Here is a 288,358-nt window from a genome sequence, read left to right on the forward strand (position 1 = left end):
AGAGGCTGGAGTGCAGAACGTGACAGATAAAACTACGACTTTACGGGACATCAAAATGAGTGAGGATCAAGTCTTGGGGTAGACCTAGCCGTGGTTTTGCAAGGAACATTTTTTCAACATGCCATCAGATAATGTCCAAATCCTATCGTCATTGATCAAAATTAGCGCCTGACAACAAAGATCGAGTGTAAGAGGTACGATTACAAGTTATAATGACTTTCGTGAATTAATATACAAATGTACAATCATTCTAAAAAACAAATGTCGCAGTTTTATGATTTGTTTGTAGTTAGATTGGGTGTAGATCATTTTTTGCAATTGTGCAAAAATATTTAATCACCCTTAATCTTTTGTGTTCATTATAGTAACAGGTTTCAGGAGTAAAATTAGTATGTGACATACCAAGATATCATGGACTTCTGATCTGAAAGTTGCCGTGAAGTTTGATTGCAGTTCACATATCCATGCTCTGGGATAAGCATGGAGGATGTGAAGCTCACATAAAACAATCAACCAGCGAAGCCTCATGTAGCCATGCGAGGATAGTTTCTGGGGTTGTTCAGCCTAACAGGTGCTTGCTCCAATGAAAATTCATCCGATTGTTATGTTACATTTACTATAGTTACTTGTTAGAATGGAACCCTAGAAGGCGTGGGGGTTAGAGGTGGTTTGGGTTTTGGGGGGCCCCAAAAAATATTGGGTCAGTGTCCTATGTGGTGACTATATAATTACAGTTTTAATTACTAGCTATTTTCTGCTTGAGCCTGTGGCGTTTGCCTATTCATTGGGCTTGTTTTGATGCCTGGCCTTGCCTATTGTAAAGAGAAGTCCAAATCTTCTCGTAGGGTGTTTTTATGATGTTATAAAATGAATTAAATAAATTGACTTCTTATGAGAGAATCTTTAGACTTGAGTCTGTAGTTAATTCTCAATTAGGTTCTAAAGGAAACACATTTGGGAAAAATTACACTTCAGAACATAATAAGTTAATAGACAGGAGTTCAACATTATATTTAAGTCCCATAGGCTGTTTTAAAAGAAATTTGATTTTTTTTTATTTAATTAAAATATGAGAATCCGAACTTTCGACCTTTGACTCTGAAACCATTATTAAAATTGTTATTTCATCTAAAAGATTATGCTAATAGGAAGTGGCTAACGTTATATTTCATTTTAATATAGCTCTCTCATTTAGAAATTTTAAACAGAATTATATTGAAATTATGTTTGAAATCAACTTTGTCAACAATTCTAACCCATCTTTGTCCATACAGGTGGATCTAAGATTTTGATTTAAACAACGTAAAAACTATATATATATATATATATATATATATGTTTGACTTAAAATCAGCTTTGTCAGTTTTTTATGGCACATTGGGAGATCCTATCACAATTAAATGTTACAAAAGTCATACCTATTGCAATGTTGAGAACGACTTTAATTTAGGCAAAACCCCTCATTTAGGAGGATAATTTTCTCAAGATATGTATTAGGATTCTGAATAATAACACCAAATATTGAGCCATCAACCTCTTTGTTTTCTTAAATTTTTCGCTTATGGCTGCACACAATTCTACTGAGGAAGCACTTGCTCTTCTCAAATGAAAACCAGTCTTCAAAATCACAACCATTCTTCCCTTTCTTCAGGACACTTTATCCTTTTAGTGCCACCAATATTTCTAGAACCCAGAATGCCCATGCTATGGGTTACATTCAAACTAGATAAAAAAACAAACAGCCCCTATATAAGTATTCAAAACCAAATCATTACATAACGTAACATCATTCAATTTTAAATCAACTTATCATTTTACGATTGTCAATTGTTCACACTAGAAACGAATCAAACCAGACATCCTACCATCATTGCTGGAAGCTTATCCTTGCGTTCAGATAGGTACCTGGAATAATAGAAGGTTTGATTAAGAAAGGTAAATATTAAAGGCCAAACGACATCCTCCCACCCAAACTTTGGGTTAAAGAAGTTTACTACCTAAAAAGTTTCAAGAGGACAAATACCTACTTTCCACCCAAATGTGTTAGTAAAACCCGTTAATTGGCATAATATAACTAGTATATTTCTTATTTTCTCCTCTTCTTCTCTTTTCTTCTTCTTCGCCACCAATCGGTCAGAATTGCCAGAGTTCAACCCCGACACCACCAATAGCAGGGGAAGCAATCGCTTCATGTTCTTCACCAGGAAGTCATCCCACAATAAACTATTTGAGTGTACCTTATTACCTGGGAGCTCTTATTACCTTATGTACGTTGTAAAAAGTAATATACTACATTATGTGTTGTTGAAATTTTGGACTGCAAATTTGGAAAGAAAACAGGAATTATTCATTCTTTTGTCATATTCTCTGTTTCTTAATAATGTATAATAAAATGCCAGTTTCCAGGTTTCTTATTTTATCCCCTTTTGTGTGAATAATTTGATTAATATCTCCATCAGATGTATAAATGTGTGTGGTCATTAACATTCTAAACATATGGATCAAGATAAAAGATTCCTTAAAAGAACATATACACCACCAATTTAAGCATGTTCTTTATGCTGAAAAACAACTAATAATTTCATGTTCTCATCTTTATTCATTCACCATACTTGTTGCTCAGTCTTTCTTCCTTATTCCTCCACGTTTATCCTTACTAAATCCTTTTGAGTATTTTTATACGATCAAAAATATTCTGCTCCATTGTAATAGTCCACGTATCTCTGCCAAGATCAAGAGGAAACTCCCATTTTAAGTTTTTACAATGAATACATTTAAGAGTATATCTCCTATTTTGATGCTCCCATTGTTCACAGATTCTCCAAAATCCGACTCCATAAGGCAGCCAATCAAAGCTTGCATTTCTACAATTTGATTCGCTACTGACCAAAGGAAAACGAAAAAGCTTGTGACGAAATAGAGATGGTTGTGCACATTATCTCTAATGTAACATTATTACATCAAGCAGTGTGTTGCAGGGGATGCTAACGTCGAGTCGAGCATGAGTTGATGTGCATTTTGTGCGAGAGATGGTTGCTGCTAAAAGATTAACATTCTGATGAGCAACCAATAAAGATAGTGTACCACAGGAAGAATGGGGATAAGAAGTAGAGGAATATAGCCAAATATTTGTTAGGGTGGAAGTTAGGATTTGTTTTAAGTTGGTTTGAAGGAATATTAGTTGGGACAGGTGGCAGCTTATGATGGACGTAGGTGGAATTCAGTTAGAGTAAAGGGTAACAGGAGAGAATAAAAGGAGGAGGAGAGAAATAGAAGAGATAGAGAATTATCAAGTAAACTGAGGAGTGGAGGCTGCTGACCCTCGAAGTCAGTATTTGGGAGGTGGCTGACCCTCGAAGTCAGTCTTTTGATTTCCTTTTTGATTGTATTCTGCATTATTGTTTCTGAGTTGTTTGCTACTAAATACTGAGGATAGGACGTGGGAATCTAAGTTTTGTCTGAGTGTAATGCTCCATTGGGATAATACACAGGATCCTTTTATTGTTTGGTGAATTTAACTTGTGGTGCAGATTATGTTGGTAGTTTAGTTGATTTCAGGTCTGGGTCCTATCAAGTGGTACAGAGCAGAGTGGTCTGGGTAATGGTTGTGACGAGGATGGATTCTAGACTCGATATTGTTGAGAAAAAGTGACAAAGCTGGGAGTGGAAATGGGTACCATCAGAGAATGTTGGTGGAGCTACAATCTTGGGTTAGACAAAAGAATGAAGAGAGGGTGAGAGAGCAGAGGGACATTCTGGAGGAAATAATCAGTCTCACCATGACGAAAATGGAGCCAGTGGGCCAGGAAGTAGTCACCATAACCATAATGAAATAGGGGGGCAAATTGGAAATGCCCATCTTTGCAGGTGAAGACCTACGGTTGGACTTCAGGGTTGAAAGGTACTTCAACATCAATGGAATATCAGAGGAAGGAAGGTTGGCGGCAGCAGCTGTCGCATGGAAGGAGAAGCCATCAATGGTTCCAGTGGACAGAATCCAGGAAGCCGGCGAGCCTTGGGCTATGTTCAAGTTGCTCTACTGCAAAGATCAGTGGATCCACAGAACTCAACCCATATGAATCATTAATGGCAATGAAACAGACAAGCTCAGTGGTGGAGTTCCGTATTAGTTTGAGGCAGTCGCAGCACTATGGTAGGGGAGAAAGAGGAGATCCTACAAGCTGCATTGTTAATGGGTTAAAAAAAAAGATTAGGGCTGAGGTGAGATTGGCCCAACCCAACTCCTTAACTCAAATAAATGAGCTAGCCAACGGATTGAAGATAAGAACCAGGCTTTAGAAGAAGCCCAAGGAGAAGCAAAACAATGGGCCACGTTCAGTTGGGCGGTTTTCAATATGGATCTAGGAGTGTACCCAGATTATTCAGCCCCAACCCGACCCGAAATGATAATAACCCCAAATTCCCTAACGCGAAGAATCCCTAAAACCTAACTCTAATTTTTTTTCCCCTTCAATCGACGAACACCCGAATCGTCCAGCCGGTCATCGACGACGTTCCACTTGTGAATTACCATGAAGAACTTTCGGCCATTTAAAAGACCAGGCTTTCCACGATGTGACTTTCCTTTTCGTAGGATGACAGACGCCGAGATTCAGAGGAAACGAGGAAGGAAATCTGTTTCAGATGCGATGGGAAAAACTCGCTAGGGCATAAATGTGGTGATAAGCCGTTTCAAATCCTCTTGATGATGATGAAGAGATGACCCGACCCAAGTGGGGGTGGAGAAAACTTCAAAGCTGAATCAGAAAACACTCACAGGAAAACGTAGAGCTCTCCCTTAGCTCGGTGGTGGGAATTCAGGGACCAAAGACTATGAAGTCAAGGGGAGAATCCAAGGTAAGAATGGATTGTGTTGATTGATAGTGGGGCTTCCCACAATTTCATTAGCTCGAAAGTGGTTGAACAATTGGGGATACCAGTGGAAAGGACTCAGTCTTGGGGTCAGGTGGGTGATGGATAATGTGAGATGTGAAGGGGAATGTAAGGATGTGTGTCTGGAGTTACTGACGGTGACAATCAGCAAAACTTTTTTTCCATGAGATGAGTAGCGCAGACGTAGTCTTGGGTATCGCATGGCTTGAGACATTGGGTGAGACTGTACAGACATGGAGAAAACAACTATGAATATCACAATGGGACCCGGGCAGCTGTTTGTATGGTGATCCCTCTCTTAGCAGACCATGGTATCACTCAAGGCGATGATTAAGGCATTACGAAGTGGAGGACAGGGCTGTTGATCGAGTTCGGGCAGCGCAGACTCAGTGTGAAATATGGGGGCTATTGATGACAGACTGCTGAAGGTAATGGGATAGTATAGTCAAGTCTTTGAGCCACTCTCCGGGTTACGCCGACTAGGTCAAAAGACCATGCCATCAGCTAGTTCCCGACACACAGCCACCAAACCTTAGACCCTACCGATACCCTTATTATCAGAAAAATGAGATCGAGCGTATCGTCAAAGAAATGTTGGCATCAGGAATTATAAAACCGAGCATAGCCCGTTTTCCAGCCCTGTTTTGTTAGTGAAAAAGAAAGACGGAGGCTGGGATTTTGTGTAGATTATCGGGCCGTTAACAAGGTGACAGTTCCGGAGATAAATTTCCAATCCTTATCGACGAACTATTTGATGAGGTAGATGGGCAACTGTATTTTCAAAATAGACTAAAGTCAGGTTATCATAAATCAGAGTGAAAACCGAAGACACACCAAAGACCGCCTTTCGGACACACGAGGGGCACTATGAGTTTCTCGTCCTGCCTTTCGGCCTTACCAAGCACCAGCAACCTTTCAAGCAGTTATGAACGATGTATTCAGGCCATATTTGAGAAAATTTATTGGTATTTTTCGATGATATACTGATTTACAGTAAGTAGATGGATGAGCACGCAGTGCATTTAGGTTTTTTTGCAGGTGTTATTGGAGAATCAGCTGGTGGTTAATCAAAAGAAGTGTCAATTCGGGCAACTTCAGCTAGAATATTTGGGGCATGTCGTGTCAGCCAAGGGTGTGGCAGTTGATCCCACCAAAATTGAAAGCATCAACTAAATGGCCAGAACCAAAGGACATCAGGGCACTTAGGGGATTTCTGGGGTTGACAGGCTACTAACTCGTTTCGTTCGCGATTATGGCAAGATCGCTCTTCCACTCACTGCCTTTAAAAAATATCTTGCATGGAATCCAGCAACTCAACAGGCCTTCGAAGAGTTAAAGCGAATCATGACCAGCGTCCCTGTCCTCAGGATGCCCAACTTCACTCAAGAATTTGTCATCGAGATGATGCTTCGGGAAACGGACTGGGGCAGTATTGACGCAAGAGGGGCGACCGATGCATTTCTCAGTAAGCTTGTCTATCAATTCCAAACTTAAGTCAGCCTATGACGGGAATTAATGGCAGTTGATTGGCAGTGCAAAAATGGCGGCATTATCTCTTGGGCCGAACATTTGTTATCAGGACAGTAAACGGAGTTACATTTCCTAATGACCGAAACTGCTAAGTGAAAGTCAGCAAAAGTGGGTATTCAAACTCTTAGGACTGCATTCATCATCAATATAAACCGGGACCACAAAACAAAGCAGCAGACGCCCTTTCTAGGATGTCAGAAACAGTTGAGTATCATGCTGTTTCGATGGGGTTGTTTTCGGGCCTTGACAGTTTTGAGGATGCCGTACAACAAGATGTCAAGTTACGGCAGATTATCCAACAGCTCCTGATTGACCCAAACAGCCATCCTCATTTCAGGGTGGGACGCCATTTGATGTATCACAACAGATTGGTTTTACCAAAATCAGGGCCTCACATTGATCAGATACTGCAGGAATCCATACTTCACCATTGGAGGTCATTCTGGTTTTTTAAGACACAAGGAATTTCCAATGTGGTGTTTTGGGACGGAATGAAGAACGACATCAAGGCCTTTGTAGCGGCTTGCAGCATATGCCAACAGAATAAGTACGATGCTCTGAGTCAGCAAGGTTACTCCACTTACCTATTCCTCACCAGGTCTGGGATGATATTTCAATTGATTTCATTATGGGGTTGCCCAAAGCACATGGGGTTGATACTATTCTAGTTGTTGTCGACCGGCTCACCAAGTATAGCCACTTTCTCACTCTTAAACACCCATATATAGCCAAGACAGTAGCAGACGCTGTGTACAGAGGTGATCAGGTTGCATGGATTTCCAAGAACCATTGTATCCGATTGAGATAGGGTTTTCATGAGTAATTTTTGGGCTGAGTTGTTTAAGCAGTCTGGAACCAACTGAACAGAGTTCAGCTTACCATCCGCAAACGGATGGTCAAAACGAAGTAGTCAACCATGCTTAGAGACTTACCTCCGGTGTTTTGTCAATAGCCATCCCCAGCAGTGGCCCAAATGGGTGCCAGGGGAGAATTTGGTCAATACCACATATCATAGTTCGCAGGAATGTGCCCCTTTAAAGCTCTATATGGTCGTGAACCCCACCCGATTACGATATGCTGATCATACTTCTCCAGGTGATGGGGTGACCAACAACTTCAGCACCGAAACATCATCGAAGAATAAGGACAAATCTTCTCAAGGCTCAAGGGCGCATGAAGATGTATGTTGATCGACATCGCCGAGAGGTCACATTTGAGATAGGAGAATCAGTCTACTTGAAGTTACAACCATATCAGTTATGATCCTTAGCCCGTCGCTATAATGAGAAGTTGAGCCGCGGTTTTATGGTCCTTTTGTCATCACCGACAGGATTGGAGCTATGGCAACAATTAGCATACCTTCTTCAGCCCGCATCAAGTATTCCATGTTTCCAATTGAAGAAAGCAACCTTCCAAGTTCCCAACAGCCAGCCTCTCCCAGCAGCTTTTAATGAGGATTTAACTTTACAACTTGAGCCAGAAGCTGTCCTCAAGAAAAGGAAACTTCTGAATGACCAGTGGAAGTGCTGATTCAATGGAAAGGATTACCTTCCTATGAAAAAACATGGGAAGATTTTGACATTATTCACCATCAGTTTCCTACATTCACCTTGAGGACAAGGTAGTTCTCCTTGGGAGGGTAATGATGAGCAACCAATAAAGATAGTGTACCACAGGAAGATGGGGATAAGAAGTAGGGAATATAGCCAAATATTTGTTAGGGGGGAAGTTAGGATTTGTTTTAAGTTGGTTTGAGGAATATTAGTTGGGACAGGTGGCAGCTTATGAGGACGTAGGTGGAATTCAGTTAGAGTAAAGGGCAACAGGAGAGAATAAAAGGAGGAGGAGAGAAATAGAAGAGATAGAGAATTATCAAGTAAACTGAGGAGTGGAGGCTGCTGACCCTCGAAGTCAGTATTTGGGAGGTGGCTGACCCTCGAAGTCAGTCTTTTGATTTCCTTTTTGATTGTATTCTGCATTATTGTTTCAGTTGTTTCTGAGTTGTTTGCTTACTAATACTGAGGATAGGACTGTGGGAATCTAAGTTTTGTCTGAGTGTAATGCTCTATGGGATTAATACACGGATCTTTTACTGTTGGTGAATTTAACTTGTGAGTGCAGATTATTTGTTGGTAGTTTAGTTGATTTGCAGGTCTGGTCCTATCACATTCCATATGTGTCTTCTGAGTTCAAACTGCTGATCTTCTTACTAAGCCTCTCTCTGGTCCAAGGTTTCAACGATTAAGAGATCAACTCACCATCTTCTATTTCAAGCATTGCTGACCTTTTATCTCTTGACTCTCTCAGTCCAATTCCTACTCTCAACCCAAGTCTTGCCTGAGGGACGACATTACCAGTCAGTCAAAACTTGCCTTGAGGGATGATGGGAAGTCAATTGAGTAAAGATGCTTCTGTGTTAGTTATTGGTGATTGGGAAAGTCAGTTGAGCTGGGATGTTTTTCTGTGAGGTTATAATGATTACAGAAATTAAAACTGATTGTTGAATGAGGATGTGGAAATGTCAGAAGATTAAAGGAAAAGTTATAGTGCAGACTTTTGAAGTGTTTGAGAAATGAAGTTGTGGTTACTGAATATAGAATTAGAAAGTGATGATGCTAGTAGTCTGATGACAAATGGCAGCTCTAGAGTTAATGACTTAGTCTACTAGGTTTGGTGATAATTGGGTGTGATAAGAAATGGTTACTTATGATAGTGGAAATTTTGTTCATTCTGGTTGTTTTACTGTAGTAACTGGAAAATTGCAGAACACTTGATTGAGGGACGATGTTGAGGGAATATGCAAGCTTACAAAATATTGCTGAGTTTTTAAAGCTTGGTTCTTCAACGGTGTTAAAAAGGCCATGTTAGTTTCTAATTCTTCCAGTCACAGAAGTATCCTCTGACTGAAGCTTCTCATATGTTCAATGATCCGTTTTCCTGCTTCAGTTTTAATGAATAAACCCAAATGACTGCATACTCGTTTAGAAAATAGTACTTGAATAAGAGATACACTATATGAAAGATAAAGAGGGTAGTAAAATAAAAACACACCATAAGATCACCAAATCTACGTGGTTCGGCAAAATCATGCCTACATCCACGGGATATAAGTCAAATGACTGAATTGGAGAACACAAGTACAAATCCAATACATTCATGTTAAACACAAACCCAAACCCAAAACATACCTAAGACCCTCATACACACCTCTACTTTCTTTACACTCCACTTGTGCACACAAATCCAAATAGCGAAGTCCAAAGAAGCTAGTGATGGTGAGAACATTAATTTGCTTTGGATGAAAAAACTGTCTCAATTCCTTTGCCTACATGTGCTGCACTGCAATTTTCAGGCTTCACATTCCTCTTATCATCTCAACAAGTTCTGATGCCATGGCGACACGATGAGGCCCAGGTTTGTGAAGCATGATCTAGTGATTTCATCTTGACATTCTTAGGGTTCACCTGAATATTAACAACGACAAAAGACGTGCTTTCTTGGAATAAAAGGGCAATGATGGTAGGAAAACATAAGGGATTGAGAAGAATATCACGTGCTTGCATTAGATGAACATGGACTGGTATTATACTTTAGTAGGTTATATAGAGGGCCATTACTTGGTTTTTTCTCATCATTTGAACCACAAGAGTTGAGAAAATCTATGAAATGACAAAGTAGTGAAGTTTTGGAATAGAGGAACCACTTTCCATGTGCAAGTATTTGCTATCAATATGCCATACTCTATCTACAATAGAGCAAGCAATTGTGTCACTTGCTTCTTGCTGGGAAAATAAACTGAATTTCATGTATTGACTATTAAATTCAACCAGAATGAGTTGACACGAAACATACAAATCCTTAGAACCTCCAATCCGAGAATCTTGTTGACACTTGCCTCTAAATGGTCCTACCTTGAATTGTAGAAGCATAAAAGATATAGCCAAAATTGTCTAATTTGCATGGAATCCAAACTCATACAAACTAAGCAATAATATTATCTAATCTGTTATTCCAAGACTCTCAAAAATTGAAAAATGAAACAAGAACATTAAGATCCATAAGACCCTCTCAGAAATTACTTACTTTTGGTTACCTTTGAACCACAAGAGTTGAGAAAATCTATGAGATGACAAAAGTAGTGAAGTTTTGGAGCAGGGAACCACTTTCAATTTGCAAGTATTCTGCTATCAAAATGCCATACTCTACTTCTGAAACTAGAGCAATTGTACTTGCTTCTTGCTAGAGAAAAAATTGTTAAAAATATTAAACTGAATTCAGTATTGAGTGTTAAAATCAACCAGAAATGAGATTGACAGAAACATACAAGCACCTTAGGAACCTCCAATCTGAGAATCTTGTTGACACTGCCTCTAAATATTCATGCCCCGAATTGTAGAATCATAAAAATATAAGCCGAAATTGTTTAAACAGCATCTAATCTCAAAACTCACAAAGACTAAGCAATAATATTATCTAATCTGTTATTCAAGACCCTCTCAGAATTGAAAAATGAAACAAGAACATGAAGAATTACTTATATAGAATTCCAAAAAATAGAATTTGCCAAGATAAAGTTTTTTTTTCTTTTTCTCAGTTACTTTCACACACAATAGTGTCAATTGCAGAATGTTACAGAGATTAAAATCATTTTACTGAAAAAAATAAAATCAATCATAAATATTTGTGATAGTGAATTCATATTGTCTTAGATAAAATAAATAAAATACTGTATTATGTACAAACCTAGAAAATACTAGAGGTGAAATTAAGAAAATTGCGAACCTTGATAATTAGATGATTCTCCAGAATCAATGATTCATCGGTTTCTTTCCCGTTTAAATATTTTTGATTCTTCCCACTTTCTGCACAAAAATCCTAAAAGATGAAACTTTGTCTATAGTATTTGGTCTTATTATTTAACAAGACTTTACAACTCAAACACTCATCTCTCACCAATTTTCTTAACGAATTAGTTTCTCTGGATGAAGAAACTGTCTCAATTCCAGGATCCATTGCTGCCCTGCCAATGCAATATATCAGGCTTCACATCCTCATATCATGACAATAAGTTCATACGGAGCCATGGTGGCTGAATGAAGGCCCCCAAGTTTTTGGACTTGAACAAACTTAGAATTACCAGAAATCATTAAGAACATTTTCCATCGTTAAAAAGATGATATCTGCTGGCATCTCGTACAACAATTTCTTTATTTACAATACCACTGAGAAATTTCAAAACGGTGACAATCTCCACAAACAAGTAGATTTTTCCTACTCGTATGACTGTCCCGGAACACATTTTCAACCCATAAGCCACAGCCACCTTCTCACTATGCCAAACAGCTAACTTCTTGTTCTCTTGCTGCTCCACTTTACGTAATACAGAGCTGGTATCTGGAACATACCCCTTCTTCTCATTCACCATCTAACTCCTTTAACAGCTCAAAAATCTATCCTTCAAAGGATGATAAAGCTTCCCAGCATGAAACACTTGGCTTTCCTTTCCCGTGTCAATGCAACATATATCCCGACTCCTTTTTCGCTATAAGCACCATCAACTTTCTCACTTTCAATGCATGCTCCCACATAGAACACTGGCATAAACATCTGCTAATAATATAAAGGTTGCAGGATCTTCGGATTTTAAGCTCAATAGCTGAATAGCTACCCTTCTTCTATTTGGGTATTCTCACTGTCAGTATGTTCATCGGACTTGAATGGTATGCTTTAATGACATTCATCCTCGGCAAGATGTCCAGATCGACTAAGAAGATCCACAAAGCATGTAAGTGTTTCAATGAGGGACTAATCCCATAATCATCAGTCATAGATTTAAAAGTTTACGGCCTCTGCTAACCAATCCTAATGACTACAAGCATAAATCAATCCAACAAAGTTCACTTCACTTGGCTTTACTCCAGCTGAAACCATCGCATCATATATGGCCAATGCTTCCTCAGCTCGTTATTCTGAGCTTCCCCAACTATAACAGAAGTCCAAGAAACAAAATCCCTTCTTCTCATTCTCCCGAAAATGTTTTTGGCTGCAACAATATCACTACATTTTGCACATATGCACTAGTGCATTACTTATAAACAAGTTAGACTCATAGCCAAGAGCTATAACAATGCCATGAATCTGCTTTCCAAGCTCCAATAAGGCTAGATTCACAAGAACCAACGATGCTTGAAAGAACTAAAGGTGTTCTACTATCAACCCCTTCTCTTCTCATTTTAATAAACAAATAAAATGCATCAGTTCCATTGCCGCCTGTACAAATCAGATATCAAAGCAGTCCCAAAAAAAACCCCAAAAAAAAAAAAAAAAAAAAGATTTCTATCTGGGACTCTCTAAACATCTAAAGAGCCACATTTTTTCTTCGGCTTCTAGCATACGCAGATAACATGGCATTCCAAGAAACTGAATCCTTGAACTTGATAGAATCCAAAACAGTGTGAGCATCGTCTGGTGATCCACATTTTGCATACGTATCAACCAAAAATGATTTAACAAAATCATTATCACAAAATGGGGATATCACAAACGAGCATGAACCATTTGCCTTGCCTAGTGGCGCCCAAGCAAGCGTAGGCCTTAACGAGGCTAGCGAATACGAAGTGGTTAGGCTGCAGCTTATCAAGGGTAAACATAGCGGGGAAGATGGCGAGAGTTTTGTGGGGGAGATTGGCTTTATAGTAGGCAATGAGAATTGAACCCCATGAGAAAGGGTCTCTCTGCGGCATTTCATCGAGCAAGTGATGGGCATCTTGAAAATGGCCACATTTGCCGCATTTGACGATGATGTTTGGGAATGGGCCACATTGAGTTAAGCCAAGTTTGAGAATTTGGGCGTGGAGTGATTTGGCGGTAAATGGGGTCTGTTTTCTGGCACAGGTTTGGAGTTGGTGAAGATAGTGAAAAGTTTGCATTCGTCGGCTCATGCTTTTGGCTAGTGAAACTGTGAAAGTAATATAAGTATCCCTGTTGTCTTATCATTAATAATAAATTATAAAAAAAGGTCAAAAATAATCTTTTATAAAATTAATAATTGATATAAAAAATATTAAAAATATAATATCAACACTCTTTTTTAGCACAACCACTCTTTGATGGTAAGGGGGTTGTTCTAAAACTCTTTGTGTCTGTTATTTAAGAATTTCATATTTATGAAACCATGAAAACATTATCTAAGTATCACTTATTACAATTATAAATATAAAAATTTATCAAAGAAAAATCCCGAGTGAACAACATAAAAAAATTTAAAACATTTAACTTTTTATCTTTTTTAATATTTTATTCATTTATAATCAAATATGAATAAGATAACAAGGATACTATGGACTTTTTCTTAGAAAAAATACACAACTATAGTACTTGTCTACTCGAGGCAAATGCCAAATGGATGGCTATATTGACAGCAGTGTTTCAATAAATTGAGTTGATTTTCTAAAGCTAAATTGTATTGTTAAACATAATTTTATTTTTAGCTTAATATTTTTCGTCCATTTGGTGTTTCTATCCATCGTTGAGGACTATGTGATAAGGTTAATTCTATATATCTTTGATCCGGATTATTTTGAGAAGGGTACGTGATAAGATAAATTGTAAATATCTTTGATTGGATTATTCTATAAATACCTTCTCAAATACGATTATTTTCTTCAATTTTCCATGTTTCTTTTTCCTTTGTCTTTACTAAGATATCCGTAACCAAAACCAGTAATAGTTATAATATAATAATAAATAGTTTTCTGAAAAAATATTATCTTACCATTTTTTTAAAATTATTTTATAAAATGGTTACTATTACCAATAGATGACTATTTTCAGATGAAAAAACACAAAAAGAAGACATTAATATTTTGATTTGTAATGACGGTACAGTCTGCTGCTTTATCAGAGAGCTCAAATTCCATTAGTGGGAGCTCTATTACATTATGTTGAAATCACTATTGTATTATATATATGTTGTTGGAATCTTGGACTACATATTTGTAAAGACAAGTTGAATTAATTAGTACTCTGTTATAAACTCTGTTTCTTAATATTGTGTTATAAAATTCAAGTTTCCAGGTTTCTTATATTCCATTCCCTTTTATATAGTCTATTATGTTTTTGAACTCATCCAAAGCAGTAATACTACACCAACAACCCTCTCTCACAAACTTTCTCTCACAACCTTGATGTGATAACTCGTAATTGGTCAGCTTACAATTAATTAGCAAGACTCATGTGGGATCTATTGTGAACTTATCAATTACAGGCTACCACATCAAAGTTGTGAGAGAAAGTTGATGAGAGAGAATTGTCAGAGTAGTATTATTCCATCCAAAAAGGTCATATTCCTGAGCCATTCTGTCAAGTAATACTTTGTGTTGGTGATCTACATCGCTCCACAAAGTTGTATGAAAAGGCTTTGGGGTTGAAGCTGAAGTTAACTTACAATTATGCTGTGAGAGAATTTATACAGGGAAAAACATATGCTCATATTGATATTGGAACTTCCGATGTATACGAAAGGGAATGGAGGAGGATTTATTTCAGGAAGCATAAAATGTGAAATCGTCTCTTTGACAATTTCTGAGGCTTATCGAAACACCACTAGGATACATCAGGTCTTGTTACAATCAAGTACTGATGTATAATGTTGAGGAATAAATAAAATCAGCTCCAAAATAACTCAATCCAAACAGCTCTAATTTGCTCATCAAGATCATTTCAATTCTAGAAAGTTTATGTCATGCTTCAGAGTTTCAAAACAAATCATAGCTTAGAAGTAAACAGAGTTAGTTATTTGAGTATCTTCTGTTAGGTTATTTAGCTTGTTAGTTTCAGTTGAGCTAAAGTGTAATTTTCTGTCTAAAATGGTTAAGCTCTTTTTGAATAAATATTAGAATCACAAATACTGAGTAGTCATTTTGAGTTGCTATTTACAGACATCTGACTTGTTATCTATGCACATGGCAACAAAAATCAACTCAAAGCCATGGCATTGAATAAGTCAATTCCAACAAGCCTTATTAATTGTTCTCACCAAAAACCAATCAAACCAGGCATCCAACTGTTCTTAAATTGACATATGTTGGAAGCTTAAACTTCTAGTCAATAGTTAGAGAAGTGTAAACTAGGTATAATAGAAGGATTGAATTTGAAAATTGAATATTCTGGTGGAATAAGTTCTAGTTAATTTAAGCACAACCGCTCACGTAATGGAAATTTATTCTCTCAAGATATGTGAGCCCAGATTTTCGCAATCAAGTTACACAAGTCAAGGACTTTCATGCTTGATGTAACTCATAAGCAGAGGCAGAGCCAAGGAATAGACGTATAGATGGAAACACTTTGTAACTTGTGAGGAGGGGCAGAGCCAAGGGAAGGACATATAGATGGTTAAAATCTTTGGTTAACTTGAGCAACTTCGGAAGATTGTATCTTCTTCATAATTCAGTTTCTGAATCTAACTTGAAAATCTTTCTTATATATCCTCTAGCAGTAATCAATTTGTGGAAACTGTACTGCTTGAATCAAGTTTTTTTGAAGCAATCAATGGTTTGTCAAGCATTTGCATATCTTACAACGAGTTGTAAGGTCCAATTCCAAATAGCAAAGCATTTCAAAATGCCCCCGTTGAAGCATTGCAGGGGAACAAAAGATGGTGTGGTGGCATTACTGGATTGCAATCTTGCTTATTAGCTTTTAAGTTACACAAACATGCATTAGGAAAAACCTGGGCTACTGTATTCCCTCTTTTAGGTGGACTTGTACTTTCAATTCTCGTAATTGGAATGTACTTCATTAATCAAAGACAGAAAAGCGTCACACAAAAGCAATAGAGTAGTGTCAACACTCACGGATTACTTTCAATAATAAATTTTGAGGGAACACTAGTATATGAAGAAATCATAAGAGCTACAAATAATTTTGATACCAGATATTGTATTGGTAGTGGTGGATATGGAAGTGTTTACAGAGTAGAACTACCATCAGCGGACATTTTAACTATTATAAAATTTCACTCATCATATCTTGAAGAGATGGGAGGTCAAAAAGAATTCTTAAAGGAAATAAGTGCCTTGATAGAAATACGACATGAAATGTTGTGAAATTCTATGGTTTCTGTCAACATGTTCAAAACTTATTTTTAATTTACGAATGCGTTGAAAGGGGCAGCTTGGCCAAAATATTGAGCACTGAAACAAAAGCAAAAGGATTGGGTTGGAGGAAGAGAATGAATGTTATACATGGTGTAGCTCATGCCTTGTCTTACATGCACCATGATTGCTCCACATGAATTGTTCACCGAGACATATCGAGAAAGAATGTGTTGTGGGATTTGGAATATGAAACTCATGTTTCTGACTTTGGAACTACCAAATTTCTCAAGCAAAACTCATCCAATTGGTCTAAACTTGCGAGGACATATGGATATGTCGCATCGAATATGTAATTCTTTCATTTTTCATCTTCTGTTTTTAGCTAATTTGCACAATACAAATGCTACATAATCACATATATCTTTCATATGCAGCGCTTGCTGACATCATGAATGTTACTGAAAAAATGTGATGTCTATAGCTTTGGACTGTTAACACGGGAAATAATGAAAGGGAATCATCCAAGAGATTTTCTTTCCTCATTTCCATCATTGTCTTCCAATGTGAATTTAAGTCACACTGATTTGTTGGATCCAAAACTTGCAACTCCCTCACATGACATGCAGGATAAACTCATATCCATGATGGAGGTTGCTTTTTCTTGCTTAGATTCTGATACGTTTACAAGTCCTAAAACACTTGTAAACATGAGTGGACAAGGAATTACAAGTTCTAAAACTCTTGCTAATTCGGTTGGATTGAAGAATTTCACTCCAAGTCTTAAAACACTTGGATTGTGGAATGTGGAATTCAATAGAGGAAATTCGGCCCAAGCAAGTTCCAAGGAGAGAGAGAGAGTCCAAACATTTCGGCCTAAACCATTCCCAACCCAAGCTTAACAAGGGAAGCTCAAGTCCACCAAGAAAGAAGCCCAAATATTGAAGTTGTCCAATCCGGCCCAAGTCTCATTCTAGAGGGGAAGATCCACATGAACCCTTATTGGATCCATTTGCATGATTCTCAAGGCCCAAACTTTTACACCCTTATTAGTAGACTTAATTAACTCATTGATCAAGTTTTGATCTAATAAAGTAAGCTTATTGTAACTAATGGGGTGGTTAAAGACATAGATCATAAAATTAGGGAATCATCTTTTGCATTAAACAGGCATGATCTTGCCTTTTGAATGAATGACTTGTAATATTAGTTAAGTTTATTTCATTTGAATGTATTTGTCAATCACTTGTTTACCCTTGTATTTGCTTACATAAAGGCAACTATTTCATTGTGCCAATTAGCTTATAATATATATTGAAATTTGGTTTATCCATTTGAGAGAACTTGTGTGTTCTTGAGTGTGCATTCTTTATCCAAGTCTTGGCAAGGGGATTTGGTGGTGAATCAATTCAAATTGGTGGAGCAATCCTTTATGCTTGAAGTGTTTCTACTTGTCTTGTCCGAAAATTGCAAGTAAGTGACTTGAACTCAATATTTTGTGTTGACTAAATTTAGCTTGGATTTGTGTTGTGTTGTGTTGTGTTGTATTGGTTGGAAGTGGATCAAATTCCAACCCAGAATCTAGACCAACTATGCAAGGTGTTTGTCAACAATTAGCTTATGGTAGGCCATCAAATTGTCTCTTTCACGATGTCTAGGTCTAGCAAAATTGCTGTTGGGACTTATTCTTCTTCATTTTGGATCATTATATGCTCTTTGTATTTATATGTTTACTTCAATACCAGTGTGCTGTATTTATTATTATTCAATGAATTTCCTCCTTGTTTAGAGGTTTGCCAAACAAATTAGCTTGATATGTCAAAACCAATTAAATGTAATTCTACTGTATGTGAATTTTTTGAGAATAAAAAAATCATCTCCAGTATAGCTCAAGTCTAAGTTCCAATCAACTAAAGAAGTGGGGAAGCAAAAGAAGTGGGGAGGAGTATTGCATGCCTTGTCTTACATTCACCATGATTGTGTGATCTCCACTAATTGTCCACAAAGACATATAAAGCAAGAATGTTTTATTCGATTAGGAATACAGAGCTCATGTTTCACGCTTCGGAATTATGAAGTTCCTCAAGCAAATACTTTATTTATTCTCCTTTTATTTAAATAAAAGTAAAATAAATACATACATCCTCATTTTTATTTGTAAAAATATCTATGAAGGGAAAGTCCAATATGTGGCTTGCGGCTTCTCATTGCCACGCAAGGCCTTAACTTTAGTAATGGATCTAGACCATGAAGTGGCCGCTACATTGGATTGAGATGGTGGTTTAATGGCTTTTGTATATGGTGATGACATAGGAGGTTTGTTTTATTTGTCATTTTTTTCCTATAATATAATTATCACAAAAGTCCAGGTTCAACCTTGATGAAATCAGCTTGATTCAGAAAATAAGACTTGAATAAGAGAGATGATATATGCAAAANAGTCTTGGCAAAGGGATTTAGTGGTGAATCAATTCAAATTGGTGGAGCAATCCTTTATGCTTGAAGTATTTCTACTTGTCTTGTCCGAAAATTGCAAGTAAGTAACTTGAACTCCAATATTTTGTGTTGACTGAATTTAGCTTGGATTTTTGTTGTGTTGTGTTGTATTGGTTGGAAGTGGATCAAATTCCAACCCAGAATCTAGACCAACTATGCAAGGTGTTTTTCAACAATTAGCTTATGGTAGGCCATCAAATTGTCTCTTTCACGACGTCTAGGTCTAGCAAAATTGCTATTGGGACTTATTCTTCTTTATTTTGGATCATTATATGCTCTTTGTATTTATATGTTTACTTCAATACCAGTGTGCTGTATTTATTATTATTCAATACATTTAACTGATACGTCAAAATCAATTAAATGTAATGCTACTGTATGCGTATTTTTTTAGAATAAAAAAATCATCTCCAGTATAGCTCAAGTCTAAGTTCCAATCAGCTCAAGATAACTTGGATTTATTCCAGCGAAGGAGAAGCAAAAGAAGTGGGGAGGAATATTGCATGCCTTGTCTTACATTCACCATGATTGTGTGATCTCCACTAGTTGTCCACAAAGACATATCAAGCAAGAATGTTTTATTCGATTAGGAATACAAAGTTCATGTTTCACGCTTCGGAATTATGAAGTTCCTCAAGCAAATACTTTTTTTATTCTCCTTTTATTTAAATAAAAAGTAAAATAAATACATACATCCTCATTTTTATTTGTAAAAATATCTATGAAGGGAAAGTCCAATATGTGGCGCTTCTCATTGCCACGCCAGGCCTCAACTTTAGTAATGGATCTAGACCATGAAGTGGCCGCTACATTGGATTGAGATGGTGGTTTAATGGCTTTTGTATATGGTGATGACATAGGAGGTTTGTTTTATTTGTCATTTTTTTCCTATAATATAATTATCACAAAAGTCCAGGTTCAACCTTGATGAAATCAGCTTGATTCAGAAAATAAGACTTGAATAAGAGAGATGATATATGCAAAACAAAGAGGGTAATAGGACAATCACACATACAAGAACATCAAATTTATGTGATTCAACAAAATCATGCTTATATCCATAGGATATGAGTCAAATGACTGAATTAGAAAATAATAGGATAAATCTAATAAACTCACGTTAAACACAAACCCGAACCCAAAACCCTCATACACCAATCTCATGCTTTCTTTAACACTACCACTTTATGCACACAGATCCCGAAAAGTGAAGTCCTCATAACTGACAATACTCTCTCTTTACCCATACGATATTGTAACATCACTCACCAGCCTATACATAATCCAAAAAACTAGCGATGGTGAAAACATTAATTTGCTTTGGAGGAAGAAACTGTCTCAATTCCTTTGCCTACATTGCTATCCTGCCACTACAAATTCTTCAGGCTTCACATTCCACTTATCATCTCAACAAATTCATGGTGTCATGGTGACACGTTGAGGCCCAAGTTTGTGAAGCAATGATCCAGTGGTTTGTGACTTTAACCCTTTTCAGATTTTCTCCAATCTCTAGCCATGCTGGTTTTAGTTAACTTAATTTTCCAACCCTGCAACTAGATCACCTGCAAAACAAAGAAAAATAAAGCATTGTAAAAATATGTAAAAATATATAAGCAGGACACCACTAATCTCCAAAATTCATGAGACAAGATTTTAACTCTGACCCTGGAGAAAAGACATGAACTTGTCATCGTTTCAAAGATTTCAAAATATAAAATAATTTCTTATCCGATTTGGAAATGTCGTACCACCAGAAACTGATTGATCACAAGCTTTCATTCCATTCCTTAAACGCGGATCAGTTGCAGAAATGACATAAGCTGGACATTTTGTTCAAGTCTTTCATCCAAGGTGACATATCACTCCCTTGAAGTTGTGTTGATTTCATCTTGACATTCTTAGGATTCACCTTGAATATTAACAAATACGAATTAAGAAGACATGCTTTTCTGGAATAAAAAGGGTAATGATGGTGGGAAAATGTAAGAATAAAACTATGTAAGACGATCAAGAAAGAATAGCCGAAGTGCTTGCACTAGACGAACATAGACTGATTGTTTTACTTTAGCAGGATATATAAAGGTCCATTACTTGGTTTTTTGCAAATTCAAGACTAAGGTACAAAATGTGCAATTAAATGTGCTAAATAGAAATGATTTGTGATCTTGTTAAAAGTTTGTGATCTTGTTAAAAGTTTAGACGTACAAAAACAATGTCGAATATGCTTACACAAAGTTGGGGACCAATGTTTCCTGCAATGTTAATGTAAGTGTAGGGATCCAGCATAGATTTATTTACACAGAGAAAGTAAACAATGATTCCTTCAATAAGCTATAAAAAATCCAAATGCATTTCACAACATCTCTTTGCCCAAAACAAAAACAATAAGACAACAATAAAGAAACCATGCAGAGGCAAAAAAATGCACTTTGATTAACTTTGCAACAACTAGAAGCTCCAAAATTTGTATTGTAATTTCAGCAAGGAATCCAAAGCTCCAAAACCAGAAGCTTGGAGTTAGGTTCTAAAAGTGCAAGTAGACATGCCAGTTATTAAAGTTTAGATTTGGAAAAGTTAGACATGCCAGTAGTTAGGTTTTAACAGCTGCTTACGTGATGTTGGAGACAGCAGCACCTGAAGAAAATGAATCCGAAGAAAAAATTTCTTGCCTATGTAGTAGTAGAAGCCAGATCAGGAAAACATAATAGAAAGGATCTGTAGCAGACGTTTTTATCAAAAATTGCAGATATTGTTTACTTTTGGTTACCTTTGAACCATGAGTTGAGAAAATCTATGAGATGACAAAGTAGTGAAGTCTTAACACAAAGGAACCACTTTCAATTTGGAAGTATTCTGCAATCAAAATGCCATGTTGTACTTCTGAAACTAGAGCAACTATTCACTTGCTTCTGGCTGGAGAAAAAACTGATAAAAATACTAAACTGAATTTCAAATATTGAGTGTTAAATTCAACCAAAAATGAGATTGACGAGAAAGATACAAGTACCTGAAGAACCTCTAACATGAGCACCTTGTTGACACTTGCCTCTAAATGTTCTTGCCCTGAATTGTAAAGTATAAAAATATAAGCCAAAATTGTCTAATCTGCAACTAATCTCAAAACTCACACAAACTAAGCAATAATATTATCTAATCAGTTATTCAAAGACCCTTTCAGAAATTAAAAATGAAAATAGAACATGAAGAATTTACTTGTATTAAGAACTCCAGAAATTAGAATTTTGTCCAAATCCAAAGTTTTTTCTTTTCTTCAGTTACCTATCACACACAATAGTGCCCAATAGCAAAATGGTACAGAGATTACAATCAATTTACTGAAAACATATAAAACCAATCATAAATATTTGTGATAGTGAGTTTATATTGTATTAGATAAAATCAATAAAAAATTATTGTATTAGATAAAAACCTAGACAATAGTAGAGGTGAAATTAAGAAAATGACGAACCTTGAATGATGAGATGATTTTCCAGAATCAGATGATTCATTGGTTTCTTTCTCCTTTAAATTTCTTTTAAGTCTCTCCCACTTTACACACAAAAATCCCAAAAGATGAAACTTTCTTCTGTAGTCTTTGGCTCTTATTATTTAACAAGAATTTACAACAACACTCACTTTTCACCAATTTTCTTAACGAATTAGTTTTCTCTGGTTGAAGAAACTGTCTTGATTCCACTGTATACACTGCTACCCTGCCACTGCAATTTATCAGGCTTCACATTCCTCATATGATGACAATAAGTTCATGTACGGAGCCCTGGTGACTGAATGGAGCCCACAAGTTTGTGAAGCAATAATCTAGTGGTTCATGGCCTTGACACTCTTCAGATATTCTTCAAATGTCTATCCAGTTTGGTGTTATTGGTGAAATCACCTGCAAAAGAGAAAATATTTATGAAAAGACAGCCCCAAAAATATGCAAAATAATTGATAAAGTAAAAACATTTCAGTGCAAGTGTATCAGCTACTGCCACTTACAAATTACAAATTTCTTAAGTGAAGACAAGAAGTGAGTGGGTAAATCATGTATATTTAACTTATCCAGTTTCTTCAAGAGACTTCTTGCCATCTATCCTCTTAAATGGACATGGATTATATTTGACACCAAGCTTTTAATTAACAAGGGACAAATTAAAATCAATATTGGCATTGCAACTAGGCAAACCAACAGCAAAAAATGCAACTTGAGAAGACTTCTACTAAAAAATTACTTGGGGGACAGGCATTGATAAGACATTTGATAAGACCTTGACATGAACATCCTCTAATCTCCAGAAGTTAAAGAGACGTAATACTGGAGATTTTGGCACTTCTTGGTATCCTGCAGAAATGAAGTAACCATGTTATCGTTACAGAGATCTCAAAATGTACAAGATTTCTCATCCAAGTTGGAAATGTCTTACAACCATAGGAGCTGATCACAAGCTCATGCTCTTTTTTTGGTAACATATATATATATACTTCAAGTCTTTAATCCAAGTTGACACATTACTCTATTGAAGCTGAGTTGATTTCATCACTCCATTCCTAGGATTCACTTTGAACATTAACAAATACAAATTAAGTAGACATGCTCTTCCAAAACAAAAAGACAATCGAATTGAAAAAAGGTTAGAATAAGTCTACTCAAGAGGAGAAAGAATATCTCATGTTCTTACAATTAATGAACATCAAATATTTCGGCCATCTCTTCTATAGGATATGTAAAGGTCCAGTACTTGGTTTTGCTATCATCATTTCTTCCTATAAAAAATTAACAGGACAACCAACATTAACGTAACTCATGAAGGTGATGGTAGCAAACTTGCTGAGAGAAGCAAGAAATGAAGGAAAAATATTAACCAAATATAAGCAAGGTCTTTTCTCAAGCATTTGTAATTTTAAAATAAAAGAAAAGCATTACTAGTACCTTTTCTAGATGGACTGGGTCATGCTGTGCCCCATGCCTCTTTCTAAAAACAACGGCTTCATCTTAATAAAGAGAGTTCCTTTAGTATAGAGGAATTACCAACAAAGCTGTAAACTAATATAGAAAAAAAAAATGTAATTCAGAAAAGCTACCTTAAGAATTACACCAACTTTGGGCTTATAAAGGTCGCTTTATCCTTAAATCTCTACATTGTGATCCTAAAAGCAAGGTTTAGTGGTCTTGCTTTTTATTATTTGCGGAAGAGAAAATAGGGTGATTCCATTGATAAGATAAGCCACAAAAATTTCAAAACAAAAATAAAATCTGCCTTTTCAAAACGAAAAGAATCAAACAATAATGAATAAAATATACATATGTATAAGCATTTAAGTTCACTTTATTTAGTTAAAAGATGCCACGATTAGAACCGCCAATCCTTGTTTGAGCACAAAATTTGATAGACTCTATATGTAAAGCAAGGATAAGATATTCAAGGTATCAAATTCAAGAAGTTAATCTAATCAACACAAGTTGCATAAATTACCTGTACAAAGTACCACTGTAATTGTCTCCTTGACGATTATCTGGGCAAATTAAAATATGAGAAACTTATTAATACTTGAAATTAAGGCAGAGGATAAAAACAATATTATGTTAATATACAAAATTCTGCTAACAGTGGAGGTGTCAGTAAATCACAAACCTTGATATCTGACTGCGTGCTTTGTATTCAATTATGCCAGCTCAATTCTCTTTCTTCCTCCTTTGAATTGAAGATGAATGTTCTATCTATTTCAACATTAGGGATGTGAGCTATCATTGAGCAATACTTCCCTTTACCTCTTCTCCACTGTTTTTTTAGTGATGGACATGCCCAGATCTGTAATTTCAGAACTGAAGGTGGCGGGCTTGGCAAGGATTTGAGCTTTGGGCAATCCTTGATATTCAAGGTTTGAAGAGAAGTGAGGCTTCCTAGGCATGCAATTGATTTGAGATTTGGGCAACTCCAAATTCCGAATTTTTCAATGGAGGTGTGGCTTCCCAGATCTGGAATTGATTTGATCTTTGGGCAACTCTCTATCCAGAAGCTTTTAAGTGATACGAGGCTTCCTAGGTCTGGAATTGACTTGAGATTTGGGGAATCCTCAATTTTCAAGTCTGTAAGAGAAGTCAGTGTGCCCAAATCTGAAATAGATTTGAACGGTGCGAAATTAGAGATCACTAAAGATTCAAGAGAAGTGGGCATTCGCTGGTCCTCCGATAGAATAAGCTCTGGATCTTCAAATCCCTTAATTGCAAGATGTTTAAGAGAGGTGAGATTGTGCAATCCCCATCTAATCAGTCTCTTACTAATTTCGACCTCTTCCCCAATGTCGAATCGTTCAAGACCGGTAAGATTCTGTAGGCCGAACAATGTATTGGATTCAAGATTTTGAAGACCCACTAAACGTACATCTTGAAGACAGGGGTTATTGTTAAATGCCCCTTCTAGTGACTTTAGCTTTGGACAATTCACAATATGGAGGGTCTCAAGTGATTCATGTACGCACCACCTTGTTGATAATAATGTTGTGAGATTTCGACACGTATGAATATAAAGACCTTTGAGTATCTTAGGCAACAATGCTCGTGATGATAGGCACGTGAGAGACTCGCAATTGGAAATTAACAAGTACTCGAGAAGAGTAGAACTGATACCCTCCAAATGTTGTAATTTCTTACAATTCCATATACGAAGGCTTTTTAGAGATGAAGGCAGTGTGTTTCTGGCAATGAATAATAGAGAATCACAACAATCAATTGTCAGAGTTTCTATGTTGTTTTGCTTCAATCTTTTTGGCAAAGATTTCAGAGCCTCGCATTTTCTAATCTCAAGATCACTCAAATTGGGAAGCAAAATGGTGTTTAGAAATGAGATCCTACAATTTCTGATACACAATCTTTTAAGAGAGGTGAGGCTATGACTCCATTTTAGTGGCTTCTCAACACAACTGAAACCTTGACTCAACCAATTTTCAGATCCTACAATGTTTGGAAGAGATTCAGACTTAGGTGACATGAACTCCGTAGATCTACCAGTACACACCACTTCCTTGCACTCATCAATTCTTAAATAGGCGAGCTTTGGAAAACTTGAATATGAAACCGTCCACTTTGCACACTTTTCAATATGAAGTTCTTCCAATGAGGGAAGATGATCAAGCATTTCTATGATAAGTTCAGGACATTCAGTAATGGAAAGCTTACGAAGTTTTGGGAAATTTTCAACGTTCTCATTTTCCCCTTTGGTGTCCCAATACTCACATGTTTGCAAATTCTTGAAACAAAGAATCTCTAATGAATTGTAAGGAATTTGCATATTTATTTTTTCTAGTTTTGGCATCCCTTTGATGACTAACTCTTTAAGTGAGCTCAATAGGTTTTCTGAAGGCAAGCTTGTGCATTTTTCACAATTTTCTAATTTAAGGACCACCAATTTAGAGAGCGATGATGAAGTGCTTAACCAAGATGGAAATTCTAAACCACCATAAAATCTAATTGTTAGCTTTTCTAGATTGCTATGCGGTTTCAACATTTCAAGCACATCATTTTCTACACTCTCTACTCGTGAGCCATCAAATTCGGATCCCCACTCTAATGACAACACTTTTAAGTATTTTTTATTGCTTAATGTGGACCCACCTATTTGCCTTACATTATTCACATTCTCTAATTTGGAAATGTGAAGCTCTCCTTGAAGAAAACTTAAGCTCTTCAAATCTTCCAAATTTGAGCCCGATTCCTTCCCCACAATAAAGTTAGACAACATTTGGAGATTTTTCAATTCTCTCATTCTTGACGGCATCTCTTCCAATGAATTTTGACCACTTATATCAAGATGATATAGATTGGTTAAATATCTCATGTTGGAAGGTAACTTTACGAGACAAGAACAATCTTTTAATAATAAAGTTTGCAAGTTAAATAATTGGCTTGTTGACTCAGGCAAACTTTTGATCATAGTGTAAGAAAAGTTGAGATACCTTAGATGTATCAATTTTCCAATTGAATCAGGTAAATGAGTGATGTGGTATCTTTTTAAAGATAATACTCTCAACTTTTCTAACTTTGGCAACAAATAAAAAATAACCGTAGCACTTATATAATGGTCACTATTACTTCCATACTTAGGCGTCATGAACACCGGTAAGAATGTTCTTAGACTCTCAAGCTTTTCCAAGCCTTCAAATTTCTTTCCTATACTATATACATCAGGAAGATAAGAAAAATGACGAGTTCTTTTTACATGTTTTGGTAGTTGGATAATGGCTTTTTCAGATCTGAAACTGAATTCTTCAGAAACTGATTCAGCTAAATCGTGGATAAGATCATGTTGTACATATTTAGAACCATCATTACTTGATTTTTGAAAAAATGATCTTAAACACAAATCATTAAAGTACTGACCTGCCACATCCAGTTGTGTATCAGATGATTGAACAATACCTTCTGCCACCCATAGAAGCACAACTTCCTCTTTCTCAAATTCATAGTCTTCTGGAAAAACCGCACAATACGTGAAACATCTTTTTAAATGCGAAGGGAGATAGAGATAACTTAACTTTAATACGGGAAGGATATCTCTTTCTTTCCATATTTCGCTGTCTAATATTCTTTCCCAGGTATTAATCTGCTTACAGTGTAAAAGACCACCGAGGGTCTTTGCTGCCAGAGGTAGACCACCACACCTTTCAAGAACTCTCTCACGAATTGAATCGGTAATTAGATCATCAGCAGCAGCTGTACCAATCGCGAGTGCATGCTCCTTAAACAAGGACCAACAGGCTTCTTCGCATAAACGCTCTAAAGCATAAGTATCAGACTCAGGGCATCTTATTGTTCGAGCAACATATCTATGGCGTGTTGTGACGATCATCGTGCTTCCAGGTGCACCAGTTTCGAAGGGAGACATAAGCTCTTCCCATTTACTGTAGTCTACCTCCCAAACATCGTCTAATACTATCAAGAATTTTTTCCCATTTACTGCCTTCTGCAGTTCAAGTTGCACATTATTTTTATCATCTGGAATGGAGGATGAGGAGTCATTTAATGACTTTGACTTGAGAAGTGCCTTTGAAATTGTCAGAACATCAAAGTTGTTTGAAACACAGACCCATCCTTTTTTCTCAAACTTGAAATCTTCCTGCTTCTGCATGTGATTGTATATTTTCCGAGCAATCGTTGTTTTGCCGATCCCTCCCATGCCGACGATGGCTATCACTCGAAAGTTGGCACCACTTGGTTGAGCGCTTTTCACCATGTCAAGTAGTTTTTCTTCATCTTTACCTCTCCCATAAACAACTTTTTCAGGTGGGACGCTTGAAGTTTCCTTTGGTCTAGGCAGTACTGCAGCATTACTTGATGTCCCTCCAGAAAGCTCTTGCAATCCACGGTCATCTGATCTTTCCTGCCGGAGTCGGTCTAAGCGGCTAGTGATGTCTTTGATCTTGGACCCCATTTGTACATTGAACAAGGGACTAGGGAAAGAAGCAGGGAGGAATCTCATGCACTTGCTAGAGCTAGCCTGGTGTTCTGCCTTCTGTCTGCGTCGCAAGGCTTCGTAGGCAAACTCATCCAGTATGTCTTCCGCATCATAAGCCCAGTCTTGAAGATTGTCAAGCCACTCTTTGAGGCTTTCATCCGTCAGTCGCTTGTCTTCCGCATTGCGAAGAAGATTTTGAACCTTCCTCAACTTGTTTTCCAGATTTTTTAGCTCTGAAGCTACCCCTCCAACAAGGTTCCGAGCAAAGTCCTGCACCTCATTGGACCCCAAAATCTTAAACAACCCGTTAAAGAGTTCAGAGACCACAGGCTGAGCAACAAAATCCATGGTTTCGGTTGTTGGAACAAGAAGAGAAGGATGAGAGAAAGCAAGAAAAATTGGTTAATTTTCTCTTAAGAGTGCTCAAAACTGAACGCAAAATACAAAAATATTAAGATGTCAAAATACTTTAATATTTTAGTTTACAAATATTAAAATTTTATTATATTATATGATGTGATCAGTGGCCTCAATCAAATTATTTAAATTATAACTATTAATTAAGGAACAGTGGCCTCTTCCTCCTAAGATTTTATTTTTTTTATTTTTTATTTCATTTTTCTAAATTTTTTACAATAAAACAATAGAGCAATTTTAAGCTTTTTGAAAAACGAGAAAAAGAAATGGAGAGTGGATAATAAAGTGATAGACAATAGATTTAAAGTTAATAAATCAAGAAATTAAAGGCTTTGTCGAAATTTCTTAGAAGACGATACTTCCATAACAGTCCCTATAGATAATTCTTAATTAATTAATTAATTAAAGTAATATAATATCAAAAATAATTACTACTTTAATTAATGGATCAAATACTTACAAAATTAATTAAGAAAGGGATGAGACGCAATGATTTTGCCGTGGAAAGGAGAGGAAATTTCTCGAAATAATTCATTCAATTGAAGTAAATTTGGTTTTATGTGTTCAATAAAAGAGCTGCATGAACTCCACAATACATACATGCCAGCTATTAATGGTACTTCAAAGCCAACTATTACCTGTTGTTGAAATTGTAAATAACATGATTGATTTTGGAATAAAATGATCTTATATTTGTTAACAAAATTTAGTAGCAAATAAGCTTTAACAAAAAAAAAAAAGAAAAGAAAATTTGGAAACTAATTTGCAAGTCTTAGTCAAGTTAATCATAATAATTCAAGTTCAACAACTAATTTAGCATAATTAGAACCTTAATTAATTTAAAAAAAAAAAAAAAGCAATATATATAATATCAAGAATTGTTGCTAATTTTGCTGAAATCACTGATGTTCTAATGGAAGACAACTGTGTGGACCAAGCAGTTCAATAATTCTAAGCTTTTTGACAATTAAACGAGAAAAAGAAGTGGATAATAGATTAAAAGTAAAAGTGTGTCCATGAACAAAATGCTGCTTTTATAGTGCACTTCTCATTTGTTACTGCTTTAAGAAGAAAACTTGTTTATAAAACGTAGTGTACTACTTAAAACTAACAGTACTAATTGAGACCCTAATAGAAGAGCTTTCTTTTCTTTGCAATAACAGAATTTAACAAACTTCTGTTACTTAGCCTTGACTGATATTTGAAACTTAAAGCCTATATCTCATCCTCCATTAATTGTTCTAATATCTCATCAACATCGCCCCTCAACCTAAAACTAACCCAATAAGATTTAGCTTGCCACAACAATTAGTATTAGATACGAACATTTTAAAAGAAATAGACAAGATAGAATATAATTTTTTACTATTTAATAAGAGAAATTAGACAATGATTACTTAGATGATTAAAAAAAAAAAAAATTGCTCTTCAGAAGCTGATATTCTTCAAGCTAATTAGTAGTTCTTCAAAACCTGATATATAAGACTTAAATATTGAAGTTTACTAACATATAGTGTATACATATATTAAAATTTTGATGAGTTGCTAAAATTAAAATTAAAATTTTATTATATTATATAATGATTGTCACATGCCTCTGGTTACCCTATAATATTTTATCAATTCTGGTTAATTAGGTGGTTCTTCAGATGCAAGGAGCAAATGTTGGTGGTCAAAATATTACTTCAATACTTAGTTAATTAATCAGGTGTCACATGCCTTAAGTTTCTCAGATCTATGCATAATTTCGTTTTAAAATTAAGATTTCTTTAGTATGGTTGAACATTGTGCATACATTAATTTTATATTCATTAAGTAACAATGAATTTAGTCAACACACATTTCAATTTCCTTCAAACGCGGATCTAACATTAGTGGTTCAAGAGAAAGCACATGCCTCTCCAAATTTTTTCTTTATTAAGTGGATGTCACATGCCTATTATTAACTTATATTAATTTGATAAGAAATATGATAATTAATTATGTCATTGTAACTGGTGCATCATTTTATTTGTGAGGAGATATTTGAGAAAAATAGTGTTAAACAATTGTTAATTAAGTCTTACAATGTGTTGTAGAATATTGCTCACTTTCTGAAGAACACATTTGAAGCTGAAGGGCTTTGTTCTTTTATTCTCAATCCATGAAACTTTTTTTTAGTGTATTACAAGTATATAACATTATCCGTATAGCTAGATTTGCTATATTTTTAACTATGAATACAGGGCTGTAGAGAGCAAAAGTTTAGTGGTCACTGTTAGAGTTATTGCAAGAAGAAAACGAAGGATGAGTATTAAAGCAAAGCAAGCAAGAAAACGGTTTATTTGGATATTGTGTCAATATTTACTATATTAAATGATCATACGTTTTAATGTTCTGGTTTCACGTTAGATGATGTGAATAGTGGCCTCAATCCAATTATTTAAATTATAACTATTAATTAAGATACCAATCTCGATTCAATCATCACTTCAATACTTTTTTTTTTTTTTGTTCCTCTTAGAAGATTGATTAATTATTTAACGCATGTCACAAGCCTTACTTTTCTTTGATCTCTGCATAATTAAGCAACGCATTAAGGTTGAACATTGTGCATACATTAATTTTATATTCATTAATTAATCATGAATTTAGTCCACTAAACATTTTAATTTCCTTCAAACGCGGATCTAACATTATTGCTTCAAGAGAAGGCATATACATGCCTCTTCCTCCAAAGATTTTTTTTTGTTTTGGTACTAAAAGTCTTGGTCAATAACTAATTAGAAATTAGTAATCTTGTTTAGTTAAGTGTTAGGGTCAAAAATCGTCCTTGGCCCAAACGGAAAAACAGGCCTGACAGCGAGAAAGAAGCCAAGCCCAATCCCGATGCGACCCAATCCGGATTAGGCCCATCTGATACAAGATACAACCGGCCCAAACCATTCGAGCATAAGCCTCCTAATCCCAGTTCACTTCCTGGATCCGTGAGCAAATCCAGAGCCCACGACCCCCACAGATCACTTTCCTATTCCTGATTAATCTCCTATTCGAGGTCACCTCCCCGTTCAGATCAATTTCCTACTCAAAGTTACTTTCCTGATCGGGATCACCTTCCTATCCGGATGCTGGTAAGACAGCTCACCACCGCCCTAATTCCTCTAGGGTTTGCATCAGAGTCATACTAGGACTCCTATTCCGACTAGGATTGGGAGACCAGACAGTCACTATATAACCAGAGGCCAGCCCTCTCACAAGGGACATTAGATTACATTACACCTTCACACCCGAAGCTCTGACTCGAGAGCTTCACACCACTGCCGTAGTCACAATCCCCGACTAGACTTCCGGTAACTTCTCTACTCCCTAGCCCTCACTATACTAGCCTCTTTCAGCCTTGCTGACTTAAGCGTCGGAATGCCTACGACAAACACCACTCCGGTATTTTCTGTTCGCTTCATGCTTGTTTCTCTATGCATGCAGGTGCAGCGGATTGCTAGTGGTCTCAACCTCACGAGATCATACCCCATTTTCGTACATGTAGATTTTTACATCTACAGTTTGGCGCCCACCGTGGGGCCTCTAGCAATCATTTGGCTCGACGAACCTTGCTACGTAGAGGAACATTCCATGGCTGACAATTTGGACAACACTGACCCCGGCCTCGAGGCCAGACTGGAGGCTCTGACAGCTCTCATGCAACAAAATTCAGACAAGGTGGCCGCACTGGAAGCCGAGAACAATACAATCCGGACTGAAAACGCATCCATCAGGACAGAAAACCAATCTCTAAAAGAGAAGGTGAGTCAGTTCTATGATCTAGAATTTATACTCGGCCAAGTACGTCCCAGTCGGTTCCGCGCCCCTGTTCCATCCATGCAACCTCTCCATACACCAGAGCACAAACCCTCGGTCTCTGGTAAAAGGCCGCGCCCATTAAGTTCATCGGTGGTCGACGATTCGGTCCTGACACCTGGAGATAAAGATATGCCAATAGAACACCATTCAGCCGATCCATCCCAGCTTCGAGATCAAGATGATCCAAAGACAAAAAACCCACACCCACAAGACCAACCCATTCTTACCATCCCACCTCACCTCCAGTCAACCATCCCAACACAAACACCATTCGGCTCGGCTCACCCTCACGGGTTGAACGGCCAAACCAAACAAACCATAGCGCTCGAGCCCATCCATTCTAACGGACCCAGTGACTATCAGACGACTCCTTTGACCATTCATGTAGGGCGAAACACTAGAACCGTTACCATGGGAGTCATCCAACCGAAAGGAATTAACGAAGATCCATGCTGCTAGGGAGTGCACAAAGGAATGACCCATCAGACTACCCCACGAGGGATGACCCAACAGAATGTACTGAGGACGAATGCAATGACAGACCCAGTCAGACGGGATGACCTAATAGTATCACCCTCTCCTATGAAACAGGTACTAGCCAAGAGGCTGGCCGACATGGAGGTAGTGATGAGACGCATCCTAGGAATGCCGGTCCCAACGAAGAAGAGTAGGCCCCATTGCTACGCGGATTCACCCTTTGTGGATGAGATCGCCCTAGCTGACATGCCCTAGAAGTTTACCATCCCCAACATGAAACTGTATGACAGCACAACCGACCCGGATGATCACATAGCCTCGTACAAGCAGCGGATGTTCATTGTCTCAATACCCCGACCGTTGAAGGAAGCATGCATGTGCAAAAGTTTCTGCTCGAGCTTATCCAGCCCGACACTCCAATGGTACACGAATCTCCCGAACGGATCAATTGACTTATTCGCTCAACTCACCGACACCTTTGTGGAACAGTTCACCAGTAGTAAGAAACTAGAGAAGTTATCGGCTGACCTATACAGAATATACCAAAGAAGGGGAGAGCCACTAAGAGAGTATGTCAGCAGGTTCAACAAAGAGAAGATCTCCATCCCATCATGTAACCCCGAGACGGCTGTGGATGCCTTCAGGAAATGTCTCCTCCCGGACGGAGAACTATACAAAGAACTTACAAAGCTGGGTTGCACAACAATGGAAGACGCTTTGGCCCAGGCAGTGATCCAAATAAGATGGGAGGAAGATGAGATAAACCGAGCAACTCACTCCATATACGATCCGAGGCAGAATGATAGGAAGCCAAAGCACAGACCGGTGGAGCACTGCTACCAACCCCCATCATGTAATACGAGCAAAGTCAGAAAACCGTATGATCGCCAGCCAACAAGAACTGACAACAGATAGTTCGAATCGAACAGATACAAAATACCAGAGTACAACCTCAACATCGAACCAACCTAGGTCGTCGCAATTATGAAAGGAATGGGATCCACCGTTAAGTAGCCAAGCAAGCTCAATCTCGAGGCAAGGAGAGACACGACCAAGTGGTGCGAGTTTCATAATGACCATGGACACAACACTGCAGACTGCATCGCCTTGCAGCTAGAGGTCACTGCACTTCTAAAGAGGGGACATCTCTGAGATCTGCTAACAGATAAGGGGAAGAACACCATTAGCCAAAGAAGCTCAAAAGAACCATCACCACCTCCATGGGAACCCACACTGAAAAGGCTCTGTTCACTCATCTTCAGAGGATCAGAGATTAGTGGGGTAAGTTACTCATCAGCCAAGCGATATGCTAGAGCTAACCACCACCATGAAGTCCAGTCCATCCATCTGGTCTCATGGTCACACACTCATCAGGTAATTCAATTTGAAAATAACGAGTTGGTCATCTTGGCCGCTCCTTATCACAATTCTCTAATCGTCTTCCTGCAGATTGCCAACATCTTAGTGAAAAGAGTATTCGTAGATGGAGGATCTTCAGCAAACATCCTATTCCTCGAGGCAGTGAAGGCTATGGGACTGGAAGAAGCAAACATTAACAGGCGGTCGACACTGCTGGTTGGGTTCAGCTTTGAGCAAAAGTACACCATTGGGGAGATCATCCTTCCTATCTATGCTGGCGGAGTAAACAAACAGACCATTTTTCCAGTGATCGACTGCCCCTCTCCCTACAATGTCATCTTAGGCTGACCTTGGATCCACGACATGCGGGCAGTCCCATCTACCTTCCACCAGACGATCAGGTTTCCAACCAAGTGGGGGGTACGAGAGATCAAGGGCAACTCAAAAGCTTCTAGAGATTGCTACAAGAATGCCTTCAAGGGCAAGGGTAACTCTTTATAGCAATTACAGTCTCATCCAACCCTTCCGACCGAGCCGGATCAACCATCCATGAAAGAGTTGGATGAAGTACAGATACATCCAGAGGACCCCGAGAGAAAGACACAAATAGGGTCTGCCTCAAGCCCGAGACAAGAGAGAAGCTAATAACCAAGACTGTTTCACCTGGTCCCATGCCGACATAACCAGAATCAGTCCAGACGTAATGGTCCACCAGCTCAAGGTAGATTCGGATCACCCACCAGTGAAGCAGTGAAGGAGGAAATTCGCACTAGAGCGGAACTGGATCATCAATGAAGAGATTGAAAAGCTCTTGAGCAATGACATGATCAGAGAGGTCCACTACCCCAAGTGGCTGGCAAACGTTGTGGTCGTAAAGAAAAAGAACGGGAACTGGAGAGTCTACATCGACTTCACTGACTTAAACAAAGCCTGCCCCAAGGATTCTTTCCCGCTCCTACATATCGACATGATGGTAGATGCGACCGCAGGCCATGAGCTCCTTAGTTTCATGGACGCCTTCTCAGGGTACAACCAGATCTTGATGCACCCGGATGACCAAGAGAAGATAACCTTCATCACAGAGAGGGGAACCTACTACTACAAGGTAATGCCGTTCGGTCTCAAGAACGCTGGGGCCACCTACCAGTGGCTAGTCAACAAGATGTTCTTAAAGCACTTAGGAGACACTATGGAGGTTTACATCAACGACATGCTCGTCAAGTCCCTGATGGCCGAACAACACCTTGACCACCTTAGCCAGGCATTTGCCGTCCTCAAGAAGTACAACATGAAGCTAAATCCAGCCAAGTGCTCATTCGACGTCTCATCAGGTAAATTCTTGGGCTATATGGTTACTCAGTGAGGGATAGAAGCCAACCCCGACCAGATCAGAGCGATCATCAGCATACCATCTCTGACCTACATCAAAGACATCCAACGACTGGTAGGACGAGTGGCCGCCTTGAGCCGCTTCATCTCTAGATTAGCCGACAAATGCCACCTCTTCTTTTATGCTCTCAAGATGTCCAAGAAGTTCGAATGGACCCCTTCCAGCGAAGAAGCCCTGCAACAGCTGAAAAGGTACCTGACCTCTCTTCTGCTTCTTTCCAAACCTATGGACGGGGAGAAGCTCTACTCCTACCTAGCGATCTCAGAGATAGCCATCTCACCAGTACTAATTCGAGAAGAAGAAACGAAGTAGTTACCGGTCTACTATGTAAGCAAGTCACTCCTTGACGCAGAAACTCGATACAGTTAGCTAGAGAAACTGGCCCTTGCCCTCATCCATGCATCCAGGAAGCTCAGGCCGTACTTTCAGTGCCACTTCATAGTTGTAATCACCTCCTTCCCACTCAAGAAGATACTACACAAACCAGAGCTATCAGGCCGACTCATGCAATGGACAGTAGAGCTCAGTGAGTTCGACATATCTTACCAACCTTGCACCACCGTCAAGTCCCAGGCACTAGCAGACTTCATTACTGACTTTACACCGAGCACCACCACCCAAGCAGAAAGGGAATTGTTATGCATGAATGGCAGGCCACCCTCTAAGTGGACTCTCCTAGTGGATGGCTTAAGTAACGTGAATAGAAGTAGACTCGGAATAGTATTGATTGCACCAGAAGGAGACATCATCCAGCGAGTAATCCAGTGTGGGTTCAAGTACATGAATAACGAGGTCGAATATGGGGCCCTCATCGTTGGACTTTCCTTAGCCAGAGAAATTAGAGCGAAGAGACTAGAGGTGAAGTCTGATTCCCAGCTCGTGGTCAATCAACTACAAGGCACGTATCAAGCACGCGACTCTAAGATGACATCCTAGTTGAGCATGGTCAAAGAGCCGCAGGCCCAATTCGAGGAGTTTTCCATCGTCCAAGTCCCTAGAGCGGAGAACTCTCACGCTGATGCCCTTGCCAACCTTGGCTCAGCACTCAAATGTTATTCCTAGTCATCCATCCCTCTCTTATTGATGCAGTGGCCAGCCAAATGGAAGGAGCAACCACCAAACAAGTCGCTCGAGGAAGCCATGGGTGTTGAACTAGCCGACTGCTAGATGACTCCGATAATGAGGTACTTGGAACACAATGAACTCCCAGCTGATAAGAACGAAGCACGCCGACTGAAAGCAAGAGCCGCCAGATTCACCATACATCAGGGCCAACTCCTTAGAAAGTCATTCTCGGGCCCCTATCTTAAGTACACGAGCCTAGAGGAGGCTCAACATGTTCTCGCCAAACTCCATAAAGGCGAATACGGAAACCATGCTGGGGGATGCAGCCTTGCACACCGGGTGATCACTACTAGATTTTACTGGCTGACCATACGCACGGACTCGGCCACTTATGTGAAGAAGTATAACAACTGTCAGAGGTTTGCTCATGTCTCACACCTTCCACCAGAGCAACTCCATTCCATCCTCACACCCTGGCCTTTTATGAAGTGGGGAATGGACATAGTGGGAAAATTACCAATTACATCTGGGCAGCGAGTCTTCATGTTAGCTATGACAGACTACTTTACTAAGTGGATCGAAGCCGAAGCCGAAGCCTTCGCATAAGTCAGAGACCGAGAAGTTAAAGTTTTCATCTGGAAGAATGTCATCTGCAGGTTCGGAATACCAAAGGAGATCGTCACTGATAATGGATCCTAGTTCATCAGCTCAGGCTTCAGGGATTTTTGTGACATGTGGGGAATAAAACTAAGCTTCTCAACCCCCCGCAACCCCTAGTCTAACGGCCAGGTTGAGTCGTTGAACAAGACCACCATGCAGACACTAAAGAAGCAGTTATAGAAAGCTAAGGGTATATGGGCAGATGAGCTACAAGGAGTCTTTTGGTCATACCGAACCATGGCTTGCTCGTCAACGGGTGAGACCTCCTTCTCCCTCACATACGATTCTAAAACAGACATCTCTGTCGAAGTATCAGTCTCGTCTATCAGGCTCCAATGGGCGGACGAGAAATCAAACAACTAGAACCTTTACCAGAACTTGGACATCGTGGATGAGCTATGCAAACGGGCGAGCATCCGCAACGCAATCTATCAGCAACAGGTCGCCCGACACTATAATCGCAACGTGAGGATCCAGACTTTCAAGGTAGGCGATTGGGTCCTCCGCAAGGTCTTTCAAAACACCAAGAAGATCAACTCTGGAAAACTCAACCCCACCTGGGAAGGCCCCTACAAGATAACCAAAGAAGCAGGGAAGGGCGCTTACAAACTCTAGACCCCCGAGGGCAAAGACATCAGTAACAGTTGGAATGTCGTTCACCTCAAACGCTACTACTTCTAGGTGAACTCGTCTTTTTTCTGTTTCCCTTTTTATTTTAAAAGGATGAGTGGGCCTATCCACCTCCTTATAGATAGTCGGCCTCATGGCCAAATATTAATGAATAATTATTTAGAAATTTTTCGTCTTCAAATCGACTCTGGTCGATCAATTGTTCGCAACACCTTAAGATCGGCCCTGCCCAATGCACAAAATTGTACCTTCGAATCGACCTTGCTCAATTCACGATAACACCTTCAGATTAGCCTTGCTCGATCCACGAGCTTGCACCTTCGAATCGACCCTAGTCGATTCACGATAACACCTTCAGATCAGCCCTGCCTGATCCACTAATAACACCTTCGAATCGACCCCGCTTGGTTCACTGAATCACCTTCAATCGGTCCTACCCGATCTATGAATTTACACCATCGAATTGGCTCAGCCCGATCTATGACTCACACCTTCGAGTCGGCCCTACCCGACCCTAGAACTCACACTTTTGGATTGACTTCATTCAATCTAGGAGACTACATACTCGATCGGCCAGACTGAGTGAATGGTTCTTACACCTTCAATAAACAAAGCACCAGCCTAGCCCAACATATGGCTTACATGCCTTAGCCATTGGGCCACACAAAAGTAACAAACACAACATAGTGCATCTACAAGTAAAGAAACAATGAACTCACTCACTCATCCATGGAGAAAACATCAAAAGTTAAAACAACCAAGTGTAATACATACAGCCTCAAACGACTCAGTTCAGAGTACAAAATCCCTCAAGCGGCTCAGATCAGAGTACAAAATGGCACACAACATGCTAAGGAAAAGGGCATCGCAGGCCCAAAAACACATAAACAAAGGAAAACTAAGCTAAGTATCCCCAGTATGAGTCGCCTCTTCCATCTCCGACTCAGTGGTCATATCTGCACCGCCAGCACCCGTCCCAACAGCCTGGTGGCTCGCATCCTTGGCACCCGATGGCCCCAACTGACTAGCAAGGTCAGGCATCTGCTCCTCGTCCTGTCCCCCCGGATGACCATCACCCTCTTCCAGCAACTCTCGCATGAGCTGGATGTCTTCGTCCGGATCCCAGTGAGAGGCCCTCTCTTCCTTGAACTCAAGCATGAGTTCACCCCGAGCCTTGATGATACCATCATCAGCAATGAAAATACACTGCTCTCTGAGAGACTAGGTCTCTACAGTTTTTTTGGCCAACTCACGCCTCAACCTCTCTAGCTCACGCTCGCTATCCCTCAGAAGCTGCTGACTTTCCTGTTCGGCCTTCTGGGCTGCTACCTCTCTCTAGCGCAAGCTGGTGTTCACCTTGGATACGTCTTGTATCCGCTACTCCTACGCCACCATAGACTTCCTCAGATGAAGATTGCTAGTGAACACCTGCACAACAAAACATTGCCATCAGAATAAAATTCAGGAACAAAAATAACGAAAACTATTGTTATACTTGAAAGGCGTGGGCTACCCCCCAATTAGCCGTAGCATTTGAACCCATCTGGTTCAGACACGCCTCGTCCGCTGGGAACAAAAAAGAGTTAGCCAGCTTGCTCATGACAGTCGCATCGGAGTAAGTCGACGCAGTAGCTGGAATCTTGAATGTAATCATCCTGGTCTCCTCATCCACGACCGCAGTGTGGGATGACCTAGCTCCGACTGTAGGCTGCTGACTCAGCGGTGTCGCTAACACATCCTCCACTCTTCTGTCCTCCCTAGACAAGGATTCCCTCCTCATCTTCTCCCGGTGCCGGGCAATAAACTCGCTCGCACTGGGGACGGCCAACTTCTTCATCAGAGTCTTTGCAAGCGCAAACTCTCCAATGGTAAGTGGGTTCAGCCCAGACTCACCAAAAATGATATGATTGCAGTACTGGCTCAGAAGCACATCCCAAGTCTGCTTCAGCGAGGGGAAGGGAATACCTCGTTGGATTGCCTCTACTCCGGCCCAGAGAATGCTGGTTCTCAGGTTGGACTCTCCTAGCACTACTCGCCAATCCCTCTACGTCGATGGAATGGCTAAAACCTTCTGGGTCGCAACGTCCAAACCGTCTCCGCTCTGCCAGCCCGATTGTATTCAAGCTTTGCAAGCAAAAAACACAATCAAGATTTAGTAATCAAAGTACAAAAAAAAATAATAAAGTTCTCACCAGTAGCTCGCTAGCCACTCGGGATCTCGCCCTGTCCCCTCTCTCCAAAGACAGCATGACCTTTCATGAAGAAGTATTGGTCTATCCAGTTTTTGTCGCTGGACCGTAGGTCGATCACCAGGTGAGACCGATCATGCCTTAAGTTCATCAGATATCGACCTTTCTCTTTGTCATTCTCCTTTAAGAAGTACGAGTACAACAGCTTGTGCAGCCCAAACCTCATCTAGTTCCAAACACAAAAGTCCTCCAAAGCCATCAGCAATCTCCAACCATTCGGCATAAGCTGAGACGGGGCAATCATGTGTTGGTGTATATTAGTGTATGCCCTAGAAACCATTCGTGTTGTCGGTTTCAGAGCATTTTGTCTTGTATCTATATATATCATAAATAATAGAAGAAAGAGTTCTTCAATTCATATATGTAAATTGCTTCCTTTATTCAGTCACGCATTTAAAATAAAGTATGTATATGAATTATCCAGATGATTCATTTAATAGGTAAATGAATTATCGAAAAGGGTTCCCTACGGAAGCAATATAAATTTGGGCAACTATATTGTACAGTAGGCATACCGGATGCTTCCGAAAGATATCATGAGTTGATATAAGTACAGATGACGATGATAGTCATGTCACTAGGGCATTGGTATGGATTAACGGTTGGTGAACTGTTTTTCGAATGTGACCCAATAACGACAAATCACTTGGAAAAGCATGTAGTCAATGATTTATCGTTTGGTTATATCAGTGCACGATGTAGTCCTTTGACCTGAGACATTGTAGTCGGATCCGATATAGATGCGTATGGTTCATAGGGTGTATAAGTACGAGACTAATCATGTTTCGTAAAATAAAGCCTATTTGGTCATGCGTTGTTCATATGCGGAAACAAACGATGGTCAAGAGAGGATCCATTGACTCGGAAATATAGGATCAAGAGTACCGCTGACTCCATCCAGATTCGAGTTCCTAGACGAACATCGATAAATGTCAGAAAATTGAATCTCTGGCCAGAGTCTATTATTAGTCATACAAAAGCAAGTTTGTGATGACGAATTCCGAACATATTGATCGACGATTCGGTAGAAGATCGAGTTTAGGATTTTGATGTTCCATGAATCCATACTCGATTAAGATATCTCAATGGAAGGACTTTACCTGCATGGTACGTATGATCTAAAATGGGTTCGATGAAGTATTTCTTCATCGTGGTTTAGGGACTATGACACATTGCTAGATGTTTACCATAGTCGTTGGGCCTCCGGATGGGTTTTCGGATTCATCCAGAACCGGCTCACGGCTAATCCACGATGGACCTACATGGTCACACCAATAGCCTTGAGAAGTTAGAGAATGATGAGAGAGAGAAATGATTATCCGAAGAGGGCTAGCACCTTCAAAGGGTAATAACGGGATTTCTATAGTAATAGTTACATAGAAAACAATTTGTGACATTTTAAGGGTTAAAATGGTCAAGCAATAATTAATTATATTTAATTATTATATCTTAAAGTGTTAAGATTAATGAGATGAACAAAAATAACCTTTTAATAGTGAAAGGGTAAAAAGGGTAAATTTATGGGTTATTAATGTAAACTAGTTTAGTTTACATGGGCCCTTGAATAATATTGATTATTCAAAGGGTAGCATATTAAATACGTGGGGTCCCTTTATAAAATAAGATTTTATTGGGCTTGGAAGTGAAAAATAAATAATTGCAAAATAGCCCAAGTATATATAAGTGCAAAAGGTTGCATTTTTGTTCATTATTCACTTGTTCACTCAAACACAAACTAAAAGCTCTCTCTCCCTAGCCACGGCCACTCTCTAATCCTCTCAAGGTGGTGTTAAAGTGTGGAGGTTTCATCCTTTTGAAGCCAATCTTCATCAATCCAAAGCAAAAGAGTAGGTATAATCTCATATCCAAGCTTTGCATGTAAACCGTTTTTTTTAATCCATGCTTTCATGCTTTCATTCTCCATCTCCACCACTCTTCATGCATGCTGGTTCTTTCATCATGAAGTGGTTCAACACCTCCCAGACGAGGCGAGGGATAGGTAGCCTCAATCCATCGTGGAACCACTTCTCATAAACACTAATCCAGCCCTATGCCTCCCAGTCGACTTACTCGTATGACCGCGGCGCCTAGATCTCAACCAAAATTGGAATGTGATACAAAGTCCCAATGCGCCACACATCATTGTCCTTCAGCATGGGTGGATAACCCTTGGTCAAAATCTCACTGCCTTGTTGGCTCGACTCTTCCTCAGAGCTACTACTGGACGAGGATGGACTATCGGCCCCTTTAGAGTCTTCCCCACTTCTCTTATGCCAACCCGAACCACTCGGGCTAGCCACACTCGACCCCGGGGTAGCCACACTAACTCCAGTCAGTACGCCTATCAGAACGCCCCCTCGGGCATCATCACTATGGTGGTGGCACGCTCATACTCATCAGCCACAACTCCGCTCGAACTAGCTGACTCTGACTCTGACATGATAACCTAATGGCCCAACCCGATGGACCGACTCGACTCTGACTTCCAAAGTCTCAAAAACCTAAAGTATCAAGTAGCCACTCACCCTTAACAACCGACCGAATAGAACAATGCACCCAGTCCCTGGTCCTCCTTCAACACCGGTCGACCTGCCAACGTCAACAAACTATCAACTCTTACAAGCCTAAGCTTCGATCGACCCTTTCTGCCGACTGACAGATCTAGATTCAACAATCTCCTCGCTCGCCCCAAGCGACCGACCTACCTTCAAGCTCACCCCTATGAGCCTACTCGTCCACTATCACCGACTCACCAATCCAAAGTTAAACTGCCTCACCACTACCTACTTGGTCTGGACGATCGACCAAGTCCTAAGCACTATTTCTTCACCACCCAGTCAGATAGACCGGATGACTTGCCCATCCCAGTTGACTCAAATCCAACATGCCACCCTATTCAGTCAGACAGACCGACCGAGCCGACTTAGGAATATACATAACTTATTTTCATCTTCTCGGCTCCATCCAAAAAACCCGAAAAAGACAAAAACTGCTAATAACTCACCGAAAATCCACCGAAAAATCCAAATCTACGCCTATTATAAGAATCCTTATTCTAAAACACTTCAAAACCCAATCAAAACTTCAAAAACTTCATCCTATCTTCCAAAAATTCAGCAAACAACCAAAACAAATCAGAAAATCAGCCCAAAGAGAAGAATATTTACCTCGAAAGACTGTAGAAAGAGAAACCATTGTCGCTTAAGAAACGAGAACGAAAAAGAAGGAAGGAAAGGAAAGAAAAACAAATTTGCAAGAAAATAGAAGGAAAACGCAAATAGAAGACGAACAGTCCGTTCCTCAATTTTTATGAGAAAAAAGCGGACATGTGGCAGCTTGCAATTAGTCAACAGTCAGGGCGTCTTTTCGTTTTCCTACCCTTGAAACAATGAGCTGATCGCCACCGTACACGTGGCAGCGATCTAGGGCACCTAAGTAACCGTAGCATAGTACGAAAGCTACGGTTCAGCCATTTGTCCTCCCGACCGACTCAGCCCATGACTTCCGAAATGAATCCAACATGCCTCTATGCTTTGCAGGCCCAGGAGACCCGACCGACCGATCAATCAACTAGGAACGGTCTGGCTCGAGCCCTCTCCAGATGAACAAGGCAGGAGCCCTCGCCCGTTCGATCTTCTGTAGTGAATGAATGAACAACCCCTTGGTCGAGGCCTGCACATTTCATCCACTCAATCACCCGTGTACTCCGACAGAGTGAATCTCTAGTTTAATAAAGTCCCAACTCATTCGACCCGACATGCCGAACGGACACCCCGGCTACAGAAGTGCACCTTACCTCTCTAGTCGGCTGGACATACCAAACGAGCGCGTGCTCCCCTAAAGCCTCGTTGTCTCGTTCCCTTTGGCTCTTCACATCGATCAAGCACACCACTTTGCAATGATGGCATACTCCAGATCAGTAATGGATACTGAACGATGTCCGACCAAGAATTACTTGAAACAATCGGATCAGCCACGCTGACCATCGGTTGTCCGGGAAGGATGACCGACCATGCCCCAATCGCTTCCTACTCTCTGACTTAAGAAAATCTTAACTCAGAGAGTGGGGGGCAAATTGTTAGGGCCAAAAATCATCCTTGGCCCAAACGGGAAAACAGGCCTGATAGCGAGGAAGAAGCCAAGCCCAATCCCGATGCAACCCAATCCGGATTAGGCCCATCTGATACAAGATACAACCGGCCCAAACCATTCGAGCATAAGCTTCCTAATCCCAGTTCACTTCCTAGATCCGTGAGCGAATCTAGAGCTCACGGCCTCCACAGATCACTTTCCTATTCCTAATCAATCTCCTATTCGAGGTCACCTCCCTGTTTAGATCAATTTCCGACACGAAGTTACTTTTCTGATCAGGATCACCTTCATATTCGGACGCTGGTAAGACAGCTCACCACCGCCCTAATTCCTCTAGGGTTTGCATTAGAGTCATACTAGGACCCCTATTCCCACTAGGATTGGGAGACCAAATAGTCACTATATAAGCAGAGGCCAGTCCCCTCACAAGGGACATTACATAACATTACACCTTCACACCCGAAGCTCTGACTTGAGAGCTTCACACCACTGTCGTAGTCACAGTCCCCGACTAGACTTCCGATAACCTCTCTACTCCCTAGCCCTCACTATACTAGCCTCTTTCAGCCTTGCTGACTTGAGCGTCGGAGTGCCTATGGAAAACACCACTCCGGTGTTTTCCGTTCGCTTCACGCTTGTTTCTCTATGCGTGCAGGTGTAGCGAATTGCTAGTGGCCTCAACCTCACGGGATCAGACCCCCCTTCCGTACAGGTAGATTTTTACGTCTACATTAAGCTTATGACTAACATAAAAATAGCTTTACCACCTTTAATTGACAAGATAGGGATGAACCATCCATTGTGCCCCGATAAAGTGAAGAATAAATTGAGGAGTTAAAAGACCAAGGCTCTTGGAATCAAGTTGTATTAAGGGTAAGGGGTGGCTGCCAATTTTCATACCAAAAAAAAAAAAAGGGCAAATGACATGGAGGAACAAATAAAATTAGACAGCTGAATCCCAGCTGGGAATCAAATCATTTAGAAATGAACGGACATGACACACCATTGGATGACGATGAAAATATTTATAATAATTTAATAAATTTGAAAATTGGAGTCATTAAATTTAAGAAGCAAGAGATGAAGGGTGAATTGGAATTTAGCTTAAAGACAAGGACCAAACGGATAAGCATAAAGACGCAGCCTTTTAAATCCCATAAACAAATTACAAATGTACAGCTCATCAACCATGACAAAACTCGAAGAGCGTGATATTATGGAATCTCGATACGGTCACCTTTTAGTGAAACTATTTCCATTGGTTTTCGACAAGTGGCATTTCATCACTCATTGATGGTTTATATATTAATTACGTTAAAAAGTATTTTTAGCTTTCCACCTAGGGTGTAGTGGACCCAAGTAGCTCGCCAACAGCTCGGGATCGATTCGTGATGAGCGAAAGATCGACTCGAGTATCCTCGAGTAAATGACGAGTTCGAGCACAAGTTTAGGCTCGCAAAAATTGGTTGAGCAAATGGGGCTCGATTCGATCTGCTCGCAATCTTTGCTGAAGCTTGTGTCGTCAGCCGAGTTTTTTAACTCGTTACTTGATTGATTATTCATCTGAGCTCGCGTCAAATTACAATTACCCTAAAATGAAAACTAAACCATAGCACTCTGGCGAAGAAATAGGAAAAGCGTAGATTCGCTTTCTCCTTTGGCGTAGATTCGTTCAAACCCATACACTCAACTCAAAATCTCCTTATAAACTCTCTCAAACCGCTCTCTCCTTCCACTCACCAAACACAGATTCGGTCACTCTCTCTTCTTCAAGGTTCCCTTCTCTACTTTTATATCTTTACTTTTTTTTTTTTTTTTTTTTCAATTTTAGCACTTTTCATACTGTTATGGGCTTCAGATCTGTCATTTTTAGGTTCTCTTCACTTTAATCTCTAAATCGATTGATTGGCAATTTTCGAGAATTATCTACTAAGTCGTCATCTAACGAGTAGGCACCCAAACAAGTCCCAAAGTCCAATTTTTCCAAAGAAATTGTGCAAAAGAGCTTGGCTCGAATTCGGCTCGACTTGGCTCGTCAAGTTTCGAGCCGAGCTCAAGCCATGCAATTAATTAACATAGCTGAGCTCAAGCTCACAAGCTGGAGCTCGACGAGTTCATCCCCTAACTCTACGAGCTGAGCTCGAGCCAGCCACTACTCGGCTCGGCTCGGCTCGGCTCGTATGCACCCCTACTCCCACCTTAATGATCTTTACCCATTTTTTTAATTTTTTTTTTATTTCGACAAATTTAATCTTAATTTAAGTTATTAAAAATAACACTATAATTTCTAAATATATTCATACTTTATTTTATATTTTTGTTTTAATTTTTAATATTGAATTTTATATAAACTTCATAATCATTGAAACCTTTAGTTTTATTTTAAGCATTTGCTTGTTTAATAAAAATATAAAATTAAAACTATGTAAATATAGCAAAATGAATCGGAATCTAAATAAGAGAAAATAAGTTGAAATTAAGAAATTGAGAAAAAAATGTGTAAAAAAGAACCCAATTAAAAAGAACCCAAAAAAATCTAATTAAGTTTGAAATTGAGGAAAATAAACCTAATTAAGCTTAAAGGGTTGTTTACGATATTAAATGGGATTTATAGAGATTTTTTTTTTTTTTAAAAAAAAAAAATTATAGATGAGGTGTGCTCCCAATCCAAAGTCTCTTCTTAATGAGAATATTTGCAATAAATATGTAAACATTTGTTGATTTATATTATCTTTAGAAGAAATGAATGAGATGGGCTGCAAAATTTCAAGTTATTTGATAATGTATGAGCCCAAAATCGTATTGAGTCTGACGAGATCTAATAACGAAATAAATATATGGTTCGTATTATATTCCCTATTTTAGGAGGACTTGTAGTTTTGATTGTGATAATTGGGAAGTACTTCATTAGGCAAAGACAAAAGAGGGACATAAAAGAGCAGCGAAATACTGTGAACACTCATGGATTACTTTCAATTTTAAATTTTGAGGGAAAACTTATGTATGAAGAAATTATAAGAGCCACAAATAATTTTGATTCCGAATATAGCATTAGTAGTGGTGGCTATGTAAGTGTTTGCAAAGCAGAACTACCATTAGGGAATGTTTTTGCTATTAAGAAATTTTACTCACAACATCCTATGGAGATGGGCAATCAAAAAGTGTTCTAGAACGAAATAAGGGCATTGACAAAGATACAACATCACAATGTCGTAAAATTTTATGGGTTTTTCATTTCTGATTTATGGATGCCTTGAAAGGGGTAGTTTGGCCACAATCTTGAGCAATGAAGCTGATACAAAAGAATTGGGTTGGAGGAATCGAATGAATATTATGGAAGATGTAGCCAATGCTTTGTCTTACATGCACCATGATTGGCCCTTGCCAATTGTCCATCGAGACATATCAAGCAAGAATGCGGCATACGAACCTCATGTTTCGAACTTCGGAACTGCGAAATTTCTCAAACCAGACTCATCTAGTTGGTCTAAACTTGTAGGGACATATGGATATGTTGCACTAGGTATGCAATTCTTTTATTTTTATCTTCTATTATCATCTAATTTAAACAATATCGATACTACATAATCATATTTATCTTTCATTTATAGAGCTTGCTTACACTATGAATATTACTAAAAAATGTGATGATTATAGCTTCAGAGTCTTAATATTGGAAATAATTAAAGGGAATCATTCAAGAGATCTTCTATCCTCATTTCCATCATTGTCTTCCAATGTGAATTTACCTCTAAGTGATATGTTGGATCCACGACTTGCAACTCCCTCACGTGATGTCCAGGACAAACTCATATTCATCATGGAGGTCACTTTTTCTTGCTTAGATGCCAACCCAGAATCTAGACCGGACATGTAGATTGTTTGTCAATGATTATGCAACTAAGCTTCTTGTTCTTCACCAGGTAGTCATCACGCATCAAACTATGTATATTTATTCGGTATCCTATCGTGTTAGCTAGGCTTTTGGTTGAACTGGTGAGTGTTGCCCACCCATTTGAATAGCTTTGAGCCCGACGTAACAATCAGTTGTTCCGTCAAATAGTTCAAAATTCTATTATTGGGAGCTCTCTTATTACTTTATGTTGTAAGAAATATTGTATTATATTATGTGTTGTTGAAATCTTATTTAGTCCTCTATTAAAATACTCTGTTTCTATATAATGTGTTGTAAAAATGCGAGTTTCCAGGTTTCTTATGTAATTTATATTCCATCTATATTTTGTGTGATTAATTAGATTTATTCTATTAGATGGATACATTTATATTCGTGGCTGTATTAATAATAGTATAAGAGTCTGAAGCATTTTGTTCACATAATCAAACTAACCAATGTTATGGAAAGATACTCTGCTTCATTATCCTATATTTGATCTTTCACTTTGCGGCATGGACGGAGCCACATTGGGACAAGGGACGGAGCCACATTGGGACAAGGGAGTAGATGCCTCCCCCCCCGGGAGAAAAAAAAAAAAGAAAAAAAATTCATTTTTTTTTTTTTTACCAACATTCTTATAATTTTTTTTTTCTTTCATTATTACAAATATTAGCATTTCTTTTAAGGGATTAGTAACTTAAACCCCCAAAGGTTTAACCTAATTTGATTATCCCTTGTGGTCCTGGTAACTACTCTGAACTCCTGCCATCAGACCCCCTAAATTTTCTTAGGTTAGTTTTAACCAAATGAGGATAAATGACCTTAATGCCCTCATCTGCTTGGAGCCCAACGGTACAGTCTGCTGCTTTATCAGAGAGCTCAAATTCCATTATTGGGAGCTCTTATTACATTGTATTGAAAGAAATATTGTATTATATTTATGTTACTGAAATCGTGGACTACATATTTGTAAAGACAAGTTGAATTATTTAGTACTCTCTTATAAACTCTGTTTCTTAATATTTTGTTATAAAATGCAAGTTTCCAGGTCTCTTATATATTCCATACCCTTTTATATACTCTATTATGTTTTTAAACTCATCCAAAGAGGTCATACTCCTGAGCCATTATGTCAAGTAATGCTTTGTGTTGATGATCAAGATCGCTCCACAAAGTTGTAAGAAAAAGAATTAGGGATAAAAAAAGAAATAAAATAAAAATAAAGAAAAAAAAAAATTTTAAAAGGAAAAAAAAAAAAAAAAAATAAAAATAGAAAATCAGATGTATACGAAAGGGAATGGAGGAAGATTTATTTCAGGAAGCATAAAATGTGGAATTATCTCTTTGACGATTTCTGGGGCTTGTTGAAACACCACTAGGACACATTAAGTCTTGTTACTGTCAAGTACTAAAGTACAATTTTGAGGAATAAATAAAATTAGCTCCAGGATAACTCAATCCAAATAGCTCTAATTTGTTCATCAAGATCATTTCAGTTCTGGAAAATTTATGTCATGCTTTAGAGTTTCAAAACAATTCATAGCTTAAGAGTAAACAGAGGTAGTTGTTTGAGTATCTTCTGTTAAGTAAAGTTATTTAGCTTGTTAGTTTCAGCTGAGCCAGAGTGTAATTTTCTACCTAAAATGTTTGAGCTATTTTTCAATAAATATTACAGTCACAAATACAAAAATCTAACTTCTTGTCTTTTTCAACCTATATTTCTAGTCTCCGAAAAACCAAAATAAATCCATGTTCTTTGTATGAGATTTATTGCAAGTAGGAGCTAAAGAATTGGGCTAGAGTGAGACAGTGAATGTTCTCATCGAAAACCAACCAAGCCAGGCATCCAACTATTATTAAATTGACATATGCTAGAAGCTTAAACTACTAGTCAATAGTTAGAGAAGTGTAAACCACAGTTTAATAGAAGGATCGACTTTGAAAGTCGAATGTGAAAAAGTGATCCACTAGTGGAAAAAGTTCCAGTTAACTTATTTCTCCAAAGATATGTGAGCCCTGATTTTCCCAATCAATTAATACAAGTCAATGAATTTCATACCTAATGTAATTCATAAGCAAGGGCGGAGCCAAGGAATAGACGTATATCTTGGAAACGCTTTGTAACTTGTGAGCAGGGGCAGAGTCGATGGAAGGATATATAGTTGGAGACAATTTGTAACTGGTGAGCACGGTTAAAATCTTTGGGTAACTTGAGCAACTTGGGATGATTGTATCTTCTTAATAATTCACTTTCTGAATCGAACTTGAAATTCTTTCTTATTTATCCTCTAGTAATAATCAACTTAGCCAATCAACTTGTGGAAATTGTACTACTTGAATCTAAAGTAACAAGCAACTTAGCCAAGGAATTACACTTGAATTTGGTAAGTTAGGTCAACTGTCAAAGCTAGATTTGTGTCAAAACTTGCTCAAAGGAGAGATAACGTTTGAAATCTGCAAGTTGGATAGCTTGGAAAGCCTGAATCTTTTCCACAATAAGCTTTATGGTATAATTCCAAGTTGCTTTGGAGTAATGAATGCTTTGTCAAGCATTTACATATCTTAAGAGTTGTGGGGTCCAAATCCGAATAGCAAAGCATTTCAAAATGCCCCATTGAAGCATTGCAGGGGAACAAAGGATGTTGTGGTGGTGCTACTGGATTGCCATCTTGCGAATTAGCTTTTAAGTCACACAAACATACATTAGGAAAAACCTGGGCTATTGTATTCCCTCTTTTAGGTCGACTTGTACTTTCAATTGTCGTAATTGGAATGTACTTCATTAAGCAAAGACAGAAGAGCAACACAGAGAAGCACCAGAGTATTGTGAACACTGAGGGATTACTTTCAATAATAAAATTTGAGGGAAAACTAGTACCTGAAGAAATCATAAGAGCTAAAAATGATTTTGGTCCTAGATATTGTATGAGTAGTGGTGGATATGGAAGTGTTTATAGAGTAGAACTACCATCGGAGGGACATTTTTGCTATTAAAAAACTTCACTCATCATATCTTAAAGAGACTGGAGATCAAAAAGAGTTCTTAAAGGAAATAAGCACCTTTGATAGAAGTGCGACATTGAAATGTTGTGAAATAGGCACCTTTTGCTTCAATGCTCAATATTTTTAATATACGAATGTGTTGAAAGGGCCAGCTTGGCCGAAATATTGAGCACTGAAGTAGAAGCAAAAAGTATTGGGTTGGAGGAAGAGAATGAACGTTATACATGGTGTAGCACATGCCTTGTCTTACATGCACCATGATTGCTCCAAACCAATTGTTCATTGAAACATAATGAGCAAGAATGTGTTGGATTTGGAATACGAAGCTCATGTTTCTAACTCTGGAACTGCCAAATTTCTCAAGCAAGACCCATCCAATTGGTCTGAACTTGCAGAGACTTATGGAAAACTTGCATCGGCTATGTAATTCTTTCATTTTTCATCTGCTGTTATCAACTAATTTACACCATCAGATGCTACATAATCTCATATATCTTTTATTTGTAGAGTTTGCTCACACCATGAATGTCACTGAAAAATGTGATGTCTATAGCTTTGGAGTGTTACCACTGGAAATAATCAAAGGGAATCACCCAAGAGATTTTCTTTCCTCATTTCCACCATCATCTTCCAATGTGAATTTAAGTCACACTGATTTGTTGGATCTATGACTTGCAACTCCCTCACATGATGTCTTAGACAAACTCATATCCATGATGGAGGTTGCTTAGATTCCAATCCAAAATCTAGACCAACTATGCAAGTTGTTTAACAAAAATCAGCTTGTACTAGGCCATGAAATTGTCTTGTTCACGATGTTAAGGGCTAGCCAAATTGCTGTTGGGACTTATTTTTCTTCATTTTGGATCATTATATGCTCTCTGTATTTGTATGTTTACTTTAATACCAGTGTGTTGTCTTTATTATTATTCAATAAGTTTCCTCCTTGTTTGGAGGTTTGCCAAACAAATTAGCTTAATATGTCAAAACCAGTTAAATTTAATTCGACTGTATGCGTATTTTTTCAGAATACATAAAATCACCTCCAGTATAGCTCAAGTCTAAGTTCCAATCAGCTCAAGATAACTTGGATTTATTCCAATGAAAGAGAAGCAAAAGAAGTGCGGAGGAGTATTGCATGCCTTTTCTTACAGTCACCGTGATTGTGTGCTCTCCACTAATTGTCCAATATGTGGCTGGCAGCCTCTCATTGCCACGCAAGGCCTTGACCTCAGTGATGGATCTAGGCCGTGAAGTGGCAGCTACGTCGGATTGAGGTGTCGGTTTGGTGGCTTTTGTATATGGTGGTCACATAGGAGGTTTTGTTTTATTTGTCATTTTTTTTCTTCCAATAATATAATTATCAGCTTGGTAAAATCAACTTGATTTATAAAATATGACTTGAATAAGATATATGAGATATGAAAAATAAAGAGAGCAATAAGACAATCATACAAATAAGAATATTTTTCTATTTTAGTGCGAGCACCACTACAATATTTAATAAAAAGCAAGTTTCATGGGGTACAATATATTGAATCTTTCCTCGGCCATTTTGCTTTCTCCATCCTTTAATCATTCTTCTTGATTGGCTTTACGGAATGAAGAAATTTGGAACATGATGGGACATTATATACACAATTATCAGTCTTCTTAATTATAGCTTTGCTTTTAAAATATACAAAGCAGAGGAGACACCCTGTTTTATGTACAAAGCAAAGGAGACTTTGTTTTTTAAGATTTAAAAAAACAACAATATATATAATTAACAACATGTATTATTTGTTTTCATTTCAGAAAATATGCTTAAAGAAACGTAAAACTTCAACAGATAAAGCAAAATTACAGAGAGATTTTGAGAGAAATTGTAGACTTTTTCTTCATAATGAGGTTCACACCAAAATATGAAAAAAATGAGGAGACTAATTGATTGTGATGTATTCCTCTGTTCCATCCTGCAGTAAGAATTTATCCCATATTATAGAAGATGTCAATCTTATAATCAATATTCAATCTCAAATGAAAATAACTATTAGATTCAAGACCAAGATAGGATAAATTCTATGACTATGATTCTTCATGATTTTAGTGATCCCTCTTTTCCTTTCTCCAATGGTTATCACAACATTTCCAACATCAAACTAGGTAAAATCAACTTGATTATATCACCTGTCTCATTTCTAGGTGGGTATGGGAGAAAGCGACCTTATACAGGGGCATACTTTATACAGATTTTAGAATTCTAATTAGGTCTAAAAGATACGAAAAATAAATAGACAATCACACACGCATAAGAACACCAAATTTACGTGGTTCGGCAAATTATGCCTACATCCACGGAATGGGAGTCAAATGACTAAATAGGAAATAAAAGTACATGTCTAATGCACTCATGTTAAAGCCTAAACCCAAACCCAAAAGCCTTGTACACCCATCTCTCATATTTCTTTTAACACTCTCCCACTTTTTGCTCGCAAATACCAAAAGGTGAAACTTTCTTCTATAGTGTTTGGCTCTTATCAATTAGAAAGACCTCACAACTCAGAACACTCCTATACAATTTCTTAACAAATTAATTTTCACTGGAAGAAGAAACTGTCTCAACTCAAGTGCCTACATGGTTGCCCTGCCACTGCAGTTTTTCAGGCTTCACATTCCTCTTATCATCACATTAAGTTTATTGTACCATGGAGACTGAATGGAGCACCCAAGTTTGTGAAGCAATGATCTGATGGTTAGTGGCCTTAACCCTCTTCAGATTTCAAATCTCAAGCCATGTTGGCTAAATCACTTGCAAAACAAAGAACAAAAAATTATGAAAATGACAACTGAAAAAATATGCAAAACAGTTAATACAATAGCTACCTTTCAATGCAAACATGTCAGCTACTGCACTGACAAATAACAAATTTCTTAAGTGAAGACTAGAAGTGAGTGGGTAAACCATATATTTTTACCTTATCTAGTTTCGTCAAGAGACTTCTAGCCATCTATTCTCTCTTAAATGGACATGGTTTATTCTGGACTGGTCTTCCCTTTTCTTTGTTGCACCAAGCTGTTAATTAACAATGGACAAATAAACATCAGTATTGGTACTACAACTAGGCAAACCAAAAACAGGAGAAGATTTCTAGTAAGAAATTACTTAGGGGACAGGCATCAATAAGACATTTGGTAAGGACTTGAGATTCAAACAGAGGACATCTTCTGATCTTCAGAAGTTCAAGAGATGTAATATTGGAGATTTTTGTACTTTTTGATATCCTGCAGGAATGATGCAACTATGTTATCAATACAGAGATCTCAAAATCTAAAAGATTTCTCATCCAAGTTAAACGTCTTACCACCATAGGAACTGGTCACAAACTCAGATCTTTATTTGGTTATAGCTATTGTAGGCCACATATGCTTCAAGTCTTTCACCCAAGGTAACGCATCAATCTATCAAAGCTATGTCAATTTCATCACTCCAATCCTAGGATTCACCTTGAACATTAATAAATACAATTAAGTAGACATGCTCTGGTAGAAAAAAAGGCATTCATGTTGAAAAAAATGTAAAGACAAGTCTACTTAACATGAGAAAGAATATCTCACGTGCTTGCAGTTAATGAACATCAAATATTTCAACCGGTTCTTATATAGGATATGTAAATGTCCATTACTTGATTTTGCTCTCATCATTTCCTCCTATAAAAATGAATAGGACAACCAAAATTAGTATAACTCATGAAGGTAATGAAGCCAGCAATGAAGGAAATATTTAGTAAAAGAGTTAACTATGGCCATATATCATTTTACGGTTTTCGCTTTAGCCAGATTGTAAACCAATTTATTCCAACAAAATTGTTTTAGCACTTCATTCTCTTGCTATACATTAAGCAAATATAAGCAAGGTCTTTTCTCAAGCATTGAGAATTTTAAAATAAAAGAAAAACATAACCATTACCTTTTTTATGGACTCGGTCATGGTGCTTGCCAAGCCTCTTTTTAAAAACAACACCTTCATCTTACCAAAGAGAGTTGCTTTTAGTACAAAGGAGTTACCTTAAGAATTAAGCTAATTTTGGGCTTATAAGGACAGCTTTATCCTCAAATCTTCACCTTCTGATCCTAAAACCATTAAAACCGAGTTTAGCAATCCTTGTTTTAACACGACATTTGATAAACCCCATATGTAAAGCAAGGATAAGATACAGAATGTGTGGTTAGACATGCGAAACAGAAATGATTTCAAATCATCACTTGTTAAAAGTTTAGATATAAAAGGTGTCCGCTATGCTTACATGAAATTGGAGAGGGAAAATTTAAGCCTTCCCAATCGTAGTCTACTTTCATTCCCCCTCAATCAAAACGAAGTGATCATCTGAAATGAAACTCCTATCTAACAACCATGTAAAATAATCGAACTTTAGCAGATATATGTATCAATTATTGAAAATATCACAAAATTTTATATTGCCATTAAAATTATAGAATAACAAGACCATGTTATGATAACAATCTGGAAAACAGTTTTAGATGTTAGAAATTAGCAAACCTGGATTGAAATGAGACAATTATCTGATTGATTCTTCAATTTGAATCCAAAATAGTTCAAAGTTTTGCCTCTTAATGTTCTTCCTTTGAATGGCAGATGTGTAACTCATCTGAATCACCGAAAAATGAAAATATCAAATTCTACATATATATTATCAACAACATATGCACAATATTCTTTTTCTGCCTATATTATTCTACACAACCTCCTGATGTCATTTATATGTTTAATTAATAATTTCATTTAGAGATAGTTTTAATAGTTAAAATAACGATAATTTAATGTAATTTATTATAAAAGAAATAATAAAAAGAAGAACTTAAAAATTAATGATAAACCACTTATTGTATGTATATTTTTTTGACATTTTATATTTAAAAAAATACTTATTGATCAAACTAAAAATTTCAATATCTTTTTACTAATGTTTTTAACTATCAATAAACTCTATTTCTATTGCAATAATAATAATTTGATTTTAATTATTTTATCTGGATATGAATTCTAAAATACCACTCATGTATCACAATTCAATATTTGGGAGATGATTGGGTCTGGGAAGGCCTGGGGTGGCGTGAGGCCGTACCAGTAATTGGTTGCAAATTCTTATTATTATTTAATTCGCTATTAATATTCACATTCTGCACCAAAACCGTTTCAACTTCACTTATAAAAATTGAAAAAATGAAAGCAAGGAGATGAAGAATTTGCTTGTATCAGTTGCCTATTAACCTAAAACTCATACTCCAAATGAACTGAGTTTTATCACAAGGTATAAAATTAAAGTTAATTTAATCAACAAAAGTTGCATAAAATTACCAGTACACAGTACCATTGTGATTGTATCCTTGACAATTATCTGGCAAATTAAAATAAAGAGTAACTTATTAATACTTGAAATTAAGGCAGAGGATAAAAACAATACTATCTTAATATAAAAAATTCAACTAATAGTCGAGGTGTAAGTAAATCACAAACCTTGATGATTATCTGACTACATCCTTGAATTCACTTAATTAAGCTCAATTCTCCTCCTTTGAATTGAAGATCAAATTGGAATCTATTTCAACTTTAGGGATATGAGCTATCTTTGAGCAATACTTCCCTTTTCCTCTTCTCCACTGTTTTTTTAGCAATGGACATTCGACAATATTTAATTCCAGAAGCGAAGGTGGCAGGCTTGGCAAGGATTTGAGCTTTAGGGAATACCAGATCGTCAAGGTTTGAAGAGAAGTGAGGCTTCCCAGGCATGCAATTGATTCAAGATTTGGGCAATCCCAGATCTTCAAGGTTTGAAGAGAAGTGAGGCATCCCAGGCATGCAATTGATTTGAGATTTGGGCAACTCCCAATTATGAATTCTTCAATGGAGGTGTGGCTTTCCAGATCTGAAATTGATTTGATCTTTAGGCAACTCTCTATCCGGAAGCTTTTAAGTGATACGAGGCTTCCTAGGTCTGGAATTGACTTGAGATTTGGGGAATCCTCAATTATCAAGTCTGTAAGAGAAGTCAGTGTGCCCAAATCTGAAATAGATCTGAACGGTGCGAAATTAGAGATCTTCAAAGATTCAAGAGAAATGGGCATTTGCTGGTCCTCCGATAGAATAAGCTCTGGATCTTCAAACCCCTTAATTTGAAGATGTTTAAGAGAGGTGAGATTGTGCAATCCCCATCTAATCAGTCTCTTACTAATTTCGACCTCTTCCCCAATGCTGAAGTCCCAAGAATCATGTAGTGTTAAATATTCAAGACCGGTAAGATTCTGTAGGCCGAACAATCTATTGGATTCAAGATTTTGAAGACCCACTAACTGTACAGCTTGAAGACGGGGGCTATTATTAAATGCCTCTTCTAGTGACTTTAGCTTTGGACAATCATAAATACAGAGGATCTCAAGTGATTCATGTACGCACCACCTTGTTGATAATAATGTTGTGAGATTTCGACACCTATAAATACAAAGACTTTTGAGTGTCTTAGGCAACAATGCTCGTGATGATAGGCACATGAGAGACTCGCAATCGGAAATAGACAAGTACTCGAGAGGAGTAGAATTGATGCCCTCCAAATGTTGTAATTTCTTACAACCCCATATACTAAGGCTTTTTAGAGACGAAGGCAGTGTGTTTCTTGCAATGAATAATAGAGAATCACAATAATCAATTCTCAAACTTTCTATGTTGTTTTGCTTCAATCTTTTCGGCATAGATTTCAGAGCCTTGCAATTTCTAATTTCAAGATCACTCAAATTGGGAAGCAAAATGGTGTTTAGAAATGAGATCCTACAATTTCCGATACACAAACTTTTAAGAGAGGTGAGGCTATGACTCCATTTTAGTGGCTTCTCAACACAAGTGAAATCTTGACTCAACCAATTTTCAGACCCTACAATGTTTAGAAGAGATTCAAACTTAGGTGACATGAACTCCGTAGAACTACTAGTACACACTACTTCCTTGCACTCATCAATTCTTAAATAGGCGAGCTTTGGAAAACTTGAGAATGAAACCGTCCACTTTGCACACTTTAAAATATGAAGTTCTTCCAATGAGGGAAGATGATCAAGCAGTTCTATGATAAGTTCAGGACATTCAGTAATGGAAAGCTCACGAAGTTTTGGGAAATTTTCAACATTCTCATTTTTCCCTTTGGTGTCCCAATACTAACATGTTTGCAAATTCAAAAAACAAAGAAACTCTAATGAATTGTAAGGAATTAGCATATTTATTATTTCTAGTTTAGGCATCCCAAAGATGACTAACTATTTAAGTGAGCTCAATAAGTTTTCTGAAGGCAAACTTGTGCAATGTTCACAATTTTCTAATTTAAGGACCAACAATTTAGTGAGCAATGACGAAGTGCTTAACCAAGATGGAAAATCTAAACCACCATATGATCTAATTGCTAGTTTTTCTAGATTGCTATGAGGTTTCAACATTTCAAGCACATCATTTTCTTCTCTCTCTACTCGTGGGCCATCAAATTCAGATCCCCACTCAAATGACAACACTTTTAAATCTTTTTTATTGCTTATTATGAGCCCACCTATTTGCCTTACATTATTCACATTCTCTAATTTGGAAATGTGAAGCTCTCCTTGAAGAAAACTTAAGCTCTTCAAATCTTCCAAATTTGAGCCCGATTCCTTCCCCACAATAAAGTTAGACAACATTTGGAGATTTTTCAACTCTCTCATTCTTGACGGCATCTCTTTTAATGAATTTCGACCACTTATATCAAGATGATATAGATTGGTCAAATATCTCATGTTGGAAGGTAACTTTACGAGACAAGAACAATCTTTTACTAATAAAGTTTGCAAGTTAAATAATTGGCTTGTTGACTCAGGCAAACTTTTGATCCTAGTGTAAGAAAAGTTGAGATACCTTAGATGTATCAAATTTCCAATTGAATCAGGTAAATGAGTGATGTGATATCTTTTTAAAGATAATACTCTCAACTTTTCTAACTTCGGCAACAAATAGAAAATAACAGTAGCACTTACATAATGGTCACTATAACTTACATAATTAGGCAACATGAAAACCGGTAAGAATGTTCTTAGACTCTTAAGTTTTTCCAAGCCTTCAAATTTCTTTCCTATACCATATACATCAGGAAGATAAGAAAAATGACGAGTCCTTTTCACATTTTTTGGTAGTTGGATAATGGCTTTTTCAGATCTGAAACTGAATTCTTTAGAAACTAATTCAGCTAAGTCGTGGATAAGATCATGTTGTACATGTTTAGAATCATCATTACTTGATTTTTGAAAAAATGATCTTAAACACAAATCATTAAAGTACTGACCTGCCACATCCAGTTGTGTATCAGATGATTGAACAATACCTTCTGCCACCCATAGAAGTACAAGTTCCTCTTCCTCAAATTCGTAGTCTTCTGGAAAAACCGCACAATATGCGAAACATCTTTTTAAATGCGAAGGGAGATAGAGATAACTTAACTTTAATACGGGGAGGATATCTCTTTCTTTCCATATTCCGCTGTCTAATATTCTTTCCCAAATATTAATCTGCTTACAGTGTAGAAGACCACCGAGGGTCTTTGCTGCCAGAGGTAGACCACTACACCTTTCAAGAACTCTCTCACGAATTGAATCCGTAATTAGATCAGCATCGGTAGCTGTATCAGTAGCTAGTGCATGCTCCCGAAACAAGGACCAACAAGCTTCATCAGATAAACTCTGTAAAGCATAAGTATCAGAATCCGGGCATCTTATTGTTTGAGCAACAGATTTATCGCGTGTTGTGACGATCATCGTGCTTCCAGATGCACCAGCTTTGAAGGGAGACTTAAACTGTTCCCATTTATTGTAGTCCACCTTCCAAACATCGTCTAATACTATCAAGAATTTTTTCCCATTCACTGCCTTCTGCAGTTCAACTTGCACTCCGTTTAAATCATTTGGATTGGAGGATGAAGAGTGTTTTAATGACCCAAGTATATTCTTTGAGATAGTGAGAATATCAAAATTGTGTGAAACACAGACCCATGCTTTGTCAAACTCTAAACCTTCCAGGTCCTTGTGATGGTACACCGCTCGAGCAATTGTCGTTTTGCCGATCCCTCCCATGCCGACGATGGCTATCACTCGAAATTTATTGGCACCACTTGGTTGATCATTTTTCACCAGTTCAAGTAGTTTGGCTTCATCTTCATCTCTGCCATGAACTTCTTGTTCAGGTCGGACGCTTGAAGTTTCCTCAGGCCTTAGGCCCTCTGAAACAGCACTTGATGTCCCTCCTGTGATCTCCTTCCTCAGATCAAAGGCTGCTAATGTTTCCTTGCGGAGTTGTTCCAACTGGCTATTGATTTTTTTGATCTTCAACGACATGCTGAAATTGAACCTGGGTCTAGTAACGACGTTCAGTGCCTTGCTAGAGCTGGCCTTATGTTCTTCTGCCTTCAGGTGGCGACGCAAAGCTGATTCATAGGCAAACTCATCCAGTATGTCTTCTGCATCATAAGCCCAGTTTTGAAGTTCGGCAAGCCGGCTTTTCACAGCTCTTTCTGACAGTTGCTTTTCTTCAGCATCACTAAGCAGTTCTTTAATATTCTCCAACGTAGTTTTCAGTTTTTCTAACTCTGAATCTACCCCTCCAAAGAGTTGACGAGCAAATGACCACACCTCATCGGTCCCCAATTTCTTAACCAACTCCTCCAAGAGCGCAGAGACAATGGGCTCCGCCACAACTTCCATGGTTTCAGTTGTCGGAAAGAAGAAAGAAATTCGGATATTGTCACAAGAACGATGAGCGCAAGCAAAGACGAAGTGTTTAATTTTCTCTAAGAATGCTTGAAATTGAAGTGCTAAATTAAAACATTTTACGTTTTTAGTGAGGGAAGTGGGAACCACTCAAATAATTGAATAATTAACATAACTTAGAGATGATTATTTGTTATTATTCATCATGTTATAAATTATTTTTCATTATTTTTCTTTGATTATATAGTTATCAAAGTGATCATAAAAATATTCAAACCTTTGATTATTTGTAGAACATTTTGCTCGTACACAAATGTATAATTTTATTTCATTTTTTCCGTTATATTGTTTAAAGATATATAAAATTAAATGGATTGTATGATACAAAATTCAAATTTGGTTATTAATTAATTTGCTAGGCTTATGTAAAACTCTATTAATTAATTGCAAGAAAAGAAAACAAGTTTGAATAGAAAGACAAAGATGAGTAACATGAAACAACAACCATTCTAATCCCTATTAGGAGAGCCGCGTGGACTTGGCCAATTCATATTAACATTCTCATGAGCTTTTTGACAAATGGGTAAAAGTGATAGAAAATCTTTCTAATGGACCAACCAGATCAATAATTCTAAGCTTTTTGACAATTAGGCGAGAAAATTGAAAAAGTGGATAATAGACTAAAAGTAAAAAATAATATTATATTATTGTGTGAGATATAGCTCGACACAACATAAGCTAGTAGCAACCAACCTTGGCAATTGTTCGACAAATCAGAGATAAGCTCAAATCTCGGATATTTCGGAATGGATGAGACCAACAGCAATGATAGCGCGATCTTAATTATGAGAATATTAGAATTGCATTTTGATTTTGATTGTAATCCTGATAATTTATCTCTTTCCTTTGTCAAATACTTGTATATAAATCCTCTCAAATGTTGAAAGAGGGGTTAACAATTTGTTCTAGGCATTTGATATTATTCTTGTAAGCTCTCTAAAGCAATAAGAAAAATAGTAGATGTAGGCTTAAATTCTAACTTGTCGAACCACTTAAAAAAATGTTTGTCATTTTTTACTTTAATGCAATCATATTTATTACATTACTGATTTAGAATAATCATACACACATCGATTCTGATTTCACTAAGGTCAATCGGATCAATTTGGTTAGTGTAAATTTTGCATATATATATATATATATATATGAAAGATGTGTCAATGAATTGATGAAAAATAAAGCCATATTAAATGTATATATTAATTTATATAATTAGTTTATATATATAATGCAACCCAAAAACAAATAATGGAAGCAATTGTAAGGAAATTTATTGAAAGATGATTATAACAAGTCTTTGTCAAGTGTGAATGATGGTGTCCTCATTGGATCCAAGTGGACCGTAATTTGCAAGTTATAAAAATTAGAATTACAAAGAGAAAATGTGAAAATAATATTATGCAGGTGCAGTGAGAAATAAATTACTTTAGGACCGATTATAGGCGAGGAATTGGGTTGGGATGGGGTAAAAAGGCAAAGTAAAAAGGAAAGCGTGGAACCCCTACCCTATCTGTCCGTCATCGCCTCGGATACCTCGCCTTCCCTAAAAGTGACACGCCTCCTTTACTTTGATTCCTTTTTCATTCATTACAAAATTTATAATTATTTTCTTTTTCTGATTGTATTTGTACCATACTACAATCTTTCTAATCCTACGGTCTATAATGGGGTTCATGTTAAGGCTACACACAACTAACACCATCATACTCAAAATCTAATGGCGGAAATTTTCAACTTTTTATACCGAATTTGAATCCCAGGTAGGAGGTGTTAACATCAGAAGGATCTGGTAAATCCAACAGTAGATATTGGAGTTCAAAATTTTGATTACATACAAACATAATTTGATAACATAATATATACATACACAACTAGCAATGAGATGGACTTAATTAAGGCTTAATTAATTTTGATTGACAATGAGTTAATTCTCATGAATCTCATCCATTGCTTCATACTGTCTCACTCTTATTAAGAACTATTTAAGAAAGGCATAATAGAAAGTGTTATCAAATTGTGAGTATTAACGGAATATAAACTTTGGGTGGAAAAATGGTATTTTGAAACTTTTTTTGTGGGAAATTGTCATTAAGGCAAACCTTGGTAGGAAAAAGTTGTTTACTCAATTGTGAAAACATAAAATTTAATTGTTGATTTAACATTTTACAAAATAATAGTTCAAATTAATAGAATTTAATTGTTAAAAGTGAATTTGATAGATAACAATACAAAACACATGAGGTTGTTACTTATGAGGTGCAAGGAAATATCAATGAAGTGTGTTACATATGTACTAGTCACAAATCATACTAACACACATGACATGTAATCGCTTTCAGATTGATGCATGCACCAAAGATTATTCGATCAATTAAGAGATATTTGTTTGGTGTGATTAGATACCATCATATATATCAACACCAAAGAACTAAAATAAATCTTTGCTTTTTTTTTTTTTCTTCTAAGATTTGATTATGAGATCAATCATACTGACACTTTGAAAGCTTATATATATGATTTCTTATAAATAAAAATTATTGTGTGGAGGACTATAACATCTTACTATTCTAATTTTTAGTGTGGGCACCACTAAAATAAAGTCTACTACATGCGTAATTACTCATATAGTATCATATCAACACGCATTAGGCAAAGACAATGAATAGTGACATAACCTTAATTAATTAATTAACTAAAATAATATAATATCAAGAATGCTTGTAACTTTAATTAGTGGATTAAATATTTCTTCTTTCTTCTATATATTAAGTCTGCATTGATTGAGTATAATTAAAGTAGATTTGGAAATTTACATTGTGACTTATTATGGACTTGTAAAATAAATATTTATTGGAAATTTATAAATTAATAAATACCGACATATGTCCAATCCCACTCAAATTTTCTAAAACTAAATTCAAGAATCTTCTACTTTCCAAAATTATATAAATTGTATTTATTTATTTTCAAACTGTTCATAAAGAATTGATTAGATAAAATATATAATAAACTTCCTATTGGGTTCATTTAATTTTTTTTAAAGCCTTTATTTATAATTTACATTAATTAATAATAACTATTTTAAAAGAGAATTTGAGGAGGATTCATCTAATAAATGTCCACTCCTCAAAACATTATAATCATAAAATTGTTTGAGTTAATTTAATCACATGTCTCACCAAAATATTTTTATTTACAATTACAATATTATCTATGAAACAACATTAAAAGTTGCTAAAGTTTAAACATAACTGATTGAAAGAGCCATTCATTGACAAATAAATAAATAAAATAATTACAATGAAATTTAACTTGTACACTAGTAAATGATTCTTTAACAAATGTTAAAAGGTATAAATTTTTGTCACAATGGACATAAGATTAATCGACAATTGGATATTATTAAATAACTATTTATTGACGTACTCATGAGACTATATATAAATATGAAAGTTCTATAAATGACTGTAAATTATCAAATAAACCCACAAGGCTGTTTAACCAGTAAGTCAAGAGTCATAATAATGCACATGGCATATAATAGCTTCCACATTGATATATACACCGAAGATTATTAGATTAATTATGAGATATTTGTTAATTCGATTAGCCACTAGTACATATCATCATATAATCCTGAAAATTGAATTCAACATATGAGAGGTGGGGGATTAATAATTCTAAACGGGGAAAAGAAGTGGACAATACATTAAAAGCTAGAAATTAAAGCATAATTAAGAAAAGGATGAGACACAATGATTTTTGTAGTGGAAAGAAAAGGAAATTTCTCGGAATAATTCATTCAATTGAAGTAAATACTTTTGGTTTTATGTTTTTAATAAAAGAACCACATGGACTCCGCAATACATATATATCAGCTGTTAACTAGTACGTCAAAGTCAGCTATTAACTTTTCTTGAAAATGTAAATAACATAATCCATTTTGGAATAAAATGACTTGTTATATTTGTTAACAAAATTTAGTAGCAAATAAGCTTTAACGCAAAAAGAAAATAAAATTTGGAAACTAATTTGCAAGTCTTGGTCAAGTTAATCATGAGAATTCAAGTTCAACAACTAATTTAGCATAATTAGAACCTTGATTAATTAAAAAAAAAAGCATTATATATAATATCAAGAATTGTTACTAATTTTGCCGAAATCACTGATGTTCTAATGGAAGACAATTGTGTGGATCAAGCAGTTCAATAATTCTAAGCTTTTTGACAATTAAAAGAGAAAAAGAAGTGGATAATAGAGTAAAAGTAAAAAATAATATTATATAAATGGAAGATGTGTCAACGAGAAAATAAAGTCATATTAATTTATATATACTGTATTAATTTATATAATTAGTTTATTATACATATAATACTACTTAAAAACAAATAATTCTAAACTTTATGGATAATATGATAATAAAATAATATTACATTTATGGACCACCTTAATACTGTAATAATATTTCTAAAATGGATCACATTATGATGATAATAGCATAAGAAAATACGATAGTCAATAACATGAAATTTACTGAGAGGACAGATTGTGTGGTCTAGACTCCACCAGCCTACGGATAATGCTGCAAAGGACACACTGACACTGCCGGCCAGAAGACTGTAATTTTTCTGAAATCCTGCCCTGGATTCCTCATGTAATGTTTCAGCCGTAGTGTGAAATTAACCACGTGATCCTGCAATAATGGACTCATTTTTCAACCTTGTGGACTCCACCTTGATGTTACAATACATCTGACTAAAGTTTCAGCTTTGCAGATCATTTAGTGGAGATTACTATTGAGTTGCAAGGAAATTTATCAGAAAGGGGATATGTTACGTCCCCATTTATCAGCTGCTTGTCTTCTGCATTGAAGGTTTTCAACCACCAGCAACTTTTTCTTCAATTCTTTGAGCTCTGAATCTACCCCTTCCAACAAGGTTCCGGGCATTGTCCCGCACCTCATTGGTGCTAGAATTGGTGAGCACTTCAACAGGTCGTCTCCCTCTTAAATTGTTTTGGTAGTGATAATACGGAAATTATAAATAGACTCTAGTTTATGAATAGTAAGAAATATTTGAAATATCAAAAAAGAATGCTACATTGATTAATCTCCAAATTCAAAGAGAAAAAATTTGGTGCAAGGATATGAATGCATAGCTCATCCGGACAGCGTCTAATATCAACATGTATGGCACCCACACACTATTGAGCACCAAGCAATTGCTCCATCAATTAGAAGATATTTGTGAGAGTGCAAGAAAACACAACATGATTGATAAGAAAATTGAGAATATTTCATCAATTTATATCTTATTTGTAAGTAATTGAGATATTTTAGAATAATAAATCTAATTAACTTACTTTGTGATTGATTATAAGTGTATAAGTATTTGAATATAATTAATTTAAAGAAAATACTTGATTATTTTCTTAAATTTATTTTTGAAATAGTATAGTATATTGATAAAGGCAATGTTGAAATTATTGATAAAGGAAACTTAGTATAACACTTTGATAATAGTCTCCATAAATAATTTGAAATCATAAGTCAAAACCTTAATTAATTAAAGCAATTTGCAAGAGAAATCCTTTACTCTTAACAGTCATAAAGCAAATTAGTTGATTAAAAGTAAAAAAATAATATTATTTATTGAAAAAATATAAATGAAAAAATAAAGTCATATTAATTTATATAATTAGTACCCTGACAGTCATAAAGCAAATTAGTAGCAATTGTAAGGAAATTTCCTGAAAGATAAGATGACAAGTCTTTGTCAAGTGTGAACGAGGGTGTCCTCGTTGGATCCAATTTTCAAGCTTGGTCAAGTTATAAAAGTTAGAATTTAACAATTAAATTTCTTAGAAAGAGAAAATGTGAAAATAATATTATGCAGGTGCATGGAGCAAGAACTAAATTACTAAGTAAAGCTCTTGTTTCAGTACATTTATCTTCCCTTGTAGTAAACAAAGTCAAATTAAATTTAGCAAAAGGTTTAAAATCCGAAGTTTGTACAATTTGATTGAATAATTAAATCAATAATACTATACTTACAAAGATTTTCATACAAAGTAAGGTGACAAAAAATGAATAAAAGAGTGAAACAAAAAGTTAAACTCATTAACTTTACTCTTCCATTCATTTTTTGTCATATCACTTTATATGGAGATCTTTATAAAACTTCTTTGTAAGTGTAGTATTACTCTAATTAAATTTTGATTATAGTAAGTAAAATTATAATTTCTTACTCAAGTTACAAGTAATTTAATTTAAGATTCAAAACTTTACTAATTAGTTAATTAATTAGAAATAATGGCATAATAATCTTATCATGTAATCTGTTTATATTTTGTCTTTAACATACAAAAACCAAATTAATTTTGCAACGAAAGGATGAGACACAATTATAGGTGTGTATATTAAGAATATTTCGTGAATTTATGACTTATTCGTAATTAATTTAGATATTTTGAGATAATAAACCTAATCAACTTGCTTTTAAGACTGATTGTCGGTGAGGAATTGGGATGGGGTAAAAACTAAAAAGGCACATTAAAAAGGAAATCGTGGACCCCTGACCCATCTACCCGTCATCGCCTCGAGTTCCTCACCTTCCCAAAAAGTTACACGCCCCCTACTTTGATTCCTTTTCCATTCATTATACTATTTATGGGTTTTGTTTAATTATTTGAAATATATTTTTAAAATATTATTATTAAATAGAATTAGACAGTCATTAGGTAAGATTTAAAAATTAAAAATAATAATAATTTAGAATACAATTTTAAGAATAAGAAAATAATATATATTTTGATTTAGAATAAAGAGAGAATAGAAAAACAATTGCACAGTAATTATTTTCTTTTTCTAATTGCACCATACTACAAACTTTCTAATCTATGGTCCATAATTGGTGTTGATGTAAAGGCTATACACAACTGACACCATAACCATCAACCATCACACACCAAATCTACTGGAGCAGATTTTCAACTTTTTATATAATATATAGAATTTGAATCCCGTGTACGAGGTGTCAACGTCAGAAGAATCTGGTAAATCTAACGCTGGATATTGGAGCTCAAAATTTTGATTGCATACATAGTGTGATAACATAATATATATATATATATATAATGATTTTTCTTAAATCTGGCAGAAATGTCGAATGTTGTAGTGTGAAATTAACCACGTGGTGATCCTGCAATAATGGACTCTTTTTTCAAATATAAGGGATTAAATCAAATGATTCAAAAAATAATAATAAAAATATTATATTAATATTTAAAAAGAAAGACAATTTAATAATTTATATAATATACCCACTCATTTATCTTCTTTATCAAATATATTATTCACCAATTTATTCGAAACAGTTAAACACATTTTCTAAATATTTCTAATAATCTTTACGGTGATATTTCTTTATACTAATATAATATTTTATATATATTTATATAATAAAATATTATACCTTCCAAAAATCCAAATAAATATGAATTTACAATGTGACTACACATTTCGGCGTTGCTTATCGTACATATTGAAATTTCAGATCTAACAGAGACTCCAGCAGTCTACAATTAATGGTATCAAAATTATTAATAGAATTGTCAGAAATTAAACTGATGTATAAATTAAAAGGTCCGAAACATCATAAATTCGCTACATTTCTATTAAATTTACTGATTAATAGTTAGAATATGATTATTTATTACTTAATTGTAATTTTAAAACATTAATTTTTTTGGCACAAATTTAATATTTTTTGAGAATAATTCCATTTTGATGTGTTCTGATATCTTTCTAGGACAACAAAACGTGAGACTCCATCAATCTGTAAAAATGCTTTAAATGTCAGTGTCAGGTCAAGATATAACATTTATTGTTCTAGATTAGTTAAAATAATTAAATAAAAGAAAATTAGATAATAATACTATAAGTTATTTCATTACCTTATTGATTTTGGAATAAAAAGAAAATATATGCCAGCTATTAATTAGTACTTTAATGCCAGCTATTAACTTTTAATCAAACGGTAAATAACATGATTAATTTTAGAATCAAATGACCTGGTACATTTGTTAACAAAGTTTACTAGCAAATATTGATATGCTTTATCGCAAAAGGAAAATAAAATTTGGAAACTAAAATAAAATAAAAATTGTGGTGAATAAAATTATGCATTATTTGTTATTAATAGAGATATTTTAAAATAAAATTATGATTATATTATTTAATGAACTGTGATGAATAAAAATCATGCATTATTTGTATTAATACTTTCTTATATCATATAATATATTTTAAAAATATCTTATACCCATAACTTTTTTTTACAAACTTTTTCTTATAATTTTAAAACGGTAATTCGTAATTTGTATAATTTAATACTTTGGAGGGTATATGATAATAATATGTATATTGATGCTCTGATAATTTCAAATAAGAATTTCATTAATTTCAGATTGCGTGGTGGGGACTCCACCAGCCTACAGATAAACACTGCCGGCCAGAAGACTGTAATTTTTATAGATAGTCTTGATTTTTCTGAAATCCTGACCTGGATTCTGCAGTGATGTTTGGGTTGTAGTGTGAAATTAACCATGTGATTCTGCAATAATGGGCTCTTTTTTCAACCTTGTGGACTCCACCTTGATGTTACAATACATCTGACTAAATTTTCAGCTTTGCAGATCATTTGGTGGAGATTACTATTGAGTTACAAGGAAATTTCTTAGAAAGAGAATATGTTACGTCCCCATCTATCAGCTGCTTGTCTTCTGCATTGCGAAGAAGGTTTTCAACCATCAGCAACTTTTTCTTCAGTTCTTTGAGCTCTTAATCTACCCCTCCAACAAGGTTTCGGGCAATGTCCCGCGTGTTAACTTAGAACTGGTGACACTTCGATAATAAAAAGTTCGTCTATAAGAGGTGACGCACACAGTGATTCTCTTAAATTATTTTGGTAGTGACAATACGGAAATTATAAACAGACTCTAGTTTATTAATAGTAAGAAATACTAGAAATATAAAAAAAGAGTGCTACATTGATTAACCTCCAAATTCAAAGAGAAAAAATTTGGTCCATGGATATGTATGCATAGCTTATCGAGACAGCTTCTAATATCAGCATGTATGGCATGAGCACCAAGTAATTGCTTCATCAATTAGAAGATGCAAGAACACGCAAGAGATGAATGATAAATAAATTGAAAGTATTCCGTCAATTTATGTCTCATTTGTAAGTAATTGCGATATTTCAGAATAATAAATCTAATCAACTTACTTTGTAACTAATTATATGTGTGTAAGTGTTTGAGAATATTTTGTCAATTTATGTCTTATTTGTGATTGATTATTTTCTTAAATTTATTTTTGAAATAGTATAGTATATTAGTTAATGAAATATAGAATTAATGAGTTTTGAAAACACAGTTTTCATTTCTTTTATTTATCAATTCATAACTATTTAAATTCTAAGCTTTTTAAAAAAGGAGAAAAAGAAATGCAGAGTGGATAAATAAGTGATGGACAATGAATTGAAAGTAAATAAAGCAAGAAATTAAAGGCTATGTTAAAATTATTGATAAAGGAAACTTCATAAAATATAACACTTTCATAATAGTCTCCATATTTAATTTGTAATCATAAGCCATAACCTTAATTAATTAATTAATTGAAACAGTTTGCAAGAGAAATCCTTAACTCTAACAGTCATAAAGCAAATTTGTAGATTAAAAGTAAAAAATAATATTATATATTGAATAAATATAAATGAAAAAATAAAGCCATATTAATTTGTATAATTAGTACTCTAACAGTCATAAAGCAAATTAGTAGCAATTGTAAGGAAAGATGACAAGTCTTTGTCAAGCGTGAATGAGGGTGTCCGTCACTCCTCATTGGATCCAATTTTCAAGCCTTGGTCAAGTTATAAAAATTAGAATTTAACAACTAAATTTCTTAGAAAGAGAAAACGTGAAAAAAATATTATGCAGGTGCAACAAGAGCTAAAATTAAAATTACTAAGTAAAGCTCTTGTTTCAGTACATTTATCTTCCCTTGCACTAAACAAAGTCAAATTAAATTTAACAAAAGATTTAAAACCCGAAGTTTGTGCAATTTGATTGGATAATTAAATTTTGGTTACAGTAAGTAAAATTATAATTTGTTTCTCAAGTTACAAGTAATTTAATTTAAGCATCAAAACTTTACTAATTAGTTAATTAATTAGAAATAATCTTATCATGTAATCTGTTTATACTTTGTCTTTAACATACCAAAAACCAAATTAATTTAGCAAGGAAAGGATGAGACACGATTATACGTGTATATGTAGAGAATATTTCGTGAATTTATGTCTTATTTGTAATTAATTGAGATATTTTAGGATATAAACCTAATCAACTTATTTTATGACTCATTATAGAGTGAAAACTGAAAAAGCTAAATAAAAAGGAAATCGTGGACCCCTGACCCTATCCGTCTGTCATCGCCTCGAATTCCTTGCCTCCTCTAAAAGTGACACGCCTCATTTACATTGATTCCTTTTTCATTCATTACTGTATTTATAATTATTTTCTTTTTCTGATTGTACCATGCAACAATCTCTCTAATCCTACGGTCCATAATGGGTGTGCATGTCAAGGCTACACACAACTGACACCATCAACCATCATACTTAAAATCTAATGTAGGATATTTTCAACATTTTATATAATAATATAGAATTTGAATCCCATGTACGAGGTGTTAACATCAGAAGGATCTGGTAAATCCAACGGTGGATATTAGGGTTCAAAATTTTGATTACATGCACACATAGTTTGATTTACAGAACTAGCAATGAGATGGTCTTAATTAAGGCTTCATTAATTTTGATTGACGATGAGTTGATTCTCATCCATTGTTTCATACTGTTTCACTCAAAAGAACTATTTCAAAAGTCATAATAGAAAGTGTTATCCAATTGTGAAAACATAAAATTTAATGTTGATTTAACATTTTACAAAATAACAGTTCAGATTAAAAGAATTTAATTGTTGAAAGTAAATTTGAAAAATAACAATACAAAACACGCGAGGTTGTTACTTACTTACTTATAGGCTGCAAGAAAATATCAATGAAGTGTGTTACATATGTATTAGCCACTAGTAAGTCACGAATCATATTGACACACATGACATATAATCGTTTTCAGATTGATGCATGCACCAAAGATTATTCGATCAATTAGGGGATATTTGTTTAGTACGATTAGGTACCATCATATATATCAATACCAAAGAACTAAAATAATTTTTTTTTTTTTTCTAAGATCTAATTATGAGATTAATCATATTGACACTTTCAAAGCTTATATATGATTTCTTAAAAACAAAAATTATTGTATGGAGGACTATAACATCTTACTATTCTAGGTTTTAGTGTGGGCACTACTAAAATAAAGTTTACTACATTATTATTAGCTTGAAATGATATATATGCTTAACTATTCATATAGTATCATATCAACGCACATTAGGTAAAGACGATGAATGGTGATATAACCTTAATTAATTAATTAACTAAAATAATAAAATATTAAAAATGCTTGCAACTTTAATTACTGGATCAAATATTTCTTCTTTCTTCTATATATCAAGTCTTGCATTGATTGAGTTTAATTAAAGTAGATTTGGAAATTTACATTGTGACTTATTATGGACTTGTAAAATGAATATTTATTGGAAATTAATAAATACCGACATATGTCCAAATTCCAATCCCACTCAAATTTTCTAAAACTAAATTCCAAGAATCTTCTACTTTCCAAAATTATATAAATTGTATTTATTTATTTTCAAACTGTTCATAAAGAATTGATTAGATGAAATATATAATAAACTTCCTATTCGGTTCATTTAATTTTTTTAAAAGCCTTTATTTATAATTTACATTAATTAATAACAACTATTTTAAAAGAGAATTTGAGAAGGATTCATCTAATAAATGTCCACTCCTCAAAACATTATAATCATAAAATAGTTTGAGTTAATTTAATCACATGTCTCACCCAAATATTTTTATTTACAATTACAATAGTATCTATGAAACAACATTAAAAGTTGCTAAAGTTTAAACATAACTGATTGAAAGGGCGACTCATTGACAAATAAATAAAATAAAATAAAATAATTACAATGAAATTTAACTTGTACACTGGTAAATGATTCTTTAACAAATATTAAAAGGTATAAATTTTTGTCACAATGGCATAAGATTAATCGACAATTGCATACTATTAAATAACTATTTATTGACATATATTTTTACAGTACTCATGAGACTATATATAAATATGAAAGTTCTATAAATGATTGTAAATTATCAAATAAACCCACAAGGCTGTTTAACCAGTAAGTCAAGAGTCATAATAATGCACATGGTATATAATCGCTTCCATATTGATATATACACCGAAGATTATCGGATTAATTAGGAGATATTTATTAATTCGATCAGCCACTAGGTAAGTGCCATCATATAATCATGAAAATTGAATTCAACATATGAGAAGTGGGGGATTAATAATTCTAAACGGGGAAAAGAAGTGGACAATTCATTAAAAGCAAATAAAGCTAGAAATTAAAGAATAATTAAGAAAAAGGATGAGACACAATGATTTTGGGTGGAAAGAAAAGGAAATTTCTCGGAATAATTCATTCAATTGAAATAAATACTTTTGGTTTTATGTTTTCAATAAAAGAACCGCGTAGACTCCGCAATACATATATATCAGCTGTTAATTAGTACTTCAAAGCCAACTATTAACTTTTCTTGAAAATGTAAATAACATGATTGATTTTAGAATAAAATGACCTGTTATATTTGTTAACAAAATTTAGTAGCAAATAAGCTTTAACACGGAAGGAAAATAAAATTTGGAAACTAATTTGCATGTCTTGGTCAAGTTGATTATGAAAATTCAAGTTCAACAATTAATTTAGCATAATTAGAACCTTAATTAATTAAAAAAAAAAAGCATTATATATAATATCAAAAATTGTTGCTAATTTTTCCGTTCTAATGGAAGACAGCTATGTGGACCAAGCAGTTCAATAATTCTAAGCTTTTTGACAATTAAACGAAAAAAAGAAGTGGATAATAGATTAAAAGTAAAAAATAATATTATATAAGTGGAAGACGTGTCAATGAAAAAATAAAGCCGTATTTATTTGTATATATTGTATTAATTTACATAATTAGTTTATTATATATATAATACTACTCAAAAACAAATAATTCTAAACTTTATGGATAATATGATAATAAAATAGTACTACATTTATGGATCACCTTGATAATAATATTTCTAAAATGGATATTAATAACATAAGAAAATAGGAGGACAGATTGTGTGGCCTGGACTCTACCCGCCTACAGATAATGCTCTAAAGGACACACTGACACTGCCGGCCAGAAGACTGTAATTTTTCTGAAATCCTGACCTGGATTCCTCATGTAATTATATGCAGTAATGTTTGAGTTGTGGTTTGAAATTCACCACGTGTTATAGTACGAAATTATAAAGACTCTAGTTTATGAATAGTAAAAAATATTGGAAATATAAAAAAAAAGAATGCTACATTGATTAATCTCCAAATTCGAAGGGAAAAAATTTGGTACAAGGATATGAATGCATAGCTCATCCTGACAGCTTCTAATATCAACATGTCAAGCAATTGCTCCATCAATTAGAAGATATTTATAAGAGAAAAAGTAACATATGATTGATAAGTAAATTGAGAATATTTCATCAACTTATGTCTTATTTGTAAGTAATTAATATTTGTAAGTAATAAATCTAATTAACTTACTTTGTGATTGATTATAGGTGTGTAAGTGTTTGAATATAATTAATTCAAAAAAAATACTTGATTATTTTCTTAAATTTTTTTTTTTTTTGAAATAGTATAGTATATTGATAAAGGCAATGTTGAAATTATTGATAAATGAAACTTAGTAAAAGATAACACTTTGATAATAGTCTCCATAAATAATTTTTAATCATAAGTTAAAACCTTAATTAATTAATTAATTAAAGCAATTTGCAAGAGAAATCCTTTACTCTAACAGTCATAAAGCAAATTAGTAGCTTAAAAGTAAAAAATAATAGTATATATTAAAAAAAATATAAATGAAAAAATAAAACCATATTAATTTGTATATTCCATAAAGCAAATTAGTAGCAGTTGGAAGGAAATTCCTGAAAGATGACAAGTCTTTGTCAAGTGTGAATGAGGATGTCCTCATTGGATCCAATTTTCAAGCCTTGGTCAAGTTATAAAAGTTAGAATTTAACAACTAAACTTTTTAGAAAGAGAAAATGTGAAAATAATATTATGCAGGTGCGGCAAGAACTAAATTACTAAGCTCTGGTTTCAGTGCATTTATCTTCCCTTGCACTAAACAAAGTCAAATGATATTTAACAAAAGGTTTAAAACCTGACGTTTGTGCAATTTGATTGGATAATTAAATTTTAATTACAGTAAGTAAAATTATAATTTTTTTCTCAAGTTACAAGTAATCTAATTTAAGCTTCAAAACTTTACTAATTAGTTAATTAATTAAAAATAATGGCATAATAATCTTATCATGTAATCCGTTTATATTTTGTCTCTAACATACCAAAAACCAAATTAATTTTGCAAGGAAAGGATGAGACACGATTACAGGTGTGTATTAAAAATATTTCTTGAATTTATGCCTTATTCGTAATTAATTGAGATATTTTAAGATAATAAACCTAATCAACTTGCTTTTAAGACTAATTATAGGCTAGGAATTGGGATAGGATAAAAACTAAAAGAGTAAACGACATATTCCCACCCAAGGTTTGATGAAATCCAAGTTGATACCCCAAATTACATTTATTCTAGATTCTCACTCTTAAAGTGACGGAAAAACATTTGATGTAATATTAAAAGGGTAAATTAGTCATTTTACATGAGAGATGCACGTTAGCAGACAATCACCTTTAATAATCCTCCAACATACATTAGCAGACGGTATCCCTGATGTTTTTTGCCCTTTTTCAAGCGATTCTTCCACCCAAAATCACCCTTGTCACTACCATTTGAACCCCCATCCTCTCCTCTACAAAACCATACCCTTCATAACCTCTCATCCATCACCGATCGCTGGCCACGGCGGCCGCGACATGTGACTGGTTTTTTCCAGTTTTCCAATCATTTTGAATGGCGACAACCCCAACCACCACCACCATTTAACTCCTCGCATCATACCCTACGAAACGCTAACCTTCCCAGCCACGGTAGCTCACCGTTTGCCATCCACCACTTCACCAAAAAACGGTTGATTAACATGAACTCTCGGCAGGCGAATGATGATGAAACAGTTGCTGGGAACATAAGGGTTTTATAGATTTTGAGGCGGTGGTTGCAATGGTGATGTCCAATTTGATTTTTGCCATTGGAATTGACTGGAATCCGACGAAGAACACCAAAACCCTAAGCCTAACGGCACCGACGACTAGAGGGGCTAATGAGTCAGAAACTAGAGGGGTTTTGGACGATGGACTACGAGAAAGGTGATGGAGGTGACCAGGGGGTTCGACATTGTTGAAAATAACCCAGATAGGGTTGTTTTCAATGAGGGTGTATAGTGACTAAGGGTGTTTTTGATATAATTTGAAAATAAAATGGTATGTTATAATTCTACTAATTTAAGGGTTAAAATATAATTTATTAATTTAAGGTTAAGGGCCTTATGATAATTACACTCTTAAACCTTAAAAATTGATAACAATGTATTATGTTAAGGGTGAGAATCGAGAATAAAGGTAATAAGTGGGATTTTGTCAAAACTTGGGTGGGATTGTGGGAATAGTTGTTTACTCAAACTAAAAAGGCAAATTAAAAAGGAAATCGTGGACCCCTCCCTAGCCTATCTGTCCGTCATCGCCTCGACTTCCTCGCCTTCCCTAAAAGTTACACGCCCCCTTTACTTCGAATCTTTGATTCCTTTTTCATTCATTACGAAATTTATAATTATTATTATTTGTTTATTGTATTTGTAGTACCATACTACTACAATCTTTCTAATCCTACGTCCATCTATATAATATATGCTTGATTTTTCTGAAATCCTGCAGAAATGTTTAGGTTGTAGTGTGAAATTAACACGTGGCGATCCTGCAACAATGGACTCTTTTTTCAACCTTGTGGACTCCACGTTGATGTTACAATAACTCTGACTAACTTTTTAGCTTTGCAGATCATTCGGTGAAAGGGTAATGCTACATTTGTGCAATCCATTATATCATTTTTATTATATCATGATGTAACATATTTTATATTTACATAAATTTTTAATTATTTTAAAATTTTAATATTATAATAAAATAATCGTTAATAAAATGGTGATGATCTAATGAAAATAATATAATGGATAATATAAATATAGAATTACAAGGAAATTTCCTATAAAGAGAATATGTTATGTAAAGGATGCATTCTGTTATAGTATTTATTATTGATAATATGAGAGTAATCTGATTATCTTGTTAGAAGGTGTTATTAAAACATTTGTTGAGGTAGTATAATTTTTCTACTAATTTTGCCGTTAATTAAAAACTATTTCGAACATAATTGTCCTCAAATGTCTATCAAATAACAATTGTCCAACCCCCTATATTTAAAAAATTAGCTAAAACACCACAATCACAAAAAAAATTTAGAAGTTAACAAAATACCCTCGTCGCTTAAGATTACCATTGACCTTGACTCACCACCACTGATCCCATTGACCTTGACTCACCACCACTGATCGCCGGTGTCACTTATAGTAATGGTGCATAACCCATCTGGTCAGTCGTGCATTGGCTTTTTTTCATTCATTCAATATGTGAATTCGACGAATCTTCAATAGTAGAAATGACTTTCAATATTTTAGTTGTACTGTAAAACCATATGATCCTGCAATAATGGAGTCTTTTCCCAATCATGTGGACTCCACCAGTCCTTAGTGATAATCAGTTAATGTTACTACAAAATCACCTAAAATGATTTTAAAGTAAATTTAATTAGTGGGAGAAAATACCTTAGATGGTTAGTTGCAGTTGCAAATCAAGTTTTAATAGAGAAGACAAAGAGATGAACTTATGGTATAGTGAACGTAACTTTATTTAAAAAAATAAAAATAAAAATTAGACAAGTGAATACCAGCTGGAAATCAATTCCTTTAGAATTGAATGGACATCATGCAGGTCCTCTTAGAGCATTTTGGCAGTGATAATACAGAAATTATGAATCATACTCTGCTTTATGAATAGTAAGAAATAGTGAAAATATCGAAGAAGCATGTTACATTGACTAACCTCCAAATTCAAAGAGAAAAAATTTAGTGCAAGGACATATATGCATAGTTCATCCGGAGTTTCAGACACCTTTTAAAAGCAACATGTATGGCAGGCACACACTATTGAGCACCAAGCAATTGTTCCATCAATTAGAAGATATTTGTTATCGTGCAACAACATGCAATAGATGAACGATAAATAAATTGAAAATATTTCGTCAATTTATACCTTATTTATAATTAATAAAGATAGTTTAGAATAATAAATATTTTATTTATTAATTCATAACTGTTTAAATTTCAAGCTTTCCAAAAAACGAGAAAATTAAAAAGAAATGAAGAGTGAAGGACAATGAATTGAAACTAAATAAAGCAAGAAATTAAAGATTATGTGGACGGTGGAACTTAGAAATTATTGTAGAAAGAAAAGGATGTGACACAATGACTTTTCTGTGGAAAGAAACAATTTTTGCTGAAATTACTTATAAGGTCGCAAAGAATTATTTCATTCATTCAATATGTGAATTCAATGAATCTTCCACTAGTCCTGAATGATAATCAGTTGAAATACTGTAGTATATTAGTTGATATTCTTAAATGTGGTCATGTGTAGCTTGGTAACGCATTTTTTTTTTTTTTTTAACCGAAGGTCAATTACTATTTTTTTGCACAAATTTAATATTTTTCGGATGGTAGAAGAATATTTGAGAATAATCCATTTTGATGTCTTCTGATTTCTTGCTAGGGTAATAAAACGTGTGGACTCCATCAGCCTTCATATAATGATCTAAAGGTTAATGTCAGAATTAATAATTAGAATTGTTAGAATAAAAGGTTGGAAATTTTCTGCTAGAAACCAATTCCAGCTGGGCATTTGGATGGATTTTATGACTGAAAGATAATTTGTGGGTGACAATTGACAAAATTTGAGTCTATTACTTATAAGTTGCAAGGAAATATCTTTAGAAAAATATTATAGTCACTAATCACCAAATTTATTTTTGTATTTAACATTTTATGTAAAATTGTGACAACATAAAATTTAATCGTTGATTTAACATTTTACAAAATAAAAAAAATCATAAAATATTCATAAAGTCTTAAATTCATTAGTCAATAAGGGCAGCCGAGAGCTTTCAGTTTCTTCTGTATCTTAAGTCTTTGCATTCATTGATTTTAATTAAAGTAGATTTGGACTAGTATAATACATACAAAACTCCTAGCTTCCTAGAAGTTGCATGGATGTTGGTTGTATTTCTAGGTTAAACTTCATAAATTTCTTTCACACTTAATCTCAAATTAATACAATTTAATTGTTGAAAGTGAATTTGACAGATAACAGTACAAAACACACTAGACTCTTACGTATGAGTTGCAAGGATATATCAATAAAGTGTGTTACATATGTGTTAGCCACTAGCAAGTCATGAGTTATATCAACGCACATGACATGTAATCACTTCCAGATTGATGCATGCATCAAAGATTATTCGATCATTTGGGAGATATTTGTTCATTCGATCAGCCACTAGGTAACATCATATACATCAACACCAAAGAACTAAAATAAATATGATTTTAATCATACATACACCTTGAAAGCTTATCTAAGATTTCTAAATTATTTTATTATAATCGAATAAATAAAATTAGACTGGCTCGTTAATCTTCTAGTTGAATCACGTTAGAAGTTATTTCATTTACTTCATCAAGTTTGATTTATTAAGAATTCCAAATTCAAATTCATATATATATAATAACATAGGAATAAAATCACACTACACAAAAAGACACAATTTACGTGGTTCAACATAACCCATCTACATCCACGGATGAGAGAAATCCATTATAGTTTATGAACATGATATACAAGAATACACAACATCGTAAACCCGGTACATAAAATAGAGTGGAAACAATCCTAGTTTATAACCACACTCAACCAGTACCTAGAGGCTAGAACTGAAACAATCCTAATTTCTAAGACACTCTACCTATGGTGCTTAATAACTCTTACATCAAAAACCATATGTGTTATCACATTCTCTTACAACCTTAAATTGATTCTCATACCTATATTTATAAATAGTATATGAGATATTCTTTTCCTAACAAGACTCTTAAATTCTATTCATATTTACAATTGCATTCTTTATTAATAGTTTTCCTAAAAAAATACAATTTCACATGGGAACAAATAGGAAAGCGAACCACAATATCTCATCAATATATATAAAGTAAAATCTCTCTATAGTTATAATGGTAGGATTGAATTAATTTATTATTATAAAGAGATTATAATTTAATAGATGTGTAGTTACAAAAAATGTTTTTTGATTTCTTATATATTAGGATTTCAATTCATTGTTTTAGTAATATTAGGATTTCTTATTTGCTTTTAATATTACTTGATTTCTTATTTTATAATTTATGTTTTAGATAAATATTTTTTTTTTTTATCTTAAACTCTTAATGTAACATAGCATATGTTTTTTCTTTTTTTAGCAATATACAGATAATTATTACTATGTAAGGATAACTTTTTTAAGACGAGAATTAAAATAATTATACCTTATTATAATATGGAGTTTATTCTTTTTTATAACTATCCTAAGTTGGGACTAAAATTTTTTATGACTATATAGAGGTTATTCTTATATATAATGTCACTATATATATATATATATATATATGAAAAATAAAAATGATCAACAACATGTATGAGATAGTCTATCACTTATATTAATTAATTTCAAAACCTTGTTTTGGAAAATTTTAATATTTTTTGGATGGTAGAAAATCTGTGAGAGTAATTCATTTAGATGTGTTTTCATTTCTTGCAAGAACCGCGAAGCATTTGGTCTCCATCAGCCTACAAATAATGCTCTAGTGCCAGCTGAAAGATAATTTGAGGATGACAATTGAGAAAAATTGAGAGAAACGGTGCAGATCCAATGGTAGAAATTGCTTAATTTTGTGTTTCTTGTTAATAGATTGTACGGCTAAGATGTAGAGTGACTTGGATCACAAATTGCTTCTGTATAAATAGAGTTTGTGTGTAATAACAGTAAAGGTAAGTAGAAAGATCTTTGAGAATAATTCCATTTTTATGTATTCTGATTTCTTGCAAGGGCAATAAACTGTGGACTCCATTAGCCTGCATATAATGCTCTAAAGGTCAATGTCAGAATGGTTAGAATTGTTAGATTTGATGAATAAAAGCTTGGAAATTTTCTGCTACAAACCAATTCCAGCTGGAAATTTGGATGGACATGCTTAGATAGTGCCAACTGAAAGATAATTTGAAGATGACAATTGAGAAAATTTAGGCCCTTTTACTTAGAAGTTGTAAGGAAATATCTTTGGAAGAATATTATAGTCACTATTCACCTAATTTATTTTTGTATTCGATCATATTCATAAAAGTCCATAAGTGGGGCATACACCGAAGAATTTCATAAAGCATTTATAAAGTCTTAAATTCATTAGTCAATAAGGGCTGCTGAGAGCTTTCATTTTCTTTTGTATCTCAAGTCTTTGCATTCATTGATTTTAATTAAAGTAGATTTGGACTGGTCTGATACATACAGAACTCCTGGCTTCTTAGAAGTTGCATGCATGTTGTTGGAATTTCCAGGTTAACCTCCATAAATTTCTTTGAAAACTAATTTCGATATTTAGCAAATACTAGTGTTGACTCTTCCAAGTTAACACTGAGGTCTTGTCAAATATTATAAAATGCTTGGTACTTTCCTTTCCACTTAAATTTGATCCTGTAAACAAACTTTGAAGGCCATTTTTGTCGTTGGCCTGGCCATTGCAGCCCACTTATGGATATAACCTATGAGTGGCTTCTTTAGCCCATTGCAGCCCACTTATGGATATAATCTATGAGTGGCTTCTTTAGCCTATTGCTAGTGACCTATACATCTAGAAGGTAAAACTAACTTCAAGTAGTTTAACTATGACCCGTATTACATTTAGTAATTGTACCTTTGATCAAGCATTTGGCATTAGAAGTTTAATTAAACACCAATTCGAAAAAACGCTTGTCATCAAAGCATCAGAGTTCAAATATTTCACTTACCTAAGGCACGTAGAATTTTGGAACTTAGACCTTGTGTGAGATCAGATTTTAGAGGAAAAAAAAGCAATAGCTCTTCATCTGAAATGATATTTCCTGAAGAAGATTTCCTTCATCTTTAGCATGCACTCACTGTTGCTAAGACCTTGTTTCTTTGTGGTTTAAAGCCCTTGACAAAGACTTGTTAATGAAACGCAACGCATGACTTAAAACTAACGGTACTAACTGAGACTCTAACTGAAGAGCTTTCTTCTCTTTGTAAAAACAGAATTTAGCAAACTTCTGTTACTTAGCCTTAACTGATACGTATTTCAAACTTAAAGTCCGCATCTCCTTCTTCATTAATTCTTCTAATAATCTCATCAACGTCGCCCTCAACCTATAACTAACATAGTAAGAATTAGCTTGCCACAACAATTAGTATTAGATACATACATTTTAAAAGAAACAGAGAAGATGGAATTGGTTTTTTTCTCCTCATTTGAACCACAAGAGTTGAGAAAATCTATGAGATGACAAAGTAGTGAAGTTTTGGAACGGAGGAAACACTTTCAATTTGCAAGTATTCTGCTATCAAAATGCCATACTCTACTTCTGAAACTAGAGCACTTGTTCACTTGCTTCTTGCTGGAGAAAAAAACTGATAAAAAATGCTAAATTGAATTTCTAAGTATTGAATGTTAAATTTAACCAGAAATTAGATTGACACAAAACATACAAGTACTTTAAGAACCTCCAATCTGAGAATCTTGTTGACACTTGCCTCTAAATTTTCCTGCCTCGAATTGTAAAAGCATTAAAATATAAGCCAAAATTGTCTAATCAGCATCTAATCTCAAAACTCACAAAAACTAAGCAATAATATTATCTAATCTGTTATTCAAAAACCCTCTCAGAAAATTGAAAAATGAAATAAGAACATGAAGAATTTATTTGTATTAAGAATTCCAGAAAATAGAATTGCGGAATGGTACAGAGATTATAATCAATTTACTGAAAAACTATAAAATCAATCATAAATATTTGTGACAATGAATTTATATTGTATTAGCTAAAGTCAATAAAAAAAATACTGAATTATATAGAAATCTAGAAAATAGTAGAGGTGAAAGAAAATGGCGAACCTTGAATAATGAGATGATTCTCCAAAATTAGATGATTCATCGCTTTCTTACTTGTTTAAATTTCTTTTAAATTTCTCCCACTTTACGCAAAAAAATCCCAAAATGCTGCCCTGCAAATGCAATTGATCAGGCTTCACATTCCTCAAATCATGACAATAAGTTCATGTACGGAGCCATGGTGACTGAATGCAGCCCCCAAGTTTTACTAGACTTGAACAGACTTAGAATTACCAGGAATCATTGCAAGAACATTTTCCATCCTTAAAATGATGATATCTGCCGGCATCTCATAGAACAATTTCTCTGTTTACAATACTGCTGATAAATTTCAAAACGGAATGACAATCTCCACAAACATGAAGATTTTTCACTATCCGTATGACTGTCCCAGAAACACACTTTAGCAAACCAAAAGCTACAGCCACCCTCTCACTATGCCAAAACAACTGCTTCTCCTTCTCTTGATGCTCCACTTTATGTAATACAGAGCTGGTATCTGGAACATATCCCTTTCTTCTCATTTCACCATCTAACTCTTTTAACAGCCCAAAAATCTTATCCTTCAAAGGATGAACATCTTTTCCATCCTAGATTGGAACATGTCAAGCAAGTGACAGTAGGGCAGATAGCATTTCTTCTTCTTCCTTTACCGAACCAAAAGAATAGATAAGAAAAAGAAGTCATACTTTTTTTTAGTCTCTCTCTCTTCTCATACAACAGGAAAATGTCTAAGGCTTCCCAGCATGAAACACTTGGCTTTCCTTTCCAATGTCAACGCGACTATATCCCAGCTCCTTTTTCACTTCCACAAGCGCCATCAACTTTCTCACTTTCAATACATGTTCCCACATAGCAGCAGTGGCATAAACATCTGACAACAATATATAGGTTGCAGGATCATTGGATTTTAAGCTCAATAGCTGATTAGGTACCCTTATTCCCATTTGGGTATTCCCATGCTGCTTGCAAGCACTTAATAGAACTTTCCAAGTATGCTCATCGGGCTTGAATGGCATTGCTTTAATAACATTCTCAGCCTCGGCAAGATGTCCAGATCGACTACGAAGATCCACAAAGCATTTATAGTGTTTCTATGAGGGACTAATCCCATAATCATCGGTCATAGATTTAAAAAGTTTACGGCCTCTGCTAACCAATCCTACATGACTACAAGCATAAGTCAATCCAACAAAGGTCACTTCACTTGGCTTGACTCCAGCTGAAACCATCGCATCATAAATGGCCAATGCTTCCTCAGCTCGTCCATGCTGAGCTTCCCCAACTATAATAGAAGTCCAGGAAACAACATCCTTTCTTCTCATTCTCCCAAAAATGTTTTTGGCTGCAACAATATCACTACATTTTGCATACATATCCACTAGTGCATTACTTATAAACAAGATAGACTCATAGCCAAGAGCTATAACAATGCCATGAATCTGCTTTCCAAGCTCCAATAAGGCTAGATTAGAACAAGAACCAACAATGCTTGAAAGAACTAAAGGTTCTACTATATCAACCCTTGTCTTTTCATTTTAATAAACAAATAAAATGCATCAGTTCCATTGCCGCTCTGTACAAATCCAGATATCAAAGCAGTCCAAAAAAACAGATTTCTATCTGGGACTGTCTCAAACATCTCAAGGGCCTCATTTCTTCTTCCACTTCTAGCATACGCAGATAACATGACATTCCAAGAAACTGAATCCTTGAACTTGATAGAATCAAAAACAGGGTGAGCATCGTCGGGCAATCTACATTTTGCATACGTATCAACCAAAGATGATTTAACAAAATCATTATCACAAAATGGGGATATCACAAAACGAGCATGAACTTGCTTGCCTTGCCTAGTGGCGCCCAAGCAAGCGCAGGCCTTAATGAGGCTAGCGAATACGAAGTGGTTAGGCTGCAACTTATCAAGAGTAAACATAGCGGGGAAGATAGCGAGAGTTTTTTGGGGGAGATTGGCTTGATAGTAGGCAATGAGAATTGAACCCCATGAGAAATGGTCTCTGTGCGGCATTTCATCGAGCATGTGAAGGGCGTCTTGAAAAAGGCCACATTTGCCATATACGCTGATGATGTGTTGGGGAATGGGCCACATTGAGTTAAGCCAATTTGAGAATCTGAGCGTGAAGTGATTTGGCGGTAAAAGGGGTCTTTTTTTCGCTTTTTTTTTTAAAATTAATTTTGCTCAATACTTTTATTTTTATTTTGGTATAATCTACTGTGCAAATTGACTCCATCTGTCTAAGAGTAGAGAGTACACTCTAAAAAAGGGCAAATTGAATATTCCTTGCCCCCTCTAACATTATTTTTATTATAAATTCTATATAGATTTATTTTAATTTGCCCCCTTTAATATTAAATCCTAGCTTCATCCTACTACTAGAATTTTGTTAGAAAAACGGACATGGGTATGCAATATCATGAGGTAACCATAAGGTTTTTGTTTCAATTCAATTTATTCCTTGTGGCATTTTCATTTTGATTTTTGATCTACAAATAATGTCATGTTGAGGAATAAATCCCACATCGTATAAATCGCTCAGATGAAACACATGGTACAATTTCATTGGAATTAACAAACTAAATTTTAGGATTACATAGGCAATAAGCAATTGTGTCTTAGTATGTGCTTAATTAATTATACGTAAAATATCAACAATTTATTTCTCTAATATATTATTGTATGAACTAACACAACGCAGGGCCACCGTACATCAAATACATTAACTAACCTAAGAGGGTGTTTGGTTTCAGAAATGTTTCATTACGGGTTAGATATGGCTTCTAGTGAAAATTACTAGGTATAAATAATTACTGTATTTGGTTCATTGGAATTGTATAAACAATTAAGGTGTTTGGTTGACAACAATTATATATTACTTAGATATTATTTTACTAAATTGCCCTTTATAAAATTATTTGATACAAATTAATATTGTGTTTGGTTAAACAAGTATAATTTTGGCAAAGTCATATATGAAGGATATCTCCGGATACCATTTCTTGTATCCATAATCCATGACAGCCACCTAATAATATCACTATGGTTGGGTACATAATATCTGTGCTCATTAGATGTTACGCCAGAAAATGAATTTCAATATTGCTATCGACACCGATGCTTTGCACCGAAATGTGAAACCGAACGATGTGTCACCTGAGTTGGACAAGTCATGTAGCACATTAAGAAATATTTTTGCGAATAAACGATCGTTTATCAAATATGGACATCCATCCATTTTTATTGGACAGCCGTTCATTTGAAATGAACTCCTATCTATGCGAAAATGGCAACGGACTCCCGTTTATATTATATGAACGGGAGTCTACATATAAGGATGTCAGTCTATAGTTTAAATTAAAAAAATTTGATAACCAAAATCATGGACACTCACTACTTAATGGACGGGTGTCTTTAATAGATGGACGCTAATCCATTATTTAAATTTAAAAAAAAATTAAAAACAAAATAATCTCATTCTTTTTGGAAACGCTGGGGTCAAAGATTGATTCTTTTTGGCGTATGTATTGGAAACTCTGGGGTCAAAGATTGATTCTTTTTGTTGATAGCAAGATTTAGCGCAAGGTTGACACTGTGCCCATGTGAGGTCGCTTCTTGTGTCGAAAATGAGAGATAGTTCTTTCTTTGGTGACCCGAGTCCCACTGTAACAATATAAGTTGCCTGAACCCACCGCGCTACCGTCTTTCGCCGGAAGATTGGCGGCGTCTGTCTGCTTTACGTTATCTGCACGGCCGGAGTTCTTGGAGAGTTTTGATTGAATTGAATCAACTCGAGCCTGGTCTTTAAGGAGGATTTCCGAGTGAGAAACAGAGTTTGGTTTCTGATCCCCATTTCTAAAACACGGACCTCGCTTGTGAACTACTTCCAAAGATGACTTCCTTCCGGCAGCTGAAACATTAATCAAAATTACGCATAATTAACTCATGAAGTAATCAAATGGTTATAAATACAATGAAACAGACAGCTCTTTTAATAAACTTTTAACTATTAGTTGAACTTTTGGTTACAGACAAACAATCCCTCATATATCGCCCGTGATCGACAACTTAAAATTAAACACAAGAAAAACAAAAAAAAAAAATATAATTGGAGTACAGCAGTACACTGGTTACTGTGAACAAGTTGGTGGAACTGGGTAATCTGAGTAGTCAAAAAGACTAATGACTTTTTAACTATGACTTCTTCTCAAAAGAAAACAATGAAGTGGTTGTGCTTTGTACCATTTTTCTCTTATTTTCAAAAAAAAAAAAAAAAAAATCTTTTTCTACATGATTTTATAATACCGCAAAAATCATTCACCGGAATCGGTTTTCTTCAGCCAGGAGCAAACTTTCGGTCTTCCACATACGTAAAACAAAATAAACTTTCTTAATGACCATATGCAGATTTATAGTTTACTTAAACATAAAAATAAATTGCATGGAAATAAAATGAAATGAAAAACTAGGGAACTGAAATTAAGTTACCATGGGTGGAATGTGTGCAAACGGGTGAAGGTAGGAGAGAAGAGAGTTGAATAGTTACAGAGGTTTCTGATTTAGCTTCAACTTCTGCTTTTAATTTTTTTTTTAATTTAAGCAATGAACGTGCGCTCATCAAATAAGGATGTCCGTCTATAATATATAGACGGACTACCATGATTTTTATTATCAAAGTTTTTTAATTTAAAGGTGGACTCTTGTCCATATAATATGGACAGAAGTCCATTGTTATTTTTGCATGAACATGAATCTATTGTAATTTCGCATGAATGGGAGTCCATTTCAAATGAACGGTCGTTCATTTATGAAATATTTCTTAATGTGTTATGTGACTCGTCTGATTTAGGTGATACGTCGTTTGGTTTGACATTTTGGTGCAAAGCGTCGGTGTCTATAACATTATTGAATGGAGTTTAGGTACGGGACTACGAGAACAAGCCAATTAATATATTATTATATGAACTAACACAAACGCAGTGCCACCGTACATCAAATATATTAACTAACGTGAGAGTAACACTTATATTACTTGTCAAGTACATCAACCAAAATAAATATTATGCACAAATCCATAAATTTTCTCCAATTTCGGTATCTACAAGCTATTTATTTTTCTAATAACAGAGAATATGTCTAAGCTTTCAATTTCTTGTAAACAATAAGTAATTTCTATCAAAATGGTAGAAATTCTTTGAGAATAATTCATTTAGATGTTTCAATTTCTTGCTAAGACCGCAAGAAATCAAAACTCGATTTGAGTCAAAACTTTCTCAAAAGAGACATCCTGTCTCAAATCTGCAATTTGGATAGCTTGGAAAAGCTTAATCTTTCGCACAATAAGCTTTCTGGATTAATTCCAAGCTGTTTTGAAAGAATAAATGGTTTGTCAAGCATTGACATATCTCATAACAATAAAATTATACTTACAACTTTTTCATATAACCATGAGGTGGTGGCTTGTAATTAGTCATTTTGCATTTGAGTAGACGAGACTCATTATAAGCTGACCAATCGCGAGTTGCCACATCAGGATTGTATGAAAAAATTGTATAAAAAAGTTGTAAGTATAGAGCTACTCATCTCATAATAAGTTGTAGGGTCCAATTCCTAACAGAAAAGCATATAAAAATGTTCCCGTTGACGCATTGCAGGGGAATGAAGGCTTGTGTAGTGATGGTACCGGACTACCATCTTGCATGCTTTTAACACACACAAACATGGATCAGGAAAAATCTGGGCTATTGTGTCTCCTATTTTAGGAGAAATGTATGTCCTGCTACAGAGTTTCAAAATAAATCCATGTAAGTTAGCTACCGTGATAAGAGTGAAAAGAGTTAGTACTTTGATGAGCATTTTCTGTAATAGTTTAGTTATTTAGCTTGTTAGTGTCAGTTGAGCTCTAGTGTAATTTCTCTTATTATATGCCTTAGAAGAGATTCTAATTTTACAGTTCTGAATTACAGCAATACCGAGTAGTGTTTTTGGCAATAACCTTTGTGGTGGTAATCTCTTGAACTTGGGCAACTCACTGAACGGTATTTACTGAGAAAGTAAATCCGTTGTAGACCTTTCATGGCCTAGCTGGAGTTCTATCACAGACTAAATGTCAATAAACTGGTCCAACTTTCAGTACGTGAGCCATGACTTTTTTTATGCCTGATAAACTGCCCTTTAAGTCAAGGAAAATTGTCCTCTTGCTATGTTACTTGAATCTTGTTCAAATAAGTCATGACATGCGTTTTGATTTTTTTTGTCATGAGAAAAAGAAATATGCAGAAATTTCTTTGTAGAAATTGACAATTTTGACCACAAAGAGTCAAATGAAAATAAAAGAAAAACAGACATATTGATACAGACACATCGTAAGCCCTGATTTTATAAAATTTATTTTAATTGTAACACGAACAATGGAGTCATCAGCCTTCAAATTCAATACAGCATTCTCACTTTTTTCCCAGATCCATCTCTTTTTTGTGTTAAACTTTTCACTTACTGCTGTACACAATTCTACTGAAGAAGAACTTGCTCTTCTCAAATGGAAAACCAGTCTTCAAAATTACAATCAGAAAATCAAAACAAGTCCACGTTCTTGGTATGGAATTCATTGTAGAAGAATTGGAATTCTGACGCTGTCCAATTCACATTTGAACATTTCCTTTTTCAAGCGTAAACATCGGCATGACAAGGATTGACTCGGAAAATTAATTAAAGTCAACAAATTTTCTACCCGATTCTTGTAGAAAAGTAATTCCGTTGCATATTGGGAGTTCAAGTTAATTTAAGCACAACGGCTCATGTACAGGATAATTAATTTTCTTAAGAAATGTGAGCACATATTTTTGCAATGCAATATGTTAATACAAGGCAACGACTTTCATACCTAATTTAGTCCTTTTCCATAATATTTTTTTTTTTTTTTTTTTTTTTAAGGAAGTATATACAAAATTATGGGCACTTGAAGGTTGCTAAATTAATTAAGGTGGGTTTAATTTCTGGGAACCAGATGACTAAGTAATTGTTCGCCTTGAATGAAAATTCCAAAGTTCGTTTTTTGGGTAAGTGAGTAGTATCATTAAGAAAGAATGTATAAAGAGATCATTAAAAAAAAAAAAAAAAGCCGAACCGGCAATCCTACCTCAGGACAAACCTTAGAAAAAAATCAAAAATACAAACTTAATAGACTGAGAATCTAATCTCCTCTTGTTTGTCTATCTTAAGCACCCGAATGATAGAAGAAAAGAGAAGAGGAGCAAGCAAAGGAACACAAAGACAAAGATATCCTACCACAGGACATGCCCTAGGATAGGATTCAAAAAAACCTAAACAAGATTAAAAACAACAATACACAACATCATTCCTACCTCAGGACAAATATTGGATTAGGAAAACCCATGTTCATCGCAAGCTAGTTTTGAAGATAGTCATAGGTAATCCCCGAATCTCCGCAAGTCTTCTATTGGCCATGGAAGATTTCATTTTGTTGAGGTCCATAGCCTTATCTCTCAACATATTCCAAAGTTCTATGTATTAAAAAGGGAAAATTCCGAAGTTTTTAGTTGCTGATTGATTTGTGAAACTCTTCCGTAGATGCATAAAATCAAATTGTTGATATATACAAGTCCCTACTGTGAATTTATTGGTACGTAGCAACGACTTTTCTTAGAAAGATATCATGTTATTGGTTGCCTTAATAGTCTTCATAAGTTAAACCCTAATTAATTAGGAGAGGACTGTATCCTCATTGATAGAGGACCATATATATGCAAGTCTTGGTAAAGTTAATTAAGCCGATAATTTCGCTGAAATTACTGATGAGTTGCAAGGACATTTCTTAGCAATTAAAGAGACATGCTGTTTTCCGTAGACAACACCTAATCTTGACTTTAATTAGTGAATGAATTTGGCCACAGATTATTATTTTTGAAATAATAATTATAGTACGTTTCCATGCTTAATTTTGGTAGAGGAATTAAACTGGTTATAAGTAATTTTCAAGCTTCAAAAAACATTATAATTAGTTACTTTGCTAGCTTAATAATGTAGGACTGTAATAATTTAATGCAAGCGAAAAAGTTTGAAGAACACGACAAGTTAAGATGACTAATATGATATAATAATCTTTCTAATCACTACTAAGAGAGCTGTGCCGAGTACTCCCCTATTTACATTGAATAACAAAGAGCATACAGTAATTCTAATAAGCTTTTTGACAAACGGTAAAAAGTGATGGACAGTTCATTAATTAAAAGTCAAAAAAGCTAGAAATTAAATGTAATAATGATTAATGAGGGACCACTTAGAAATAATGGCATAATAATCTTAATTATCATGTAATATCTATATTTTTACAATGGAATATAGACAATTAGCTTCCTAGAGGGTAACCACTACTATGTGCGTGATGGTGAAAGAATGAAGAGGTCTAACATAGGTTTTTAAGTTTAAATTCTTTAAACTTTAATAACTCTAAGAGTTATCGCTGAAGAAATTTATTCGACTGTTAACTTCTAATAGGATTTGTTGAGGATAGATATCCTTAAAAAAAAAAAAAAAAGAGAAAACTTCACTACAGTGTTAAATTGACTTTAAGTCAAGTAAAAAAAAAAAATTGTCCTCTTCCGTAAATTTTTCCAAGAAGAATAGTTAAAATTATGGCCAACCTTGAGAGGTTGCAAGATCCTGATTACATATATGTATCAGGAATTCAGGATCATGAATTATAACACAAACAATGGAGTCCTCAACCCTCAAATTTAATTTAGCCTTCTCACTTTTTTCCTTGATCCACCTCTTTGTTGTTTTAAATTCGTCATCACTTACTGCAGCATTCAATTCTACTGAAGAAACGTTTGCTCTTCTCAAATGGAAAACCAGTATTCAAAATCACAACCATTCTTCCCTTTCTTCTTGGACTCTTTATCATGTTAATCCCACCAATATTTCCAGCAACCAGAAAACCTACATAAGCCCATGTTCTTGGTTTGGAATTCATTGTAACCATGCTGGAAGTGTTAATAGTATTAACCTCACCGGTACAAGTTTGAAAGGTACGCTTCAGAATTTCTCATTCTCAGTGTTTCCCCACCTTGCATACCTTGATCTTAGAAACAATGAGATCTTCAGTATCATCCCGCCTCAAATCAGTAACCTTTCAAAGCTCAAGTACCTTGATTTGTCAATTAATCAGTTATCTGGTAAGATACCACTAGAAATTAGCCTCCTACCTCATCTCAATTTCCTTTACATTTCTGAGAATCAGTTAAGTGTCCCAATTCCCAAAGATGTAGGTCAGTTACATTCTCTTAATGAGCTTGCCTTGGACCAAAACCATCTGGACGGTTCAATTCCAATATCTTTGGGTAATTTGAGCAACTTGGCGAAATTGTATCTTGATAATAATTCTCTTTCTTCTACCATTCCTAAGGAGATAGGTAATTTGAAAAATCTCTCTTATTTATCCTCTAGTAATAATCTACTAGAAGGTTTTTTTCCTCCATCCATTGGTAATCTTAGTAACGTACAAATTTTATACCTATTCAACAACAGTCTTTCTGGCTCCATTCCTGAAGAGATAGGCAGTTTGAAATATCTCTTTGAACTAGTATTGTATGAAAATCAATTTCAAGATTCTATTCCTCCCTCCTTTGGCAATCTGAGCAACTTACATAGTTTAATTCTATACGATAACCTTCTTTCCGGCTCCATTCCTAAGGACATAGGAAACTTGAATCATCTGGTCAATCTAGATTTCAGCGTAAATCAATTCAATGATTCTATTCCTCTCTCCTTTGGTAATCTTAGCAACATACAAGTTCTATACATAAACAACAACCGTCTTTCTGGCTCTATTCCTAAGGTGATAGGAGACTTGAACGACCTTTCCAGTCTAGCATTGAGTAAAAATCAATTAAGTGATGTTATATATTCCTCTCTCCTTTGGTAATCTGAGCAATTTAGAAGATTTGTACCTACACAAATGTGGGCTTTTTGGTTTCATTCTTGAGGAGATAGGAAACTTGAAATCTCTCTTCTATTTAGGATTGGCCGAAAATCAACTTAGTGGTTCTGTTCCTCAATCATTTGGAAATCTGAGCAACTTGGAATATTTGTACCTTTATGATAACCATCTTTCTGGGTCTTTTCCTCAAGAAATCGGAAATTTATGGTTGATTGATCTTGAATTGGGCACAAACAACCTCACCGGTTATTTGCCATATAATATTTGTCAAAGTGGATCACTTAAAGAATTAACTACATTCGACAATCATTTTCTTGGTCAAATCCCAAAAAGCTTTAGGAACTGCAAAAGTCTAGTCAGGGTCCGCATAGAACACAACCAATTGTGTGGGAATTTTTCAAAAGATTTTGGGATCTACCCCAACCTGACTTATTTAGATGTAAGCCAAAATGAATTTTATGGGGAAATCTTTGTGAACAGGAAAAAGTTTCCAATATTAGGATATTTAAATGTTAGCGGGAATAATATAACTGGGAGCATACCCTTAGAGATTGGAAACTCAACTGAGTTACAAGAACTTGATCTTTCTTCAAATCATTTAGTTGGGGAGATTCCAAGGGAACTAGGAAACTTGAGTTCTCTTATCAAGTTGATTCTGAATAGGAATCAACTTTCTAGTGGTATAACTCTAGAATTTGGTTTACTCACCGAACTTGACTATCTTGACTTGTCTGCAAATAGATTGAATAAGTCAATCCCAAAAAGCCTTGGCTACTTGTTGAAGTTGTACTACTTGAATCTGGGTAACAACCAACTTAGCCAAGAAATTCCAGTTGAGTTCGGGAAGTTAGGTCTACTGTCAGAGCTAGATTTGAGTAAAAACTTGCTTAAAGGGGAGATACCGTCTGCAATCTGTAATTTGCATAGCTTGGAGAAGCTAAATCTTTCCCACAATAGGCTTTCTGGTGTAATTCCAATTTGTTTTGAAGAAATGAAGGGTTTGTCAAGCATTGACTTATCCTACAATGAGTTGCGAGGTCCGGTTCCTAACAGCAAAGCATTTAAAAATGCTCCTATCGAAGCATTGCAAGGGAACGAATTATGCGGTGATGTTACGGGTCTAACATCTTGTGAAGCTTTCAAGTCACACAAACATACATCAGGAAAAATCTTTGCTATTGTGTTCCCTCTTTTAGGAGGACTCGTACTTTCAGTTGTCATAATTGGTTTGTATTTCATTAAGCAAACACAAAAGATGGAGTCAGAAAAGCAGCAAAGTAGTGTGAACACCCATGGATTACTTTCAGTATTAAATTTTGAGGGAAAACTTGTGTACGAAGAAATTATAAGAGCTACAAATGATTTTGATCCTAGTTATTGTATCGGTAGTGGTGGATTTGGAACTGTTTATAGAGCAGAACTACCATCGGGGGACATTAAGAAATTTCACTCACATCTTGTAGAGATGGGAGATCAAAAAGTGTTCTCAAACGAAATAAAGGCATTGACAGATATACGACATCGAAATATTATGAAATTTTATGGGTTTTGCTCACATGCTCGACAATCGTTATTGGTGTATGAATGCCTTGAAAGGGGCAGCTTGGCCACAATCCTAAGCACTGAAGCAGAAGCCAAAGAATTGGGTTGGAGGAATCAAATGAATATTATAAAAGGTGTAGCCAATGCTTTGTCTTACATGCACAATGATTGCTCCCCACCAATTGTCCACCGAGACATATCAAGCAAAAGTGTATTGTTGGACTTGGAATATGAAGCTCATGTTTTGGACTTCGAAACTGCAAAATTTATCAAGCAAGACTCGTCCAATTGGTCTGAACTTGTAGGGACATATGGATATGTAGCACCGGGTATGTAATTCTTTCATTTCATATTTTATTATCAACTAATTTACACAATATGGATGCAACATACTCATATATATCTTTCATTTGTAGAGCTTGCTTACACAATGACTATTACAGAAAAATGTGACGTCTATAGCTTTGGAGTGTTAGTGCTGGAAATAATTAGAGGGAATCATCCGGGAGATTTTTTATCCTTATTTCCATCATTGTCTTCCAATGTGAATTTAGTTCTCACTGATATGTTAGATCCAAGACTTGCAACTCCCTCACATGATGTCCAGGACAAACTCATATCAATGATGGAGGTTGGTTTTTCTTGCTTAGAAGCCAATCCGGAATCTAGACCAACCATGCAGATTGTTTGTCAATGATTATGCAACTAAGCTTCTTGTTCTTTACCAGGTAGTCATCATACACCAAGCTATATTAGTATATTGTGTACATTAATTATTAGTTATCTTGCCAAGTTCGTTANGTTGTCATAATTGGTTTGTATTTCATTAAGCAAACACAAAAGATGGAGTCAGAAAAGCAGCAAAGTAGTGTGAACACCCATGGATTACTTTCAGTATTAAATTTTGAGGGAAAACTTGTGTACGAAGAAATTATAAGAGCTACAAATGATTTTGATCCTAGTTATTGTATCGGTAGTGGTGGATTTGGAACTGTTTATAGAGCAGAACTACCATCGGGGGACATTAAGAAATTTCACTCACATCTTGTAGAGATGGGAGATCAAAAAGTGTTCTCAAACGAAATAAAGGCATTGACAGATATACGACATCGAAATATTATGAAATTTTATGGGTTTTGCTCACATGCTCGACAATCGTTATTGGTGTATGAATGCCTTGAAAGGGGCAGCTTGGCCACAATCCTAAGCACTGAAGCAGAAGCCAAAGAATTGGGTTGGAGGAATCAAATGAATATTATAAAAGGTGTAGCCAATGCTTTGTCTTACATGCACAATGATTGCTCCCCACCAATTGTCCACCGAGACATATCAAGCAAAAGTGTATTGTTGGACTTGGAATATGAAGCTCATGTTTTGGACTTCGAAACTGCAAAATTTATCAAGCAAGACTCGTCCAATTGGTCTGAACTTGTAGGGACATATGGATATGTAGCACCGGGTATGTAATTCTTTCATTTCATATTTTATTATCAACTAATTTACACAATATGGATGCAACATACTCATATATATCTTTCATTTGTAGAGCTTGCTTACACAATGACTATTACAGAAAAATGTGACGTCTATAGCTTTGGAGTGTTAGTGCTGGAAATAATTAGAGGGAATCATCCGGGAGATTTTTTATCCTTATTTCCATCATTGTCTTCCAATGTGAATTTAGTTCTCACTGATATGTTAGATCCATGACTTGCAACTCCCTCACATGATGTCCAGGACAAACTCATATCAATGATGGAGGTTGGTTTTTCTTGCTTAGAAGCCAATCCGGAATCTAGACCAACCATGCAGATTGTTTGTCAATGATTATGCAACTAAGCTTCTTGTTCTTTACCAGGTAGTCATCATACACCAAGCTATATTAGTATATTGTGTACATTAATTATTAGTTATCTTGCCAAGTTCGTTAGACACATAAATTTGGGGAATATTAAGTTACTGGAAAGGTAACATTACCCCTAATATCTGTTAGGATTAGTGTATAAACTGCCAAATTTGTAATTTCTGTTACTTACACATGTACTGCTGTAAATGGCAAGTGCTACTCACTGCTACTCACGTGTATTGTTTGTACATATAAATGAGTTTGTAAACTCTGTATATTTTTAATTAATTGAAAGATTCAACAGTAACAAACTTTACTTTTCTCTCAAATTCGTATTCTCAACTATATCTGACAACATTCATTTCGTTTCCTACTGTGTCAGCAAGGCTTTCGCTTGAACCTAGAGTGTTTTCCACCCATGTGACTAGCTTGGAGCCCGACCTTACGATCAGCTGCTACTTTGTCAGAGAGTTCAAATTCCATTCTTGGGACTTATTACTTTATATGTTGTTGAAATCTTGCACTGTATAATTTAAAAAAGACAAGGGAATTATTTAGTCCGGTGTAATATACTGTTTCTTAGTAATGTTATAAAATGCGAGTTTCCAGGTCTCTTATATTCCTTTCCCTTTTTGTAATTTAAATGCCTCGAGCATTTTCATCTACACTCTTCACGCTTCACTAAACTTCAATAATTATCTCTCGAGTATTTCATTTCGAAATGCCTGAATGTTTGAGCTCTTCTTGTATAAATTTTACAGTCACATATACAGTGTAGTCTTTTTCAGCTACAATTTACAGAAATCTGAATATTTATCTGTACACATGGCAACAAAAAATAATTTTGTTGCAATGAAGCAAGACTCATCCAATTGGACTGATTTTGTGGAAACATACCGATTTGCTGCATCACGTGTGCAACTGTAATATTAATAAATCGTATTATGACTATTCATATTATTAAAAGTCATGGGTAATTGAAGGTTGCTAAATTACTTAAGGTGGGGTATTTCTAATCTTGTCATGTTATTAAAGTCAGAGGTACTTATCTGAGTATCATATTACTATTCAAATAAGTCCTGATATGTGTTTTGAAATTTATTCATGAGAAAAATAATGTTGCATAAAATTTCCTTAGAATTAACGTTTTTGATAACGAAAGGAAAAAGTAAAAGAAACATGGAAATATAGATGGGGACACTTTGTAACTTGTAAGCAAGGTTGGAGATTTCCTTAGTTCTGTTATCTTGTTGGAAAAATGGGTCATTAGCAAAATCCAATATCGAGTAGGAATGAAAATGGAGAAAGGTGTAAGGACTTATATAAAATAAGACAAGGTTAATAAGTCATACATTAGTTAGAAATGAAAGTAGGGTAACTTTTGAGGCCTATATATGAGAACTGGATGATGGTTTTATACATTCCAGAGAGTATTTCCATTACATTTCTCTTATATAAGGTTCTTTTATTAAAGATCATTTAGTTGAAAAGTTTTGTTATAATTCTTCTTTGTTTTGAGTAATTATTTTTATGCCTATATAGTTTGGGTATTTGTAATACTGCCAAAAGAAATAGTGAAAAAAGTTTTGTTGTAATTCTTCTTTGTTTTGAATAATTATTTTTATGCCTATATAGTTTAGGTATTTGTAATATTGCCAAAAGAAATAGTGAAGTTTTATTTTACTAAACCTCGTTAATTCCTAGTATTAATTATTTTTGCATATATTTTGATTATTTATTTTTATTTTAGTAGTTGTTATTATTATATTTAAATAACTAGCATTAGAATTTATGTTTCCGTTGCATAACATATCTTTCAACAAGAGCGTCGTGTTTCTGATAATTTGGACAGCTTTCCAGCTCCCTCACTTGCCGTTCAAGTTATTATTAAATGCGAAGAAATGGTCCACCAGTGAAGAAAGTTGAAGTTAATTTTAGCACAACTGCTCATGTAGAGGATCGTTATTTTTCCCAAAAATATATGAGCCCAATTTTTGTCAACGAAATTAATACAAGACAATGACTTTCATCAGTGTTAAACCAAGCATTAATCATTATATCCATGGTAGAATTCTCTTCCACAAGAGATCTTGATTTCTATCTATGATCATGCTTGAGGCTTGCAAAAATACAGCTTCTCTCCGCTCTTTGATCTTTTGCAGTGATCATGTTTGTCATGAGGTTAATCTGGTTGCATATATGCCCACTAATATAGGCCGCCATTGGCATCATTTACCAGATAGGACTTATATATATACCGTTCCAAAACATCAAAAAAAAATTATAAAGGATGATGCTTGGGGTTTGTCATACCATGCCTTCTGTCAATGTTTTTGTATTTCTTTTTTCGTTAATTGTGATTCTTTCTAATTTATGCTTTTTTTTTTTTTTTTTTTTAATTCAGTCTTCTTCGAAGGATAAGGTTCATTACGTCTTCCTAGCTAAAGGTCATCCTATTTTTTTTTAAGTAATAAAATTATACTCGTACCATCGAGGTTTAACAAAAAAGAAAAAAAAAAACAATATTGCTTCTCTAGATCTTCTGTTTTCAGCTCCATCTGTTTTGCTTTTTTTCTTCATTTTTATCTTTGATTTATTATGATATTTTTTCTTCTTGCGCTTATTTTAATACAACAGAATTATGAGGGGGTGAGACTGATTACATCCTCTGATTATCATTTATTACAATTTCTTCATTTGCTGCTCGCAGATGATTATAAATGACCTCGTTTAGTGTATGAGGCACCACTTCTCTAAAATTATAATTGTATACATTCTTGCACCCTGATTTTCTAAACTAATTATTAACATATAAAATTTTACAATCTTCTAAATGGAAAAGTTTTCTCAAAATTTAACCATAGTTAGGTTGTCCAACGGTCAATTAAGACTTTTAGGTGTATTACTCAAAAGGTTTTAAGTTTGATTCACTTAGGTTATTAATAGGGGTGGTCAATGAGAGAATATACAAAACAATCAACTTCAGGGTCTAGAAAGATTAGTTAAAATAAGCGAAAACTGACCTAAACACTCTCGATAACCAAAAAAAATAAAAATAGAAGTTTTCTCAAAATTTAGTTTTTTAACCGCTAATCATCCCCAATTAACTTGATCCGGTTTAAAAAAATCTGGATGTCAAATTACTCATTGCAACCATGCGCAAAAATCTTGTTGGAATTCTACAAAGATATGTATAAAAATCGTAGTTGAATGTTGAGTTGAGCTATACATACATTTTTAAACTACAAATCCGCACCAGAGAATGATTATATAGATACAATAAAAAAAAACATGTTCTTGTCCTTTCTATTTTATTTTATTTTTTAAAGACAGATGTTGACCTTTAAAATACATACAGCATCAATTAAACATGTTCTTTATGCTGAACACCAACTAATAATTTTCATGTTCTCAGTTTTATTCATTCATCATATAACATGATCCATACTTGTTGCTCAATCTTTCTTCCTTATTCTTCCACGTTTCACATGCATGGCCTTATCCTTACTACAGCCTTTTGAGTCTTTCTATACGATCAAAAATATTCTGCTCCGTTGTAATATTCCACGTATCCCTGCCAAGATCAAAAGGAAACTCCCATTTTAAGTTTCCACATGCTGTTTCTAATTGGCATACAATGAATATATTTAAAAGTATATCTCCTATTTTGATGCTCACATTGTTCACAGATTCTCCAAAATCTAACTCCATAAGACGGCCAATCAAAGTTGTGCCACCTAGGTCTAGAAATATTATCAAACTTGGGCGGATATGCATAGAAATTAAGAAGAGTTCAAACCATATGAAGACAGAGAGGAGATTAAGTGTTTAAATACACTATGTTGATTTGATGTGTCAATAATTTGTAAAAATAATTGACAAAGTGTAGCGTTCGAGCTGCCGGTTGTAGCGTTCGAGCTGCCGGTTATGGTAGATTAATTGCTAATTAAGCTAATGACAACTAAGTAGTTGCCTGGATTGAATTTATCATCTATTTAAAAACCAGCAACTCACGCAAACTAGTCTAATCTCCAACTCATTTTGCATACTTTTAATTGAGATAAATAACATGTACATACAGACAAAAATATATTCTTATGAGTATGCGTGCATTTGAAAGAAAGTTATAGTTGTCTATCTATGTCAATTTTCGGATGCAAATATAAAATCCAAACATAAATTACAGACAATAAAAGTTAGGAACGGCTCATTAACTTTCGATACAGCTAACAGTTAATTGCCACTTGTTAGTCTCCTAGACAAACCCAAGAATGGGTTCAAATGGAGGGTCTGGTAACCTCAGTCAATTTTTTTCTAATAAATTTTCCTTGGTATTTTTATTTTTCAAAATTTTTTGGTATATTTACTTTGCAAATTGACCTCATCCATCTAGAAGTAGAGAGTAAACTCTAAAAAAGGCAATTTGAATACTCCTTGACCCCTGTAACAGTATTTTTATTATAAATTTTATATCGTTTTATTTTGAACTTGCCCCCTTTAATATTAAATCCTAGCTTCATCCTACTACTAGAATTTAGTTAGGGTTATGCTTGGAAAAGTAGGGCTGACGCAGTGCCCTGTCAGCATAAATTGATCAGAGTTTGGGTAGGACCTGCAGCCAGTCAGACGTAGCCACGTCGCGTGCTGGCGTGAGCAACATGCTCCTACCAGTACAGTGGGTGCACGTCAGAATGACCAGAGGCTGGAGGAGCTCCATGTGTCTAATCCCTGCACACGTCACGTAAATCACTCGAGTAGGTGAGCAACGGGACGTAAAGAAGGATCTGCACGGCAACCTGACCCACTCCCAGATTCAATAATCATTATCTCAATTCATCCCACTATAAATAGAGAGCTCCTCTCCCATTTGTGGGATTGGCTCATTTTACTCTATATTAGTTTATCTCTCTGTGTAACAGTTTATTCTCTCTCCTATAATAACTTGTAAGTCAGCTCGCTAAACGCGATCTGACCCTTCATATTAATACAATATCAGTGGACGTAGAAGTCGCTTGCTTAAGCATCTGAACCACTTTAAACATTGTCCTCCATCCCTTATCCATTCTCATACCCCCGTTCACGTGTGTCTTCTGGGCCAGCTTAGCATTTCACACGTGCGTTTAGTTAGTGTCAAAATCAAGCATCAACAGTTTGGCATTAGAAGGAGTGGATGATTTAGTATTCGTCCTTCATCAAGAGAATCTCTGACTAAACAGTCCTACAGCAGCAAATGGCTCACCGATTTGAACCTGAGCGAACCAATCAGGGTGATGAGGAGATCCCCCAGGTACAAGAGGACACACCTCCCGAGGTGCCCTCAGTCCCGCAAAATACCATGTGGGATATCTCCTCAAGCTCGCGGCTTGACCCAGCTGTCATGAGCTACCTGGAGAGGTTCAACAATACTCTCTAAACAATCAGCCGAAGGCTGGACCAGTTGGATCGGGGCATGCCACCCGAATCAAATGGGGCGGTGCAACAATAAAAAAACGCCTGCAGGTCACGTGAAAGCGTGGAAAAGGGTGATAGCCCGTGTCGTGCGTACTGCAGCGCATAAAAGAAAAGGTAAGCAAGTGGCGAACAGCGGGCCTAGAGGCACCGAGGGGCCAACGAACACCGATCGCGTCCTGGGTAGAATACCCATGGCGTTAAGGCTCAGTGTCATGTCACAGACCAAGCAGTCCCATGCCACGTCGCTGAGCACTCCCACAAAAGTGCGAGGCAGGGCGATTATCGTCACCGCCAAAATGACGGTCCTGGTCGTCATCGTGAGGGAAGTTCCTACACTCCGTGGGGCGGTTCGTACCACCGCGAAGGTCGTGAAGATTCCCCGCACCATTCATCACCATCACACAACTCTAGCCAACGTGTGTCAAGATTGGTCGGAATCGTTGATAGAGGCGAGGAGGAATCCAACCTACGATCGTTCCTCAACCATAACCGCTCGGGTCGAACCAGCATTGTGGAAAGTGTTCCACATGCAGCTTCACTACCTCAGATTGAAGAGCTACAGCGAGCTCTGGATCAGTTAAAGGCTCAGCAAATCTAGCAAGGGCAGGTCGCAGAGGTGTCTCCTTTTTCTCCGGCTGTGTTAGTCGCCCCTCTTCCATCCAGATTCAGAATGCCCGATATGCGGGTGTTCGATGGGAATTCTAATCCACAGGATCACCTGTATGAATTCAACGACCTGATGGAACTTCACCAAGTTTCTGACTTGGCAAAATGTCATTGCCTGGCAGTAACTCTAACTTCACATGCGAAGCGATGGTTCAGGTCGCTCCCAACGGGATCGATCAGAGATGAGTTCGACATTCTTGAGACACTTCCAGGCGAACAGGAAGTTCTTGATACCTTTGAGCTACCTCAGTAACATAAGGCAAGAGAGGGATGAGTCCCTCCAGTCTTACATCGAGAGGTTCCACAAAGAGCTCCATAAAGTGGTTCATACTCCCGAAGAATCTGTTTGGACTCTCATCATCACGGGAGTTCATCCGCAGATAGACCTACGGAAAGAGCTACAATCAGAGGACAACATCTCCCTCACCCGCTTCTACTGCCTTGTGGAGAAATACCTCCGTATTAAAAGCTTCGTGGAAGTGCTCCACTGCCACTACCCCAGTACCTCGGGCAGTACACCTAGTCGAGGGAAAAATAGAAGTGTTGATCGCAAATGGGCTAACGATGATCAACGAAAAGGAAAGAAACCAAGGTTTGAGCCCAAGAAGTCTTATGCTCTGGTTCCTCATTGCGATCGTGACAGGAATCAATATACCTCATTGAATGCATCTATCTCAGCTATTCTTGACAAATAGAAAGAAGTCGGTCTGCTCGAAGAGCCCGAGCTCATGAAAGGTCCCTCTTCATCCAGAAATAGTAAAAAATACTGTCGTTATCATCGGGACAAGGGGCATCACACAGATAAGTGCCGAGCTCTCAAGCAAGCAATCAAAGACCTCATTAAGTAGGGGCATTTCAAAGAATATGTTGATGACTCAACTCCCGTGAGGGAGAAAAATCAGGAGGAACCAGGAAAGAAGCATCATGATCGCAAGGGTATCTACAGCGTTGGAGTAATCTTTGGAGGGCTGCACCTCGAAGGAAATTCGCGAGGTGCCCAGGAAAGATATGCTTGCGTAGCTTATCATGACCCCATCAGCATGATGAATACGATGCAGTGACCACCAAAGGTTTGCAAGGAGGAGGAAATCACCTTCTCCGAAAAAGACGCAGCCTGATTACACCATCCCCACGATGATGCTCTCGTCATCATGCCCCAAATAGGGTGCTTTGTCGTCCACAGAATGTTAGTGGACAATGAAAGCGCTGTAAACATCCAGTTCTAGCCAGCTTTCAAGAGAATGAAATTGGATGAGGCTGACCTGAAGCCCACCTCGATCCCCCTATATGGTTTTACAAGGGACCACCTGATCCCCAAAGGAACGATCTCGCTTCTAGTCATGCTGGGTGACTCTGACGAGGTGACCAAAATAACTGAATTCTTAGTAGTGATTGCCCATCCGCTTTCAATGGCATCCTATGGCGACCTCTACTGAGAAACTTCAAGGCGGTCACTTCAATATACCATCTCAAGATGAAGTTCTCCACCCCGACAAGGATAGGGGAAGTAAGCGGATCTCAGCGCGCATCTCGCGACTATTATGTAAAGGCAGTGTAGATGGCATGCAAAGGGAAAGGCATCTCATGTGGCATTCCCAAGCAAGCAATGGCGATCAGCCGGATCGAACCACAGCCTAGCCCAGCCAAGGACAACATGGATCCTCGTATTCAGGAATGCCCTTCCAGTGGGCTAGTTGAGGACCTATCTGAAGTGTCAATCGATCAGAGCGAGCTGAACAGAGTGTTGAGGATTGGAAGCAATCTTAACCCCCAGCTCGCCAGCGACCTGACCAACTTCCTCAAATAGAATATCGATATGTTCGCATGGACGCATGCTGACATGGTCGGGATCAGCCCAGATGTCATTTACCATGCCCTGAACATCGACAGTGAAGCCAGACCAGTCCACCAGAAGAGAAGAGCAATGGATCCGAAATAATATGCTATCTTGAAACTTGAGGTAGACAATCTCCTTCGAAACAGATCCATTCGAGAAGCGCTTTACCCGAACTGGGTTGCCAACCCGGTTCTAGTAAAGAAGCCTAACGGCAAGTGGCGGATCTGTGTTGACTTCACCGACCTCAACAAAGCATGCTCAAAAGACAGCTTTCCCCTACCAAGGATCGACCAGCTCGTGGATGCCACCTCTGGGCATGAGCTGCTAAGTTTTATAGACGCATACTCGGGATACAATCAAATTCTGATGTATGCACTGGACAAAGAGCATACCTCATTTGTTACAGATCGGGGGCTGTATTGCTACAAAGTTATGCCTTTCGACCTCAAGAATGCTAGCGCAACTTACCAGCGGCTGGTTAACCAGATGTTTTTCGAACAGATCGAGAAGTCGATGGAGGTCTATGTGGATGACATGCTGGTCAAGTCGCATGTCGCTTCAGATCACATAACGCATCTCGCTGAGATGTTCGACATCCTCTGAAAATATAGAATGAAGTTAAACCCTCTCAAGTGCTCGTTTGGAGTGTCCTCGAAAAAATTCCTAGGATACATGGTTAACTAGAGGGGAATAGTGATCAACCCAGAGAAAATCCAAGCTCTCCTCAATATGAAAAGCCCAACCACCAAGATGCAGGTTATGACCCTAAATGGGCGAATTGCGGCACTAAGTCGCTTCATATCGAGAGCAACAAACCGTTGCTTGCCATTCTTCAATGTACTAAGGGCCAACAAGAAGTTTGAGTGGACTCTTGAACGCGAACAAGCATTTCAGAGTATTAAAGAACACCTCGGAAAGCCACCTCTTTTGTCCAAACCTCTCCCGCAAGAGATCCTCCTCCTATATCTGTCCGTCTCTCAGTTCGCGGTTAATGCATCCTTAGTTCAAGAAGAGAACAGGGTTCAATGGCCAGTGTACTACGCGAGCAAGCGTCTGTTGGATGTCAAGATGCGGTATCCTAAAATGGAACGATTAGCTTATGCCCTGCTGATCACTTCCAGAAAGTTGCAACCTTACTTCCACGCCCATACAATTCAGGTAATGACCAGTTACCCGCTCAGGCAAGTCCTCCAGAAGCCAGAGGTCTAGGGTAAGTTGCTTAAATGGGCCATGGAATTAAGCCAGTTTGATCTGCAATACAGACTGAAAGCAACCATCAAAGGGCAGGCTGTTGCTGATTTCATTTTAGAATTCTCATATCTTCCGACTAAGGAATTCGAGCAATAAGTCAGCGAAGTCAACTAGGAAACTATTCAGAACCTGTCGACCTAGAGTCTATACATAGATGGATTATCGAACAGGAAGAGGGTTGGGGCAGGTCTTCTCCTCTTGAGTCCCGAAAGGGCTCGTATTCATGGCATCCTCCGGTTTGGGTTTAAAGTGACCAATAATGAGGCTGAATATGAAGCTCTGCTCGCTAGATTGCGGTTGGCCAGAGAAATGGGCTCGACCGCGATCAGTGTCCACAGTGACTCCATGCTGGTTGTCAACCAGATTTTGGGGGAGTACTAGGCCAAGGAAGAAAATATGATCAACTATCTGAAAAAAGCTAAGGCCGCACTCAAGCCGTTCAAGCACTTCACAATCACACAGATTCCTAGAGATAGCAATTCTGTAGCAGATGCCTTGGCAAAGATAGCCTTGTCGCTGGACTCAGATGCACCAGAAAGCATTCCTATTCGGTTCATAGAGGCCCCCAGTGTCAGCTTGACCGAACAAGCTGTGAATACTACAGAATCAGTTTTCTAGATAACCCCCATCATTCAGTATCTCCGAGACAGGACCTTGCCCACCGACAAGGTCGAAGCAAGGACCTACAGAAAAGATCTGCTCGTTACACACTGATAGGAGATCAACTATACAGACGAGGGTTTAGAGCCCCTCTCCTCCGATGTGTAACTAGCGAAGAAGTAGACTATATCATGAGGGAGATACATGAAGGGATCTGCAGTAATCACATAGCCATACGATTCCTTGCCAACAAAGTTGTTCGTCAAGGGTTTTATTGGCCCATGATCCAAGAAGACACCTATAACTTTTTCAAAAAGTGTGACAAGTGCTAGCAGTTCGTGAACATACCGCGAGCTCCTTCCCACCAACTGATAACCATGACCAGCCCCTAGCCATTCTCCATGTGGAGAATCGATCACATTGGTCCCATGCCAGTTGGTAAATGGGGAGTCAAGTATGCGGTGGTCGTAGTAAACTATTTCACCAAATGGGCCGAAGCAGAGCCGTTAGCTGCGATCACCACCAAAAAACTCAAGGACCTCGTCTTCAAGAACATTATGTACCATTACGAGATTCCTCATATCTGATAATGGAAAGCAGTTCGATAACGAGGAGTTCAAGCAGTTTTGCGATGAGTTGGGTATCCATAAAAAATTTGTCTCTATCGCAAGATCGCAAGCAAATGGTTAAGTTGAAGTTGTCAACAAAACCATCAAGCACACTCTGAAGGCCAAACTTGGCGCAGCCAAGGGAAATTGGGCCGACGACCTTCCTGAAGTCCTATGGGCATACAGGACAACTCCGATAACCTCTACTTCAGAAACACCTTTTTCGCTAACCTATGGCTGCGAAGCGATGATCCTTATGGAGGTAGGGACAGGTTCACTTCAGAAGGACCTGTTCAACGAAACCGATAATGAAGCGCTCATGCGCTCGAGTCTAGACCTAGTTGAAGAACATCGCAGCAAGACTCAACTAAGAGTAGTAGCCTATCAGCAACGCACGAAAAGGTTCTTCGACTCTAAGGTCAGAAGAAAAGACTTCCAGGTTGGCGACCTCGTTTTAAAGGAAGTTCTTCTCGGTACTAGAGAACCAAGTGCGGGAGTTTTGGGACCAACTGGGAAGGCCCATACCATATCGTTGAAGTAATAAGACCGGGGACTTATCATCTCAAAAGGTTGAATGGTTCCGAAGTACCACGAGCTTGGAATACTAAACATCTTCGACCATATTATCAGTGATTCCGAGCTCAATTTTCCCTTGTAAAGCTTTTTCTTAATCTTTGTAAACAAGTGTACCATTCTGTGATTCTGTTCGTTTGTAATTATTATCTTTCCATGTGTATAATTCTGTTCGCATAAACTTGTTCCAATGTAATTGTAAAACAATTAGAGTGTGATCTCATGTATAACAGTGTACAAAAATTGTAAATATTCATAACAGATTAAAAAAGCCTTGTCTTTATTTATAAGTTAAAAAGGGGAAGTACAATGGCGAGCAGGAAAAGATCTCAAAAAAAGGCAACTATTGGCCTCCATCCCTAGTTCCCTAAGGTGCGAACTCATCGTCCCCAGGCTGATCGCCAATCACTTGGCCGGCTATAGGCTCCTCGGGGACATACGCCAAGTGCTCTCCCTACTCAAGTCCTCGGGCAGCCTCCGCCGCATCCTCATCGTCTAGTCGCGCCATGGATCTAAGGATTTCCTGGTATTCCTCCGGGAGGTCGGACATATCCATTTTGGGATTCTTCAGCCGTAGGGCATAGATAGACTGAATTGCCTATTCAACAGCCCTCAACTCGATCTCCGCCCCTTGACGCTGCATCTCTTCAGTCAGTGAAGTGACTCTTCCCTGACTAGCTTCCAAATCGACCTCAAGCACTCGCTTTTGCTTTTTGGTGGTCTCCCACAGCTCACCCCTTTCCGGCTCTGCTCGCAAGGCCTGCTCAGAGGTCGTTTTAAGCTCCTGGTCTTTCTCGTTGACCTCCTTGGAGAGTCTGGCCACTATCCTCTGAAGCTCTTTCATCTCCTCTCCATGCTTCTTTAGCTTGGTTTTCTGGAAGTCCATCGTGCGAAGAGCGGCGTTTCTCTCATTAAGGTACTAGTTCGCCGAGGTGATGGATAGGTCTTTTTCTGCTTCCGCGGCTTCCAAGTCTCCTTTGAGCTGCGTGTTCTCTTCTCTCAGCGTGACCACCCCCTCGGCGGCTCCTAGGTGGACCTTTTGTAGGGACAGTTGCATGGAGAGCAGGGCCTGCGAACAAAAAGAAAAGAGTAACAAGTTAGCTTCCTTGCTATTAAAAAAGATAAATGTAAAGTCCTCACCGGGGACAGCTCGTTCTACCTTGCTCAGGTGTTCGATGGACGTGGACATCAAGTCCACATGGTTGGAGTCCACGAACTGCTCAAATGCTTCGGCAAGTTCGTACTCCAACAGGATAAAAACCACCAGCTGCAAGTGATCTGGAAGCTGTCCCATTGAGTCTAGCATTGGAGTGTCCATGCCCGCGCCTCCGGCAGGAGTCGTGTCACCCACCAGTTCCTTGTCCGACCTCCTCCCAGGGTCTGCGACCCCACTCCGCCCGGCTCGCGATGCCCCCGGAGGAATGGTAATGCCGGTCGGGCCTCCGTCAAACCCTCCCGAGCAGAACGATTGGTAGGGTTGCGACCTCCCTGGCTGAATGCCCAAGTCCTCCGGTTCAGACTTTGATTCTTCTGTCTAAATTTGTCTCCTCTTCTTGGGCCCTTGGGTCATCCTCTTCTGTCTTGGGCAAACAGTCGGGGGCTGGGGAGCGCCCGCCGGTCAGACCGGAGCACCAACCGGCTCCCTTCCAACGGGGGGACCGTTGGGAGAAACTCCAGTCGATCCGATGGCGCCTACTCGAGGGAAGGCGAACTGCCTCAGTCGTGGCGACTTGGGCACCTTTGAAGGCATGGGTGCTGCATGTGAACGTCGTTAACAAAACAGTTTGCTGCATGCACAATCAAAAAATAAACCAAGGTCGTGAAGCTTACTCGGCAGGGGCTCTAGGGTCGCTCCGGAGTTGAAGAAACTATATTTCCACAAGTTTGCAGTTGTCACGAGCCATCTAGCGTCGTGACTTCCTTCGGGCAGAAAGTCGAAGGCAGTAATTCTATCCGGATCCTCGAGGAGATCTAACCTGGTCGTTTTGTTAACTGCAAAGAAAAAAGAGCTCGTTACCCAAGACGAAAAGAGTTTGCAAATCCATAAAAAAGGAAAACCCACTCGGATCCTGGAAATAGCAAAGGCCATTGTGACGAAAGAAAAAGAACTTCGTCTCATACTCCCCTACATTGCTCGGGTAACTATGTGTCCCCGCTTTAATAGTGGTTCACTTAGAAAGGTAGTAGGAATCATTGTCCTTACTCTTTTTCAGGATGTACAAGCAACTGAGCTCTAGCGCGGTTAGCTCACCCAGTCCGTTTTCGCGGTATGCAATGTACATGGCCACGGCTATCATGTATGCATTCAGTGTGAGCTACAAGGGTGCGATCCCAAAATGGTCAAGGACTGACCTCACAAAGGGGTGGAAAGGGATCAATCCCCCACCCTTGAAAATGTCCTCGGAGATAGTGGCCAGCCCTCATGAAAGATTCCGAGTTGTGCGTGTCCTGTCTCGGAAGACCTCCATGCTGATAGCGTATTGGTCTACCACCCTTTGAAGCTCATCGTTAGTAAGCACCGACAGGATCTCTTGAGGGGGACCCACAGGAGCATCCTATGCGGGCGACCTAGTCCCTTTCTCGGCTTTGGGTATTGGGGGATCCATTTTACCGTGGTCTGCAAAAGCAACAAGCAAGGAATGGTTCAGTCCTCGTGCACTATTTCGTACGATGACGTGAAGGGAAAAAATAAATATTTTCTCCCTTAAACCCTAAAAAAACCCTAACATAATATTTTTAGAGCCACCATTCATGGCTCAAACCCAAGGAGAATGTTTCTTGTCTGGTCAACTACCGGTAGGTTGTCATCGCATGGAAACTGAAAAAAAAAAAAAATGACTAAAGTGGCAGAAGGAACAATTCTTACCTCTTGGAATGAGAAGATTAATCCTCCTACTTCGAATATCAAGTGCACACCGGTTTGAAAGGCAAAGAATCAAAGTTCACGAAAATCTCTTGCTCTCTCTAAGAAGATGAATATTGTGACATTGCTCGAAGTGAACCTGGGTTTTATAGTGAAGGAAATGGTGCTTTGGTTTCCCAGAGTCAAACGACGTTTGGGCGGAAAACGCATCTAACCTTTGATCGCGATCACGTGTCGCGAATCAACGAAGAAGAGTGACCATCACGCCTTAAGAAACCAAATCGTGGTTCCTTTCCGTTGAAAAACTCAAGCGACGTCACGTTCTCCCTCCTCCACATTTAATGTGCCCATGTCCGCAGTTAATGTTCTAATAGGGAATGTCGTTTCAGCATGGCTTGCATGTAATACGCATGGCTGGCACTTATTGCGCATAAGACACGTCTATCAGAGCAAAAGGTATTTCATTAAATGAACTCACAACAAAAGCGCAACGGAAAATATCTGAAGAGGTCGTTATGAAAAACACTCTTCATCTTGTAAGTCGCGAAGCGACGTGGCCCCTTGACCTCAGCGGACTGTTGTGAAGCGACGTGATCCTTTGTTCTTAGTGAAACTCCCTAAGTGTAATCAGGTCGCTAATTTCAGACCAGGTCGAGGTCATCGCCACTAAATATGGCCTAAGAAGAGGTCGCTAACCCTTAAATAAAGGTCATTTCAGGTCGCCCGTATGGAAATGTTTCCCCAACCTCTTCGCAACCAGGTCGAGTCGGCCATCACCTCTTCGAACGCATCAAATCAAGGCATAATTATGCAGTTTCCAAGGTTCGATTCTCAAACCTTAAAAACTAGGGGACTTCTGTTATGCCTGGAAAAGTAGGGCTGACGCAGTGCCCTGTCAGCATAAATTGGTCAAAGTTTGGGTAGGACCTACAGCCAGTCAGACATTGCCATGTCGCGTACTGGCGTGAGTAGCATGCTCCTGCTAGTGTAGTGGGTGCGCGTCAGAATGATCAGAGGCTGGAGGAGCTCCATGTGTTTAATCCATGCACACACCATGTAAATCACTCGAGTAGGTGAGCAACGGGATATAAAGAAGGATCTGCACGACAACCTGACCCACTCCCAGATTCAATAATCATTACCTCAATTCATCTCACTATAAATAGAGAGCTCCTCTCCCGTTTGTGGGATTGGCTCATTTTACTCTGTATTAGCTTATCTCTCTGTGTAACAGTTTATTGTCTCTCCTGTAATCACTTGTAAGTCAGCTCGCTGAACGCGACCTAACCCTTCATATTAATACAATATCAGTGGACGTAGGAGTCGCTTGCTTAAGCATCCGAACCACTTTAAACATTGTCTTCCATCCTTTATCCATTCTCATACCCCTGTTCACGTGTGTCTTCTAGACCAGCTCAGTATTTCATACGTGCATCTAGTTGGTGTCAAAATCAAGCATCAACAGTTAGAAAACGGAAATGGGTATGCAATTATCATGAGCTAACCATAAGTTTTTCTATTTCAATTCAATCTCTTCCTAGTGTCATTTTCATTTGGATGTTTACTTTCGCAATAAAGTCATGTTGAGGAATAAATCGATCTATTATTGCTCCAAAATCCCACATCGTATAAATCGCTCAGATGAAACACGTGGTACAATTTCATTGGAATTAACAAATTAAATTTTAAGATTACGTAGGCAATCAGCAATTGTATCTTATCATGTGCTTGATTAATTATACATAAAATATCAACAATTTATATCTCTAATATATTATTGTATGAACAAACACAAAGCAGTGCCACCGTACATCAAATACATTTACTAACCTAAGAGGCGTTTGGTTTCGAGAATGTTTTATTACTAGTTGCCTAGTTGGATAGGATTATCAATGAAGATTATTGGGTATAAATAATTACTGTATTTGGTTCGTTGGGACTATATAAATAGTTATGACAATACTAAATTTATAACTTAATCTCACAAACTTTATCTCACAACTTAGACGTGACAGTTTATAATTGGTTAACTTATAATATATCTTGTTTGCCTAACAATGGATCCTGCTTGTCCAATTGCGAACTGTCACGTTAAGATTATGAGAGAAAGTTTATGAGATTGGATTGTGAGTCAATCTTTATTGAAATAATTAAGCTGTTTGGTTGGCAATAATTATACATTACTTACATATTATTTTATTAAATTACCCTTTACAAGATTATTGGGTATAAATTAGTAACATATACATATAGACAAAAATATGTTCTTACTAGTATGAGTGCATTTGAAAGAAAGCTAATAGTTGTCCATCTATCTCAATTTTCACACGCAAATCTAAAGAAAGACGGGTATCCGTCGGTTCTGATTCTATCCTAATTTTTTGTCCACCCTTATAGCTAATGATCAATTGCCACTTGTTAGTCTCCTAGACAAACCCAAGAAATGGGTTTAAACGTCAGGTCTGGTAACCACACTCAATTTTTTTAAAATTAATTTTCCTCAGTACTTTGACCTTTTTTTTATTTCCTAATTAGGTATAATTTACTTTACAAATTGACCCCACCCATCTAAAAGTAGAGAGTAAACTCTAAAAAAGGCAATTTGAATACTCCTTGCTTCCTGTAACAGTATTTTTATTATAAATTTTATATCGTTTTGTTTTGAACTTGCCCACTTTAATATTAAATCCTAGCTTCATCCTACTACTAGAATTTAGTTAGAAAACGGAAATGGGTATGCAATATCATGAGCTAACCATAAGTTTTTCTATTTCAATTCAATCTCTTCCTTGTGTCATTTTCATTTGGATTTTTGCTTTGGCAATAATGTCATGTTGAGGAATAAATCGATCTATTATTGCTCCAAAATCCCACATCGTATAAATCGCTCAGATGAAACACGTGGTACAATTTCATTGGAATTAACNCCCAAAGAACGAACCCTAGGTTTTACAAGAAAACGAAGACTGCTCTCACTCAATCGTTATTCGATCTACTGTTACCAAATGAAACCCTAAACCTTTTATAGTGTTGACTTCAGGCAAGATCTCAGCCGTTGGATCCCCTTCTGAATTTGCGGTCAGGATCACTCATGGGCTGTCCCAAAAACGACGCCGTTCCATTTAACACAATACGATGCCGTTTCAGCATTCACTTTACAACATTTTTCTATTTCAATTCAATCTCTTCCTTGTGTCATTTTCATTTGGATTTTTAATGTCATGTTGAGGAATAAATCGATCTATTATTGCTCCAAAATCCCACATCGTATAAATCGCTCAGATGAAATACGTGGTACAATTTCATTGGAATTAACAAATTAAATTTTAGGATTACGTAGGCAATCAGCAATTGTATCTTATCATGTGCTTAATTAATTATACATAAAATATCAACAGTTTATATCTCTAATATATTATTGTATGAACTAACACAAAGCAGTGCCACCGTATATCAAATAAATTTACTAACCTAAGGGGCGTTTGGTTTCGAGAATGTTTTACTACTAGTTGGATATGATTACCCGTGAAGATTATTGGATATAAATAATTACTGTGTTTGGTTCGTCGTGACTATATATATAAATAGTTATAACAATACTACGTTTACAACTCAATCTCACAAATTTTATCTCATAACTTAGACGTGATAGCTCACAATTGGTCAACTTATAATGTGTCTTGCCTACCTAACAATGGATCCCGCTTATCCAATTGCGAACTGACTAATTGTAAACTGTCACGTCGGGATTATGAGAGAAAATTTGTGAAATTGAATTGTGAGTCAATCTTTATTGAAATAATTAAAATATCTTTATTGAAATAATTAAGGTGTTTGGTTGGCAATAATTATATATTACTTAGATATTATTTTATTAAATTAACCTTTACAAGATTACTGTACATAAATTAATAATATGTACATACAGACAAAAATATATTCTTACCATTATGAGTGCATTTGAAAGAAAGCTACAGTCGTCTATCTATCTCAATTTTCACATGTACATACAGGCAAAAATATATTCTTACCAGTATGAATGCATTTGAAAGAAAGCTATAGTTGTCTATCTATCTCAATTTTCGCACGCAAATCTAAACAAAGACATTTGGGTATCCGTCAATCCCGGTTCTATCCTAATTTTTTGTCCACTCCTATAGCTAATGATCAATTGCCACTTGTTAGTCTCTTAGACAAACCCAAGAAATGGGTTTAAACGTTGAGTCTGGTAACCACACTCAATTTTTTTTTAATTAATTTTCCTCAGTACTTTAACCTTTTTTTTTTTTCTTTCCTAATTAGGTATAATTTACTTTACAAATTGACCCCATCCATCTAAAAGTAGAGAGTAAACTCTAAAAAAGGAAATTTGAATTACATCCTTGCCTCCTGTAACAGTATTTTTATTATAAATTTTATATCATTTTATTTTGAACTTGCCCCCTTTAATATTAAATCCTAGCTTCATCCTACTACTAGAATTTAGTTAGAAAACGGAAATGCGTATAACCATAAGTTTTCTGTTTCAATTCGATCTCTTCTCGTGTCATTTTCATTTGGATTTTTGCTTTGCCAATAATGTCATGTTGAGGGATAAATCGATCTATTATTGCTCAAAAATCCCACATCGTAGAAATCGCTCAGATGAATGAAACACATGGTACAATTTCATTGGAATTAACAGATTAATTTTTAGGATTACGTAGGCAATCAGAAAGTGTCTTATTTTGTGCTTAATTAATTATACATATTGTATCAACACAATTTATATCTCTAATATATTATATTATATGAAAACACACAACGCAGTGCCACCGTACATCAAATATATTAACTAACGTAAGAGTAACATCTAATTTACTTGTCAAGTACATCAACCAAATTAAAAATTTCTACACATATCGGTCCAAGCAAAGAATATAAATTTTCTCAAATTTCGGTATCCAATTAATCTCTGCAAGCTAGTAATTTTTCTAATAAAAAACATGTCTAAGCTTTCAATTTCTTGTACGTTCTTCATCATCTCCTTCATTACACTCTTCCAATCATCAATTGAAGCCTATAATGTCATCAGTTTTGGTGCAAAACCAGATGGCCAAACTGACTCAACTCAAGCATTTACAAACGCCTGGGAAGCAGCGTGCAAATCGACCAGGCCGGCCGCCATAAATGTTCCTAAGGGCCGGTTCCTGATAAAACCAATATTTTTTAATGGAACATGTAACAACAAAATTGTGTTTCAGATTAACGGAACTATAGTAGCTCCGTCTAGCTATTCGGCTCTCGGTGATTCTGGATTCTGGATTATGTTCTACAAGGTCTCCAGGTTGATTATTAGTGGAGGAAAGTTCGATGCGAAAGGAGCTGCCTACTGGGCTTGCAGGAAATCTGGAAAGAGTTGCCCACCTCTACCTAGGGTATGTCTCGTCGATTCAAATGATTATTCAGAGTCAATAACATTTTCTGATACATTTATAATTGACAAAACTTTTTGTATCTAATAATGCAGTCACTGACATTCATGGAGTCGAGTAATATTGTGGTGAGCGGATTAAAATCGTTAAACAGCCGATATTTTCACATTGCTATCGATGATTGCGAAAACATTGCACTTAAAAAGTTGAACATAAGCGCTCCAAGCTGGAGTCCCAACACCGATGGCATCCACATCCAATCTTCCTCAGGAATTTCCATAACTGACAGCTCCATCAAGACTGGAGACGACTGCATATCACTCGGTCCCGGCTCTAAAAACTTGTTGATCAAGCGCATCACCTGTGGCCCTGGCCATGGAATCAGGTACACTACTTAACAATTTAAGCTTTTCAGTCAAATGACCGATGTCAGAATTAAAGTATCGAGTAATTTCATAACAATTACGAAATATTTGTTGTTCATCTTACAGCATCGGCAGTCTTGGGGACAGTGCACATGAAGATGGTGTTGAAAATGTAACAGTTTCCGATTCCACTTTCAGCAAAACTGAAAACGGAGTTCGGATTAAAACATGGGCGAGACCGAGCAATGGATTTGCCAAAAACATTAATTTTCAGAATATCATTATGAAAAATGCCTATAACCCCATAATTATTGATCAGTATTATTGCCCTGGCCGCAAAGGTTGCCCCAATCAGGTAACTAAACAAGCAATTTGATAAAGAAATATAACAATTTTCATTGACTATGCTGGATACTATAATTATTATTATTATTATTTTTTTCAATTTGTAACAGAGTTCCGGAGTCAAAATTAGCGGCGTTACATATAAGAATATAAAGGGAACATCAGCCACAAAAGTAGCCATAAATTTTGATTGCAGCTCTAGTAATCCATGTACTGGGATAGAATTACAGGACATTAATCTTTCTTATAATAATAGTAAAGCTGCAGCATCAGCATATTGTAAAAATGCACAGGGGAGCTCCAGTGGAGTTGAGGTGCCAAAAAGTTGTCTGTAAACAAAAGATTTCCTGTATAATTAATTATAGATGCTTATATGTAGAATATGAATCTGTTTTTCACATTTACTGAAGATTCTTTAATTTTATTTGCCAACTAAATAGATATTATCCGTTTTCAGATCAGCACAGATTTGCTTTTGAACTTCACGTAAGCGTCTTGCGCCCAGAACACATTGGACCTAATCCTTATGACCTAAATCACAAGCTCATTCACTAACTATGTGAGATATAACATGTAACATTAAGTGGAGTTGGGAATCTGAGTCTAGAATATTAAAATAAAATAAAAAAGCCTTGTTTCTTTTATTAATTTATTTAGTTTTTTAATGCATGAAATGTACTTGACAGTAACAAGTTCTTGTGTATGTAGGCCACTGCCAAACTATGTGAATCTTATATTTTTTGGCTGATAGCAGCTTAGCTTGTGAATCTTTGGCAACTTGTGAGCTTTCTCCTGGGAAGTTTCACCACTCGTGCTTTGTTCATAAGTGGGTTCATTTATTCTTGGTTGCCGCCAATTTGTGTTTGTTTTACTGATTAATCAAGAATATAACGTGTTAATTAAAGAATTAAGAAAGGTTGAAGATTACAAGAGTCAACCTATCATGAGCCGTCCATAAAACTAAAGGTTAAAGATTTTACACTGGCGGCCGCGAAAATTAATTGTTTACTTACAAGGGGAATATTTGTTTACAAATTGGCTATAATCAATGGTTGTTGCTTCACAAAGAAGTATTATTGAGTCTTCTCCCAGTTAAATAATAATTTACTACTAATGGAAGAATATTTACTTCACTTAAAAGAAGAAACTTGGTAAAAGTAGGATAAGTAACTTTGCAATAGATAGAATAAATAATTGAGGGTTTTGATCAAACGATTGATTGTTTTACATTCAAGAATCGAAACAGTATCAAAATAGCTAAATGTTTAGTTAAAATATTTAGTCGTTTGTTTAAAATTGTCAATTGTTTGGTCAAAAATACTTGCAATTTATTCGAATTATTTTTTCTACCCCTTATATCGTTACTTTTAATTGATAGATGCTTTATTTGAGGATTTAACCATAATTTTCAAAATTAGGGTAGAGTTTTTATGTCAAACCTTAGTGGCGCCATTGTAATAAGCCCTCACAGAAGGCCATTGCTTTTCTTTGTTTCCTTTATATCAATGCAACTGATCTTGTAAATCAGTGGAAGACCCAGACTTAGGCCTAGGGCAGCCAAAGCCACCCAGCTACTTTGTAAATAAAGAAAAAATAGTATATAAATTTACAAAGTAATAACTCACTTTTTTCTTTCTTCGGCCACCCCAATATTTAAATATACATTTATATTATTGATCTTATACATTTATTACGTTGACCATTTTGGGAATCTTCTTTCTGGAAAACTTATAACTTTAATTAAAAAAAAAAAAGAAAAAAAAAAAACGTCTTCTTTTTGATGTAAAAAACCAAGTATTAGATTGGGTTATAAAAATAATATTTTGTTTTGTGAAAAAATAAAAAACAATCTAAACTTTATAGTTTATTTATATGTTTATTTATTTGTACATTAATTGATATTCGGCACAAATTAAATCCTGAATCCATATCCGTTGTATATAATACTCCACGTGAACTATCTGTTCTCTAGAATTTAGCTTTTCAACCACCAGCTTAAAAAGGAAAGAGAAACAATATTTCAAAGGATCAGGAAAGAAAAAGATTTAGCACAGTAAAATTTTGATTGTAACAGTTATGTAGATTTTGTATCACAAATAGTTAGTACAAAGTACAGAAGGACATGCGCATAAATTTTCAATAAAATACACCAACTGTCTCTTCTTTGTTTCATCAATTGCCTTGAAATTAGTCTACTATTATCTCATATTCTCTAGCTTTTAATGTCTCTCTTTCCATGGCAGCCAAGCTTATTGTTTCTTTTTTTTATAACCTGTCTCTTTATTACATTCCTTATCCGACAAACACTGCCTACAATGTGATCTCTAATGTGCAAAACCGGAAGGCAGAACAGACTCAACGCACTCCTTCCGCAAGGCCTAGCCGGGCTGCTACTTGTGGCTCAGCTCAGGCGTCCACATTTTTTATCCCAAGAGGAAGGTATTTGATCGTAGAATTTAGAGGGAATTAGAGTTCAAATAGATGGAACGCTCGTTGCTCCTACGGATTACCATGCACTCGGAAACTCGAAGCATTGGGTTTTGTTCGGAAAAGTTGATAATATATCTTGCAGTCAATGGTGGCAATCTTGATGCAAAGGGTGCTGGATTCTGGAATTGCCGGAAATTTGGACAGAATTGCCCAGTTGAAGCTGGGGTAAGTTCTCGAGCGAAGTTAAATTTTTATATACATTACAGGATTCTCTCTTGAATCAAGCTTTTACTTAAGAAAATACAAAGTCTTATTTGACTCTCTGTGTGATTACAGTCGATAACATTCAATTGGGTCAATAACATCCAAATTGGCTTGACGTCAATCAACAGTCTGGCAACTCACCTTGTGATCAATAGTTGCAAAAATGTGATAGTCCGAAATGTGAAGCTTATTGCTCCAGAAGAAAGCCCTAACACAGACGGCATCCACATTCAATCCTCCACCAGCGTTATAATCACTGGTAGCATTCTTCAGACTGGAGATGATTGTATATCAATCGGTCCAGGCATGAGGAACTTGCTCATGGACAACATCAAATGTGGTCCAGGACATGGTATAAGGTAAGTGAAAAAAAAAAAAAAAATTGGCCACTATACCATCAGCCTTTAAGTTGCATCGACAATTAATATTAAAAGATAAAATTTCGATCAAACTTTATGTAAGAGAATATAACATTCTGTCTTTTAACAGTTACACTAATTGAATATTTTTTTCCCTTGTCGTAGCATTGGTAGTCTTGCGAGGAGCTTCAAAGAAGATGGTGTCGAAAACATAAAAGTAACAAATGCAGTTTTCACAGGGTCAGACAATGGAGTTCGAATCAAGTCATGGGCAAGACCTAGCACTGGTTTTGTGAGAAATGCTGTCTTCAAAACATTGTGATAAACAATGTGAAGAACCCTATTATAATTTATCAAAATTACTGCCCTCGCAGAGTAGGATATCCTCATCAGGTAGTCACAATACCAATATTTCAAAGTTGAAATTTGATACATAAGTTTAATATCTATTAATCAATTTTTCAAAGTTGAAATTTGATACATAATTTTACAAGGAACTTCTAAACAATGGGCTGTGATATTCTATTGCAGCCCTACTAGTCCATACCAAGGGATCAATTTGCAAAATATTAAACTTACATAAATATAGAGGCTACATCTTCATGCAAGAACATTAAGGAAAGGGAACAACCAGCGGAGTGGTCATGCCCCAAAGTTGTCTAGCATGAACAATTTATCATTTATTGATTATAATTTGCCTAGACGTGGCTATAACATGATAGACGGGTTTGGGTTGAAGCCACCTCAAAGCTAACTCCAAAAAACCAAAAAAAAAAAAAAGAACTCAACCAAATATATACGCCGTAAGAATCTATCAAATTGATGATGTAAGACAAATACAACTTATAACAAAAACTAATGTATAGATATAAACATGGATTCCTTTTTTTTTTTTTTTTTTTTAAATCCAGATTCCATATACTATGGTTAAGGACTCTCAAGATCGCTATTTTTATTTTTTAGTAGTATTTTTTCTATGCAAAAACTTTATATCCCACAATTACTATATAAAAAGAATGTGAATCGGTCAGACCATTGAAGCCCAAGACAAAAAAAGATGCCTCAAACAGCCAAGCCAAATGGTAGTATTTATGAAAGAATAGCATCTTATAGTTGTACGGCAATGTACCCCATGTTGATGCTGCCTCCATCTTTCTTCTTCCGCAAATTCTCCACATGTGCCACATGATTCAAACAACCGTGTGAGTGTTTTACACTCAAGAATATTCCTCCCCAAACTCAAGCATTTACTCCACAATTATATTATTTGCAAGCTGTCTGTTTACAGACTTCCATTTTATATATAAAAAATAAAGGAATAAATTAAATTTCAATCAATTCTGCTAACGGTCAAGTAAAAACATTTTCTATGTAATATTAACCATTAATTTGAAGTAATCGTTAATTCAATTCATGTTGATTCAATGTTGAGTCCATTATGGATATCCTGATTTTAAAAATAATCAATAAGGAGAGTTGATTTATTCATGCATGAGTTAACTTTCACATGTAACATTTATGTTTTATAAGGACAAAAAAACCACAAATCTTCGATTCCCCATTTGAACATCTGCGATTTAAGTAAGAAGTTATGACGATGGATAACTATGTTAGTCTCTTTCAAAGACTAATCGATATGCGCGTAACCTGACTCGGACACTTGATTAAAAAAAAAAAAAAATGGCAAATCTTATAGGCAAATGTTAACTCTTGCTAGCAAAAATTAAACTCTAGATTTCAAGTTCATATTTTTTGTTTGAATTTGAGAATTTCCACATATATATATATTACTTACAAGTTGTATATGGTAAAACTAACAAATCAAAGATGGAAAAAAAATTGTAATGCATGCAATAAAGGGGTAATTAAAACGGTTTTATTCTGGTATAATTAAAATTTCCGAGATAATTACATTTGTTGAACATAAAAATATCATTTTATATATGTAATTTATATATAAACAAATCAGTGCATGTCACCGTACATATCATAACGTAAGAGTAATATATAACTAGCTTGTTCTACACTTAAATCATATAATTATTTAAACGAATTCTTGATCCAAATATCTCACTAAACTCTTCTATAAATTCACTTCCATCTATCAAAACATCTTCATTCATTCATTCATTCATTCATTCATTATCGAACATTAACCATGGCAGCAACTTCCTCTTCTTCTCCAATTTTCTTCCTCACAATTATGATCATCTTCCTCATTCAATCCTCAAATGCAGCATACAATGTGAACGTAATGAGTTACGGTGCCAAACCAGACGGCAAGACCGACTCAACGCAGCCGTTTCTCAAGGCATGGTCATCAGCATGCAAGTCAACGAATCCGACGACGATCTACGTTCCAAAAGGGACTTTTTTGATAAAGGCAGTGGTGTTTGGGGGTCCATGCAAGAGTAGAATAGTGTTCAAAATTGATGGAACCCTGGTGGCTCCATCAAATTATTGGAACCTTGGGAATTCTGGCTACTGGATATTGTTCAGTAAAGTGGCCAGAGTTTCAATCTATGGTGGGAGCATTGATGCAAGAGGGTCTGGCTTTTGGGCATGTCGCAGAGGTGGAAGAAGTTGCCCTGCTGGTGCTAGGGTATGTTACCAAATTACCAAGTTATGTTATAGATATTGTGTTGAATTATAAAATTAAAGAAAATTTATTAAAATTAATGGGATATCAAAGGTTAAACATATTAGAAATGAAAACTAATCTTATTTTATTTAATATATAATTATGAAAATAAGAATCTAACATGTTCAAGAGACGTATGTCCCAAGCCAAATATATTAAAAAAAATTAATAAATGTTATGTTTTTTATAGAAGTAAATAGTTTCATAAAAGAATCTATTGAAAACTTGCACAATTATTATTTTTATAATTTTAGTATTCTTTACATGTTATCTGGGATATTTATGTCTTTAAATTATATATTTTAGAAAAAAAATAATTACGTATATTACTGTATCGGTCTAGTATGTTAAAAATTTGAAATTTTAATATCATATAAATTTGTAATACAAACATATTTACACTAACAAAAACGTTAATAATAATTAAAAAAAAAACATATAAATTCAAAAACATTATTGAATCAGTACTATAGAAGACTCAATCTATTACTTTAAATATGTAAATTAATTAATATAGCTTGCAAAATTAACTGATGGATGTGTTTTGATGCAGTCGATATCATTTAGCTGGTCAAGAAACATTATACTCAATGGCTTAACGTCGATCAACAGCCAGACAATTCACGTTGCACTTCACCATTGCAACAATGTCAGGATTCAAAATGTGAAAATTTCAGCTCCATCCAGCAGCCCAAACACCGATGGCATTCACATACAATCGTCTACCGATGTTACGATCAGCGGTAGCACCATCATGACCGGAGACGATTGTATATCACTCAGTCAAGGCTCCAAGAATGTCTGGATTGAACAAATTGGCTGTGGCCCTGGCCATGGAATTAGGTAATGCATTATAAACTAAGACTAGTGTTATTGGCAGCTTTTATGCTTGAATTCAATCTACTCCTATTTTGATAAATGCTATCAAATGGGCCTAACCCTGAGGATGATCCAAACTCTAGAACTGGGTCTTTCTCAATTGGGCTACAGGTCCAAACCCAAACTATTTTCATCACACCAATTACAGTTTACAAGCATCATTTGTAAATTAATTCAATTAATTAAGTTGCTAAATGCTGATAGTGAAGTGGTTCTTTTACAGTATTGGGAGTCTTGGTGACTATCAGAATGAAGAAGGTGTTCAAAATATTACAGTAACAAGTTCAGTCTTCACCAAAACTCAAAATGGAGTTAGAATCAAATCATGGGCTAGAGCAAGCAATGGATATGCCAAGAACATAGTCTTCAGAAATCTCATCATGAAAAATGTCGGTAATCCTATCATCATCGATCAGAACTATTGCCCTGATAAAAAAGGATGTCCTCATCAGGTAAAAAATTCTTCTAACACAATATATTTGCCCCTCGAGAGTGAGTGTTGATCAATTTCTAAAGTTTTATATTTTTTACTATGTTGGTTGAGTTCGTTAAAAGACAAAATTTCATTAACTGCTATATACCTGTGGCTCTTAGAGGTTATTCACACATGAATTCATGTTTTAACTTTTAAAAATTGCGGACATCCGTCCGAGAGAATAGTATTACGGATAATTGAACTATATTTTCTCAAATATAAAAATTTTCATGTACAAAAACATCTAAAATCTTTATCGTGTTAAAGTCACTCAACTTTGGTCGAACATTGAAAACCTGAAGACAGTTTATACTGGAGATTGATTACTTATATATAGCACTTTAAAAAAATGATAATGAAGGGAGTTTACCTTTTTTTTTTTTTTTTTTTTTTAATTTTTTATCAGAGTTCTGGGGTGAAGATTAGTGGAGTGACATACAGAAACATAAAGGGAACTTCAGCAACACCAGTAGCCATGAGTTTCGATTGCTTATCCAGCAATCCTTGCAGTGGAATCAAATTACAAGACATAAAACTTACTTATAATGGCAAATCCTCTTCTTCATACTGCAAAAATGCTCATGGGAGCACTAGTGGAACAGTCATACCAAGAAGTTGCCTGTAAATTTAATACAAAAATTCATTTGTGTTTATTATTTTATTTACAAATTAAACACTTGAAATGTTTCGGTTGTGTTTTATTTCTACCAATTGTTTTCCATTCTTTCTTTGATTAATTTTCTACTTTCCTGAGCGTGTTGTATGTGCATAATTTGTTTCCACTAAACATTTGTAAGATTTCAAGATTGATGAAAAATACAAGTTTCAATAAGAGTTTGATGTTAGAATTAATCAAGGAGAGATATTAATAGAGATACTATCAACTAGAGTCTAGTGTACAAACTTTTCGGACTTTTGCAACAGGATAATAGAAGTTACAAATCATTTAAGGAACATCTAACAGTGATTTGCCTTTATTTCAACAAAAAAAATGATAAAATGACTTAGATGCCCGTAGCTTTTTTTTTTTTTTTTTTTTTTTTTTTAACTATGTGTTGTTCTTAAATTAAAATTATTATTTTTTTGTGACTGAGGGTGTCTTTCCGAGTCAGTTTACGTAAACCTTAACTAATTCTCTCGAAGTCTTAAAGTTAACAACCAATTAAACCCTCCAGTGACCATCCCTATCAGCAACCAAAGGTAAATCGAATTCAAGACTTTTTAAGTAATACACCCAAAAGTTTTTATCGCTTCACTCGGCCATCTAGAGATGGTTGAAAAAAAAAAAAAATTAAAACCTTAAAAAAACGAAAAAAGATAAATTAAAAAGAAATTTTATAAAAATGAAAACTAGAAATGTTTTTTGAAAAAAAAAAATTACAAGCCAACTTTCTTGACGATAAGGCCGACGTTGCTCGCCTCGGTTCGGCCTAGGCTGACAAAGATTTTAATTGATAAATCCCACATTAATATTCCATCAAATAGTCAAAATAATTAATCAAAATAGTAATGGTTATATATATATGAACTCTTGTCACTAAGTTCGCATTACCTAACATAAATTCTAATATCAAAATTCTGAGTTGAAGGACTAACCAACTTCTCCCACAATGGAAAATATAATGGAGAAAGATTGAATTAAATAATTAAAACTTACTATATATTTTATTTAGTGTGAATTACGGCGGAATAATCTGAGTATTGACCCTAAAACTTTTCAAGTTTTTTAAGGAATTGTAAAGTTTGATCAGCCCGCTTGCTTATGAAGATACTTAATGATACATGAACCTAACGATTTTAACCTTAACGATAACTAATATATTTCAACACTAGCAATATAATATGTCACAAGTTGATGTTAAGTTTATATCATAATTCTAAATTTAGGCATTAATTACAAATTGCTTACTGCTCAATCCATAGTATAATACAAGGCATATGTTATAATATTAGTTAAGTACTATTAATTGGATAAAAAAAAAATAATAATAAGTTTGATATGAAAAGATCTATTAAACTAGAGTAAATGTTTTTTTCCCACCCAAATAATGGCTTAATGACACTTTCTTACCCACGGACTTTTAAAATACCATTTTACTATCCAAATTTATATTTTGTTTCTAATTCTGGCACCGTTGCTACAACACACCACAACCATTCTCTTCTCCGATCATCACTCACCAAAACCCCTCAAATCCTACTCCCGTCAACCCCGACAATCATCAACAATCAAACGATTAGGATTTGCGTAACCGTCCTTCCCAAGTTAAATTCCGATTAATCCCAATTATCACCAAAATTCAATCTTTCACCACCAAAGTGAGGCCTTCCCTCTTTAAAAAACCCAACAACTTAGACTAAGTTTGCTCTCTATTCATCACAGGAATATAAATTTGACTAATAAAATGATATTTTAAAAGTATCAGAATATAAGTTTGGTTAATAAAATGGTATTTTAAAAGTTTGTAGATGGGAAAATGTTATTAATCTATTATTTGGGTGGGAAAAAGTTGTTAACTCATTAAACTAATATAATATTGAGCATTCACCTACTAGCTTAAGGTTTAGGTAATTTCAAGTTCTCAACTAAACAAATATGAGACTCTGGGGCAAAGCTCAGCCCAGCTAAATAAGTGATTTTGATAAATATATATTTTGTATACTAAGAAGAACTTACATATCTATCCCGTTACATTGTTATAAATTATAATTAATTTACAAAAGTTTTAATGTACTGTAGTAATTGTTTCAAGTCTTTCACTGGAGTTGACTTTAGTTGATTAGAGACTTTAGAGTTACATGATTGAGCGAACTTCTCTCCTGCAAATGCTCCGGGTTTGCTCCACGTGTCACATGACAGAAGGAATGTATGAGTGTTAAACAATAAACATGTAAACAATATAATTTAGAAATCCTCCTGTCCAAAAACACCAAATATATACTATTAATTAAAAATAAAAAAATTATGGCTCTTCAATTGATGATGGCAGTTAGCTAGTTATACGACTAATTGCACTTTTAAGTTTTGTTGACAAACTTGTACTTAGTTAAGCTCACTTAATTCGTATTTTATACACAATTAACAAGATAGTTAATTATTCCCCCATCTGATGGCACCTAGCCCGTGAGCTTCGAAAGGGAACTGGCTTAAAATTCCTAAATCGGGACATGGTGGTTGATGACAACATTAGAGTTCAGATATATCGACGGGTGCTCAGAAAGAGTTATCTTTTTTATTTAACATTTGACTAACTATTGGTTAACGACTTGCCCACCTTGGAAATGGCTCAACCTCCCAACAATTTCAAACACTCTTTGATTCTCTTTTCAAAGTCTTTTTTTTTTTTTTTTTTTTTTTGATAAATAAGTAATATCATTAAAGTAGAGAAAGAATGTATAAAGAGACCATAAAAAAACCAGTCAACCTACCTCGGGACAGGCTATGAGATAGGAACAAAAACACAAGCCTAATAGATTGAGAATCTAATCTCTCACTGTTTGTTTATCTTAAGCACATAAAAGATATGAGACAAAGTCATCCTACCATAGGACATACCCTGGGATAGGATTCACAAAAAATAAATAAATAAATAAATAAACAAAACTAAGAACAATTATACATAACATCATTCCTACCTAAGGACAAACCTTGGGTTAGCTATCGGTCTCTCGCCCATATTTGACCTTAGACGAAATTTACAGTTTGATTTGGGTTACATTCCCCTGTCTTAGAGTAGACAAAACTTTGAATTTTAAGCTGAATTTGGCATAATGATAAAGAAAAATGTAAGGAATTTAAAAAAAAAAAAAAAAAAAAAAAAACAAACAAACAACGTAGCCGTCAACTTTAGGGCCTCGAGGGATTAGTTGAGGTGCGCGTAAGCTAGCTCGAACAACCCCATATGCTAAAACTTACATGGCTGTTAACTTCAGGATCCCGAAAGACTTGTTGAAGTGTAATGACTGCTTTATACTAGGATACTCATAGCGATATATTAAGTAAAATACAGTTATCTTGGTAAAAGTAAATGGGCCCAAAATTTTCTTTTATTACACATAAACATTCTTTATGCAAAATAACACTATCATTTACAAAATGCCATTAAAACAGCGGACAGTGTAGCTATTGCTCCTCGCTTGCCGACGCCCATCCAACCGCGTTCTCACCTAGATCTTGTAATCACAAAGAAAACAACGGGGTGAGTACAAAATAATGTCCAGTAAGTNATACACTTAGAAAATGACCAAATAAATTAACAAACTTCAATGATAAATAGGAAAGAAATATTTCAACAAATAATTAAAATATTCTTCAACATGGCCAAGATTGATTAATTTCATACCACCAACAATTGGTACAGCCAGTACATGTCATTAACACCAATGGTTAGAGAATAATTTTGTTGCCAAATTAATACATTAATTAGCCGCAAATTCTAGCTATCAATTAATGCATCTCATGTCTTAGTCTTTACTTAATCTCAATTAATATTATAATTATCACATGCATGTATATGAGACAATGTGCCACACCAAAAAAAAAAAAAGAAAGAAAGAAATTAACTTTTGACAAAAATTACTTTATGGTAATTAAAATTAATTATTCGAATTTCAATTAAACTTTATATTACAAGCATCTTTTGTAGTATAAATAGCTCTTCAACTGTCCTCTTTGTTTCATCAAATTATAACTGTCTACCAACTGTTTTTTTTCTTGCTTAATTATCCAAAAGATATGGCAATTAAGCTTATTTTCTCTTCTTTATTTCTGTATTTCTTCATTCAAACTTCAATTGCAGCTTCAAGTAGTGCAATTTTCAATGTGACCAGCTATGGTGCAAAAGCAGATGGAAAAACAGACTCAACACAGGCGTTTCTCGGAGCATGGAAAGCGGCGTGTAGCTCAGCCAAGGCGGCCACCATTAGCGTTCCAAATGGAAGGTATTTGGTAAAGAATGTAGTGTTTAGAGGGCCATGCAAGAAGAAAATTACAGTGAAGATATCTGGAACAATTGTAGCTCCTTCTGATTATCGCGCACTTGGAAATTCCGGGTACTGGATTTTGTTCATTGAGGTTGATAATCTTACAGTCACTGGTGGCAATCTTGATGCTCAAGGTGCTGGCTTCTGGGATTGCAGGAAATCCGGACAGAATTGTTCAGTTGGAGCAAGGGTAAGTTTATAATATTATATTTACAAAGTTATTATTCGAAATGACGCAATAATTGATTTTTTTTTTAAATCGATATAAAATTCAATTGTCACATCATTCGAGATGCAAAATTATCATATTGATCGGTTGGATCATCGATTAAGTAAACTAAGATTGACTTACTATTTGCAGTCAATAACTTTCAATTGGGCAAATAATGTGATAGTAACCAGCTTGACCTCGATCAACAGTCAGCTAGCTCACCTTGTGGTCAATAGTTGCAACAATGTGATAGTCCGAAATGTGAAGCTCATTGCTCCGGACACGAGCCCTAACACAGATGGCATCCACGTTCAATCCTCTAATGGCGTTTCAATCACTGGCAGCACAATGCAAACGGGAGACGACTGTATATCCATCGGTCCCGGCACCAAGAACTTGCTTATGAATAGCATCAAATGTGGCCCCGGCCATGGTGTAAGGTAATTCTGCAACAAAGTATTCTTGATCAAATTGGGTTAATTAGGCCTTGCTTTGATCATTTTCCAATATTTCATGTACACAGCATTGGCAGTCTTGGCAAGGAACTCAAGGAAGACGGTGTTCAAAATATAACGTTGACAAATGCAGTTTTCTCAGGGTCGGATAATGGAGTAAGAATCAAGTCATGGGCGAGACCAAGCTATGGTTTTGTGAGAAATGTTCTCTTCCAAAACATCATCATGAAGAACACAAAAAATCCAATTATAATTGATCAAAATTACTGCCCCAACAACCAAGGATGCCCTAATCAGGTACATAAAACTTCGAATCCAAGAAAAATCAATGGTAATTTCCATTAATTAAGCCTTGGGATTAATTTTTTTATTTTTTTCTGCTTGTTTTTTATAGACTTCTGGTGTGAAGATCAGTGATATAACATACAGAAACATACAAGGAACTTCTGCAACAGCAAAGGCCGTGACATTTGATTGCAGCTCTAGTACTCCATGCGAAGGGATCAATTTGCAAGATATCAAACTAACTTATTCGAATAAAGCCGCGACGTCTTCGTGCAAGAACATCAATGGAACGAGTAACGGAGTACAAAATCCTGAGAGTTGTCTATGAAAAACGTTTCTTATGGACATATTTTCATGTATATTTGCATATATTTGGCTTAAACTGGTTGTTTACACCACATGTTGGCAGCTTTTTAAAGCTTTGCTTACATTGTTGAGTGCTGCGGTAAATTAATCCCCACTAGAAGTGCTAGTTCTTTGACTTAATTGGAGTGTATCCACTTGAGTTCTTATTAATGTACATTTGGTGCTTTGATAATTAATTAATACAAGTGAACTATTAATAGCTATAGAATTAAACGACTTCCAACAAATTTTCAGTGATTGATTTAATTTGAATTGGGAATATATTGAATTCTTCATTCATTATACATATAAGGACGTCCTGAATTTTTTAATATACAAAAAAGAAAAAAAAAATGTAACGATTACTAATAAAAAATATATTCCATAGACTTTTTACACTCCCAAAAGATAACTTAAAAGAAAAAAGAGCATAACTATATATATATATACACACACATTACAAACAGTACACCATAACAGTTCACTAACTTAGTGATGTACAATAAATACTACTTCCTATAACAAGCATCCAAATTTTAAAAACTCATAAATTTTGCAGCCAAGATTTTTTGTATATAGATAATCCCCTAAATAATTGGATTCAAATAAGAGTATAGTCTTCTTGTCCCACATAATCTCCTCAAAATAATTTGAATAATATTTTGAAAAAAAGTAAAATTGGATAGTTATTACGATGCAGGTATCTTAAAATTAACAAAAAATATCCCCTAGGTTTGTTTATTTACTAAACACTAATGTAATAAAACATTGAAAATTAATAAAAACACATTCACCCATCCATTAAATACCGACAGTCGGCCACCACTGTCGGAGGGTGGTCAGAGTCGTCGTATCGACACATGATCAGCTAGATCTAGCTGGTCGTGCGCCGATATGGCTTTTTCCAACCAAATCCACAGTGGATCTGGCCGGACAAAGCCAGATCTACGGCTAGATCTGGCCATTGACGGCCAGATATGGCCGCATTTGATAGTCAACGACGGTTATATCTTGGCCGTCATTGACGACTGGCTATGGCTAAAGATTTGGCCGTCTACAGCCAGATCCAGGGTGGATCTGGCAGGAAAATGCTAGATCGGAGCACTACCGGTCAGATCCAGTCGGTAGTGCGTCATTATACAAAATTTTGACCACCTTCCGACAACGGTGGTCTGAATCTGGCAAATGTGGATTGATGGGGTTTTTTTGTCCATTTCTTATAAAAAAAAAAAAAAATTAGGGTAGTGTTTAGTTAAATTAACAAACCTAAGACGTTTAAAAAGAATTGAATAAAATAAAATAATATTTTGAGAATAAGGAAATAAATGTATATTTTGGATAGGATAGGAAATAAGGATAAGATTTGATTTGGTTCTGTTTCTTCTTAGGCCTTGTGTTTGTCTCGTCTTCTTGTAAAGGTTTTACCTTGTTTTTTCGGGGCCTCTGTTCAGTTGTAGCCTTTGGGCTTGTCCAAGGATGTTAGTTTGCTGTGGAGTCTCCTCCTCTGGGGTATATCATTCTTTCTCTTATTTCTTCTTTCTATTTAATTATCGAGTTTATCTGGAAAAAAAAAAAGTAGATTATTCGTCCTTTGATCAATGGTTCTGTTTTTTATCATGTTAATGTACACCTTAAGAAAATAACGTCAAAGAAAAGTTTCTTGGCCTTAAGAGTTCCTATATATAGCTAGAAAAACAACATAAGATAATTCTAATGGGGTCATTTATCAAATAATATTGTAGTTCACTTGATAATACTTTACTATAACTGTGATTATAAATTTATAATTTATTAATTAATATTTCAAGATTTACGTTAATTATATGATTAATAAAAGTGAAAACTTCTAAAAATGAGATAACGATCCGGCTGAGAAAAGCTAAGCAGCAAACGTAAAATTATAATTATAATTGTTTAATAAATTTCAAAGATTTTAAAGTAAACTTTGATACGAAGGCACAAGACCACCACTTAATAATTCATGAACCTGGCACTGTTACATCTGCATAATTTGCAGCTCAAGTTGTAGGCTATCTTTGTATAAACCTTGACTCATGCATCAACCCTTCACAAACTTAAAAAAGAAAATTTCTTCGGTAAAACGCCGTCTCCAAATGAGTGTATATGCACGTAGCTTACACTTCTTTCATGGTTGTATAAATGTCTCTCGTGTGGATGTCTTTATTTTTTTTTTATAAAAAAATAAAATAAAAAATATATATGGATGCGTTTGGTTTATTTTTTTGGATGAGATTTTAGAAATAATATTGGATAGTTGAATAGAATGATTATTACGAGGTGAAATTTAAAAATTAACAAAAAAACTCCATAAGTTTGCTAATTTAACTAAACACCCCAATATATAAAAATTTTATAAACTAACAAAAACACCCCCACCCATCCATAGTGCAAGATTTCGGCCACCACCGCTGGAATTTGGTCGATATCTGGCATTACGATACTGACCGGTCAGATCTGGCCAGACGTGTGTCGATCTGGCGGATCTGGTCAAAAAAAGCCAAATTGACGGCCAGATCCACTGTGGATCTGGCCGAAAAAGGTCAAATCAACGAATTATCGGTCAGTTCCGATCATTTGTAGGCCGTTGTGACAGATTCCGGTTATCACCGCCGGAATCTGGCAATTATAGGTGGGTGGGGGTGTTTTTATTACTTTTTAAACTTTTTTTTGTTTTTTATTAAATTAATAAATTTAAAGGGTCTAAAAGTAATTAAAAAAATATAATAATATTTCTTAAATAATTAAACAAACAAATATTTTGAGAATAGAGTATGAAATAAGAAATCAAACGCACTCCATATTTACAATAATTTACTTCTCGTTAACGAGAGAGAGAGAGAGAGAGAGAGAGAGAGAGTTAATTGGAGTTCTCGTATATACATATAATTTGTTTACATAATTTAGATTTAATTTAGATTTCTATTTAATAAGTTCATAGGATTAGAAACTTCCAATATCTTTAACTGTATATAACGGAACCAAGGTACGTACGGCCACAACATCTTATCCAGTGACGTGTCAGCCAACTGTACATTGTAAAATTACGTGGTGGATTATGATTTGTTTAATTAGTTTTCAAGTCTTTGGTCAATCTTTACTTGATATAAAAGTCAGGTTGACTTGTGTTTAGAGTTTCATTGATTCGAGAGTTCTTCGCCTGCAAGTGCTCCGGTTTTCCTCCACGTTACACATGACAAATGGAATGTACGGATTCATATTCAAGTTTGATATGGAATACAACTATACAAGAGCAGTCATTCTCCATCTCCAGCTCCAGTAGACGTCAGGATTTTTAAAGTTTTGATAATGTTAATCCACGTCTATTGATATTAAAGAACAAAATATTCAAGATTATATGTCACGTTATTTATACATTTTTGTTAAAAATTATATTTGTCTCACCTTATCAATAACTATTATAATGTATATATGTAGTTAGACTTTTTTTATCTTAAGTTATCTTTTGATAATAAATTTTGCTCAAACTCACTTTATAATGTTATTAGAGTTACTTGTGTTTAGAGCAATGATAGATTTAGACCTTCAAATCATGCTTGTTTGGGGCGATGATAGGTTTAAACCTTGATTGTGTACGTCGAGCATGATGGAGGAAGTGAGTTCTACCAAAGTCTCATTCACCGTATTTATTTAATAAAATCTCATCTAATATAATATAATACCATAGCAGCGACTAAGTTTTCTGATACTAAGAGGATTTTTATAACAAAATATAACCTGACATTTAGCAACAAATATTGCATTAAAAGTTGGCGATTACTTGTTGAAGAAGTTGGTTATAAGAATTATAATTGGTCATTACTTGTTGAAAAAGTTGTATTTAACCTCAATCAACGGATTAATTGATTTATTATATATAAAGAAAAAGGAAATATAATACAAGGGTTATCTTTAATTAATCCAACTATGGTATTAAAATAAGAACCGATTTTAGAAAATAAAATAAAATCCAACGAGACACATCTGCACCCGCCCAATACATGATAGTTGGCATCAATATATATATGCGTGACCTTACGCATCAAGTGATTGAATTAGAGCTAAAAAATTTCTCGATTTTTTAATTAAAGCCTATGTAAATATACCAATATTAACGCAACGAGTTAGCGTGAATAAATAAGGGTAACACTCGATTATACCTTTAGAATTAATAAATAAGTCTCAATGTAGAGACTTAAATTGTGAAATCTGAAGAAAAATCTGAATAATGTATTGAATATTATGTATCCTCAAAAGAAACAAATAATATGTTTATATAGGGTGGTTATAGTCAACCCTAACAGGACTCTAATTAAATAAGAAAATAATATCCAAAAACTATTATAAAAAAAAAAGTAAAATTAACTAAATTAAAACTTCTAAATCAACTAACTCCTAATTAAAATAGAAAACTACTTGAATTCCTAATTGAAACCCTAAATATAATAAAATAAATAAGAAATGGAACAAAATTAAATTCTAATTAAATCTAATTTAACATTATTTTCCCCACATCAAATATGCTTCAATGATTGAATTAGAGTCCGTCCTAATAAAATTCTATCAAATTAGTGGATTTGGTAAAACTTACTCTCAAAATCTAACTACGGAGTGGGAATCCACCACATAGAACATAACTATCTATCAATTACCATTTTGGAAAAATAAAATTTAATCCAGAAAAAAAAATTGTATATCCCAAAAATATATAATTTTTTGTAATTGAAATGTAATAATACAAGTGATTTTGATCGGGTCATGACTGCTAATCAGTGACGACTGAATTAGTTGTTACTACCTCAAAACCTAATACAAATTAAATATTAATTAAGTCAGCCGTCTTACATATAATAATCACTAGAGAATATATTCTTATACAACTTTCAAGTTATCAACTTTCCGTACAATATCATCACGTAATAATAATCAACATACCCATAAATTAATATATAATCAATCCTAAACAACATATAATCTTCTAATATAAATACTCCACTGCATCTCGTTTCATCACATCCCAACTGCCTCATAATCTCTAGCAATTGCTTAATATATGGCGGCCAAGCTTATTGTTTCCAGTTTTTTCTTCTTCTTATCTTATTTTTGTAACGTCAAATGGAGCACTCAACGTGATAATTTTGGGGCGAAACCCGACGGCAAAACAGACTCAACGGAGCGTTTCTCCGGCGTGGACGGTGGCTTGTGGCTCAGCTAAGGGGGCTACGATTTTGTGCGCAGGGAGGTATTTGATGAAGGAAGTGGAGTTTCAAGGGCCATGCAAGAGCAGAATTTTGGTTCATATAAATGGAACATTATTGCTCCTACTGATTATCGTCTCTTGGGAATTCGGGGTATTGGATTTTGTTCAAAAAAGTTGATAATCTTACAGTGTTGGTGGGAATCTTGATGCCAAGGGTGCTGGCTTCTGGGATTGCAGGAAGTATGGAAAGTTGCCCATTGGAGCTAGGGTAAGTTAACTATGGTATTATTTATCAATCATTCTGAAGTGAAAAACATATTAAAAGAAAAAAATTCTGAATGGTAATACAATAAATTTGGTTAAAATTTTGTGTTTTAGTAAATTCTACACGTCCAAATTTTGAATCAGTTTTAAAAATTAGAACTTTACATTTGAGAATTTTCAATTCTTTACTATCCTATACTTGAAAAAAACGTCTTCAAGGATGGATTACGTGTACCACGTCCATATGATTACAGAAAAATTAATAAATACATATATTACATAATATCATTAAATAATATACAGATGATAGATATGTTTATTCCTTTTAAGTTATCATTTATTTGATTTAAAAAACTTGGATGGCAACTATGTAAAATTCTTGCTTATTAGGAATATACTTAATTATATATTATATATCTAACTTTTTTCCATCATCTATATGCCACTGCAGTCAATAACATTCAATTGGCAAACAATGTTATAGTAGTGGCTTGACCTCATCAACAGTCAGGCAACTCACCTTGTAGTCACAGTTGCAACAATGTAATTGTCCGCAATGTGAAGCTTGCTCCTGATGAAAGCCCCAACACGGATGGCATCCTGTTGCATCCTCTACCGGCGTTACAATCACCGGAAGTACCCTTCGACCGGCGACGATTGCATATCAATCGGCCCTGGTACCAGAACTTGTTCATGAAAAGCATCAAGTTGGTCCTGGACATGGTGTTAGGTAATACTATAACACTCTCCAAATTATATTCAAACTAAACTATTTGCCCCTTCCCAAAATTATATTCAAACATAACTATTTGCCCCTTCCTGAGATCTTCATTTTGTTATTTACAGTATTGGAAGTCTTGGCAGGGAGCTCAACGAAGATGGGGTTGAAAATGTAACATTGACAAATGCAGTTTTTACAGGGTCAGATAATGGAGTAAGAATCAAGTCTTGGGCAAGAAATAGCACTGGTTTTGTGAGAAACATTCTCTTCCAAGACTTAATTATGTACAAAGTTAAGAACCCCATTATAATCGATCAAAATTATTGTCCCGATAATCAAGGATGCCCTAATCAGGTACATTAATATACACTACAATACTCCAGTACAGAAATATGAATATATAGATAATTAACTTCTCAAACTTCATTTTTTTTTTGGTCTCCCTTTTGACAGACTTCTGGGGTGAAGATTAGTCAAGTGACATATAGAAACATACAAGGAACATCTGCAACACCAGAGGCTACGACATTTGATTGCAGCTCTAGTAATCCATGTACAGAAATCAGATTGCACGACATTAAGCTTAAGTACATGAACGAAACTGCGACATCTTCATGTAATAACATCCATGGAACGACTAGTGGAGTAACAGATCCTGAGAGTTGTTTCTGAGAAAATACATTTTATTAAATTTATATATAAATCATATGATACATTCATTGTACAAATTAATAAAAACTTCTCAAAACGAGTGAATAAATGTAGAAATTAATATATTGTATGTTATTCTCTATTTTCTTAAAGATTATCTAAACTATTGAATTCTATTAGTGCAACTTTCCGGCGGAGGACCCCAAATTTTAATAGTTTAATTGAATCAATGGGAACTGGTCGATCAACTTGGATATGAAGACACATGATTATGGCTTAGTCATACATGAACCTCACTGTTCTATAATCATTAAATTAAATATGCAGGGAGATAGCTTAATTAAGTTCAATGTGACACATGGTTTGCCGCTCAAATTGTATTATTATGGATTTAATTAATCCTCAATTAAGACTATAATCCAATTCCACCCAAATGGATCGAGTCTTATTGAAATTTAATTTAGAGAATAAATATATGTATACAATATTTCATTTGATTAATTTAATATTTCGTATAAAAGCATTATATATTTAGCTTACAGCAAGAATCCATCGATCAAACTTTCTAATCCGAGATTTTACTATTTTATAAGCATTGAGTTTTAATTATAATAAGTTAATTAATAAATCTTATAAAGATTTATGTATAAAGAGACATGGTAAGAAATGAATGGAATAGTGAATACAAAAGGTTAAACTCGTCATATTCACTATTCTATTTATTTCTTGTCACATCATTTTGTGTAGAAATCATTGTAAAATTTCTTTGTATCTCTAGCTTTACACATATAGGTATTTACTTTCCAAAGATTGTAAAGTCCAATAGGACTGCAATTTCTAACTCGGATTGGCAAAGCAAGGTCGAGAGATTTCTATATTTAACCCATCCGTGAGTAGCCCAAATAGTTAGGGCGAGTTGAGGAAAGTTGGATAGGCGCACGATCTTAGGTTTGATTCCTTATCTAAACATTTACGATTAAAATGGGAGGTCGTGATGGTGGGTTATTGCGCTGGTCTCCTCCGAGGATTAGTCGAGGTGCATGATTTAAGTGAGAGGTCGACGCAATAGATTGCTACGTTAGTATCCCCTGAAGGTTAGTCAAAGTGCTCGTAAGATTACTCAAACACTTTGGTTAAAAAAAAAAAAAAAAAAAAAATCTATATTTATAAAAAGAAAATTTATAATAAGTCAATGTTCCTGCTTCCAAACAATTTCATTACTTTAATTTTTTATTCAATGTACTTTTGTTGCTTGAAATAGTTAGAAAAGCATTACTTATAAAATGAGGTAATTAAATTAAATAAATAAATCCCTATTAGAAAATGATAAATTTTTATACCCAAACCCCGTAACTAACTCTAACGGTACAATGGTAGGGCCGCCACTTCTCACATAATCAACCAACAATTATCCGCCACGTCAGAAACCATTTACATTTAGAAATTACATGGCAAATTATTATTGGTTTTAATAGTCCTTGGTCAACCCGTGATGCCAAACCTCATGTTGACTTGTGTTAAGAGCTACATGATTGGGCGAGTTTCTCGCCTGAAAGTCCTCCAGGGTTTGCTCCACGTGTCACATGAACAAAAGGGATAACACATGCAAGTTTATATCTCATCCCATGCGTAAGCCATCTAATTATTTAATTACAACAAAAACCTACTGATCTCTTCGCTAATTAACTACACATTGACATTGAATTAGAATTGGAATTTGGTCATTACTTGTTCAATAAGTATATTTAACCTTTGCTTAATTATAATATTTAGATAGTATTATATGATTGATGTCAAAGTAGTTGAGGTCATTATTTTTTTCGTCACTTAATATGATATTAGAACTAAAAGTCTCGTGTTTGAATCTTTTATCTATCGATTATTATTTTCAATATATCAAACTAAGTTCAATCATTGTAGTATTAGATTGGTTTGTCGTCATTGGATACTATAGATCTTAAAATTGGACCAGATCTTGAAGTTGGATATTTTGAAGTTGGTTTTTGCAGGTTTTATTTGGACTTCGAGCAAACTCCGGCGAACGGCATTGGAGCATACACAAATTCCGACAATATATGTCTCATAGAATGATTAATATTATACATTTGATCTTAGATATGAACATAAAGGGAACCCTTTAATTGTTTAATTCAATTGACCATTAAAATAACATGAATTATAAGTATGATATCATCCCGTTCACACTAATCATTAGAAGAACAATTATTAATACCAAATTAATAAAGCAAACAAATTCCTTAGATCACATGCAACTTAGCCTTAGCCTCAAACTTAATTACAACTTATCATGTTGCCGTACATATCATAAATCTCAATTCACATTGCCTATGTATGAAACAACGTGCCATTTAATTATACTATATACTTTTGACTTCATATTATAAGCATAAGCCATCTCTCGATCTTGCAATATAAATACCCCTAACTGTCTCATTGCTTCCATCGAGTAATATAACTACCAATAACCATCATCATCTCCATAGAAATGGCGGCCAAGCTTATTATTTCTTCAATGGTCTTTCTCATTTTCATCTTCTTTATCCGATCATCGACCGCGGCCTTCAATGTGATCACTTACGGGGCAAAACCAGACGGCAAAACGAACGCAACACCGTCGTTTCTCAGGGCATGGAAAGCGGCGTGCAGCTCAGTTAAAGCATCGACGATTTACGTTCCGAAAGGGAGGTATTTGATTAAAGCAGTGGAGTTTCGAGGGCCATGCAAGAGCAGAATTACAGTTCAAATAGATGGAAGCATTGTAGCTCCAACTGATTATCGAGCTCTTGGGAATTCTGGGTATTGGATTTTGTTCATTCAAGTTGATCGGCTTTCGGTCATCGGAGGCACTCTTGATGCTAAAGGCTCTGGCTTCTGGGCTTGCAGAAAATCTGGCAAAAGTTGCCCAGTTGGGGCTAGGGTAGGCTATATTAATATATATTCTTAACGATTTATGGTATATTATATTACTGCATGAGCACTCTTTTATTGCTGAAGTCTCATTAATATGTCTTCTATATTTCATTGCAGTCCATAACGTTCAATTGGGCTAACAACGTTGTGATAAGTGGCTTGACATCGATCAACAGTCAGCTAAGTCATCTAGTGATCAACAGTTGCAACAATGTTATGGTCCGAAATGTGAAGCTTATTGCTCCGGATCAAAGCCCTAACACCGACGGCATCCACGTGCAGTCCTCCACCGGCGTCACAATCAACGGCGGTACCCTTCAGACCGGCGACGATTGCATATCAATCGGTCCTGGTACTAGGAACTTGTTCATGAACAACATCAAGTGTGGCCCTGGACATGGTGTTAGGTATAGAAAAAACTATTATTTATCTTTTTAAAATTGTAATTAACAAATATATCTTTATCAGAATTGGGTTTAATTGAACTGTGGTTTTGACTTTTCACAGCATTGGCAGTCTCGGTAAGGACCTCAATGAAGATGGGGTTCAAAATGTAACATTGACGAATGCAGTTTTCACAGGGTCAGATAATGGAGTGAGAATTAAATCATGGGCTCGAGCTAGTAAGAGCTTTGTGAGAAATGTTGTCTTTCAGAACATTATAATGAAGAACACTGAGAATCCGATTATAATTGATCAAAATTACTGCCCCAACAACCAAGGATGCCCTCGTCAGGTAACATTATCGAACCAATCCCAAAATTCCACGATTATAATACTTAAGTATTAATATTATTACGTTATCAAAACTAAAGATCTCAAATTCAAATCCTCACCTATACACATTCTATATTATGAGAAGGAACTTATTAGACTCAAATTTTAGTTTTAAGGTCTTTACTCAGACAATTTAATAAGTTTTTAGGTCAAGTAGTGACTAAACAAATACAATGACACCATGAATGGAACTATTAAGGGGCGATTGGGGGCATTTGACCCCACTCGAATTACATATGATCATTCATTTTGCTTTGTTTTCTGATTTGATCAGGTTATACTACATTAATTTTTCTAAATTTTACCGACCTCACTTAGTTTTCTCAAAATTATATTACATTACTTTGAACTGTGAGCCACCTACAAACATATTCATTAAACTTGCCCCCACTAACATCAAACCTTGGATCCGTCCCTGACATATAGATATTCAATATAGTAATATCTTGATAAACTATTTATTTGTTTATTTTTTTTTATTTTTTTTATCTCCTCTCTTTTTACAGACTTCTGGGGTGAAGATTAATCAAGTGACATACAGAAACATACAAGGAACATCGGCAACAGCAGAGGCTGTGACATTTGATTGTAGCCCTAGCAATCCATGCAAAGGGATCAGAATGCACGACATCAAGCTCACTTATTTGAACAAAGCAGCAACATCTTCCTGCAAATACATCGATGGAACAAGCACTGGAGTTCAAAATCCCCAGAGCTGTCTATGAAAAAAAATATTAATAATTATTGCATGTTTGAATGAGAAAATTACAAGTTTAATTTGTTTGTGGGTGTGTACACCACGTGGAAGCAGGTATTAAAAGCTTTGCATGGTTGAGTGTTGCGGTAAATCCCACTACAAGTAATGGAGTTTTATGGCTAATTAGGGTTGTATTTACTAATGAATTCAATAACATATATATATATATATATATATATATAATTTTTTAGTTGGAATTATTCTTATATAATTATATCAGACCATGTTTGAATACTGTTGAATTCATTCGTATAATTAAAATGATATTTTACAGATGAACTATTTTATATAATTTCTAATCAAAACTATAAAAATAAATAAATAAATAATCCACAGTTTAAGAATAGTTAGCCCGTCTAAGCCCATCCAATTCACTAAGCCCACTTTGTTTAAAAAAGCAAGCCCGGCCCGGATCGGCCCGCCCGAACCCACTGTTCAACATCTTCAGACAAATGAAGCTAGCTGCTGGCCTATGGATATTGATCATCGTTACTTCATATCATGTGTGAAATGAAACAAAGCCTAAAATAATTCAAGTGGATAAAGTTAGGCCAAACCAAAGTGTCTTTATTGGGAAGTCTTACCTAAAAGAAGCTAAAACTCAGTCAAAGAAATGGGGTATAGGAATCCAACTTTGACCAAACAATTTAATAGTACCAGAAGCTTCATTTAACCATCAAAATAGTCCTTTTGAAAAACATGACTTTATTAATATACACAACATTTTTTTAATTTTGTTTTGACAACCAAAGTTGCCCCACTGGTCAATCCATTTTCTTGCTCTCAATATTCCTTAAATAGTTTGGTGGTCAAAAATTGAGAAATTACATATTTTTTCCTTTGTTTTGGTTTGCTTATTAAGGACATTTGTTTTAAATTCTAGCACTTTGATCCTTTAACTTGACATGAAAATTATATTAAAATGAAAAAAATACTCTTCCAAAAAATTATTGAAAAAAATCCATTACATAAGCAACATTAGTTTGTAATTATTTGTTTAATAACTTTACAAGATAAGTTTCGAATTACTTTTTGTTGGGGGTAAAAATAGACCTATGAGGTATAATATGGTATAACAAAAATCCCTCAAATGTTTATGAAATAATAAAAATCTCTTTATCGTTAATGAAACGTTAGTGAACCGTTAAAATTTTTCTGTATTATGAGTTAGTAAATATTACAAATTGTCCTCTTACTTTTTATTTTAATACCTAAAATTTAACGATAAAAAAATTTCTATTATTTTGCAAACCTCGGAAGGATTTTTGTTATTTTATCATACCTTAGAGGAATTAATATCATTAACCCCCATTTGTTAGAGGAATATTTTGATCATTTCACAAAAATTTTCAATGTCAATTAATAGTCTAGCAAAATTTTGTTAAGTCAAATGGCTAAAATGCTATTTTCTAAAATCAGTATCCTTGCTGGTAATAGACCAAAACTAGAGAGATGAAAATGTAAATTTTCTCCTCAAATGTTGTTCATGTATCAGTAATATATGGTCAAATTTTGAGAAACCCATTTGCTTACTTTGACAATTTAGAGGTGGGTATTTTTCAAGAATGATAGAATTAATTAATGTGACACTTCATTTAATTATAATTTCAACTTAGATAAGAGACTTTATTGTCCTTTAATTTGATGGTTGTACGTAATAACATTTGACTTTGAGGAATAATTGAAGGCAAGTTTTTAGCCATCACTCAACAATGACTTAAATTTTATAAAGAAAAATAATAAATAATTTAGAGGTTAGTTATAAGGAATTGTATTATTTTATTATCTAAAGTATTGCATATCACAATCACATGAGCTCAGGCATTAACTTATACGCAATTCGGCAATAACCACTTTTGATTATTTTTAAAAAAATTATAGTTTATTTAGTGAGATAGGATAGAATCTTAGATCTTTATTTCTTGTGCATATGAAATAATTTAAGAATCATACTATCATGTATTTTTTATTTTTTTTATTGTTAGAAGTTGTATTTATCTCACAGCATCAATTTGGTAAGTTGTTATGGTATATATATGTAGTTAAACTCTCTTCTCTTTTGATCTAGTTTTTGGAAGTGGGTTTTATCCGAACCCGTTTATCTTTGTATCAAAATGGTTTCTACTTAAACCTATTTATCATTTATAATTATTTAGAGTTTATTATATCCCTATACAATTTTTCATTTTAAAAAACAGGAGACACAATTAATTAAATAAACCAAAGTTTGGTTAAAATATTTTCAGCTATAATCTTAAACGGCTCTTAGATAAAAATATTGTGATACATAAATTTTTGAATCGTCTGTTAATTTTAACAATTATTTTAATATCATAAATTAGAGGCAGTTTTATTTATGTGGTAGAACAAACGGGTTTCACTTGAATTAGCAATAAAATATAAGATGATCCTTATAACAAAAAATAAAAAGAAGAAAATTAAAGAAAAAACTCTTTTTTTTCTTTTTTTTTTTCCGTGCGGTAGAAATTCAGTGTATCTCCTTTGTAAATCTCTCTTCAAATTAAAACCTTTATCGAACTATACAATCCTAAAGCATATATGTTTTGTAAACCCTTCTTCAAATTAGAATCTTTATCGAACCCTACAATCCTAAAATGTATCTACTTTACAAACCCTCTTCAAATTAAAACCCTTATCGAACTCTACAATCATAAACGATATAAGAATAAACCACATATCTCATGATTTGACTTAACCTTGAGTAGGGGTGTCAACCGAGTCAAGCCGCTCGTGAGTTAGATCGGCTCGACTCAATTATAATTGAGTCGAGTCGGCTCAAACAAGACTCGAATTAGGTATTGAGCCGAGTTCGAGTCTACCCCAGCTTGGCTCGAGTTGGCTTGTGAGTCAATAATGCTCATTTAGGGTTTTTCTTAAAAAAAAAAAAGTTTAAGGTTTTTTTTGTAATTTGACATGTAAAAGTTTTAAAATGTTGCAAATTAACCCAAACTCCAATTAAAGTTTTAGGATTTTATAATTTGTTGTGTAATACATTGTTGATGTGTTGATTTGGATGTGATTTGTGTTCATCTAGATGTAATTTGTGTTCATCTGGATGTAATTTGTGTTGATTTGGATGTGATTTATGTTGATTTGGATGCAAATTTACAAAAAATTGGATCTGATTTGCATAAAACAAGATTTGCAGGTTATATAAAAAATTGGTCAAACCAGCCGTAATCGAGCCAATTCAAGCTCGAGTTAATCGAATCATAATCGAGTTTTTCGAGTCGAGTCAAACAAGTTCGAGTTAGGTCACGAGCCGACTCGATTATAAACGAGTCGAATTTTCCTGACTTGGCTTGAACTCGTTTAATGCTTAATCGAGTCAAGCTCGTTTAGAGTAATACTCGACTCAGCTCGGCTCGTTTACAACCCTACCCTTGAGGAAAAAAAAAAAAAAGTAAAAAGTTTGAGATGCTTATCATGAAATTGATTGATAACCAAATGCATTAATAATATAACTTTATTACTTTGACATATAAAGATTAATATATAATTAATTCCTCCTTTTTTCACCCTTTTTGACTATCCAAGTAGAAAATTCCCCATAAATATTGAAATTAAAACTACAATAATATCCCACAAAACCCTATAAATCTTGATAAGAGGAAGAGCGTCTAACCAATGGTTTTAAAGCCCTAAAACAAGTGAATGATTTTCCTACAATCCAAACACCGTTGAAAAGTCCAAGACAATTGGAAGGTTTGACTTGTCCAATTACTAAAAACAAAAAAATTCCAATAATAATATCTAGCTGGTTCATTAATTTCTCTGTCGTTGAAATTGAAATTGAAAACTTTATTATATATATATGCAATGAAGCTCTCATTCTCAATCTCAATCAATCAACCCACATGATGTGCATCATTTTATTTTCCTCTTTCTCATTTTGTCTTTAATAATAAAATCTACTTTGATCTATGTTTTTTTTATCCCTCCAAAGTCCAAATGAATAAATTTATTTAATTTATTGAAGAAAATATCTGCCTATTTATATACTTTATTAATTCAAATTTATTTATGATTTTGTTTTCCTTATATTCATTTGAGGGTAATGTTCATTATATACCTTAATCTCAATATCATTTTTTTTTTCATTATTTAATAATTTTATTCCCATAACATCGAAGTTTATCAAAATAAATAATATTTTAACCATATTCTAAAATTTAACACCCGTTAGGACCAAATTATCATTGTTTTAACTAAAAACTAAAGTGATTGAACAAACAACATACTATCGACCATTTTTGAGTTTTGTTGTTGAAGAAAGGTTAATTTAATCTAACGGGTGTCGAAATTTCTAAAACACTTCTAAAACCTTGCGACTTTTTAATTGTAACCCCCAAAACGAGTTATTTAATATAGTTTTTTGTTGTTGGTTTATTTACAACTTATTGCCTAATTTCAACAAAATTTTAACTTTATTAACATATAAAACTCCATGTCAATTATTCTTTGATTTGGGTCATCCACTTTAGGAAAATTTAATCATGTAATTAATTTCATTAAGATACTCAAAACAAGGTAGATATAAATATAATACAAAAATATCCAAAACCAAACATTTCCACTTTAAAAAAGGTAAACCAATATCACTTTTAATTTTTAACTTTGTAATTAATTAATTAATTAATTAAGCATATAAAAACAAAAATGTCAATTCAATTGGAGACACAAAGCCTTGAAGGCACGAGGGTCGGTGGAGATAAAATTGTTAGGAGGATGCCAATATGCCATCGTAATGGATGATTCCATCATTCATGCTGCTTTTGTTTTCTAAAATTGTTTTATGAAAGCGGAAGTGGGACACCTCACCATATACTAGAATGGTTTTCATTAGACCATTTGTTTTCTGATTTTTTGTTTTCATTTTTTTGGTGTATTTTTCATTTTCATACCACTAGACAACAATGGCGGCTAAGCATTCTCCTAGTCCCACTAAATGTTTGGCCACCAGATTATGTGACTGTCGATGGGTCATTTTAGGTATAAAAAAAAAATGTATCGGCTACCGTTCAATCTAATTATCTTATCTTATTTTGTCCACCAAATGCGTTATAAAATCAGTAAAACAGAAGATTATGCATCATAACCACACATTCCAATATTCGACGACTTACTACTTGAGCTATTCAAAGATGGGTATTAGAGTTATTGTTACCCTATCTTAACTATCAAGTCATGACTTACTTAACTACTCATGGGTGGTTGAGTGAGACGACAAAAACTCTTTAATGCATTCCTTAAGAGGTATTGAGTTTGATTTACCTTGATTGTTAATATAAGTGATTATTAAAAAACTTAATCGGTTGTTAACTTCAGGGACCTAAAGATTAGTCGAGATACGTACAAGTTGACCCGAACATCCTAGTCATAAAAAACCACGACTTACTTGAAACACCCATTCAACATATTGGGTGTAACATTAGCTCCTTATATTTTGGTGGAGTTATCTATGTTTCAATGAGTGATTCCATAAGAGATTTTGGAATCAAAACAATTTTACACTAAACACAAGAATTTCCTCATTATCATAAACTTAATATATATATAAGTTAAAAATATAAACTATTCTTCAAGTTTAAAATACGAGAAAATTTTACTTTAATGATAATCTATAGACTATAATGGCAAAATTTAGCTTTTTCTTCAAGAAAAATAAATTATTAAAGGGCACTTACATTTATAAAAGATATGGATTAATTTTAATTTATAATTTATTTTAGTAAATGAGATAACGATAAAATATATAGAGTTCTATGACTATCACCAAATTTATAACATAAAATTGTGTTAATTAAAATAAATTAATACTTTTTAAAATTATTATATTATATTAAAATCTGAAATTAGTTAATAATTTTTTTTTAAAATTTAAATAAATAAAAAAAATGAAGAGATAAAGCTTCTAAATGGAAAAAGAATAATAATGAAAGGAAAAAGTACTGGCAGTAGTTTGAGTTGCTGCTATTTTGTCTGTTGTCACTGGCTGGGCTACCTTCTACCTTCTAGGTGATATCAAAACTGAGGATTTGTGGTCTTCATCTTCTGAAATTTGGGAATCTTTTTCTGGGTTCTCAAATTTAGTGGATTTTCTGATTTCAGTTCTCTTTTTCTTCATCCAAGTCTTGAGTTTTAGCTCTAAAGCAAGGTATATCCATTCAAAGCTTGCTTTGTTTTTGGCTTGATATAACTCTGTGGAATATAGCTTTTTGTTTTGGTTGATGATAGTTTTGAGATCTCTTGAAATGGGTAAGAATCAAAATTAGTTTTTGAAGGAGCAGAAGAAGCAGGTTAATTTTTTTTTCCTTGTGATTATGATGATGAAGAGATTTAAGTACTTTTGGGTTTTGAAATCCAAGAAGTGAGGTTTTTGATTCTAAGAACAAAGTGTTTTGTTCATATTGTTGAGTCTTGAGTTTATTTGTGTGAGATTATGGAGAAACAGAACAGTTTCAAGGCTCCAAAGATGGAGAAACAAAGCAGTTTTAAGGCACCGAAGATGGAAAAACTGCAAAGTTTTCATGGTATTACCATTGAGAGACAGCCAAGTGCGATGAAGGCAATGGAAAAACAAAAGAGTTTTCATAGTGTCACGTTTGAGAAACAGCCGGCCACGCGTGGGGCGATGGAGAAACAGAATTTAAGTATTGAAAAACAGCCGAATACTCGTGGGGTGATGGAGAAACAGAAGAGTTTTCGTGGGTTTTTGGAGAAACAGAAGAGTTTCCGTGTGGTGATGGAGAGGCAGTTGAGTTTTATGGGTGGTGGTGAGAGGAAGAAGAACAAGGATTCACCGGGGAAAAGAGGTGATTTGCAGCTGCATTTGGCTGCTCGGGCAGGTAATTTCAGTAGAGTTAAGGAGATTCTGCAGAACTGTGATGGAAGGGATCCAAAGGAGTTGTTGTCGAAGCAGAATCAAGAAGGGGAAACCCCACTTTATGTGGCTGCTGAGAATGGGCATGCTTTGGTTGTTGGAGAGATGTTGAAGTATATGGACCTTGAAATTGCGTCTATAGGGGCCAGGAACGGATACGATCCATTTCATGTGGCAGCAAAGCAGGGTCATCTTGGTAAGCTTTCAATCTGATTCTGTATTGTGCGTTGGAAAATCCTTACAAATTTTATTTTGGAAGCTAAAGAGAATGAGAGTTTGGTTATAGCAATTCTAACATAATTGAATTAATGTAGTACAAAACATAATAGAATTAATGTAGTACAAATTCCTTGCTTGTTTGGTGAATTCCATTTTAGGCTAGGCATAGTACTATTTTTATTTATCTATACAACGGCGTGGTCTCTTTCCTGGTGCATTATCTATCAGAAAACTTGTGCAGTATTTTCCTTTCCTTCCTCTTCTCCATTTGTGGTCATTTGCCTGGATGCCATTTCAAAGTCACTTTCCGTATCATAAGTTGTACACTGTGCAGGCTCAAATTTATAATTTTGAGAAGAAATTTCGCTGAAATATGTTACATTGTTCAATATGTATGCTTGTTGCAAATGTAATGTATACTCAAAATAGCCACACTGGCCTGCAATCATGTGCATGCGTCTGTTTCTTTTATTTGATGCTAACCAGATAGGCATTTCTAATTTGTTTAAACCTAGCTAAATGACATCTTTAAAAGACAAATCTGTTTTAGAGAATAAAAAAAAAGTGTTTATTGTTTACCCATTGTTGTAAATTCAGTTATGTGCTGACAAAAAACCAAAAACCTTGCAGATGTTCTGAAGGAACTTTTGAGTGTATTTCCCAACTTGGTTATGACCACAGACTTATCCTGTACAACTGCTTTACACACGGCTGCTGCTCAAGGGCACATTGATGTAGTTGATTTCCTTCTAGAAACTGACTCGAACCTCGCTAAGATAGCCAGGAATAATGGTAAGACTGCCCTGCATTCTGCAGCAAGGATGGGTCACGTGGAGGTGGTGAAATCCCTGGTAAGCAAGGACCCAAGCACTGGTTTTAGGGTCGACAAAAAAGGCCAAGCTGCAATACACATGGCTGTAAAAGGGCAAAATGAGGAGATTGTGCTGGAATTAGTTAAACCTGACCCGTCAGTTTTAAGCTTGGGAGATAACAAGGGAAATACAGCATTGCATATTGCCATAATGAAGGGCCGTCATCAGGTGCGTCCTTGTTTCTTTATCTGTTGTGAATATTTTTCTTTGATCAATAAATGTTTCAAGAAATTAAATGTTGCACAATATAAATTTTACAGTCCAAGTTAATAGTTGAACTATAGTGGAGAACTTTTAATTTATCAATTACAGCATGTACCTGGAATCAATATGGCCAGTCAATAATCTGTGGAACAAAAATATTTTGTCTCATTTTTATTATGTTCTTATGACACTTTAGCTGTTGTTAAGGACATTGAAATAATTTTATCTTGTTGCTGTTTGGATCTAGTCATGAGAGATATAATCCTTGTTATGATTTCTATTCTTTTTATATGATCAGGATGTATGATGATTGTCTGAAACAATTATTTTCTCTGTAATTAAAGCAGACTGATAGGTTATTTGAAGCAATCTCATGTTGTTCACACATTGACGAGTAATGTAGATGTATTTTTACATAAAGAAAATCAGATTTATAAGTAATCAATGCTTTTCTAATTTCACAAAGGAATATTGATTCGTGGAAGGTGAAAAACTCAAAACACAATTGTGTGGCAATAATAAAGGTAATAGATACTTTGGGGGTTGGGATTTTTTACCAAAGCAAACAAACCTTAGTAAATGTAAATAAGATCATATTAATCTCTAGTTTTAGTTTTATTGTCATTACAATACATATTAAAGTTTGACTTCTTTTTACTGCAGATTGTACGTTGTTTATTATCAGTTGAGGGTATAGATGTCAATGCATTGAACAAGGCTGGAGAGAGCCCGCTAGATATTGCTGAGAAACTTGGAAATCAAGAACTTGTTGCTGTGTTGAAGGAAGCAGGGGCCGTCCATTCTAAAGACCATGGAAAGCCCCAGAATCCAGCAAAGCAACTTAAGCAGACTGTTAGTGACATAAAACATGATGTTCAGTCCCAGCTCCAACAGACCCGTCAAACTAGATTCAAGGTCAAGAAAATTGCAAAAAATCTGAAGAAGCTCCACATAAGTGGACTGAATAATGCGATAAACTCAGCAACTGTTGTTGCTGTTCTTATTGCTACAGTTGCTTTTGCTGCCATCTTCACTGTGCCTGGACAGTACGTGGAAAAAAAAACAGAGGGGCATTCCCTTGGGGAAGCCCACATAGCAAGCAATGCAGCTTTCATCATCTTTATTGTGTTCGACAGTCTAGCATTATTCATCTCCCTGGCTGTTGTTGTAGTCCAGACATCTGTTGTTGTGATTGAAGAAAAAGCAAAGACGCAGCTTGTTTTTGTAATTAACAAACTCATGTGGTCGGCTTGCCTTTTCATTTCAGTTGCATTTATTTCTCTCACATATGTGGTAGTGGGCAAGCATTCTAGGTGGCTTGCTGTGTTTGCAACAGTGATCGGTAGTACAATAATGCTCACCACAATTGGCTCTATGTGCTATTGTGTTGTTATGCATAGAATGGAGGAGAAAAAATTGAGGAACATACGGAGAGAAAGGAGCCGGTCCCATTCTTTTTCCGTGTCTGTGGCTTCAGACCAGGAGATTTTGAATACTGAATACAAGAGAATGTATGCCCTTTAAGACCTTAGAATTTGAAGAAAAACGATAAGGATTGCGTAGTATGTTGTTCCTCAATTTCAGTATGGAATAACTATTTGCTGCTCCCTCTATTGTAGCTATTATATAATTCTGAGTACTTGAGCCAATGCTTGGCATATGATCAGATTAAACTTGCATTTTCCTTCGGGCAAGTTGCAGGAGAATGGTGTTGATGTGGTTCCGGTTATTATTCATCACCGGATATGTGCTTTCTGATGGAAGTTTCTGCAAAAGGGGTAACTCAGTTTCCTTCTTTTCCTGCTCAATGAATTTAGCCTTGCATGACATGAAGATCTGAGTATGATTTTATAAATCTAATTAGAGACCTGGTGGAAGCTACTCGAGAGCTGGCAATGGATGTCGATTGTTGTTTGTTCAATTGTCTGCTTCTGAGTTCTTACAGAATCCACCCTATGTCGAAATGTTGTAATGGTATGGGATGTTTATAATCAAATAAGAATAGCTTTAAAATGCTCTCTTGATCTTGTAAGTTCAATTTCATTGCAACATTTTGTTCAACATGCCCAGTTGCTTTCTCTTGTCATGTGCATAAAATGAATATCCCAAGGGTGGAAGCCATGTTTAAGACTTTCATCATGAATGAATACAGGACAATACTAAGGACAATTCGTCGTAGAGTTTTCCTTCTTATCGGAATCTTTAAGGCAAAACTTTAAAGAGTTAATTGCATTAATCCGTTCTACTCCATTAACAAGATTTTCTTGTTTTATTGGAATAACCTCGTCTTTTTACCGAATTTACGAAAGTCTAACCCATTTATGCACCGAGTCTAACTTAACGTCTTAAATCTGACTCATGCGAGAACCGTAAACCTCGTAATTTACCTTTCTTATTATTGATTGATTGATTACAAATTTCATGTTGTTTACACACATTTTCAGTTGAAAATTTTCCAGATTTAGAAGGAATGATGAGTTGTTTTCTATTTTAATGAAGTTAATTAAATTGATTGATATAAGGAGAAAATCTCTAAGCACAATTTTTTCAAGATCCACATGTTTCAAAAAATATCAAAACACCCCTTCTGAGCCTCTGAGGTTAGTCTCCATCTACTGGAGCTACAGTCGGACCATCTTTGACCAGCGAAAGGCGCGAAACACCAATTTTACCCATACTATTTCTTGCAAATATTTATCAAAAAAATTAATCCAAACTCTAAATCCTCCCCAAAAAAACCTAATTTGTCTTAAATTTCCTAATCAAATTTTAAAATTTGAAGAAACTAATTCGAAAAATCAAAATTTGTCTACTAAAAGCTTTACTGCTGCTGCCGGCGTCACCACTGGCGAACGCCACTGCAGAAGAAACGGTCCACCACCACCACCACTACCGCCGCCACGATTTTTAAGGCTTTAGAGAAGAGTTTGTAAGTTATGTAACTGAAAAAACATTCTGGCTCGTTTTATTTCGCAAAGTTCAATTCGTTTTCATTTCTTTTATTTGTGTTGATTTTGTCGGCTACAACAGTGATGGGAGTGATAAAAAACGGCACCGTTTCTGGGAATTTGCCCAGCAATGAGACCTTTGCTGTTCACTATCCGGGCTATCCTTCTTCAATTTCACGTGCCATCCAAACGCTTGGAGGAACTGAGTCAATTCTCAAGGTTTGAACTAAACAAACTACATTTTAATTCATAACTCATTCCTTTTATATTTTTGAAAAAAAAAAATTATTTTTAGCATTTGTTTTGCAAACTTGGGACAAGTTTATATTTTTATCACCGTGGTAACAGTATCTGGGTGGTAGGTTTTGAGTTAAATAAGAAAGTTTTTATATTTATCAATGTTTTGAAAGTTTCTGAGTAGTATATTTTCAGTGGGAAAAGAGTTAAAATTGATTATTCAAGGTTTAAAATTGTGTATTTCCCGTGTAACAATCCAAGCTCTATCAAATAAGATGTATTGTGTTTTCAGTACACAGCGTTCTTAATTTCGTTTTTAGGGTCTTGCTAATTCTACGTACCAGAGGTGTTCTAAATTAGTCTACGGACTGTTATAGCAATAGTAATGTGTTGAAAAGATCAATTAGGAAACATTCCATTACAGTGCTGTTCATTCATGAGCTGGCCTGTTTTGCAGGCCCGTAGTTTAAAATCTAACAAGTTGGAGCTCCATTTTCGCCCTGAGGATCCATATTCACGTCCTACATTTGGAGCACTTAATCCTTGTAACAGCTTTCTGTTAAAAATATCTAAAATTAAGTCTTGTGATGGCCAAAGTGCTGGACCATCTAGCAAGATGTTGGAACATTCATTGTCTGAGGCAACTAAGGATGAAAATAGCCAAGTAGGTCAGCCTGAAAGTGAACCAGTTGCTGCTGGCAAAGAAGTTGATGTGCAGGTATCAGAAGAAGACCGTGTAAACCTTTCTGCTGATATTGTTGCTAGGGTCTCTGAGGCTTACTCTTTTGATGGTTAGAATTTACTCTTTTTCAATAACTCTATGCTATATTTCATTGATGTTTTTCATTATTCCCAGTATTAATTAGAAATTTAAGTTGACATTTTTGCCTTTTCTTTTTCTTTTTAAAAATTTGTGAAGGAATGGCTGACTACCAGCATGTTGTTGCCATTCATGCTGATGTTGCTTGGAGGAAAAAAAGAAATTGGACAGAAATGGAGGAGCAACATTGTGGTGAAGCCTTTGTAATTTATTGTCTATGCACTTCTATCAGTGAAATGGACATTTCTTATTTGTTTACCATATGAAAATGATTAATTTTTTTATGTTTTTCAGAAAAGGATGCTTTCATAAATCTGGACGAGGATGATGTGATGATGATGTTGCCCCCATTCTTTGCACCTAAGGATATGCCAACAAATTTAGTGTATGATGCTTTGTATTTCTTATTTGGTTATATTGGATACTTAATTTTCTTATATTTTGATAAGAGTTTTGCTTGAAGGTTTTATATTTTTGTATCTTTGATTAAACTGATGGCCTACTTCAACAGCTTTCATGGAACAAAATGCTATTCCTTATCTCTTGAAAAAAACAAAAAGAAAAAGAAAAGTGTTTGCTTAGGTCTATCGGATGCTAGATTATTGAAAGAACTGAGTCATTGAGTTGACTTTAATTTCATATTTTTCAGATTAAGACCATCAGCCCTTCCTAGCTCAAAAAAGAAAGAAGAGGAAGTTGTGCAAAACCCTCGTGAGGTATTGACTAATGAATTAACGTTTGAAATTTTTACTTTATTTCTTTTTGTTGGGTGGTAAATTGTTGTTAGAGCTATTGTACTTATACTTTATCAATTCTTCTACCCTGTAGAGGGTATATTTATATGCAAACAGGAGAAATTTGTTTATATTTGTCTGAAAATATCCAATAGTTTTTTTTTTTTGGTCCATCAGGTGGTTTTCTAAATGACCAGCTAATTACTATATCCTTTTTCTTTGACATCTTGAGATTTCTGTTTGACTTGATTGGGAGTTATCTATCTTTTTCAGTCTTTGGTGTAAAAAGCTGAACTTTTTCACATCGAAGGTTTAATTATTCAAAGGATCTGAATTTTGGAAAATGATTCCTTTTGCTTTAGTTTTGATTGCATAGAAGGAGATGGATAATTTATTGGAAAGTAGATTTTGATCAATTGGTTTATTGGAATAGATTTTTTTATCAAATTGTCTATTGGCTTGATTAAATGATTCCGTTCTTAGATTTTTAGCTCTACATATTGATCTGTTCAGTCATGGTTTTGATTCTGAATTTCTTCCCCATAATGTGTTTGCAGTTCTTTTTTTTTTTTTTTTCTCCATGAATGTCCGGATGCTCATGAAATTATTTAAGATAATGTTCTATACTCTATCAAGCACATTATGAGGGTTAGCACTGAACTGGCAATCTTTTTGTTCTTTTGTGCAATGGACATAACTTCAGGTCTTGCAATTGATTTTAACATTAAAGATATCCTTTGTTTAGTTTGTGCTGGCAAACTTTATCGCTCACCTCCAATTTATCCAATCTATATTCTTTCTCTTTTTTGTAATTTTTTTTTTTTTTTTATGATCAAAATTGCATATTCTCTAGATTTTGTATCAATGTATTTTCATGAAGTGTAGTTTGAGTTCTGCACTTAGATGTTCTCTTTCCTATGATGTCTATTTTTGCACATTTAATCAGATGACATTTCTGACATGCTGGAATTTCTCTGCAATTTAATCAAAATATGATACGTCAATTCTGTGATTATGTAATGTTTGGAGTTTGCTGTTCCAGGTGGCTTGCACAATTCTATGATTGTGTAACATTTCATGTATGGAGGGCATTTATATAACACAACTTAGATATTACCTTTATGGCATTTAATGGAATCTGAATTTTTTCAACATATATCCTGCATTATTTTGTGCCTTTTGTTTCCGTTGTACTAGCTTCTTACAGATTCCCGAAAAAGTAACTGGGGAAATCATATACCAGATTCTGAGCAATGGAAGTGGCAGATGGCTGTATCTAAGCTTTTTGATGACACGCCTATATGGCCTAAAGCATCCTTTATTGAGCGGTTGCTTGATGGAGGTCTAAAATTTAACAGGCTAATGCTTAAAAGGTTTTCTGCCTAGAAGCTCACATTGTATAATAAATATTTTGGGTTGCTTGAGGACCTAACGATTTCTTTTTTTTTCTGCTTTGTGGAAAAATTTGATATTCTGCTTTTGTCTGGTTTTACAGGCTTCTACTTGGAAATGCATACTACTTTTCTAATGGACCCGTTTCTTGGGTTCTGGATCAGAAAAGTATGATCCTCGCAAAGATCCAGAATCTCGCATGTGAGATTTCTACCTAAATACTCTTTTGCACTTCTTTTTCTATTGTGTTTAAAAGTGCTCTCATTAAATTGTGACTGGAAGCATGACTTGGATTTGAATTAGTAGTGCTAAAAAAAATTGAACAACTTCCATGCATGTCATTATTAAGGCTGATACAGAAAATTGTAGATGATCCCCCTGTAAATTAGTGTTGGTTTTTTAAGTTTTCTATTACTATTATTTTTTATTTTCTTTTTTGAGCCTTTATCTTGATGCTTACATTCTAAGAATTTTCTTTAAGCAGATATCAAAGAATTGATTTCGAGTAAAGCCACAAGTACGGACTATTGTAGTCAATGCAGGTGCTAAGTGTTTTTCCTAAAGTTTTTTCCATTCTCTTTATAAATGCTTAAACTTAATGGCTAGGTGTTTGGTATAGTCCAATTGAAATGTCAGCATGAAAGACTATTGATCCCTTTAAAGTTCTTATTCTTTGAAGTCTGGGCTACATAATGTGGAGTAGCCCTTTAAATCCTGGTACCTTTGTAGAACCCTATAGAGAATAAACAACAGCTTAAGTGGTACTTGAGAAACACCATAACTGGTGACCTTTTGACCTGATGATATTTTAACTTGTTTGAAATCTTTAGGCATGAGGAATAATTATTTCTTAGCTGGAACTTCTGGTTTTACCATGGTGGAATTTCGGTGTCTGTTTTAAACCTTTGTTCATATAGTGGAGAGATGGAAAACAAAAAAGTGGATAATCCATGCTAATTTCTTTTTAAACTATGTATTTGGTAGATGAATAGTGTGCTACTAGATCTGTAGATGATAGTTACTTGTGCAAAGTTCAGGAATTTTGTTTAGCATTTTCTTCTCTCAATGGTCTCTCCTTCCCACAGATTGAAGAATAGATGGAAAGATTTATGTGCATTCAAAGTATTTCCTACCAAATGCAGTACATCATTACAACTATTTGAACTTGCTGATGACTACATTCAACAAGAGATAAGAAAGCCTACGAAGGAAACAACTTGCTCTGTAAGTTTCATATATTTTTGTATATGTATCTGTGCATGTCTGTGTTAATTAATTTTAGCTTAAAGTTTTAATTTCTTTATTGTTTACCTGTTTTATTTATTTATTTTTTAAATTGTATGCTGCTAGTTTTATTTCATGTTTTTTCGTTTGGACTGACTTACATGGAGTAGTTCTGTGCAAGTAAACAATTTGTTCATCTAATTTTGTATCTAATATGTGTGTACTATCTGCATGCTATTGCTATATCATGTTTAAAGCTCCAATTTTTATGATATAAAGTTTGCAGTTGGAAACAGGATGGTTCTCAAGGCATGTGCTTGCTCTTATAAGAAAGCGTGTGGAGGTTAGGTTTCTGTCAGTGTACCCTGAACCGGGTGCTGGGAACTTACTGAAAACTGCTTCAGACCGCTTTGCTAAGTTAAAGAAGATTTCATTTTTGAGTCATACTTTAAAACCTGATCAAAAGGGACACCAGCATGTGAATAAAGGTAACAATTTCAATTAATTTCTGTTATATTTACTCCTTGATAAAGTGTATGTTGTTGGTTCATTGTGCTACCCTACTCTTCCAATTTTCTATCACCCGACTGCAAATAGTGTGAAAATTTTGTCATGCTTATAATAATTTTATATATGGATTGTTTGAATTTGTACAGTAAATATGTGCTTTTCCCCCCTCTCAAATCCATTGCTTCTCCATGGAAATCCTTGTTCCTTGCCTTAGATTTGCCAAGGTTTTATTAGTTTACCATGTGATAATTGTCCAGAAATATAACTGAAACTTTGCTGATTGTGTTTTTTAGTGTGTTTCTCTATTTTTTTCTTTTTTTTATTTATTTATTTTTTATTTTTTTGGCAGTCTTTTAAAATTGGTCCTGATAGTCCTGCTATACTCCATTTTTCCATAAATGATTGCAGCAGTTTGTATAACAGAACTATATGCAATTTGTTTTAATGTTTTCTAATCAATATTCTATGATTTGTATGATGTCTATTTTTGCACATTTAATCAGATGACATTTCTGACATGCCTGGAATTTTCTTCTGCAATTTAATCAAAATATGATACGTCAATTCTGTGATTATGTAATGTTTGGAGTTTGCTGTTCCAGGTGGCTTGCAACAATTCTATGATTATTTAACATTTCATGTATGGAGGGCATTTATATAAAACAACACTTAGATATTACCTTTTATGGCATTTAATGGAATCTGACATTTTTTCAACATATATCCTGCATTATTTTGTGCCTTTTGTTTCCGTTGTACTTAGCGTTCTTACAGATTCCCGAAAAAGTAAACTGGGGGGAAATCATATCCCGAGATTCTGAGCAATGGAAGTGGCAGATGGCTGTATCTAAGCTCTTTGATGAACGGCCTATATGGCCTAAAGCATCTCTTATTGAGCGGTTGCTTGATGAAGGTCTAAAATTTAACAGGCTAATGCTTAAAAGGTTTTCTGCCTAGAAGCTCACCATTGTATACATAAATATTTTGGGTTGCTTAAGGTGACCTGAAACGATTTCTTTTTCTTTTTCTGCTTTGTGGAAAAATTTGATATTCTGCTTTTGTCTGGTTTTACAGGCTTCTACTTGGAAATGCATACTACTTTTCTAATGGACCCTTTCTCAGGTTCTGGATCAGAAAAGGGTATGATCCTCGCAAAGATCCAGAATCTCGCATGTGAGATTTCTACCTAAATACTCTTTTGCACTTCTGTTTCGATTTAGTGCACTTCATTGTTTTAAAGTGCTCTCATTAAATTGTGACTGGAAGCATGACTTGGATTTTCATTGTTTTAAAGTGCTCTCATTAAATTGTGACTGGAAGCATGACTTGGATTTGAACTAGTAGTGCTAAAAAAAATTGAACAACTTCCATGCATGTCATTATTAAGGCTGATACAGAAAATTGTAGAGATGAATCCCCCTGTAAAATTAGTGCTGGTTGTTTAAGTTTTCTATTACTATTATTTTTTATTTTCTGTTTTGAGCCTTTATCTTGATGCTTACATTCTAAGAATTTTCTTTAAGCAGATATCAAAGAATTGATTATCGAGTAAAGCCACAAGTACGGAGCTATTGTGAGTCTAACGCAGGTGCTAAGTAAGTTTTTCCTAAAGTTTTTTCCATTCTCTTTATAAATGCTTAAACTTAATGGCTAGGTGTTTGGTATAGTCCAATTGAAATGTCAGCATGAAAGAGCTATTGATCCCTTTAAAGTTCATTATTCTTTGAAGTGCTGGGCTACATAATGTGGAGTAGCCCTTTAAATCCTGGGTACCTTTGTAGAACCCTATAGAGAATTAAACAACAGCTTAAGTGGTACTTGAGAAACCACATATACTGGTGACCTTTTGACCTGATGATATTTTAACTTGTTTGAAATCTTTAGGCATGAGGAATAATTATTTCTTAGCTGGAACTTCTGGTTTTACCATGGTGGAATTTCGGTGTCTGTTTTAAACCTTTGTTCATATAGTGGAGAGATGGAAAACAAAAAAGTGGATAATCCATGCTAATTTCTTTTTAAACTATGTATTTGGTAGATGAATAGTGTGCTTCTAGATCTGTAGATGATAGTTACTTGTGCAAAGTTCAGGAATTTTGTTTAGCATTTTCTTCTCTCAATGGTCTCTCCTTCCCACAGATTGAAGAATAGATGGAAAGATTTATGTGCATTCAAAGTGTTTCCTACCAAATGCAGTACATCATTACAACTATTTGAACTTGCTGATGACTACATTCAACAAGAGATAAGAAAGCCTACGAAGGAAACAACTTGCTCTGTAAGTTTCATATATTTTTGTATATGTATCTGCGCATGTCTGTGTTAATTAATTTTAGCTTAAAGTTTTAGTTTCTTTACTGTTTACCTGTTTTATTTATTTTTTAAATTGTATGCTGCTAGTTTTATTTCATGTTTTTTCGTTTGGACTGACTTACATGGAGTAGTTCTGCGCAAGTAAACAATTTGTTCATCTAATTTTGTATCTAATATGTGTGTACTATCTGCATGCTATTGCTATATCATGTTTAAAGCTCCAATTTTTATGATATAAAGTTTGCAGTTGGAAACAGGATGGTTCTCAAGGCATGTGCTTGCTCTTATAAGAAAGCGTGTTGAGGTTAGGTTTCTGTCAGTGTACCCTGAACCGGGTGCTGGGAACTTACTGAAAACTGCTTCAGACCGCTTTGCTAAGTTAAAGAAGATTTCATTTTTGAGTCATACTTTAAAACCTGATCAAAAGGGACACCAGCATGTGAATAAAGGTTACAATTTCAATTAATTTCTGTTATATTTACTCCTTGATAAAGTGTATGTTGTTGGTTCATTCTGCTACCCTACTCTTCCAATTTTCTATCACCCGACTGCAAATAGTGTGAAAATTTTGTCATGCTTATAATAATTTTCTATACTGATTGTTTGAATTTGTACAGTAAATATGTGCTTTTCCCCCCTCTAGAATCCATTGCTTCTCCATGGAAATCCTTGTTCCTTGCCTTAGATTTGCCAAGGTTTTATTAGTTTACCATGTAATAATTGTCCAGAAATATAACTGAAACTTTGCTGATTGTGTATTTTAGTGTGTTTCTCTTTTTTTTTTTTTTTTTTTCAGTCTTTTAAAATTGGTCCTGATAGTCCTGCTATACTCCATTTTTCCATAAATGATTGCAGCAGTTTGTATCAAAGAACTATATGCAATTTATTTTAATGTTTTCTAATCAATATTCTATCTGTACTAGTTGCTAAAATATCAAAGTCCTGATCAAATTTTTCGATTTGGAGCTTATAGGTGACAAAGATAAAGAAAAATGTGAAATTCTTGGTGATGAGAATGAAGATAGGATAGAGGAAGTTGAGGATGAAGATAGAATTGAGGAGGATGAGGAAGAAGAAGATAGAATAGAGGTTGATAACAGTGAAGATGAATCAGATGCAGAAGCGCTGGATCTGGTAATTAAATGCCTTCTCTGGCTATGTGTTTTGCATATTCCCCACCTTCTTAAGTATCAGTATATTCTCTACTCCTGGTTCTGTCTTATCTCTTTCTCTTATGCTCTTTTTGTAGGTCAATGAGGAAGAAGAAATCCCTTTTCAATCTCATTCATGTATCCTTGAATAATATTTGCATGTGCATTTCCTTTAAGACATGCATCTTTGGAATAAGCGATAATGATTCCAGCTAGTTTCACATACTTGTGTTGGAATGAAATTTAATCAACAATGTTCTATTTGAAAGAAGCAAAGGACATTGTGCAGTATTACTTTATTACTCAGAGAGAAGTTATTTATCAAGTTTTTCTGAGTGTGAGTTTACTCTTTATTGGGTGAGAACATCCCAAAAATGGGATCAGATGTTAAGCCTCCGTCTCCCCTAATATGTGGACCTCATTTATACTTCGAAATGCTTATTTGAATTCCCCAAACCTATTGTAAGCCTTAACTCTAGCTAATTGGTGTACCTATCATATTTATACACTATTTTAACACTTTTAAGTTTATCCCTGTATGTATATTTCCTGGTTTCATTAGTTTTCCTATACGTATATTAGATGCAGATTGGGGGAACAACTCAAAATTATATTTACAAGAGCTTTTTGGGAGTTTTCCATCCGGTGAATTTGGTGGTGACAATAAACAAGACGACAATGCCAGCGATGGGGAATTTCAGACTTATGAGCCAGATAGCGATGGTGGTTATTCTGATGACGACGGCAACTAACTTTTGATTCTACCAGTTAATATAGAGGTATTTTCCATCCCCTTCTCCTTCATCCGTTCCCCGATCTTTGACCCCTAATAATTTTGAATTCTATAACCACAACTTATGCAATACGTTTACATTAATCAGATCATGAGAATCAATAAATATTTGCAGCAAGTAACAATGGTTAGTTAATGTACAGTTTGTCAAGACTTTTATTTCTTATATTGTGCAAGTGTATTGGTAGAAAACCATATACAAACTGTTTTGATGGCATATGTTTGACACATGGTCGCCAAAATCTTACATTATGTAATGAAAGATTCATTTTGATGCAAAATTTTCTTTTACATGTAGTTGAAATTATTCTTAATGATATGTTCTTTGTATGAAGGTACTGAAGTTTGAATGGGTAAAGGGTTCATATGGAGAGAGCTTTTGAGGAACAATAAAAATACAGGACTAATATGCAAGAATTTAACACTTGTGGGTAAGCATTTTAGCTAAAAAATAAAAAAAAAAATTAGTTTAGTTTGATTGTGATAAACTAAATAAAACCTCAATGGAAATCTCTGAAATTTCTTTGTTTTTGTTATAAGTTTTATCCAAAGTGTTGCTGAATCATTAAATAATAATTCATTCTTCAAGATTGTTAAGTATACAAGATCTATTTTTTGGAATAAAGCATGGCAAGCTAATATAAATTAAATATTTAAGGATAATTTTAACAACAAAGAGAACTTAAATTTAAAATTACATGCGTCATTTTTAAACAATATAATCCTCCATTGATCAGATAAAGAAAATGTTACACTCACAATCTCTTTTTATAAACTCTCTTTTATAATTTTGACGTGATAATTCGTAATTTGTTAGTTTACAATGAATCATATCTTGGTTTCACCTGCTAAATTGCGATTGAGTTAGTTTACAATGAGTCTCATCTGGGTTTCATTTAGTTCATTACAACTAATTAATTACAAATTATCACATCGAGATTATAAAAGAAAGTTTGTAAGAAAAAGTTATGAGTATAAAATTACTCGTTTGATAAAACAAATAGTTTACATCTATGAACACTAGAGTAGTGAGCCGTTTACATAGTTTCATGTCACTATATTACTGTATTAGTGGTATAATTTTAATAAAATAAACTAAAAGGGACTGAAGAGTAACGGAACAGAAGAAAACAAAGGAAGACTAAATAAGAAACTTTTATTTATTAACTCTTTCTAGTTGTGTATAAAGTATATAATGATGACGAAAATGGGCTTTCCCATTTATAGCCTTTTTTAACTGACTCTCTTCCTATATTTGATTTGATCAATTATCCAATAGTGGACTTGCATGGCCATGTGTATAATCGGTAGAACATTTCACATATTTTAAAGATAATTTTCATTAACTACAAAGTAAAACAAATATTAGATTAAATTGCACGCAAGTCAGAGAATTCGATTTCCAAATTAAAAAAAGATTAAAGAAAAAAAAAACTAAATATATTTTTTTTTTTATGAACATAATTGTCCATTACAAATCGTTTCATTCCACAAAAGGGACAAAGGGAATATATATAGGTGAGACTAGGAGATTCAACCCCAAAAAAAAAAAAAAACAAAACTGCAAAATGCGGTCAGTTTAATAAGGATTTGGTCTTTAAAAGTTGAAAAGAAAGAAGCAAGAAAGCAGATAAAAAACAATCAAAACCCAGAGAATGCCTACACAACAATATGACAATGTTCTCTCTACACCATGAACGAAGGAGGTACTAGGGTACAAATCCGATATCCTTGAAGTATTCAGCTCTAGTGCGCTTCTCGCTGTGATTCTTCTACTTGGATCCATGCAGAGCATTTTCTGGAATACGCAACTCCATAAGTTAATAAATCGTGGAAAAATCAGAAAACAAGGATTTGATTTCACATGTTCATCGTACAATAGTGATACATCACACGACAAAGTAGAAAGAAAGGTTTAGAGAGATAAGGCTTCGGCTTATCTAATACAGCACCAGGCAGATCATAGAGCGACGCCAAAGGTTGTATACCAATGGTGATAATTCACTAGCTTTTGGTTTAGGCCCTATAACAGGTCTACACGATACTATATTATTGACAACTTCACAAAAACTGCCGTCAAGAAACTTTAAATCAAAAAAAAAAAAAATTATCTAAAGAGCAGAAAGACTTTAGAACTAAACTGATCTTCACACGTGCCAGCATTGGCTGCTAAAAATAGCAACCCTGCAACTCTCTCAATCTCTAGAAATCTAAACAAAAACATCTTCCTCCTATAGGCATGTCCTCTAGAATTTTTGTCCATTTCTTCTCCACCACAAATTTGTCTCCACCACAGGACACAAAATATATCTGCAATAAGCTGCCTACTTGAGCTATGGAGATCATTAGTTGGTCTAAACTTGCATAATTAACCTATAAATAGATAGAGCATTGGTTCCATTTTGGAAAGCAGGTGTGGAGATGCAGATAGCTTAGCAGAGGAAGCGAAAACTAGGGTAGAGTACCTAGGTACTTGGGATATGGAGTAAAGAGCTTTAGTTCAACACTGGCATTATAATGCAGAAAGGGAAATGATGAATGGTAAATATCTTAAATCCAAACTTACAGAAAGAAGATCAACACCGGCTGGCCCAAGGTTTGGAACTACACTTGCCAAATCCTGCAAATATATGGTGCATCAAGTAAAGTTGACAGTAATATTACACTCTTATCTTTTTCTCCCAAAGAAACAATATATTCAGAGAAATTGATGCTGAAAGAAACAAACATGACAGCAAAAATTTTCCCATTACCTTCGGAGGCCACTTAGGAAAGGCAGATTTGAAATCAGGCAGAGAAGTCACTCCAGGCCATATATCCTCATTTGGAGTTCCTAAGACCCTTCAATACAAAAATGTGTGTTTGCACCAAAACAACTAAAATCAATAAAAAACTTAAGATACAACCCAAGATGATTAGATATAAAGAACATGGTGTATAAAGTAATCACCATCAATGGGTAATTTCAGAATCTTCTAGAAAGAACTATGCAAAAAACCTAACTTGAAACTGTAAGATATGATAATGACCATGAGTTTTTTTCATTTGCCTCATTCTAAACAACAAACTTGTACTTTCTATTTCCTGTGCTAAACATTGAGAACCCTTAATTTTACTATCACTGTAACCGAGAACCTCCAAGTTTTTTATGAATACTTGAATCTCATACTTTCAGATCCTACTTAAAATAAATGGAGCCATTCATTTGTCATTGTTTCAAAGAGAAAGGATATACATAGCTATTGACGGAAAAAAGATATTCAACATTTAATAGATCTAACCTCCAATTGCTAAATCTGGGTATAGACATTAAACAATTTAAGCATAAAACCTTTTTAAATTTCAACAATTATAGTTCATTGATCACACATGATTGTGCACATTAGGGACGGACAAAATGAATGTCAGCCTCTGTCTAGAATGAACAGTCACAGAAGAGCCAATCTTCACCTATCTAAATATATGTAACATTTAGAGGGTGCTCCACAAGTCTTTCTTTGAAAATATTTACAGGTAGATAAGCCTGTATTATTTTTAATTTTACAAACAAACAATATAGTTTAGTCTTGCAAAAATATAAATATATTGACATAGAGCATTTACTTTCCATTTTCTGAAAAGGATGCAACTAATATATTTTTTCTTAGACAAATTGAAGGAACCCAAATTATGCTGGAAAATTATAAACCTGAAGATCTTGAATAATTCATCAATCTCTGAATCTCCAGGAAATAACGGCCGCTGGTTCACCATCTCAGCAAATATACATCCCACCGACCACACATCAACTGGAGTAGAGTAATGACGAGATCCTAGCAGTATTTCAGGTGCTCTGTACCATAGTGTCACAACCTAGAGATAACCGATAATGATTATGAACCTAGCACATGCTACATGGTGAACACGAAATTCATAATCATTAAACTTGCCAATGTACGATATAATTGGAAATTAAAGATCTAGCACAGATCAGTGATTGGTTGCTAATTCCCTCCTTTCCCCTTCCCAACCCAAAAATACAACAGGTTTCCATCTACAACTTCTCTCTCTACCTCAATGCAATTTGATATCTCTAACTCTCATAACTCATACCTCTCTTCCTTTGTTTTTATACACTTCGAATATTTCCTGGTTTCTTTCTCTCTCTCACCCTCATGACATATTGAGAAATAAATAACATTGGCCACACTAACAATTGGCTACCTCACCAAAATAAAAATAACAAGTTTTGCTCATACATCTATCTGTGCTCAGACCTGTATAAATACAAGACCACTGGAGTGTCCTTAATGCATTGCTATGCTCTCACTAAACAACAGCAAAAAGACATAATTACCAATAAAACACAGAGCTAGTGCTAATTGATACCTCATGTGTAAATGTCCTAACAGGTATACCAAATGCTCTGGCCAGCCCAAAATCTGCAAGCTTTAATGCATTTGTACGGCGATCTATCAGCAAATTTTGTGGTTTCAAATCTCGATGAAGAACCCTATGAGAATGGCAATACGCAATGCCGCGGAGAATTTGATAAAGGAATGTCTGCAGTGATGAGACAAAATCAATATTATTGTGGTAACCATTTTAATTGTACCAGGCACAGTAAATTAAGATCCATCATTGTGAGCTGACTAGTAGATAAGGGACCGCTAATGTAATAACATATATAGAATGATAATTGGGAAGACATAATATAGGTAAGTATACATCTAATCCTACAGCATTGTAATTCTTCTTGATAAACTTGAAAATTATGAATAGAGAAAATAAATGAACAAGTATATGTAGGTGGTGAATTCATGGCCTCTTCTGGACAGAGGGCACAACTTTTGTGGATAATAAGTACAACTTACATTTATAAGAAAATAACAAATCAAAAGCATTATTAACAGTTAAATTTCTTAAAGCATTAGGATATTCTGAATTAGATAGTTCAAATTTCCAACCTATTGATGAAATACTTCAAATCCTCAAGCAGAAAATACATGAAACTGCAGAGAACAGAATTTACTCTTTTCTTTTTCCTCTTCTTTCTTTTCCTTTTTTATTTTATTTTACTTTTTTGGATAGACCAGATAGCAGAAATATACCACTCACTTTTACTAATTGTGGGTCCTTTGCAAAATCAGGACATGAATCCATGTGCTTCTTCAAATCCAAGTCTAGATACTCAAAAACTAGATACAAACGATTCTCACTGTGTACTACATCCTGCAACCTGTGACCAAAGAAACACTAATTAAAATCAAGTTTGTTTTATATAGGCTCACCAATTTCTTTTCTTTTGCTATGAAACAAAGCATAATTTAGGGTCACGGTGTATTATTCCACATCCCGTAATGAGTGAGAATACACACAATCTATTGGACAAGAACTCAACTAGATGAGTAGAATACACACCTAACAATGTTCCCATGCTGCATTTCTTTCAAGAGGGAGATTTCTCTAATAGCAGTACTAGGCACACCCTCATCCTCCTGCTCTAAACGGATTTTCTTCAATGCTATTGTTTCATTGGTGGTGCGGTCACGAGCTTTGTACACAACACCATAAGTTCCTTCACCAATCTTCTCAACTTTCTCGTACTAGCAATTCAGCAACATTACAATCAGTTCAAGATAACACATAGATTAATAAACAGCTACAACTATAACCTAAATAATAACTGCTTTTTCCCCTCTACCTGGTCCATCCTGTCCAGCTAAAACAGCCACACAGCAGGAGTTGCTCTGAAGTCAAACAAAAAAAGTCCAAGTTTCAGTAAAACTTCACTACATAACTGACCAAAATCATACATCAGAAAACATGAGCAAAACCTTACACGTAAACTCAAACATGGCTAAATTAGATGAAATGGCACCCCAAAAAACCCAAAAATCAATCTCTCTGAAAATCATTATCAAACTCGAAAAAGTAAAAGCAATTATCTGAACAATGAATCTTATAGAAATCAATTACAATCTCGAGATAAGACCTGAAACTTAGAACAAAATGTTAGTCCAATTCAGAATTATTATTATTTTTTTAATTTTCGAAAACCTTCAACTCGAATATCCATATACAAACACTACAACATTTTAAACTTAGAACACGAAAAATAATGCATAATGTAATTATCAAATTAAGTTTAACTTAACCTGCGAGTTCAAATTTTGATCATATAATGCATAATGTAATTATCAAATTAAGTTTAACTTAACCTGCGAGTTCAAATTTTGATCAGAAATGACATAAAATTAGTGAAATACTAAAATAAACTACTAACCGAAGAGAATGAAGGCCAGACGGTAATACAGCGCCGGCAAGAGCAGTGACCGGCGAGAGTTGTCGCCGGTGGGAAGTAGGCTGAGAGCTTTCAAGTAAGTGGTGAACCAAAGATCTAGGGTTTCAACTCTCAGTGTAAAAAGTAGAAGTGAGTCTTATATAAAAGGCTAATCTTATGTGAGGAAGACCATCGTAACCTCTTTTTCCACTGATTATATTATGCCACGTGGAATTTTATCTTCTACAGTAATTTTTTTTTTTTTTTTTTTTTTCTAATTTTTGTCGTCAATTGTGTAGATATAAGGTTTTGCAATGCAAACCGTAATTCATGGATTGATTGATTTTGAAAATATCACTAGTTGGTTTAATATTTTTATCCATATTCTAAATCATATTATCAAAATATATATTTTTTTAATTATTTAGGAAATCCTATTATATTTTTTTAATTACTTTTAGTCCTTTTATGTTTATTAATTTCAATAAATACCTCAAAAAAGGTTTAAAAATTAACAAAAACACATCACCAGATTCCGACAACCATCATCGGTGGTAGTCAGAATTTGTCACAACAACCTAAAAATGACAAAAAATAATCGATAATTCGCCGATCTGGCATTTTCCGGCCAAATCCACAATAGATGCCAAAGAAATGGCTGTCGTTGACAGACAACGACGGCCATATCTTTGGCCGTTGATCTGGCATTTTTCAACCAGATTCGTGGTGGATCTGGTCGAAAAAGGGCAAATCGACGCACGTCCGACCAGATCCACGTAATCTACGTCGTAACGCCAGATTCTAACGGTGGCGATCGAAATCTGGCACTGTGGGTGGGTGGGGGTGTTTTGTCATTTTACAAAAATTTTATATATTAGGGTATTTAATTAAATTAAAAAATCTAAAGAGTTTTTTTTATAAATTTTTAAATTTTACCTCGTAATAATCACCCTATTCAACTATCTAATACTATCTTTAAAATCTTATCCAAAATAACAAACCAATCGCACTCAATACTCTTATTCTCAAATTGTTATTTAATGACATATAACCATCATTTATATGATCATATCACGTGAAAAAATATAGAAAATATTAAATTTTGAACGGAAATTTTGGATTAATAACATTATATATTTATATGCGCGGTCAACACACTACTTGGAAGGGCGTTGCCTTTTCACTTAACATATGTTCGATTATAATTTGATATATTTTTAATTTTCATGCAATGAGATGTATGTCAAAAGAAGATGAGCTACTTTTACACTCAGCAATTTAGATCAACACTCCTCTTTATATGTTGAACTTCGAATATCCACCTTTCATATTACACGTTTATGTGCATCATATACATTTTGTATAAGCATTATTTTTGTATTTCCTTCAAACAAATGTGAAGCAAATTGGCTTCCAAATTCTCAAAACAGAGTCCAAAGAAAAGAGACAATTTTCCATAGACTTTTTGGGAACCTGCATTGACATGAGAACATGTCAGCACGAGTGACATACATGAACTCCTTCATTTCCCGTTGTATGTACATCCGTCCTACATAAGTTTTTACCCTCGAAAGCACATAACAAGTTTGGCTAGAAAAAAGATTGCACCAAAAATGTCAAAATGTATCAAAGATATTACAGAAAAAGCATAGGCTTCTGCGGACGAATACAAAAATATGAATTGGGTTTTGTTACTTCCTGTCAATTGGAGAATACTCTGAAGCATTGTAGTTTTGGCAACATAACCAGATGGGAATCACCTGATTTCTAGTGGGAAAAGAATTATTTGAAGATGGAAACAAAAATTGATGTCGTTATATGTAGCAAAAGCATCATTAAAATGGCCCATGTACCATTACTATATAGAAGTCACATGTTAGATATGGAGGAAGAGCTAGTTGTCACACTAATATTGTCTCTATATCCCACCTCTTTTTAACATGGAAAATTAATGCCGGTGATTTGATGTCACCTCGTAGCACTTGGATCATAAACTGGACTTTCATCTTCATTGGCGCTGTTTTTGCCTTGCCCTTTTCGTCACCGACCTGAGATTTGAATATAGGAGTCCTGAAGTCATGATGATGGCTCATTTTGATGAAAAATAATCTCATGTCAAGACATTTTCACATGACCTTTTATCGAGGTAAAAATGTTAAGAACAACCACTTACCCAGAGAGACGCCCAGCTTAGATGCACCTTTGAGTCATAACCAGCTTTGAATTTGAAGTCTTTGCCATAGGTGTGCTTGTACACCGCACTCCAGAAGTTGGAATCAAAATTGTACCAATAGCTGCATTGTAATTAAAATCAATGAACAATAAAAAAACATCACGATTGACAAACCAAGCTGCATGAAAGTCCGTTGAGCACTTTACAATAAAGGATTTAGCCATTTGATGACTCAGTTAATAGGACTTCACAGTTCTAACCCAAGGCTCAACATTGAGAACATGGTCACATTTGAAGGAATCGTAGCATTTACTACTTTCCAGAACTAAGCGACCTTTGATTTCTAACATAAATTTCAAGTCATAATATTCTAGAAAGAAAATGAATAATGACTCTGGTCACACATGCATTATCTATAGGTAATAAAATACGATCTAAAAAAGTAAATTAGTGCCATCTCTGGACTCTAGTATGGGGAGTTGAGCACATTTTCTTAGTATTTTAACATTTATGATATTCAGTACATATACTTAAGTACAAAAGAGGATTAGTTTGCTTGTAGAAGAACCTTACAACAGAACTGAACGTTTATGAAATTGCAAGTAGGATTGTCAAGACATCGGATTACAGTGGATTACTCGGAAAATTCTAAAAGTTTACTCATTTTTCAAATAAAACAATTAAGTTTTTATAGTATCAATATCAACTGATGTCAACAATACCATCCCAGACCAGCCAGTATATACCAGTTCTAGCAAAATTCCTAATGGATATCACTCATGTACCAATATAAATTCATGCTGACCACACAAGTCATCATTGTGCATTTTGACTAGTATCATCCATACAGGTCAATTTGATCGAAAGGTTCAATAAAAAATAAAATCAATCTCATTTATCCGGTAATACAGCGCCGGCAAGAGCAGTGACCGGCGAGAGTTGTCGCCGGTGGGAAGTAGGCTGACAGCTTTCAAGTCCAAGTGGTGTACCAAAGATCTAGGGTTTCAACTCTCAGTGGAAAAAGTAGAAGTGAGTCTTATATAAGACTAATCTTATGTGAGGAAGACTATCGTAACATCTTTTTCCACCGATTATATTATGCCACGTGTAATTTTATTTTCTACCAAAATGTCACATGGTTAATAGTAAATTATGAAATGATTTACTTAAGAGTAATTTTATTTTTTTCTAATTTTTGTCGTCAATTGTGTAGATATAAGGTTTTGCAACGCAAACCGTAATTCATCGAAATATCATGTGTTTGGTTTAATATTTTTATCTATATTCTCAATTCTATTCCCAAAATATTTGTTTGTTTAATTATTTAAAAAATATTATTATATATTTTTTTTAATTACTTTTAGTTCCCTTAAGTTTATTAATTTTATTAAATACCCTCATAAAAAAGATCTAAAAATTAACAAAAACACCTTCACTCACCCATAATTGCCAAATTCCAGCAACCACCATCGGTGGTAGCTAGAATCTATCACAATAGCCTAAAAATAACCGAAAATAGCCAGTAATTCACCGATATGGCATTTTCTGACTAGATCCGTAATGGATGCCAAAGAAATGGTTGTCGTTGACCGACAACGATGGCCATATCTTTGGCCATCAATCTGGCCTTTTTCGACCAGATCTGTGTTGGATCTGTCCGAAAAAGACTAGATCGACGCACATCCGACCAGATCCACGTAATCTGTGTCGTAATGCCAGATTCCGACAGTGGTGGCCAGAATCTGGCATTGTGGGTGGGCGGGAGTGTTTTTGTCATTTTACAAAATTTTTATATATTAAGGTGTTTAGTTAAATTAACAAACCTAAAGAGTTTTTTTTTTTTTTTTTTTTTTTTTTTTTATAAATTTTTAAATTTTACCTCATAATAATCACCTTATTCAACTATCCAATAATATCTTCAAAATCATATCCAAAATAACAAACCAAACATACCCAATTACTCTTATTCTCAAATTGTTATTTAATGACATATAACCATCATTTATATGATCATATCATGTGAAAAAATATAGAAAATATCCATTTGTTTAAGTTTCGAACGGAAATTTTGGATTAATAACATTATATATTTATATGCGCGGTCAACACACTACTTGGAAGGGCGTTGCCCTTTCACTTAACATATGTTCGATTATAATTTGATATATTTTTAATTTTCATGCAATGAGATGTATGTCAAAAGAAGATGAGCTACTTTTACACTCAGCAATTTAGATCAACACTCCTCTTTACATGTTGAACTTGGAAGATACCACCTTCATATTATACGTTTATGTGCATCATATAAATTTGTATAAGCATTATTGTCGTATTTCCTTCAAACAAAGTGAAGCCAATTGGCTTCCAAATTCTCAAAACAGAGTCCAAAGAAAAAGAGACAAATTTCCATACTTTTTGGGAACCCGCATTGAGATGGGAACTCTTTAAAGCAAAAAAGTTACCCAATGAAGTGGTGATATGTAGCAAGAGTGACATACATGAACTCCTTCATTTCCGTTGTATGTACATCCGCCTACATAAGGTTTCACCCTCGAAAGCACATAACAAGTTTGGCTAGAAAAAAGATTGCACCAAAAATGTCAAAATGAATCAAGATTTACAGAAAAACAATAGGCTCTGCAGATGAATACAAAAAATATGAATTGGGTTTTGTTACTTCCTGTCAATTGGAGAATACTCTGAAGCATTGTAGTTTTGGCAACATAACCAGATGGGAATCACCTGCTTTCTAGTGGGAAGAAATTATTTGAAGATGGAACAAAAAATGATGTCGTTATATGTAGCAAAAGCATCATTAAAATGGCCCATGTACCATTACTAATAGAAGTCACATGTTAGATATGGAGGAAGAGCTAGTTGTACACTAATATGTCTCTATATCCCACCTCTTTTTAGCATGGAAAATTAATGCCGGTGATTTGATGTCACCTCGTAGCACTTGGATCATAAACTGGACTTTCATCTTCATTGGCGCTGTTTTTGCCTTGCCCTTTTCGTCACCGACCTGAGATTTGAATATAGGAGTCCTGAAGTCATGATGATAGCTCCTTTTGATGAAAAATATCTCATGCAAAGACATCTTCACAGACTTTTATCGCGGTAAAAATGTTAAGAACAACCACTTACCCAGAGAGACACCCAGCTTAGATGCAGCTTTGAGTCATAACCAGCTTAGTCTTTGCCATAGGTGTGCTTGTACACCACACTCCAGAAGTTGGAATCAAATTGTACCAATAGCTGCATTGTAATTAAAATCAATGAACAATAAAAAAAACATCACGATTGACAAACCAAGCTGCATGAAAGTCCGTTGAGCACTTTACAATAAAGGATTTAGCATTTGATGGACTCAGTTAATAGGACTTCACAGTTCTAACCCAAGGCTCAACATTCAGAACATGGTCACATTGAAGGAGATAGCATTTACACTTTCCAGAATTAAGCGACCTTTGATTCTAACATAAATTTCAAGTCATAATATTCTAGAAAGAAATGAATAATGACTCTGGTCACACATGCATTATCTATAGGTAATAAAATACGATCTAAAAAAGTAAATTAGTGCCCCTCTGGACTCTAGTATGGGGAGTTGAGCACATTTTCTTAGTATTTTAACATTTATGATATTCAGTAATATACTTAAGTACAAAAGAGGATTAGTTTGCTTGTAGAAGAACCTTACAACCGAAACTGAACGTTTATGAAATTGCAAGTGGATTGTAAGACATCGGATTACAGGGGATTACTCGGAAATTCTAAAAGTTTACTCATTTTTCAAATAAAACAATTAAGGTTTTATAGTATCAATATCAACTGATGTCAACAATACCATCCCAGACCAGCCAGTATATACCAGTTCTGCAAATTCCTAATGGATATCAATCATGTACCAATTAAATTCATGCTGACCACCAAGTCATCATTGTGCATTTTGACTAGTATCATCCATACGGTCAATTTGATGAAAGGTTCAATAAAAATAAAACAATCTCATTTACTCACATAACAGATGATCATTTTACATGATTCTTATCATATTGTCAATATCTTACTGCCTAGGACATTTAGTACAATGGTAATTGCCAGTGGCAGTCCTCTTCCATTGTGAGAGACTGTGTTGTAGCCAAACAACGTTGGGAAAACAAAGAATGTGCAAACATCATACCATAAGAATCCCTCTTGATAAGTTCTCCGCAAAATGTTATATTATATCACAAAATGGTTCCTCAAAAAAGAACAAAACAGCAAATATTATATACTTCCATTTGCCATAGCATGAATTGTGATGAATCATGAACTAAAAAGAAAGCTTGTGTTTAGTGGAGCCAGCAAGTGAGAGATAGAACTCTAACCTCACTTTATCAGATGGACTGAACCGACGCTTGAACGCAAATGATACTGCCTTTGAAGGAAGTGTAATGGTTGGAATGAATGACATTTCATCATCCTACAATTAACAATGAAAGGAATAATTAGCACCATTCAAAAAAAGGGGCAGTCAGAACTCAGAATTGATAACTCTGCACACGTCTAGAATGTCCTATTAATCAACATGAGTAACCATATAGGAAGACAGCCTAGCAATCAACATAAGTAACCAGCAAAGCCAACTAGGTAAAAAGCCAAAAAAAAAAAAAAAAAAAAAACAAAAAACAAAAACAAAAGCAAAACGCTAAGACAACACTACCTTATAGGTGTATCTTAGTTTCATTTCCTCTCCCTTTTTGTATGAGCAATGCAGATCCATTCCAAATCTGACCTTCAGCCCAAGCAAATAGCGGCAATATTCTCTCCTTTCCTTTTTCCTTTCGTTGCTCCAACGAAATTTCACCAATCGGAAATTGAAGGTTGTGTCGGCTGCAAAATCATGTCAATAACTAAAGTGTAAAAAAAAAAAAAAAAAAAAAAAGAAGACGATTAACCGTCAGTCAATGCAGTAAAATTATGACACAAATATCATCATTCAGTGGTACAACAATAATCTTACTCTACTTAGAGAACCTGTACCATTACTTCCCCATATCACTAAGAGTCTGCTCAAACTACCTTCAGTAGAAAGCCAAAACAAATGAATGCTCAAATCTATCTGCTGACCATCTACTTCTCCGTAGGACTAATTGTCTGGTAAAACTAACGTTGCTGCAAAAGGGAAAACAAGTGAAAACTAAAATCTAAATGACAAGTTACACTCACCAAACCAACAAATGGAACTGGAGCAGGCCGGCTTAACCACTAGGCAGGTGGGCCCCCCAAAAAAGAGGTAAAAGAGAGGACCTCAAATTATTTTTTAAAATATTAAAATATATTTATAATTTTTAATTCTTACCAATCCCACCAGACTCGCCATGTCTATCTTTGCCCAAGATTTTTTTTAAGAGTATTTAATATATCAATTCCCATCAATCTCACCATGTCTAATCAACCATGCTTACTTAAACACAATTGGCGGCTATTTTTCCGTTGAAAATGATACAATTTCACGCAATTCCAACTCTCAAAATCAAATACATCTCCTCTTCCCCCAATCTCTTATATAAACCTCATTTTACTTCAACGTTTTCTCATTTTTACTCTCATTATTCTCTAATCTCTACTCAGTTTACATCTTCCTTCGCATCTCTCTCTGTCTCTCTTTTTCATCTCTTGTCTCTATTTCTAACTTGATTACATAAATTTTCAAATGAATGTGATTTACATTATTATTATTATGCAAGGTAATATTAAGAGTTTTAAATCATTTTACTCTTCATTTTACCTTAGTATTCTCAACTGATTTTATTTTATATTTGATCAAGTGAATAATTGATACATTATTATTTTTATGCAGGGTAATAATATAAGATTTTTGAGTATCGCACAGCAAAAAGCAAAATCGGGGCATATCAGGTGCTAAAGTTCTTTCTAATTTTTTAATATTTTTATTTTAACAAAAATATTAGAGCTTTAAATTATTTATTCTTGAATATAGATGTCTACTAGGAAGTATGAATCTGGATTTGAAAAACGTAAGAAAAAAAAAAAAAAATAGAAGAACTAATTCAATCCCAAAAAGGTTCACTTGATAAATTTGTTTTAATACAAAACACCAAATGCTAGAAAAACCAAATGAAGATTTAAATGAAAAAACAATTGAAATTGTGAAGAAATTTTAAAGATAAAAGTTCAAATTCATCAAATACTAGTGAAGAGTCTCATGAAAATTTAGAAGAAGAAATTTCATTCGACAAAAATGAAATATTAATGAATAGATATAAAAAAACTATTAAAAATATTATGACCGGTACACTGGAATAATTTAGACACAAACTTATGTGATTTATTAGTGAGAAAGGTCCAATTAGACAAGTTTTAGATTTTCCAAGAGATGAAAATTCTAGACATTTTTCTACAATTCATTACATTCGAAAATTACCAAATGGAGAAAAACATGATAGAAAATGGCTAATATATTCAAAAGAATTAATAAAGTATTTTGTTTTGTTGTAAAATATTTAGTTTAAAAGCAAATACAATTCAATTAGCAAATGAAGGGTGTGGAGATTGGAAAATCTTAGTGCCAAGCTTAAAAGTCACGAAACAAGCAATGAACATGCTATAATTGAACATTTGGGTTGATGTTGAGAGAGATTGCTTAAAAACAAACAATTGATAAAATTTTACAGAGAAAATAAATAAGAGAAAGAGCATTGGAAGAATGTACTATTAAGAATTATAGCGGTTGTAAAAAATCTTTCAAAAATAAATTGGCATTTTGTGGTACAAATGAGAAGATTTATCAAGAAAAAATGGAAATTTTTTGAGTTTAATTGAAATGATTGCTGGTTTGATCCAATAATAAGCAAGAACACCTTAGAAGTATTCAAAATGGAGAAATTCATACTCATTATCTTGGTCATAATACAAAATGAGTTGATAAAAATTTTAGCATTAGAAATAAGAAATACCATTATTAAAAAAAATCAAAGAATCAAAATATTTTTCAGTTATACTAGATGTACCCCAGATACAAGTCATCAGAACAAATGTCACTTATATAAGATGTGTAGATATTAATAAATCCAATAAAATAGAAGAATACTTTATAGATTTATAAAAGTGGATGATACTTCTGGTCAAGGCCTTTTTAATGTTTCACAACTATATTAAAAAAACTTGAATTGATGTAAATAATGTGAAGGACAAGGATAAGATAGGGTCTAATATGAAAGGTAAACATCAAGGTGTGCAAAAAAGATTATTAGATATAAATTCTAGAGCATTTTATACACCATGTGGTTGTCACAGTCTTAATTTAGTTCTTTGTGATATGGCAATTCATGTACTAATGCTATTACATTTTTGGAGTGACACAACGTATATACTCATTATTTTCTTCTTCTACAAAACGATGGAAAATTTTGCAAGATCATGTTTCTAATTTGACACTTAAGCCATTATCACAAACACGTTGGGAAAGTCGTGTTGAAAGTGTTAAAGCAATAAAATTTCAAGCTCACAAATAAGAGATGCTTTATATCAATTAGCAGAAAATATTGAAGATCCTAAAACAAAAAGTGAAGCTATCTTTAGTAACCTATGAGATTGAAAATTTTGAATTCTATTAGGCATGAATATTGGTATGAAATGTATTTGCTGTTAATACGGTTAGTAAAATTTCATTTAAAAATATGGACATTGTTGTTACAACAGATCAGTTGAAGGTCTTATTTATTTTTTAAAAAATATAGAGAAAATGGGTTTACATCTTCTATGATTTCTATTAAAGAGATTGCAGAGCAAATGAATATAGAACCAAAATTTCATGAAAAGCGTATAATAAGAGAAAAAAACAATTTGAAAATATAGTAATAATTTTGGTTTCATTATAATATAGAAAAGTTAAAATTGCTTGATGATGATAGTTTACAGAAACATTGTTTAAATCTTGAAAACTTTTTAAAACATGACACTGCTCTTGATATTGATGGTTAGATTTATATTCAGAATTAAAAATTTAAAAGAAATTATAAACGTAGAAATTAAAACACCACTTGAGTACTAGATTTTATAAAAAAAGTGAATTCTTTCCAAATGCCAGGATAGCTTATAGAATACTGTTAATATTCCTGTTATATAGCTTCAGCAGAAAGAAGTTTTTCAAAATTAAAGTTAATAAAATCTTATTGCGTTCAACTATGTCACAAGAAAGATTAGGTAATTTGGCTATATTATCAATTGAAAAAGATTTGGTTCTAAACTTGAATATAAAATTTAATTAGTGATTTGCGATCTCAAAAGGCAAGAAAAATAAATTTGAAATAATTTTTTAATATACGCTTATATTATTAGAAGACCGCTAAAATAAATCTTGCCTAGGGTCAAAAATGTTCTAGAGACGGCTGAACTGGAGACCAGAACTGCAATTTAGGCCAGGATAGCTAGGCCTGCAAGCACTGCCACTTCTACTCGTTTGTCCTAAAATAGAAATAGCATGTTTACAAAGCACAAAGGACACAAAAATACATTACACAACAAGAACCAATTCCAACCCAACTCCATTTGGATCAGAATTCAACATCTGAGAGTCAATTCACACAAACTAAAACAAACCCATTTCAGAAAACACCATTATCTAATAAAAGTAAGATAAAAATCAAACCTGGTATCATGGGCAGCATCAAAGTGAAGCTAGGGCCAACATCAAAGGAGGACAGAACAACGGCGTTCTTTCTTTAACATCATAGTCAATAGAGAGGTGTTTGGAAGTGAAAGCCAACTGGGGCTGACAGAGTTCACCATTACTATTATTCTTGAACGAAAATTTCAATGGCAAGGCATCAAAGAACTTGGTGGAGATTTTGTGTAAGAATATGGACTCCTCACTGTCAAACTCTGAAGTGACTCTAAGTGAGAGCCTTTTGGGGAATGAAAAAAACCGTCTGAGGCCGTGAAAGAGGAGGGACCATGTGGTCATGTGGTTAAAGATTTGAGACGGTGAAAAAGTTCTTTTTGTTTTTTGTTTTGGTTTTCAGGTTTGACACTGTGGGATCTTGAATCCGGGGGATTTTCTACCAATCTTGAATTGGATTGACGGTGGTGAATTGAGAGCATAGATGTAGAAGAAGGTAATTTAGAGAGAATAAATACTATGATTGATCATCTTTACATTGCAAGAATCACAGCCCCAGTATTAAACTTACCAAATTAAGTGAACCGTGTAAGAAGAGTCATTTTGAAAACTTTTTTTTTTTTTTTTTTTTCAGTTACAGACAATTCAATTAACTAATTTTTGAGATTATTGAATATCCTAACGTAAAAATATATAATTTTTATTTATTATTATAATTAAGAACAATAAATAGTGCAAGATAAATAAAATTGAGAAAAGAAAAGGAGGGCATATTTCTTAATCTTTTAAGAATTTAAGAAAATGGTAATATAAAACATTTCTTTATTGACAACTTCTTCCTCCTTTCTAACACGAAGAAGAAATAACGGTATTTGGTGAGTTGAAGAGCTAAGGGTGTTCAAAATTACCTGAAACCCAAACCAAAAATTCGGGTACTCGTGTAACTAAGTTGACGTGTAACTTGTTCTAATCCATCTACTCTGACAATCCCATCTACTTGGATGTTAAAAGGGTATCCACTTGACACATTGGTTATCCGTGGCAATCACCTAGTGTCAATACAACTACGTGACATTACTAATGGTTCATCGACAAATCCGACAAGATTGAGTGGCCAGTATTGATAGAATGTGTCGGGCCAACAATTCGAGGAACATCACAATGGTCTACAGTGGTGTGCGCGCTGTTAGATTAAATTCTTAAATAGTATATATTGTAATAAGCATGGTTTAATATTGTTAATGGAGAGTTGTTCGGGGGACATTTCTTTATAGAAATAAATAAATAAATAGTTCTTGTAGTAGTAAGCAATTGATATTAGATTAAATGATTAATCAAACTGGAAACAATAACATCTTAATTGAGCAATATGAATTCTTTCCATGTGAATGGTTGTTTCATGGAAATAGCATATTTCTTATCAAAAATAAAATGTAATTTAATAAGGAAAGAGTTAAAGTGAGTCTTATATAAGGCTAATCTAATGCGAGGAAGACCATCCTAACCTCTTTTACTACCAATTGTACTATGCCGCGTGGAATTTTATTTTCTATCAAAATACCACATGATTAATAGTAAATTATGAAATGATTACTTAAAGATTTTATTTTAATTTTTAATTTTGTTGTTAATTGTGCAAGTATTAAGTTTTATGGTGCACATTTGTGATTCATCGATTGATGAGTTTTGAAAACTATCATTACCCCGTTCTCAATTCTCAAAACCCAATTTGATAGTCGGAAAGAGAATATGTTATTTAATAAAGTTTAATATCTTTTATATGTTCATCTATATAAGAAGTAGAAAATCTCCATTTGTTTAGACTTAAAATGAAAATTGGATTAATAATATTATATATTAATTATTATACAAGACGAGTGATAAGGCGCTTTGACCCTTCACTTAATACATGCTCCATTTTAATTTGATATAATTTTCGTGCAATGAGACATATATCAAAAGGAAGATGAGCAACTCAATTTTATTAACGCTCCCTCTTTATGTGCATCATACATTTTGGATAAGCATTATTGTGTATTTCCTCAAAGAAATGGTGGAGCAAATTGGCCTCCAATTCTCACTACATAGTCCAAGAAAAGACAGGTTCCAGAGAATTTGGTAACCTGCATTGAAATGAGAACTTTCGAAAGCGAAAACGTTACCCAATGTAGTGTGATATGTAGCATGAGTGACATACATGAACTCCTCCATTTCCGGTTATATGTGCATCCGTCCTGCATAAGTTTTACCCTCGAAAGCACATAACAAGTATTGCTAGACAAAAGATTGCACCAAAAATGTCAAAATGTGTCAAAGATTTTACAGCAAAGCATAGGCTTCTGCTGTGAATACAAAAATATGAATTGGGTTTGTTACTTCCTGTCAATCGGAGGTACTTAAAGCATTGTAGTTTTGGCAACATACCAGATGGTAATCACCTGATTTCTAGTTGGAAAAGAATATTTGAAGATGGAAACAACAATTGATGTCATATGTAGCAATAAAGCATCATTACTTACAATGGGACATGTCCCATTACCATATAGGAGCCACATTTTAGATATGGAGGAAAAGGTAGTTGTCCCACTAATATTGTCTCTATATATCCCACCTCTTTTTAACACGGAACATTAATGCCGATGATTTGATGTCATCTTGTGGCACTTGGAGCATAAACTGGACTTTCATCTTCATTGGCGCTGTCTTTGCCTTGCCCACTTCGTCTCCGACCTGAGATTTGAACAAGGAGTCATGAAGTCATCATGATAGCATTTTCATGAAAAAGAATCTCAAGCAAAGAAGTTTTCACATGACCTTCTATCGAGGTAAAAATGTTAAGAAACATACCCAGAGAGATGCCAGCCTAGACGCGCCTCTGTCATAACCAGCTTTGAATTTGAAGTCTTTGCCATAGGTGTGCTTGTACACCGCACTCCAGAAGTTGGAATCAAAATTGTACCAGTAGCGCATTGTAATTAAAACAATGAACAATCAAAAAACATCATGATTGACAAACCAAGCTGCATGAAAGCCATTAAGCACTTTACAGTAAAGGATTTAGCCATTCGATACCTCAGTTAGGACTTCACATCACAGCATTTCACTTTTCAGAAACTAAGAGAGCTTTCATTTCTAACATAAATTTCAAGTCATAATATTCTAGAAAGAAAAGAATAATGACTCTGGTACACATGCATTATCTGTGCCATCTCTGGACTCTAGTATGGGGAGTTGAGCACATTTTCTTAGTATTTTAACATTTATGATATCAGTACATATCTTCAAGTACAAAGAGGATTAGTTTGCTTGTAGAAGAACTTACAACATAACGGAACGTTTATGAAATTGCAAGTAGGATTGTCAAGACATTGGATACATTGATTACTTGGAAAATTCTAAAGTTTACTCCTTTTTCAAATAAAACAAGTAACTTTTTTTAGTAGCAATATCAACTGATGTAACAATACCATCCCAGACCAGCCAGTATAAACCAGTTCTGGCAAAATTCCTAATGGATATCACTCATGTACCAAAATATAAATTCATACCGACCATACGAGTCAACATGTGCATTTTGACTAGTAGATCCATACAGGTCAATTTTATCAAAAGGTTCAATCCAAAATAAAATCAATCTCATTTATCTCATATAAGAAATGATCATTTTTACACGCATTTTATCATATTGTCAATATTTTACTGCCTAGGATGTGAGTATCAATGGTAATTGCCTGCAGTGGCAGATATTTCCCGTTGTGAGAGACTGTGTTGTAAACGTTGGGCAAATAAAGAAATGTGCAAACATCATACCATAAGAATCCCTCTGAATAAATTCTCGCAAATGTTCATATTATAGCACAAAATGGTTTCTCAATAAAGAACAAAATACATAAACAAGCAATGTTTAACTTCCATTTGCATAAGTGAATTGTGATGAATCATAAACTAAAAAGAAAGCTTGTAGTTTAGATGGAGCCAGCAAGTGAGAGATAGAATTTAACCTCAACTTATCAGGGACTGAACTGACGCTTGAACGCTAATGATACTGCATTTGAAGGAAGTGAAATGGTTGGAATGAATGTCATTTCATCATCCTACAATAAAAAATAAAAAGGAATAATTAGCACCATTAAAAAAAGAGCGACAGTCAGAATGATAACTCTGCACACATCTAGAAAGTCCTTAGTAATTACATTGGCATAGAAGGCTATAATTTCAAAAGGAAGACAGCCTAGAATCAACATAATAACCATGCAAAACCAACTAGGTAAAAAGCCAAAAAAAAAAAAAAAAAAAAAAAAAAAGCAAAACGCAAGACAACACTACCTTATAGGAGTATCTTAGTTTCACTTCCTCCTCCTGGTACTGAGCAGTGCAGATCCCATTCCAAATCTGACCCTTAGCAATAGCACTTACGGACAATATTTTCTTCTCTTCTTCCTCCTCTCTTTCCTCCAACGAAAGTTCACCAATCGGAAATTTGAAGGTTGCTCTCGGCTGCAACATCATGTCAATAAATAAAGTAAAAAATAAAAATAAAAATAAAAAAATAACCTGTCAATCAGCAGTAAAATATTGACACAAATATCATCAGTCAGTAGTTAGAAAAATATAATCTTACTCTACTTAGAAAACCTATACCCTTTACTTCCCCATATGACTAAAAGTCTGCTGAAACTATCTTCGGTAGAAAGCAAAAAACAACTGAACGCTCAAATCTATCTGCCTGACCATCTAGTTCCCCATATGACTTGTTGTCTGTTAAAACTAACTTTGCTGCAAAAGGAAAACAACCGAAAACTAAAATCTAAATGACAAGAATTACACTCACCAAACCAACATATGGAACTGGAGACGACAACTGCAATGCATAGCCAGGATCAGCTAGGTCTGCAACCACATGCCACTTCCCCTTGTTGGGCCTAAAAATGAAATAGCATGTTTAAAGGATACAAAATACATTACACACAAGAACCCAGTCCAACCCAGCTCAATTTGGAGCAGAATTCAACCATATGAGAGTCAATTCACACAAACTAAAACAAACCCATTCAGAAAACACCATTATCAATAAAGTACGACAAAAATCAAACCTTGACATCATGGGCAGCATTAAAGTGAAGCCTAGGGCCAACATCAAAGGAGGACTTAACAAGGGCGTTCTGTTCTTCAACATCATAGTGAATAGAGAGTGTTGGAAGTGAAAGCCAACTGAGGCTGACAGATTTCAACTTTACTACTATTGGAAGGAAACTGAACTTGGCGAGGCCATCAAAGACCTTGGTGGAGATTTTGTGGAAGAAATAGAGGAGTCACTGTCAAATTCTGAAGTGACTCTAAGTGAGGGCCTTTTGGGAAATGAGAAAACCGGTGAGGTGTGGAGGAGGAGGTGGAGAGGGTGGAGGAGGCAAGGGAGGAGGACCATGTGGTTAGGGATTTGGATGGTGGCAGAGAGGTTGTGGGGTGGTGGTGGTCAGCCATGTTGAGTTGTTTTTGTTTTGTTTTAGTGTTTTTTTGGTTTTGTCAGTCTGGAGAGGTGTGTGTTGTTTTGGTTTTGGAAATGGAGGTGTGGATTTGAAGGGGGGAAATGGAGAGATGGGGGAATGGATGATTGCGATTTCTGTTTTTATTATTATTTTATTGGTTCTGAAATGAATTTAGTATTAGATTTTTTATTTTGTTGAATCTTTGATTTATTAGGAGGTAGGTGGTGGTTAATTTTTGCATAAATGGGGGGATATTTTTTGAATTATGGAATCTAAATTTGGTTTGACAATGAAAGTAAGAAAAGTTCAAAAAAAAAAAAAAAAAGAGTAAATGAAGCTTTCGAACCTGCGACCTTCATGTTATTAGGACAACACTATTTAAAATATTTAGGCTCTGTTTGGTTGGTTTTTGAGAATATTTCCAAAAAAGTTAAACAGTAAAATACCAAAAAACTCACAATATTATCTAATATTATTCAACTTTTTTTAAATCTTCTAAATTTGTTAATTTAATTAAATATTCCTAAATATTTTTTTTTAAAATTGTAAAAACACCCCTAAACCCACATTATACCAGATTCCGGCCACCACTGCCGAAAGTTGGCCGGAATCTGGTAGGATGGCACACTACCTGCTGGATCTTGCCGGTAGTGCACCGATCTAGCCTTTTCCGGCCAGATCCACTGTGGATATGGCCAGATCTTTGGCCGTAACTAGATGTCAACGAGGCCAACATATGGTCAACGACGACTGTATCTTTGGCCATCGCTGACGAGCAAATGAGGCCAGATCTAGCCGTCAATAGCCAAATCTAGCCATAGATCTAACCTTTGCCGGTGGATCTGGCCGAAAAAGGCCATATCGATGCACGACCAGCAAGATCCAGCCAGTCATGCGGCGATACGGTGACTCCGACCACCCTCCGACGGCGGTGGTCAACTGTCCGTATTTGATGGGTGGGTTGGGGGTGTTTTTGTTAACTTTTAATATTTTATTATAGGGGTGTTTTGTACAAAAACAAACATAGGGGATATTTTATTAATTTATAAATACTATATTGTAATACCCACTCAATTCAACTTTTTTTTAACTTTTTTCAAAAAAACTTTTTCCAAAAACGTAAAAATGTGAACCAAACGGAGCCTTAGTTTAATTGAAAATTCAGCAAATAAGTTTGTTGGAATGTTTTTTAACCCCCCTAGCAATATTAAATTTAAAACGCATCCCACAAATTTTCCAGAAATACTGTACACTCTTATTTAAGCAGTACAAAATGAAGTTACCCCAATCATAAATCGAGAAATATTTGTAAACATAAGAATATTAGTTTATACAAAAGAGTATCTACAAACACTTTATATATACACACATTTTTATTTATATATGCTACAAGTCAACAACCACCATCCGATCTTTCTTCCGGTGGTCAACCAGTTGTTGATCGAAGATCTAACGGCTGGTAGTAACTCCATAACATTACTAGACCAGCACATACTACATACAGATGTAAAACAATTATTTGCATTTTTTTTAATTTTTTTAATTTTTGACTCATATATCTATAGGTATTTGTGTCTCCCCCAAAGGTTTTTCTTTTTGTTCATGGTTTTTCTACATCAATTTAAAAAACTAAAGAAAAGATTTAACCAGCATTCTTTTCTGCACCGTCCATACCAAATTACACAACAGATTTCTGAAAAAAAAGTACTTCTTCCATACTGCTAATATATAACCCGATGCGACTTCGGTCCGATGGAGAGAGCCCCTTCTTAAACCCTGCCATCTACACAACCTGAATAGACATGGTTACCCGCCACAACATTCTCATTTGTCTCATGCCAATTAAAAGAGCAGCTGTGATCAATAGAAAGAAAATTCATGAGGTACTGACAGCAACTGGCTTGCCCCGACCCATTGCAAATCCTCTTGTTCCATCTGGCATTCGAGGCCCTGGAGGTTGCTTGCCTATGGTTGACTGCTCGCTATTGTTCATATTATTTGATGGTGGCGTTCCCACATGATGGCCACGGTTATGGTTATTGTGATGATATTGACCACGGTCGCCTCGCCCACGCCCCTTGCCACGGCTCTTGTTACGTCCTTTTCTGTGTCCACCCTCTTTGTCGTTCACATGATCCTCTCCCTGCCAAAGCAAGATTGTCGACTGAGAATTAGCAACATGATGTAGCACAAAATAAAATGTATGCAAATCTTGAAAGTAAAAGCATCCTTCATTCAAAAGTTCGAAATTCCGCAGATAATGTGTATGGTCGCACAAGCGTGAGAATTTTCTGAGATTTTACTTTGATGAGAAATATCACTTACCATATATTCATGTGAATGGTGATCATTTTGTTGTTGAGGATGATCTTCCAATTGTTTCTCATTCGAATGATGCTCAGATGTGGAAGTATCTTCTTCCTCATAGTGCCACTCCCCTTCATGCCCTTTTCTCCCTCTAGCTTGAGCATTCTTTGCCTAAGCATGAGAGAGAGAGAGAGAGATCAATAGCCTAATCTAGAAGATCAGATAGGTCAATGGAATCGATTTACTAGTCTAATTCCATGAATCAACTTTAAAATAATAATAAAATAATCCTTTGATTTATAAAAATTCCGCTCAAGTGCATTTCATGATAGTCAAGGACATCAATAGTATCTATCTAGAGATCAAGTGTGCACGTAAAAAGGTTAGAGAGAAAGTGATCAAAATGACGAGAGGAACCAAACAGTTGAGTTTCTGGAGTCATTATATCTGGTGAGTGTATGTATATGATAAACAATTCATCCAGTGTATGTATCATATATCATTAAAGTAGATTAATATAGATTTAATTCAATGATCCGTTAATACTAATTACAACAGGGATCGTAAAGTAAAAATGAGAAGATCGAGAGTCAAAGTCAATATTTGGTTTAATTCAATTATTTTTTGGTGTTAGTTATCATAGCCACAAAATGAGAAGATCAAGAAGAAAAAGTCAATCTATTTGGTTATTTACCGCACGTCTATGCATTAAACGGACCCTAAGACCACTCCTCCAGTTTCCCTCATTGTTCAGGTCTGCAATCTGCGAAAATAAAAAGTCAAAAGAAATTTAGAGTTGTCCAAGCAAGAAAATGAAAAAGTAAAAAGTAAATAAAAAGAATAACAAAGCTGTCTTATCACAAAAATGTAAAGAGTACTGACCGCTTTCTCAGCCAGCTCAACAGATTCATATTCCACAAATGCATGCAACTGCATGTGAAACAAGGAGTTCAAAAGTTAGATTAATCAATGTTTGGAAGTCCCAAATTATTCACAGATGATTTGTAAAACTAAAGAGTGCAATAGATTAATAAAGCCAAACAATCATCATCAACACGATAATGTCAATAAAAGATGATGCTAGGATGATCATGTATTGATGCAACAAGAAGCTACTTTAAGGCTTGTTCAGCCAATGAATCATCATATTGTTTCATCGGGCTTTCATTGCACTTGTGAATCCACAAACAAAAAGATAAATCTGCATAAGTAAATTTAGACAAGTGTATCCTCCATGACATAATAATCCCAATATCTTGACCCTTGTGAAAATAAAATAAAATCTAATTCAAGCCAGTGTTCTAAAAGTTCCAATCAATCCAATTCTAGCTTTTCATCAACAGACAAATGATGGACCACAACAGGACCAATCTCCAGGTATATATGCAACATACTGCACCAGAAAAAAACAAACAGTGAAACAATCCTTAAAGAGTCACAGTCAATGTCATTATTCAATTCCTATTAAGTATACTTATCCAAAGAGAGCACCAAAATCATAAGCAAACATCAACCTGACACAGAGCATGACAAATGCAAGATCATGTTGATATAACAGGAAAACAAAAGAGAAAGCTATTTTACTGTGTAATACATACCTTGTTACTGAAAAGCATGCCATCCGCTTTTGTCAATCTAGATGCTGATGGAGCCCCACCACCAGAAGTTTGGGGCAAACAAGTACGTATAGTATTAACACTGGTACAGGACAATACAGGGTCAAACATCCAGAAATAAAATACACACCTTACAGAAGAACCAGAGTATGCAGTAATTAATCTTTTAAACAAAAGTAAAATCTAGTACCTCCCAACAGCAGAGAAAATCTTCATGAGGTTTTGGTGGCAATGATCCTCAGGTAAATTCTCAGCGACAACTATACGAGACTACAAATCACGACAAAGAAACAAGAAGGAAAACAAATCAGTTATTAGACAAGGGGACTTCAAAATGTTATTCTTTCTAAACAATCTAAAGGTAACTCACACTCTTTGCGAAACATATACATAATAGTGAGAGAATGAAATTTTTTCACATATTCTTAAGATGGCTCAATTTTCAGGACCAAAACAACAGGCATACAAGGCCCTAATAGAACTGACACAATAAAAAGTAGAATGGCAATATGCCAACCAAAAAAAGAAGACAAAAAAATTTAAATAGAAAAAAATAAAACAAATTACTTGCAATTCTTCCACATCTGATTCAGTTAGAGGATTTTGGCGTTTCACTTTCTTTCCATCTTCACTAACAACCTGTTATTTATGGTGCAGTAGAGATTGAGACAGGAGGTGCAGGAGATAAAATATTATCGGTAACAAAGAGCATAATAAAAGAGCTCATGGAAAAAACTCACCAGCTTTGATGAGTTCCGCAAAACATTGGCAAGCTGGGAATTACTATTTATGAGGGCTTTAATCTTCTTAAAAGATGCAACAACAGATATTGGCACTATAGCAATGCAGAAAATATATTAAAATCAGTAAGGAACAGTTAATAAAAAACACAAAAAAGATAACAAACTTTCAACATGAAAATCAGTCAATGAAGTACACAATATAATACAGATACGGTAAATTTCATTTATCCCCCCTAATATTTGGCCTAATTAAACTCATTTTATCAATCTTCAATTTAGATCAATGATATCCATAAAATTCATGGTTTACTACAAAAAAAATGTAAAATAGACAAAACCACCTATAGCAAACCAAAAATGACCCTAATTTCATAACATAAATATCACATTTAACATACTTAATTCTTCCTTTCTCACACCAAACCTGGGAAAAAAGATCCTAGGCAACAATTTAAATATGCATGTAACATCCATACAGAACTTGGTAACAGATGTACTATCTATTTGTACGAAAAAGAGGGTCAATATATATATACACACACACATATATCATCCACATGTCATTGCTTAACATGCATTGAGTAGGTTGCCCCAAAACAATACAAGAGTTCTCTGGATTAAGGAAAAAAATCTATACTGCTAGGTGGATGCAATAGATTTTAGAGCATAAAGGAATGAAGCACTATGCAGTACACAATTTAGATAGTATAGCAGATATCTTACCATATCCTTCAGGATCCTTGTGAATGAACCTCATAAGATGATCAGTAGTGGCCAAGTTTAAATCGCTGAAATAATACTCCACCTACAAAATCATTTGTTGGAAAAACATAATTATAATGACAATTTCATCCCCAAAATAGACCAAATTGGAAAAGTAATGAAAGTAACACCACAAAGCAACGCAAATGCAGACATAATTCAACTAAAATTTATATCCCTCTATTGTGTACTGGAATGTCAGCGTCAAAAATAACATAAATGCTTGGGTCTCTTCCATGTTAGGCCTTGAACATGTAACAAAATAAAGGCCTCTACCTTTCCCAACCTCTATCACATCTCCATATACCAATGGCCCTATACACAGTTGTGCATGAAAGACCTACAACGATTTTAAAATCTGGTACAATAGAAACTATGATAGAATTCTTGACATACGACACATATAGTTGCGATAAGCTAAAAAGTTTCTTGCATCCCAATTTTAGAAGTGCTGGACAAGTACTAGAGAATATAGAATCTAATAACAGACCTCCTTTAAAATTTGAAACTCATGTTGAATTTTGGATAACTTAAACACACACAAAACTTCAAGGGAAAACTTAAACACACACAAAAAACTTCAGGACTAACCACTAGATCACAAGAACCAACTTTTTCAAGATAGATCAACAGAAGATAATTAATACTTAAAGTGTCACTCATACACAAAATTTTCTTCAAACTAAATATTAAAATCTTCTAAAAGCACTACTAAACAGAGCATTTCACACTCTACCAATAAACGTTTTCTTTCAAATAGAAAGATATCCAATCTCATAATCACAATAAAGAACTCATTCAAAATATATTAACAGCATTAAATTGTTGCTTATATTCGCAATTTACATCAACCTAAACACTAAAATCTTTCAAAAGCACTAACAAATAAAAATTTCTTTCAAATAGAACAATTTTCAATCTCATACTCGATCCTAAGATATAACATATTCAAAATAGGTAAAAAGAGTTCATAATCATATAATTTGTAGCTCTCACTAGCTCATATACTCCATTTCCTTCAGCGTATAGTTTAAATTCTTGCCAAAAGCACTTAAATAATAAGGATTTCAATCTTATACTGTAAAATCAAACCTGATTTAAAATCTTCTGAGTTGATTCATCAGATAATCCGCCGTGATGCTGATCCTTCTGATCTTTCTGATCCTCCACTGTAACCTCAACCTCTTGATTCTCCTCGTCATAATGATGAAAGTGATTATGCTTCTGTTTATGCTTCTGATTGTGATTTCGATGATGATGAGGGTGATGATTATGATAATTCTGAACCTGCACGTGATGCTGAATCTGGTGATGATGAGGATGATGATGAACCGGAATCACGTGATTCTGCATCGGCACATGAAACGCCGTCCCTTGATGCGGAGAATAAACATGAGGCGGATGATGATTATGAAACGCCGCCGGCGAAGGCATCATCACTCTCGGCGGCGACGGTACCTGTAATTGCACTTGCGACTGCGACGCCGTCGACGATGTCGTCGAACTCGTCGTAGGAGACCGCGCCGGAACGAACTCAGGAGCGCGCGCGTTAAGCTTACTAAACGACGCTGATCGTGACAGATCCGAAGACGACGGTTGAGACTGATCACCAGCAGACGTTGAATCTAGGGTTTCAACTTGCGAATCTTCTTGTGCCATATCTTTTCAATTTTTTTTTTTTTTAATTTTTAAAAACAAAATTCAACTGAAAATTAAGATGAATTTTGATGTTGAATATTCGGGTTAGGGTTTATAAGGGGGGGCCAGGGGGGGCAGAGGGGAGGCCCGGAGAGGGGAGGCAGGGGGGGTTTGGGGTAGACACTGGAGAGGAATTCTCGGTTTGAAAGGTGGGGGAATGTGGGGTATTTATACGATGCTATTGGATGATGATGATGAATCATGATTGGATTTGGAGATCATTTTGTCTCCATTTTTGGATTTTTTTTTGGGAAATCTCGAGGGTAATGTAACCTTACTACAGTTTGTTGTCTTTGTATACATTAATTCTTTTAAGACTGTTATAACTTTCTATACCGAAATTCTCCAATTAACTCTGTTATAATATAATTATATTAAAATAGTGTTTCAATATTATTGAATTCACTTATTAGATTCATATGATATTTTACTTATAAAGGTTCAATGATAATTCTTGAACATCTCGAACTTAGGTTATGGATACAAAATTAATAAAAAATTGGTCGACAATCCTTATTAGAAAACTACTATATATATATATAAAATAGTGATTTTGAAATAAATGTATATATAATAGCATTTAAATATATATTATAATGTTATTGTATCTTGTTTTAAGCTTTGAAAAAGAAAATCAATGAGATTAATAATTAAGATAATAATTAAATTTTTTTCTTTTTTTAAAATACCAAGATAATGCCAGATTATGTTAGTGCATTTCTCTTTTTATCACATACATGATTGCATCTAGGGGTGTTCAGTTCCGAGTACCCTGTAATTTTTGAAGGAACCGGAATCGAAACTGAAACCGAAACCAACGGTTCCTTGAAATTTGGAACTAAAACCAGAACCGACGGTTCCGATTCCTAGGTACCCAGAACCAGAACCTGCAACAACGGTTCCGGTTCCGGTTTCAGTTCTGGGTACCCTATAAAATTACAAGGACCCCCAAAAGTTTTTAAAATGACAAAAAAACCCTTAAAACCTGACATTTGTTAACAAAAATAAAATTACAAATTATAAATTACAAACTCCATTACTTTGTAAAGGTAGATTCTCAAAAGTCAAACTAACTTACTTTAAATATTATGAAATATAAATATAAATGTAATCACATTATTTTTTCTACAAAAGCTTTTATTAACCCCCCTAATTTTTAATTTTATTTTATATTAGTCTCGGTTTCTGATTCCTGGTTTCGGTTCCGGTTCCTAACTATAAGAACCGAAACCGGAACTGCACAGTAACGGTTCCAAAAATTTGAAACCAGAACCTACCCATTGACGATCGGTTCAAGGTAGGAACCGGAACCAAACCCAGGGTACCCGCCAATTTCGGTTCCAACCGGTTCTTTTGAACACCCATTTGCATCAACACATTAAAAACGAACAACAATGTCTTGAGAAGTATTTGCAAAGCTAGAATAAATAGATAGATACATACCCTCGGCTGATAAAAAAATTATTATTCAGAACTAAAAGATTCAGAGCTTTTACGGCACATTGGGGTACTTTGCAAGAAATTTTACATTAGCTACACTGACCATCGTATTGCCAAGAAGGCTCAAGATGAGGAAGCTGGAGTTGCTGCTTTCATCTTCTTAGATTCATACTTCATTTTGATGGCGTCCCAGAAGGCCGGTATGGCGATATCATTGTGTACTTCTTTGAATGATGGGAGGTAGTTTACATCCACGATGACGTGGTCACGAGTGCCTTCTTGAACCTGAAAAGTTTAACAGAACAGACAAGAATATTAGAAGGAAAATGGCAATACGTTTGTAAATCGAGAGCCTGAGAGGTCATCGAAAATGTTATGGTAGATGTTGCATTATGAGTGCTAGATTCTTTCGCCTCGACCAAAGATGGCATATCTAAGACCATGAATAAAAGAGGTCTTGCGAAAAAGGAAAATATCGTATGGGTTTAAGCATAGCTCTGTTTGCAGTCAGCCGGTTAAATTGATACTCTTTCATGACAGATCTCGGCATTTATATATATATTCTTTCTTTTCTAACTTCTTTTTTTTTTTTTTTTGACATTTATTAATATATGTGTTTCTGCAAATAATACAAACATTATAAATTATTTATTAAAGAGAGAAAATTAGTAAAATTGCATACTTACAACAACATCAAAGCCAAATATTGTAAGATCAAGTGTTCTTGCAAGCCATTTTGCAGCATCTATGACAAGCTCGAGATCGAGATCGACCTTACAGGAAACTGCATCTCCTGGATGCTGACTTTCAGTGTCAGTAGGTAGAGACTTTAAGCTGTGGAGAGATAATGCCATATTATTAGTTTCAATGAATGATCTCAACCGTAATTCAAGAAAGTACAAACCAAGAGAAGATGGAAAAGGCAAGAAATTGAAGATCAAAAGACGGCGGCAAAGGGAGAACACATTGATTACTACCTATCAAACAATATAGGTTTTGAGCCGTTTCTTGCATATGATTTCCTCAAAGTATTGGAATTTGGTATTGACTTCTTAACTGCGTGGAAAACAGTATCACCCAAGACATAAAACTTGAACAGGGTGGATGAGTGGTTTATATATTCCTGCAATATCAACATACAATATCAGTTTTAAAATGAAGCAGTAAAAAATATGAATAAACAATACAATACTCTTAAGAAATTAAAATATAAAAAGCATCGAAACATTTTTTGACACGTATGACAAACTACATTTGGACCCAGTCACATATTTCTGTATGCATGTTAAATTTGTGTTTGGTCTTCTGGAGCCATAATTTTAGAACTCAAAAAGTGAAAAAGATGAAAGTTTCAACCATACCCATTTTTTTAAGAAGATGAGAAACATAAAAATTGAATCTATTTAGAAGTCATCTAATGAAAGCAATTGTAAGCTCACCTGAACAACAATAACAATTACGTTGCCATGATGAAGAAATATATAACTACAGAAACATCATCAACTTCATGCTCACCTGAACAACAGCAGGAAGAGGAACACTCAAATGCTTAAAATCTTCTATTTCAAAGACAATTGCCTGCAATTCCAAGATTCAACCTTTTTAAAGTAGAAAAAAGAAAGTGAAAAGACAAGGTAAATGGAAAAAGAACCCTTAATAGTTGTGCATATTTAACCAAGAAAACTTCCAAGTGAACGATTATTATAAGAATGCATAGTTGAGACCAATTTGATAGACCTTGTCAATTGCCTAGGACGCTAGCACAAGAAAAAGGGCAATACAGTAATTTACCTACTTGAAAAAATTAGCTTTATAGTAGATTCTTTATGGAATGACGGTTGGCAGACCAAGAATCAACAAGTGTACTATTGCGCATTGATGAAAATACAAGTCAATAACACTAAAATAAATTCAAGAAGGGGAAAGGCAAGAATGAAAATAAATGTATATTTACCATACTATGAGCATCAGCCACACCACAGGCAACTTGAGGTTTCACTATACATGGAAAAGATAATTTAGCTTCTGGTAGTCTTTGTGCCAAATCAGATTCATTAAAATCATTGACCTGCGTATTGAAGCTTTAGATGTAACTAGCTCTGAGGAGATATTAATCAAAACTAGAGAATTTATGCCTAAACGAAGCCATGAGTTATAAAGTTGCGATTACAAAGTCTGAGTATTTATGGCACTATACACTAGAAAGAAAGAAAATAACAACTATCAAAGTTATCCTTCTTATATTACATCTCCTTTTCTGTTTGTTATAACTTTCACTATCTTTTATGGTAACCTTGTCACAAAATCCATGCAAATAAATACCAGTTTTCGACAAAGATCATCATAGTCTCCAGTGTTATAGCATCAGTTAGCCCCACTATAGACCACAGATTTTATCACCCATAATAAGATGCAAAGCAGCCCAGTCTTTATCGGAACTAAAGAAAAAAAATAAAGACTCCTCATTTAAGCTAATGCGGTCAATAAGAATGGTACAGTGATTAAGATTTGTTTCATTTGACCCATGTATATTTAGGGATAAAGATAGCAATATCCATCAATCTAAATTTCTGTTAGAATAAGGTTTACATAGTGGTATAAATCTTGTATAAAACATAATTTTATCTAATTGTTGTCAATTGGAAAAGAAAAAATTTTAGGCTCCGTTTGACACACTATTTTCCCACTATCCTATCCTAAAAACCCAAAAAAGCATTTGTTTTAATATTCTCAAAATTCAATCTTATTTTACTCAATTCAAAACATTAACAATTACCTATCCCAATAAAAGTTTTAAAATTAACAAAAGCACCCTCACCCACCCAAGCCACTATCACCTGCCAATAGCCATCGCAACAATGCACGACCGGCCGAATTTGGTCAGTCGTGTGCCGATCTGGCCTTTTCTGGCCAAAGATCTGGCAGTTGATGGCCAAACGGCGGCCAAGATATGGCCTTCATCAACGGCCAGATCTTTAACCGTAGATCTGACCAGAAAAGGTTAGATTAGCACACGACTGGCCAGATCTAGCTGTCGTGCGCCATTCCGACGACTTCCGACCATCCTCCGACGGTGGTGGCCGGTTGCCAGCAATTATTGGGTGGTGGGAGTGTTTTTGTTAATTTATAAACTTTATTGTAAGGGAGTATTTAGCTAAATTAACAAATGTAAGGGGTTAAAAACTAATCTAAATATTTTCAGCAAATGTATTCCAAAAATTTACCAAACATATTTTCAAATTCCAATCCTATTCTATTAAATACTACTCAACTCACTTTTTCCCAAATACTATTCTAAAAAGTGTCAAAATAATGTACCAAACGGACCCTTAGATATAAAACATCAGCAAGATAATTATTTGGATTAGTACTAGTGCTTCATAAGATCGGCAACAAGTAGAAAAAAGATGCTATTGTAGAAAAAAAGATGACCTTAAGAAAATGGGCCCCCCTGATTGTAAGGCAGCCTTCTGCATTGATATCTTGCAGTCCAAGCAGAACCAGCTGGATTTTCAGCCGATCCAATACTGGGTATATATTATCAAGGGGGTCAATTGCAAAGAAATTAGAGTGATGCTCCAAAAACCTGTAAGAGTGGTAATACTAATTAGGAAAGATCTAACTCTAGCATTAATCTGAAAATTTACAAATACTGAAAACATTTTACTTGACATGTTATATGAAGTTTGTAAACAAATGTCAACTGTACAAAGAAACAACAATAGAAAAGCAAATTCTATCCAAACATCTAATGGAGCTCATAAGAGATACATGGTATATGTAATTCCATTTAGAAGTTACCTTTGCAGCTCCTGCATGCCTGAGGTGTATGTGACTCTGTTGGAAGATTCTGAATTGCTTCCCAATTCGACGGACATGATTTCATCTGTTGCTTTATGGAGAACCACATCAACTACTTGTAATTGAGATGATAGAGGAGTATCAAATGTCAGAGGCACAAATATCAAGCCATTTGGAGTAGGATTCATAGGAAATGCACCCCTCTACGAAAGATGGGACCAAAATAAGCTTCAAATATAGTGTTTTCTTTGGATGAGTAAAGAATAAAACAACAGAAATTTCCCACAATCTCATCATTGGTAAGATAGAAATTTAAGCCTATAACCAACTACTGTTAGGCAAACCTAAATAGTTGCTTGGGCCAAAATAATCAATTAAATCATTCTATTCACCTGAAGAATAACATTTCAGACCAATTAAGATCCCTGCATATGACTAAATCTTTTCCTACACAAAAAACTCTCTCAAATTTAGTTGAATTGTTCTTCGTTGTTCCGTTAGCCACATCTAATTTTCGGATTTAGGAACCAGAATGAGTCACTTTTCAATTCAATGTAGAACATTCAATTGAAGAGTATCAACAGTTACATACTGATTTTACGCAACTCATGGTTGTACAAGACCATCCATTTTTATTACTTCTTTAGCTTCCTTTAACTCCTTTCTAACATGGCATACTCTCACTTCTATAAAAAGGGCTCACCTTGGCAAAATCTTCTTCACGTGCAGGCTTCATGACATAACCAACTATCACAGCATTTTTGCCAGCTGCCTACTTCAAATGTGAGACATGAAACGAGTCATGGAATGAACACCATAAGGTAAATATGAAGTAGTACATTTAAAGTACTGAAATTTCAGAGTCTATCCTTGCATTTGACTCTTTTATCTCAAAGAAATCACTTATGTTACTTTGTATCTTGTATATGTAAGATCTACAGGTTATTACTCACACCTTCCCACAATTTTCCCTTGAAATGACTACTCCTTAACAGTTTTCAGTTTTTCAGATTGTATTCCTAGCATATAGCTTTTGAACCCAAAAATAAAGTAAAGAACAAATGGTAATCATGAACAAGAACATTGAAAGGGCGAATCACTTTAGGCAACCTTTTTGTTCAACTTGCAAATGGTCATAGGCAACTCTTCTAGCTTGTTAATATAAAGAATGCTCAAATTATCAGACACACTTTCACTTTTGACACCTGAGAGAGAAGCAGAATCCAGTTTAAAAAACCAATTTACCAAATTCAGTAGCAAAAACAAGCAAACTTATCAAGCATTTTCTGTAACTAATGAGCATAATCTAGATGTAGAACACGGTATTAAGTCCCAAAGATTTGAAGCAACTTACTTCAGCATATTATTCCACCAACTAGTACTAATGCAACAATAAGTTGGTACATAATGAATTTTAGACAATAGATTCATATGCATTTTATGTAGACAGAAGACGCCATCAAATATAACCTAGCCTTAATCTCTCCAATCAAATACTTTCTACAAGACTCATATCTTTCAGAAGCAACCATTATACAGCAAGGCGTCCTCTGTTATACGCAAGACACTAGTAGATTATCAAATACTTTCAACAAGACTCACATTATCCCGCTGTCACGGGAGATCTATAGGTTCAGCAGTACTCACCCAAAACAATAATCAGCCAATGGGAACTAAGTTTATGAACAGCATCCTTATTTTCAGAAACAACATACAAAATACTTCCTCCATTGTCACCCCACGCTTCATTTATCTCATTTACAACACAATCTATAGATGCATCCAAAAGAAAGCAATCACACAAGTATTCCGTAGCAATCCTCTTCAATGCAATCACCTATATCAAGCAGATGCAACCAATACATATATAGTAAGTATTTCTAAAAAATTGCAGTTGGTTATACAAGAAAAAATTAATATCTGAAGTGAAAAATGTATTCAGTATCAAATAACTACAAACATCTTTAGCTGTGATTTAAGCGGCCACGCAAGACAATTCAAACTAAATGCAGCAGTCAATGCATTATTAAGGATAAACTTCCATGCCTTCACTAAATTCTTAGCTATAAGAACGAGATCAATAGCTACAGTCAACACAAAAAATAACACCAATGTCCGAAATATAAGCATATCAGACACTCTTCTAAACAAGATAAGCTATACAACAACAATTTGAATGTGCCATTGTAGAGAGCTCCTTTGATAAAATCACTTAAAATCCCTCTTTTGAAAAGAATATATTTGATCAACACTTTTAATACTTCAGTTTACTTAAAAATCACTTTTTAGAGAAGAATATGCTACATGCATTTTCCATTACGTCAAAAGCGCTAAAATATGCATGCGATTGAGAGAACAGAGAACTTGTCTAGAAATAACCTCCAAGTGCTTTCCAAAAAAGCACTTATAGGTGCTGCTCTTATGCAGAAAGTGCTTTTTTCTTTTAAAGATTCTCCTATCAAATCTCCTTGAATACAAACTCCCAGAAAATTTTCGAGGAAGGCAAACACTTCTTCCATTTCATCCAAACACGCACACACTATAAAATTAACATAATAGAGAACTCTTATTACCTACTCTAAAGCATATGGAAAAAATATAAAAGCAAGAATTACCTTATCAGACGAAAGGCCGAGACCATACGAAACTCCCTACGAAAAACAATGCGAAACGTAAATGTCAAAATTCAACTCATTTCTAACAACAAATTCAAAACAAAGAGAGAGCGAAAGAGATGATATCAGATGAAATGGTACCGTACGGATTTTCGATTGACGGAGCTTACGAAGCAAAGAGTAGGCTCCCGATCGCAGCCGAAACGCCGAGTCGTTTGCATTTTGAGCAGCGGAGAGTAGCAGCACGGATTCGTCGAAGATTACTACTTTGACTGAACTCATATTCTTGTGCCTTCTCTGTCTCCGTGTTTGGCTTCGACTAAACGCAACTGAAACGACGGCGTCGCTTTGCTGGCTTTACAGTGAGAGAAAGGCGAGATATGGCCACTGGAGCATCACATTCTCAGCCTTAGATTTTAACTGATACCGCCGCGCATCCAATTTTATCGGGAATTGACGACTTTACCCTCCTACTTTGCATTTCTATTTTTTTTAAGAAGGATTAATCATCTAAATATATTTTGAAAAAAAAATCTTAATATATTCCATTACTTTAAATATCTGAAAATATGTTTAAAAAAAAAAAAATTAAGTATACTATTTAAAATTGAAAATTATAATCTCTATTCACATAAGTCATACGAAATCGATCTTTAAATTAGTACGAGAGAGTTTATGTTAATAGGAAAAATTACATATTCTAAATAGATATATCATACTATATACTCAAAAATTTTATTTTCTACTCAATGACAATACGATAATTTTAAACAATTAGCTCATATTTTATAAGTTACAAAATACAATTTGATACATGATATGAAAATTTCACCTAAGCTAACACATTATTTTCTAAGAAATTTGAGATACAAAAAAAATATGAGGTTAGGTGAGTTGGAGGTGATGGTTATCTCAATAAGGCCGAGACTTAATCCTAGAAATTACTAACCTTGCACATTAAACTAATATGCGTTTTCCTCATGAGCGATGTTATTTAAGCCTACTAAATTTCTTCAGTTTAATATAGAATTTAAATACAGTTTTTGACAACTATCTCATTTGAAAAAACTTATTTGAGATGGTCTCACTATCGGACTTTGGTGATGTGGTGTGTTACCATATAAATGCTCACTATTCTCATTCATCCAATTGTCGCCATGATTAATCAATAACCAACATTGATTATTCATCAATAATCACTTCCTTGATAGATGGTTTTGAAAACTAATAATAATTCATTTTGTTTTATTGGATGATATCACCACAATAGTAGAATGGGGTTGTAAAGTCAAATGGGAAAATCATATCTAGATATGGAAAAAATGGGATGGGTTAGGCGGGTCGGCCCAAACCTGGCCCGACTAAACCCGGGCTCAGCCTGGCTATCCCCAACCGTGCGGGTTGGTCGGGTATGCCTAGGCAGGCCCGAAAGGGTTTATTATAATTTTTATTTTAAACTCATCGGGCCCAGTCAAGTTCCTTAATTTTCTTTTTTCTTTTTTTGTCGGGTCAACCCGACCAACACTTGTTGGTGGGCCTAGCCCGGCCCGCATATTGCCTGTGCCCGACGCAGGTTATTGTTAGTTATTAGTTTTCCATATTTCGTGCTATAATAGTATATTATATCTAAGTCAACTTAATTCTAATAATATTTTGAATTTTAAGTCAATTGCATACGCAGTCACACTAGGGTTCTCTCATTCATTTTTGATTTGGTAGGTTCATTGTTTTATGATCTATAATGACTAAATTTCTGAATCAAACTCAACCTGGTGGCAGTGGTCAAGTTGATGACCACAAACTCCCTCTGGTGGTAGTGACGTTCATGATAGTCCACCACCAAGCCAAACTTCAACTACTAATACTTCATTCTATCTACTAACAGTCTCGGGGTTTTAATTCTAAGTGCACCAGCAATTTCATGGTACGCAATAATAACAGTTTTATGATATTTTTGGGATTGTGTATAAATACCTTTTTTTACTGTAAGAACTGTTTTCTGATTTTTTTTTTTTTTTTTTAATTGTGTATGAAGTCATCTATGAAAAATTTTGGGATTTTGTACAAAGATATTATATAAAAAATTCAGAAAGGCTTATTTGGGTTTAAAAAAGGTATTAGTTTTCCATATTTCGTTTACTGTTTTCTATAATTATTGTTTCTCATAATTACAACACATATGATTTTATATGTTGTATGTTATTAGTTTTCAATATTTTGTGCTATAATTGTGCTATAATAGTTTATTATATCTATGTCAATCTAGTTCTGATAATATTTTGATTTTTAAGTCGATTGCGAACACAGTCACGCTAGGGTTCTCTCATTCATCTTTAATTTGGTAGGTTCATTGTTTTATGGTCTAAAAATGACTAATTTTCTTAATCAAACTCCCCATGCTGGCAGTGCTCAGGTTGACGATCGACAAACTCTCTTTGTGGCAATGATGTTCATAATAGTCCACCATCGAGCCAAACTTCAACTGATAATACTTCCTTATTCTCTGCGGCAAGAACCCCAACTCCTAGAGTAAACAATGTCCATGAAGACAAATATGCCAATGTCTTATGTTAGGGTCAAAAATCGTCCTCGGCCCAAATAAGAAAGCAGGACCATTGGTGAAGAAGAGACTAGGCCTAAATCCCAAAGAGGCCCAAGCCAGATTAGTCCCATTTGATACGAGATACGGCCGACCCAAACCATCTGGGCACGGGCCTCCCAGTTCCAGTTCACTTCATGGGCCTATAGGCGAGTTTCGAGCCCTCGGCCCACTGATCACATTCCAGTTCCTGATCAGTCTCCTACTTGAAGTCATTTTCCTGTTTAAAACACTTTCCTATTCAAAGTTACTTTCCTGATCAGAATCACCTTCCTATCCGGACACTGGTAAAATAGCATACCACGGCTCTAATTCTTCTAGGGTCTGCATCAGAGTCACATTAGGACTCCTACTCCCACCAGGATTGGGAGACCAGACAGTCACTATATAAACAGAGGCCAGTCTTCTCACAAAGGAGACTACATTACACCTTCACATCCGAAGCTCTTACTTGAGAGCTTTACATCACTGCCGTAGTCACAGTCTCCGACTAGACTTCCGGTAACCTCTTTACTCCCTAGCCTTCACTATACTAGCCTCTTTCAGCCTTGTTGACTTGAGCGTCGGAGTGCCTATGGCAAACACCACCCCGATGTTTCTCGTTTGCTTCACGCGTTTGTTTTTCTACGTGTGCAGGTGCAGTGGATCGCTAGTGGCCTCAACCTCACGGGATCAGACCCCCCTTTCGCGCAGGTAGATTTTTACGTCTACAGTTTGGCGCCCACCGTGGGGCCTCTAGTAATCATTCGGCTCGACGAACCCTGCTACGTAGAGGAACTGTCCATGCCTGACAACTCTGACAACACTAACCCCGGCCTCGAGGCCAAACTGGAAGCTCTAACCACTCTCATCCAGTAGAACTTGGGCAAGATAGCCACATTGGAAGCCGAGAACAATGCAACCCGGACAGAAAACACGTCCATCAGGTCAGAAAACTAGTCTCTCAAGGAGAAGGTTAGTCAATTCTACGATCTCGAGTTCCTGCCTGGCCAGGCACCCCCCAATCGGTTCCACACCTTTGTTCCGTCCATGCAACCTCTCCTTACGCCAGAGCACCAACCCTCGGTCTCCGACAAAAGGCCGCGTCTACTACACCCGTCTGTAGTCGACGATTCTGTCCTAATCCATGGAGATAAAGATATGCTTGTGGAACATCATTCAGCCGATTTATCCCAGTATTAAGATCAAGACGACCCGGTGGGAGAAAGCCCTCATCCACAAGACCAGCCCAATCTAACCATCCCACCTTACATCCACTCGGCTCAGCTCATCCTCACGGGGTGAATGACCAAACTAAACAAACAGCACCCGAGCCCATCTATCCTGACCAACTGAATGACTATCAGAGGACTCCCCTAACTATCCATGTAGGGCGAAACACCAAAATAGTTACATGGGAGTCATCCAACCAGAAGGAACCACCGAAGATCTATGCTACCAGGGAACGCACGAAGAAACAAGTCGTCAGACCACCTCACGAGGGATGACCCAACGGAATGTACCAAAGACAATTGCAAAGGCTAACTCGATCATGCGGGATGACTTAGTGGCGTCCCCTTCTCCTATGGAACAAGTACTAGCCAAGAGATTGGCCGATGTGGAAGTAGTGATGCGACGCATTCAAGGAATGCCGATCCCAACCAAGAAGAGCAGGTCCCATTGTTACGCTGATTCACCCTTCGTGGATGAGATCGCCCTAGTCGACATGCCTCAGAAGTTTACTATCCCCAACATGAAACTATACGATGGCACAACCGATCCGGATGATCACATAGCCTCGTACAAGCAGCGGATGTTCACCGTCTCAATACCCCGATCGCTTAGGGAAGCCTGCATGTGCAAAAGTTTCGGTTCAAGTTTATTCGGCCCAACACTCCAATGGTACACGAACCTCCCAAACGGATCCATCAATTCATTCGCTCAACTCACCGACACATTTGTTGAACAGTTCGCCAGCAGTGAGAAACTTGAGAAGCTGTCAGCTGACCTATACAGAGTATACCAAAGAAGGGGAGAGCCACTGAGAGAGTATGTCAGTAGGTTTAACAAAGAGAAGATCTGTATCCCTGCATGTAACCTTGAGACAGCCGTAGATGCCTTTAGGAAGGGTCTCTTCTCGGATGGAGAGCTATACAAAGAATTTACAAAGCTGGGTTGCATCACAATGGAAGACGCCCTGCCTCGGGCAGTGATCCAAATAAGGTGGGAGGAGGATGAAATAAACCAACCGATTCACTCCAGATACGATTCAAGGCGGAATGATAAGAAGCCAGAACACAAGCCAGCGGAGCACCGCTACTAACCCCCAGCACACAATTCGAACAAAGCAAGGAAACCGTATGATCGTCAACCGACAAGAACTGAGAGCAGGCAATTCGGATTGAACCGGTACAAGATACCAGAATACAGCCTCAATGTCGAGCCAACCTAGGTCGTCGCTATTATGAAAGGAATGGGATCCACTGTTAAGTGCCCAGGCAAGCTCAATCCCGAGGCAAGGAAAGACAAGACCAAATGGTGCGAGTTTCACGGCGATCATAGGCACAACACCGCAGACTGCATCGCCTTACGGCTAAAGGTCGCCGCACTTCTAAAGAGGGGACATCTCCGGGATTTGCTAACCGACAAGGGGAAGAACACCATCAGCCATAAGAACTCAAAAGAACCATCACCACCTTCGCGAGAACCTACACCAAAAGGTTTCTGTTCGCTCATCTCCAGAGGATCAGAGATCAGTGGAGTAATTTACTCATCAACCAAGCGATACACCGAGCCAACCACCACCATGAAGTCCAGTCCATCCATCCGATCTCTCGGTCACACACTCATTAGGTAATTCAGTTAGAAGATGACGAGCTGGTCACCTTAGCCGCTCCTCATCATGATGCCCTAGTCATCTCCCTACAGGTCAACAACATCCTAGTAAAAAGAGTATTCGTAGATGGAGGCTCTTTAGCAAACATCCTATTTCTTGAAACAGTGAAGGCTATGGGATTGGAAGAGGCAAACATCAATAGGTGGCCGACGCTGCTAGTTGGTTTCAGCTCTGAGCAAAAGTATACTGTTGGGGAGATCATCCTCCCTATCTACACCGACAGAGTTAACAAATAAACCATTTTTCTGGTAATCGACTGCCCATCGCCATACAACATCATCTTGGGCCGACCTTGGATCCACGACATGCGGGCAATCCCATCTACTTTCCACCAGACGATCAGATTTCCTACCAAGTGGGGGGTACGAGAGATCAAGGGTAACCCCAAAACTTCCAGGGATTGCTACAATAACGCCTTCAAAGGCAAGGGTAACTCTTTATAGCAATTACAGTCTCATCCAACCCCACCGATCGATCCGGATCAACCATCTATGGAAGAGTTGGATGACGTACAGATACATCCGGACGATCCCGAGAGAAAGACACACATAGGGTCCTGCCTCAAGCCCGAGACAAGAGAGAAGCTGATAGAATTCCTTAAACAAAACCAAGACTGTTTCGCTTAGTCCCACACTGACATGACCGAAATCAACTTGGAAGCAATGGTCCACCAGCTCAAGGTAGACCCAAATCACCCACCAGTGAAACAGAAGAGAAGGAAATTCGCACCAGAGCGTAACCGAATTGTCAACGAAGAGGTCGAGAAGCTCTTGAGCAGTGGCATGATCAAAGAAGTCCACTATCCCAAATGGCTGGCGAATGTCATGGTCGTAAAGAAAAAGAACGAGAAATGGAGAGTATGTATCGACTTCACAGACTTAAACAAAGCCTGCCCCAAGGATTCCTTCCCGCTCCCACATATTGACATGATGGTCGATATAACCGCAGGTCACGAGCTCCTTAGTTTCATGGATGCTTTCTCAGGGTACAACCAGATCTTGATGCACCCAGACGACCAAGAGAAGATAGCCTTCATCACGAAAAGGGGAACCCATTGCTATAAGGTGATGCCATTCGGCTTGAAGAACGCCTGAGCCACGTACCAGCGGCTGGTCAAAGATGTTCGCTGAATACCTAGGAGACACCATGGAGGTATACATCGACGACATGCTCGTCAAGTCACTAATGGTCGAACAACACCTCCACCACCTCAGCCAGACATTTGCCATCCTCAGGAAGTACAACATGAAGCTAAATCCAGCCAAGTGCTCATTTGGGGTCTCTTCAGGAAAGTTCTTGGGCTACATGGTGACTCAACGAGGGATAGAAGCCAATCCTGATCAAATCAGAGCAATTCTTGGTATACTGTCTCCAACTTGTGTGAAAGACGTCCAACGCTTCGCAGGACGTGTAGCCACCTTAAGTCGCTTCATCTCCAGGTCAACCGACAAGTGCCATCTCTTCTTCCATGCCCTCAAGAAGTCCAAGAAGTTTTCGAGTGGATCGTCTTCTGCGAAGAAGCCTTGCAACAGCTGAAAAGGTACTTAACATCTCCTCCGCTCCTTTCCAAACCTGTGGATGAGGAGAAGCTCTACTCTTACCTAGCGGTCTTAGAGATAGCTATCTCAGCAGTACTAGTTCGGGAAGAAGAAACGAAGCAGTTGCCGGTCTACTATGTAAGTAAGTCACTCTTTGACATGGAAACGCGATACAGTCAGCATCCAGGAAGAGGGAGATGGTCGTACTTTCAGTGCCACTCAATAGTCGTACTCACCTCCTTCCCACTCAAGAAGATGCTGCACAAACTGGAACTATCAGGTCGACTCATCCATGCATCCAGAAAGCTCAGGCCGTACTTTCAGTGCCACTCAATAGTCATACTCACCTCCTTCCCACTGAAGAAGATGCTGCACAAACCGGAACTATCAGGCCGACTCATGCAGTGGACAGTAGAGTTTAGTGAGTTCGACATATCATACCAACCTCGCACCGCCGTCAAATCCCAGGCCTTGGCCGACTTCATTGCTGATTTCACCCCGAATACCACCATCTAAGCAGAAAGTGAGTTATTATGCATTAACGGCGGATCACCATCCAAGTGGACCCTCTTAGTGGACTGCTCGAGTAACGTAAATGGAAGCGGACTTAGAGTGGTACTGGTTATACCAGAAGGAGACATCATCCAGCGGGCAATACGGTGTGGGTTCAAGTGCACAAACAACGAAGCCGAATATGAGGCCCTCATAGCTGGACTTTCCTTATCCAAAGAAATTGGAGCAAAGAAACTAGAAGTGAAGTCTGACTCCTAGCTCGTGGTCAATCAACTACAAGGCACGTATCAAGCATGCGACTCGAAGATGACATCTTACTTGAGCATGGTCAATCAACTGCAGGCACAATTCAATGAGTTTTCCATCGTCCAAGTCCCCAGAGCGGAGAACTCCCACGCTGATGCTCTTGCCAATCTCGGCTCAGCCCTCAAATGCTCTTCCCCCTCGTCCATCCCTCTATTATTCATGCAGTGGCCTGCCAACTGGGAGGGACAACCAAACAAGCTGCCTGAGGAAGCCATGGGAGTTGAACTAGCCGACTGTTGGATGACTCCGATAGTGAAATACTTGGAGCATGACGAACTCCTTGCTGACAAGAAAGAGGCACGACGACTAAAAGCAAGAGCCGCCAGATTCACCATACATGAGGGCCAACTCCTTAGAAAATCATTCTCGGGCCCCTACCTCAAGTGCACAAGCCTAGAGGAGGCCCAACATGTCCTTGCTGAATTACATGTAGACGAATGTGGAAACCATGCTAGGGGACACAACCTTGCACACCGAGTGATCACTACTGGATATTATTGGCCGACCACACGCGTCGATTCGGCCGCTTATATGAAGAAGTGCGACAGTTGTCAAAGGTTTGCTCATGTCTCACACTTCTCACCAGAGCGACTCCGTTCCATCCTCAGACCCTGACCCTTTATGAAGTAGGGAATGAACAACGTGGGAAAACTACCGACTGCACTCGGACAGCGAATCTTCATGTTAGCTGTGACAGACTACTTTACTAAGTGGATTGAAGCCGAAGCCTTCGCACAAGTCAGAGACCGAGAGGTAAAAGCCTTCATTTGGAAGAATGTCATCTGCAGGTTCGGCATACCGAAGGAAATCATCACCGACAATGGATCCCAATTCATTAGTTTAGGCTTTAGGGATTTTTGTGACATGTGGGGAATAAAATTGAGCTTCTCAACCCCCCGCAACCCCCACTCTAACGGCTAGGCCGAGTCGTCAAACAAGACCATCATTCAGACACTAAGAAGCAGTTACAAAAAGCCAAGGGTGCATGGGCAGATGAGCTACCTGGAGTCCTCTGGTCATATCGAACCACAGCTCATCGTCAATGAGCGAGACCCCTTTCTCCCTCACATACGATTCGAAAGCAGTAATCCCAGTCGAAGTGTCAGTCCCGTCCACAGGCTCTAATGGGCGGACGAGGAATCAAATTACCAGAATCTTTGCCAGAACCTGGACACCATCGATAAGCTACGCGAACGGGCGAGCATCCATAACGCAGTCTATCAGCAACAGGCCGCCTGACATTACAACCGCAACGTGAGGATCCGGACTTTCAAGATAGGCAATTGGGTCCTCCGCAAGGTCTTTCAAAACACCAAGGAGGTCAACTCTGGCAAACTCAGTCCCACTTAGGAAGGCCCGTACAAGGTAACTAAAGAAGCAGGGAAGGGCGCCTACAAACTCCAGACCCCCGAGGGCAAAGACATCAGTAATAGTTGGAATGCCGTTGACCTCAAGCGCTACCACTTCTGGGTGAACTTCATCTTTTTTCTATTTTTTTTCTTGTTTATTTTTAAAGGGATGAGTGGGCCTATCAACCTCCTCTTAGACAGTCGGCCTCATGGCCAAATATTAATAAAGTAATATTCAGAAATCTTACATCTCCAAGTCGAATCCGGTCGATCGATTATTATTTACAACTTCAAATCGGCCCTGTCCGATCCGCGATTTCACACCTTCGAATTGACCCTGCTCGATTCACAATAACACCTTCAGATCAGCCCTACCCGATCCATGTACTTACACCTTCGAATCGACCTTGCTCGATTCACGATGATACCTTTAGATCGGCCTTGCCCGATCCACGTACTTACACCTTCGAATCGACCTTACTCGATTCACGATGACACCTTCATATCGGCCCTGCCCGATCTACGTACTGGCACCCTCGAATCGACCCTGCTCGATTCACGATAACGCCATTAGATCGGCCCTGCTCGATCCACGTACTGGCACCTTCAAATCGACCCTACTCGATTCAAAATTACACCTTCAGATCGGTCCTGCCCGATCTTTGCATTTACACCTTCGGATCGGCCCTACCAGATTCACGAGTTTACACCTTCGGATCGGCCCTACTCGATCTACGAAGCTCAGCACGATTTATGACTCACACCACCCAGTCGGCCCGATCCAACCCAAGAATTGACCTACTCGTTGACTTCGTTCATCCAGGGGACTACATACTCGGTCGGTCAGACCGGATGAATGGTCCTTACGCCTTTGATAAGCAAAGCACCAACCCAACCCAACATAAGGCCTACATGCCTTAGCCATTGGACCACTCTAAAGTAACATACATGACATAGTGCACCTACAAGTAAAGAAACAATGAACAGTTCATTCATCCACGAAGACAGCATCAGAAGTTAAAATAGCCAAGTGTAATATATATAGCATCAAACGGCCCCATTCAGAATACAAAAATGGCACACACGCCAAGCAAAAGGGCATCGTAGGCCCCCAAAATAAACAGAGAAAAATGCTAACTATTCTCAGCGCGAGTCGACTCCTCCATCGCCGACTAGGTCGCCATGTCCGCACCGCCAGCGCTCGGCCCAACAGCCTGGTCGCTCGCATCCCTAGCACCCAATAGCCCTGGCTGACTAAGGTCAGGCATTTGCTCCTCGTCCTGCCTCCCCGGATGACCATGTCCCTCTTCCAACAACTCTTGCATGAGCTGGATATCTTTGTTTGGATCCTAGTGAGAGGTCCTCCCTTTCTTAAACTCGAGCATGAGCTCACCTCGGGCCTTGATGATAGCGTCATCAGCAATGGAAATGCATTGTTCCCTGAGGGACTCGACCTCTGCGGTTCTCTCGGCCAACTCCCGCCTCAATCTCTCCACCTCATGCTCACTATCCTTGAGGCGCTACTGACTCTCCTGCTCAGCCTTCTAGGACACTGCCTCCCTCTGGTGCAAGCTAGCATTAGCCTTGGATCCATCCTATATCCATTTCTCCTGCGCCACGACAGACTTCCTCAGATGAAGACTGTTAGTGAGTACCTGCACAACAAAACATTGCCATCAGAATGAGATCTAAGAACAAAATCATCAAATATTACTGTCATACCTGAACAGCGCGGGCTACCCCCTAATCAGCCGCAGCAACTGCACCCATCTGGTTAAGACGCGCGTCGTCTATCGGGAACAAGAATGAGTTGGCCAGCTTACTCATGGTAGTCGCATCAGAGTAAGTCGACGCATTAGCCGGAATCGTGATGGTAATCGTCTCGGCCTCTTCATCCATAACCACAGTCTGGGACGACCCGGTTCCAGCTGCAGGCTGTTGACTCGGCGGTGTCACTAACACATCCTCTGCTCTCCTATCCTCATTGACTAAAGACTCCCTCCTCCTCTTCTCGCGGCGTCGGACGATAGATTTGCTCGCGCTTGGGACGGTCAACTTCTTCATCAATGACTCTGCAAGTGCAAACTCTCCAACGGTTAGTGGGTTCAGTCTGAACTCACCAAAAATGATATGGTTGCAATATCGACTCAAAAGCACATCCCAAGTTTGCTTCAGCGAGGGGAAGGGAGTACCTCTCTATATCACCTCTACTCCGGCCCAAAGAATGCTGGTCCTCAAGTTGGACTTTGCTAGCACTACTCGCCAATCCCTCTGCTCTAATGGGATGGCTAACACTTTCTGGGTCGCTACGTCCAAGTCGTCTCCTCTCTACCCAGCCCGATTGAACTCAAGCTCTGCAAACAAAAAACACAATCAAGATTTAGTAATCAAAAGTACAAAAGAAACAACTAAGTCCTCACCAGTAGCTCACTAGCCGATTGGGATCTCGCCTTGACCTCTCTCCCCAAAAACAGCCTGACCCCTCAGGTAGAAGTATCGATCCTTTCAGTTCTTGTCACTGGACCGTAAGTCGGTCACCAAGTGAGACCGATCATGCCTCAAGTTCAACAGATAATGACCCTTCTCTTTATCGTTCTCCTTCAAGAAGTACGAATACAACAGCTCGTGCAGCCTGAACCTCACTTGGTTCCAAACACAGAGGTCTTTCAAGGCCATTAGCAGTCTCCAAGCATTCAGTATAAGCTGAGACGGGGCAATCATGAAGTGGTTCAGTACCTCCCACACGAGGCGAGGGACGGGTAGCCTCAACCCATCGTGAAACCACTTCTTGTAAACACTAATCCAACCCTTTGCTTCCCAGTCAACCCTCTCGTACGACCGCAGTATCCGGATATCAACCGAACTTGGAATGTGATAAAAGGTCCAAATGCACCACACATCACTATCTTTCAGCACGAGCGGATAATCTTTAGTCAAAATCCTGCTACCCTATTGGCTCGGCTCTTCCTTAGAGCCACTATGGGAAGAGGAAGGACTACCAACTCTTTCGAAGTCTTCCCCACTTCCCCTATGCCTACTCGAACCACTCGGACTGGGAGTACTCGTACCTAGGGTAGTTACACTAACTCAAATCGGCACCCCAATCGGGACGCCCTCTTCGGGCATCATCACTATGGTAGGGGTGCGCTCATACTCATCCCCAGCATCCACCACAATTTCACTTGAGCTAGCTGATTCAGAATCTGACATGGTAACCTGATCGCCCAACCCCATCGACTAGGTCCTCGCTTCGAAACTCCCAAAAAGAAACTAAACGTCAAAGGACTACTCGTCCTGAGCTACCGACCGAATGAATATAATACACCTAGTTGTCGCTCGCCCTTCAGCACTGGCTGACCTCCCGGCAACTTGTCAACCCCTGCACCTCAGTCGACCCTCACTACTGACCGACTAACTCAGACCTTGAGTCGAGCCTTTCTTCGCTCGCCCAAAGTGGTCGACTCGCCTTCAGATCCAACGCGGCCTACTCGCCCTTGCCCTCCGAATAACCAACTCAAAATCGCCCACTCGGTCTAGGTAACCGATCACCTATTCAATCTATTCTGCACGCCCTCTCCCAACTCGGTCAGACAGACTGACTGAGCCAAACGAAACTTAATTCGGCTTCGTCTTCCCAAATCCGTCTAGAACGCCTAGAATGCCACCAAAAAACCAACCAACTTGCCGGAAACACACCAGAAATAAAAAAATCTGAGCCTACTCTAGAAAACCAAAATGCCAACACTCCTAAAACTCTTTAAAACTAGTCAAAACTACTCAAGTTTTCAAAAAACTTCACCCTATCATCCAAAACCTAGCAAACAAAGAAAACAAACCAAAAAATCAGTCCAAAGGAAAGAGGATTTATGGTAAAGCACTAGACTGCAGACAGAAAGCCGTCGTCATTAAAGAGAAACTGGAACAAAATTGAAGAAACGAAAATAAAAGAAAATTTTTTGAAGAGAAAAAGGGGAGAAAAATGCGAACTGGAAGATGAACAGTCCACCTATTCATTTTTAAAAGAGAAAACTGACAGGCGAGGACACGTGGCGGCCTGCGATTGGCCACAGGTCAAAACACCTTTTCATTTTCCCGCCTTGAAAATAAAGATCCGATCCCCGCCGAACACGTGGCAAGCATCCGTGGCACTTGGGAAACTGCAACGACATACAAAAGCTTGAATCAACCGCCCAAACCTGTCGACCGAGTCAACACGCACCCGTCAGTGGACCCAACATATCCCCATGAGTCACAGGCTCAGAAGGCCTCCTGACTGGTCGATCAACTGGGAACGATCTAGCCCGAGCTCTCGCCCAGTCGTTCTTTCGTAGCGACGAGTGGACAACTAATGTCAAAGCTCGCATATCCCTTCCACTCAATCGCTCGATCCCCTCGACCGATTCAGTGCTCAACTTTAGGAGGTATTCTAAATGTCCCATGCTTCACCGGCCCGGAAGCCCTGGCCAACCGGTCGATCAGCTTGGAACGGCCCGGTTTGAGCCCTCTTCAGAACAAGGCAGGAGGCCTTGCCCATTCATCCTTCCATAGTTAACGAACAGACAGTCTTCAGTCGAGGTCCATGTATCTCATCCACCTGATCGTCCTTGCATCCCGACCGATCGAAGCTTTTAATTTAATTAACTCCCTACCTCACTCGACTTGGCATGCCTAGCGAACACCCAGGCTATAGAATGATCTCTTCTCTCTAGTCGGTCGGATGTACCAAACGAGCGCGTGAGCTCCAAGGCCTGTTTATCTTACCCTTCGGCCCCTCACACCGATCTGGCACACCACCTTGCAATGATGGCATACTCTGGATCATTACGGATATCGAACGACACCCAACCAGGAGTTTACCTGCAATAATCAATTTATCCCTGCCGACAATCGTTCGTCCACGAAGAAAGATCGAGCTCGCCTCGATTGCTACCTACTCTCTGACTTAAGAAACTCTTAGCTCAAAGAGTGGGGGACAAACTTTTAGGGCCAAAAATCGTCCTCAGCCCAAATAAGAAAGCAGGACCATTTGTGAAGAAGAGACCAGACCTAAATCCTAAAGAGGCCCAAGCTAGATTAGTCCCATTTGATACGAGATATGGCCGACCCAAACCATCTGGGCATGGGCCTCCCAGTTCCAATTCACTTCATGCCTATAGGCGAGTTCCGAGCCCTCAGCCCACTGATCACATTCCGGTTCCTGATCAGTCTCCTACTTGAAGTCATTTTCCTGTTCAGAACACTTTCCTATTCAAAGTTACTTTCCTGATCAGAATCACCTTCCTATCTGGACACTGGTAAAACAGCATACCACGGCCCTAATTCTTCTAGGGTCTGCATCAGAGTCACATTAGGACTCCTACTCCCACCAGGATTGGGAGACTAGACAGTCACTATATAAATAGAGGTCAGCCCTCTCACAGAGGAGACTATATTACACCTTCATATCCGAAGCTCCTACTTGAGAGCTTTACATCACTGCCGTAGTCACAGTCTCCGACTAGACTTCCAGTAACCTCTTTACTCCCTAGCCCTCACTATACTAGCCTCTTTTAGCCTTACTGACTTAAGCGTTGGAGTGCCTACGGCAAACACTACCCCAGTGTTTCTCGTTCTCTTCACGCGTTTGTTTTTCTACGTGTGCAAGTGCAGCGGATCGCTAGTGGCCTCAACCTCACAGGATCAGACCCCCCTTTCGCACAGGTAGATTTTTACGTCTACATCTTAGTGATGGGAGATTATATAATACAACCATGGCTGCAATTTTGGTAACAAATAGCAAATCTGAGATGTCCAGTAGAGTGAAATATATTTTCTTACATTGTGTATCTTATATCTTTGTTGGTCTACTGTCCCATTTCTATACTTTATTTCTCTCTAGGTACAACAGAGTTGCAGGGGTTATGAGGGCAACTGCAATTTTTGCCATGGGCTTCGGCCTTATTATTGCAACTGGGCTCCATATGCCAAACGAGGTAGTTGTCTGGTCATTGTTTGTGTTTTAATTGTAAGTGCATCAGTGATTTTTGGTTATGTATAAAAATCGTTATTTGATATTTTTGTATCGCGTATAAAGACATTCTATAAAGAATTGAGAAAAGTTTATTGGAGTTCTAAAATAGTTATCGGTTTCCCATATTTCATTTGCTGTTTGCTATAATTAGTGTTTCTCATAGTTACAAAAGACATGTTTTTGCACCATCTTCTTCCTATAAAAATCTGTTTATGTTTTGCAGAGAGAATAAATTATGAGCATCGTAGTCAATGAGAGGATTTGACATAAATTTCTTGTTGGAAATTGTGTAAAACTTGAATTCTAGCTATGTGAAATTGTTAGAGTTTTGGTTGGAAAGTTTTGGGGATTTAAGGGGTATAAATAGTTGCTAGAAATTTTACTAAGCTTGTATATTTGTTGTTTTGCTTCCATTAATGTTGGCTGAATAACACATGATTTTATATGTTAAAGAAGAAATCGTGCTATAATCGTACTATGATACTTTATTATATCTAAGTCAACCTAATTCCAATAATATTCTAATTTTGAGCCAACTAGACACGTAGTCGCACTAGGGTTCTCTCACTCATCCCTACGCAAAGGAAGAAATCTCAAATTCATATGAATCTAATTATTTACAAGAAAAATTTAATTATTTTAAATAAATTAATTATAATAAAAATTATAGTTTAACATTTGTAATTATTAAAAAAATAATTATTTAAAAATCTATTATTTAAAAAAAACATAAAAAGCCATAATTATAGAAGACATTAAAATAAACTTGAAAAAAAAAAATATATCACAGCAAATAGTAAGACAAACATCTAAATTAACTTTAGTCATATCACCAAAAAAATCATACATGAAAATCAAACATCTAAATAAACCTTTCTCAATTTTCTACAAAATGTATGTCTTTAATTTAAGCGAACAATTCTAATGGCATACCCAAAAATTGTTGGTGCACCTAGAACTACAACCCTGAACGTGACCAAATAACCACCTCGTTTGGCATGTTAAGCCAAGTGGCAATCACATTGCCAAACTCAGTCATAACAATGATTGTTGCCCTCATAACTCGTTCAACTCTCTCGTATCCAATGAAACCGAGAAATAAAGCATAGAAACAAGAGAGGAGGCCAACAAAAATGCAAGCTACAAGAAAATATAAAAGGTATGTCACTACACTTGACATTTCAAATTTATAATTGGTGGCAAAAATTGCAATTGAGGTAGAAATGATGTAACATCCCATCACTAAGATTTTTCCATATTTGTCTTCATAGTCATCATTAGGTGAAACCCTATTGTTAGGTGGAACCCTATTGTTAGGCGGAGCCGCATTGATTGGTCCCTCCTTGGCAGATAGAAGACTACAATTTGAGTTGTTGAAGAGGAGATTGTAGTTAGAGTTGGCGGAGGAGTTGGTAGAAGGAAGACTATAGGTAGAGTTGCCAGATGTATGACTATAGACGGAATTATAGAAGGGGAATCTCTACATGGAGTCGCTAGAGGGTAGACTATAGGTGGAGTTATTGAAGGGGAGACTGTAGGTGGAGTTGTCGGAGGAGAACTACAAGTGGAGTTGGCTTCATAGGTGCACCATTTAGAATTTGATACGAAATTTCAATCAAATGCTCTTGATGAAACTTTGGGTCGTAGACCCTAAATCAATTGGAGTCATATAATTAGATCATAAAAAATGAACCCACCAAATCAAGATTTTCATCAAGAATACATACCCGTTCGATCATTAGAGAAATTTTTTTACCAAAGGAAACTTACTGACACTTGATTTAAGACTAGTTTTTTTTTTTTTTTTTTTTTTTTTTTTTTTTTTTTTAACAAATGAACCTTATTGTCATTTGATTTTAGAGAGAGAGCTTGAATTAAAGCCTTTAATAGAGGAAAATAAGACTTGAAGAAGAGAGTTTGGTGCTCTAAGAGTGTTGGCCGACTTAACCAAGACAAGATCTTATAATAATTTCATTTTTTTTTTAATTCCCAATTGGGATTGGCCATTGAAAGTTAGATATATGGGTCATTTGGTATAAATTTTACATGTAAGGGTATTTTGGTCATTTCCACTACAACATAATTATTACACTCCTTTAATGCCATTTGACTTCTCTTTTCTACTTGGTGACCGAGTGAATCCATAAAAATAATTAAATAATTTACCCATAATACACTTTTATGGATACTTGATTCCTATAAATTATTGTGAAATGACCATTATACCCCTTAGGAACTGTTTATACCATTTAACCCTACTAACCTCCTTCATGACCCTTTAACCATATTTCTTATCAGTATCATCAATTCCTAACACTTTACAACATTCACATCTCATAATGCATGCAAAATGACCATTTTACCTTTTTATTGATAAAAATCCTTTTAAGGGTAGAATTACATACCTTATAACATCAGAAATTTGACGCGAGGGTTTATAGGTTCTCTCATTCATCTTTGATTTGGTTGGTTCATTGTTTTATGGTCTAAAATTGCCTAATTTTCTTAATCAAACTCCCTATGGTAGTAGTGCTCAGGTTGACGATCGGCAAACTCCCTCTGTGGTAGTGATGTTCATAACAGTCCACCACCGAGCCAAACTTCAACTGATAATGCTTCATTATTCTCTATGGCAAAGACCCTAACTCCTAGACTAAACAATGTTCATGAAGACAAATATGCCAATATCTTTGTGATGGGAAGTCATATAATTTCAACCTCGGCTACAGTTTTGGTAACTAGTTGCAAATTTGAGATGTCCAGTAGAGCGAAATACCTATTATATTTTCTTATATCGTGTATCTTATATCTTTTTTAGTCCGCTGTCCCATTTCTATGCTTTATTTCTCTTTGAGTACAAGAGAGTTATAGGGGTTATAAGGACAACTACAATTGTTGCCACGGGCTTCAACCTTGTTACTGCAACTGGGCTCCATATGCCAAACGAGGTGGCTGTTTGGTCACTGTTGGTGTTTCAATTGTAGGTGCACCAGTGATGTTTGGTTATGTATAAAAACCGTTATCTAATATTTTTGTATCGGGTATAAAGACATATAAAGATATTATGTAGAGAATTGAGAAAAGTTTATTGGAGTTTTAAAATAGTTATCGGTTTCCCATATTTCATTTGCTGTTTGCTGTAATTAGTGTTTCTCATATTTAAAAAAGACATGTTTTTGCACAATCTTCTTCCGATAAAAATCTGTTTATGTTTTGCAGAGAGAATAAATTATGAGCATCCTCGTTAATGAGAGGATTTGACATAAATTTCTTGTTGGCAATTGTGTAAAACTTGAATGCTAGTTGTGTGAAATTGTTAAGAGTTTTGGCTAGAAAGTTTTGGGGATTTAAGGGGTATAAATTATTGCTAGAAATTTTACTAAGCTTGTATAATTGTTGATTTGCTTTTTCATTAATGTTGGTTGAATAACACATGATTTTATATGTTAAAGAAGAAATCGTGCTATAATCGTGCTATAGTCGTGCTATAATCGTGCTATGATACTTTATTATATCTAAGTCAACCTAATTCTGATAATATTCTAATTTTGAGCCGACTAGACACGCAGTCACACTAGGGTTCTCTCACTCATCCCTATGCAAAGGAAGAAATCTCAAATTTATATGAATCTAATTATTTACAAGAAAATTTTAATTATTTTAAATAAATTAATTATAATAAAAATTATAGTTTAACATTTGTAATTATCAAAAAAATAATTATTTAAAAATCTATTATTAAAAAAAAAAACATAAAAAGCCATAATTATAGAAGACATTAAAATAAACTTGAAAAAAAAAAAATATATCACAGCAAATAGTAAGACAAACATCTAAATTAACTTTAGTCATATCACCAAAAAAATCATGCATGGAAATTAAACATCTCAATAAACCTTTCTCAATTTTATATGTTTTTAGTTATTAGTTTTCCGTATTTCGTTTTATAATTGAGCTATCATAGTTTATTATATCTAAGTCAACTTGATTCAAATGATATTTTGAATTTTAAGCCAATTACACACGGTCACACTAAGGTTCTCTCATTCATCTTTGATTTGGTAGGTTCATTGTTTATGGTCTAAAAATGACTAATTTATGTAATCAAACTCCCCATCGTGGTAGTGCTTAAGTTGACAACTAGCAAACTCCCTCTAGTGACAGTGATGTTCATGATAGTACACCACCGAACCAAATTTCAACTGATAATACTTCATTCTTCTTTGTGGCAAGGAGCCTAACTCCTGGGGTAAACAATGTCCATGAAGACAAATACGCCAATGTCTTAGTGATGGGAGGTCATATAATTTCAACTACCACTGCAGTTTTGGCAACTAAATGTAAATCTAAGATGTCCAGTAGAGCGAAATACCTATTATATTTTCTTATATTGTGCATCTTATATCTTTTTTAGTCTACTGTCCTATTTTTATGCTTTATTTCTTTTTGGATATAAGAGAGTTGTAAGGGTTATGAGGGCAACTACAATTGTTGCCACAGGCTTCAACCTTGTTACTGCAATCGGGCTTCATATGCCAAACAAGGTAGTTGTCTTGTAACTATTGGTGTTTTAATTGTAAGTGCGCCAGAAATTTTTGGTTTTGCTATAAAAACCGTTATGTAATATTTTTGTATCGTGTATAAAGACATATACAGACATTCTATAGAGAATTGAGAAATGTTTATAGGAGTTTTAAAATAGTCATTGGTCTCCCATATTTCTTTTGTTGTTTGTTGTTTGCTATAATTAGTGTTTCTCACAGTTACAAAAGACATGTTTTTGCACCATCTTCTTCCAACAAAAATCCGTTTATGTTTTGCAGAGAAAATAAATTATAAACATCCTAGTCAATGAGAGGATTAGACATAAATTTCTTGCTACAAATTGTGTAAAACTTGAATGTTGGCTACGTGAAAATGTTAGAGATCCGACTGGAAAGTTTTAGGGATTTAAGAGGTATAAATTGTTACTGGAAATTTTACTTTAAGCGTGTATAGGTGTTGTTTTTGCTTTCATTAATGTTGGCTGAATAACACATGATTTTATATGTTAAAGAAGAAATCGTGCTATAATTGTGCTTTAATCGTACTATAATAGTTTATTATATCTAAGTCAACCTAATTCTAATGATATTTTGAATTTTAAGTCAATTACACACGTAGTCACATTAGGGTTCTCTCATTCATCTTTGATTTGGTAGGTTATTGTTTTATGGTCTAAAAATGACTAATTTTCTTAATCAAACTCCCCATGTTGGTAGTGCTCAAGTTAACGATCGGCAAACTCCCTCTGATGGCAGTGATGTTCATGGTAGTCCATCACCGAGCCAAACTTCAATTAATAATACTTCATTCTTCTCTGTAGCAAAGAGTCTAACTCTTAGGGTAAACAATGTCCATGAAGACAAATACACCAATGTCTTAGTGATGGGAGGTCATATAATTTCAACCATTGTTGTAGTTTTGGCGACTAATTGCAAATATGAGATGTCTAGTAGAGCGAAATACCTATTATATTTTCTTATGTCATCCATCTTATATCTTTGTTGGTCTACTATCCCATTTTTATGCTTTATTTCTCTCTGGGTACAAGAGAGTTGTAGGGATTATGAGGGCAACTACAATTGTTGCCACAGACTTCAACCTTCTTACTAAAATTGAGCCCTATATGCCAAACGAGGTGATTATCTTGTAACTATTGATGTTTTAATTGTGAGTGCACCAACGCTTTTTGGTTATGCTATAAAAACCGTTATATGATATTTTTGTATCATGTATAAAGACATATAAATACATTCTATAGAGAATTGAGAAAGGTTTATAGGAGTCTTAAAATATTTATTGGTTTCCCATATTTCATTTGTTGTTTGTTGTTTGTTGTTCACTGTAATTAGTGTTTCTCATAGTTACAAAAGACATGTTTTTCCACCATCTTCTTCCTATAAAAATCCATTTATGTTTTGCAGAGAAAATAAATTATAAGCATCCTATTCAATAAGAGGATTGGACATAAATATTTTGTTAGAAATTGTGTAAAACTTGAATGTTGGCTACGTGAAATTGTTAGAGTTTCAATTGGAAAGTTTTGGGAATTTAAGGATATAAATTGTTACTGAAAATTTTACTCAAGCGTGTATAGGTTTTGTTTATGCTTTTATTAATGTTAGTTGAACAACACATGACTTTATACGTTAAAAAAAAAATCGTGCTATAATGTTGCTATAATAGTTTATTATATCTAAGTACACCTAATTCCAATGATATTTTGAATTTTAAGTCAATTACACATGCAGTCACACTAAGGCTCTCTCATTCATCTTTGATTTGGTAGGCTCATTATTTTATGGTCTAAAAATGACTAGTTTTCTTAATCAAACTCCCTATGGTGGTAGTACTCAGGTTGACGACTGACAAACTCCCTCTGGTGGCAGTGATGTTCATGGTAGTCTGCCATTGAGCCAAATTTCAACTGACAATACTTCATTCTTCTCTATGGCAAGGAACCTAACTCCTAGGTAAACAATGTCTATGAAGACAACTACGCCAATGTCTTAGTGATGGGAGGTCATATAATTTCAACCACCGTTGCAATTTTGGTGACTAATTGCAAACATGAGATGTCTAGCAGAGCAAAATACCTATTATATTTTCTTATATCGTGCATCTTATATCTTCGTCAATCTACTGTCTCATTTCTATGCTTTATTTCTTTCTAGGTACAAGAGAGTTGTAGAGGTTATAAGGGCAACTACAATTGTTGCCATGAGCTTCAGCCTTGTTATTACAACCAGGCTCCATATGCCAAATGATGTGGTTGTCTAGTCACTATTGGTGTTTTAATTGTAAGTGCACCAGTGATTTTTGGTTATGCTATAAAAGCTGTTATCTGATATTTTTGTATCATGTGTAAAGACATTTAAAGACATTCTATAGAATTTGAGAAAATGTTTATAGAAGTTTTAATATAGTTATCGATTTCCCATATTTCTTTTGCTGTTTGTTATAATTAGTGTTTCTCATAGTTATAAAAGACATGTTTTTGTACCATCTTCTTCCTATAAAAATTTGTTCTTGTTTTGTAGAGAAAATAAATTATGAGCATCCTAGTTAATGAGAGGAATGGACATAAATTGCTTGCTTGCAATGGTCTAAAACTTGAATGCTAGCTACGTGAAATTGTTAGAGTTTCAATTGGAAAGTTTTGGGGATTTAAGGAGTATAAATTGTTGTTGGAAATTTTACTTTAAGCTTGTATAGGTGTTGTTTTGCTTTCATTAATGTTGGTTGAATACCACATGATTTTATACGTTAAAGAAGAAATCGCGCTATAATCAAGCTATAATCGTGCTATAATTGTGCTATAATAGTTTATTTTATCTAAGTCAATCTAATTCTAATGATATTTTTAATTTTAAGTCAATTACACACGTAGTCACACTAGGGTTCTCTCATTCATCTTTGATTTAGTAGGTTCATTATTTTATGGTATGAAAATGATTAATTTTAGTAATGAAACTCCCCATGGTGGTAGTGCTCTGGTTGACGACTGGCAAACTCCCTCTGGTGGTTGTGATGTCTATGATAGTCCATTACCGAGCCAAACTTCAACTGATAATACTTCATTCTTATCTGCGGCAAGGAGCCTAACTCGTGGGGTAAACAATGTCCATGGAGACAAATACGCCAATGTCTTAGTGATGCAAGGTCATATAATTTCAACCATCGCTGCAGTTTTGGCGACTAATTGCAAATCTGAGATGTCTAGTAGAGCGAAATACCTATTATATTTTCTTATATCTTGCTTCTTATATCTTTGTTAGTCTACTGTCGCATTTCTATGCTTTATTTTTTTCTAGGTACAACAGAGTTGTAGGGATTATGAGAGCAACTACAATATTATTGCCACAGACTTCAACCTTGTTACTGCAACTGGGCTCCATATGGCAAACGAGTTGGTTGTCTGGTCACTGTTGGTGTCTTAATTGTAAGTGCACAAGTGATTTTTGGTTATGCTATAAAAACTATTATCTGATATTTTTTTATCTGACATATAAAAACATTCTATAGAGAATTGAGGAAGGTTTATAGAAGTTCTAAAATAGTTATTGGTTTCCCATATTTCATTAGCTGTTTGCTGTAATTAGTGTTTCTCATAGTAAGAAAAGATATGTTTTTGCACCATCTTCTTACTATAAAAAACCATTTATGTTGTGTAGAGAAAATAAATTATGAGCATCCTAGTTAATGAGAGGAATGGACATAAATTGCTTCCCAGAAAATTGTGTAAAACTTGAATGCTAACTACCTGAAATTGTTAGAGTTTCGATTGGAAAGTTTTGGGGATTTAAGGAGTATAAATTGTTGCCGGAAATTTTACTTTAAGCTTGTATAGGTGTTGTTTTGCTTTCATTAATGTTGGTTGAACAACAAATAATTTTTATATGTTAAAGAAGAAATCGTGCTATAATAGTTTATTTTATCTAAGTCAACCTAATTCTAATGATATTTTGAATTTTAAGTCAATTACACACGTAGTTACACTATGTTTCTCTCATTCATCTTTGATTTGGTAGGTTCATTGTTTTATGGTATAAAAATGACTAATTTTCGTAATGAAACTCCCCATGGTGGTAGTGTTTAGGTTGAAGGCTGGTACACTCCCTCTGGTGGTAGTGATGTTCATGATAGTCCATCACTGAGCCAAACTTCAACTGATAATACTTCATTTTTCTCTACGGCAAGGAGCCTAAGTCCTAAGGTAAACAATGTCCATGAAGACAAATTCACCAATGTCTTAGTGATGGGAGGTCATATAATTTCAACCACCACTGCAGTTTTGGCTAGTAATTGCAAATCTGAGATATCTAGTAGAGCGAAATACCTATTATATTTTCTTATAGCATGCATCTTATATCTTTGTCAATCTACTGTCCCATTTTTATGCTTTATTTCTTTTTGGGTACAAGAGAGTTGTAGGGATTATGAGGGCAACTACAATTATTGCCACGGACTTCTACCTTGATACTACAACTAGGCTCCATATGTCAAACGACGTCGTTGTCTTGTAACTATTGGTGTTTTATTTGTAAGTGTACCAACGCTTTTTGGTTATGCTATAAAAACCGTTATCTGATATTTTTGTATCGTGTATAAAGACAAATAAAGACATTCTATAAAGAATTGAGAAAGGTTTATCAGAGTTTTAATATAATTATCGGTTTCCCATATTTCTTTTGTTGTTTACTGTAATTAGTGTTTCTCATAGTTATAAAAGCGATGTTTTTGCACCATCTTCTTCCTATAAAAATTCGTCTATGCTTTGTAGAGAAAATAAATAATGAGCATCCTAGTTAATAAGAGGAATGGACATAAATTGCTTGCCAGAAATTGTCTAAAACTTGAATGCTAGCTATGTGAAATTGTTAGAGTTTCGATTGGAAAGTTTTGGGGATTTAAGGAGTCTAAATTGTTGTTGGAAATTTTACCTTAAACTTGTATAGGTGTTGCTTTGCTTTCATTAATGTTGGTTGAGTACCACATGATTTATATGTTAAAGAAGAAATTGCGCTATAATCGTGCTATAATTGTGCTATAATAGTTTCTTTTATCTAAGTCAACGTAATTCTAATGATATTTTGAATTTTAAGTCAATTACACACGTAGTCATACTAGGGTTCTCTCATTCATCTTTGATTTAGTAGATTCATTGTTTTATGGTATGAAAATGACTAATTTTCGTAATCAAACTCCCAATGGTGGTAGTGCTCAGGTTGACGACCGGCAAACTCTCTCTGGTGGCAGTGATGTTCATGAAAATCTACCACCGAGCCAAACTTCAACTGATAATACTTCATTCTTCTCTGCAACAAGGAGCCTAACTCGCGTGGTAAACAATGTCCATGAAGACAAATACGCCAATGTCTTAGTGATGGGAGATCACATAATTTCAACCACCGCTACAGTTTTGGCGACTAATTGCAAATCTGAGATGTCTAGTAGAGCAAAATACCTGTTATATTTTCTTATATCTTTGTTAATCTACTGCCCCATTTCTATGCTTTATTTCCTTCTGGGTACAAGAGAGTTGTAGGGGTTATGAGGGCAACTACAATTGTTGCCATGGGGTTTAGTCTTGTTATTGCAACTGGGCTCCATATGCCAAATGAGGTGGTTGTCTGGTTGTTGTTGGTGTTTTAATTGTAAGTGCACCAGTGATTTTTGGTTATGCTATAAAAACTATTATCTGATATTTTTGTATCGTGTGTAGAGAAATATAAAGACATTCTCTGGAATTTGAGAAAGGTTTATAAGAGTTTTAATATAGTTATCGGTTTCCCATATTTCTTTTGCTATTTATTGTAATTAGTGTTTCTCATAGTTATAAAAGACATGTTTTTACACCATTTTCTTCCTATAAAAATTCGTCTATGTTTTGTAGAGAAAATAAATAATGAGCATCCTAGTTAATGAGAGGAATGGATATAAATTGCTTGCCAGAAATTGTCTAAAACTTGAATGCTAGCTATGTGAAATTGTTAGAGTTTCGACTGGAAAGTTTTGGGGATTTAAGGAGTATAAATTGTTGTTGGAAATTTTATTTTAAGCTTGTATAGGTGTTGTTTTGCTTTCATTAATGTTGGTTAAGTACCACATGATTTTAAACGTTAAATAAGAAATTGCGCTATAATCGCGCTATAATCGCGCTATAATCATGCTATAATTGTGTAATAATAGTTTATTTTATCTAAGTCAACCTAATTCTAATGATATTTTGAATTTTAAGTCAATTACACACGTAGTCACACAAGGGTTCTCTCATTCATCTTTCATTTAGTCGGTTTATTGTTTTATGGTATGAAAATAACTAATTTTCATATTCAAACTCCCAATGGTGGTAGTGCTCAGGTTGACGACCGGCAAACTCTCTCTGGTGGCAGTGATGTTCATGACAGTCCACCACTGAGCAAAACTTCAACTGATAATACTTCATTCTTCTCTGCAGAAAGGAGTCTAACTCATGTGGTAAACAATGTCCATGAAGAAAAATATGCCAATGTCTTAGTGATGGGAGGTCATATAATTTCAACCACCGCTGCAGTTTTGGCGACTAATTGCAAATCTGAGATGTCTAGTAGAGCGAAATACCTGTTATATTTTCTTATATCTTTGTTAGTCTACTATCCCATTTCTATGCTTTATTTCTTTCTGGGTACAAGAGAGTTGTAGGGGTTATGAGGTTAGTTACAATTGTTGCCATGGGCTTTAGCCTTGTTATTGCAACTGGGCTCCATATGTCAAGCGAGGTGGTTGTCTGGTCATTGTTGGTGTTTTAATTGTAAGTGCACCAGTGAGTTTTGGTTGTGCTATAAAAATTGTTATCTGACATTTTTATATCGTGTGTAAAAACATATAAAGACATTCTCTAGAATTTGAGAAAGGTTTATAGGAGTTTTAATATAGTTATCGATTTCCCATATTTCTTTTGATGTTTGATGTAATTAGTGTTTCTTATAGTTATAAAAGACATGTTTTTGCACCATTTTCTTCTTATAAAAATTTGTCTATGTTTTGTAGAGAGAATAAATAATGAGCATCCTAGTTAATGAGAGGAATGGACATAAATTGCTCGTCAGAAATTGCCTAGAACTTGAATGCTAGCTATGTGAAATTGTTAGAGTTTCGATTGGAAAGTTTTGGGGATTTAAGGAGTATAAATTGTTGTTGGAAATTTTACTTTAAGCTTGTATAGGTGTTATTTTGCTTTCATTAATGTTGGTTGAGTACCACATGATTTTATACGTTAAAGAAGAAATTGCGCTATAATCGTGCTATAATAGTTTATTATATCTAAGTCAACCTAATTCTAATGATATTTTTAATTTTAAGTCAATTACACACGTAGTCACAATAGGGTTCTCTCATTCATCTTTGCTTTAGTAGGTTCATTGTTTTATTGTATGAAAATGACTAATTTTCGTAATCAAACTCCCAATAGTGGTAGTGCTCAGGTTGATGACCGGCAAACTCTCTCTGGTGGTAGTGATGTTCATGATAGTCCACCATCGAGCCAAACTTCAACTGATAATACTTCATTCTTCCCTGCAACAAGGAGCCTAACTCGTGTGATAAACAATGTCCATGAAGACAAATACGCAAAGTCTTAGTGATGGAGGTCAAATAATTTCACCCATGATGCAGTTTGGCGAATAATTGCAAATCTGAGATGTCTAGTAGAGCAAAATAACATTATATTTCTTCTATCTTTGTTAGTCTACTGTCCCATTTAGGCTTTATTTCTTTCGGGTACAAGAGAGTTGTAGGGGTTATGAGGGCAACTACAATTGTTGCCATGGGCTTTAGCCTTTATTGCAACTGGGCTCTATGCCAAACGAGTGTTGTCTGGTCATTGTTGGTGTTTTAATTGTAAGTGCACCAGTGATTTTTGGTTATGCTAAAACTGTTAATGAATTTTGTTTGTGTGTAAGACATTAAAGACATTCTCTAGAATTTGGAAAGGTTTATAGGAGTTTTAATATAGTTCGGTTTCCAAATTCTTTTGTTGTTACTTTAATTAGTGTTTCTCATAGTTATAAAAGACATTTTTTTGCCCATCTTCTTCTATAAAAAAATGTATGTTTTGTAGAGAAAATAATATGAGCATCCTAGTTAATGAGAGGAATGGACATAAATTGCTTGCCAGAAATTGTCTAAAACTGAATGCTAGCTATGTGAAATATTTAGAGTTTCGATTGGAAAGTTTTGGGATTTAAGGAGTATAAATGTTGTTGGAAATTTTACTTAAGCTTGTATAGGTGTGTTTTGCTTTCATAATGGGTGAGTACCACATGATTTAACGTAATAAGAAATTGCGTATAATGCGCTTTAATCGTGCTATAATTGTGCAAAATAGTTTATTTTATCTAATCAACATAATTCTAATGATATTTTGAATTTTAAGTCAATTACACACGTAGTCACACTAGGGTTCTCTCATTTAGCTTTCATTTAGTGGTTCATGTTTTATGGTATGAAAATAACTTATTTTGTAATCAAACTCCCATGTGGTAGTGCTCAGGTTGACGACGGCAAACTCTTCTGGTGGCAGTGATGTTCATGATAGTCACCACCGAGCAAAACTTAACTAATAATACTTCATTCTTCTCTGTAGAAAGGAGCCTAACTCGCGTGGTAACAATGTCCATGAAGAAAAACCAATGTCTTAGTATGGGAGGTCATATAATTTCAACCACCGCTATAGTTTTGGCGACTAATGCAAATCTAGATGTCTAGTTGAGCGAAATACCTATTATTTTCTTTATCGTGCTCTTTATCTTATTTAGTCTACGTTCTTTTCTATGCTTATTTCTTTTTGGGTACAAGAGAGTTGTAGGGTTATGAGGCAACACAATTATGTACGGCTTCACCTTGTTACTGCAACTGGGCTCCATATGCCAAACGAGTGGTTGTCTTGTCACTGTTGGTTTTTAATTGTAAGTGCACTAGTGATTTTGGTTATGCTATAAAAACTATTATCGAATTTTTGTATCGGGTATGAAGACATATAAAATATTCTATAGAGAATTGAGGAAGGTTTATGGAGTTTTAAAATAGTTATCGGTTTCCATATTTCTTTGCTGTTTACTGTAATTAGTGTTTTTATAGTTTAAAGACATGTTTTTACCCATCCTTCCTATAAAAATTCGTCTATGTTTGTAGAGAAAATAAATAATGAGCATCCTAGTTAATGAGAGGAATGGACATAAATTGCTGCCAGAAATTGTCTAAACTTGAAGCTAGCTATGTGAAATTATTAGAGTTTCGATTGGAAAGTTTGGGGTTTAAGGAGTATAAATTGTTGTTGGAAATTTTACTTTAAGCTGTATAGTGTTGTTTTGCTTTCATTAATGTTGGTTGAGTACCACATGATTTTAAAAGTAAAGAAATTGCGCTATAATCGCTGTTATCGTGTATATGTGCAATAATAGTTATTATTTAATTCACATAATTCTAATGATATTTTGAATTTTAAGTCAATACACACGTAGTCACACTAGGGTTCTCTCATTTAGCTTCATTTAGTTGGTTCATTGTTTTATGGTATGAAAATAACTTATTTTCGTAATCAAACTCCCATGGGTAGTGCTCAGGTTGACGACCGGCAAACTCTTCTGGGGCAGTGATGTCATGATAGTCCACCACGAGCAAAACTTAAACTAATAATACTTCATTCTTCTCTGCAGAAAGGAGCCTAACTCCGTGGTAACAATGTCCATGAAGACAAATACACCAATGTCTTAGTGATGGGAGGTCATATAATTTCAACCACCGCTATGTTTTGGCGACTAATTGCAAATCTAAGTGTAGTTGAGCGAAATAATATTATATTTTCTTAATCGTGCTTTATATCTTTGTTAGTCTACGTTCTTTTCTATGCTTATTTCTTTTGGGTACAAGAGAGTTGTAGGGTTATGAGGCAACTACAATTTGTCACGGACTTCACCTTGTTACTGCAACTGGGCTCCATATGCCAAACGGGTTGGTGTCTTGTCACGTTGTTTTTAATGTAAGTACACAGTGATTTTGGTTATGTTATAAAAACTATTATCTGATTTTTTGTATCGGTGTATAAGACATATAAAAAATATTCTAAGAGAATTGAGGAAGGTTTATAGAGTTTTAAAATAGTTATGGTTTCCCATATTTCTTTTGCGTTTTACTGTAATTAGTGTTTCTCATAGTTATAAAAGACATGTTTTCACCATCTTCTTCTATAAAAATGTCTATGTTTTGTAGAGAAAATAAATAATGAGCATCCTAGTTAATGAGAGAGGACATAAATTGCTTGCCAGAAATTGTCTAAAACTTGAATGCTAGCTATGTGAAATTATTAAGTTTCGATTGGAAGTTTGGGGATTTAAGGAGTTAAATTGTTGTTGGAAATTTTACTTTAAGCTTGTATAGGTGTTGTTTTGCTTTCATATGTTGGTTGAGTACCACATGATTTTAAACGTTAAAAGAAATTGCGCTATAATCGCGCTTTATCGTGATAATGTGGCAATAATAGTTTATTTTATCTAAGTCAACATAATTCTAATGATATTTTGAATTTTAAGTCAATTACACACGTAGTCACACTAGGGTTATCATAGCTTTCATTTAGCGGTTCATTGTTTTATGGTATGAAAATAACTATTTTTGAATCAAACTCCCAATGTGGTAGTGCTCAGGTTGACGACGGCAAACTCTGTCTGGTGGCAGTGAGTGTCATGATAGTCCACCCCCGAGCAAAACTTAACTATAATACTTCATTCTTCTCTGCAGAAAGGAGCCTAACTCGCGGGTAACAATGTCCATGAAGACAAATACACAATGTCTTAGTGATGGGAGGTCATATAATTTCAACACCGCTATAGTTTTGGCGACTAATTGCAAATCTGAGATGTCTAGTTGAGCGAAATACATATATTTTTAATCGTGCATCTTATATTTGTTAGTCTACGTTCTTTTCTATGCTTTATTTCTTTTGGGTACAAGAGAGTTGTAGAGGTTATGAGAGCAACTACAATATTGTCACGACTTAACCTTGTTACTGCAACTGGGCTCCATATGCCAAACGAGTTGGTTGTCTTGTCACTGTTGGTTTAATTGTAAGTGCACCAGTGATTTTTGGTTATGCTATAAAGCTGTATATGATATTTTTGTTTCGTGTAAAGACATTAAAGACATTCTCTAGAATTTGGGAAAGGTTTATAGGGTATTTAATATAGTTATCGGTTTCCATAATTCTTTTGATGTTACTTAATTAGGTTTCTCATAGTTATAAAAGACATGTTTTGCTCCTTCTTCTTCATAAAAATGTCTATGTTTTGTAGAGAAAATAAAAATGAGCCCTAGTTAATGAGAGGAAGGACATAAATTGCTTGCCAGAAATTGTCAAAACTTGAATGCTAGCTATGTGAATGTTAGAGTTTCGATTGGAAGTTTTGGGGATTAAGGAGTTAAAGTTGTTGGAAATTTTACTTTAAGCTTGTATAGGGGTTGTTTGCTTTCATTATGTTGGTTGAGTACCACATGATTTTAACGTTAAATAAGAATTGCGCTATAATCGCGTTAATCGTGCTATAATTGTGCTTAATCGTGCTTAATTGTGCAATAATAGTTATTTTATCTAATCAACATATTCTAATGATATTTTGAATTTTAAGTCAATTACACACGTAGTCACATAGGGTTCTCTCATTTAGCTTTATTTAGTCGGTTCATTGTTTTATGGTATGAAAATAACTTATTTTCGTAATCAAACTCCCAATGTGTAGTGCTCAGGTTGACGACGGCAAACTCTGTCTGGTGGCAGTGATGTTCATGATAGTCCACCACCGAGCAAAACTTAAACTAAAATACTTCATTCTTCTCTGTAGAAAGGAGCCTAACTCGCGTGGTAACAATGTCCATGAAGACAAAACACCAATGTCTTAGTGATGGGAGGTCATATAATTTCAACCACTGCTTAGTTTTGGCGACTAATTGCAAATCTGAGATGTCTAGTTGAGCAAAATACTATTATATTTTCTTATATCGTGCATCTTAATCTTTTAGTCTACGTTCTTTTTCTATGCTTATTTCTTCCTGGGTACAAGAGAGTTGTAGAGGTTATAGGAGCAACTACAATTATTGTACCGGACTTCAACCTTGTTACTGCAACTGGGCTCCATATGCCAAACGAGTTGGTTGTCTTGTCACTGTTGGTATTTTAATTGTAAGTGCACCAGTGATTTTTGGTTATGCTATAAAAACTATTATCTGATATTTTTGTATCGGGTATGAAGACATATAAAAACATTCTATAGAGAATTGAGGAAGGTTTATAGATGTTTTAAAATAGTTATTGGTTTCCCATATTTCATTTGATGTTTGTTGTAATTAGTGTTTCTCATAGTTACAAAAGACATGCTTTTGCCCAATCTTCTTCCTATAAAAATCCGTTTATGTTGTGTAGAGAAAATAAATTTTGAGCATCCTAGTTAATGAGAGGAATGGACATAAATTGCTTGCCGAAAATTGTGTAAAAGAATGCTCACTGCCTGAAATTGTTAGAGTTTCGATTGGAAAATTTTGGGGATTTAAGGGGTATAAATTGTTGCTGGAAATTTTACTTCAAGCTTGTATAGGTGTTGTTTTGCTTTCATTAATGTTGGTTGAATAACACATAATTCTATACGTTAAAGAAGAAATCGTGTTATAATAGTTTATTTTATCTAAGTCAACGTAATTCTAATGATATTTTGAATTTTAAGTCAATTACACACGTAGTTACACTAGGGTTCTCTCATTCATCTTTGATTTGGTACGTTCACTGTTTTATGGTATGAAAATGACTAATTTTCGTAATGAAACTCCCCATGGTGCTAGTGCTCAGGTTGATGACTGGCAAACTCTCTCTGGTGGTAGTGATGTTCATGATAGTCTATCACCGAGCCAAACTTTAATTGATAATACTTCATTCTTCTCTATGGCAAGGAGCCTAACTCCTGGGGTAAACAATGTCCATGAAGACAAATACACCAATGTCTTAGTGATGGGAGGTCAAATAATTTCAACCACCACTGCAGTTTTGGCTATTAATTGCAAATCTGAGATGTGTTGTAGAGCGAAATACCTATTATATTTTCTTATATCGTGTCTACTGTCCCATTTCTATGCTTTATTTCTTTTTGGGTGCAAGAGAGTTGTAGGGATTATGAGGGCAACTACAATTGTTGCCACGGACTTCAACCTTGTTGCTACAACTGGACTCCATATGTCAAACGGGGTGGTTGTCTTGTAATTATTGGTGTTTTAATTGTAAGTGCACCAATGCTTTTTGGTTATGCTATAAAAACTGTTATCTGATATTTTTGTATCATGTATAAAGACATGTAAAGACATTCTATAGACAATTGAGAAAGGTTTATCGGAGTTTTAAAATAGTTATTGGTCTTCCATATTTCATTTGTTGTTTGCTGTAATTAGTGTTTCTCATAGTTACAAAAGACATGTTTTTGCACCATCTTTTTCCTATAAAAATCTGTATATTCTTTACAGAGAAAATAAATTATGAGCATCCTAGTCAATGAGAGGATTGGATATAAATTTCTTGTTGGAAATTGTGTAAAACTTTAATGTTGGCTGTGTGAAATTATTATAGTTTTGACTGGAAAGTTTGGAGGATTTAAGGGGTATAAATTGTTGCTAGAAATTTTACTTTAAGCTTGTATAGGTTCTGTTTTGCTTTCATTAATGTTGGCTGAATAACACATAATTTTATACGTTAAAGAAGAAATCGCGTTATAATTGTGTTATAATCGTGCTATAATATCTGTTAAAGATCCTTTCTACTATGTTTTCCAGATCTAGGTTCAACTGATGGGCATGAAATTTTTTCGTCAGATTCCTTTTTCTTCAGGTGTCGCTGTCTCCAACTTCACATAAGCAACTGTTAGAACCTAACTGCTAGCATGTCTAATTTTTCCAGATCTAAACTTAGTAATTGGCATGTCTACTTGCACTTTTAGAACCTAACTCCTGACTTCAGGTTTGGAGCTGTGTATTCCTTGTTGAAATTACAATACAGAGTTTGGGAGGTTCTAGTTGTTGCCATTGTTAATCAAGGTGCATTTTTTTGCTTCTCTGTATAGTTTCTTTAATGTTGTCTCATTGTTTTGGTTTTGGGCAAAGAGATATTGTGAAATGCATCAAGATTTTTCCTTGGTTTATTTAAGGAATTGTTATTTACTTTCTCTATGCAAAAAGCACTATGTAAGATCCCTACACTTAGATTAACATCGCAGGAATCACTATAGGGCTTAAAATTTTCCTTCTGCAACTTCATGTAAGTATATTTGACACTGTTTTTCTATATCTAACTCTTAACATATGATGATCCCAAATCATTTTCTTTCGCCTATCTTATTGCTTATTATGTACCTTACTCTTGGATTTGCATATGGAGTCCACCAAATGACAAGAGAAAAGCAAGTAATGACCTCTAGATATCCTGCTAAAGCAGAACAACCAGTCAATGTTTGTCTAAACAAAGTATGCAATTACCTCATATAACATAAAGTATCTCTTATTCAAGTCCTATTTTCTAAAAAAAGTATGCAGTCATTTAAGTTGATTTCTTCAAAATTAAAGCTGGACATATTATGAAAATTATATTAAAGGAAGGAAAACCGAGATCATTAAAAATAGATAGAAGCATAAGAAAATCATCAACTCCATGAATATCCCAAAATTTAAGCTGGACATGATGCTTAATGTCTACATTTCAGCTAATATTTTTACCCCTAAACAGTAGGTAATAGTGCTATAAACTCGATACCCCAAGAACGATTGAGCTAAAACCATATATCTTAATTGTCCAATTAGACATATGCTGTACAATTATTAGTGCTCGCGAACAATTCTAGTTTTAGTTCTGTTGGATTGTTGATGATAACTGATGGAATCATATCTGATTTGTAAATGTTTTTCATTAAAAAGAAATTTATAGAATGCAGTTGTTTATTACCTGTTCAATGTAACCATTTAACTGTCTCTTGAAAACTCTTAAATCTGGAAACCAAACTTCTTCTTCAAACTCTTATTGTTTCTCAAGCTGAATCTTCTTCTTCTTCTTCTTTATACTGATCAACAATTTGAGAGATTAAATATTACTCAATCCATAGCTCAAACAATGCATATTTGTTAGTTGCTTCAAACCAAAAAAATGAAGCTCTTCGCATTAGTGAGGTAAGTGAAATTTTTAGACTTTGATGACAAGCCCTTTCTTAACTGGTGTTTGATTAAACTTGTATACATCTAATAGAGATATTAATCAAATAATTCACACAAAAGGGGATGAAATAAGAAACCTGGAAACTGGCAATTAATTATTACATTATTAAGAAGCAGAGTATATGACAGAAGAAAGAATAAATCCTGTTGTCTTTCCAAGAATAGAATTTGAGTAACTGGTGAAGAACAAGAAGCTTAATTGTATAATCGTTGACAAACAGTCTGCATGTTTCATCTGGATTCTGGGTTGGCATCTAAGCAAGAAAAACCAACCTCCACAGTGGATATGAGATTGCAAGTCGTTGATCCAACATGTCACTGAGAGCTAAATTCACATTGAAAGACAATGATGACAACGTATCCTTATAGATGTAAAGTATGAGATTACAATCCCTTCAATCATGCACTTGATTATGCTTGTAAACATATATATATATATATATAAAGAACTTAACAAAACCTCTAAGATTCAAGGTTTTGGATTCAAAATTCTATTCTATCTTCTCTATTTCTTTTAAAAATGTACCTATCTAACACTAATTGTTGTAACAAGCTAAATCTTACTGTGTATTTAGCTTGAGGAAGAATTAAAGAAGAAGGAAATGCAGGCTTTTAAGTTTCAAATATCAGTTAAGGCTAAGTAACAGAAGTTTGTTAAACCCACTATTACAGTTCTAATTTCACAAACAATATCTCTGCTTTCTGGAAGTAGTATAGGCATCTCCAAAAAAAAAAAAAAAAAAAAAGATGAAGAGTGCTTGAACTACATTTCCGATATTTTAACATACCTACAACCCGCTGTTTCCTATCCACATTTTACAAACTTCAGGAGTTGAATGATTCAATATATCAGTTTTTCAACTGATGAATCACTCTACTTGCTGTGAACCAATGTTGGTTTTTTGTTTAATGATTTTCAAAAGCCATTAATAAACTAAATGAATAGTCCCTTCACTCAAGATTGACCACTAACCACAAGGGTTTATTTGCAAAGAAAGCCTTTAAGTTAAACACAATCGGCTCCTCCAATGCATCAAAGCATTCTGGAGTAGCAACTGCGCAATGGGGAGATAACACAACATTATCCACTGAAATAGCTCTTTGGGCACATGAGGTTCATTTTCAAACACATAAAGCCCAACACCACCAATCTCACCACGCACCAAAAGCTTCACCATTTCCTTTTCATCAATGAGCGCCCTATGTCAAAAATTAATTGCCACTCCAATATAATCCATGTCCATTTAAGAGGATAGATGGCAAGAAGTCTCTTGAAGAAACTGGATAAGTTAAACATACATGATTTACCCACTCATTTCTTGTCTTCACTTAAGAAATTTGTAATTCGTAAGTGTCAGTAGCTGATACACTTGCATTGAAATGTTTTTACTTTATCAACTGTTTTGCATATTTTCTTGGTTGTCTTTTCATAAATATTTTCTCTCTTTTGCAGGTGATTTCGCTAATAACACCAACCTGGATAGACATTTGAAGAATATCTAAAGAGTGTCAAGGCCACAAACCACTAGATTATTGCTTCACAAACTTGGGGGCTCCATTCAGTCACCATGGCTCCGTACGTGAACTTATTGTCATCATATGAGGAATGTGGAGCCTTATAAATTGCAGTGGCGAGGCAGCGATGTATGTAGTGGAATCAAGACAGCTTCTTCATCTAGGGAAAACTAATTCGTTAAGAAAATTGGTGAAGAGTGAGTGTTGTTGTAAAGTCTAGTTAAATAGTAAGAGCCAAGACAATAGAAGAAAGTTTCATCTTTTGGGATTTTTGTGCGTAAAGTGGGAGAGATTTAAAAGAAATTTAAAGGAGTAAGAAACCGATGAATCATCTGATTCTGGAGAATCATCTCATTATTCAAGGTTCATCATTTTCTTAATTTCACCTCTACTATTATCTACTTTTTTTTTTTTTTTTTTATCTAATACAATATTTTTTGATTGATTTTATCTAAGACAATATAAACTCACTGTCACAGATATATATGATTGATTTTATATGTTTTCAATAAATTGATTGTAATCTCTGTACCATTCTGATATTTGGCACTATTGTGTGTGATAGGTAATTGAAGAAAAGAAAAAACTTTGAACTTGGACAAAATTCTAATTTCTAGAGTTCTTAATACAAGAAAATTCTTCATGTTCTATCTTCATTTTTTAATTTCTAAGAGGATCTTTGAATAAAAAATTAGATAATATTATTGCTTAGTTTGTGTGAGTTTTGAGATTAGATGCAGATTAGACAATTTTGGCTTATATTTTTATGCTTCTACAATTCAGGGCAAGAACATTTAGAGGCAAGTGTCAAAAAGATTCTCAGATTGGAGGTTCTTAAGGTACTTGTATGTTTCGTGTCAATCTCATTTCTGGTTGAATTTAACACTCAATATTTGAAATTCAGTTTAGTATTTTTATTAGTTTTTTTCTCTAGCAAGAAGCAAGTGAACAGTTGCTCTAGTTTCAAAAGTACAGCATGGCATTTTGATAGCATAATACTTCCATTGAAAGTGGTTCCTCTGTTCCAAAATTTTACTACTTTGTCATCTCATAGATTTTCTCAACTCTTGTGGTTCAAAGGTAACCAAAAGTAAGCAATATCTGCAATTTCTGATAAAACCATCTACTAAAGATCCTTGCTACTATGTTTTCCAAATCTGGGTTCTACTACTGCATAGGCATGAAATTTTTCCTTCAGATTCATTTTCCTTTAGGTGCCACTGTCTTCAACTTCAAGTAAGCAGTTATTAGAATCTAACTCTTGGCATGTCTAACTTTTCCAAATCTAAACTTTAATAACTGGCATGTCTACTTGCACTTTTAGAACCTAATTCCTGGCTTCAGGTTTTGAAGCTTTGGATTCCTTGCTGAAATTACAATATATAATTTAGAGCTTCTAGTTGTTGCAACTGCTAATCATAGTGCATTTTTCTACCTCTGCATAGTTTCTTTATTATTGTCTTATTGTTTTTGTTTTGGGCAAAGAGATGTGAAATGCATCTGGATTTTTTATAGCTTATTGAAGGAATCATTGTTTACTTTCTCTGTGCAAACAACTCTATGCAGGATCCCTACACTTAGATTAACATTGCAGGAATCATTGGAGGGCTTAAAATTTTCCTTCCCCAACTTTGTGTAAGCATATTCGACACTGTTTTTATACATCTAAACTTTTAACAAGATCACAAATCACTTCTATTTCACACATCTAATTGCAAATTTTGTATCTTACTCTTGGATTTGCATATGGAGTCCACCAAAAGATGAGAAAAAACCAAGTAATAGACCTTTATATATCTTGCTAAAGCAGAACAACTAGTCCATGTTCGTCTAATGCAAGCACTTAAGCTATTCTTGCTTGATCCTCTTACGTAGTCTTATTCTTACATTTTCCCACCATAATTTCCCTTTTTATTCTAGGAAAGCATGTCTTCTTAATTTGTATTTGTTAATATTCAAGGTGAATCCTAAGAATGTCTAGATGAAATCAACACAACTTCAAGGGAGTGATGTTGTCACCTTGGATGAAAGACTCGAATAAAATGTCCAGCATATGTCATTTCTGCAGTAGCTTGTGATCAATCAGTTTCTATTGGTACGACATTTCCAACTTGGATAAGAAATTATTGTACATTTTGAGATCTTTGAAACAATGACAAGTTCATGTCTTTTCTACAGGGTCAGAGAGTTAAAATCTCATCTCATGAACTTTGGAGATTAGTGGTGTTCTGCTTATATATTTTGCCAGAGAAGGCTTGTTGGATCTGATTTGTTCAAGGCCTTACTTATTTGTTGTTGGTTTGCCTAGTTGCAGCAAAAATAATGATATTTGTCCCTTGTCAATCAACAACTTATACAAAGAAAAAAAAAGGGAAGACAGGGTAAGAAGTCTCCTGAAGCAAATGGATAAGATTGAAAAACTTTACATCACTTCAGAAACTTGTAAGTTGTAGTACTCTTGTATCAATTGTTTCATGTAGTTTTACAATGGTGTCAATTTCATATTTTATTTTTCTTTGTTTTGCAAGTTATCTAGTTGTAGGGTTGGAAAATTAAGTTCACTAACACCAACATGGCTAGAGATTTGGAGAAAATCTGAAGATGGTTAAAGCCATAAACCACTAGATCATTACTTCACAAACTTGGGCCTCATCGTATCACCATGGTTCCATGAACTTATTGAGATGATAAGAGGAATATGAAGCCTAAAGAATTGTAGTGGCAGGGTAGCAGTGTAAGCAAAGGAATTGAGATTGTGTCTTCCTCTAAAGCAAATCAATGTTTTCACCACCGCTAGCTTCTTTGATTATATAAAGGCTGGTGAGTGATGTTACAATATTGTATGGGTGAAGAGAGAGTATTGTGAGTTATGAGGACTTCACTTTTTGGGATTTGAGTGCATAAAGTGGTGGTGTTAAAGAAAGTATGAGATTGGTGTAGGAGGGTTTTGGGTTCGAGTTTGTGTTTAACGTGAGTGTATTAGATTTGTACTGTTATTCTCCAATTCAGTCATTTGACTCATATCCCGTGGATGTAGGTATGATTTTGCCGAACCACATAAATTTGGTGTTCTTGTGTGTAAGATTGTCTTATTACCCTCTTTGTATTGCATATATCATATCTTTTATTCAAGTCCTATTTTTTAAATCAAGCTGATTTCATGGAGGTTGAAGCTGAACTTTTGTGATAATTATATTATAGGAAAAAGAATGACAAATAAAACAAACCTCCTATGTCACCACCATATACAAAAGCCATCAAACCACCATCTTAATCTAGCGTAGCCGCCACTTCATGGCTTAGATCCAGTAGTGAAGTCAAGGCCTTACTTTAAAAAAAAAAAAAAAAAAAAAAAAATGTCAAGGCCTTGCGTGGCAATGAGAAACCGCAAGCCACATATTGGACTTTCCCTTCATTGATATTTTTACAAATAAAAATGAGGACGTATTTATGTATTTTAGTTTCTATTTAACTTGAATGAGAATAAATAAAGTATTTGCTTGAGGAACTTCATAATTCCGAAGCGTGAAACATGAGCTTTGTATTCCTAATCGAATAAAACATTCTCTCTTGATATGTCTTTATGGACAAATATTAGTGGAGAGCACACAATCATGGTGAATGTAAGACAAGGCATGCAATACTTCTCACCACTTCTTTTGCTTCTCCTTCATTAGAATAAATCTAAGTTATCTTGAGCTGATTGAGAGATTTTTAGAGTAGTTTCGATGCTTTAAGCAAATCCTACGTCCACTGTTATTTTATTATTCTCTGACTATTTTTCTAATATCGCCTGTAAGGCATACAAAGATGGAATAATATTTTGTTTGCAGAGAAAAATTATAGTTGAAGCTCGAATATATGCCCAACTCACATATATTTAGCCTCCTCTTCCATGAAAAGAGCAGCCCATTCATACCCTTGAGCTCAATATAACGAGTGTTTTTGCAAGTTGTTTTGACACGTGAAAAGCTCTCATTCATCCTGATCCTTTATTTTGATAAAGTTGGGACATGTGTTATATAATATCTTTTTGAGGCAATTTGNTTAGTGGAGAGCACACAATCATGGTGAATGTAAGACAAGGCATGCAATACTTCTCACCACTTCTTTTGCTTCTCCTTCATTAGAATAAATCTAAGTTATCTTGAGCTGATTGAGAGATTTTTAGAGTAGTTTAGATGCTTTAAGCAAATCCTACGTCCACTGTTATTTTATTATTCTCTGACTATTTTTCTAATATCGCCTGTAAGGCATACAAAGATGGAATAATATTTTGTTTGCAGAGAAAAATTATAGTTGAAGCTCGAATATATGCCCAACTCACATATATTTAGCCTCCTCTTCCATGAAAAGAGCAGCCCATTCATACCCTTGAGCTCAATATAACGAGTGTTTTTGCAAGTTGTTTTGACACGTGAAAAGCTCTCATTCATCCTGATCCTTTATTTTGATAAAGTTGGGACATGTGTTATATAATATCTTTTTGAGGCAATTTGAGTTTTGACAGCTAATACCATTGTCTTTGATTGCTTGCTAAACTTTGATTGATGAGACTAGCAACTCATTCTGACTGGTGGTGCTAATGTCAGTATAATTTTATCCATAACAAAAATAAACCATCTTAGGTTATATGAAAAAACAAAACCAGGGTTAAAAAGATAATTGCAATACAAGTAACATTAAAAAAATTAAAAAAAAAAAAAAAAAAAACTGAAGAAATTTAAAGTTAAGAAAAAATAATTAAAAAAAAAAACTAATCCCATCTTATCTTCTTCTCAAACAAATCTAATGGATTTCATTTACTTATTATTTAAGTAGAATCAAGAATAAATGCAGTATTTACACTGTTTATTGGCGTGTAGTAACAAAACTTGACTAACAACAGGAACCTTAAGTTTTTCTATATTTTCCACAAACATTTTATTGAAAAGGTGAATTTTATACTCATGTGAAAGTCGTTGTCTTGTATTGCACTAACATATGTTGAGAAAATTATCCTCCTAAATGAGCGGTTGTGCTTAAATTAATTATACAATAGTGCAACAGGGATGACTTTTTTAACATTTAATTGTGATAGTAACTCCCAATATGCCATGAAATGTTGACAAAACTGATTTTAAACCAAACATAATCTCAATATAATTTTGTTTGAAATTTCTGAACAAGAGAACTATGTTAAAATTGAATATAATGTTAGCCCCTTCCTATTAGCATAATCTTTTAGATGAAATGACAGCTTTAACAATAGTATCAAAGCTAAAGGTTCACATTTTAACTAAAAAAATCAAATTTCATATAAAACGGTCTATTGGACTTAAATATAATGTTGAGCTCCTGCCTATTAACTTATTTTGTTCTGAAGTGTAATGTTTCACAAATATGTTTCCTTTAGAACCTACTTGAAAATTAACTAAAAACTACTAAAGATCTCTCATAAGAAGTCAATTTATTTCATTCATTTTATAACATCATAAAAACACTCAGAATGAGAAGATTTAGACTTCTCTTTACAATATTGCAAGGCCAGGCGTCAAAACAAGCCCAATGAATAGGCAAACGCCACATGCTCAAGCAAAATATCCCTACTAATTAAACCGTAATTATATATAGCCACAACACAGGACAGTGGCCTAATATTTTTGGGCCTTCTAGGACTCTATTCTACAACATTTTTGTAAAAGCTAGCAATAGCTATAGTAAATTATAACATAAAAACTGCATGAAATTTTCACTGGAGCAAGCAACTGTTAGGTTGAACAACGCCAGAAACTGATCCATCGGCATGGCTACATGATGCTTTAGCTGGTTGATTGTTGTATGTGAGCTTCACATCCTCCAAGCTTATCCCAGAGCATGGATACCGTGAACTGCAATCAAACTTTACGGCAACTTCAGATGTATAAGTTTCTGAATATCTTGGTATTTCACATCACTAATTTAACCCCGGAAGCCTGTTATATAGATGAATACACAAAAGATTAGGTTACTTATATTAAATATTTTTACACAATTTTGAAAAAAATGATCTAGACACCAATATAACTAAACAAATAAGAACGAGAGACATTTGCATTTGAGATGATTGACATATGTATATGAATTTCACGAAAGTCATCATAACTTGTAATATCGTACCTGACCAGGGCAATTTTTTTTGTTAGGGCAGTAATTTTGATCAACGACAATAGGATTTTGGACATTGTTCATGATGGCATGTTGAAAAAGAATGTTTCTTGCAAAACCACTGCATAGGTCTACCCAAGACTTGATCCTCACTCCATTTTGAGTACCCGTAAAGTCACAGTTTTTACTGTCACATTCTGCACTCCAGCCTCCTCTTTATCCTTGCCAGACTACCAATGCTACACAATCACGAGATTACAATTTTAGCTATAAGTATAAAAACAAAAATAAATAATTAGATTATACTCTTATAAAATTTGCCTGATGCCATGGCCAGGCCACACAACATTTCAATCCATAAATTAGTAGCACCAGGGCCATTGATACACAATCATCACCGGTCCCAATCCTGGAGTTCATGATTGTGACATCGCTAAAAGATTGAACATGAATTCCATCGGTGTTAGGGCTGATGCCGGAGGCTGAAACCTTACCCCTTGCGCTTTCACGTTGTTGCAGCCATTGATAACAATGTGAAACTTCTGGCTATTTAAAGATGTTAATCCATTTAGACAATATTTTTCGAGTTGCTAACTCTCAGTGTCTGCACATAAACAAAGAAAATTACACAAGCGCTCGTTAATTATAAAAATATTCTACAAATATTGATTATCTAAATAATCTTTCGACTTACCGTGGCACCACTGGGGCCCTCTTGCCTAGCTTCTTGCAAGTCCACACAGCACCTTGACCATCAAGAGTGCCACCATTAATAGAAACTCCATTAACATGTTCAAACATAAGCCAATTTCCATCATCTCCGATAACGTTATAATCGATGGAGCCACAAGAGTGCCATCAAGACGTATAACAAGTCGTGTTGTTATTGCATTGGCCTTTAAACTCAACTTTGCCTAGCAAGAACCTCCCTGGTGGCACTAAACGGTGGCGGCCTCGGTCGAGCCACGGCTTTACTCCATGCATGAAGAAATGCTTTTGAAGAATCAGTTTTGCCATCGGATTCGCTCCTAAACTGACCACTCGTAAGTCACAGGAATTGCCAAGATGAATTAAGAGAAGGATAAGAAAAGGCTAAAAGAACAAATGAACTCATCGGTTTTGCCATTTCTTCTCTTGGAGACAAATGAGAGGGGTGTAATTGAAAATTTTGAGAGTTGAAGGTGTAAATTGTGGGTTGAAATGGTTGAATTTAAGCGTATTTATAGTTTTTGAATGGAAGTAGAGAAAAAACAGAGCATCATTTTAAAGCATCAGCGCCGAAGTTTTGCATTAACTATTTAAGAAACGACTTGACTTGGATTATTTTGGTTTCATGAGGTGTGAGAATAATTTCAAAGGTGGTTATAAATTAAGCCGCCATGACATCAGTTTATGTTCTTCTGTTTGCTTTACAATAAAGTCCAATCCTCGATTTCGCCAATCTTTCCATTTCTAACGATATTGTCCTTAACTTCTGTTTTTCTTGAATTTTCAAGCACCATTTTTACTATGTTTTACATAAGAGAATGAATGTTTTACGTAGGTTTGGGCTCTTGTCATCCAACCAACAAGACTTGTTAACTTGCTAAGTGGAGTGATAACCTTCCACTCTTGCTGGAGTGGCCTTACCTTCACTTAATTTATGATTTCAATACTAAATGTTATAAATGTCAACCCATAGATGCTTGTGTGTAGTATAGTTATAAATCATGCAACCTTCTAATTATATATTATAATATTATATATATTATATATAATTGTAACTTTAAACTTAGGCCATCCATTATGTTTTGACATAAGAGTACAATTTTTAATAAATAAATGAACAAATAAATAATGGTTGAGTGATCATAATAAATTAAATTTGTATTTCCATTTCTGATTGAGCTTGCTTCAGGGCATGAATTGGGGTGCTTCTCGGCATCACATGGCCGAACCCGAGAGTAATTATACACAATCCCCAATAAAACAATTCGACTCTTTCTTTGTTTATTCTTTATTATGAATCAATTTATATATTTTTCTTTTTGTTATGAATCTCTCTACTTAATTTGCTCTATCAATAACTACTTTCATACAATAATAGGAGAAAGATATTTTCCACCCAAGGTTTGGGAAACACACTTTTCACCCATCAAGTTTCAAATGACCTTTTCCACCTTCGTTAGGTTCTTATGTTTTTCGTTAAATTTTACTGAAAAGATAAATACTCTTAAATATTTTACTTTATAAATTTTTATTATTTTTTAATTACCAAAAAGTCAATATTAAATTCAAAAGAAAAATAGTTAACCCCACTTAAAGTTAGAGTAATGCTATAAAATTGTTTAAAGTTAAAAATCTTAATATTATTTATAATATCATCATTCACATCACTATTTTATATATTTTTATTTTTATTATTTATAAACAATCAATATTCCCAATTAATTAAATAAACAAAGAAAAAATGTCTTTATACTTGGACTATAGATAATCAAGATAAAGACTGAATTAACTAAATTTTAATTTATAAAAACTAATTAAGAATAAACTATTTAATGGATTTTCTCTTTAATCAAATATAACAGAAACACGATAGAACCTAACGAAGGGTGTGAAAGTGTCATTTTGAAATTTGATGGGTGGGAAAGTGTCGTTTCATCAACCTTGGGTGGAAAATGTTTTTCTCCCAATTAATGTACTTCTTCTGAATCAGGCTGAAGCAGATTTCATCTAAATTTAATCTATTAATGGTAGATATAGAGCTTAAATTGCTGCGAGATTATTCCTTTAAAAGTTGAAGAAACTTTAGAAAATTTGGTAAATGATACTTATACAATATAAAAAATATGGTGGATACAAATCTAATTTATCAATGGTCGTTATACATTTTCATATGGCAGTTGATAAAAACAAAATCTACGGGAAGCTCCATAGTAGAGTTAGTTGAATACATTTAACTTTCTACTGAAAGCAATTTACTATAAATCTGTTTTTATTAAATGTATACGTCTTGAGTCCCAAGTAATATATTGTATATTTTTTTTTTTCTTCGGTGCAGAATTTGCCATGGATATAGACTGATTATACTTAATTGTAACTTAGTCATTGTACTAATTACATTATATATTAATTAATGTCAGTTAGGTTTTCTTTCTATATTAATTATTCAAGTTCTCTACGTCATTCTGACGAAATATTCCAAAGCTTTGAAAATATTCTTTATTTTTCAAGAGCTGCTGAGAGATTGAAAATTAGTGATGTATATCCTGAAGTCTGTCCCAGATGGTTGAACTTGAATCTGATGTGATTTCAAGAGCCTAACTTATGACTATAAGCAATAAAAGGTCAACAGAAATCACATCCAGTAGATTATTTAAAGTTGCTTGAAACAAGGAAGCCCTGAAACTGAAACAGGCAAACTGCATTTATAAATGGAGCTTTCACACCTCAGAACAATGTGTATGTTCTGAAGAAATGGACTCAAATACACTTACAAGTTTCTGAATTTGTGTTCCACTCACTGTCCCATTGAAATTAAGTTATTTTTCCTATTCAATTTTACAAACTTCAGGTGTTGAATGATTCAATATATCAGTTTTTCAACTGATGAATCACTCTACCTGCTGTGAACCAATGTTGGTTTTCTGTTATGATTTTCAAAGCCTTACCAAACTAAATATAGTCCCTTCACTCAAGATTGACCACTGACCACAAGGGTTTATTTGCAAAGAAAGCCTTCAAGTTAAACACAATCACTCTCCTGCTCAAGCATTTGGACATACAACTCGCATGGGGAGACAACACAACATTATCCAATTGAAATAGCTCTTTTGGCACATGAGGTTATTTTCAACACCATCAAGACCAACACCACCAATCTCACCACGTACCAAAACTTCACCATTCTCCTTTTCATTAATGAGCGCCCCACGTCCAACGTTAATTTCACTCCTTCCTTTCCCAAAGCTGTCATTACATCCTTGTTGATTATATGGTGAGTTTCTTCTGTAAGTGCACAACAAACAACAAGCACATCACTATTCACTGCAAGCTCATAGACATCTGGGTAATAAGGGAATGGGATAGCTGATTTCTTCCTTCTGGAGTTGTAAGAAATGATGCAGCCAAAGGCCTGAAGTCTTTTTACAACTTCAGAGCCAATCTTTCCCATCCCCACCATCCCAACTCGCTTTCCTCCTAACTGAAACCATAAATTCATAATCAATAAATCATGCCTATTAAGAAGCAAATTATTCGTATCAAATTCTAGATTAAAAGCAACATTGTTTCAGTAAAATATATTATATATATTGGTATATGAAAATCTCTTATGTAAAACTAAAACATTGTTACTCTGAACAAAAACATAGCATAGCATAGCAAATCCCACTTCCAGTAGAAAAGAATGTACATAAAAGCATGAATTCATTTGGTAAATCCAATAGGGTTAAACCTTAATTGCAACAAAAATCCAAGAAATTCAATGAAATTCCGACCCAATTGTGAGTAAGGTTAAACCTTAAAGCCCAGCGCGTAATCACCGGTTTTAGCCCAGGAGGAGGCTCGAAGGAAGCGGTCACCGGCAGAAAATTTTCGTAAAACATCGATCAAGAGGCCAACCGCTAAGTCAGCGACATCCTCAGAGAATGCAACACCAGCATTAGTAACATTAATGCCACGTCGCCGGCATTCAGGGAGGTCGATGTGATCAACGCCGACCGTGGAGCCCACAATGAGTTCCAAGGCTGGAAGGAGAGACAGGAGGTCGGAGGAGACGGGTGTGGGGTCCACGCAGAGGAGGACCCTTATGTTGTGGGCATGGCGGCAAAGGAGGGAAGAGCGAGTTGAATCGGGTGAGTCAAAGGGATCGAAAAGGGTGAACTGAGTTGCTAAACGGTGTCTGAATGGGAAGTGAAAGTTTGGTGGTCGATGAACCAAGACTAGTGGACGATTGACTGCTTCTTCATCCATTGACTTTTGCTTGATGGGTTGCTTAACTTGCTTTGCAGCTCAATAGATAATGTCAGAAGAATATTCCTCTCCAGAAACAAGAAATAATTTTAATTATAAAGAAATAGATTTTATTTTTATTTTAAAATTATACTTTTTCTAATTTTTTTTTTTATTTGTCAAACTTTTTTTCTTCTGAAATATTTTATCCAACTTCCGTTTTGTTATATTATGAGTTTTTATAACTTTTCTAAAGCACAAGTATATTGGATTAAAATTTTATTCACTTCTTAAAAAAAAAAAAAAAAAAAAAGGAAAACATATAAAGAAGGAAATGTTTTTGAACAAATCTATTGTTCATTAATCATGATTAAATAAATGAGAAATGTAAAGGATTAAGAAAGAAGATAAAAAAAAAAAAAAAAAAAGACTAGAAAAAGGTTAATTTTGGAATAAAATAAAATATATTTAAATTTAATTGACTCTTGCGGCGTAAAAGGAGTTTAGGAGGGTGTTAAATAAAAGCACTCAATTATTATAATTGTAGTATCTGAAATTGGTATAACGTATTATAGTAAAAAAGTAGAAACAATGAGTTAATTATAAATTAGACCCTATAGTTTGGATACTAGAATAATAGTATATATACAAATTCATTCATACAAACTAATATATTAAAACGTAATTAGGTGATTTTAAATTAGAGATAAATTAAATAAATAAAATAGAAGTCAAACATGCAAAATAATCACATCAATTTGTATGAATGAATTTGTATGAAAAGTTTTGTATATATAATATTACTTTTATACCCTTACTGAAAATAGAGGGCACTTTTATTTTTTAATAGCAAAATCATCCCGTAAACAAACAAACCTATTAGTCCCTATGGTTTAAGTCTGCTAACAATTCATGACACCTCAATTTTTTTTTCTTTTTTAAAACTGTATTTTAATTATTGGGAAGAGAATTGATAAAGTGATAGAATTATTTTTTTTTTTAAAACTTTATCTTAATTATAGTAAATTATATAAAATTAATTAATATATCTTATTAATTATCATTACTCCCTATGATTTGGGTAAACTATAAGTGAGAACACTTTATTTTCAACTGGCAAAATAGTCCTTGACATGTCCCTTTCCTGTTAGTGTTACTCTAACGTATGTCAAGTTGAAGGATGATTTTGTCAGTAAAAAGTAATTGTGTCCTTAACAAGCAGACCAAAACCATAAGGTCCAAAATCATTTAATTTGTAGGGTAATTTGGTCTTTTGATATATTATTCTATTTCATCTAACAGAAAACACTAACGACTGATACTTATAAGCACCAAAGTGAAAGTGAAAAGTAAAAGTGTTATAAATTGTCAATAATGCTATAACCTCGGGACTTCTATAAGCATTGTTAATAATGTCATGTTTAATTAATGGAAATTCAAATTATCTGAAAAATTGTAATAGGTCCAATGAGCAGCTACCAAATCTGTCATTCCACTACCATACCAATCTTCTCCATATCAAATCAAAACTTGACAAAATATCTCTTGATTGAAGCTATATTGATTTGTAAAAGATTTTTTAGTTCTAGTTCTTAGTTGTATATTTTTTACTTTTATCATTTTGTAAAGGTGTAAATTATGGGATTACAATCCCTTTGGTCATGCACTTGATTATGCTTGTAAATATATATATAAAGAATTTATGAGAACCTTTACGATTCAAGGTTTTGGATTCAAAGTTCTATTCTATCTTCTTTGTTTCTTTTAAAACGTTCGTATCTAATACTAGTTGTTGAGAGGTGATGTTGATGAGATTATTAGAAGAATTAATGATGAAGGAGAAGCATACTTTAAGTTTCAAATATCACTTAAGACTAAGTAACAAAAGTTTGTTAAATTTTGTTATTACAAAAAGAGAAGAAAAATCTTCTGTTAGAGTCTTAGTCAATACCGTTAGTTTTAAGTCATACATTGCATTTCATTAACAAGTAAAGTAGTAATAGATTAGAACTGCACTATAAAAGCAACATTGTGTTTATGGACACAAATACTACAATTGAAAGGTCTCAAATAATTCCAGCGGTAAGAGCTTATTCTCTTCATGGCTTTCTCACCAGAACTAAACCTTGTCTTGTTCATGAAGCTTGGATATGAGTTGTTCAGTTTCTTATGATTAATAATAAACATGCCTTCTTAAGCAATGAATCTAACAATATGTATCCTTTCAAGCTAACAATAATGTAGTAGANGATTTAAAGGGTATAAATTGTTGCTGGAAGTTTTGCTTTAACCTTGAAGGTGTACTAATCAAGTTTAATAATTAAAACTGTCATGATTAAGAGTTTTCTGGGGGTTGATTACAGAGACCCAAAGTTTTGGGATTTTTTAAGAGTAAGACATTTTATGGATATCAAATGGAAGTTTGCATATAAATAATGTTGTTCTACGACTACAAGTTGTCATCCATGCTTTACATGCTAAATGGGTTCAGAATTATTTCTGTATAATTAAAACATTTCCTGTGTTATATACAAGGGTGGATCTAAAAATTTCTATTAGGGTGGGTCAAAATAAAAACTAATTGCACATAAATATTTTTGATATTTTTTGGATTGTGTATAAAGACCTTTTTTTACAGTAAAAATTAATTTTTGTTTTTTTTTAATTGTGTGTGAAGACATTCTGTAAAATATTTTGGGATCTTGTAAAAAAGACATTCAAAAAGTTATTAGTTTTCTGTATTTCTTTTGTTGTTTGCTATAAATAGTATTTCTCATAATATAAAACACATGATTTTATATGCTAAAGAAGAAAGTGTGCTATAATTGTGCTCTAATTGTGCTCTAATAGTTTATTATATCTAAGTCAACCTAATTCTAATAACATTTTGAATTTCAAGCCAATTGCACATGTAGTCACACTAAAGTTCTCTCACTCATCCCTACTACAATGGAAGATCAAGAAAAGTAAGGATCTTTTTCCCAAATCTCAAATTCATATACATCTAATATTGCTTCTTAAATCAAATTAAATGGCAAGAAGGTTCGTTTGTTAAATAAGTTTCACTCATAATCGGACATTTTTAAATCAAAGTCCTCATTTTGATTTTATAATTGTTAGGGTTGTATCACTCCAATGCTGATCAAGGAACAAGGTATGATCTCTTTCACAAATCTCCAATTCATATAGACTTTCAAGCATCTCATGTTCTCTTAAATCAAATGTCCGCTCAAAGTTTCGCTCAGAAGCAAAAGATGAATTGAAACTTCTGTTGATAAGCAAATTTCGCTCACCACTATCTTGACCAAAATTTTTATTGGGTAGGTCTTGTTTTTTGGTGACTAATTGCAAATCTGAGATGTCTAGTGGAGAGAAATATTTTTCTTATATCGTGTATCTTTATCAGTCTGCTATCCCATTTCTATGCTTTATTTCTCTCTGGGTACAAGAGAGTTGTAGGGGTTATAAGGGAAATTACGATTGTTGCCACGGGTTTTTGCTTGTTGCTGCAACTGGGCTCGATATGCCAAACAAGGTGGTTGCCTGGTCATTGTTAGTGTTTTAATTGTAAGTGCACCAGTGATTTTTGGTTATGCTATAAAAATCATTATTTGATATTTTTTTATCATATACAAAGACATATAAAGACATTATGTAGAGAATTGGGAAAGGTTTATAGGAGTTTTAAAATAGTTATTTGTTTCCCATATTTCGTTTGCTGTAATTAGTGTTTCTCATAGTTACAAAAGACATGTTTTTGCACCATCATCTTCCTTAAAAATATGTTTATGTTTTGCAGAGAGAATAAATTATGAGCATCCTAGTCAATGAGAGGATTGGACGTAAATTTCTTGCTAGAAATTGTGTAAAACTTGAATGATGGGTGTGTGAAATTGTTAGAGTTTCGGTTGGAATGTTTTGGGGATTTAAGGGGTAAATTGTTGCTGGAAATTTTACTTTAAGCTTGAAGGTGTTGTGATTAAGTTTAATATTTAAAACTGTCATGATTAAGAGTTTTTTGGGGGTTGATTACAGAGACCCAAAGTTTTGGGATTGTTTAAGAGAAAGGCATTTTATAGGTATCAAATGGAAATTTGCATATAAATATTGTTGTTCTGTAACTACAAGTTGTCATCCATGATTTACATGCTACACGAGTTGAGAATTATTTTCTATATAATTAAAACCTTTTTATCTATTATATACAGGGGTGGATCTAGAAATTTCTATTAAGGTGTGCCAAAATAAAAACTAATTGTGCATTAATATTTTTATCCATTAATATTTATGCTATGATGGGTCAAAATCCAGAAATTGTACATATTAATTTTTTTTTAAAAAAAATTTGAGGGTGGGCCATGTAGTACTGCATCTGCCCCTGATTATATGTATTGCATGAGAGCATTCTGCCTTGGCAGAGATTTTTCCCTACTATAGTAGGATTCCCAAGGGGCAATTTATCATTTTTTGTGAATATTGAAGCATAGAAGCGGGGTTAATGTAAGGTTTAAAAGTTTGGGACAATAAAGGACAAATATTGGGTGTAAATAGATACTTTACAAGGTATTTTTGAAATTTTTTGAGTATTATGCCTATATTTACATGATCTTTGCACCGTCACTTTGCTCAATTTGTTCACATGGGGTAAGTTCATTGTCAAGAACTTGCTAGATTGTCTCATAATGGCTCCAGTCTGAACCTGGTTGAAAGGGATGAGTTAAGAGGAGCACAAAGAAGTTATTGTGACAGACATTATAGGGTTCAAATGTGACAGGCATTATAGGGTTCAAATGAAACATTATTCAAGAACATGTAATATCATGTGATTTTCCCTTCTCTTTTAACCACACAAGGTGATCACTAACGTCGCAGGCATTGGTGAGGTTGTCATATTACCTATTTGATCTATAAGTTAGCGATTTGAGAAAATATAAATCAAGTGAATGCTTGGAGAGTATGTAATGCTTATGTTGCGTTAATTAACGAAAAACATTATCTAGCCCTTTACTTGTCGTTCAAATTTATAGAGCCTTGGTTTCAATGTTTAATATTATGTTTTTTGGGTGCTAACAATATTAATTAATCGCTTGTGTCATGAGCTTAATGTGTTTTGTTCTCAGTTGAAGATAATATAAAGAGATAACTATTGAGCACATATGATATACTAATGTTGCCTCCACCTCCACCACCCCCCCCCCCCCCCCCCCCCAAAAAAAAAAAACGTACCTTTCAAACGTAGTATGAATTGTGATTCTATCCTTAAAATCATTATCTATTAAATATATAACTTTAATGGATCGTAAAATAAAATATATCAAAATTTTATTGGTTGTTAATCTCAACGTGTACTAAGCTTATCTGGATTTACAAATCAAACTTTTGATTATTGGTCTGATCCATTTTCTCATTAAAATAGGAGAAGCTCTTTGCATAGATGTTCCTCTTGCATACAAACTGGGCCGCCCCAAGGGGTAGGCAGGTAAGGCATTTGCCTAGGGCCACCAAAAAAAAAGCCCCAAAAAGGGATCCAAAATTATTTTAAGATTTTTTAAATAAATTTATAGAAACACCATTGGATCTAAAAAAGTTTATAATTTTTTATTTAAACCGGTCCAAAAGGCCCCAAAAAAGCCAAAAAGGCCCAAATTCATTATAATTTTTTTTACATAAATTTACAAAAAACCATGTTTCATATTTTCCATTCACACCCCTAAATTAACTAAACTAGTTTTTTAAATGCCTAACATTTCAAAACACCCATTCAATCCCTAAAATAATGAAAACATTGCATTTCCACCCCTCTACACTGCCATAGTGTCGCTGTCAGCGTTAAAGTGATGATTCGAGTCAATTTTTTTACCAAAATCGATCGGATTCATCACTTAATCATCTCCAAAACGTTTTCCTAGCCTTGACAACCCCCAATTTGGCCCATTTTTGTTGATTTTCGCAACCCATTTTCATTCTTCACTGTGTGCGACAACCATTTCCGGCACTTATCTGTTGTCGTTGACCTTCCCTGACACCACCATCTTTGTCCTCTCAGCCCCCTCCCCAAAACTCCTCACTTACTGACCCCGGTAGCCCGCCGTCCACCTCTCGCCCTCATAAGAAAGATTAGGTAATTTGGTTATATTATCAATTGAAAAAGATTTGGTTTCTAAGCTTGAATATAAAAATTTAATTAGTGATTTTGCATCTCAAAAGGCAAGAAAAATAAATTTGAAATAATTTTTTAATATATGCTTATATTATTAAACGGGCCCCAAAGTAACTCTTATCTAGGGTCACAAATGTTCTTGAGACGGGCCTACATACAAACTTGAAACTTGTACAAAGATAATATTTTTATTCCTTGCGTTGCAAGAAGAAGAGGAAGATTCATACCAATTCGCTTATTGAAACTTTGGCACCTCTTCACATTCACAATTTTCTTCTTGATAGAATTTGAGGTGGGCCTGACTCCTCACCCAATAAGGCCTTGTTGAATGGGAGGATTACCCTATCTTGTAAACCAGTAGGCTTGAGCGTGCCTAGTCGGTGTGGGACTCTAACACTCTCCCTCATGATCAAGCCCGTATGTTGGGTTATGCCTGTTATTGAAGGTAGTTGTCGAATCTAACTCCTCACTCGCTGGTCAAACACTCAACTCAACTGAACCTGGGTTCTGATACCATGATAGAATTTGAGGTGGGCTTGACTCCTCATCCAATAAGGCCTTATTGAATGGGAGGATTACCCTCTCTTATAAACCAGTAGACTTAAGCGTGCCTGTGGAACTCCAACACTTCTCAACTTCAACATGAAGACTGAGGAGTCCACTAAAGTCGTCATCCTGGAAGGTATCTTTTATTTAAAGTGTGAATTTTAGTCTCTTGGGCTGATTAAAAATATATTAGGTTGAAATCTCATTCATGCAATTTCGTCAGGATTTGATTTATAGCTAAAAATTTTAATTTTTTTTAATTTATTTATGTGTTACGAGGTATCAATAGTAATCAAAGTATTTATCTATAAGACTGATGACATAGGAAGATCTTTTCCATTCATGACAATTAGTTTTACCAAAAAGTTCTTGATTGTTAAAGTAAAAAAATATGAAAGTGCTTAATCATGCTTTAACTCTTTTGGATTGCAAGTCAAGAGTCTAAAGTTTAGTGTTTAGAGCTTTCGGCATTATAAATCTTTTTGTTGAACAGAGAAATAGTGTCAAATGAATACTAAGGATTGTAAATTAAAGTGACATATAGGAATCTTTTGAATGCAATATAAAGATTAGTCATTCTTAAATGCGGACGTTCTAAAATTTTTAACATGCGAACGAAATGTGAGTATCTAGACGCTCACTTTACAAACCCTACAATCAAAAGTAAGTAACTAGATGCTCAATTTTGGTCTGCATGTTAAAAGTTTCAGGACGTCTGTCTGAGAGAATTTCAATATAAAGATTGCATTAGTGTCTTAATTTCTTGCTTTGGTCCTTATGGTTGGAAGGATTATAAACTCCCTTATCTGTTTTTTTTTTTTTTTTTTTTTTGTTCTTTCCTTCCTGCAGGCGAACAGCCGTTTGCTCCAACCCAGGCTTTAGGTCCCAGAAAGTTCTTATCGTTGCATAAACTCAAGGATCCAGAACAGGGTTTGTTGGTGGATGGCGTTTGCATCATTGAAGCAGAAGTTACTGTGCTTGGATTTTTTGGAACAGAGTGATGAAATCTTTTGCTAAATTTCCCAGAATACTTTAGCTAGAATGATGAGATAACGTCACTTTGATTATAGGATGATGAGATAATTGAGATAAGCGTGACTACTTTTAAAGTTGAGATTATATCTTTGTTTACGTACCATTATTGCATTATTGAAACAATCATGGGATAAATTATCTTATTTTACTTGTTGATGAGGAGGAGATAAATAATCTTATTTCAATTGTTGGGCAAGTAGAATCAGATTTAGCCTCTTTCTTACAGACTTGAACAAAATGATCTTATTCATTCCTTGCCTCTCTTAAATGGTCTTCTTCATTCCTTGCTTGCAACAAGAGGAACTCAAAAATAAAAACCGTGTCTCAAGCCAAAGCGCCTATTTAGACTTAGCACCACTCCAAATTCACTTGTCTTTTATCAACGACATGAACACCGAGGACTTCTCTGAACTTGCCTATTTTTCTCCTCTCAACAACATGAATGATGGCGGCTTCATTGAAGCCGCCATCTTAAGAGGTACATTATTTTAATTATATATTTTGCCGCCAGTTAAGTATATACAAAGTGCAAAATTAAAGTCTCTGGGTTTTGGTCTGTACGTTAAAAACTTCAGGACGTTTGCGCCTGAAAATTTTCACACCACATATATATAACATGTAAAATCGTACTTCATTTTTCATGCTAGTGCTTTGGTAGTTGTATGATGTTAATTAGTGGGCTTTAATGATAAGAGATGAAGATTTTTAACCGGAGTTGTTCACTAACTTTCATATATTGAACTATTTACTTTCTCTTATAATTCATGGAACTAATTAAAACTGTAATAAGTTTTATCCTCTTCAGGAAGGGATGCTCTGCCTAGTCATTTCTTGTTCAAAATCGAGTCTTTCTCATTACTAAAAGCTTCAGTTGATATATACAGAACGAGCCAATTTGAAGCAGGGGGTTTCAAATGGTATTTTATTTCTTGGTTGAAATGTTTACTAAAACAGTTTTATCTGTTTTCCATAGTTTTTAAATATGCTTACTTGCCAAATTAGTATCAAGACCTTTCTTTGTTTCAGTTTACCATTGGACCTGGTTTTACAGGAGATTGCTGATATACCCAACAGGGGACTCTAGCAAAAACGGGGAAAATCATATCTCCATTTACCTGGAATTGATGGAGACAAGTTCTCTCCCTGCAGGATGGGAAGTCAATGTGATTTTCAATTTTCTAATATTCAATCAGCTTCAAGACAAGTATGATAGTCTCCAAGGTAAAGTGCTTAAAGACTAACCGCAGAGCTCATACGAGGATCTATTTTTTATATGATTCGTTTGCATCAACTTGTGGTACCACATATTCTCTCTTACTTTGACAGGGTAAATTATACAGATAGAATGACGATAAATCCGTTGCCTAAGTTTAGAAATTGTTATTCTTTTACACTCAATAGATTCATTAATGTTTGTGATGTAGATGGTAGAGTAAGGAGATACCATGCGATGAAAACCAAATGGGGTATCACCAAATTCATAGATCTGAAAGCATTTCATAACCCTCTTAAAGGATACCTTATAGATGATACTTGTGTCTTTGGCGCCGAGGTTTTTGTTGTCAAAAGTACTTTTAAAGGGGAGTGCTTATCGATGATCAAAGAACCTGCTACATGTTACCATCTTTGGGAAATCACAGAATTTTCAACTTTACTTGATGAAAAATATTTGTCTGAACCATTTGGAGATTATAACTGGTACAAATTCACTTCTGATATGCAATGGCTTTTATTTTTCTTTGCTAGATAAACCACTGCCTGGGTTGATTAATATTTCGTTAATGCAGGAGAATTTCGCTCTACCCTAATGGACATGCAGAAGGCAAGGGCAACAGTATTTCAATATTTCTATCGTTGTACAAGGAAAGCATTCCTCCTAGTACTAAGTTGTTTGTGAAATCCATTCTGCGTGTCAAAGATCAAACAAAAGAAAATCATGTCAATATTATATGTGAGATTCCTTATCGTTTAACTTCAAGTAGAGCTTATGATAACATAGTTTTTTTCTCATACATAAACTAATCTCTTTAGGGTTGCAAGTCGTAAACCAGGAGAAAAAAAATAAAATAAAATAAACCTGAACTGGCATAGAGAAAAATTTGAATGCAATATAAAGATTGCATCAGTGCTATAATTTCTTGTTGTAACTCCCTTTCCTGTTCTTCATTTTTTCCTTCCTGCAGTTCAAACGGTTTTTTCTCCACTCCTGGATTGGGGTGCTAGAAAGTTCATGTCATTGCATAAACTCAAGGATCCAAAACAGGGTTTCTTGGTGGATAACACTTGCATCATTGAAGCAGAAGTTACTGTGCTTGGGTTGATTAAAACAGAGTCATGAATATGTTGATAAATGTCTCAGAATGCTTTAGATATAATTATTTGGTTTAACTTGGCTTGGCCTTTAGCCATATATATGCTGCTATTATGTTATACTTCAATTCAAACTAGTTCTGTTCACTTTGTGCAATTCGTTATGCATTTAAGTGAAAGACTATAGAATCCAATCCATCATAGTAACTGAAATGCTTGAGACAAATAATGTTACTGACATTATTGGTACATGATATTACATGAAAAATTACATGCAATATAGTTTTATTGCAATCAATAAGTAATGATGTGAATTCAATTCATATCACTTTGATCAATTATATGGGGTGGTTCTGAACTAGAAATCAAAGGCAGGTTCATTATCAGGGAGGGACTCACCGGATTGTCATATAGAACTGTTTCAAGTGTGTTTCTATTAGTCCATAAGCCGATCCATGAGTAGTTTGACGATGGATGGAGCATCAACTGTGACTGCTACCTTTACTGTAGGTTTGTCTGACCACTCGGTGACCTCTGCAAATCTGGTTCAAATGGATGAGTTAGTAGGAGCACAAAGATGATGCAACAGATGACAGATAATACAGACGTCCAGTAGTGCCTATTTACGACCACGAAAAAAAAAAAAATTTCGAGAAGTACTTAATTTCATGAAATTTTAAGTTCTAGACTGACTTCAGCCTATAATGATGTCTACGCACATTGTTCATTTCAATTTCTTCGAAGGAATTAGCATTGTTTAATGTCAAGCTCTACTAAGTCATACTACTGGAAGAACCACAACAGCAAAGTTTCTCAGCTTCACTTTAGACACCTGATATCAGGGTATAAGCAGAAACTAGGGGGTAGCTGATAATTCAATTGTTCTTATAAAAAAATGCTACAAGATGTCTCNCACCAATGATTTTTGATTATGCTATAAAAACCATTATCTAATATTTCTGTATCGTGTATAGACATATAAAGACATTCTATAGAGAATTGAGAAAGGTTTATAGGAGTTTTAAAATAGTCATTGGTCTCCCATATTTCATTTATTGTTTGTTGTTTGCTATAATTAGTGTTTCTCACAGTTACAAAAGACATGTTTTTGCACCATCTTCTTCTAATAAAAACCCGTTTATGTTTTGCAGAGAAAATAAATTATAAGCATCCTAGTCAATGAGAGGATTTGACATAAATTTCTTGCTAGAAATTGTGTAAAACTTGAATGTTGGCTACGTGAAAATGTTAGAGTTCCGATTGGAAAATTTTAGGTATTTAAGGGGTATAAATTGTTACTGGAAATTTTACTTTAAGCGTGTATAGGTGTTGCTTTTGCTTTCATTAATGTTGGCTGAATAACACATGATTTTATACGTTAAAGAAGAAATCGCGCTATAATCGTGCCTTAGTCGTGCTATAATAGTTTATTATATCTAAGTCAACATAATTCTGATGATATTTTGAATTTTAAGTCAATTACACACGCAGTCACACTAGAGTTCTCTCATTCATCTTTGATTTGGTAGGTTATTGTTTTATGGTCTAAAAATGACTAATTTTCTTAATCAAACTCCTCATGGTGGTAGTGCTCAAGTTAACGATCAGCAAACTCCCTCTAGTGGCAATGATGTTCATGATAGTCCACCACCGAGCCAAACTTTAATTAATAATACTTCATTCTTCTCTGCAGCAAGGAGCCTAACTCTTGGGGTAAACAATGTCCATGAAGATAAATACGCCAATGTCTTAGTGATGGGAGGTCATATAATTTCAACCATTGTTGTAGTTTCGGCGACTAATTGCAAATATGAGATGTCTAGTAGAGCGAAATACCTATTATATTTTCTTATGTCGTGCATCTTATATCTTTGTCAGTTTACTAACCCATTTCTATGCTTTCTTTCTCTTTGGGTACAAGAGAGTTGTAGGGATTATGAGGGCAACTATAATTGTTGCCACAGACTTCAACCTTCTTACTACAACTGGGCCTTATATGCCAAACAAGGTGGTTGTCTTGTAACTATTGGTGTTTTAATTGTAAGTGCACCAACGCTTTTTGGTTATGCTATAAAAATCGTTATCTGATATTTTTATATCGTGTATAAAGACATATAAAGACATTCTATAGAGAATTGAGAAAGGTTTATCAGAGTTTTAAAATAGTTATTGGTTTCCCATATTTCATTTGTTGTTTGCTGTAATTAGTGTTTCTCATAGTTACAAAAGACATGTTTTTGCACCATCTTCTTCCTATAAAAATCTGTTTATGTTTTACAAAGAAAATAAATTATGAGCATCCTAGTCAATGAGAGGATTGGATATAAATTTCTTGTTGGAAATTGTGTAAAACTTGAATGTTAGTTGTGTGAAATTATTATAGTTTCGACTGGAAAGTTTTGGGGATTTAAGGGGTATAAATTGTTGCTAGAAATTTTACTTTAAGCTTTTATAGGTTCTATTTTGCTTTCATTAATGTTGGCTGAATAACATATGATTTTATACGTTGAAGAAGAAATCGCGCTATAATCATGTTATAATCGTGCTATAATATCTGCTAAAGATCCTTTCTACTATGTTTTCCAGATCTAGGTTCAACTGTTGGGCATGAAATTTTTCCTTCAGATTCATTTTTCTTCAGGTGTCGTTGTCTCCAACTTCACATAAGCAACTGTTAGAACCTAACTCCTAGCATGTCTAATTTTTCCAGATCTAAACTTAGTAACTAGCATGTCTACTTGCACTTTTAGAACCTAACTCCTGACTTCAGGTTTGGAGTTGTGTATTCCTTGTTGAAATTACAATACAGAGTTTGGGAGATTCTAGCTGTTGCCACTGTTAATCAAGGTGCATTTTTTTGCTTCTCTGTATAGTTTCTTNCTTAAAAAGAGTTTAGGTGGGTGTTAAATAAAACCACGCAATTATTATAATTGTAGTATCTGAAATTGGTATATGCATTATGGTAAAAAAGTAAAAACAATGAGTTAATTATCAATTAGACCCTATAGTTTGGGTCCATTGTCAAGACACCTTTATTTTTATAACTAGAATAATATTACATATACAAACTCATTCATACAAACTGATATATTAAAACTAGACCTGAAAAAACGGGTCCAGACACACGAGTCGGCCCGTACCCGAGTAAAAAATATAGGGCATGGGTCCAATATAATAAACCCATTTTTTTAGACCCGTAACCGACCCGGCCCGTATAACTGATGGGTTATATGGGTGAACTCGCGAGCACCCGCGCGTACCCGTTTTTGCAAATCTGAAATGAATCCCTAACCCCTAATTTTATCAGGCCTCTCATCTCTCACTCTCAATAACTCTATCGCGGCCGCATCTCATCTCTCAGACTCTCAGTAACTCAATTCTATCCCGTCTCTCAATCTCTCATCAATCAACTGAGTACCTCCCTCTTTAGTCTTTGCCATCTTCTTCGTACCTCAAGTTCAACTCCCTGTCTCCCTCTTCGATTAATTGCCAGTTCGTCACTCATCAGTCATCCAGTTCGTCATTCCCATTCTTAGTACTACAGTTGCCGGTCGCCGTCACTCATCCTCATCGGTTGGTCATCTCCTCTCTCTCACATCGTCGGCTGGTAAACAATTGTCTTGGTTTTTCCGTTAAGCATTAAAAATTGTGTATTTGTTTTTGTTTTTTTGACAAATTTTGTGTTTTCTTTTTTGATTGAATGGTTAATGTCGGTTATTGCATATTTTGTATTTTAATTTTTGTTTGTGAGATTAACATTGTTTACACTTATATTATTGTTTGGTTGACCTTTTCCTGTACGTCGATCTATGTAGAGTTGTTTTCGTTGAGTGTGTTTGTGTTGAGTTCCCCTGGTTAATGGGTTTTGCAAGTGGGGTTTACTTAAATGTATAAGGGATGCATGTTGTGGTTCAATTCGAACTTTAGTGCTACAAGGATTGAGACGGGAATTAACCTTCTGCTGGAATATTTTTTTCCTGCCCTCGCAAAAATCAAGATTGTTGTTGCTATTACATAATATGTATTAACTAGTTACATGCATGGCATTAACATGTAAAAGCTCCTGCTATCCCTCTTAGTTTTTGGTTGAAGACCGAGTGAAGAATTTGGCATGAATTTTTGTCTCTAAATTTTTTATGTTTGGCCAATTTATTTAACCTCTAATTTTCCACCTTTGTCAGGGCTTTCTAAGCTAAAAGAGTTACAAATTTCCAACTGTAATATTACAGATTTTGGAATTTCTTATTTAAGAGGTATTTTACAATTTGCTTTGTTTAATTATTTTTTAGTTTTATTTTCATCTTTGTAGATCATGAGCATTAGTGTTTGTAAGAGTATTTTAGAAAGTTTATTTCTTATAAATAATATGTACTGAGATCAGGGAAAGTTTGTGGTTTATACACTACTTTTTGCATACTTCTCCTTGTAATCTAAATCCTAGCATGATATCCATGCTAAGTTGACTAGTAGTCTTTTGTTCAAGTTCCTTCATTATTGAGATGGCAAAGCCTGATCCTAACAGTGTGTTGATTGGTCAAAAAATGCTTTTTTTATTCAGCTTTTGTGTTAGTATGGGTTTTAGAACTCTGCAGATGGAGGTATGTATGGTGGCCGTGGGCTTCAAAGGGTGTGGACTGCCTCTTTTGTAATGCTGCTGCCTGCTTGTATTGGTCTTCTTTTTCCCTTTGTTCACATGGTGATTGGGCCAACATGACTACCTGTTAAATCTCACTGAAATGAGTATCTGAATTTAGCAATCCATTTAAGGGAATGAATGACTGAAATTGGAAAGTGGAAAAGATTATGATAATTGGAGTCCTTATATCCTTGGCTTTTTGCATACAAACATCATAACTGTCAAATTTGTAATCTTCCATGTCTTTTAGCCATTTTCATTTAAAGCTTCTCAATCCATGAACTCCTATCACTTCATTACCCATTTTATATTTACTTATTTATTCGCTAATTTATGATCAATATTGAGTCTATATTGACTTTCCTTCTCTTCTAATTCCTTATCAACATTCTTAAAAACAGAAGATTTTGTGAAGATCTCAATCCATTTAATTAAAATACCCAATTTCTTATTTGTCAAACAATTAAGGCCTTAATCAAACTATCTAGACTTCGATCATAATATTTGCGCCACCCACTTTGGATTTCTTTTTTATTTTTATATGCTAATCTTTTTACTTATTTCTTTAATTCTTATAGCCACATTTAATCATCTTATCATAGAGTTCAATCTCATGTTCAAATTCTTCTCAAATAATCAATCTCAATCACTACTAATTATTAGATTAATTAAATCAACTTAGGGTGCTTGGCCAAATGGTTAATTGATATTATTATTATTATTATTAAAATAATTAGATTAAATTAAATTAATGAATTAGGGTTTGATATAGAATGAGACATGGAGAAGCGAACAGTAGTAATTGAAGGCACTAATACTTCGTGGGGTCCAATATAACATGATTCCTAAGAAAAATGTTGGAATGTTTATGTACCTGAATTAAGTCAAAATTTCCCATTAAGTGCTATTGATGCATGATTTTGACACCAACAAAACACACGTATAAGATGCTGAGCTGGCCAGAAGACACATGTGAAAGCAAAAGAATCAAGATAAAATGTAGTGGGAAAAGAGTTTTAAAGTGGTTCAAATGCTAAGGAAGCAAGTCCTATGTCCACTGATGTTTGTATTAATAATAAGGGTCAGGTCGATTTAGCCGACTAACTTTACAATGATAATACAAGATATCAAATGTTGTCTTTTCTAGAGAGAGGGTAGCTCATTAGAGTAAAATGTGGCAATCCCTTAAATGAGAGAGGAACTCTCAATTTATAGTGGGATGGAATAAGGTAATCATCATTGAATCTGTGAGTTGGTGGGACTGTCTATGCAAATCCTTCTTTATGTCACATTACCCACCTTCTAGAGTAATTCACGTGATTTGCTGCAGGGATTGGACATGTGTACATCATCTAGCCTTTCTTCAATCTAGCGCGCACCCACTGTACTGATAGGAGTGTGCTGCTTGCATCATCATGCGACGCGGCTACGCCAGAATGTCAACGGACTCTTCCCGAGGTTTGACCTTTCGCACTTAACTGGGTGCCACGTCAGCCCTATTTTCCTAGGCATAACAGAAGTCCCCTAGTTTTAAGGTTTGTGAATCGAATCTTGGAAACTATAGATGCCTTGATATAGGGTCCGAAGAGATGCTGGTCGCTACGACTTGTTTGTAAAGGAGATCAGGACACTTTCAGGTAGTTGAGGATTTGCGACCTCATGGACAGCGACTTGGGCTCGGATACTCGATGCTAGTGGTGACCCCGACTTGAGGAGATTCTCGACCTATTCTCACTTGATAGCTTTTTAGGACGAATGGCTGTGCTGCTTCGCAACAGGCGTCGTATCACTTCGTGATTGTCGCAACCCAAACAATCAGGTTGCTTCGCGATCGATGAGGTGCGAAGAGTCGCATCGCCTCGCAACTGGCGACGAAAAATGTTTCTGGTAACGACCTCTTCAGATATCCATTGTACCTTTAGCTGTGAGCGCATTAAATGAAATGCTCTTTGTTTTGACGGACGTGTCATTTGCGCAATAAGTGCCAGCTATGCGCATTAAATGCGAAACATGTTGAAACGACATTCTTTATCAAGGCATTGAATGCGGCAGTGGGCGCATTTAATGCGGAAAAGGGAAATCGTGTCGTTGCTTGAGCGTTTCAACGAGAGGGGGTGACGATCTGGTTTCCTAAGGCGTGATGGTCACTCTTCCTTGTTGATTCGTGACACGTGGTCGCGATCAATGGTCAGTTGCACTCTTCGCTCAAACGTTGTTTGATTTCGGGGAACCAAAGCGCCACTTCATTATAAAAACCCCAAACCCTTTTTAGGTGAAACCACAGCATTTTCATTTTCAGAGAACAAGAAACCTTTGCCGGTCTTGATTCCTTGCTTTTCAGAGCGGCGTTCGTTTGATATCTGGAACATAAGAGTCAACTCTTCTCATTTTCAGAGGTAAAGATGACTTCCTTTTTATCTTTAATGTCTTTTAACTTTCGACAGTCACTGTGTGATGGTTGTCCATTGGTAGCTCATCGGAGACGAAATGTTCTCCATCGGGTTGGAGTCGTTAAAGGCTCCAAGTACACTTGTTAGGGTTTTTATGGGTTTAAGAAGGAAAACTTTTCGCCCACGTCATCGTACGGAAATGTACGAAGACTGAATAGTACCTTTTTGTCGCTTCTGCAGATTGCAAAATAGACCTTCCAATGACCAGAGCCGAGGAAGGCGTTAACTTGCCTATAGAAGGTGCTTTCGTGCCCCCCCCCCCCCCCCAGGAGGAATTTACTCAACGCTTACCGCTAATGAGCTGCGAAGGGTAGTTAGTCAATTCACTGTCAGGGTAGATGTCTTCCACGAGGTGGCATATACTGCCCGGGATCTACCAGGTGGGTTCGCTGCAATCTCCGAAGATATCTTTAAGGGTGGGGGATTGATTCCTTTCCACCCTTTCACCAGGTTGGTCCTCGATCATTTCAGGATCGCACCAATGCAGCTCACCCCGAACGCGTACATGATCGCCATTGCCATGTACATCGCGTGTCGAGAGAATGGACTAGGCAAGTTAACCGCGGTTGAGCTAGACTGCTAGTATGTCTTGAAAATGAGCAAGGACAAGGATTCCTGGTACTTGTCCAGACGAAACACAATACAGGTTGGGATACATAGCTATTCGAGCAATGTAGGAGCATATGACACAAGGTTTTTCTTTTTCCATTATGACGACATCAGCCGTTTCCAGGATCTGAGTAGGTTTTGTTTCCTTCTGAGCTCAGTTTGATTTTGACTTTTTGCTAACGAGTCGTTTGCTTTCCTCGATAGTTAATAGAACGACCAGTCTAAACCTGCTCGCGGACCTGGACAGGATTGTAGCATTTAGCTTTCTGCCCAGGGGGAAATGCGACGCGAGGTTGCTCATGACAACCAAGAACTTCTGGAGGTACGGCTTTTTCAACGAGTCTGCAGCATTAGAGCCCCACCGAGTAAGTTTTGACTATCCTTACATTACATTTTTTTTTTTTGTAGCGAACTGTTTTACTAACGTTCATAGGCAGCAACCATGCCTCCACGAGTGTCCAAGTCGCCGCGAGCAGGACAGTTTTCTTTTCCCCAGAGGTGAACCACCGGACCCGCTGGAGCTGATCCCAACGGTCCCTTAGTCGCACAGGCGGGTGCTCCGACCCGAGCTACTGAAGTTCCTTCGCCTGCTGCTTGCCCGAAGCAGAAGACAATTGCGTCGAGGCCCAAAAAGAGGCTGCAAATCTGGATCGAGGAGACGGAGTTCGAGGGGGAGAGTGTGGACATTTAGCCCGATAGGTCGCAGCCTTACCGAGCGTTCGGCTCGGGAAGGCTGCCTAGAGGCACGACCGGCATTCCCATCGGTCAGTCGCCGTGACCTGCAACCGCAGTCCCCGGGAGGAGGCCAGGGAAAGAACCCACGGGTTAGGCTCCACCTATCGAGGGCATCGGCACACCCGTGCTAGAGTCAATGGCCCATCTCCCAGACCATCTACAATCGGTGGTCCTAACACTCTTGGAATGCGGGCTCGTAGAGTCGTTCGAGCAGTTTTTGACATCAAGTTCTGTCGAACTCCTGTCCACATCATTCCAACTGTTCAGCAAGGTAAACAAGCTACTCTGGTTAGGGTCCTTTATTCCTTAAAGGGAAATGTGCTAACTCTTTATCTTATCGTGTAGGCTCTGCTTTCCCTGCACATGTCTCAGCAGAAGGCCCAACTAGGGTCTACTAAGCAATTGGTCGAGTTTCGAGGGGAGAATGCTCGGCTCGTGCAAGACCTAGAGGCTGTGCGAGCTGACAGAGATTCGTCCATTGCTCAAGCATACCAATTTATGTCTGAAAGGGACACTGCTCATTGCACCGTGGACTTCTAGAAGACCGAACTGGACAAGCATGGCGAGGAGGTGAAAGAGCTCCAGCGGACTGTGGTTAGGCTTTCTAAGGAGGCTGGGGAGAAGGACCAAGCGCTGCAGAATTCCTCTGAACGAGCCATGCGGACTGAACAGGAAAGGGCCAACCTATGGGAGGCTATGGAAAGGCAACGAACAAAGCTTGAGGCTGCGCTTCACTTCGCTCAGGGCCGCGTTGCCTCGCTAACCACAGAGATGGAAAGGCAAGAGGCGGAAGCGGAGAACAGGGCTGCAGACTAGACGATCAGGTCCATCTTTGCTCTTCAAGCGAAGAACCCTGAGATAGATCTGTCCGATCTTCCTGGTGAGTACCAGGACGAACTGGCTGCTTTAGCCTAGGCTGAGGCTAAGGAGATGGCTATGGGGCCTGATTCGGAATATCACCCGGAGTATATCCATGAGGTGGTTTTGCCCGAACAGGAGGAACAGGAAGTCGGCGACCAGCCTGGGATCACAGGGGTCGCTCCTCCGGGGATTAGTGATTCGTCCTTGTAGCCCTTATCTTGCTTTATGTACCTCCCCTTTATGATGAATAAAAGTTGCTTTGAATAATTTTTTAGCATGCATAGGAATTTTGAGTACCCTATTACATATGAGATCGCATAGTGGTTGCCTACGATTGCATTGGAACAAGTCTATGCGAACATAATTATACATTCTATGAGAGCAAAATTGGATATACAAAGCGATTACAAAAAGAACTGAATTACATTCGCTATTTACAAAAGCTTGCGAAAAATAAAAGTTTACAAGGAAACTGAGTTCGGAATTACTGATAGTAAGGTCGTAGATGCTCAGCATTCCAAGCTCGCGGCACCACGGAACCATTCAGCCTTTTGAGGTTGTAAGTCCCTGGTCTTATCACTTTGGCAATGCGGTATGGGCCCTCCTAGTTTGGTCCCAAAACTCTGGCACTTGGTTCTCTAGTACTGAGAAGAACTTCCTTCAATACAAGGTCACCGACCTAGAAGTCTCTTTGTCTAACCTTAGAATTGAAGAACCTTTTCGTGATTTTTTGATAGGTTGCTATTCTTAGCGAAGCCTTGCTGCGACGCTCTTCAACAAGGTCCAGACTTATACGCATAAGCGCTTCGTTGTCTGCTTTATTGTAAAGGTCCCTCCGAAGTGAACCGGTTCCTACCTCCACAAGGATCATTGCTTTGCAGCCATACGCTAGCGAAAATGGAGTTTTCGAGGTAGAGGTTCTTAGGGTTGTTCTATATGCCCACAAGGCTTCAGGAAGATCGTCGGCCCAGTTTCCCTTGGCTGCACCAAGTTTGGCCTTTAGAGTGTGCTTGATGGTTTTGTTGACGGCTTCAACTTGACCATTTGCTTGCGGGCTCGCGACAAAGGCAAATTTTTTATGGATACCCAGCTCATCGCAAAACTGCTTGAACTCCTCGTTGTCAAACTGTTTACCATTATCTGAGATAAAGGTATGAGGAATCTCGTAGCGGCACACAATGTTCTTGAAGACGAAGTCCTTGAGCTTTCTGGTCGTGATCGTGGCTAATGGCTCAGTTTCGACCCATTTGGTGAGGTAATCCACTACAACCATGGCATATTTCACTCCCCTTTTACCAGCTGGCATGGGGCCGATGAGGTCGATCCCCCACATAAAGAATGGCCAGGAGCTGGTCATAGTCGTCAGCTAGTGAGAGGGAGCTCGCGGTATGTTCGCGAACCGCTGGCACTTATCACACCTTTTGACAAAGTTGTAGGTATCTTCCTAGATCAGAGGCCAATAGTACCCTTGGCAAACAACTTTATTAGCAAGAGATCGTGCGACGGTATGATTACCGCAGATCCTTTCATGTATCTCCCTCATGATATAATCCGCCTCTTCATTATTTACACATAAGAGGAGAGGGGCGCTGAACCCTCGCATGTACAATTGATCTCCGATGAGGGTGTAACGGGCAGATCTTGTTCGCAGAGTTCTTGCCTCGACTTTGTCATCAGGTAAGGTCCCACCTTTGAGATACCGAATAATGGGGGTCATCCATGAATCTAAATCTGTTACATTCACGGCTTGTTCGATTGGGTTGATACTGGGAATCTCAATGAATCGAATAGGAATGCTCTCCGGTGCATCCGAGTCCAATGATGAGGCTATTCTTGCCAAGGCGTCTGCCACAGAGTTGCTCTCCCTGGGAATCTGAGTGATCGTGAACTGCTTAAACGGCTCGAGTATGGCTTTAGCTTTCTTTAGATAATTGATCATGTTATCTTCCTTGGCTTAGTACTCACCCAAAATCTGGTTAACTACCAGCATAGAATCACTATGGACGCTGATCACGGTTGCACCTATTTCCCTGGCAAACCTAAGTCCAACGAGCAGAGCTTCATACTCAGCCTCATTATTGGGTTCTTTGAAACCGAACCGGAGAATGCCATGAATGCGAGCCCCTTTGGGACTCAACAAGAGAAGACCCGCCCCGGCCCTCTTTCTGTTCGATGATCCATCGACGTAGAAGGTCTAGGTCAAGAGATTTTGAACAATTTCTTGGATGACTTTGTTGGGCCATTCCGACTCGTTCGCTGGATGATGCGAGAACTCTGATATGAAGTCGGCAACAGCCTGCCCTTTAATAGTTGCTCTTGGTTTGTAATGAAGATCGAACTGACTGAGTTCCATGGCCTATTTGAGCAATTTACCAGACGCATCCAGTTTTGGAGGACCTGCCTGAGCGGGTAATTAGTCAATACGTGAACTGTATGGGCATGGAAGTAAGGTCGCAACTTTCAGGAAGCGATCAGCAGGGCATAGGCTAATCATTCCATTTCTGGATACCACATCTCAACATCCAACAGACGCTTGCTCATGTAATATACTAGCCATTGTGTTCTGTTCTCTTCTCAAACTAAAGCTACACTGACCGCGAACTGCGAGATGAACAGGTACAAAAGAAGGATCTCTTGTGGGAGAGGTTTGGACAGAAGTGGTGGCTTCCCAAGGTGTTGCTTTATTCTCTAGAAGGCTTGTTCGCACTTGGGAGTCCATTCGAACTTCTTATTGGCCCTGAGGACATTGAAGAATGGCAAACAGTGATCTGTTAGCCTCGATATGAAGCGACTTAGCGTCGCTATACGCCCGTTCAAGCTCATGACCTGTTTTTTGTTGGTCGAGCTCTTCATATTGAGGAGAGCTTGGATTTTTTCGGGGTTGATCTCAATTCCCCGCTGGTTAACCATGTACCCTAGGAACTTTTCCAAAGATACTCCGAATGAACATTTGAGGGGATTCAGCTTCATTCGATACTGCCGGAGGACGTCGAACATCTCAGCGAGATGTGCTACATGATTTGAAGCGACACGTGACTTGACTAGCATGTCGTCTACGTAGACCTCCATCAATTCGCCTATCCGTTCAGAAAACATCCGGTTAACCAGTCGCTGGTAAGTTGCACCAGCTTTCTTGAGGCCGAAGGGCATAACTTTGTAGCAGTATAATCCCCAGTCTTTAACAAAAGATGTATACTCTTCGCCCAGCGTGTACATCAGAATTTGATTGTATCTCGAGTACGCGTCCATGAAACTCAGCAGCTCGTGCCTTGAGGTGGCATCCACAAGCTGGTCGATTCTTGGCAGGGGAAAACTATCATTCAAACATGCCTTGTTGAGGTCGGTGAAGTCGATGCAGGTTCGCCATTTGCCGTTAGGCTTCTTTACTAGAACTGGGTTGGCAACCCAAGTCAGATAGAGTGCTTCTCGAATGGATCCATTTCGAAGGAGGTTATCCACCTCATGCTTCAAGGCAGCATACCGCTCCGGATCCATCGCTTTCCTCTTTTGGTGACTGGCTTAGCTTCACTGTTGATGTTTAATGCATGGCAAATAACATTTGGGCTAATCCCGACCATATCTACGTGCGACCATGCGAACACATCGATGTTTTCCCTGAGGAAGTTGGTCAGTTCGGTAGCGAGCTGGGGATTGAGATTTTTACCGATCCTTAGCACCCTGCTTGGTTCGTTCTGGTCGACCAGTACTTCAGTTAGGTCCTCAACTGGCCCACTGGAAGGGCAGTCTTGAATGCGAGGATCAATACTATCCTCCGCTGGCCAGGCTGTAGCTTGATCCGGCTAATTGCCATTGCCTGGTTGTGATTGCTGCGGGAGGTGCCTTTGCCTTTGCACGCCATTTACACTGCCTTCATATAGTAGTTGCGAGATACGCACTGAGACCTGCTAACTTCCCTAATCCCCGTCGGGGTGGAGAACTTCATCTGTAAATGGTATATTGAAGTGACTACCGTGAAGTGTCTCAGCAGAGGTCGCCCCAGGATTCCATTAAAGGCGGATGGGCAATCCACTACCAAGAACTCAATTACCCTGGTCACCTCGTCGAAGTCACCTAGCGTGACTGGGAGTGAGATCGTTCCTTTGGGGATCAAGTGGTCCCCTATAAAGCCATATAAAGGGAACGAGGCAGGCTTCAAGTCGGCCTCATCCAAATTCATTCTTTCGAAAGTTGAAGCGAACAGGATGTTCACAGCACTTCCGTTATCCACTAACATTCTCTGGATATTATGGCGCCCTATGAGGGGTGTGATCAAAAGGGCATCATCGTGAGGATGATGCAGTCGGGTCGTATCTTTTTCGGAGAAGGAAATTTCCTCCTCCCGACGAACCTTTTGTGGTCGCTGTGCCACGCTCATCGTTCTGATGGGATCGTGATGTGCCTCGCAAGCATACCTTTCTTGGGCACCTCGCGAGTTCCCTACGAAGTGCGGTCCCCCGAAAATTAAATTGAGGGTACACACTCATTTCTGATCGCGGCGCTTCTTACTTGGCTCCCCCTGATTTTTCTCTTGTGAAGGAGCAGATTCATCAATATACTCCTTGAAATGTCCCTGCTTGATGAGGTTTTCGATCGCCTGCTTTACAGCTTGGCATTCATCGGTATGGTGTCCATTGTCCCGATGATAGCGACAATATTTTTTACTGTTCCTGGCCGATGAGGGATTTTTCATGGGCTCAGGTTCTCTGAGCATACTGGCCTCTTTTGATTTGTCAAGAATAGCTGATACAAATGCATTCTAGGGGGTATATTGGTTCCTATCGCGATCGCGACGAGGAACTGAGGCATAAGACTTTTTGGGCTCATAGCGCGGCTTCTTCCCTTTTCGCTGATCGTCGGGAGCCCATCGACGATCAACTCTCATTCTTTCTTCTTGACAAGGCGCACTACCTGAGGTGCTGCGATCGCGGCGGTGTAGTGCAGCTACAGAACTTTCAATATGGAGATACTTCTCCACGAGATTGTAAAAACGAGTGAGGGAAACATCATCCTCAGCCTGTAGCTCTTTCCACAGGTCAGTTTGCGGACGAACTCCTGCAATGATGAGAGTCTGAACAGACTCCTTGGGAGTGTAAGCCACTTTGTTAAGTTCTCTATGGAATCTGTTTATAAATGATTGGAGGGATTCATCCCTCTCTTGCCTTATTTTGCTGAGGTAGCTCAAAGGCATCGAGAACTTTCTGTTCGCTTGAAGGTGTCTCAGGAACGTCGTGCTCATCTGAGGCCACAAGCTAATTGATCCCGCTGCAAGCAACCTAAGCCACCGTTTGGTATGAGAGGTTAAGGTCACTGCCAAACACCGACATTTTGCCAAATTTGAGACCTGGTGAAGCTCCATCAGGTCGTTGAATTCATATAAGTGATCCTGCGGATCATAATTTCCATCGAACGCCTGCATGTCGGGCATTCTAAACCACGATGGTAGTGGGACGACTAATACCGTCGGAGAAAAAGGAGATGCCGATGCGACTTGCCCTTACTTGTTTTGCTAAGCTTTCAGTTGATCAGGAGCTTGCTGTAGCTCTTCGATTTGAGGTAGCGGCGCTACCTAGGGATTACTTTCCGCAACGTGGGTGTGACCCTCATGGTTACGATTGAGGAATGATCATAGGTCAGATTCCCTCTCACCTCTGCTAGCAGTCCCAGCCAATCTTGACACACGCTGGCTGGAGTCGTGTGATGACGTTGCATTGTTCGGGGAACTTTCATGACCTTCACGGTGGTACAAACCGACCCACGAAGTGTGGTAGCTTCCCCCGTGACGATCAGGATCATTCTGGTGATGTGAATTGCCCCGCCCAGCACTTTTGTAGGGGTTTTCATGCGACGTGTTATGGGATGGCTCGGGCTACACCCTTTCACCGAGTATCAACACCACAGGTATTCTATTAGGGGCGCAGTTGGTGTTTGCCGGGCCTTTTGAGCTTTTAGGCCCATTCACCACTTGCTTACCCTTCCTTCGATGTGCTACAGTGCTCGTGGCACGGGCTATCGCCCTTTGTCGCGCTTTCACGAGACCTGCAGGTGTTTTTGGTGGTTGCACAGCCTTATTTAACTTGGGTGGTACATTCTGGTCCAAACGGTCCAATCTCCGCATGACCGTCTGGAGAGTATCATTGAACCGCTCTAGGTAGCTTAGAACAACAGGCTCAAGTTGTGAACTTGACGGGATGTTCCCCGCGGTAGTCTATGGGGCTGAGGGTACCCCGGGGGAGGTATCCTCCTATATTTAAGGGATACCCTCAATATTCTGGTTGGTTTTCTCAGGTTCAAATCGGTGAGCCATTTTTCGCTGTAGCGTCGACAGGTTAGAGACTCTTTTGATAAAGGACGAATGTCAATATGGCCTCCTTCTAGCACCAAACTGTTGATGCGTGATTTTGACACCAATGAAACGCACGTGTGAGATGCTGAGCTGGCCCAGAAGACACACGTGAAAGCAAAAGAATCAAGAGAAAATGTAGTGGGAAAAGAGTTTTAAAGTGGTTCGGATGCTAAAGAAGCAAGTCCTACGTACATTGATGTTTGTATTAATGATAAGGGTCAGGTCGCTTTAGCTGACTGACTTTACAATGATAATAGAAGGTATCAAATGTTGTCTTNTTATTAGACACTAAAACTAACATTTTGCAACTAATTGATTAGTCACTATACAATTTTACCAAATTACCCTTCAACTTTTAGCGTCTAAGTGGGGGGACTATTTTGAACAACATTTGCCAACTATTTTGATAGTCGCCAAAAAAAAACTTTTTGCGTCTAAACCACAACATAGACGCGCTATGAATCTGCGACCAGCCTACTGCAACTAAGGGGGCGACAACCGAATTTAGACGCTAAAAATGGCTTAGCGTCTAAATGTGACTTTCTGCGTCTAATTTTGTTAGACGCAGAATGCCAATTTTCTTGTAGTGATTAGTCCCTATGGTTTAAGTCTGCTAACAATTCATGACACCTCAAATTTTTTTTTTTTAAACTGTATTTTATTTATTGGGAAGAGATTTGATAAAGTGATAGAATTATTTTTTTTTAAAACTTTATCTTAATTATAGTAAATTATATAAAATTAATTAATACTCCATTTCTTATTAATTATCATTACTCCCTATGATTTGGGTAAACTATAATTGAGAACACCTTTATTTTCAACTGGCAAAATAGTCCTTGTTATGTCCCTTTCCTGTTAGTGTTACTCTAACGTATGTCAAGTTGAAGGATGATTTTGTTAGTAAAAAGTAATTGTGTCCTTAACAAGTAGACCAAAACCAAAACCAAAACCATAGGGTCTAAAATCATTTAATTTGTAGGGCAATTTGGTCTTTTGATACATTATTCGATTTCATCCAATAGAAAACACTAACGGCTGATATTTATAAGGACCAAAACGTTGGGACTTCTATAAGCATTGTTAATAATGTCATGTTTAATTAATGGAAATTCAAATTATCTGAAAAATTGTAATAGGTCAAACAAGTAGTTACCAAATCTGCCATTCCACTACCATACCAATCTTCTCCATATCTAACCAAGACTTAACAAAATATCTCTTGATTAAAGCTATATTGATTTGTAAAAGATTTTTTAGTTTTGATTCTTAGTTGTATATTTTTTACTTTTATCATTTTGTAAAGGTGTAAATTATGGGATTACAATCGTCACAATCCCTTTGGTCATGCACTTGATTATGCTTGTAAACATATATATAAGGAACTTATGAGAACCTTTACGATTCAAGGTTTTGGATTCAAAGCTATCTTCTCTATTTCTTTTCAAATGTTCGTATCTAATACTAGTTGTTGAGGGCCGATGCTGATGAGATTATTAGAAGAATTAATGATGAAGGAGAAGCATACTTTAAGTTTCAAATATCACTTAAGACTAAGTAACATAAGTTTATTAGATTTTGTTATTACAAAAAGAGAAGAAAGATCTTCCGTCAAAGTCTCAATTAATACCGTTAGTTTTAAGTCATACGTTGCGTTTCATTAACAAGTAAAGCAGTAATAGATTAGAACTGCACTATAAAAGCAACATTGTGTATTTGTGTTCATGGACACAAATACAACAATTGAAAGGTCTCAAATAATTCTAGCGGTAAGAGCTTTTTCTCTTCATGGCTTTCTTACTGGAACTAAACCTTGTCTTGTTCATGAAGCTTGGATATGAGTTGCTCAGCTTCTTATGATTAATAATAAACATGCCTTCTTAAGCAATGAAACTAACAATATGTATCCTTTCAAGCTAACAATAATGCAGTAGACTTAGGTTTATATCTTCTGTTTAGTCTTTGTCAGATTTTAATATTTAACTTTAAGCTGTTATTAAAATCTATATAGAATTTGCATGTATCCTTCTTCACTCAATAGTAGTTGATTTCCAGCTAGGAGTTGCTTGATTTTTATTTATAACTTGGGTATCCGAACTAGCTTGCGCATACATCAACTAATCTCTAGGGTCTATTGAACACTCTATAAGCCCAATGTTCCAAGTAAGTCACCACTGTAGTAGGTAACCCTAAGGTGGTTTGAACTTTAAACTCGAGAAGTCAATGAAGGGAGCAAACCTTCTTGACCATTAGGCTAACCCCTTAAAGGTTAAAAATAGCTTGATTTGATATGTTACTCTCTACAATACTTGCATAATGAGTTAATAATTTTTTTATAATTACTTTGACTATACCACAACTTCATCTATTTTTCTCCTCCAAGGCCTTGATTCAAACTAAATTTTCTTAAATGTAATAGTAATTATATTTCAAAATGAATTACACTAATTTTTTTTTTAACAAAATTACTTATTTCGTTATGGGTTGAGGTGTGTTTCATACCAGTTAGTTCAAAAATCATTCTATGATATAAGGAAGTACTAATACAAAGAAGTATGCATCATTGGATGAGAACTAACACATTGTCAATTAAAGTAATTAAGCCTTAATTAGGACCATTTTATGGACGCTATCATTGTCCCGTTATTTATAAGTTCTGGTCCCTCAACATAGCCTTTAATTTCTTGCTTTATTTACTTTCAATTCATTGTCCGTCACGTACCTTTTTATCCACTTTCCATTTCTTTTTCTTGTTTTTCAAAAAGCTTAGAATTTAAATGGTCATGAATTAATAAATAAAAGAGATGAAAACATTATTTTCATTCACTAGTATAAGAGGAAGGTGAAGCTTGGAAAATTGCAACGGCAAGGCTGAAACGTAGGCACCGGAATTGAGACAGTTTCTTCATCCAAAGCAAATTCATTTTTTCTTCATCGCTTCTTCGATTATAATAGGCTCTTGAATGGTGTTGTTACAAAATTGCATAGTTGAAGAGTGAGTATTGTGGTTGTGACGTCTTGTTAAAAAACAAGAGTCAAAGGGTACAAATGATAACTTCACTTTTTGACGTGTTTGTGCATAAAGTGAAAGAGTGTCAAAGAAAGTGAGAGAAGGGTGTCTATGGATTTGGGGTCGCCGTGAGTGTATTAGACTTGTGCTATTATTCTCCAATTCAGTCATTTGATTCAAAACTCATAGATATAAGTATGTTTTTATATGTGTGTGATTGTGTTATTGCCTTCTTTATTTTTGAAGTATGACCTCATTTAAGTAATGGTAAAGTCATTGCTGTATTTTATTCAAAATGTATCAAAGAAATACCATTTAGACATAAAAGTTGGTATAGCCTTCATTGACCCAGAAATGGTCAGGCAATTGATACAATCAAGCTATTTTCATCAAGTTTGAAGCTGGAAATGTTGTGAATATGGATAACAATCATCTTTTTCACTGGAGGAATCATCATCATCATCATCATCATCATCACTTGATTCTCCTCTTTTACCTTTCCTTCCAACTTATTCTACCAAAGATCTTATTGTTGTACTTCTGAAACTACCAGTCTGCCCTTTAGATAATTAAATTTCATAAAAATGTATGTAAATCTAAATATTTTAGTCACTTTCATTTATACATATGCCCATCTTAAAATAAAACACGTGTTTTTCGGTTGACGAGACTTATTGAACAGGTTCACATCAATAAAACTGCAGAAACATTTATTTTTCTGATAAGGGTATTGTAACAAAAATAATTGAAGTTTGATATGACAATTAAAAGTACAATTGACTAAGCCAAAAATGATGTAACCAGAGTTTATAAGTCATGCAGGGGAAGCAATACGAGGAAGCAGAGTAAGACACAAGAAGATTTGAAGAAGCCTAATGGAGAACGGGGTTCTGCAAAAATTGATCCAAAATCAAAGCACTAAGGTAAGCATTTGTGCATTGAGATCATTGGTCTGTTAAACCATAGTATCAATCTAGAACTTATTTAAATCAATTTTAATAAGAAAGCATTACCAAGCTACACTTTGCACTGAAACTTGACCAAGGCTTCTATACATGTTAATATATATGATTATTTCACTACCACTAAGGATGCCATTGATAACACTTATTTATTTTTTTATTTTTTTGGGCTTCGCCAAACCGGAGCAATCACTCTTTATAATATATTGCACCGAATAATTGAGGATACACAACTTGAAAACTCAACACAAAATTGTATGTTATACGTGATATTCTACACCATTTGGGATGGAGAAGTGAAGGCCAGTTATATACCCTGTAAGCTCTTAAACTGTTTATGCGTTTTGGGTTACAAATGCCGAAGGCAAAATGTGAGACTGTGTGTCTAAAGCAAACAGTATCTTGTGGTGGGTTGAGGTGTGTTTTATACTAGCTAGTTAAAATATAGAGTAATGCTACACTTACAACATTTTCTCACAAACTTTCTCTCACAACCTTCACGTGGTAATTCACAATTGGTTAGTTATAATTTATCAGGGATCCAAGTGAAAACCATTACGTGTTGACTAATTGCAAGCTGTCATGTCAGAGTTGTGAGAAGAGGTTGAAGGTGTAACATTTTCCTAAAATATATTATATGATATAAGGAAGTATTAATACAAAGAAATATGAAGCATTAGATGAGAATTAACTCATTGACAATCAAAGTAATTAAGGCTTAATTTATGGAAAATAATAGCATGAATCATTCCAAGAAATTTCTTTGCAACCTTATAAGTAATTCTATAATATTTGGCAGAAGCTCTGTGGGAACATTTGAAGAGTGAACTCTGGTATTTCCTAATGTTAAAAGGAATTTCTGAGATTGGCCTAGAAATTCCAGCTACATGCACGCAACTTCTAGGAAGGTAGGAGTTTTGTATATATCAGACCAGTCCAAATCTACTTTAATTAAAACCAATCAATGCAAAAGACTAATGAATTAAAGTTGTTTAATTTTCTTTCAATTTATTAATATTTTCTCTTTCTAAGAAATGTCCTTGCAACTCATATGTAATTTCAGCAAAATTAAAGTTGTTAAATTAACTTGACCAAGACTTACAAATTGGGGTCCACTTTCAACGAGGACACCCTCAGTCTCACTTGATTAATTTTGCTTTTGGTAAATTTTTCAAGAAATACTTGATCCACTAATTAAAGTAGCTAACATTCTTGATATTGTATTGCTTTAATTAATTAATTAAGGTTATAATTATGAATTATTTATGGAGACTATTATGGAAGTGTTATCTTTTAAGAAATTTCCTTTTATCTTTTATCATTTTTTTTTTTTTTTTTTTTTTGGCTAAGCAAGTAAATTGTATTAAAAGAAGATTTACAAAGGCCTACAAAAAAGGCAGCCAAACAGTATCGGGACATCCCTCGCATAGCGTGCAAAAAATAAACAAATGCCTAAGTTTGATACTACACAATTCTCTTGGGAGCTTATAAATCAACATGGGAGATAAGACCCAAGAGAAAGAATCTAGCTAAAAAATCAACAACAAAACACCATCCTCAGGACAATCCCTTGGGTTTGGCTCCAAAAAACACATACAATAAAACAGAAAGAAGACTCAAAGCAAAGAAAACAAAGAGAGTGAAGATACACTGCGACAAAGTCTTCACAATAACAACAAGCAAGTCAATAAGTCTCTCATTGAAAGAACAACATCTCACCCGATCACATGGTCACCAATAACCAATTTGCACTTCTGACACTTGAGAGAAAAGCAGAATCCAGTTTCAAAAACCAATTTACCAAATTTAGTAGCAGAAACAAGCAAACTTGTCAAACATTTTCTGTAACTAATGAGCATAATCTAGATGCAAAACATGGTATTAAGTCCCCAAACATTGGAAGCAACTTACATCAGCATATTATCCCACCAACTAGTACTAATGTAAGTTGGTAAGTAATGAATTTTAGAATATAGATTCACAAGCATTTTAGAGAAGAATATGTTACACGCATTTTCCATTGCATCAAAAGCGCTCCAAATGCATGCCACTGAGAGAACTTGACTAGAAATAACCTCCAAGTGCTTTCCAAAAAAGCACGTATAGGTGCCGTTCTTATGCAGAAAGTGCTTTTTTCTTTTAAAAAGTCAAATATCAAATCTCCTTGAATACAAACTCCAAGTATATTTTCGAGAAGACAAACAATTCATCCATTTCATCCAAACACACGCACACTATAAAATTAACATAATAGAGAACTCTTATTACCTCCTCTAAAGCATATAGAAGAAATATAGTCCACCACCGAGCCAAACTTGAACTGATAATACTTCATTCTTCTTTGCAGCAAGGAGCCTAACTCGCGTGGTAAACAATGTCCATGAAGACAAATACGCCAATGGCTTAGTGATGGAAGGTCATATAATTTCAACCACCGCTGCAGTTTTGGCGACTAATTGCAAATCTGAGATGTGTAGTAGAGCGAAATACCTATTATATTTTCTTATATCTTTGTTAGTCTACTGTCCCATTTCTATGCTTTATTTCTTTCTGGGTACAAGAGAGTTGTAAGGGTTATGAGGGCAACTACAATTGCTGCCATGTGCTTTAGCCTTGTTATTGCAACTGGGCTCCATATCCCAAACGAGGTGATTGTCTGGTCACTGTTGGTGTTTTAATTGTAAGTGCACCAGTGATTTTTGGTTATGCTATAAAAATTGTTATCTGATATTTTTGTATCGTGTGTAAAGACATATAAAGACATTCTGTAGAATTTGGGAAAGGTTTATAGGAGCTTTAATATAGTTATCGGTTTCCCATATTTCTTTCGTTGTTTACTGTAATTAGTGTTTCTCATAGTTATAAAAGACATGTTTTTGCACCATCTTCTTCCTATAAAAGTTCGTCTACGTTTTGTAGAGAAAATAAATAATGATCATCCTAGTTAATGAGAGGAATGGACATAAATTGCTTGCCAGAAATTGTCTAAAACTTGAATGCTAGATATGTGAAAATATTAAGAGTTTCGATTGGAAAGTTTTGGGGATTTAAGGAGTATAAATTGTTGTTGGAAATTTTACTTCAAGCTTGTATAGGTGTTATTTTGCTTTCATTAATGTTGGTTGAGTACCACATGATTTTATACGTTAAAAAAGACATTGCGCTATAATCGCGCTATAATCGTGCTATAATTGTGTTATAATAGTTTATTTTATCTAAGTAAACCTAATTCTAATGATATTTTGAATTTTAAATCAATTACACACGTAGTCACACTAGGGCTCTCTCATTCATCCTTGATTTAGTAGGTTCATTGTTTTATGGCATGAAAATGACTAATTTTCGTAATCAAACTCCCAATGGTGGTAGTGCTCAGGTTGACGATTGACAAACTCTCTCTGGTGGCAGTGATGTTCATGATAGTCCACCATCGAGCCAAACTTCAACTGATAATACTTCATTCTTCTCTGCAGCAAGAAGCCTAACTCGCGTGGTAAACAATGTCCATGAAGACAAATAAGCCAATGTCTTAGTGATGGGAGGTCATATAATTTCAACCACCGCAACAGTTTTGGCGACTAATTGCAAATCTGAGATGTCTAGTAGAGCGAAATACCTATTATATTTTCTTATATCTTTGTTAGTCTACTGTCCCATTTCTATGCTTTATTTCTTTCTGGGTACAAGAGAGTTGTAGGGGTTATGAGGGCAACTACAATTGTTGCCATGGGCTTTAGCCTTGTTATTGCAACTGGGCTCCATATGCCAAACGAGGTGGTTGTCTGGTCACTGTTGGTGTTTTAATTGTAAGTGCACCAGTGATTTTTGGTTATGCTATAAAAACTGTTATCTGATATTTTTGTATCGTGTGTGAAGACATATAAAGACATTCTCTGGAATTTGAGAATGGTTTATAAGTGTTTTAATATAGTTATCAGTTTCTCATATTTCTTTTGCTGTTTACTGTAATTAATGTTTCTCATAGTTATAAAAGAGATGTTTTGCACCATCTTCTTCCTCTAAAAGTTTGTCTATGTTTTGTAGAGAAAATAAATAATGAGCATCCTAGTTAATGAGAGGAATGGACATAAATTGCTTGCCAAAAATTGTCTAAAACTTGAATGCTAGCTATGTGAAATTGTTAGAGTTTCGATTGGAAAGTTTTGGGGATTTAAGGAGTATAAATTGTTGTTGGAAATTTTACCTTAAGCTTGTATAGGTGTTGTTTTGCTTTCATTAATGTTGGTTGAGTACCACATGATTTTATACGTTAAAGAAGAAATTGCGCTATAATCGTGCTATAATTGTGCTATAATAGTTTATTTTATCTAAGTCAATCTAATTCTAATGATATTTTAAATTTTAAGTCAATTACACACGTAGTCACACTAGGGCTCTCTCATTGATCCTTGATTTAGTAGGTTCATTGTTTTATGGCATGAAAATGACTATTTTTCGTAATCAAACTCCCAATGGTGGTAGTGCTTAGGTTGACGATCGGCAAACTCTCTCTGGTGGTAGTGATGTTCATGATAGTCCACCACTGAGCCAAACTTCAACTGACAGTACTTCATTCTTCTCTGCAGCAAGGAGCCTAACTCGTGTGGTAAACAATGTCCACGAAGACAAATACGCCAATGTCTTAGTGATAGAAGGTCATATAATTTCAACCACCGCTGTAGTTTTGGTGACTAATTGCAAATCTTAGATGTAGTAGAGCGAAATACCTATTATATTTTCTTATATCGTGCATCTTATATCTTTGTTAGTCTACTGTCCCATTTCTATGCTTTATTTCTTTCTGGGTACAAGAGAGTTGTAGGGGTTATGAGAGAAATTACAATTATTGGCACGGATTTCAACCTATTTACTGCAACTAGGCTCCATATGCCGAACGAGTTGGTTGTCTTGTCACTATTAGTATTTTAATTGTAAGTGCACCAGTGATTTTTGGTTATGCTATAAAAACTATTATCTGATATTTTTGTATTGGGTATAAAGACATATAAAAACATTCTATAGAGAATTGAGGAAGGTTTATAGGAGTTTTAAAATAGTTATTGGTTTCCCATATTTCATTTGATGTTTGCTGTAATTAGTGTTTCTCATAGTTACGAAAGACATGCTTTTGCACCATCTTCTTCCTATAAAAATCCGTTTATGTTGTGTAGAGAAAATAAATTATGAGCATCCTAGTTAATGAGAGGAATAGACATAAATTGCTTGCCGGAAATTGTGTAAAACTTGAATGCTAGCTGCTTGAAATTGTTAGAGTTTCGATTGGAAAGTTTTGGGGATTTAAGGAGTATAAATTGTTGCTGGAAATTTTACTTTAAGCTTGTATAGATGTTGTTTTGCTTTCATTAATGTTGGTTGAATAACACATAATTCTATACGTTAAAGAAGAAATTGTGCTATAATAGTTTATTTTATCTAAGTCAACTTAATTCTAATGATATTTTGAATTTTAAGTCAATTACACGTGTAGTTACACTAGGGTTCTCTCATTCATCTTTGATTTGGTAGGTTCACTATTTTATGGTATGAAAATAACTAATTTTCTAAATGAAACTCCCCATGGTGCTAGTGCTCAAGTTGATGACTGGCAAACTCGCTTTGGTGGTAGTGATGTTCATGATAGTCCATCACCGAGCCAAACTTTAATTGATAATACTTCATTCTTCTCTACGGCAAGGAGCCTAACTCCTGGGGTAAACAATGTCCATGAAGACAAATACACCAATGTCTTGGTGATGGAGGTCATATAATTTCAACCACCACTGCAGTTTTGGCTACTAATTGCAAATCTGAGATGTCTAATAGAGCAAAATACCTATTATATTTTCTTATATCGTGCATCTTATATCTTTGTCAGTCTACTGTCCCATTTCTATGCTTTATTTCTTTTTGGGTACAAGAGAGTTGTAAGGATTATGAGGGCAACTACAATTGTTGCCATGGACTTCAACCTTGTTACTACAACTGGGCTCCATATGTCAAACGAGGTGGTTGTCTTGTAACTATTGGTGTTTTAATATTAAGTGCACCAACGCTTTTTGGTTGTGCTATAAAAACCGTTATCTGATATTTTTGTATCATGTATAAAGACATGTAAAGACATTCTATAGAGAATTGAGAAAGGTTTATCAGAGTTTTAAAATAGTTATTGGTCTCCCATATTTCATTTGTTGTTTGCTGTAATTTGTGTTTCTCATAGTTACAAAAGACATGTTTTTGCACCATCTTCTTCCTATAAAAATCTGTTTATGTTTTACAGAGAAAATAAATTATGAGCATCATAGTCAATGAGAGGATTGGATATAAATTTCTTGTTGGAAATTGTGTAAAACTTGAATGTTGGCTATGTGAAATTATTATAGTTTCGACTGGAAAGTTTGGGGGATTTAAGGGGTATAAATTGTTGCTAGAAATTTTACTTTAAGCATGTATAGGTTCTGTTTTGCTTTCATTAATGTTTGCTGAATAACACATGATTTTATACGTTAAAGAAGAAATCGCGCTGTAATTGTGTTATAATCATGCTATAATATATGTTAAAGATCCTTTCTACTATGTTTTCCAGATTTAGGTTCAACTGTTGGGCATGAAATTTTTCCTTCAGATTCATTTTTCTTCAGGTGTCGTTGTCTCCAACTTCACATAAGCAATTGTTAGAACCTAACTCCTAGCATGTCTAATTTTTCCAGATCTAAACTTATTAACTGGCATGTCTACTTGCACTTTTAGAACCTAATTCCTGACTTCAGGTTTGGAGCTGTGTATTCCTTGTTGAAATTACAATACAGAGTTTGGGAGATTCTAGTTGTTGCCACTGTTAATCAAGGTGCATTTTTTTGCTTCTCTGTATAGTTTCTTTAATGTTGTCTCATTGTTTTGGTTTTGGGCAAAGAGATATTGTGAAATGCATCAAGATTTTTCCTTAGTTTATTTAAGGAATTGTTATTTACTTTCTCTATGCAAAAAGCACTATGTAAGATCCCTACACTTAGATTAACATCGCAGGAATCACTATAGGGCTTAAAATTTTCCTTCTGCAACTTCATGTAAGTATATTTGACATTGTTTTTCTATATCTAAACTCTTAACAAATGATGATCCCAAATCATTTTCTTTCGCCTATCTTATTGCTTATTATGTACCTTATTCTTGGATTTGCATATGGAGTCCACCAAATGACAAGAGAAAACCAAGTAATGGACCTCTAGATATCCTGCTAAAGTAGAACAATCAGTCAATGTTTGTCCAAACAAAGTATGCAATTACCTCATATAACATAAAGTATCTCTTATTCAAGTCCTATTTTCAAAAAAAAGTATGCAGTCATTTGAGTTGATTTCATCAAAATTAAAGCTGGACATATTATGAAAATTATATTAAAGGAAGGAAAACTGAGATCATTAAAAACAGATAGAAGCATAAGAAAATCATCAACTCCATGAATATCCCAAAATTTAAGCTGGACATGATGCTTAATGTCTACATTTCAGCTAATAGTTTTATCCCTAAACAGTAGGTAATAGTACTATAAACTCGATATCCCAAGAACAATTGAGCTAAAAACCATATATCTTAATTGTCCAATTAGACATATGCTGTACAATTATTAGTGCTCGCGAACAGTTCTAGTTTTAGTTCTGTTGGATTGTTGATGATAACAGATGGGATCATATCTGATTTGTAAATGTTTTTCATTAAAAAGAAATTTATAGAATGCAATTGTTTATGTATTGCTTAATGTAACTATTTAATTGTCCCTTGAAAACTCTTAAATCTAGAAAACAAACTTCTTCTTCAAACTCTTATTGTTTCTCAATCTGATCTACTCTTAACTCGTAAAGGAGCTGAATCTTCTTCTTCTTCTTCTTCTTCTTCTTTATTCTGATCAACAATTTGGGAGATTAAATATTACTCAATCCATAGCTCAAACAATGCATATTTGTCAGTTGCTTCAAACCAAAAGAATGAAGCTCTTCGCATTAGTGAGGTAAGTGAAATATTTAGACTTTGACGACAAGCCTTTTCTTAACTGGTGTTTGATTAAACTTGTATACATCTAATAGAGATATGAATCAAATTATTCACACAAAAGGGGATGAAATAAGAAACCTGGAAACTGGCAATTAATTATTACATTATTAAGAAGCAGAGTATATGACAGAAGAAAGAATAAAACCTGTTGTCTTTCCAAGAATGGAATTTGAGTAACTGGTGAAGAACAAGAAGCTTAGTTGCATAATCGTTGACAAACAATCTGCATGTTTCATCTGGATTCTGGGTTGGCATCTAAGCAAGAAAAAGCAACCTCCACAGTGGATATGAGATTGCCAGTCGTTGATCCAACATGTCACTGAGAGCTAAATTCACATTGAAAGACAATGATGACAACGTATCCTTATAGATGTAAACTATGAGATTACAATCCCTTCAATCATGCACTTGATTATGCTTGTAAACATATATATATAAAGAACTTAACAAAACCTCTAAGATTCAAGGTTTTGGATTCAAAATTCTANTTTAATAAATTTAAAAACCTTATTCTCGTTGCAAGATCTTTCCAGCTCTAGTGAATATAACCTCCGGAAAGACAGACCCTTGTAAAGCAGAAACCAACGCATGCTCAACATTAGCATCAACTGCAATACACCATTTGGTATAATAATTGAATAATTGAACAAACTAACCTTTTTTAGCGATTATGCACCAAAACAATTGAAGGACTAATGTCTTTGAACACCTCATTCTACAGTCTTGATATCTTTTATTGGTTAGATATAATTGTCATCTTTCCACACTATTTCATTCTCATTATCATAATTCTCAGCATCACCATTCTTGATAATAATCTTGTCGAAAAATCAACCGATTGAAACCTCATCCATTAGTATCTTCGGACCAATCAGGATCATCATCCTCCACAACAAATGGGTAATCTTCTTCTTCCGTTCAAGAGGTTCTATCTCCTCCTTAACATTAGGACATTGATCAATCACTTCTTTGATCTTACAAAGAGAAGTTTGTTAAATTATGTTAGTACAAAGAGAAGAAAGCTGTTTCATTAGAGTCTCAGTTGCACCATTAGTTTTAAGTCATACGTTACGTTTCATTAACAAGTCTTCATCTTTAAGCAGTAACAAATCAGAAATGCATTATAAAACCAGCATTTGTTCTCTTATATGTGATTGAAAACCATTTACTAAAATTCAAGTCTTGTTCATGAAGTGTGACATCCATTTAAGAGATTGAATATTACTTAATCCATAGCTCGAACACTTCATCTTGTTTAGTTCCTTTAAACCACAAAGAAACAAGCTCTTAGCATCAGTTACTACATGCTAAAGATGAAGGACATTGCATGTACTTTATCTTCTTCAAGAAATATCAATGCCGATGAAGAGCTATTGTTAATCTCACAACTAGAAATGATTCAGTTTCTATCCAGGAAGCTCAATTCTGTGTTCAGAAGCATGAAATTCCAAAGTTTAACCTGGCTTATTAATTTTTTTTTCCTCTAAAATCTAATCTCACCCAAGCTCTAAGTTCCAAAATTCTATCAAATCAAGAACATCATTAATTATTCTCAAAAAATATCTAAATTTAAGAACTGATGCATAAGTATCCTCTAAAATTTATTTTTATTTTTATTTTTTTGGGTAAAATAGAAAAGGATGATAAAAAAAATAGAGCCTAAAAGAGGGGACTCCTCTTCAAACAACACCCATGGACAGGCCTAAGGGGAAACTATACAGAAGGCCAAAAAAGAGAAACAAGCGCAAACAAAAGGCTGTAGCAAAAACAAGCCTAAAAGAGTTGGGCGGAGAGAAGACAACTGACCCAGCTAAAATCAGCGTGGATCAATCGACAGTAGCGGCCCAGGAGAGGAGCAAGCCCATTGCAATTTCCTTCCTAGATAAAGAGATCAAGTCCAGCACCATAACCATCCTCAGCTAACAAACAGATGGCTCTTTCAGCACACAGCAAGCACACAAGAGGGCAAAACTGCCTAGAGAACCTTCCAGGCAAAGAAAAAAGAAGGAAGGACATTTTCGGCTCAGGCTATAACAGAAAAATAAGAATGCCCAGAAAAGCCAACTCCATAAACAGCAAAACCCCAACTGAATTCAGACTACTCCACACTTTATCACTCCCAAAACTCTCCTGACCACACCTCAGCCCCTAAGAGGGACAATTCTTCTTGGAACTCCAATGAACCTCCCCGACTAATCTGCCGAAACCTATACAGAACAACCCAACTGCAACTCCCAGAAACGACAACTTTCCTGTCCAGATAATATCAGCTTTCAGTGAAAAAGCCAAATTCTGACTCTAGGAACCATAGGAGGGCAAAACCATAGAAAAGAACACTAGCTCAGACATTCTAGCATAAGGCTGCTGGAACCCACAGAGAGCCTCAGCAGAGCCAACTTTCTTATCCATATCAAAAATTCCTATAAAGAAAAAAAAAACAAGCCAAAGCAACAACAACAAAACGTCAACTTTCTAATCCTCAAATTGTCTTTCAGTTGGCACTGTATAAGCATGTCCATCCAAATTTGACATGTTATATGAAGTTTGTAAACAAATGTCAACTGTACAAAGAAACAACAATAGACAAGCAAATTATATCCAAACATCTAATGGAGCTCATAAGAGGTACATTGTATATGTAATTCAATTTAGAAGTTACCTTTACAGCTCCTGCATGCATGAGGTGTATGTGATTCTATTGGAAGATTCTGAATTGCTTCCGAATTCGATGGACAATATTTCATCTGTTGCTTTATGGAGAACTGCATCAACTACTTGTAATTGAGATGATAAAGGAGTCTCAAATGTGAGAAGCATTAATATCAAGCCATTTGGAGCAGGATTCATAGGAAATGCAGCCCTCTACAAAAGATGGGACCAAAAGAAGCTTCAAATATAGTGTTTCTTTGGATGATTAAGGAATCAAACAACAGAAATTTCCCACATTCTCATCATTGGTAAGATGCAGAAAGTTAAAGCCTATTACCAACTACTGTTAGGTGAACCTAAATAATTGTTTCGGCCAAAATAATTAATTAAATCATTCTATTTACCTGAAGAATAACATTTCGGACCAATAAAGATCACTGCATATGACTAAATCTTTTCCTTAAAAAAAAAAAGCTATCTCTCAAATTTAATAGAACATTCAATCAAAGAGTATCAATAGTTACATACTGATTTTATGCAACTCATGGTTGTACAAGACCATCCAATTTTATTACTTCTTTAGCTTCCTTTAACTTTTTTCTAACACGGCATATTCTCACTTCTATAAAAAAGGGCTCAACTTAGCAAAA

At 35.7% G+C, this 288,358-nt stretch overlaps 20 protein-coding genes, 2 long non-coding RNA genes and 7 pseudogenes across 44 annotated transcripts; 15 read left to right on the forward strand and 14 right to left on the reverse strand.

Annotated features, from left to right (window-relative positions):
* Positions 1-11,556: 11,556 nt before the first annotated feature.
* LOC116131145 lies at positions 11,557-13,364 on the reverse strand (annotated as a pseudogene).
* A 6,638-nt stretch (positions 13,365-20,002) lies between these two features.
* On the reverse strand, positions 20,003-27,039 carry LOC116131127 (putative disease resistance protein At3g14460). 14 transcript variants are annotated; one of them, XM_031416765.1, is made up of 11 exons: positions 24,647-27,039; positions 24,488-24,527; positions 24,096-24,148; positions 23,944-23,999; positions 23,693-23,777; positions 23,246-23,355; positions 22,483-22,908; positions 22,227-22,292; positions 22,021-22,076; positions 20,762-20,922; positions 20,003-20,575 (listed from the first exon to the last, which is right to left on the reverse strand). In XM_031416765.1, exon 1 carries the CDS (start codon positions 26,942-26,944, stop codon positions 24,674-24,676), a length of 2,271 nt encoding a protein of 756 aa, XP_031272625.1. In that variant the 5' UTR covers positions 26,945-27,039; the 3' UTR covers positions 20,003-20,575; positions 20,762-20,922; positions 22,021-22,076; positions 22,227-22,292; positions 22,483-22,908; positions 23,246-23,355; positions 23,693-23,777; positions 23,944-23,999; positions 24,096-24,148; positions 24,488-24,527; positions 24,647-24,673. The 14 variants fall into 14 exon arrangements, with proteins under 14 accessions (XP_031272625.1, XP_031272627.1, XP_031272624.1 ...); XM_031416767.1 differs by having other exon boundaries at positions 24,096-24,161; XM_031416764.1 differs by having other exon boundaries at positions 24,096-24,182.
* LOC116131146 (putative disease resistance RPP13-like protein 1) lies at positions 26,994-28,813 on the reverse strand. Its single transcript, XM_031416793.1, has 2 exons — positions 27,103-28,813; positions 26,994-27,049 (listed from the first exon to the last, which is right to left on the reverse strand). The coding sequence occupies exons 1-2, from the start codon at positions 28,811-28,813 to the stop codon at positions 26,994-26,996; spliced, it is 1,767 nt and encodes a 588-aa protein (XP_031272653.1).
* An 18,665-nt stretch (positions 28,814-47,478) lies between these two features.
* LOC116131147 (MDIS1-interacting receptor like kinase 2-like) lies at positions 47,479-48,518 on the forward strand. The gene is made up of 3 exons (XM_031416794.1): positions 47,479-47,804; positions 47,902-48,164; positions 48,253-48,518. The coding sequence occupies exons 1-3, from the start codon at positions 47,479-47,481 to the stop codon at positions 48,516-48,518; spliced, it is 855 nt and encodes a 284-aa protein (XP_031272654.1).
* A 5,120-nt stretch (positions 48,519-53,638) lies between these two features.
* Positions 53,639-58,425, reverse strand: LOC116131137 (putative disease resistance protein RGA1). 7 transcript variants are annotated; one of them, XM_031416783.1, is made up of 10 exons: positions 57,058-58,425; positions 56,899-56,938; positions 56,080-56,188; positions 55,826-55,905; positions 55,587-55,652; positions 55,137-55,229; positions 54,884-55,025; positions 54,685-54,803; positions 54,497-54,594; positions 53,639-54,329 (listed from the first exon to the last, which is right to left on the reverse strand). In XM_031416783.1, the coding sequence occupies exon 1, from the start codon at positions 58,284-58,286 to the stop codon at positions 57,102-57,104; it is 1,185 nt and encodes a 394-aa protein (XP_031272643.1). In that variant the 5' UTR covers positions 58,287-58,425; the 3' UTR covers positions 53,639-54,329; positions 54,497-54,594; positions 54,685-54,803; positions 54,884-55,025; positions 55,137-55,229; positions 55,587-55,652; positions 55,826-55,905; positions 56,080-56,188; positions 56,899-56,938; positions 57,058-57,101. The 7 variants fall into 7 exon arrangements, with proteins under 7 accessions (XP_031272643.1, XP_031272642.1, XP_031272646.1 ...); XM_031416782.1 differs by having other exon boundaries at positions 55,826-55,919; XM_031416786.1 differs by having other exon boundaries at positions 54,884-54,980; positions 55,826-55,923.
* A 1,439-nt stretch (positions 58,426-59,864) lies between these two features.
* On the reverse strand, positions 59,865-61,301 carry LOC116131148 (putative disease resistance protein RGA1). Its single transcript, XM_031416795.1, has 2 exons — positions 60,122-61,301; positions 59,865-59,980 (listed from the first exon to the last, which is right to left on the reverse strand). Coding segments are annotated over exons 1-2 (1,182 nt in total). The 3' UTR covers positions 59,865-59,978.
* A 22,515-nt stretch (positions 61,302-83,816) lies between these two features.
* On the reverse strand, positions 83,817-92,946 carry LOC116131149 (annotated as a pseudogene).
* A 922-nt stretch (positions 92,947-93,868) lies between these two features.
* LOC116131150 (MDIS1-interacting receptor like kinase 2-like) lies at positions 93,869-95,538 on the forward strand. The gene is made up of 2 exons (XM_031416796.1): positions 93,869-95,413; positions 95,509-95,538. The coding sequence occupies exons 1-2, from the start codon at positions 93,869-93,871 to the stop codon at positions 95,536-95,538; spliced, it is 1,575 nt and encodes a 524-aa protein (XP_031272656.1).
* Positions 95,539-95,611: 73 nt separating this feature from the next.
* LOC116131116 (MDIS1-interacting receptor like kinase 2-like) lies at positions 95,612-96,151 on the forward strand. The gene is made up of 2 exons (XM_031416750.1): positions 95,612-95,783; positions 95,871-96,151. Exons 1-2 carry the CDS (start codon positions 95,612-95,614, stop codon positions 96,149-96,151), a joined length of 453 nt encoding a protein of 150 aa, XP_031272610.1.
* A 146-nt stretch (positions 96,152-96,297) lies between these two features.
* Positions 96,298-97,164, forward strand: LOC116131151 (MDIS1-interacting receptor like kinase 2-like). The gene is made up of 2 exons (XM_031416797.1): positions 96,298-96,913; positions 97,001-97,164. Exons 1-2 carry the CDS (start codon positions 96,298-96,300, stop codon positions 97,162-97,164), a joined length of 780 nt encoding a protein of 259 aa, XP_031272657.1.
* Positions 97,165-116,113: 18,949 nt separating this feature from the next.
* LOC116131175 (polygalacturonase-like) lies at positions 116,114-117,608 on the forward strand. The gene is made up of 4 exons (XM_031416817.1): positions 116,114-116,566; positions 116,659-116,948; positions 117,055-117,283; positions 117,384-117,608. Exons 1-4 carry the CDS (start codon positions 116,135-116,137, stop codon positions 117,606-117,608), a joined length of 1,176 nt encoding a protein of 391 aa, XP_031272677.1. The 5' UTR covers positions 116,114-116,134.
* Positions 117,609-119,509: 1,901 nt separating this feature from the next.
* Positions 119,510-120,994, forward strand: LOC116131152 (annotated as a pseudogene).
* Positions 120,995-122,480: 1,486 nt separating this feature from the next.
* Positions 122,481-124,946, forward strand: LOC116131144 (polygalacturonase-like). Its single transcript, XM_031416792.1, has 4 exons — positions 122,481-122,928; positions 123,521-123,810; positions 124,070-124,298; positions 124,728-124,946. Exons 1-4 carry the CDS (start codon positions 122,485-122,487, stop codon positions 124,944-124,946), a joined length of 1,182 nt encoding a protein of 393 aa, XP_031272652.1. The 5' UTR covers positions 122,481-122,484.
* A 4,098-nt stretch (positions 124,947-129,044) lies between these two features.
* On the forward strand, positions 129,045-130,583 carry LOC116131105 (polygalacturonase-like). Its single transcript, XM_031416744.1, has 4 exons — positions 129,045-129,494; positions 129,666-129,955; positions 130,039-130,267; positions 130,365-130,583. The coding sequence occupies exons 1-4, from the start codon at positions 129,057-129,059 to the stop codon at positions 130,581-130,583; spliced, it is 1,176 nt and encodes a 391-aa protein (XP_031272604.1). The 5' UTR covers positions 129,045-129,056.
* A 5,088-nt stretch (positions 130,584-135,671) lies between these two features.
* On the forward strand, positions 135,672-137,549 carry LOC116131154 (annotated as a pseudogene).
* A 2,387-nt stretch (positions 137,550-139,936) lies between these two features.
* Positions 139,937-142,065, forward strand: LOC116131134 (polygalacturonase-like). Its single transcript, XM_031416779.1, has 4 exons — positions 139,937-140,392; positions 140,503-140,792; positions 140,893-141,121; positions 141,669-142,065. The coding sequence occupies exons 1-4, from the start codon at positions 139,961-139,963 to the stop codon at positions 141,885-141,887; spliced, it is 1,170 nt and encodes a 389-aa protein (XP_031272639.1). The 5' UTR covers positions 139,937-139,960; the 3' UTR covers positions 141,888-142,065.
* A 5,809-nt stretch (positions 142,066-147,874) lies between these two features.
* LOC116131115 (ankyrin repeat-containing protein At5g02620-like) lies at positions 147,875-152,150 on the forward strand. The gene is made up of 3 exons (XM_031416749.1): positions 147,875-149,019; positions 149,673-150,082; positions 150,782-152,150. The coding sequence occupies exons 1-3, from the start codon at positions 148,383-148,385 to the stop codon at positions 151,640-151,642; spliced, it is 1,908 nt and encodes a 635-aa protein (XP_031272609.1). The 5' UTR covers positions 147,875-148,382; the 3' UTR covers positions 151,643-152,150.
* Positions 152,151-152,853: 703 nt separating this feature from the next.
* On the forward strand, positions 152,854-162,699 carry LOC116131121 (general transcription factor 3C polypeptide 5-like). The gene is made up of 15 exons (XM_031416756.1): positions 152,854-153,285; positions 153,761-154,094; positions 154,223-154,315; positions 154,418-154,508; positions 154,773-154,839; positions 155,545-155,587; positions 158,756-158,927; positions 159,058-159,156; positions 159,510-159,578; positions 160,123-160,261; positions 160,544-160,745; positions 161,270-161,430; positions 161,546-161,585; positions 162,030-162,226; positions 162,576-162,699. The coding sequence occupies exons 1-14, from the start codon at positions 153,151-153,153 to the stop codon at positions 162,197-162,199; spliced, it is 1,815 nt and encodes a 604-aa protein (XP_031272616.1). The 5' UTR covers positions 152,854-153,150; the 3' UTR covers positions 162,200-162,226; positions 162,576-162,699.
* Positions 156,785-157,813, forward strand: LOC116131104. The gene is made up of 3 exons (XR_004128204.1): positions 156,785-156,798; positions 157,335-157,473; positions 157,760-157,813. It is a non-coding gene; the product is annotated as an uncharacterized LOC116131104 (long non-coding RNA).
* A 1,181-nt stretch (positions 162,700-163,880) lies between the features above and the next one.
* LOC116131118 (cell division control protein 2 homolog) lies at positions 163,881-168,639 on the reverse strand. The gene is given in 10 exon segments (XM_031416753.1): positions 163,881-163,984; positions 163,987-164,038; positions 164,807-164,860; positions 164,994-165,081; positions 165,929-166,092; positions 166,609-166,782; positions 167,338-167,458; positions 167,641-167,825; positions 167,924-167,969; positions 168,506-168,639. Coding segments are annotated over 9 exon segments (882 nt in total). The 5' UTR covers positions 167,933-167,969; positions 168,506-168,639; the 3' UTR covers positions 163,881-163,949.
* Positions 168,640-170,009: 1,370 nt separating this feature from the next.
* On the reverse strand, positions 170,010-176,043 carry LOC116131155 (outer envelope pore protein 37, chloroplastic-like). Its single transcript, XM_031416798.1, has 7 exons — positions 176,023-176,043; positions 175,832-175,835; positions 175,698-175,742; positions 175,384-175,553; positions 175,049-175,143; positions 170,676-170,796; positions 170,010-170,550 (listed from the first exon to the last, which is right to left on the reverse strand). Exons 1-7 carry the CDS (start codon positions 176,041-176,043, stop codon positions 170,404-170,406), a joined length of 603 nt encoding a protein of 200 aa, XP_031272658.1. The 3' UTR covers positions 170,010-170,403.
* A 5,770-nt stretch (positions 176,044-181,813) lies between these two features.
* Positions 181,814-184,730, reverse strand: LOC116131156 (annotated as a pseudogene).
* Positions 184,731-186,148: 1,418 nt separating this feature from the next.
* LOC116131117 (la-related protein 6B) lies at positions 186,149-191,946 on the reverse strand. The gene is made up of 10 exons (XM_031416752.1): positions 191,311-191,946; positions 190,180-190,261; positions 189,454-189,548; positions 189,281-189,352; positions 188,904-188,983; positions 188,696-188,795; positions 187,980-188,027; positions 187,792-187,860; positions 187,116-187,268; positions 186,149-186,933 (listed from the first exon to the last, which is right to left on the reverse strand). The coding sequence occupies exons 1-10, from the start codon at positions 191,875-191,877 to the stop codon at positions 186,667-186,669; spliced, it is 1,533 nt and encodes a 510-aa protein (XP_031272612.1). The 5' UTR covers positions 191,878-191,946; the 3' UTR covers positions 186,149-186,666.
* A 1,410-nt stretch (positions 191,947-193,356) lies between these two features.
* Positions 193,357-200,184, reverse strand: LOC116131174 (inositol 1,3,4-trisphosphate 5/6-kinase 4). Of its 4 annotated transcripts, none has more exons than XM_031416813.1 (12): positions 199,914-200,184; positions 199,773-199,808; positions 198,805-198,994; positions 198,268-198,362; positions 197,861-197,929; positions 197,158-197,360; positions 196,789-196,942; positions 195,311-195,424; positions 194,872-194,934; positions 194,334-194,479; positions 194,043-194,190; positions 193,357-193,641 (listed from the first exon to the last, which is right to left on the reverse strand). In XM_031416813.1, the coding sequence occupies exons 1-12, from the start codon at positions 200,052-200,054 to the stop codon at positions 193,480-193,482; spliced, it is 1,521 nt and encodes a 506-aa protein (XP_031272673.1). In that variant the 5' UTR covers positions 200,055-200,184; the 3' UTR covers positions 193,357-193,479. The 4 variants fall into 4 exon arrangements, with proteins under 4 accessions (XP_031272673.1, XP_031272674.1, XP_031272675.1 ...); XM_031416814.1 differs by having other exon boundaries at positions 199,919-200,175; XM_031416815.1 differs by lacking the exons at positions 198,268-198,362; positions 198,805-198,994.
* A 3,580-nt stretch (positions 200,185-203,764) lies between these two features.
* LOC116131157 lies at positions 203,765-204,673 on the forward strand. The gene has a single exon (XM_031416800.1). The coding sequence runs from the start codon at positions 203,765-203,767 to the stop codon at positions 204,671-204,673; it is 909 nt and encodes a 302-aa protein (XP_031272660.1).
* A 37,350-nt stretch (positions 204,674-242,023) lies between these two features.
* On the reverse strand, positions 242,024-243,435 carry LOC116131158 (annotated as a pseudogene).
* Positions 243,436-246,090: 2,655 nt separating this feature from the next.
* Positions 246,091-247,435, reverse strand: LOC116131129 (annotated as a pseudogene).
* Positions 247,436-256,538: 9,103 nt separating this feature from the next.
* Positions 256,539-257,721, forward strand: LOC116131141 (MATH domain and coiled-coil domain-containing protein At3g58410-like). Its single transcript, XM_031416791.1, has 3 exons — positions 256,539-256,792; positions 256,882-257,045; positions 257,278-257,721. Exons 1-3 carry the CDS (start codon positions 256,545-256,547, stop codon positions 257,430-257,432), a joined length of 567 nt encoding a protein of 188 aa, XP_031272651.1. The 5' UTR covers positions 256,539-256,544; the 3' UTR covers positions 257,433-257,721.
* Positions 256,776-258,233, reverse strand: LOC116131143. The gene is made up of 3 exons (XR_004128216.1): positions 257,804-258,233; positions 257,172-257,400; positions 256,776-256,999 (listed from the first exon to the last, which is right to left on the reverse strand). It is a non-coding gene; the product is annotated as an uncharacterized LOC116131143 (long non-coding RNA).
* Positions 258,234-288,358: the final 30,125 nt, after the last annotated feature.

This window comes from Pistacia vera, unplaced genomic scaffold, assembly GCF_008641045.1.
Source record: "Pistacia vera cultivar Batoury unplaced genomic scaffold, PisVer_v2 Contig23, whole genome shotgun sequence".
NCBI classification, from domain to species: Eukaryota; Viridiplantae; Streptophyta; class Magnoliopsida; order Sapindales; family Anacardiaceae; genus Pistacia; species Pistacia vera.

What these genes read in the sequence shown, in the direction of transcription:
- LOC116131105 (XM_031416744.1), top strand. Translation starts at nt 129,057, where the DNA reads ATGGCAATTAAGCTTATTTTCTCTTCTTTATTTCTGTATTTCTTCATT. An exon ending in ATTGTTCAGTTGGAGCAAGG is followed by an intron (nt 129,495 to 129,665) that starts GTAAGTTTATAA and finishes TACTATTTGCAG; the next exon opens with TCAATAACTTTCAATTGGGC. An exon ending in GGCCCCGGCCATGGTGTAAG is followed by an intron (nt 129,956 to 130,038) that starts GTAATTCTGCAA and finishes TCATGTACACAG; the next exon opens with CATTGGCAGTCTTGGCAAGG.
- LOC116131151 (XM_031416797.1), top strand. Translation starts at nt 96,298, where the DNA reads ATGGAGTCAGAAAAGCAGCAAAGTAGTGTGAACACCCATGGATTACTT. An exon ending in ATATGGATATGTAGCACCGG is followed by an intron (nt 96,914 to 97,000) that starts GTATGTAATTCT and finishes TTTCATTTGTAG; the next exon opens with AGCTTGCTTACACAATGACT.
- LOC116131137 (XM_031416783.1), bottom strand. Translation starts at nt 58,286, where the DNA reads ATGCCGAAAAGATTGAAGCAAAACAACATAGAAAGTTTGAGAATTGAT.
- LOC116131121 (XM_031416756.1), top strand. Translation starts at nt 153,151, where the DNA reads ATGGGAGTGATAAAAAACGGCACCGTTTCTGGGAATTTGCCCAGCAAT. An exon ending in GATATGCCAACAAATTTAGT is followed by an intron (nt 154,509 to 154,772) that starts GTATGATGCTTT and finishes CATATTTTTCAG; the next exon opens with ATTAAGACCATCAGCCCTTC. An exon ending in CCCTTTTCAATCTCATTCAT is followed by an intron (nt 161,586 to 162,029) that starts GTATCCTTGAAT and finishes TACGTATATTAG; the next exon opens with ATGCAGATTGGGGGAACAAC.
- LOC116131175 (XM_031416817.1), top strand. Translation starts at nt 116,135, where the DNA reads ATGTCTAAGCTTTCAATTTCTTGTACGTTCTTCATCATCTCCTTCATT. An exon ending in GTTGCCCACCTCTACCTAGG is followed by an intron (nt 116,567 to 116,658) that starts GTATGTCTCGTC and finishes CTAATAATGCAG; the next exon opens with TCACTGACATTCATGGAGTC. An exon ending in GGCCCTGGCCATGGAATCAG is followed by an intron (nt 116,949 to 117,054) that starts GTACACTACTTA and finishes TTCATCTTACAG; the next exon opens with CATCGGCAGTCTTGGGGACA.
- LOC116131148 (XM_031416795.1), bottom strand. Translation starts at nt 61,301, where the DNA reads ATGGAAGTTGTGGCGGAGCCCATTGTCTCTGCGCTCTTGGAGGAGTTG.
- LOC116131144 (XM_031416792.1), top strand. Translation starts at nt 122,485, where the DNA reads ATGGCAGCAACTTCCTCTTCTTCTCCAATTTTCTTCCTCACAATTATG. An exon ending in GTTGCCCTGCTGGTGCTAGG is followed by an intron (nt 122,929 to 123,520) that starts GTATGTTACCAA and finishes GTTTTGATGCAG; the next exon opens with TCGATATCATTTAGCTGGTC. An exon ending in AAAAAGGATGTCCTCATCAG is followed by an intron (nt 124,299 to 124,727) that starts GTAAAAAATTCT and finishes ATTTTTTATCAG; the next exon opens with AGTTCTGGGGTGAAGATTAG.
- LOC116131174 (XM_031416813.1), bottom strand. Translation starts at nt 200,054, where the DNA reads ATGAGTTCAGTCAAAGTAGTAATCTTCGACGAATCCGTGCTGCTACTC. An exon ending in TTTGCAAGTTGAACAAAAAG is followed by an intron (nt 197,930 to 198,267) that starts GTTGCCTAAAGT and finishes CATTTGAAGTAG; the next exon opens with GCAGCTGGCAAAAATGCTGT. An exon ending in GGGGGGCCCATTTTCTTAAG is followed by an intron (nt 195,425 to 196,788) that starts GTCATCTTTTTT and finishes TTCAATACGCAG; the next exon opens with GTCAATGATTTTAATGAATC.
- LOC116131116 (XM_031416750.1), top strand. Translation starts at nt 95,612, where the DNA reads ATGCACAATGATTGCTCCCCACCAATTGTCCACCGAGACATATCAAGC. An exon ending in ATATGGATATGTAGCACCGG is followed by an intron (nt 95,784 to 95,870) that starts GTATGTAATTCT and finishes TTTCATTTGTAG; the next exon opens with AGCTTGCTTACACAATGACT.
- LOC116131147 (XM_031416794.1), top strand. Translation starts at nt 47,479, where the DNA reads ATGGTTCGTATTATATTCCCTATTTTAGGAGGACTTGTAGTTTTGATT. An exon ending in GAGATGGGCAATCAAAAAGT is followed by an intron (nt 47,805 to 47,901) that starts GTTCTAGAACGA and finishes ATGCCTTGAAAG; the next exon opens with GGGTAGTTTGGCCACAATCT. An exon ending in ATATGGATATGTTGCACTAG is followed by an intron (nt 48,165 to 48,252) that starts GTATGCAATTCT and finishes TTTCATTTATAG; the next exon opens with AGCTTGCTTACACTATGAAT.
- LOC116131117 (XM_031416752.1), bottom strand. Translation starts at nt 191,877, where the DNA reads ATGGCACAAGAAGATTCGCAAGTTGAAACCCTAGATTCAACGTCTGCT. An exon ending in CAGATGTGGAAGAATTGCAA is followed by an intron (nt 188,984 to 189,280) that starts GTAATTTGTTTT and finishes CGTGATTTGTAG; the next exon opens with TCTCGTATAGTTGTCGCTGA. An exon ending in GTTTAATGCATAGACGTGCG is followed by an intron (nt 187,269 to 187,791) that starts GTAAATAACCAA and finishes TCTCATGCTTAG; the next exon opens with GCAAAGAATGCTCAAGCTAG.
- LOC116131134 (XM_031416779.1), top strand. Translation starts at nt 139,961, where the DNA reads ATGGCGGCCAAGCTTATTATTTCTTCAATGGTCTTTCTCATTTTCATC. An exon ending in GTTGCCCAGTTGGGGCTAGG is followed by an intron (nt 140,393 to 140,502) that starts GTAGGCTATATT and finishes ATTTCATTGCAG; the next exon opens with TCCATAACGTTCAATTGGGC. An exon ending in GGCCCTGGACATGGTGTTAG is followed by an intron (nt 140,793 to 140,892) that starts GTATAGAAAAAA and finishes GACTTTTCACAG; the next exon opens with CATTGGCAGTCTCGGTAAGG.
- LOC116131141 (XM_031416791.1), top strand. Translation starts at nt 256,545, where the DNA reads ATGAAAACCAAATGGGGTATCACCAAATTCATAGATCTGAAAGCATTT. An exon ending in CCATTTGGAGATTATAACTG is followed by an intron (nt 256,793 to 256,881) that starts GTACAAATTCAC and finishes TCGTTAATGCAG; the next exon opens with GAGAATTTCGCTCTACCCTA. An exon ending in AAATCATGTCAATATTATAT is followed by an intron (nt 257,046 to 257,277) that starts GTGAGATTCCTT and finishes TCCTTCCTGCAG; the next exon opens with TTCAAACGGTTTTTTCTCCA.
- LOC116131155 (XM_031416798.1), bottom strand. Translation starts at nt 176,043, where the DNA reads ATGGCGAGTCTGGTGGGATTG. An exon ending in AACTAAGATACACCTATAAG is followed by an intron (nt 175,144 to 175,383) that starts GTAGTGTTGTCT and finishes TGTTAATTGTAG; the next exon opens with GATGATGAAATGTCATTCAT. An exon ending in AGTCCATCTGATAAAGTGAG is followed by an intron (nt 170,797 to 175,048) that starts GTTAGAGTTCTA and finishes ATTACAATGCAG; the next exon opens with CTATTGGTACAATTTTGATT.
- LOC116131146 (XM_031416793.1), bottom strand. Translation starts at nt 28,813, where the DNA reads ATGGATTTTGTTGCTCAGCCTGTGGTCTCTGAACTCTTTAACGGGTTG. An exon ending in CATGACGCCTAAGTATGGAA is followed by an intron (nt 27,050 to 27,102) that starts GTAATAGTGACC and finishes TTGTTGCCAAAG; the next exon opens with TTAGAAAAGTTGAGAGTATT.
- LOC116131115 (XM_031416749.1), top strand. Translation starts at nt 148,383, where the DNA reads ATGGAGAAACAGAACAGTTTCAAGGCTCCAAAGATGGAGAAACAAAGC. An exon ending in AGCAAAGCAGGGTCATCTTG is followed by an intron (nt 149,020 to 149,672) that starts GTAAGCTTTCAA and finishes AAAACCTTGCAG; the next exon opens with ATGTTCTGAAGGAACTTTTG. An exon ending in TAATGAAGGGCCGTCATCAG is followed by an intron (nt 150,083 to 150,781) that starts GTGCGTCCTTGT and finishes TTTTTACTGCAG; the next exon opens with ATTGTACGTTGTTTATTATC.
- LOC116131157 (XM_031416800.1), top strand. Translation starts at nt 203,765, where the DNA reads ATGGGAGTCATCCAACCAGAAGGAACCACCGAAGATCTATGCTACCAG.
- LOC116131150 (XM_031416796.1), top strand. Translation starts at nt 93,869, where the DNA reads ATGTTATATATTCCTCTCTCCTTTGGTAATCTGAGCAATTTAGAAGAT. An exon ending in TGTTCTCAAACGAAATAAAG is followed by an intron (nt 95,414 to 95,508) that starts GCATTGACAGAT and finishes ATGCCTTGAAAG; the next exon opens with GGGCAGCTTGGCCACAATCC.
- LOC116131127 (XM_031416772.1), bottom strand. Translation starts at nt 26,944, where the DNA reads ATGATCAAAAGTTTGCCTGAGTCAACAAGCCAATTATTTAACTTGCAA.